The sequence below is a fragment of the Bos indicus genome, chromosome 2 (genome assembly GCF_029378745.1).
Source record: "Bos indicus isolate NIAB-ARS_2022 breed Sahiwal x Tharparkar chromosome 2, NIAB-ARS_B.indTharparkar_mat_pri_1.0, whole genome shotgun sequence".
Taxonomy (NCBI): domain Eukaryota; kingdom Metazoa; phylum Chordata; class Mammalia; order Artiodactyla; family Bovidae; genus Bos; species Bos indicus.
The window spans coordinates 130846220-131063891 of record NC_091761.1 but is presented as its reverse complement, the minus strand read 5'-3'; the positions used below and the strand labels follow the sequence as shown (position 1 = coordinate 131063891).

The window sequence follows — 217672 nt, the reverse complement described above, 5'->3', positions numbered from 1 at the left end:
CAGAGTCTCTGTGCTTCTGTCTCCTTGTCTCTAAAATGAAAGGATTTTTAAAAAAGTAAAACAAAGAACATGAAGGGGTTGGATCTGTGATTCTCAACCCTGGCAACCTGTTTGAATTGTCTGGGGAGCTTTTAAAATATACTGGTCCCTGGGCCCCACCTGAGGGCAATTAAACCAATCTCTAAGGGTGGATCCCAAAGTTCACCAAACTCCCAGGTTTGATCTGATTGCATAGTCAGGGCTGAGAACACTGAACTAGACCCTCAGTGAGGGCCATCGCAAGAAGCCAGCCCATATGGTGTGGTGGAGAAACCAGGGCTTCATAGCTGAGTGGATGTGGGTTCTAATCCCAGATCTACACTTTCCCATACCCCAACATCCTCATTCAGCAAAGGAGGAGAGCAAGGCTCAGTGAAGTCCAAGGTCACATAGCTCAGCAGTGCCATTGTGGAGATCTGAATCCAGGTCTGCCCTCAAGAGCATTATATCCTGGGGAACTTCCTGGTGGCTCAGTGGCTAAGACTCTGCGTTCCCAATGTAGGGGACCTGGGTTCGATCCCTGAACAATACCACATGCGGCAGCTGAAAATCTTGCACGTGGCAACTAAGGATTCCTCATGCCCCAATTAAGATGGAAGATCCTGCCTGCCGCAGATAAGACTGGCTGCAGCCAAATAAACCAATTAAATAAAAAAATTTTTTAAGTATGACTGAAGTACCAAGAAAGAGAAAATGCAATTATATAAAATGTTCAATTTAAAAAAAAGACAGGAAAAGGGTGGAAGGTAAAAATTAGAATTAAAAGAAAAAGAGAGTTATGTCCTACAGGTGAGAGGAGGTGTGGGCAGGTGGGTCTTCTTGTAGCCTGCAGCCCACCTGGGTGCTGGACCGCCTGAGCCTGGCTGAGTCTGTGAGGCGGGATCCCGCAGTCATCCCCGCCCATGACTCACAGTATGGGCAGCAGGTGTCGGGGCAGCGTGAGCTCACACACACCTCAGCCGTCTCCTCACCTAGCACATGCTCAGGCACCTCCATGCCCCACCATGCTCCAAGCCCTGGGCAGCAGTGGACCAGTGTGGACAGGCTGGGCAGCTGGTGTATGACTGGGGCAATCGCATCAGCTGCAAGAACAGACTGGCAGGAAGATTGATGCCAACCGAAGGCACAAGAAGTTGTTTTAAACCCCTGCCCCACCGCTCATGGGCCATGTGGTTAGCAGGTCGAGGCAACTCTTTTAAACTCTACCACGAGTGTGCAACAGTAAGGCTCCTAGACTTCCCACGCCGACTCTAACCGTGCCATCCCCTCACCTGGAGTGCCCTTCCCAGTCTCTGTCCAAAGGACACCTCTTGAGATAGGCCTTCCCTGGCCACCCTCTCCAAGGAAGTTTCTCTTTCTATTTTCTGTTACTGCACCCTCGGTCTTTCTTTCCTTCTCTTTAGCAGATTTTATAATTCTATACTTAGGGGTTTAATGACTGATCCACTGACTCTCTGCCTAATTAAATGATAAAACCCACAAATGCAAGGCCTGTGTCTTTCGTGTTTTGTTATAGCTCTTTACAAGGTGTAACTAACATGCCACAAAACTCACCATTTTAAGTGTATAATTCAGTGAATTTTAGTAAATTCATAGAGTTGCACAACCATCACCACAGTCCAGATGTAGAACTTTAATCATTTTCAAAAGATCCCTCAGACCTCTTTGCAAGTTCAGTCACTTTTTGCTGTTCAGTCACTTTGTCGTGTCTGACTCTTTGCAACCCCGTGGACTGCAACACACCAGGCTTCCTTCACTACCTCCTGAAGTTTGCTCAAACTCAAGTCCATTGAGTCAGGGATGCCATCCAACCATCTCATCCTCTGTCGTCCCCTTCTCCTCCTGCCCTCAATCTTCCCCAGCATCGGGGTCTTTTCCAATGAGTTGGCTCTTCACATCAGGTGGCCAAAGTGTTGGAGCTTCAGCTTCAGCACCAGACCTTCCAATGAATATTCAGGGCTGATCTCCTTTAGGATTGACTGGTTGGATCTCCTTGCAGTCCAAGGGACTCTCAAGAGTCTTCTCCAACACCACAGTTCAAAAGCATCAGTTCTTCAGTGCTCAGCCTTCTTGATGGTTCAGTTCTCACATCTGTACATGATTACTGGAAAAACCATAGCTTTGACTGTAAGGGCTCCTGCTTTTACCCTCATCCCAGGCAGTCACCAATCTGCCTTGTGTCCCCCCAGTTTTGCCTCTTCTGGGAAAGTTGCGTACATGGAACCATGTAATGTGAAGCCTTCTTGCACTAAGCATGAAGTCTGAGCCTCTTCTGTGCTGCAAGTCTTGGTCATTTGTTTCTTTTTATTGCTAAACAGTAACCCCTAACACGGCTGTGCTACATTTTCTTTATCCATTCACCTTGTCAATTTTGGATTGCCTCCAGGTTTTTTTCTGTAGAATAACACTGCTATGGACATTTGCCTAAAAGACTGTGTGGACACACATTTTCGTTTCCCTGGAGTGAATACCTGGGTGTCTATGAGCGGAATTCCTGGGTTGTGTGGTCAGCAGTATATATTCAGCTTTTTCAGAGACTGTCAAGCTCATTTCCAAAGTGGCCGTACCATCTCACATCCCCACCAGCAGTGTATGAGGCGGCGCCATGTCTACCATCTACCAAATGACCCTTATGAATGATTTTTTTTTTTGAATTATTGACCATGCTGTGTGGCATGGTCAGATCTTAGTTCCCTGGCCAGGGATGGAACCACACCCCTCTGCAGGGGAAGCATGGAGTCTTCACCACTGGGGCCATCAGCTGCTGCTAAGTCACTTCAGTTGTGTCCGACTCTGTGTGACCCCATAGATGGCAGCCCACCAGGCTCCCCTGTCCCTGGGATTCTCCAGGCAAGAAGACTGGAGCGGGTTGCCATTTCCTTCTCCAATGCATGAAAGTGAAAAGTGAAAGTGAAGTCACTCAGTCGTATCCGACTCTTAGCGACCCCATGGACTGCAGCCCACCAGGCTCCCCCATCCATGGGATTTTCCAGGCAAGAGTACTGGAGTGGGGTGCCATCGCCATCAGGGAAGTCCCTAAAAGATGTATGTCCTTACCTCTCTGAAATATGATGGAGGAATTGAATCCACATGGAAAAGAGCATCTCTGCATTGTCTTTAAGAGGCTGCTAAACAGATTGTCCAAAACATAGGTCCACATGTGACGAACCCTTCTTGTACTTTAGCGCCAGGGTAAAGGGTCTTTCCCAGCTGAAATAGCCTTTGTTCTTTAATTTGGGGTTGGAGATAATACATCCTGTTTCCCTTTTTGCCCTGCATGAGAGGATGCTTAGGGCAACATTGAGTTGACTGGGAATGCCTGGTAGGCAGGGGCCAGGGCCTCTTTGCCTCTGGTTCCACAGGACCTAGCACAGCTCCTGTCCCAGAGAGATTTATCAACAAATGTCAGTTTGGTGGAATGGAATGGAAATGCAGTGATTTCATTGAATTAGAACATCTTAATCAAGTATTTTCTAGCCTTCCAGGTATTTTTTTTAACAGTCTGTATGTGGAGTTTATTGTAGATGTTGTGTATGTTCCTTGGAGGTGTATAAATTATGAAAGAATAACACTGAAGAAAATTGAGTTCCTGACATTAAAATATTTACATCTGGATGGGAAGATAAATCACACACCAAAATAGCTGCGGAGGAAATGAGAAAGTGATGAATGTTGTACAAGAGTGATTAAGGGCTATGAAAGTCCACAGGCCAGAGTTTGGCTGAAGGGGAGAAGGAATGGGTGAGGTGAAAGTAAAGGACAAGATTTCCAGAGGCAAATGCTTTACCTAAAGGGGTCAGTGGGTCAGACTTGGGGAAACAGGCTCTCCTCCCCTTGAAGGAGGTGGGAGCTGGTGGAAGGAGCAGCTGGTCCAAGAATTCTCAGTGAAGCTGGTCTTGAAAATGCATATGCTGGGGACTCCCCTGGTGGTCCAGTGGCTAAGAGTCCATGCTCCCAGGGCAGGAGGCCTGGGTTCAATCCCTGGTCAGGGAACCAGATGCCGCATCCTGTAACTAAAGATCCCGCATGACCCAGTGCAGCCAAATAAACATTTAAAAAAAGAAAGAAAGTTCATATCCCTTTGGACCCAGAAGTTCTACTTTCACACATTTCTCCTGCAGAAATAATTAAAGATATGCACAGCTATATTGCTGCAAAGATACTCCCTCACCAAGTAGACTTTAATAGAAACTAATAGCACCCATTGTAATTATGCTGAGGAATTTGTGGCAGAATTTCTGTAGCCATGGAAAACTACTGATGTGGGATAAGTATTGAAATGGAAAAATGTTCATGACTTGTGATTGAATGAAACAAATGGAAGGTTATAATACTGTGAGTGTCCTACAACTCAGCAATTCTGTCCTTGGTATTGATCCCAAAGAAATTTATGTTCCCAACACAAGAGTGGTGGCATGTAGCATGGTTTGCACAATCAATCATCAGGGGAACTGGTAAAGAAACTGTAGTTCATTCAGTCCACAGAATCATGATTGGCAGTGTAAACGGAATGAACTGGGTGATGCGGGATCCACGTGAACACATCTGTGAGACATTATGACAGACCAAAGGCGTGTGTGCATGACTCGATTCATCTGAAGTTTAACAATATCCAGAGCATTGATTTGGAAGATAAACCCCAGATTTGTGAGAGAGTTTGACTCTGGTAGGGGAACACTGTGGAGGGACTTCCAAGGAGTTACCGGGTGTGTGTATGTAGGTGGCGAGTGCTTCAGCTATATCTGCTAAGTTTTATTTATTTATTTATTTTTTTAAACCTCAACAGACTTCCCTGGTGGCCCAGTGGCTCAGACTCCTGCTCAAAATGCAGGGGGCCCAGGTTCGATCCCACGTGGCACAGCTAAAATCTCCTGCGTGCTGCAACGAGGATTCATGATCCCATGTGCCGCAGCTAAGACCCAGTGCAGCCAAATAAGTAAATTAAAACAAACCCTAATCAGTTAGGATTTTTATTTCAATAAATAAATAAAAGAGCTGAAGCAAACATACTAAAAGTGTTGTTTTGTCAAACCTTGATTATTACAAGTGTATGTTACAGTATTCTCTAGTTTTTTTACTTATATTACTTCATTTGAAAAATTGCACTCATTGCATTTTGTTAATATGTGGAAAACTGAAATTTAAAGAGTATATGTAGCAATAGCAGAGGAACCAGAGACCAAATTGCCAACATCTGTTGGATCACCAAAAAAGCAAGAGAGCTCCAAAAAAACATCTACTTCTGCTTTATTGATTATACCAAAGCCTTTGACTGTGGAGATCACAACAAACTATGGAAAATTCTTAAAGAGATGGGGATGGGAATACCAGACCACCTTACCTGCCTCCTGAGAAATCTGTACACAAGTCAAGAAGCGATAGTTAGAACCAGACATGGAACAACAGACTGGTTCCAAGTAGGGAAAGGAGTACATCAAGGTTGTATGTTGTCACCCTGCTTATCTAACTTATATGCAGAGTACATCATGAAAAACACTGGGCTGGATGAAGCACAAGCTGGAATCAAGATTGCCAGGAGAAGTATCAATAACCTCAGATATGCAGATAACACCACCCTTATGGCAGAAAGTGAAGAACTAAAGAGCCTCTTGATGAAAGTGAAAGAACAGATCAGATCAGTCGCTCAGTCGTGTCCGACTCTTTGCGACCCCATGAATCGCAGCATGCCAGGCCTCCCTGTCCATCACCAACTCCCGGAGTTCACTCAGACTCACGTCCATCGAGTCAGTGATGCCATCCAGCCATCTCATCCTCTGTCGTCCCTTTCTCCTCCTGCCCCCAATCCCTCCCAGCATCAGAGTCTTTTCCAATGAGTCAACTCTTCGCATGAGGTGGCCAAAGTACTGGGGTTTCAGCTTTAGCATCATTCCTTCCAAAGAAATCCCAGGGCTGAAAAGTTGGCTTAAGGCTCAACATCATGGCATCTGGTCCCACCACTTCATGGCAAATAGATGGGGAAACATTGGAAACAGTGTCAGACTTTATTTTTCTGGGCTCCAAAATCACAGCAGATGGTGACTGCAGCCATGAAATTAAAAGATGCTTACTCCTTGGAAGGAAAGTTATGACCAACCTAGATAGCATATTAAAAAGCAGAGACATTACTTTGCCAACAAAGGTCTGTCTAGTCAAAGACCACTGGTTTTTCCAGTGGTCATGCATGGATATGAGAGTTGGACTGTAAAGAAAACTGAGCACTGAAGAATTGATGCTTTTGAACTGTGGTGTTGGAAAAGACTCTTGAGAGTCCCTTGGAGTGTAAGGAGATCCAACCAGTCCATGCTAAAGGAGATCAGTCCTGAATAGTCATTGGAAGGACTGACACTGAAGCTGAAACTGCAATTCTTTGGCCACCTGATTCGAAGAACTGACTCATTTGAAAAGACTGGGAAATGCTGGGAAAGATTGAAGGCGGGAGGAGAATGGGATGACAGAGGATGAGATGGCTGGATGGCATAACCAACGAGATGGACATGAGTTTGAGCAAGCCTCGGGAGTTGGTGATGGACAGGGAGGCCTGGCGTGCTGCAGTCCATGGGATCGCAGAGTCAGACATGACTGAGCAACTGAACTGAAATGATGGAGCAATAATCAGTCTCGTGTATGTGCGTGCTAAGTCACTTTAGCCGTGTCTACTCTTTGTGACCCCGTGGACTGTAGCCCGCCAGGCTCCTCTGTCCATGGGATTCTCCAGGCAAGTATATTGGAGTGTGTTGCCATGCCCTCCTCCAGGGAATCTTCCCACCCCAGGAATCAAACCACTCGTGCCACCTGGGAAACCCAGTAATCAGTTAATCATGACTATTTCTCTATGATGAGATCACTGTTTTTTTTTTTTTACATTCCTATTTTTATTTTGATATACCTATATTTTCTGATTTTCCTATAGTTAGCATGTGTAACCTGCACAGTGTTTTAAAACTTAAAAAAATAAAAGAGTCTAGGGGTGGTTCAGTGATTAAAAGCCTGCCACGGATTTGATCCCTGGTGGGGAAGCTAAGATCCCACGTGTTGTGGAGCAACTAGGCCTGTGCGCCACAGCTAGAGAGTCCATGCACCACAGGGAGATCCTCCAGGACCCCGTGAAGACCCCACGTGCTGCAACTGAGACCTAATGCAGCCAAGTGAGTAAATAATTATTTTAGGAATAAACACATAAAAGAGTCTAAAAACTGTGAGGAGGCCGTTCTGAGCAGAGACAGCAGTAGGATCACAGGCTGGCTGAGGGATGGGGAGAAAAACCTCTGGAAAGGAGAGCTAGTTGCACATCGCGGAGGACTTGGTCCCAGGTCAAGGTGCTGTGACCTGACCCTGAAGCCCAGGGGGCCTCAAACTGGGGTCTCTGACCTCTGAGAAGCCTCAGGCATGTTCCCAGTAATCTGGCTTCACCAGAGTTTTCATAATGTGGGGCTTTCATTTCAGTGATAATCTAAAAACAGTGAGTATAAGCGTATTCTGACTCCACTGAGTGACCCAGGCGTCAAAACCCAGAGCAGCCAACCCTAATTTTGAGCCCACGTGGGTCTGTGCTTGGGGTCAGCTTGGCGCCAACTGGCCCCCTTTAATTGTCTTGGGCTGATGAGGAAAGAAAGAAGCAGGTCTCAGCTTGGCTGGTTTATTTTCCAGGACCATGAACTCAGCCCTTGGGCCTGGGAGATTTCCAAGGGCCCAGACAACATTCCAGATCTAAAAAAGAATGTTAACAGCTCTGAAGGGACAAACAAAACAACTAAAATAACAGGCACACCCACAAACACTGTTCATGGAAATACTTTCAACTGCAGAATTATATCCCCTCTTACAGCAAGAAGCAAAGATGTAACTGATGTGCAGTGTGGGTATGTTTTTAATGTGTCTAACAAGAGCTAAGTGGAGCCTCCACAGTTAAGAATTCTGGAGGCCTGTTTGTTGTTCAGTCACTCAGTCCTGTCTGACTCTTTGAAACCCTGTGGACTGTAGCACGCCAGGCTTCTCTATCCTTCACTATCTCCTGGAATTTGCTCAAACTCATGTCCACTGAGTTAGTGATGCCATCCTACCATCTCATCCTCTGTCACCCCCTTCTCCTTCTGCCCTCAATCTTTCCCAGCATCAGAGTCCTTTCCAATGAGTCAGCTCTTCGCATCAGGTGGCCAAAGTATTGGAGCTTCAGCTTCAGCATCAGTCTTTCCAATGAATACTCAGGATTGATTTCCTTTAGGATTGACTGGTTTGATCTCTTTGATGTACAAGTGACTTTTGAGAGTCTTCTCCAGCACCACAATTTGAAAGACTCATTTCTTTGGTGCTCAGCCTTCTTTATGGTCCAATTCTCACATCTGTACATGACTACTGGAAAACCATAGCTTTGACTAAATGGATCTTAATTGGCAAAATGATATCTCTGCTTTTTAATATGCTGTCTAGGTTTGTCATAGCTTTTCTTCCAAGGAGCAAGTATCTTTTAATTTTGTGGCTGCAGTCAACATCCGCAGTGATTTTGGAACCCAAGAAAATAAAATCTGTCACTGTTTTCACGTTTTCCTCTTCTATTTGCCATGAAGTAATGGGACCAGACGCCATGATCTTCGTTTTTTTTCATGTTGAGTTTTAAACCAGCTTTTTCACTCTCCTCTTTCACTCTCATCAAGAGGCTCTTTAGTTCCTCTTAGCTTTCTGCCATTAGAGTGGTATCATATGCATATCTGAAGTTGTTGATATTTCTCCCAGCAATCTTGATTCCAGCTTGTGATTCATCCAGCCCAGCGTTTCTCATGATGTACTCTGCATATAAGTTAAATAAGCAGGGTGACAATATATAGCCTTGACATACTCCTTTCCCAGTTTTGAACCAGTTCATTGTTCCATGTCTGGTTCTAACTGTTGCTTCTTGACCTGCATACAGGTTTCTCAGGAGGCAGGTCAGGTGGTCTGGTGTTCCCATCTCTAAGAATTTTCCACAGGTTGCTGTGATCCACACAGTCAAAGGCTTTAGTGTAGTCAACGAAGCAGAAGTAGATGTTTTTCTGGAATTCCCTTGCTTTCTCTATGATCCAACAAATGTTGAGAATTTGATCTCTAGTTCCTCTGCCTTTTCTAAATCTAGCTTTTACATCTGGAAGTTCTCAGTTCACATACTGCTGAAGCCTAGCTTGGAGGATTTTGAGCATTATCTTGCTAGCTTGTGAAATGAGCGCAATTGTACAGTAGTATGAACATTCTTTGGCATTGCCCTTCTCCGGGATTGGAATGAAAACTGAGCTTTTCCAGTCCTGGGGCCATTGCTGAGTGGAGTTTTTACCTAGCTTTATGTCTTAAGGAGCAATATAATAAAAACATTTCAAATCAACAATGTCTGACTGGGACGGTCTTCTTCTGGATTGACATCACACTCCAAGATGTCTGGCTCTTGGTAAGTGACCACATCATCATGGTTATCTGAGTCATTAAGACATTTTCTTATCTGAGGGCCTATGACGGTTCTTATAACAGTCCTGGGCTTAAAACACAGAGGAATTGCCATGCCCACAGCCAGGGGCCCAAATGATGATCCCATGCACTCACCTGTGAGAGGGTTCCTGTCACCCACATGGAAAAGAGAAGTGAGTGAATCTATTCAGCCCGCACAACCCCGGTGGGAGCTTCAAACTAGAAACAAAAGGAAACACGCAAACAAGCAAGATGAACACACTGGCACAGCCCGCAGAGTGCTCAGTATTGCAAGGGCTGATCTTGATCCTGCAAAACAACATCTGGCACATTAAATGACTACCGTTCATCGGAATGAGATCAGATTTGTAGCTGTGCTTGTGTTTAATTTGTAACTTGGTTTTATGAGAGCCCATGGAGTTTGTACCTAGTTTTATGTCTTATAAAACAGTATGATAAAAACATTTCAAATCGATAATGTCTGGCTGGGAGGATCTTCTTCCTTTCAGTGAGCGTGTCTATATATTATTCAAGCTGGGAAACATGGGGAGGGGCACAGCAACCTACGGAAGGGCTCCAGGTCGGGGGTGAGCTTGTGGGAGCCCCATGCCAGGGAGATGAATTGGGCAGCATGTTCCCGATGACCAGAAGCCATTAGACAAGGGCTGGCATGAGGCTTGAACTCCTAAGGGCAAGAATGAAGGTCTTCCTTTGAGCCCTCATAGTGCCAAGGGTCGGACTCAGAATGCCACAGGAGCCTCGTGAAGACTCCCCACCACCCTGCAGTCTCCTGGTGGGAGAGTCCTGGGTCTCCAGGCTGAAGGCAGAAGATGTACCCCTCCTGGTCCCAGGGGGTCCACTGGGTCAAACTGGCCCACCAAAACCTCACGGCATGTTGGCTGAATACAAGGGGCCAGGAAGACTATGCCTCTCCTTTCTTCATTCCTCACGTGCAGTCCTCCAGTAAATCACTTAGTTCTACCTCCAAAGCACATCCAGACCCAGCCCCTCCAGTTGGGCTTCCCCGACAACTCAACAGGTAAAGAATCTGCCTGCAACGCAGGAGACACCGGAGACACCAGTTCGAGCCCTGGGTTGGGAAGATTCTCTGAAAAAGGAAATGGCAACCCACTCCAGTCTTCCCACCTGGAGAATCCCATGGACAGAGGAGCCTGGCAGGCTACAGTCCATGGAGTCGCAGAGTCGGATGCGGACTCAGCACACATACACCTCCAAAGCATATCCAGCCCCAGCCCCTCCACATCCAGCCTCTGCCATCCCTCCCCTGGACGGTGTGAACGGTGCCCTTCCCAGGCTCCCTGCTCAGCTCCTGTCTCCTGAGAGACCCTTTTTTTCACACACGGAAAGAAGGAGACTCTTGGGACTTCCCTGATGGTTCCGTGGTTAAGACTCTGAGCTCCCAGTACAGGGGGCCCAGGTTCAATCCCTGGTCAGGGAACTAGATCCCACATGCCACAACAGGGCATTCACGTAGTGCAATTCAAGGTCCCGGGCGCCGCAGCGAAGACCCGGAGCTGTCAGATAAATAAAATATATGTATTTTTTATTTTTTAGTTGAAAGGTAATTGCTTTACAGAATTTTGTTGTTTTCTGTCAAACCTCAACAGGAATCAGCCATAGGTATACATATATCCCCTCCCTTTTGAACCTCCCTCCCATCTCCTGCCCCATCTTTTTTTAATTTAAAAAAGATGGGGATTCTCAGAATGTAAAAACGCTCCTCTCCCCAAGCTCAGAGTTAAATTCAGACTCTCCACGTGGACCTTCCTCTGCCCACCTGGCCACCCCCTTCCCTCCCGTCGGCCCACTCAGTGCCCACCACACGTGCTCCTTGCTGTCACCAGGAGATACCACGGTCACCAGGGGTCCGGGGCTTGGGCCCTGCTGTTCCCTGGACTTGGGATGGTGTCCTTCAGGGCTGAGCAGGGTGGCTCCCTCCTACCTGTTAAGTCTCAACACAAGCCTCACTTTCCCAGAGGGGACCTTACACCTGATCCTCCAGGTGAAGCAGCTCAGGCACCATCACCCCTGCCCGGGCGCTCAGACCCTGTTTCAAGCCATCACAGCACTCCCTGTACTTGTCCGGTCCGTGGGTTCGTTACTCCCCAAATGCCTGGATCTATAGTTGCTGCTGATCCCCCATGAGGGCAGCGCCATCTGTGTCCTATTCACTGTTCATCTCCAGCACCTTGAATGGCCTTGGCACATCGTAAGTTGCTCAGTAAAAGCAGATTGAGTAAACATTTCACACCCGGGAGAACGGCTAGAATCAAAAGGGTGAGGATGAGGAGAAATGAGAATGTTTATACAGTTGCTAGTGGGAACGGAACATGGTGCAGCCCGTTTTGAGTCAGTCAGTTCTCAAAAACATTACAGACAAAGTTGCCATATGATCCTGCAATTTCACTCCTAGGTATGTACACAAGAGAATGAAAACACATGTCTATACAAAAACTTGTTTGTGAGTGTTCACAGCAGCACCATTCATAACTGCCCCAAACTGGAAACAACCCAAATGTCTACCAGCAAGAAATATACAAATAAAATGTGCTATATCATTACAATGCAGTATTATTTAGCAACAGAAAGAATGAAGTAATGATACATGTTGCAACATGGAAAAACCTCAAACACATACACCAAGTAAAACAGCCAGGCACAAAAAGCCACATATTATATGATTTCATTTACATTAAACGTCCAGAGCAGACAAATATATAGAGACAGAAAGTAGATTTCTGGTTTCCAGGGGCTAGAGGGAGGGGGAAATAGGGAGTGACTGCTCATAAGCATGGGGTCTTTACAGGATGATGAAATACTCTGGAATTAGATAGTGGTAACGGTTGCACAACTTTGTGAATATATTAAGAACTGTTGAATTCTATTCTTTAAAAGGATGAAGTCTATGGTATATGACTTATATCTCTGTTTAAAACAGTGGAATGCTAATGTTCATAACAATGTTATTCATGATAGCCAAAAAGTAGAAAAAAATCCGGAAGTCCATTAACTGATTAATGGATAGACAAAGTGTGGTCTATCCATATGACAGAATATTATTCAACAATGAAAAGGAAGTAAGTAATGATACAGGTTACAACGTGGTTGAACCTCGATGACATTACGAGCAAAAGAAGCCAGTCAGAAAAGACTGGCTATGCTATCATATGATTCTATTCATAGGAGATGTCCAGAAGAGAGAAATCCTAGGGCTTCCCTGGTGGCTCAGATGGTAAAGAATCCGCCTGCCAGGCAGGAGACCCAGGATCCATCCCTGGGTCGAGAAGATCCCCTGGAGAAGGGAATGCTTCCCCACTCCAGTATTTTTGTCTGGAGAATCCCATGGACAGAGAAGCCTGGCGGGCCACAGTCCATGCGGCCACAAAGAATTGGGCAAGACTGAGTGACTAACTTATAGAGACAGAAAATAGATTAGTGGTTTGCCTAGGGCAGGGTGGGGAGAGGAAAACGCAGTGAAGGGCTGAGAAGTGATTGCTGATGGGTACAAGGCTTCTTGGGGGATTAAAATGTTCTGAAATTGGATTATATGAACAGTTGAATGACTCTGAATATACTAGAAAGCATTGTCTTGTCCACATTAAGTGGGTGCACTTTTATGGGATACAAATTATAGCTCAATAAAGCTATTTTAAAAGTTTATTAAATGAGTGAATGGGGAGACATTAAAGCAGGAGGGAGACAAGGGAGGAACAACAACTGAGAAACTTTTCTCCAGGTCTGACGTAGCTGATTCCCCAAGACACCCGAGCTGGTGAGTCTGAGAGCTTTTTTTTTTTGTTCCCCTTAGTCTTTTGTTCCCATCTGCGTCTCTCCCCTTCTCTCCGGATCCAAGCTGGGCCCGCGGAGGCCCATCTGAGACAGGGCACGACTGCCCCCTGGTGGTGATCAGAAGTGACCACTTGGGAATATGGTCAGCAGGACAGACAGGGTAAGTGCCCAGCTTCTTCTTTTTTTTTTAACGTAAGAGTCGGCTATATAATGTTATAATTCAGCGTTGTGTACACTACAAAGTGCTCACCAGCACAAGGCTAGTCACCATCTATCACCAGACAGCTGACACCCTTCACTCTATTTCATCCTCCCTCCAACCTCCTTCTCTTCTGCCAACCACTGACTGGATCTCTGCATCTATGAGTTTTTGTTTATTTGTTTGTTCGTTGGGGTTGTTTGGATTCCATACATGAGTGAGATCATACTGCATTTGTCCTTCCCCATCTGACATTTCATTTGGCCTAATAACTTCAGGTTCCATTCATGTCACTGTGGACGGCAGGATTTCACTGCTTTTTATGGCCTCGTGCGAAGAGTTGACTCATTGGAAAAGACTGATGCTGGGAGGGATTGGGGGCAGGAGGAGAAGGGGATGACAGAGGATTAGATGGGTGGATGGCATCACCGACTCGATGGATGTGAGTCTGAGTGAACTCCGGGAGTTGGTGATGGACAGGGAGGCCTGGCATGCTGCGATTCATGGGGTCGCAAAGAGTCAGACACGACTGAGCAACTGAACTGAACTGAGTATCTCATTTTATATATACCACATCTCTTTTAGCCATTCATCCATCCATCCAACTTAAGTTGCTTCCTATCTCGGCTACTGTAAATAATGTTGCAATGAGCATACGGGTGCATGTGTGTTTTGAATTCGTGTTCTCCTGTTCTTTGGATGAACACCTGGAAGTGGAAACGCTGGGCCGTGCCCTTGGTCTAGTCTTTCTTTGAGGAATCTCCATGCCCTTTCCCAGAGTGGCTACATCATTTTACAGTCCTGCCAACCGTGTGCGAGGATGTCTAGCCTCTCCAACATTTGTGATTTCTTGTCATTTCGATAATAGCTATTCTGTGAGGTTTGAGGTGATATCTCACTGTGGTTTTGCTTCGCTTTTCCCTACTTGTTAGTGGTTCTGAACAACTTTCCACGTGCCTATTGGTCATCTCTATATCTTTTTTGGAAAAAAAAAATCTGTTTCAGTCCTCATTTCTCTTGGGCTGTTTCTTCTTCTATTGTTGAGTTGTATGACTTCTTTATGTATTTTGGATGCCACTCCCTTACTGGATACACAACTGGCAGGTATCTTTTCCCACGCAGTAGGTCACCTTTTTGATTTGATGGTCTTTTCCTTTGTTGTGCAGAAGTTTTTAGTTTGATGTAGCCCCATTTTTTCTCCATTGTTTCCCTTGTCCACAGAGTCAGAGCCACAAAAACATCAAGATAAGACCAAGGTCAGTGAGGTTACTGCCTATGTTTTTTTCTAGGAACTTTATGCTCTCAGGTCCTACATTCAAGTCTTTAATCCATTTTGATCTAATTCTCATGTATGGTATAAAATAATGGTCCCATTTCATCCTTTCGCATGTGGCAGTCCAGTTTTCCCAATAGCATTTATTGAAGAGACTATCCTTTATTGTATATTCTTTGCTCTTTTGTTGTCAATTAGTCGTCCATATATGTGTGAGTTTATTTCTGGGCTCTCATTTCAGTTCCCTTCATCTGTGTGTCTATGTCTGTGCTAGTACCATACTGTTTTGATGATTGCAGCTTTGTAGTATAGTTTGAAAACAGGGATTATGATACTTCCAGCTTTGCTCATATTTCCCAAGATTGTTTTGGCTATTCAGGGTCCTCACAACTTTTAAAATTATTAGTTCTAGTTCAGTGAACTGTGCCATTGGAATTTTGATATGGATTACATTGTATCTGTACATTGCTTTGGGTTGTTGTTGTTCAGTCACTCGGTAAAGTTCAACTCTTTGTGACCCATGGACTGCAGCATGGCAGGCTTCCTTATTCTTCACTGCCGGGAGCCAGTGAGGCATTCCACTCGTGACAAAGGTCATGAGGAAGGAGGCTTGGCATACGCAAAGGTGGGATCGAGCCTCAGGAGTCCCCCCAGATATTCTCGAACATCTACCCCCCAAAAAACCAGAGTCTGCCTACTTTATTGCTTTGTGCTCTCACCTCTGACTTTACTGGGGGCTGTCCCCCGCCACCATCTCGCTCTCTCTGTCAAAGAGTTAACTTACAGCTCCAATTAATAAAGTTCCTGGGCAATTAGGAGTGTTTAAATCCAAACCCCTCAGATGGCTCTCTAACTCGCCTGACAAGTTTACCCAGACTCCTACAGCTATGCACACGATTGTTTACAGTCTCCCAGCCTTAAGAGGCACGGGAAGCTTAAGATATTCAAATAGCTTAGAGCCTCTCAGAGAGTTAGAAACTGTCGGAATAAACTAGTAAAAGATTTCATTGATGAGCCAATGCTTGCTGCCAAGTTTTCACATCCCCTGAATTGTATCCTTGAATATGTATTAATTAATAGTTGGTATGTAGAAAAAATAAGTAGTGGCCTTGGTGTTAGTAACTTTAGACCCTTAAGGTAATAAATTCTTTCCTTTTTTGTAAACCCATTACACATCCACCCTATAGGAATGCAATTTTATCTTTGGAATATGGCACCAAACCTTAAAATAATTACTCTTAGAGAAAATAAGTCTTTGTTGATAAGTCCTTGTCAAGAGTCATAAAATGTTATTAGGCCTTCTGGCCAGAAGATGAGGTAAATCACCTAAACCATTTGTATACGATAAATTTGCAGGAAAGAAACTCTGGTTTTTGATAAGGATCAAAAACTGCTGACTTTGCATCCCCTATTATCCTCTATGTGTAACTTAGGGTATAAAAGCCCCTGTTGAAAATAAAGCTACGGGCCTTGCTCACCAACGCTTGGTCTCCCCATGTCATTCTTCCCTTTAACTTCTGGCTGAAGTCTCCATCTGGAGCGCGGAGGTCCTCTGCGACCATTTATTTGCCTGGGCTTCTAAGACCCACTCGAGAAGGTGTCTAAGGTGGGGTACCTTCCGCTATTCGAGAGGGCGCCTGCGGCCTCCGTGGTCAGAGCTAACCTGGTGTCATGGGTTATATTGATTTTCCGCGTAAACCAAGCTACTCAGCCTCTTTTCTCCACTGAATTTTCCTACTGAGCTATCCTCATTCTATTACTCTTTATATCTCTAATTAGCATATAAATAGTCACCTAGGCCGTCTCTCCTTCGAATACCCTGGATCAGCCAGGACTGGACCACGGCATTTCACCATCTCCTGGAGCCTGCTCAAACTCATGTCCATTGAGTCGGTGATGCCATACAACCATCTCATCCTCTGTCGTCCCCTTTTCCTCCTGCCTTCAATCTTTCCCAGCATCAGGGTCTTTTCAAATGAGTCAGCTCTTCACATCAGGTGGTCAAAGTATTGGAGCTTCAGCTTCAGCATCAGTCCTTCCAATGAATGTTCAGGACTGATTTCATTTAGGATGGACTGGTTTGCTCTCTTTGCAGTCCAAGAAACTCTCAGGAGTCTTCTCCAACACCACAGTTCAAAAGCATCAATTCTTTGGTGCCCAGCCTTCTTTATGGTCCAACTCTCACATCCATACATGACCACTGGAAAAACCATAGCCTGGACTAGATGGACCTTTGTTGGCAAAATAATGTCTCTGCTTTTTAATTCGTTGTCTAGGTTTGTTGTAGTTTTTCTTCCAAGAAGCAAGCGTCTTTTAATTTCATGGCTGTAGTCACCATCTGCAGTGATTTTGGAGCCCAAGAAAATAAAGTCTGTCATTGTTTCCATTGTTTCCCCATCTATTTGTCATGAAGTGATGGGACCAGATGCCATGATCTTAGCTTTTTGAATATTGACTTTTAAGCCAGCTTTTTCACTCTCCTCTTTCACCTTCATCCAGAGGCTCTTTGGTTCCTCTTTGCTTTCTGCCATGAGAGCGATGTCATCTGAATATCTGAGGTTATTGATACTTCTCCTGGCAATCTTGATTCCAGCTTGTGCTTCATCCAGTCCAAAATTTCACATGAGGTACTCTGCATATAAGTTAAATAAGCAAGGTGACAATATACAGCCTTGACCTATTCCTTTCCCAATTTGGAACCAGTTCATTGTTTCATGTCTGGTTCTAACTGTTACTTCTTAACCTGCATACAGATTTCTCAGGAAGCAGTTAAGGTGGTCTGGTATTCCCATCTCTTGAAGAATTTGCTTTGGGTAGGGTGGACATTTTTAACATTAATTTGTATCTTCTTTGATTTATTTCACCATCATCATGCAGTTTTCAGTGTATAGGTCTTTCATCTTCTCAGTTAAATTTATTCCAAGTTATTTTATTCTTTCTGATGAAACTGTAAATGAGATTGTTTTCTTAATTTTTCTTTCTTATATTTAGTTATTAGTACATAGAAATGTCACAGACAATTATATATTGATTTTGTATTCTTCAACTTTAGTTAATTCATTTATTCTAATCATTCTCAACGGTCATTAGGGTTTTCCACACACAGAATCCTGTCATCTGCAAATCATGACAATTTTACTTCTTTCTTTCCTAATTGGGTGCATTTCATTTCTTTTTATTGCTTAACTGTTGTGTTTAGGACTTCTAGTACTATGTTGTATACAAGTGGGGAGTGTGGATATCCTTGTCTTATTTTTGATTTTAGAGGAAAATTCTCAGCTTTTCACCACTGAGTGTGATGTTAATCATTGGTTTGTTGTATGTGCCTTTTATTATATTTCTCTATTCTCACTTTGTTGAGAATTTTATCATAAATGGATGTTGAATTTTGTCAAATGCTTCTTCTGCATCTAGATGATCATATGATGTTTATCCTTAATTTTGTGAATATTTTGTGAATAATTTAATCACTTTGTGACTATGATGTATCAGATTGATTAATTTGTGGATGTCAAACCATCTTTTCATCCCTGGAAAAAAAATCCCACTTGATCATGGTGTGTGAGCCTTTTAATGGATTGTTGAATTAAGTTTGCTAATATTTTGTTGGGGATTTCTGCATGTATGTTCAACAAGGATATTGGCTTGTAATTTCCTTTTTTTGTAGTATCTTTGTTTGGTTTGGGTATCAGAATAATGTTGACCTCATAAAATGTGTTTGGAAGAGGTCCTCTCTTTTATTTTTTGGGAGGAGTTTGCAAAGGACTGGTGTTAATTTTTCACTGAATGTTTGGTAGAAATCACCAGTAAAGCCATATGGTCCTTGGCTTTTGTTTGTTGGGGGATTTTTGATTACTGTTTCAATCTCCTTACTAGTAATCGGTCTATTCAGATTTTTCTATTTCTTCATGATTCAGTCTTGAAAGATTTTGTTTCTAGGAAAATACCCATTTCTTCTATTTGTCCAACTTGTGTATAATTGTGCATAGGAGTCTCTTATGAGTCTTTGTATGTATTTCCAAGTTATCAGTTGTAACTTTTCTTCTTTCATTTCTTATTTGAGTCCTCTCTTCTTTTGGTAAATCTAGCTAAAGGTTTGTTGACTTTGTTTATCTTTTCAAAGAACCAGCTCGGTTCATTGAACTTTTCTGATTTCTTGTAGTTGCTACTCATTTGTCTCCACTCTGGTTTTTATTGTTTCTGGTAAAGCACCAGCTTTAGCAAGCAAGGGAGGCCCTGGGGAAGGGGTGGGACGGCAGAACTTCCAGATGCCTAGAGATGGCAGGGAAGCCTAAAACACGTTGCTAGGTTTCTAAACCTGATATCACAATGGATAATTATTGCTGGACTTTTCTCTGCCTTGGTTTCCTGTCTCCTCCCACAGTGATGTGAACACCAGGAGAACAGGGACGGGTCTTCTGGTTCACTCCACTTCTCCAGCTCCCAGCACGGTCCCTGGCACCTAGTAGGCACCCAGCAAAAATGTGTGGGCTGCAGTTTGTTGTGACAGAAAGAGGAGAGAGAGAGAAGCCTCTTTGGGTGAGCCACAGGCTCTCAGTGGGCCGGAATCCACACGCCTGCCTGTGACAGGAGGAGAATACCGCTTTCCTCTCAGGCTCTGATGAGTTTAAAGGACGGGCGGCCCAGGATGCTGGGGGAGCACTCCATCTGGGATCTGCAGGGTGAGGTCCCTGAGCGCCGCTGACTTGCTGGGTGACATCAGGTAGGTCGTTTTATGTTTCAGGGCTTTGTTGTCTCCTCTTTAAAACAGGAAGACTAAGACCTTTGCCCTTTCTCCTCAAACACTTTGATGAATATGTACCGAGAACCTCACACGTTTCAGGCTCTGGGCTAGTGCTGAGTTCACAGTGAACAAACAGCTACATCTCCCCTCTCCAGGAGCTTCCATTCAGTGAGTGAAGCCAACAACAGCCGATTATATTGGTGTAACACCTGAACTGGACCATACAGAAAACTGAGCTCCGAAGAATTGATGCTTTTGAACTGTGGTGTTGGAAAAGACTCTTGAGAGTCCCTTGGACTGCAAGGAGATCCAACCAGTCCATCCTAAAGGAGATCAGTCCTGGGTGTTCATTGGAAGGACTGATTCTGAGGCTGAAGCTCCAATACTTTGGCCACCTGATGCAAAGAACTGACTCATTGGAAAAGACCCTGATGCTGGAAAAGATTGAAGGCAGGAGGAGAATGGGATGACAGAGGATGAGATGGTTGGATGGCATCACCAACTGAATGGACATGAGTTTGGACAAACTCCAGAAGGTAGTGAAGGACAGGGAAGCCTGGTGTGCTGCAGGCCATGAGGTCACAAAGAGTTGGACACAACTTAGCGGCTGAATAACAACAACACTTAAACATATTCTTGTAACCAAGACTGAGGGTTATGAAGAAGCATAGGCAGCCAGAGAGAGAGAGTTGAGGGGAACCTACCCTAGATGAGGTAGAGAAACCCCTGCAGAAGCATTCAAGTTAAGAGCTGAGGGAAGGTGAGGCTTGATGAGAAGAACATTCCAGAGATGAGTGAAGGCATTCAAGTAAGGAGCTCCACGTGTTGTCATGAGGAGTCACCTGAAGGCCAGAGCTGTCACAGCCCAAAAAGAGGTTAGACAAGTGGTGGGCAGGGGCCAGACCCCATGGGGCTGGAGGGCCACCTTAAAGATGCGATTGCATCCTAAGTAAAACAGGAAATTATCAGAGAATCTCCAATAGGATTGTCTTGGTGTCATTTAGGTTTTGAAAGACCACTCTGATTGCTGCAGGTAAAGTGGCTTGTCTGGATGGGAGATGCAGAAGTCCAGTGAGTGATGGGGACAGCTTAGACCAGGAAGATGGCGATGGGGATGGAGAGAACTGGACCAGTGCGAGATGGGATCTGTAGGCAGGATCCACAGGACTTGAATGGATGGATATGGGGGTGAGCGAGAGGGTGCTGAGGGTTCCCCGTTTCTGTCTGAAGCAGCTGGGTGAGCGGAAGTGCTATTTACTCTGGCAAAGCAGGTTTGAGAGGGGAAAATGAGTTTGCTTCTGTTAATTTTCACATATGTGTCAACTCTAAGATGTCTGTTCAACAGCTGAGGGTCAATATCAAGGAAGTAGCTGGAGATCAGGATCCGAGCTCAGCAGAAGAGATCCATCTGGGCTGGAAGCTCATTTGACATTTCAGAATATCCTATTAGCTTCTCTTTTAATTGGGAAAAAGAATATGTGCCAGTCATCATAAAATCAAACTATTCAGAGGGGTATAAAGTAAAAGAGTGAAAATCATGCTCTTCCTAGCCCTGGTTCACCCTTCCCAGACCAAGTCCGTCTTGTCTTAACTTGGGAGAAGAGGCAGAGGGGTTTGAAAACTCAAAGCAGTTTGGCAGCATGGCCCTACCACTGCGCAAGGCCACCCTGGGAATCAACCTTCTGAAAGGACTGAGGTTATTTGCCAGTGGGAGCGTAAGGATCATCACTGGTGGCACACAACGAAGAATTACAACTTGCTGGGCCCTCCCTTTGTGGCCAAAACAGAGCATTCATTCCCTCAGCAGTTCCCAAACTTGCCTGGCCCATTAGAGTCTCCAGGGTAAAATTTTAAAGTAGCAATACCTGGGAACCACCCAAGTCTTCCCAAATCTGGGCATGGAACTTGAAATTTGTATTTTGAAAAGCTTCCTGGTAAAAAAAAAAAAAAAGAAAAGAAAAGTTCCTGGTATTCTCATGCAGCAGGTCCCTTGAGAAAGAATCTATACTCTGTACATACAATGGGATATTATGCAGAAAAAACAATAATAAAAAAATGTGACACCTGACAAGCATCTAAGCCTATTGTCAGGTTTTATTTTTTGCCCAGCTTAAAAAGCAGTTTGCGAAACATCGTGTACAGTAGGGTTATATTTTCTTCGTCCTATTTATTTGTGTTTCTGATTTTATGACGACAAGCCCGGACTGCTTTTGTGATAAGGAAAAGAATGAATGCAATGCCTTTCAGGGGGAAAGAAAAGGTGATGACTCAGAAGCTTTTTCTTGGTGTGATTCACAATGTGACCCTGAGGAAAGGTCAGATTTCACTCCCTCTGTTCTTCAGAGGTTGTGTTGATCCCCTCCCTCTATGTGCCCGGCCTGTGCTCGCAGCTGGTGAGCAAGCGGAGATGTGGTCCCGCCTGGTGGGCACAGAGTCAAGCCAGGGAGAAAGACACTAATCAAGTCATTGCAAGGATAAATAGGGGAATTGCATGGTGAACTAAGCTTCCCGAGGAAAGAAACATGGCCTCTGAGAGAGTCTATCATAAAACTTAACCCAGACCTTGAGGTCATGTGTGGTTGCCCTGAAGTGGTGACCTCTGAAGTTACTTCCAGTGGATGAGCAGGAGTCAACTAGGTTGACCAGTCCAGGCAGGGGCACAGCACCTGTAAAGGCCCTGGGGCGGAAGGGAGCTTGGTGGATTTGGGGAACTGAAAATCTGGGCAGGGGTGGCTACAGTGCAGAGAGAGGGGTGAGCAGGGGCTCTAAGAGAGGCTGGGGAATTGCCAAGAGCTAGAACGTATGGGCCTCGCAAGCTGTGTTAAGGCTTTAGGTCTTGATCCAAAGAGCAGTGGGAAGCCATTCGTGTTTCAAACAAGACGTCATAATCAGATCTGCATTTTGATGCGGACCACTCTGACTGCTGTGTGGTGAAAACACTGGAGGCGGCCCCTGAGACAGTACCAGGAGGCCAGACAGGATGCTCTTATAAAAGCCTAGGCAGGAGACGCAGGTGCTGGAGTGGGGTGTTGAGAGATGCTCAGGAGATAACACAGGCAGTGCCTGGTGACAGGCCGGATACTCAGGTGAGGGAGGGGACATCTCCAGGATGACTCCCAGCTTTGTAGCTGACGCAACAGAGGCACAGGTGAGGTGGGGAAGAGCGTGGGAGAATCTGGGGTAGATCTTGAGTTCAAAGTGGGCAGGTTGAGTCTGAGGTGTATTTGAGACCAGGTGGAGCTGTGGTGTGAGTGGTTGGGTGTACCAGCCTGGGGCTCCAAAGAAGAGCTAGGCTAGAATGGGGTCCTCAGCCTGGGCATGGCTGACCTTGCAGGCTGGGTACTTCTCTCTCCTGGGCATTGTAGGCTTTTCAGCAGCTCCCAGAGCCTCTGCCCACTAAATGTCAGGAGCGTCCTTCCCTAGATCTGACAACCACAAATGTCTCCAGACGATGCCGAATGTCCCTTGGAGGGCCAAGCTGCCCCCTTGTTGGGACCCTGGGCTAGATATATACTCTTGGGAGCCATCAGCTTCTGCATGTGTGGATGAGATGACACGAGCTGAGAGGATGGGATGAAGGGAAGAGAGGGTACAGGATGGAGTGGTGGGCAGTGCCAGCATCCAACAGCCAGCTAAATGACAACAGCCCGTCAAAGCAGGCTGGGGAGGAGACACTTGAGAGGTTGGAGGGGAACCAGAAGCCAGAAGGTAGGAGAGTCTTGCCAGAAGGAGGGTGTGGCCGACCGCGTCAGTGCAGCTGAGAGAGAAACCAAGACCCTGAGCCTGAACTGCGTCCCCTGAGCTGCCGGGGTCCAGCGCCAGGGATCCAGGGAATTCGAAGAAGGGACAGCGTCCGAGAGGATCAGGAAACAATTGCTTAATTAAACGTTAATTAAGGATATCAAGAGTGGTTAAATAAGGATAGCTCAGTGAGAAAATTCAGTGGAGAAAAGAGGCTGAATAACTTGGTTTACGTGGAAAGCTAATAAAATTCCAGAATAAGGAATTTGCGTCACCTACGTAGTCCGCAGGCGTCCTCCCGTTCTCCCAAAGGAGAGGAGACACTAAGGCCTCCCCGGTCAGATCTTAGAAGCCCAGGCAAAATTAGTAGGCTTGACGAGCCTCCCTGCCCCAGATGGGAATTCAGCCAGAAGGTGAGAGAAAGAACGACATGGGGAGACCAAGTTTCGGTGAACAAGGCCCGCACTTTATTTTCCAAAGTAGTTTTTATACCTTAAGTTGTGCATAGAGGATAATGGGGGAAGGGGTAGAGTCATGCAGCAAGCCAGGCTTTCTTCCTGCAAACTTATCATATGCAAAAGTTTAGGTGATTTACATCATCTTCTGGCCCGGAGGCTTGTTAACATTTTAAGACCCTTTCTTCAGAAAACTTATTTTTCTCTAAAGGTGATTAGTCAGGCGCCACCCTCCAAAAGCATTAGATAAAGTTTCATTCCTATAGGGCAAAGGTGTGGTGGGCTATAACAAGAAAAAGAATTAACTCAAGGGTCCAAGGTTACAAACATTAAAGCTACTACTTACACCAATTATATTAATAAATACACTGCCAGGGACACAGCAGGTAAGGGATATGGAAACTTAGCAGCAAACATTGGCCCAACAAGTGAAAAACCCTTCACCAATACAATTTCTAATCAATCTTCTAACTGCTCAAAGGAATCTGTATTTAGACAGTTTAGAACATCTCATGCCTCTCACAGTTGGGAGGCTCTGAACAATCACATGTGGCCGGAAGAACCTATTCAGGAAAGAGAGGTGGTGGGGGACAGCCCCCCATAAAGTCAGAGATGTAGGTGAGAGCACAAAGCAGTAAAGGAGGCAGACTCTGGTTTTGGGGGTAGATGCTCAAGAATTTCCAGGGGGACTCCTGAGGCTTGATCCGCCTTTGCATATGCCGAGTGTCCTTCCTCATGACCTTTGCCATGGGCGGAGTTCCTCACGCTGGCTCCCGGCACTGAGTGGTGACCTTAGAAGGCTTGGCTGGAGCCCCCAGGGCCAAGAGCCACAATGGCCTGGGCTGAAGAATGAGGAGGAGGTGGGTAAATGAGGGCCGTGAGTGTGGACAGCCAGCCCTTCCAGAAGTTTCTCTGAGAGGAGAAACAGGATGGTAGCTAGAATTGAAGGGCAGGAACGGAGGGGTTGTTTGGTTATGTTTTTGAGACGAGAGAGGCTTTAGCATTTTGTGTCTCTGGAAACCTTCTGGTTGAGACGGTGGGGTGGTGGAAGGTGCTGGAGAAAGAGAGAGAATTAGTTGGCGACGAGAAGGAAGAGGACCCAGAGGACTGGGCAGACTGGCCTGGGAGTTGGGGTTGGGGGACGCTGAGGAGGAGGGTGTGGGAGTTGGGCACATGTCGTGGGCAGTTTGAGGGTCCCCAGTTGAGAGTTGAAGGCAATGGCACCCCCACTCCAGTACTCTTGCCTGGAAAATCCCGTGGACGGAGGAGCCTGGTGGGCTGCAGTCCGTGGGGTCGCTAAGAGTCGGACACAACTGAGCGACTTCACTTTCACTTTTCACTTCCATGCACTGGAAAAGGAAATGGCAACCCACTCCAGTGTTCTTGCCTGGAGAATCCCAGGGACAGCTGAGCCTGTGGGCTGCCATCTATGGGGTCGCACAGAGTCGGACACAACTGAAGCAACTTAGCAGCAGTTGAGAGTTGGGGAGGCTGGGCAGGCTGTGTGTGGACAGGGTGTTGGAGGCATGGGGCCCGCAGAGCACCTTTGATACCAGGCTGTGGAAAGTGGGAGAGAAGGCTTAAGGAGACTAGGCTTTTGAAAGGCCTGAAGTTCTGAAGGGCTACCTAGGTGGCTTGGTGATAAAGAATCCGCCTGCCAAGCTGGAGACACAGATTCGACCCTCGGGCTGGAAAGATCCCCTGTCGGGGGGGGAAATGGTGACCCACTCCAGTATCCTTGCCTGGAGAAATCCCATGGACAGAGGAGCCTGGCGGGCTACAGTCAATGGGATCGCAAAAGAGATGGGCGTGACTTTGTGACTAAACCGCAATGCAGTTCTGAGGGCCTTCCCTGGTGGCCCAGTGGTTAAGACTCTGCCTTGCAATGCAAAGGATACGGATTCGATCCCTGGTCAGGGAAGATCCCACATGCCTCGGAGTAACTAAGCCCTGGGCACCAAAACTAGTGAACCCATGCTCTGGAGCCCTTGAGCTGCAACTCCTGAGCCCATGCGCCACAGCAACCAAAGCCCACATGCCCTAGAGCCTACGCTCGGCAACGAGAGAAGCTGTGGCAATGAGAAGCCCGCATACCACAGCTAGAGAAAGCCCAAGTGCAGCAATGAAGACCCTGCACAGCCAATAAATACATAAATTAAAAAAAAAAAAAAAACACACACGAAGTTCTGGATCCCAAGGAAGAGCTGGGTTGATGAGCTGCTCTCATCCTTATTCTTAATTTACTGGATTCAGAACTGGCTCCATTCATCCCCACCTGTAAAATAAGAGTAGCAATAGAACCTTCTTCATGAAGCTGTTGTGAAGAGTCAATTAGATAAAGTGTGTTAATTGCTTACAAATTGTGGTTTAAGAGCACGACAGGGCAGCTCGGTAAGCATCCAGGTCAGTTCAGTTCAGTTGCTCAGTCGTGTCTGACTCTTTGCGACCCCACGGACTGCAGCATGCCAGGCCTCCCAGTCCATCACCAACTCCCAGAGTTTACTCAAACTCATGCCCATTGTGTCAATGATGCCAACCAACCATCTCATCCTCTGTCGTCCCCTTCTCCTCCTGCCTTCAATCTTTCCTAGCATCGGGGTCTTTTCAAATGAGTCAGCTCCTCGAATCAGGTGGCCAAAGTATTGGAGTTTCAGCTTCAGCATCAGTTCTTCCAATGAATAGTCAGGCCTGATCTCCTTTAGGATGGACTGGTTGGATCTCCTTGCAGTCCAAGGGACTTTCAAGAGTCTTCTCCAACACTGCAGTTCAAAAGTATTAATTCTTCAGTGCTCAGCCTTCTTTATGGTCCAACTCTCACATCCATACATGACTACTGGAAAAACCATAGCTTTAACTAGACGGACCTTTGTTGGCAAAGTAATGTCTGCTTTTTAGTATATTCTCTAGGTTGGTCACAGCTTTTAACATGTAACAGTAAGCATCCAAGGGCCAGGAAAACGTTCATGCTTTATAACCAATCGACCAGCAGGGGGCAGCATGTCTATGCAGGGAAGGACTTGGTGCAAACCTTCACGTGGTGGTAACCAAGGGACCAATGATGCAGGCTGGGGGTGCCCCAGGACACAGTGGAGCCCCCGTTGGCAGGGAATAAGGTTGGGAGTGGGGCTGGGGAGCGGTTCCAGCTCAGCTAGGGTGTGAGAAAGCTGGGAAAGGCTCCTGGAGTGTCCCTGGGAATAGCCAGGACAGCTTCACAGGCAGAGGGGAGCAGAAGCCTGGGTGAGTCAGGAGAGAAATAGATCAATACTAGCTGTTTCCCTGGGCCTGAAGTAGAACTGTGTGGGTGATCAGCGACCTGCTGGGGAGGACGAGATGTCAAATTCGGTCCAGGATGAGAATGAGCCTTGCTTAGGTAAGTCTGGGGAGGGAGGGCAAATTTAGGCAGAGCTGGCAGCCAGGATCTGGGACAAAGATTCAGGTGGCGGGGTGCATTGCCTTTCACCTAATGAACGTGAAGATGGAAATACTAAATAAAATATTGGCTAACTGAATCCTATGTTGCTGTTGTTTTAAAGTCACAGTCAGATGGGCTTTATCATATGGAAGAAAGGAGAATTAGCCATCAGGAAATTAATCTTCAAAAATTTTCCATGTTAATTAATAGACTGAAGGAGAAAAACCACACAATTATTTCATTAGAGGCACGTATACACAGAAAAGGCTTTTGATAAATTCAGCAATGATTTATGATTAAAAAATTCTTTATGTACTAGAAATAGAAAAAAAACGTGCAAATTTTGATAAAAATTATATGTAAAAAAATTAGAACTGGGACGTCCCTGGGGATTCGGTGATAAACTTCTACACTCCCAGTGCAGGGGGCTGGGGTTCAATCCCTGATCAGAGAACTAGATCCCACAGCTGCCACCAAATGCTCACACGCCATGGCTGAAGATCCTGCGCACTGCGGTGAGGGTCACAGATCTCACGTGCCGCAGCTGAGACCTGGGGCAGACAAAGTCTTGGAACAAATATATTATTTTTTTAAATAACGTTTTATTTTGTATTGAGATATAGTTGATTAACAAACAATAATGTGGTAGCTTCAGGTGGACAGTGAAGGGACTCGGCCATACATACACATGTATCCTTTCTCCCCCAAACTCCCCTCCCATCCAGGCTGCCAGGTAACATGAAGTAGAGTTCCCTGTGCCATTGTCCATTTGAAATATAGCAGTGTGAACATGTCCACCCCAAACCTCCTAACCATCCCTGGCCCCCATCCTTCCCCCCAGAAACCTTAGTTTGTTCTCTAACTCTGTGAGTCTCTTTCTGTTTTGTAAGTCAATTCATTTGTATCATTTCTTTTTCGATTCCGCGTATAAGGGATGTCATACAATACTGTCCTCTTCGGTCTGACTCACTTCACTCAGTATGACTACCTCTAGGTCCATCTGTGTCGCTGCAAACGGCATCATTTCGTTCTTTCTTATGGCTGAGTAACATTCCGTTGTGTATACGCACCACATCGCTATGCATCCCTCTGTCAGCGGACACTTAGGTCGATTCCGTGGCATGGCTATTGTAAACAGTGCTGCAATGGACACTGTGATGCATGTCTCCTTTCAGATCATGTTTTTCTCTGGATGCATGCCCAAGCGTGGGATTGCAGGGTCATGTGGTAGCTCTATTTTCAGTTTCTTAAAGAACCTCCATATTTAGAACAAATATTTTCTTAATGGATAAACATTAGATGCCTCTAAGATCAGGAACAACTCAGAGATGCCTGATACCACAGATACTATACAATTAGCCTCAAGGTTCTAGCCCACATTATAAACAAAACAAAAGAAACGTAAGGATTAGAAGCTAACAAAGTACATCTGTCATTGCTTGCAGACCCTACACTAGTCACCTACACAGAAAAAACAATGCATAATAACCAGATAAAAGATCTATTTATAAAAATTAAGAGCATTTTTTGGATATCAGCCATAGGCAACTGAAAAATATAAAGGAAAATAAAATACTAAAATAACAAGTAGATTAGCTTCCTCTTCCTTTTTATTCTTTCTCCTGCCCATCCCCCCAAATTCAGTCCCAGGTAGGGCCCAACAAGGTGCCATCTGTGCAGAGGGGCAGCCTGTGTGGGGTGTTGGGGCCCCCGTGCGGTGAGGAAGGTACTCAGCATGGAGGAAGCCTGGCATGAGATGCTGGGTCCCCAGACTGGTGGACAGCATTCTCTAGCTTTGAGAATGGGGCCAGTGACATTCCAACAGCAATAAGCGCTCTTATATTCAGCTCTTGGCTTCTAAATACTCCAGGGGATCTTCCTCACCCAGGGATTGAACCCAGGTCTCCTGCATTGCAGGCAGATTCTTTACCATCTGAGCCACCTGGGAAGCCCTCCTAAATACTCTTTGCCACTAAAAGGAACCAGCTCTTGGGACTTCCTTGGTGGCCCAGTGGCTAAAACGCCATGCTCCCAAAGGAAGGGACCTGGGTTCGATCCTGGGTCAGGGAACTAGATCCCACATTCCACAACTCAAATGCCACATGCCGCAGTGAAGATCCGAGATCCTGTGTGCTGCACCAAGAGCCACATACATACATAAATAATTTTTTTTTAAAAAGGAACCAGGTCTCGTTGAATGAATGGTTGATTCCAGGGCAGAGAAAGTAGAAAATGAGCTGAGGTCATGTTGTTACTGGAGAAAGCAAGGAAGTTCTCAAAGAATGAAGAGGACATACCAAAAGGACGTGTCCAATTTGGAAGGGCTTCCACTGGACCAAAACAGGACAATTTGAAAGCAAAATAAATAACAATAGTAACGAATGAAAGAGAAAACCATGAGTTTGTGTTGCTATTAATAAATGGGTGAATAAATTGAAAGCTCCATGAAAATAGATGACTTATATAATGTAAAAGAACCACTCCACAAAATATTTTTAATTACAAACAGAGAAAGGATGGCTTTACAATGGCAAACCTGTCATCCAGCGATCAAAGTCACCAGTACGAGCAAGGGGACAGACTGAAACCGCGCACCAGCAAGGGAGGAGCACAGCACCACTTGTTTGGCGTTCCTCCCAAAGACGCAGAACCTGGATCTAATTGTGAGGAAATACCAGACAAATCTAAACTGAGGGACGTTCTGTAAAATAACTTGCCTTGATCTTCCAACGTATTAAGGTCATGTGAGTCAAAGAAAGACGGAGGAACTATTCCAAATCAAAGGAGATTAAAGAGACACCAAAAAACAAATAAATGCAAGGTGTGGTCGGAATGTGTGATTCCTTTTGCCATTAAGAACGTTGCTGAGGATGTTCCTGGTGGTCCAGCAGTTAAGAATCCACCGCCAATGCAGGGGACACGGGTTCCATCCCTGGTCAGGGGACATGCCTTGGAGGAACTAAGCCCATGTGCCAAAACAACTGAGCCCACGAGCCCTAGGGCCAGGAGTCTGCACAAGAGAAACCCCCGAGACGAGAAGCCTGCACGCTGCAACTCAAGAGTAGCCACTGCTCACCTTCAGAGAAAGCCTGGGCACAGCAAACAAAACCCAGCATAGCCAAAAATAAAAATACATAGATATTTATTTAAAAACCACGTTATTGGCACAATTGTTGAAACTTGAATGAGGTTTGGGGATGAGATGATAGTAATGTATCAGGGTTAATTTCCCAACTCTTATGGTTACTTTGTGGCTATGGATGAGAATGTCCTTATTTGTATGGAAAACCCAAAGGAGTATGTGAGGGTGGTGGGGCTTCATGTTGGCAGCAAAAACTCCAATGGTTCAGGAAAAAAAAATCTCTGTATTATTCTTGCAACTCCCTGGTATGTTTAAGATTGTTTCAAATTTAAAAAGAAACCTTTAAATTTACATTAAAATCTCTAAAAATTAGCTTAAGGAATGCAAAAGATGCCTAAGGTGAACTTTTAAAAATTCTGTTGAGGAATACAAAAGAAGACATAAATGAGTACCTACTCAACCCTCATGGTTAGGGTAACTTTACACCACAAAACTGCGGCTCAAATTGGGTCTACAAAGTCACTACAGTCCCAAACTTCTGGAGATGGATTTCATTTTAGAGAAATTCAACAAGCTTGTTCTAAATTACATACTGAAGAATAAGGTCCGCAAAGAGCTAAGGAAACTTTATGAAAGAAAAACCAAATGGGAAACGTTATCCTATCACATATACAGATAGATAGCCATAGATACAGATATAGATACAGATGATGACGATGATGGGATGATAGATTAAAAACAAATGATAAATCTGATATATAACAAACATGGCACCATAAATCAAAGACTTTTTAATATCGGACACGACCGAGCGACTTCACTTTCATTTTTCACTTTCACGCATTGGAGAAGGAAATGGCAACCCACTCCAGTATTCTTGCCTGGAGAATCCCAGGGACGGCGGGGCCTGGTGGGCTGCCGTCTATGGGGTCGCACAGAGTCGGACACGACTGAAGCGCATTAGCAGCAGCAGCAGCAGCAGGAAAGATGGCACACAGAGCCACTCGGACAGCACCGTGTAAACACCTACAGCCAACTGTGCATACAGCCAGAAATCCACCTGCACTTTTCAATTATGCACACAAATAGTCTCTCATTTGCTTACGTCAGTTGACTTGGGCTTCTGTCACCTGCATTTCTGGCTGTTGTTTAGATGCCAGGTTGTGTCCGACTCTGCGACCCCATGGACTGCAGCACGCCAGACTCCTGTGTCCTCCACTATCTCCTGGAGTTTGCTCAAATTCATGTCCACTGAGTCAGTGATGCTATCTAACCACCTTATCTTCTGCCACCCTGCTCTCCTTTTGCATCCTGTCTTTCCCAGCATCAGGATCTTTTCCGGATGAGTTGGCTTTTTGCACCAGGTGGCCGAAGTATCAGAGCTGCAGCTTCAGCATCAGTGCTTCCAATGAATCTTCAGAACTGATCTCCTTTAGGATGGACTGGTTTGATCTCCTAGCTGTCCAAGGGACTCTCAAGAGTCTTCTCCAGCATCACAGTTCGAAAGCATCAGTTCTTCGTTGCTCAATCTTCTTTACGGTCCCACTCTCACATTCACACACGACTACTGGAAAGCCCACAGCTCTGACATATGGACCTTCGTCGGCAAAGTGATGTCTCTGCTTTTTAATATACTGTCTAGATTTGTCATAACTTTCCTTCCAAAGAGCAAGCATCTTTTAATTTCATGGCTGCAGTCCATGTAATTAGACCCCACCTACTACGGAGTCCAGTCTAAATCATCTCCCTCATAGTATTTTAACTCCAGACCACTTGACCTGCCTCTTGAGAAATTTGTATGCAGGTCAGGAAGCAACAGTTAGAACTGGACATGGAACAACAGAAAATAGGAAAAGGAGTACGTCAAGGCTGTGTATTGTCACCCTGCTTATTTAACCTCTATGCAGAGTACATCATGAGAAACGCTGGGCAGGAGGAAGCACAAGCTGGAATCAAGATTGCCTGGAGAAATATCAATAACCTCAGATATGCAGATGATACCACCCTCATGGCAGAAAGTGAACAACTCAAAAGCCTCTTGATGAAAGTGAAAGAGGAGAGTGAAAAAGTTGGCTTAAAACTCAACATTCAGAAAACTAAAATCATGGCATCTGGTCCCATCACTTCATGGCAAATAGATGGGGAAACAGTGGAAAGAGTGGCTGACATTAATTTTGGGGGCTCCAAAATCACTGCAGATGATGACTGCAGTCATGAAATTAAAAGATGCTTACCTCTTGGAAGGAAAGTTATGACCAACCTAGATAGCATATTAAAAAGCAGAGACATTACTTTGCCAACAAAGATCCATCTAGTCAAGGCTATGGTTTTTCCAGTAGTCGTGTATGGATGCGAGAGTTGGACTATAAAGAAAGCTGAGCGCTAAAGAATTGATGGTTTTGAACTGTGGTGTTGGAGAAGACTCTTGAGAGTCCCTTGGACTGTAAGGAGATCCAACCAGTCCATCCTAAAGGAAATCAGGCCTGAATAATCATTGGAAGGACAGATGCTGAAGCTGAAACTCCAATACTTTGGCCACCTGACGCAAAGAACTGACTCATTTGAAAAGACCCTGATGCTGGCAAAGATTGAAGGCAGGAGGAGAAGGGGACGACAGAGGATGAGATGGTTAGATGGCATCACCGTCTCCGTGGACGTAAGTTTGAGTAAACTCTGGGAGTTGGTGATGGACAGTGAGGCCTGGCGTGCTGCGGTCCATGGGGTCGAAAAGAGTCAGATACGACTGAGCGACTGAAGTGAACTGAATTTACTCATCATCCCTTAAGCATCGTGCCCTTGCTCCAATTCAATTTAACTAATATCTTGATGAAATATACCTTATAGAAGGTGGAGGGTTCCAAGAATAGGCACTTTCCGGCACATATTCCGTCATTACCTCAATGCTTACCTGGGTCACATATGATTTACTTAATTTTGTTAATCCTTTCAAAGGACCAGCTTTTAGGATTGTTCATTTATGCTCTTATCTTTGTTGTTTTCCTCTTTCTTTTCCCCTTTGCTATTCTTTTTCAACTTCTTGAGATGGACACTCGAATCATTAATTTCCAAATCTTTCTCCTTTCCTAACATACCCATTTTGAGGCTGCAAATTTTCTCTAAGAACTGCATTAGCTGCATCCTACAAGCTTTAATATGAGATACCTTTATTATCATTCAATTCAGAAAGTTTTCTGATTTCCATTTTGATTTCTTCTTTGACCAGTTTAATATCCAGGCAGTTGGGTATTTTATATTTTTATTTTTTTTGTTATGGATTTATAGCTCCTTGTGGTTAGAAGATACAGTCTGAATAATCTCAATCTTTTGAAATGTGTTGAGTCTTTTTTTATGGGCCAGTATATGGTTTATTTTGATAATATTGCATGTTCACTTGAAAACATGTAAATTTTGAGTTCTCAAGTCAAATTTGTTAAAAAAAAAATATATCACTGACTGATCACAGCTCTTCTTATGTTGGGTTTCCCAGGGGGCACTAGTAGTAAAGGATCCGCCTGCCAATGCAGGAGATGTAAGAGACATGAGTTTGATCCCTGGGTCGGGAAGATCCCCTGGAGGAGAGCATGGCAACCCACTCCAGTATTCTTGTCTGGAGAATCCCATGGACAGGGGAACCTGGCAGGCTACAGTCCACAGGGTCGCAAAGAGTCAGCCACTACTGAAGTGACTTAGCTCGTAAGCTCAGGGTCCTCTATCCAAACTCTAGGGGCCAGAGGTGATTCAGAATTCAGAAGTTTTTCAGATTTTAGAAAGATGATTTTGTGCGTATTCTGGAACCACACCTGTTAATCAACTACATTAACATATGATCAATGGGTTATTTCATTAAGACTATGAATAGCTTGGTCAGATCGGACTCTGCGGTCAAACGAGCTTTGGTGGCAAAGTTGCAAAAACACTTGAGAGGGATTACAGATCGTAGTGAACGCTAATGGCCCACATAGGCCAGCATTTCCTGAGCGCTTACTAGGTGCCAGGAACTGTGCTGAGTGTTACCCTCACCTCCATGCGATGTGGCGGGTATGATTTTTATGCACATTTTACAACTGAAGAAACTGAGCCTTAAAATTGAGCATAAAAGCAGGAAGTATCTGACGCTGGGAAGAGACATTTAATGGGTGAGAGAACGGAGGCTCAGAGAGGTGAAGTGACTTCCCTGGATCACAGAGCGCGAGACTGGCAGGATTTGGCTCTGACCCGAGGGGTCCAGCTCAGCCCGCTCGCTGCGGACTCGCCCTGCAGAGCCTCACCTTACCCTTGCCCTTCTCTGTCCCAAATCTGGGTCACAGGGAGCAGGCAGCCTCAGGAAGGAAATGCCAGCCTCACAGAAGCAATTGCTTAAGCAAAAGAGAATGCAAAATGCCTTCCTAGGAACTTGTTCCCATAGGCCAACGTCTACTACCTCGATGACTGGTAATAAACATGCAGATACCTGGGTGAATCCGAAGGTTGGTTCTGTTTACTGTGTCCTCAAGTGTCCTTTGACTCAGTGGTTCCTAGACTTGCGGTTTCACAAAACTTGTTGTTGCTGTTCAGTTGCTAAGTCATGTCCGACTCTTTGCGACCCCATGGACTGCAGCCCACCAGGCTTCCCTGTCCTTCACTATCTCCCAGAGTTTGCTCAAACTCATGTCCACTGAGTCGGAGATGCCATCCAACCATCTCATCCTCTATCATCCCCTTCTCCTCCTGCCCTCAATTTTTCCCATATACAGGCTGCTGCTGCTAAGTCGCTTCAGTCGTGTCCAACTCTGTGCGACCCCATAGATGGCAGCCCACCAGGCTCCACCGTCCCTGGGATTCTCAAGGCAAGAACACTGGAGTGGGTTGCCATTTCCTTCTCCAATGCATGAAAGTGAAAAGTGAAAGTGAAGTCGCTCAGTCGTGTCCAACTCTTAGCAACCCCATGGACTACAGCCTACCAGGCTCCTCCATCCATGGGATTTTCCAGGCAAGAGTACTGGAGTGGAGTGCCGTTGCCTTCTCTGATATACAGGCTGCTGCTGCTGCTGCTAAGTTGCTTCAGTTGTGTCCGACTCTGTGTGACCCCCATAGACGGAAGCCCACTAGGCTCCCCCGTCCCTGGGATTCTCCAGGCAAGAACACTGGAGTGGGTTGCCATTTCCTTCTCCAATGCATGAAAATGAAAAGTGAAAGGGAAGTCGCTCAGTCGTGTCCAACTCTTAGCAACCCCATGGACTACAGCCTACCAGGCTCCTCCATCCATGGGATTTTCCAGGCAAGAGTACTGGAGTGGGGTGCCATTGCCTTCTCTGTTATCAGATCAGATGAGATCAGTCACTCAGTTGTGTCCGACTCTTTTCGACCCCATGAATCGCAGCATGCCAGGCCTCCCTGTCCATCACCAACTCCCAACACCAGTTCACTCAGACTCACGTCCATCGAGTCAGTGATGCCATCCAGCCATCTCATCCTCTGTCGTCCCCTTCTCCTCCTGCCCCCAATCCCTCCCAGCATCAGAGTCTTTTCCAATGAGTCAACTCTTCGCATGAGGTGGCCAAAGTACTGGAGTTTCAGCTTCAGCATCATTCCTTCCAAAGAAATTCCAGGGCTGATCTCCTTCAAATGGACTGGTTGGATCTCCTTGCAGTCCAAGGGACTCTCAAGAGTCTTCTCCAACACCACAGTTCAAAAGCATCAATTCTTCGGCACTCAGCCTTCTTCACAGTCCAACTCTCACATCCATACATGACCACAGGAAAAACCATAGCCTTGACTAGACGAACCTTTGTTGGCAAAGTAATGTCTCTGCTTTTGAATATGCTATCTAGGTTGGTCATAACCTTCCTTCCAAGGAGTAAGCGTCTTTTAATTTCATGGCTGCAGTCACCATCTGCAGTGATTTTGGAGCCCAGAAAAATAAAGTCTGACACTGTTTCCACTGGTTCCCCATCTATTTCCCATGAAGTGGTGGGACCGGATGCCATATCTTCATTTTCTGAATGTTGAGCTTTAAGCCAACTTTTTCACTCTCCACTTTTACTTTCATCAAGAGGCTTTTGAGTTCCTCTTGACTTTCTGCCATAAGGATGGTGTCATCTGCATATCTGAGGTTATTGATATTTCTCCCAGCAATCTTGATTCCAGCTTGTGTTTCTTCCAGTCCAGCGTTTCTCATGATGTACTCTGCATATAAGTTAAATAAACAGGGTGAACTGTTGCTTAATTTCTATTAATAATGTTGTGTAGCTTTTAGTATACATATATTATTCCTCTCTTGTTAAATTTATTCCTAAATATTTTATTTTTTGATGATAATATAAATGAAAGTTTTTATTCATTTTTGTTTTTATTGCTTAAGACATAGAAATACAATTTAGTTTCACGTCTTGATTTTGTATCCTGCAACCGTGCTGAACTTGTTTATTGGTTCTAGACAAGTTTTTTTTAGTGGATTCCTTAAGCTTTTCTCTATATATGATCATGTCATTTGAGAACAGAGATAATTTTACTTCTTTCTTTCCAGTCTGTATGCTCTTTTCCTTTTTCTTGCCTAATTGCCTTGGCTAGAACCCCCAGCACCATGTTGAGAAGTGGTGAGAGCTGACATCTTTGATTTTTTTCTTGATCTTACAGGGAAAGTATCACCAGTATGATGTTGGGTGTGGGCTTTTCACAGATGCCCTTGATTAGGTTGAGGAAAATTTCTTTTCCTTCCTAGTTGGTGGAATGTTTTTATCATGAAAGGATGTTGGAGCTTTTCAAATGCAATTTTTTTGCAACAATTGGGATGATCATGTGGTTTCTTCCTTTATTGCATTAATATGGTATATATGATTGATTTTTGTGTATTAAACCTATCTTGCATTCCTAGGGAAAAAAAAAACCCACTTTGTCATGGTATATTTGGTTTGTATTTGGTTTACTAACATTTTGTTAAGAATTTCTTTAAAAAAATCATTTTCCTTATTTATTTTTGGCTGTGCTGGCTATGCATTGCTGTGGGGGTTTTCTCTACTTACAGACAGTGGGGGCTTCTCATTGCAGAGCTCGGGCTCTAGAGCACAGGCTCAGTGGTTGCTCTGGTGGGTTTAGTTGCTCCACGGCAAGTGGGATCTTCCTGGACCAGGGATGGAAACTCATTGGCAGGCAGATTCTTTACCACTGAGCCACCAGGAAAGTCCCTTGTTGAGATTTTTTGCATATATGTCATAAGGGATAAAGGTCTGTAGTTATCTTTTCTCGTAATGTCTTCTTTTAAAAGAAAAAATTTTAATATTTTATTTCTTTCCTTATTTGGCTGCTCTGGTCCAGTTGCATCACACGGGGTCTTGACTTTTGCTGCAGCGTACAGGATCTTTAGTTGAGGCATGAGTATTCTTAGTTGGGGCATGTGGGGTTGGGAGCTCGGAATCTTAGCCCCCGGACCACCAGGGAAGTCCCTCTTGTAATGTCTTTGTCTGACTTCGATATCAGAGTAATATTGACCTTGTAGAATGAGCTGGAAACTGTTTCCTCCTCCTCTATTTTTCTGGAAGAATTTTAGAAGGAGAGTGTTAATTCTTCCTTAAAAAGTTGATAGAATTCAATATACCATCTAGTCCTAAACTTTTCTTTGCTAGAAATTTTTTGTCTACTGACTCAATCTCTTTACTTAAATGTCTATTCAGAGTTTACTTTGGGCTTCCCTTGTGGCTCAGCTGGTAAAGAATCCGCCCACAATGTGGGAGACCTGGGTTCGATCCCTGGGTTGGGAAGACGCCCTGGAGAAGGGAAAGGCTACCCATTCCAGTATTCTGGCCTGGAGAATTCCATTGACTGTACAGTCCATGGGATCGCAAAGAGTCAGACTGAGTGGCTTTCACTTTTTTACTGTCTACAATACTATATTAGTTTCAGGCATACAACATATAATTCAATATTTTTATAGGTTGTACTCCATTTAAAGGTATTATAAAGTAATGGTTATATTTCCCTGTGTTGTACAACATATTCTTGTAACTTACTTTATATACAGTAATTTGCACCTGTTAATCTACCTTTCCTGTAATTGTCCCTCCCTCTTCCTTCTCCCCACTGGTAACCACAAGCTTTTCTCTATATCTATGAATCTATTTCTGTTTTGTTATCTTCGTTTGTTTATTTATTTTGTAGACTCTACATATCAGTGATAATGTAGACTTTGTCTTTTTCTGACTTATTTCACTAAGTGTAATACTCTCAAGGTCCATCCATGTTGCGAATAGCAGAATTTCATTCTCTTTTATGGGTAATATTCCATCGTATGTATCACCACATCTTCTTTATCCAGTCATCTGCTGATGGATACTTAGGTTTATTTCATATCTTGGCTATTGTAAGTTTCTGTTGCTATGAACATTGGGGTGCATCTATCTTTCTGAGTGGTTTCATTTTCTTTGGATATATACCCAGCAGTGGAATTGCTGGATAATATGGCAGTTCTATTTTTAGTTTAGGGTTTTTTGGGTTTTTTTGGCAGTTTGTGTCTCTTCAGGATTTGTCCATTTCATTTACATTACCTAATTTGTTGTTCTACAACTGTTGATAGGATTCTCCTATAATTCTTTTTATTTCTATAAGTTTGGTAGTAATGTTCCCACTCTCATTTCTGATTTTTAGAAATTTGAGTCTGCTCTCTTTTTTTCTCTTCAGCAGTCTAATTAAAGTTTTGCCAACATCTTGACAAAAAAGTTGATTTAAAAAAAAAATCTATTTATCTGTCTGCTCCAGGTCTTAGTCGCGGCATGGGCATCTTCGTTCTGTCATGTGGAGTCTTTTGTTGTGGCCTCTGGAATCTCTAGTTGTGGTACTGGAACTCTTAGCTGGGACATTTGGGATCCAGTTCCCTGACCAGGATTTGAACCTGGGCCCCCTGCTGTGGGAGCATGAAGTCTTAGCCACCAGACCGCCAGGGACGTCCCCAAGAGGTTGATCTTTTCAAAGAAGCAATTTTTGGTTCCACTGATCCTCTCTATTGTTATTCTGTTTTAATTTCATTTGTCTCCACTGTAATCTTTCTTATCCCTTCTTTACGCTTGCTTTGGAGTTAGTTTGCTCCTTTGCTTCTAGTTTTTGGTAGAAGGTTAGGTCGTTGATCTGAGATCTTTCTTCTTTGATAGTGCCGGGGGTTACAGGTACAAATTCCCCTCGGAGCACTGTTTTCATTGCATCTCTTTGTTTCTTTGTATTGTTAAATAATATTCCACTAGACAGATATACCACACCTTATTTGATTTTTATTTTTTTAGGTTGAGATTTTGTCTTTGGAAATTACTGGTTCATGTCTTTTGTACTTAAAAAAACATATTTAAAAGAAAAAGAAAAAAACATTTCATTCATCTGTTCATCAGTTGATGGATATTTGTGTTCTCCACCTTGGGGCTATTCTGGATATGTTGCTATTAACATTTACATACAAAGTCTTTTCTGTATATACATGTTTTCAATTCTTTCAGGTACCAGGAGTGAATTCCTGTGTTACATGATAACTCTGTGGTTAAATTTTGGCAGCATTTAGCGTGGATACAATAATATTAGCTAATGAAGACATGCTCAAATTTCCTCAATAGTACCAAGAATTCATAGCTCTGGCATGGAGGTAAAATTTATACCTGATGAATTGTACAAGTCTTAGGTGCAAATTTCAATGAGCATATACATATACATATATATGTGAAAGTGAAAGTCGCTCAGTCGTGTGTCCAACTTTGTAACCCCATGGACTATACAATCCATGGAATTCTCCAGGCCAGAATCCTGGAGTGGGTAGCCTTTCCCTTCTCCAGGGGATCTTCCCAACCCAGGGATCGAACCCAGGTCTCCTGCATTGCAGGCGGATTCCTTACCAGCTGAGCCACCAGGGAAGCCCATACGTATATATATGTGTATCTTGCTAGCACCACCCCGAGCGAAATACAGATCCTTCCCGTTGCCCCTGAAACTTCTTATTTCCAGTAGCTCCCCCCGACACACATCTGTTATTATTACGGTAATAGTAGTTCTGGGGGTGCTCATAAAAGACTAATATATTTTTTAAGGATGTTTATTTATTTATTTATTTTAATTTACTTTTTTAATTGAAGGATAATTGCTCTACAGAGTTTTGTTGTTTTCTTTTTGTCAAACCTCAACATGAATCAGCCATAGGTACACATACATCCCCTCCCTTTTGACGCTCCCTCCCATCTCCCTCACCACCCCACCCCTCTAGGTTGATACAGAGCCCCTGTTTGAGTTTCCTGAGCCACACAGCAAATTCCCGTTGGCTGTCTATTTTATATACGGTAATGTAAGTTTCCCTGTTACTCTTTCCATACAGCCCACCCTCTCCTCCCCTCTCCCCATGTCCATAAATCTATTCTCTATGTCTGTTTGTCCACTGCTGTCCTGCAAATAAAGACTGATATTTATCTCAAGAATTTGCAAGACACATTCCTTCCTCTTTTGAACTCGGAGGCAGACTGGGGAACGGGGCAGGTCATGAGCGCTGGAGTTAAACAGACCACACTCTTACTCTTAACTCTGCCATTTACTGGCTGTATACTATGGGCAGGTTACCTGATATCTCCGAGTCTCAGTTTTCTCCAATGTAAAAATGAGTGATGTGTGAAAATTAGTCAAAACCATGTATCTGAAACACTGGCTACCCTGTGGACACCTTCCAAACATCAGTTTCCTCTCCGTTTCTCATTCCCTCTTCCTTATTTGATTCTCACAACAACTTCACTCAGTCATTTATTCACTCAACTATGCTGCGTGTCAGGCGCTCATCTCTGGGGCAACAATGTGAATTAAAACAGCCACTGCTGGGACTTCTCTGGGGGTCCAGTAGCTAAGAACCTGCCTCCCAATGCAGAGGATGCAGGCTTGATCCCTGGTCGGGGAACTAAGATCCCACATGCTGCAGGGCCGCTGGGCCCACGTGCTGCAACTGGAGAGTCTGTGCGCTGCGCAGAAAGACCTAGCGTGCCGCAGCTAAGACCCGACACAGCCAAATACAGAAATATTAAAAAATAGCCACTGGCCCTGTGTTCATGAGGGTTATAGTCAAGAAGGTGGTTAATGGAATAACCACCTTAGAGCAAGGAAGAAGTACCCAGTGCTCTGAGAGGGTATGATGAGGGCCTGGACTCTCTCAGTGCTGCTGCTCAGAGAAGGCATCTAGGAAGAGGTGAACCTTCAGCTAAGAACTGAGCAAATAGGACAGAATGAGGCAAGGCTTTGGGGGAAGTAGAGGACGCCTTTCCAGGAAGACGAAACAGGGTGTGCAAATGCGCTGTGGCAGGCAAGAGGAACCACAGAAAGGCCCAGGCAGCTGCAGAGGCCAGATGCGGCTGGAGGCAGTGAGGACCAGGCCTCCCCTGGAAGCCATAGTTAGAAATCAGGTCTTCAGCACAGGAGCAAGGACAGGCATGGGTTACTTTTCAGCAGAGGAGAGGCAGGTGCTTGATATGGTCAGATCTGCCCCAAGAAGAGAGAGCAGAGTCACCAGGGCAGGGCCTGCACGCATCTTGGTGAGGAACCGGGCCAGGGTGGCGGTGGTGGATGTGGAGGGGTGTGGTCAGAACTGAGAGATATTTAGGCATTTATCCGGTTCATCGGATATTCATTGGAAGGACTGCTGCTGAAGCTGAAACTCCAATACTTTGGCCACCTTAAGAACTGACTCATTTGAAAAGACAAGACCCTGATGCTGGGAAAGATTGCAGGCAGGAGGAGAAGGGGACGACAGAGGATAAGATGGTTGGATGGCATCACCGACTCAATGGACATGAGTTTGAGTAAACTCCGGGAGTTGGTGATGGACAGGGGGGCCTGGCGTGCTGCAGTCCATGGGATCACAAAGACACGACAGTGACTGAACTGAACTATCCGGTAAACCCCACAGGACTTGGAGATGGCCTGGACATAAGGAGGGAGAGACAAGGAGAGCGTGTTGCGAGCCATGCGTAAAAGGGCGGTGCCAGTGAGATGGGAGCTCCCAGAGGGGACCAGGGCTGAGGGGTTGATCGGGGGACCATGCTGAGCTGAAGAAGCCAGGGTTCTGTGAGGGAAAGGGACTGGCTGTGGCCAGATGGTGGGGTGCAATGGGGATGAGAGGTAACACTCTCATGAACACCTGCTAATCCTGAGGAAGCTTCCAGCTGGTGTGTGGGATGGGGAGGTGGTGGTTAGCAGTGCTCCAATGCTTAAGATCTGGAAGCATTCCTGTCTGAGTATTCTGGAAGCAACTTTGCACCTCTTCTGGAAGACGGAGCCAGTGAGAACAAGGCCAAGAAACTGTTTCCTGAGCGTGCAAATGTATCCTGGTGGCAGCTGGCGTTCCGGCTGACAGCGCACAGTCCTCGGTACACGGCCGGTGCTCCGTAACCGGTGACCCTCTGCTGTGGGGGGCCCAGCACCTCCAGGATGGGGGCCTCAAAGGTAAGACTCTACTCAAGGCAGGAACTAGGTGTCAGAACAAAGAGGTTACGTTTGGTTCTGAAGCCTCCCCGGGCTCAGGAATTTGAAGATGATGAAATTGATGCTGATAGAATTGTGAAGTTGAATTTTAATTTCCAAAACTCTTTCCCCTCCCCTCCTGGGTGGCGGGAAAAGAGATAAAATTCCCAAGCTGGAAATACAATTGCATCCCATTCAGGCACTTGGCAATTTGCCCCCAGTTAGCACTGAATGCTGAAAATAGGGAGGAAGCAAACACTGGCTGGGGGCCACGGGAGAAGTGGCAACAAATTATTGTTCTTTCAAGAACTGTGAGTATTAACAGACCAGTTTATGGAATGTGCTGGGGTGTTGTTCTCCTAGAAAACAGGGTGGCCTCACTGGGCTCTCCAGAACCTTCTGGGTCAGACCAGAGTGAGGCACTTGGGGCACCTTCCCCCAGCCCCACCCTGCTTGTAAGACCCCAGGACTCAGTAGCAGTTCAAGACAGGGAGGCTCCAACTCCTCCCACCACTTTATTCACAGGCTGTCCCATCCCTAATCACGTTAGAAGTCTGAGGGAGGAGCTGACCACTGGTTGGCACAGCCCCGGCAGGCTGCCTTGTACCCAGGGCACCCAGCACATACAAGTGTTTAGTGCTCACTCGGTATGCGTAAGACATTCTGCTATGCGCTCTGCTGGTAGCAAAGGACACTGACCCATCTCTTTCTACCAGGGAGCTCATTGCCTCATAGAAACGACCCAAGCAGGAAACGATTTACCCAGATGTGATCTTACATAACCTCACATATTGCGAAGGCTTTCCTTTTTCAATTTTATTTCACTCTCTCTGGGCTAAATATATCATCAACACCTCCCTGACACTTGTTAAAAGCCCTTGGCAGGCAACGGATTCAAGCTAGAACTCTCTGAATCTATGGTTGTGTTACCTTCTATTCATGGCAAAAGAAACTGGCTTCCCATTTTCAATAGTGAATTAATTCTAAAATGAATCTGTTGGAATAAAAAAAGGGAAGAGTCAATCCACTTGAAGAAGTGTATCAGCCAGTCACTGGCCAAGTGATGACCCACAGACATGCCAACAGCCACCTGGACCCACAGACAGGCCAACAGCCACCTGGAAACAAGAGGAAGCAAAGGGTCCCACCCAGCGCCTTGGACTCACAACTGTCCTACGGAACCCATGTCCCACCTACTTCCAAAATACCCCAGAGGACAGAGCATTTTCCTTTTGGCCTGGGATCAACTCAACCTGCTGCGGATAAAAAACGATTAACAACCTTAGTACTGTTTTCTGCGGCTGTTTTCCTCCCTCCAACCCCTCCTCTTGGGATAAAACGTTAATACAAACAAAACCATTTGGACTCAGTTAAGTGTTGTTTGGGTGAGTTGAGCCTTGTTTTGCAACTAAGATCTTAAGATATTTTAAGGGATAAGGAGTATGTCAGGGCTATATATTGTCACCCTGCTTATTTAACTTCTATGCAGAGTACATCATGTGAGATGCCAGGCTGGATGAAGCACACCTGGAATTAAGATTGCCGGGAGAAATATCAATAACCTCAGATATGCAGATGACACCACCCTAATGGCAGAAGGTGAAGAGGAACTAAAGAGCCTCTGGATGAAAGTGAAAGAGGAGAGTGGAAAAGTGGGCTTAAAGCTCAACATTCAAAAAACTAAGATCATGGCATCCAGTCCCATTACTTCATGGCAAAGCAATGGGGAAACAATGGAAACAGTGAAACATTTTATTTTCTTGGGCTCCAAAATCACTGTGGATGGTGACTGCAGCCATGAAATTAAAAGATGCTTGCTCCTTGGAAGAAAACCTATGAAAAACCTAGTGAGTGTATTAAAAAAGCAGAGACATCACTTTGCCACAGAGGTTCATCTAGTCAAAGCTATGGTTTTTCCAGTAGTGATGTATGGATGTGATAGTTGGATCATAAAGAAGGCTGAGTACTGAAGAACTGATGCTTTCAAATTGTGCTGGAGAAGACTCTTGAGTCCCTTGAACAGCAAGGAGATCAAAGAAGTCAATCCCAAAGGAAATCAACCCCGAATATTCACTGGAAGGACTGATGCTAAAGCTGAAGCTCTGATACTTTGGCCACCTGATGTGAAGAGCTGACTCATTGGAAGCCCCTGATGCGGGAAAGATTGAGGGCAGGAGGAGAAGGGAAGGATGAGATAGTTGGATGGCGTCACTGACTCTATGGGCATGAGTTTGAGCAAACTCTCGGAGATAGTGAAGGACAGGGGAGCCAGGGTGCTGCAATCCATGGGGTTGCAAAGAGTTAGACACGACTGAGCGACTGAACACCAACAACTAGGGATAAGAAAAAAGAGCCGGCTACCCACGGAGAGAGAAAGTGTTGCCCCAGGGCCACCAGTTCCAGGGTTGCAGTCCCAACCCCCAGCACCAGGGCCCATTTCAGACCTCAGCTGCCTGAGCACTGTGGTAGCCCTTACTATTCTCTTCCCATGGAATTAGAAATATTTGTCGCTGTTGTTCCGTCACTAAGATTTGTCTGACTCCTTGCAAACCCATAGACAGCAGCACGCCAGCCTCTTCTGTCCTCCACTATCTCCCAGAGTTTGCTCCAATTCATGTCCATTGAGTCAGTGATGCTGTCTAACCATCTCATCCTCTTTCGCCCCCTTCTCCTCTTGCCCTCAATCTTTCCCAGCATCAAGGTCTTTTCCAATGAGTCAGCTCTTTACATCAGGTGGCCAAAGTACCGGAACTTCAGCTTCAACAACAGTTCCTGCAATGAATATTCAGGGTTGATTTCCTTTGAGATTGACTGGTTTGATCTCCTTGCTGTCCAAAGGACTCTCAAGAGTTTTCTCCAGCAGCACAATTTGAAATATAAATAACATTAAACCGCAAACACCTAACACGTATGCCAAAGTTAAAACTAGTTTATGCTTCCATATTTGAAATTTACTGATTGTAGAATTTTGAATGAGATCGTCCAAATAAACTTTTAAAAATCATTTATCTATTTAGGCCAGACCAAGCAGCATAGGGGATCTTAGTTCCCTGATCAGGGAATCAAACCAGTGCCCCCTGCCTTGGAAATGCAGAATCTTAACCACTGGACCACGTGGGAAGTCCCTGAAATGAACTTTTGCTCTTGAGTTTTGTTTGGATTGGGGGGGATTTCTACTCTTCTGGCACCCTGGGCACATCTTTTTAGCCTAATCACTAGCTGCTAAGGGAGGGTGGGGTGGAGGGGGGTGGCGGGAGCACGGCCCGGCCGGCCCAGGGGCTGCCGCTGCCCCTCGGCCCTCAGTGTGGACGCGCCGCCTGTCAGGCTCACTCCATGTTGTCGGGCTGACACCCGCCTTTCCGCCAACCGGACAGGGACCTGTCTTATCTCCCTGGCATTAACCGGGTTCTCAGTAAGCAATTATCACTTTACTCCACAAAGACCCTCTTGCGCTGGGGACATGGAGAGATCAGGACACAGATGTAGAAAATGGCCCAAGAATAAGGAAGAAACTCATGCACCATCCATTATCATGATACACGGTATCCATGAGACATTCCATTTCTAGACTATCAGAGCAAGGCGGGGCCAGAGACCATGTCTTGCCCAAACTTGTCATTTCACAAATAAGGAAATAAGATGTTGGTGTTAACAGTGGATCCTGCCAAGAAGGGATTAGTGTGTGTGTACTTTAATTATAGGCGGGTCATAGCACACAGTGGGTTCAAAACAAGTGTTCACTGAGAGCTTCCCCAGGGGCTCAGTGGTAAAGAATCCTCCCACCAGCGCAGGAGTCAGGTTGGATCCCCGCTCTGGGAAGATCCCGCGTGCCACGGGGGCACTAAACCCGCATGGCACAACAATTGGCTGTGCTCTAGAGCCTGGGAACAGCAACTGATGAAGCCTGTGAGCCCGAGGGCCCGTGCTCTGCAACGTGAGAAACTACGCAGGGCAACTAGAACCTGCCCGCTGCAACTAGAGCGGCCCCTGCTTGCATAACTAGAGGAGAGCCTGCGCAGCAACAAAGACCCAGGACAGCTGGAAATAAATAACAAAATAAATTTTACCAACAAAGAAAGACGCTTTCCTGAATTTGAATAAATCTTCAGATTTGCTGGAGGAGAAAGCAAGCTGGAATCAGCTCTCGGTTGAGCAGGGCTTCCCAGGTGGCACAGTGGTAAAGAATCTGCCTGTCGACCAAGAGCTGCAGGTTCAGTCTCCAGGTCTGGAAGAGCCTCTGGAGGAGGAAATGACAACTCACCCCCAGTGTTCTTGCCTGGAAAATTCTATGGACAGATGAGCCTTGTGCGTTACAGTCCATGAGGCCGCAAACAGTCAGACAAAACTGAGCGACTGAGCACACACTGGGGTGAGCTACTTCACAAGGTAAGGACGTGGTGGGAAGAGAGGGAGCTCTGTGACCGACTCTGACCCCCTTCCTCCCAGTGAATGGTTGCCTGGTCTATGAACAGCTTCTGAAGCTAGTTAAGTGCAGGAGCACCAACACCGGTGCTTTGCAGGAATCATTTTTCTCAAAGTCCTACTCTGGCTCGTCTTGACATGCCATGACCAGCCCAGCTGTGGGGACTGGAGAAGGGCCATGCACTCTGGGGACCTTCACATACTGTCCCCAGGGATGCCATGCCCACCCTCTGGGGCTGCGGTTGTAATGATGGTTCCTACAGGCCTTTTTAGGAAAGCTGCTTTCTGCCACCTCCCTCCTGGGGGAGGTCAGGTGGCATTGGGACAAGCAGAGCACTGTGGTGCCAGCCATTGTTCTAAATGTTCTTAAATGGATGTTTCTGGTACACTCTCTGGGCGCAGAGGTCCATGACGCTTTAAGCAGGAGGAACAAGGGGGTGGGCTGGTTGCATCTTCTCTCCTTGGAGAAATAAGGAAGTTGGATAATTTGTGGTTCATTTTAGGGAGAAATAAGGAAGTTAATCTTTCTGAGTAAGGCATTTTTGGTGACCTGAAACAAAAATTTGGATGGAGGGAATTGTGAGGCTGTAATTGGAATTTTCAGGGATCTCCATGGGCCCAGGAAACAAGGCAACCTTACCACAGCCAGGCCCCTCTGGTGAGAGACATGGGAACTGGGAAGTTGGAGACTGAAGTTACCTGCCCAGTGCCTTAGGGTCCACGTCTCTCTTATCTCAGTTTCTCTCTGATCTCTCATCAACTGCTCCTTTCTCCCCTCGTTCAGTGGGCACACTCACCTCCTCAGATCCCATGGAAGTCCCAGGAGAACCCGAGCTTTCCTCTCTCATGGTCAACAGTTGCCCTCCCATTAGCGGTTCTGATTGATCATGGAGTCACGGGACAAGTCTAGGTATTGGCCAAATCTGAGCTGATCAGCTGTGTCCAGAGGGATATGTGAGTGTGAGTGTGTGCGTGTGTGTGTGTGTGAAAGCATGTGTTGGGATAGTGTATGTGGGTGTCCGTGTGTGTGTGTGAAGGGATGTGTTGGGCTAGTGTGTGTGTGTGTGTGTGTGTGAAGGGATGTGATTGTGTTAGTGTGTGTGTGAAGGGATGTTTTGTGATAGTGCGTGTGTATGTGTGTGAAGGGATATGGGTGTGTGTGTGTGTGTGAAGGGCTGTGTTGTGATTGTGTGTGTGTGTGTGAAGGGGTATGTTGAGATAGTGCATGTGTGTGTGTGAAGGGATGTGTTGTGTTAGTGTGTATGTGAAGGAGTGTATTGGGGTAGTGCGTGTGTGTGTGAAGGGCTGTGTTGTGATTATGTGTGTGAAGGAATGTGTGGGATTGTTTGTAAAGGGCTGTATTGTGATAGTGTGTGTTTATGTGTGTGTGAAGGGATGTGTGTGATTGTGTGTGTGTGTGAAGGGCTGTGTTGTGATTGTGTGTGTGAAGGAATGTGTGTGATTGTTTGTGAAGGGCTGTGTTGTGATTGTGTGTGTGTGTGATTGTGAAGGGCTGTGTTGTGATTGTGTGTGTGTGTGTGAAGGGATATGTGTGATTGTGTGTGTGTGTGAAGGGCTGTGTTGTGATTGTGTGTGTGTGTGTGTGAAGGGCTGTGTTGTGATTGTGTGTGTGTGTGTGTGTGTGAAGGGCTGTGTTGTGATTGTGTGTGTGTGTAAAGGGATGTGTGTGATTGTGTGTGTGTGAAGGGCTGTGTTGTGATAGTGTGTGATTCTGTGTGTGAGTGAAGGGCTGTGTTATGATAGTGTGTGTGTGTGTGTGTGTGTGTGTGTGTGTGTGAAGGGTTGTGTGTGATTGTTTGTGAAGGGCTGTGTTGTGACTGTGTGTGTGTATGTATGAAGGGATGTGTGTGATTGTGAAGGGCTGTGTTGTGATTGTGTGTGTGTGTGATTGTGAAGGGCTGTGTTGTGATTGCGTGTGTGTGTGTGAAGGGATGTGTGTGATTGTGTGTGAAGGGCTGTGTTGTGATTGTGTGTGTGTGTGTGAAGGTATGTGTGTGATTCTGTGTGTGAGTGAAGGGCTGTGTTGTGTGTGTGTGTGTGTGAAGGGATGTGTGTGATTCTGTGTGAAGGGCTGTGTTGTGATTCTGTGTGTGTGTGTATGAAGGGATGTGTGTGATTGTGTGTGAAGGGCTGTGTTGTGATTGTGTGTGTGTGTGTGTGAAGGTATGTGTGTGATTCTGTGTGTGAGTGAAGGGCTGTGTTGTGTGTGTGTGTGTGTGAAGGGCTGTGTTGTGATTGTGTGTGTGTGAGTGAACGGATGTGTGTGATTGTGTGTGTGTGTGTGTGTGAAGGGATGTGTGTCATTGTGTGTGTGTGTGTGTGTGTGTGTGAAGGGCTGTGTGTGATTGTTTGTGAAGGGCTGTGTTGTGACTGTGTGTGTGTATGTATGAAGGGATGTGTGTGATTGTGAAAGGCTGTGTTGTGATTGTGTGTGTGTGTGTGTGTGAAGGGCTGTGCTGTGAGTGTGTGTGTGTGTATGAAGGGCTGTGTGTGATTGTTTGTGAAGGGCTGTGTTGTGACTGTGTGTGTGTGTGTGAAGGGATGTGTTGTGATTGTGTGTGTGTGTGTGTGAAGGGCTGTGTTGTGATTGTGTGTGTGTGCATGAAGGGCTGTGTTGTGATTGTGTGTGTGTGTGTGCGTGAAGGGCTGTGTGTGATTGTGAAGGGATGTGTGTGGTTGTGCGTGTGTGTGTGTGTGAAGGGATATGTGTGATTGTGCATGTGTGTGTGTGTGAAGGGCTGTGTTGTGATTATGTGTGTGTGTGTGAGTGAAGGGATGTGTGTGATTGTGTGTGTGTGAAGGGCTGTGTTATGATAGTGTGTGTGTGTGTGTGTGTGTGAAAGGATATGTGTGATTGTGCATGTGTGTGTGTGTGAAGGGGTGTGTGTGATTGTGTGTGTGTGTGTGTGTGTGAAGGGCTGTGTGTGATTGTGTGTGTGTGTGTGTGTGAAGGGCTGTGTGTGATTGTGTGTGTGTGTGTGTGTGTGAAGGGATGTGATTGTGTGTGAAGGGCCGTGCCGTCACAGCTCCCTGGGGTGACAGGTGCCAGGGCGGGGCTTCGCCTGGGATGGCGGCGCTGCAGGCAGGCCTTCTCAGTAAGCGCGTCTTCTCTCCGGGAGAGCAGTGATGAGAGGCTGTCCTCTCAGTCTGAGAACCAAGGGGTGAAGGTGGTTTGCAACAGAAGAAAGTGGAATGGCAGCCTTTCATCGGCTGCGTGTCCAGACGCCCTCACAAGCCAGTCCTCAGTTCCTTATGCGCTGCCGTGCTGGCCCTGCGTGACCAAGCATCCACAGCTGATCGGACCAGGAGTGGACATGTGCCCAGGGGACCGATCCCGTTCTCTCCTGGGCACTGGCACTGCCACACCCCAATGGGGTTGCTAGAAGCCCTAGGGGATGGGGTCAGGTCCTGCTGCAAAGACTGGCAAGAATAGAGAGTGGGCTTACAAGAAGAGGAGAGTGAAGTGAGTACAGGGAGAAGAAACGAAGTCTAAAAATGGTCTGAAAGCCTAAAACCGGTGACTGATCAAATCCCTGCTTTCAGCCAGCCACTTTGGAAAACAGTATGGAGGTGTCTCAAAAAACTCAAAATAGAACGATTAGGTTGGTGAAAAAGTAATTGCGGTTTCGGACTGTGAATGTTAAATCATTGTAACTAGGCTCGAACACATCTTCGTTAATCAAAGTAGGAACCTTTACAATTAACACATTTTTGTCAATGAGAAATAAGTTTGCTTATTCCGATAGCATAAAAATCTGTGGTTCGGGACTTGAGGGGCTCTTGCACACCCTTTTCTGCCTCCTGCTGGTGGTGGAAGCATTTTCCCTGCAAAAAGTTGTCAAGATGCGTGAAGCAGTGGTAGTTGGGTGGCAAGAAGTCGGGTGAATATGGTGGATGAAGCATAACTTCGTAGCCCAATTTGTTCAACTGTGGAAGCTCTGGTTGTGCTATGTACAGTCAGGCGCTGTCATGGAGAAGAATTGGGCCCGTTCTGTTGGCCAGCGCTGGCTGCAAGAGTTGCCATTTTCGGGGCATCTCATTCATTTGCTGGACATACTTCTCAAATGTAATGGTTGTGCCAGGATTCAGAAAGCTGTAGTGGATCAGACGGGCAGCAGCCCATCAAACAGTGACCATGACCTTTCTTTGACTTTGGGAAGTGCTTTGGAGCTTCTTCTCAGTCCAACCACTGAGCTGGTCATTGCCGGTTGTCATATAAAATGCACTGTTCATTGCGTGTCACAATCCGATCCAGAAATGGTTTGTTTTTGCTGCATAGAATAAAAGAAGACAACACTTCAAAATGATGATTTTTTTGACTTGCAGTCAGCTCATGAGATACCCACTTATCAAGCTATTTCACTTTTCCAGTTTGCTTCAAATGCTGACTGACTGTAGAATGGTTGATGTTGAGTTCTTTGGCAACTTCTCGTGTAGTTGTAAGAGCATCAGCTTTGATGATCTTCTCAACTGGTCGTTGTCAACTTCTGATGGCTGGTCATTTCGCTTCTCATCTTCAAGGCTCTCATCTCCTTCGGACAACTTCTTGAGCCACCACTGCACCGTACGTTCCTTAGCAGTTCCTGGGCCATATGTGTTGTTGATGTTACAGTTTATCTCTGCTGCTTTACAGCCCATTTTGAATTCGAATAAGAAAATTGCTCAAATTTGCTTTTTGTCTAACATCATTTCCCTAGCCTAAAATAAACATAAAATGCACAGCAAGTATTAAGTCCTTAGCAAAAGACATAACGTAAGAAACACACACTAAAATGATGTAGAACATAACCACATTTATTTCAGAACATATTCCTATATAAAATAGCAAATTTCAACAATGCAAAACCACAATTATTTTTGCACCAACCTAATGCTTTATGGCTCAGAAGTAGAAGTAATGGCAGATTTTATTTTCTTGGGCTCCAAAATCACTACAGATGGTGACTACACCCATGAGATAAAAGACGCTTGCTCCTTGGAAGGAAAGCTGTGACAAACCTAGACAGCATATTAAAAAGGAGAGACATCACTTTGCAGGCAAAGGTCCATATAGTCAAAGCTCTGGTTTTTCCAGTAGTCATGTACGGGTGTGGGAGGTGGACCATCAAAAGACTGAGCACCAAAGAATTGATGCTTGCAAATTGTGGTGCTGGAGATTCTTGAGAATCCTTTGGACTCCAAGGAAATCAAACCAGCCAATCCTAAAGGAAATCAACCCTAAATAATCATTGGAAGGACTGATGCTGAAGCTGAAGCTCCAGTACTTTGGCCACCTGATGGGAAGAGCCAACTTATTAGGAAAGACCAGGATGCCAGGAAAGATTAAAGGCCACAGCAGAAGGGAGTGGCAGAGGATGGATGGTTAGATAGCATCACTGACTCAATGGACACGAACCTGAGCAAGCTCTGGGAGATAGTGGAGGACAGAGGATCCTGGTGTTCTATAGTCTATGAGGTCGTTAAGAGTCAAACACAACTTAGCGACCAAACAGCAACTACAACATGACTCAGAAATTCCACTCCTCGATGTATATCCGGAAAAAATAAAAAGAAAGAAAGAAAAGAAAACACTAATTCAAAAAGATAGTGTTCCAGTGGCTCAGAAGTAAAGAATCTGCTCGCAGTGCAGGAGACACAAGAGATGAAGGTTTGATCCCCTTGTCAGGAAGGTCCCTTGAAGAAGGGAGTGGAAACCCACCCCAGTATTCTTGCATGGTGAATTGCACAGATAGAAGAGCCTGGTGGGCTATACTCCATGGGGTCACAAAGAGTAGGATACGACTGAAGCAACTTAGCACGCATGTACACAGAAGAAGGGAAATTAAAATGGAGATAGTCCAGTTCAGACTTCAGAAACAGGAGAGTAGACCTTTGACCTTGCTTCTGAACTGTCTGGACACTGCCCAGACTCCATCCCTGCCTGCAAACACAGCTAGTCATGCAGCACTTTAGATAAGAAAGGGAGTGGGTCTCCGAATTCTTGAGCCCCTGGAGGCCTGGCCAATCACCCCAGGGTTTAAGGAAATCCTATGACTCACAGATGATACCACTTTAATGGCAGAAATTGAAGAAGAACTAAACAGCCTCTTGATGAAGGTGAAAGAGGAGAGTGAAAAAGCTGGCTTAACAAGGTGAAAAGGCAGCCTTCAGAATGGGGGGAAACAATAGCAAACAAAGCAACTGACAAAGAACTAATCTCTAAAACATACAAGCAACTCACGCAGCTCAATACCAGAAAAACGAACAACCCAATCAAAAAGTGGGCCAAAGAACTAAACAGACATTTCTCTAAAGGAGACATATAGATGGCTAACAAACACATGAAAAGATGCTCAACATCACTCATTATTAGAGAAATGTAAATCAAAACCACAATACGGTATCATCTCACACCAGTCAGAATGGCTACCATCAAAAAGTCTACAAACAAAAAATGCTGGAGAGGGTGTGGAAAAAAGGGAACCCTCTTATGCTGTCGGTGGGAATGCAAACTGGTACAGCCACTATGGAGAACAGTGTGGAGATTCCTTAAAAAACTAGAAATAGAACTGCCATACGACTCAGCAATCACTGCTGGGCATACACACCAAGGAAACCAGAGCTGAAAGAGACACGTGTACCCCAGTGTTGACTGCAGCACTGTTTACAACAGCCAGGACGTGGAAGCAAACCAGATGTGCATCGATGGATAAGGAAGTGGTGGTACATATAACAATGGAACAGCACTCAGCTAAAAAAGAGCGCATTTGAGTCAGTTCAAATGAGGTGATGAAACTGGAGCCTCTTGTGAAGGAAGCCTCCAGAGTGAAGCAAGTCAGAAAGAGAAACGCCAATACAGTATGTTAATGCATGTATATAGAATCTAGAAAGACGGTAACAACAATCCTATATGCAAGACAGCAAAAGAGACAGAGCCGAAGAACAGACTTGTGGACTATGTGGGAGAAGGTGAGGGTGGGATGATACGAGAGAAGAGCATTGAGACATGTATTTTTTCAGTGTACATGACATGTACAAGTTGCCGTATGTAAAATAGATGATCAGTGCAAGTTTGACGCGTGAAGCAGGGCACTCAAAGTCGGTGCTCTGGGACAACCCAGAGGGATGGGATGGGGAGAGAGGTGGGAGGGGGTTCAGGATGGGGGACACATGTGCACCTGTGGCTGATTTGCATCTATGTGGTGGCAAAAACCACCACAATATTGTGAAGTAATTATCTTCCAATTAAAATAAATTAATTAATTTTAAATAAGGGAAAGCTGGCTTAAAAATCAACATTCAAAAAACAAAGATCATGACATCCAGTCCCACCACTTCGTGGCAAATAAATGGGAAAAAAGCAGAAACAGGGTTGGATTTCATTTTCTTGGGCTCCAAAATCACTGCAAACGGTGACTGCAGCCATAAAATTAAAAGTTGCTTGCTCCTTGAAAGAAAAGCTATGACAAACCTAGACAGTGTATTAAAAAGCAGAGACATTATTTTGCTGATAAAGGTCCATATAGTCAAAGTTATGATTTTTCCAGTAGTCATGTATGGATGTGAGAGTTGGACCATAAAGAAAGCTGAGCGCCAAAGAATTGATGCTTTCGAACTGCGCCACTGGAGAAGACTCTTGAGAGTCCCTTGGACTGCATGGAGATCCGACCAGTCCATCCTAAAGGAAATCAGTCCTGAATATTCACTGGAATGACTGGTGCTGAAGCTCCAATACTTTGGCCACCTGAAGGGAAGAGTTGACTAATTGAAAAAGACCCTGATGCTGGGAAAGATTGAGGGCAGGAGGAGAAGGGGGCGACTGAAGATGACGTGGTTGGATGGCATCACTGACTCAGTGGACATGGAGATAGTGAAGGCCAGGGAAGCCTGGTGTGCTGCAGTTCAAAGAGCCTCAAAGAATCCGACACAACTTAGCGACTGAACAACAACAACAAATCTCACAAGATGAAACAAACAGCCTTGTAAAAGTGTTGAAGAAAAACCAGAGCTGCATTTTTGCACAAACTGATGATGATATCAGTTTGCAGTCTGGGGTCTTAAGTGGGAACCCCCAAAACTGCAATTTGAAGTCTCACCTGTGGAATGAATGGACTGCCTGGGACCTTCCCAACGGGGACTCCACATGGCTGCGACTCGGGACTTCCCATCATTCTGTTTAGTTCTGGATGTTGGTCGACCCAATTTGGTGATGTATGTGCTGTTCCTCTTCTCTATTGTTTCTATTTCCATTTTCTTTTAATGACTGCATATTGAAATTAAGTTAAACAATCCTTTATTAAATATTAAAGTTGTCTATCTGTGTCTAACAAGTGGTTTCTTTTGTATACAAATCCTTCTAACCGAAATGAAAGTGAAACTTTCAGCAAAACAGATACAAACACCTAATGTTTATAGCAGCATTGTTTACAACAGAGCAACCTAAGTGTCCATCAGCAGATGACTGGATAAAGATGTGGTGTGTATATACAATGGAATACCACTCGACTATAAAAAAATAATGATATTTTACCATTGCAACAACATGGACGGACTTGGAGGGTCTTGAGCTTAGTGAAACAAGTCAGACAGAGAAAGAAAAATACTGTTTAATATCCCTTATATGTAGAATCTAAAAAATAAAACAAATTAGTGAATATAACAAAAGAGAAACTGACTCACCGATATAGAGAAGAAACTAGTGGTTCCCAGAGGGGAGAGGGAAGCAGGAAGGAGCAAGAAAGGGGGAGTGAATTAAAAGGTGCGAACAACTATATATAAAGCACAAAGATATACTGTGCAGCACAAGGACTACAACCAATATTTGACACTAACTATAAATGCAGTAAAACCCTTAACAATTGTGACTCGCTTTATTATACATCTGAGACTTATATTGTGCAGCAGCTCTATTTCAGTAGGAATACAAAGGCTTTTGAACATCTTCCCTGAGGGGGGGAAAAAAAAAATCCTCTGCTTCCAGTCGCTTCTGGAACACCTTCCTGCCCTTGGCTGTCATGGACAATCTTCCCTTTAATAAATGCCTCTTTTCTGTTCATCCAGCAGGAGTGGTTTTCTATTACTGGCAAGTAGAACACTCATTAATACATGTACAATAAAATAATAATTATACTTATTGAATGTTTATTGTGTGCCACTCTCCCCAGGGGTTTATATGGATTTTAAACCCCTCAACAGCTCTGTGGGGGGTGTGCATTATTATTCCCATTTCACAGTCAAAGAAACTGAGGCACAGATAGGTTCACTTGCTCAAGGTTGAACACAGCTAGTGGAGCAAGATTTTTTTTTTAATCAGTTGATATTTATTTTTACATTATTTTGAGAATCTATACCTGGGAACACTTAAAAAATTTTTTATTGGCATACAGTTGATTTACAATGCTGTGTTAGTTTCAGTACAGCAAGGTGAGTCAGGTGTACACATATCCACTCTTTTTCCTTTAGATTATTTCCCCACATAGGCCATTATAATGTATTAAGTAGAGCTCCCTATTCTACACAGTAGGTAATTATTAGCTATCTATTTTATATATTGGGTTAGCCAGAAGGTTCGTTTGGATTTCTCCATAACATCTAATGGAAAACCCAAATGCACGTTTTGGCCAAGCCGATATAAAGTACTGTGTATATGTCAATCCCAATCTCCCAATTTATCCCTTCCTCCACCTTACCTCCTGGTAATCATAAGTCTGTTTTATTTTTTTTTAATTAACTAATTTATTTTAATTGGAGGTTAATTACTTTAATATTGTAGTGGGTTTTGCCATACATTGACATGAATCGGCCTGGAGCAAGATTTCGTTTTGGCGGCTGTTGGTCTCCATCGCTTCGTGGGTTTTCTCTAGCTGCAGTGAGTGTGGGTTGCTCTCTTGCGGTGTGCAGGCCTCTCACCACGGTGGCTCCTCTGGGTGTGCAGCAGGGGCTCTGGGACACGGGCTTCAGTAGTTGTGGCTCCCAGGCTTTAGAGCACAGGCTCAACAGTTGTGAGGCAGGGTTTTCGTTGCTCCCAGATCAAGGATCAAGCCCGTGTCTCCTGCCTTGGCAGATGGTCTTTACCACGGAGCCACCAGGGAAGCCCGTGGAGCAGGCTTCAGAGTCTGGGCTGCTGTCCATTATGACAGTTTTCAGTTGAGACCGCTGGGAGCTGGGGGCTTATCTGGGGGCCTTCTGAGCACACCCCTCCCAATCGTATGCTCACTCCAGCCCTGCATCCACACAGAAAACTCAAGCAGGAGGAGCTGGCATCTGAGGTGGAGGGATTGCACTCTGACCCCTTGCCCTGTCCACCCCCACCCCCAGAAGTAGAGGGAAAGTCCAGACTCCCCGGGTTTCCATGACACTGCACTTCGGGGCGGGTAAACATTAAACCCACTGGTCTTCCTTCCTCCGAGTGCTCAGAGACCTCTGCAACCTTGGAAGAGGTTGGAAAGGGGACGAGACTGTTGGGAAGGTGCAGCATGTGGTCACTCCCCTTCCAGAATCACTTTTGGGACACTTCCTTCATGACCAGCCACGCATCCTGTCTCCACTCGGAGACTGTGAGCCACCACGGCTAGGGGCCTGGGCTGGGAACTGCACACTGGCCACCTGCTCCTGACTTGACCGCCAAGCCGCTGATTTTCTGTCTGTAAAATGGGGCTCATAATAACCCCACCCAGAGGAGAAAATAGGATAATACATTCAGAGGGCTGCAAACCCTGGATGGGATTGTAAAAATGTGTATGTATTAAGCCAGAGAAACAGAGTCTTTGGGTTTTTCTCCATAAGGGAGAGAAGCCACGTCCTGAATACATCACTGAAATTGAAGTCGCTCAGTCGTGTCCAACCCTGTGCGACCCCATGGACTGTAGCCCACCAGGCTCCTCCGTCCATGGGATTCTCCAGGCAAGAATACTGGAGTGGTTGCCATTTCCTTCCCCAGGGGATCTTCCTGACCCAGGGATCGAACCCAGGTCTCCCGCATTGGAGGCGGATGCTTTGAGACACTGGGGAAAATCTTACCTGAAGGTAGGCTGTTTCATACATCTCCTGTGATCCCCTTCTTTGAGTTTTTGTTTTATTTTGTCTTGCTTTAAAAAAAAATGGTTTATTGATTCTATTTATTTTTGGCTGCACGGGGTCTTTGTTGCTGCCCACGGGCTTTCTCCAGCGTAGAGAGTGGAGGCTGCTCTTCCTGTGGCTCACAGCTTTCTCACTGCAGCGGCTTCTCTTATTGTGGAGTACGGGTTTGGCTGCTCTGCGGCAGGTGGGATCTTCCCAGACCAGGGATCAAACCATGACTCCTGCCTTGGCAGGTGGATTCTTAACCACTGGACCACCAAGGAAGTCCTGTTTTGCTTTTAAGTTGGGGAAAATAGTTTCCTGGTGGCCGAGTGGTTAGGATTCTGGGCTTTCACTGCCAGGGCCCAGTATATTTCTTATTTGGTACAAATTTGGCCCAGGTTCGACCCCTGGTCAGGGAGCTGAGACCCCCACATGCCTCAACTAAAGATCCTGTATGCCAACACTAACATCTGGAGAAGTCAACCAAAACAAATAATTTTTTAAAAAATAAGTAAATTGTGAAAGAGAAATACCAAAGTGTTAAATGGATTCGCTCTGTGTGATAAAACTACAGGGTATTTTAATTTACTTTTTCTTTTTTGGATTCAGAGTTTCTACTGTGAACCGAGATGATTTATATCTTTAAAAACATACCTTACTGTATCCATATAAAATATTTTTATTATTATTTATTCCAAAGTGCCAAGTATAGAGCCCATAAATGCAAGTGTGTGAGTACTCGCCTAAGTCCTAGAGCCACATGGGGGAGACATTTGTGACTTACCTCCCCGTCACCCACCCCCTCCTGGCCTTTCCGAGCAGGGTGGGTAGGCTGGGACCTTATCCTGTCTCTACGGGTGGGCCTGGATTAGCTTAAAACTGTGGAAAATTCTGAAAGAGATGGGAATACCAGACCACCTGATCTGCCTCTTGAGAAATTTGTATGCAGGTCAGGAAGCAACAGTTAGAACTGGACATGGAACAACAGACTGGTTCCAAATAGGAAAAGGAGTTCGTCAAGGCTGTATATTGTCACCCTGCTTATTTAACTTCTATGCAGAGTACATCATGAGAAACGCTGGGCTGGAAGAAACACAAGCTGGAATCAAGATTGCCGGGAGAAATATCAATCATCTTAGATATGCAGATGACACCATCCTTATGGCAGAAAGTGAAGAGGAACTAAAAAGCCTCTTGATGAAAGTGAAAGAGGAGAGTGAAAAAGTTGGCTTAAAGCTCAACATTCAGAAAACTAAAATCATGGTATCCGGTCCCACCACTTCATGGGAAATAGATGGGGAACCAGTGGAAACAGTGTCAGACTTTATTTTCCTGGGCTCCAAAATCACTACAGATGGTGACTACAGCCATGAAATTAAAAGACGCTTACTCCTTGGAAGAAAAGTTATGACCAACCTAGATAGCATATTCAAAAGCAGAGACATTACTTTGCCAACAAAGGTTCGTCTAGTCAAGGCTATGGTTTTTCCAGTGATCATGTATGGATGTGAGAGTTGGACTGTGAAGAAAGCTGAGTGCTGAAGAATTGATGGTTTTGAACTGTGGTGTTGGAGAAGACTCTTGAGAGTCCCTTGGACTGCAAGGAGATCCAACCAGTCCATTCTGAAGGAGATCAGCCCTGGGATTTCTTTGGAAGGACTGATGCTAAAGCTGAAACTCCAGTACTTTGGCCACCTCATGCGAAGAGTTGACTCATTGGAAAAGACTCTGATGCTGGGAAGGACTGGGGGCAAGAGGAGAAGGGGACGACAGAGGATGAGATGGCTGGATGGCATCACTGACCCGATGGACGTGAGTCTGAGTGAATTCCGGGAGTTGGTGATGGACAGGGAGGCCTGGCATGCTGCGATTCACGGGGTCGCAAAGAGTCGGACATGACTGAGTGACTGATCTGATCTGATCTGGGGTGGTTGGTTTAGGGAGCTCATGAAGGAGGCTTGCCTTTTCATACTATACAAGGGGCTCTCCGTGCAAAAATACTGCAGTGTGTTGCCATTTCCTTCTCCAGTAGACCTCATCTTGTCAGAACTCTTCCCCGTGACCTGTCCATCTTGGGTGGCCCAGCACCGTGTGGCTCATCACTGCACTGAGTTACGAAAGTCCCTTTGCCACGACAAGGAGAAGCGGGTGGCAGAGGATGAGATGGTTAGATTCATCACCAGCTCAAGGGACATGAAATCGGGCAAACCCTGGGAGATAGTGGAGGACAGAGGAGCCTGGTGAGCTCTGTCCATGGGGTTGCAAAAGAGTCAGACACGATTTAGGGACTGAACAACAGTGGAGGTTTGGTCCATGAGACAATTCCAAGACTTGTGTGTGTTTGGGGAAACAGATTTCCATGTTTTTGATGATATATTGCAGGTGATCATCTGGGAACCTTCCCCTGGATGCAAACGGCGCCAAAAGGAGCTGGGAAATGAAAAGAGAGAGAAATCAGGTCCTAGGACATCACCGAGCCACCAAGGATAAAAGCCTCTCCCACGTGTAGACTTGCCTGTTTCATGAGCCAATAAATTTCCTTTAGTTTCAAAACTGGTTTGAGGACTTCCCTGGCAGTCCAGTGGTTAAGAATCCGCCTGCCAGTGCAGAGGACAGGGGTTTGATCCCTGGTCCAGAAAGATTCCACGTGCCGCGGGGCAACTAAGCCAGTGTGCCACAACTACTGAAGCCCACATGCCCTCGAGTCTGTGCTCTTCAACAAAAGGAGCCACTACAAGGAGAAGTTGTATCTCAACTAGATACATCGCAACTATAAAGTATTGCAACCATGCATCGCAACTCGAGAGTAGCCCCTGCTAGACACAACTAGAAGAGAAGCCTGGGAGCAGTCAAAAATAAGTAATAAATAAATTTAAAAAATTTTTTTAAAGTTCGACAAATTAGATTTTGTTATTTGTGTGTGTGTGTGTGCTAAGTTGCTACAGTCGTGTCTGACTCTGTGCAACCCTATGAACTGTAGCCCGCCAGGCTTCTCTGTCCATGGGATTCTCCAGGCAAGAATACTAGAGTGGGTTGCCCTGCCCTCCTCCAGGGGAACCTTCCTGACCCAGGGATTGAACCCATGTCTCTTATGTCTCCTGCACTGACAGGCAGGTTCTTTACCACTAGCACCACTTGGGAAGCCCAGATATTTTTATTTACAACTTAACTGATGAGCAAACGGGGACCTGAGGTAGGATGCTGCAAATCACAGATACTCCAGTGCAGAACTTGCGGGGCAGAGGAGGGCAATACAGCACAGGTGGAACAGGGATTTTTGGCTGGGAAGTTGGTTATTCTAAAATAGCTGGTGGTGAAGGAGTCAGTGTGGTCGGAGTCTGCTGAATCTTGGAATTCAAACCAGGGGCCTCCACGGCTGCTCTTTTATGAAACTCGTGGGAAAATCTCAGGATTTTGGAGGCTGCTCATTTCTTGCAGTCATTAATAAATTCCTACAAGAAAGAGACGTGCGTGACTCCTTTGAAATTGGACAGGTTGAAAGGAGAGAAAGAAAAACTAGGCAATTTAGACCTGAGGCCTGTGGTCCAAGTTGACAGTAAGCCCAGGATTCCAGCCAAAAAGTGGAATTCTCCACGCTCAGCTATATTTAGTGTAAGCACAGGCCAGCAGGCGGGGGACTTAGCAGGAGATAAAACTGAAGACTCCTCAGGTCCCTCCTAAGCACATTCCATGAAGCAATCTTTGTCTGAGATGATTTTGGGGGGGACTATGCCACATGACTTGCAGAGTCTTAGTTCCCCGACCTGACATTGAACCCAGGCCCTGGTTGAAAGCACCAAGTCCTAACCACTGGCCCACCAGGGAATGTATGGATGTGAGAGTTGGACTATAATGAAAGCTGAGTGCCAAAGAATTAATGCTTTTGAATTGTGGTGTTAGATAAGACTCTTGCGAGTCCTTTGGACTGCAAGGAGATCCAACCAGTCCATCCTAAAGGAAATCAGTCCTGAATATTCATTGGAAGGACTGATGCTGAAGCTGAAGCTCCAACACTTTGGCTACCTGATGCGAGGAGCCAACTCATTAGAAAAGACCCTGATGCGGGGAAAGATTGAAGGCAGGAGGAGACGGGGACGACAGAGGATGAGATGGTTGGATGGCATCACCGACTCAATGGACATGAGTTTGAGCAAGCTCCGGGAGATGGTGAAGGACAGGAAAGCCTGGTGTGCTGCAGTCCATGGAGTGCCAAAGAGTCAGACATGACTGAGCAGCTGAACAACAACAAATGCATGGAGACTTTGCCACATTTTTGCGTTTACAAGTGTCCTGTGGCTGTTCGTCTCCTGACAACTGGCCTTGGGCTCAGTGCAGCCTCCTATCCTCCCTTTAATGGATGGCTTCTTCCTTTTCATGTCATAGCCAGTTTAGAGAGATATTTCTAGTTTGCCTCATGTCCACAGTTTGCAGGGGCTTCCCTGATAGCACAGTTGGTAAAGAATCTGCCTGCAATGCAGGAAACCTGGGTTCGATTCTTGGGTTGGGAAGATCCCCTGGAGAAGGAAATGGCAACCCACTCCAGTATTCTTACCTGGAGAATTCCATAGATGGAGAAGCCTGGCAGACTACAGTCCACAGAGTTGCAAGAGTCGAACACGACTGAGTGACTAAACCACCACCTCCACCTGACTACTGGAAAAAATCATAGCTAGATGGACCTTTGTTGGAAAAGTATTGTCTTTGCTTTTTTAATACACTGTCTAGGTTTGTCATGGGCTTCCCCCATAACTCAGTTGAATATGCCTGCAATCCAGGAGACCCAGGTTCGATTCCCAGGTCGGGACAATCCCCTGGAGAAGGAAATGTCAACCCACTCCAATATTCTTGCCTGGAGAATCCCATGGACAGAGGAGCTTGGCAGGCTACAGTCCATGGGGTTGCAAAGAGTCGGACACGACTTAGCGACTAAAGACAGAGAGAGAGGTTTGTCATAGTTTTTGTTCCAAGGAGCAAGTGTCTTTTAATTTCATGGCTGCAGTCACCATCTGCAGTGAGTTTGGACCCCCCAAAAATCAAGTCTCTCGCTGTTTCCATTGTTACCCATCTATTTGCCATGAAGTGATGGGACCAGATGCCATGCTCTTCATTTTTTGAATGTTGAGTTTTAAGTCAGCTTTTTCACTCTTCTCTTTCATCAAGAGGCTCTTTAGTTCCTCTTCACTTTCTGCCATAAGGTGGTGTCATCTGCATATCTGAGGTGATTGATATTTCTCCCGGCAATCTTGATTCCAGCTGAGCTTCATTCAGCTTGGCATTTCACATGATGTACTCTGCATATAAGTTAAACAAGCAGAGTGACAATATACAGCCTTGAGTACTCCTTTCCTAGTTTGGAACCAGTCCATTGTTCCATGTCCAGTTCTAACTGTTGCTTCTTGACCAGCATACAGGTATCAGAGGAGGCGGGTGAGACGATCTTGTATTCCTAAGTCTTGAAGAATTTTCCACAGTTTGTTGTGGTCTACATAGTCAAAGGCTTTAGCATAGTCAATGAAGCAGAAGTAGATGTTTTTCTGGAATTCTCTAGCTTTTTCTATGGTTCAACGGATGTTGGCAATTTGGTCTCCGGTTCCTCTGCCTTTTCTAAATCCATCTTGTACATCTGGAAGTTCTCGGTTCACATACTGCTGAAGCCTAGCTTGAAGGATTTTGAGCATGACTTTGCTAGCATATGAGATGAGTGCGATTGTGTGGTAGTCTGAACATTCTTTGGCATTGCCCTTCTTTAGGATTGGAATGAAAACTGATCTTTTCCAGTCCTGTGGCCACTGCTGAGTTTTCCAAATATCCTGGCATATTGAGTGTAGTACTTTAACAGCATCATCTTTTAGGATTTGAAATAGCTCAGCTGGAATTCCATCATCTCCACTAATTTTGTTTATAGTGATGTTTCCTAAGGCCCACTTGACTTTGCACTCCAGGATGTCTGGCTCTAGGTGAGTGATCACACCATCGTGGTTATCTGGGTCATTAAGATTTTTTTGGATAGTTCTGTGTATTCTAGCCACCTCTTCTTAATATCTTCTGCTTCTGTTAGGTCCATACCATTTCTGTACTTTATTGTGCCCATCTTTATGTGAAATGTTCCCTTGGTATTTTCAATTTTCTTGAAGAGATCCCTAGTCTTTTCCATTCTATTGTTTTACTCTATTTGTTTGCATTGTTCACTTAGGAAGGCTTTGTTACCTCTCCTTGCTATTCTTTGGAACGCTGCATTCAGATGGGTATATCTTTCCTTTTCTCCTTTGCCTTTAGCTTCTCTTCTTTTTTCAGCTATTTGTAAGGCCTCCTCAGACAGTCATTTTGCCTTTTTGCATTTCTTTTTCTTGGGGATGATTTTGTAGGCTTAGTAGGTGTCTGATCTATTTGCTATAAGAGCCATAAGCCTTTCAGAACATTGCTAAAGAAATCCCCAAGCTGCCAAATATCAGCTTGCCATCGTCCAAGCCCTAAAGTATTCTTGGGCCCTCAAGTTTGCATCTAACAGGAAGTGGGAGGCAAAAATGATACAGCCCCCGGGGGAGCATCTCCAAGGCCCATCTCAGATGTGTCCATTGAAGACAGGGAGAGGGATGGACAGCCAGGAGCATGGATGAATCTTCAGGAAGACTTTATCAGAGGGGATCCAAGTCCTGGTGGGGGGAGCGGGGGAGGAGATCTCTCCGCCACCCTGGGTACAAGCTCTCTTCCTACTTATTTGGGATGCCTTCCTTCCTGTCTCCATTCTGGAAATGCCATGGGACTGCTATGGCTGGGCCTGCCTGAATCCGCTCTGATCTCTGGAATCCAGCCCCCAGCAGACAGCCTTGACCCTTCCTTTTGGCCTGCAGCCTTTTCCAGGGCTGAGAATAGGAAGCCACACTCTCTGTCTTGGAACTTGGAGCCTGCTCACAAGTCCCTTTAGAAATATAGGAGAAAATAGAGACATTGTTCCTCAGACAATGGGGTTTTCTCACAGGGCGGGCGCCCCAGGGTTTTGTGAGGAAGGCTTCCTTTAAGTACAGCGGGGGCTGGGGGACACTCTCTGGTCATTTCTTAGGGTACTGGGCACAGGGCTGACTGCCGGGGGGTGCGGGAGGGGGCTGGGACTGCAGATGAGCTGGAAGCTTGGATTAGCACTGCCTGGGAGACCCGGCCTGAGACGGAGAAGAGGAGGGCTGAGCCAGGATGAGGCTCAAGGTGGCATGGAGCAGGCGGCGGGCGGAACTGGGGAGGGGGGAAGTCTGGGACTAGGGCTGAAGCTAGAGCTGGTCCTGGGAAGGACTGTCGAGCACTGCTCAAAAGCTCAGGTAGGGGCTTCCTTGGTGGCTCAGTGGTAAAGAATCTGCCTGCCTGCCAATACTGGAGATTCGGGATCGATCCTGAATGGGCAAGATCCCACACGCTGCAGAGCAACTAAGCCCACGAGCCACAGCTATCAAGCCGGGGCTCTGGAACTCAGGAACTGCAACGGGAGAAGCCAGCGCAGAGAAAAGACCGCACAATGCAACTAAGACAAGGCCCCACTTGCCGCAACTAGAGAAAAGTTTGCTCAGCAACAAGAGCCCCAGCAAGCCAAGAATAAACACTTACATAAAATTATTGTTTTAAAAAATCAGCAATTGCAGCAGCAAATGATTAAAAAAAAAAAAAAAACCCAAAACAAAAAAGCTCAGGCCTTGCCTATATCTGAAATTGTAAAGAATCTGCCTGCCATGCAGGAGACCCGGGTTCGATCCCTGGGTAGGGAAGGTCCTCTGGAGAAGGGCGTGGCAATCCATTCCAGTGTTCTTGCCTGGAGAATTCTACGGACAGAGGAGCCTGGCGGGCTACCATCCACGGGGTCGCAAAGAGTCAGGCATGACTGAGCGACTAACACTGCTACTCCCCACAGGTAGCCTGATCCCCCTGGTGGGCTGGGTGGCCTCAGGAATGCTTTCTCTTGGCTTCCATCTTCTCTATCAAGTGGCCTTGGGCTCAGAGCATGCCCCTGCCCTCGGTTTAAGGGTTGGCTTCTTCCTTGATGTGTCTCAGCAGGGACAGAGTGTGTGTGCGTGCTAAGTCGCTTCAGTTGTCTCTGAGTCTTTGTGACCGTGTGGACTGTAGCCTGCCAGGCTCCTCTGTGCATGGGGATTCTCTGGGCAAGAATAGTGCAGTGGGTCGCCATGCTCTTCTTCAGGGGATCTTCCCGACCCAGGAATGGAACCTTCGTCTCTTATGTCTCCTGCATCAGCAGGCGGGGTTTTTTTTTTTTTTTTTTTTTAACCACTAGCACCACCTGGGAAGCCCAGCAGACAGAGAGAGATATTGCTAGTTGGCCTCTTGTCCACAGTCCGCTTCCCAGCAGACGCATCCCAGAGAGGAGTCAGGTCTCCTTGTTAAAGAATGCTTGGGAATTCCCTCGTCTTCTCTCCCCTGAACACTCTTATGCCACAATCTGTCCCCTTCCCAGCACGCCTCCTCTCCCTAATATCTGCTCTAGTTCTTTATTCATTCCCTTATCATCTTCTAATTTACATATAACTTACTTAACTATAATGTTGATTATTATCTGTCTTCCTTAATTGGAATGTCAGTTCCATGAGGCCAGAAGTCTCTGTCTTGCTCACTTGTGTCGCCAGATCCTAGCATAGTGCCTGCACTGAGCAGGCGCCCAGTGAATATTCTTTAAAGAATAAGTTGTTAAGCCTCTCTAAGCCAAGAGCTTCCTCATTTGAAAAGCGAGGGTGACATTAATGACCCTGCCTCAGTCTTACAGAGAGAAGTCAACAAAATTTCACCTGTAAAGAGCTTTACACCAGGCTGCTGGACACTTCTGCAAATGACAGCTTGTATGTGCCTGTTTTCTCATCTGTAAGGTGGGAAAAAAGTCCCTACTCGGTAGGACTGTTGTGAGTATTAGCTGGGTTAGTATGTACAAAGACTCATATTGGACCAGAGCCTCACACGAAGTCAGCACTCGGTGATGCTGGGCGGTACCAGCCTTGGTTTAATGATACTGCCTCAGTTTTCTATTTGTTTTTGACTGTGCTGGGTCTTCGTTGCTGTGAGTGGGCTTTCTCTAGTTGCGATGAGCGGGGGTTCCTCTCTATTGCGATGCAAGGACTTCTCATCTCCGTGACTCCTCTTGTCGTGGGGCACAGGCTCCAGGGTGTGCAGGCTTTGGTAGCTGCAGCCCGCGGGCTCTCGAGCACAGGCTCAGGAGTTGGTGCACAGGTTTAGCTGCTCTGAGGCACGTGGGATCTTCCTGGCTCAGGGACTGAACCTGTGTCCCCTGCACTGGCAGGTGGATTCTTAACCACTGAACCACCAGGCAAGCTCCTGCTTCAGTTTTCTTAGTTCCTTTCCTCTCAGCACGCCAGGCTCCTCTGTCCTCTCCTGTCTCCCAGAGTTTGCTCAAATTCATGTCCATTGAGTCAGTGATGCTATCTAACCATCTCATTCTCTACCATCCCCTTCTCCTTTTGCCTTCAATCTTTCCAGCATCGGGGTCTTTTCCAATGAGTCAACTATTTCCATTAGGTGGCCAAAGTATTGGAGCTTCAGTTTCAGCGTTAGCCCTTCCAATGAATATTCAGGGTTGATTTCCTTTAGGATGGACTGGTTTGATCTCACTGTCCTAGGGACTCTCCAGAGTCTTCTCCAGCATGACAATTCAAAAGCATCAATTCTTAGCCATTCAGCCAGTGGTACCTGGGGAAAAATCACTCAGACACAGGGGGCCCAATGCTGGCCATGTGGTGCAACTAGAAGTGTCCATCCCCCAACAGTTTTGGGGAGGTCAGAAGTCAAGGGCAGGCGTGGGAGCCCATAATCGGTGAAACAGGGTCCATCCAAGTTGCTGTTGCCTCAGCCCCCCAGCCTCTGTTCAGGCTAGGACGGGTGGGAATATGCCCCTGGCTCACTGACACTGACATCATCTCAAGTGTCTTTGTATCTCTAACCCCTTCCTTGGAGTTTGTGAGCAATTACAGAACCCCTCCAAGGTTGGAGACTCCGTTCTGGATGCCTTCACTCACCATTTCTCGTGCAAAAGTGTTGTTTCCCAAACTTGATTCATTGACCATCTCCATGATTTTTGCCATAATAATCTAACTCATTGAATACATAAATAATATTTAATCAATGTTTTGATTCACTTTCTAAAAACAAACTTATGTCAGGAAGGACGCTTCATATCACTCCTATAAATAAAGAAGCAATATCAGTTGCTAAAAATACAAGAAAAAAGAAAAATACAAAGACACTCTTGGTCTTTGGTGCTAGTCCCCAGTTCTGGTTCCAGTATACTGACAAGCTGTCTTCATGCTCTGTCTGGGCCTCTGTTTTCTCCTCTCTAAAATGGGGTTGTTGGGAGAAAATGCATGCAAGATGACTGGCCCAAGGTCGGCATGTCCTAGGTAAGATAGAGAATTCTGGGCCAGGACTTTCCTGGTGCCTCAGATGGTAAAGAATCCGCCTGCCAACGGGTTTGATCCCTGGGTCAAGAAGATCTGCTGGAGAAGAAATGGCAATTCACTCCAATATTCCTGCCTGGACAATCCCATGGACAGAGGAGCCTGGTGTGCTGCAGACCATGGGGTCTCAGTGACTCCGACCCAACTTAGTGACTCAACAACTGGTTCTGCCAGTACTGACAGCTTCTCTGCTCAGGCCTCAGTCTCCTCCAGTCCTGCCCTGCCTCCCTTTATCTTTGAGGGCTTTTAGTTTCCTGTGCACTTTTCAACCACTGTCTCATATTAGTCTGTCTCTCAGAATATGACAGTGGAGATAGCGGAGGACAGAGGAGCCTGGTGTCCTGCAGTCCATGGAATCCCAAAGAGTCGGACACAACTTAGCACCTTAGCACCCGAACAGCAACAACAACAGCAAGTGATTCGGGCAGCTGGGGGAGCTGACCTCTGCGGGTTAAGGGGCCGGCCAGGCCACAGGGCTCAAGTGATTTGCCCAAGGTCACCAGGGTGGAGTTTTGAACCTGGGCTGTCTGATTCCACCTGGTGGAAAGTGTGGGCTTCCTCCTCTAGTCACCGGGGAGGCAGGTCCTCACCTCTGGAGGGGATGCAGTAGCAGGAACCCTGGCTGGCTCTAAGGACAAAGAGGGAATAGTCGTCGTCTAGGAGAGGGGGCTCCCCGCCCCGAGCCACCCCCTCCGAGGTATCCCTCCGCTTCCTCTGCTGAACAGAGGAGAGAGTCCAAGGCCAGCGGAGAAAGGGCCAGGCCAGTGGTCTGGTTGGAGTGGGAAGGCGGGATGGGACAGGGAGGAGAGTCACACACACGGGTGGACAGCGGCCGAAAGACACGTGCACAGAGATGGGGAGAGACAGAGGTCCCAAACAGAGCCAGGTGGGTTGTCAGACAGAGAGGCAGACAAGTCCGAGGGCGCGAAAGACACAGCCACGAAGAGACACAGCAGGAAGTTGGAGCCAAGGATAAGGACAAATCCAAAGAGACGGAATCAGAGCCGGAGCTCGCGGAGAGAAAGGACAGAGCGTGGCCTCGCTGGGAAGCGCCCGCCCCAACCCGGCGCAAGGGCGGGAGCCGAGCCGGGGCTCAGGAAGACGGAGGGCGCCCCGCTGCCCGGCAGGCGGCGCGCTGGCCGCGCGGCGCGACCGGCCGGCAGGGCCCGGGCCGGGGGCGGGCCGGGGGCGGGGGCGGAGGCGGGGGCGGGGGCCGGGGAGGGCTGCCCCGGCCGCGCGCGAGCCCCGCGATCGCCTTTATAAGCCCGCGGGGGACTTGGCCGGGGCAGCGTCGCGCTCCCGCCCCTCCGCGTCCGCGCTCCCAGAGCACCGACCCCGCGTCCCTTGCGCCGGGACAGACCTTCGCCCACGAACTCTGCGCAGGTAAAGACTCGACGCTGGTTCCTGGCTCTCCAGGACCCCCGGGATGTGGAGCGTCCCAGGCCCCCTTTCCTCATCCTCCCCTCGCCGGGAGAGGGCGGCGAGGCTGGACATCAGGGGCCGGGCCGGGACCTCCGCGCGCCCCTCAACACCGCCCAAGGCAGCCCATTCGGAACCTCCAGCCACCTGTCCCGCTCCCGCGCTCGCGCGCATCCGCGGCGGGCGCACTGGGCGGGCCCAGAAAGTGGACGTGGCCCCAGCGGAGCCGGCGAGGCGGGCTGACTGCGCTCGAGTCGGCCGCTGCAGCCCTGCGGTCTCCCTGCCGCTGCCTGAGACCCCCATCTTCGGTCTCGGCACCGCCTCCCGGTGCCCAGTGGCTGAGCGGCTTCTGCGGCGCCCCCTTGGTCCGCGATCAAGAGACTCGGGTTGCCCACCGCAGAAGTGCCAGCCATCTAGCCGTCTCGAGATCTTGGCACAGCCGCCAGGGGAGGGGGCTGGTCTGCCTGGGTGGGCTCCAAAAGTAGTTTGGGCCGGAGCTGGGAACAGTACAGAGAGGAAGGCACTTGGGTCCGGGAGTCGCAGGGGGGCGGGGAGGGGGCGGGGAGGGGGGCGGGGGGACGGGCATCCGGCGTGTTGGAGTCTGTTTGGAAGTTGTAGCCGTGGGGCGGGGGGCGCAGCGGCCTTGGGGCCGAGCTCTGGAAGCCCCCGAAGCTGAGGGAGTTTGCTGCGATCCATCTCTGGGCGTAGGCAGGTGAGCGGCTGGCCCGGGGTGGGTTCCTGCAATTCTTGATTAAGAAAAGGTTAAAAGCCTGGTCACAATGGTGGGGCGGGTAGCTGAGCGGAGCTCCAGCCTTCCCCCGCATTGTCTCTTCAGACCCTTTTTCAATGCAAAATGGGGCTGGGGGAGGGGTCTTTACAGCAGCTTGTGGGTGGAGGAGGAGATCTCAAGACCGGGCCGTTCTCAGGCCAGAAAGGACCTCTGGGCTGTCGGAAAGGAAAAGACTTCCAGGTGGGCGCGGCTTCCCTGGTAGGCAGGGGGTGGGCTCCCACACCTGCAAAGTTGACAGCAACCGTTTGTTGAACACCTACTGCGTGCCAGGCTCCAACACTTGACATGCATCATCTCCTTTACAAACAGGGAAACTGAGGCCTGAAGAAGTTAAGCAAGTCTGAGGCCAGGATTTGAAGCCAGACTCTAAACCTACAACCTTATCCCTCTGCTACTTCTACACAAACCCAAGAGATGAGGGGCTGATCTTGGTTCCTCCTTCTGACTCTTCTGATGTTCAGTCTTGCCTCCCCCCACGCCCTAGACCTGTCTTCCAATCTTTAGACCTCCCCAGGGTGTCTTCCCCACCCTACTCTCTACTCCCTGCCCACTCTTGTCTCCCCTCACCTCCCACTCTTGTCTGTCCTCTCCTCTCCACTCTTGTCTCTGTGTCTCCTTTTCTCTTCCTGAACTTCATACATCTGAACTCCATAAGCAGAAAAGGTTCTTGGACGAGGCTTCCCAACTTCCCAGCCCCTGGAGTGAGATAGAGGCTTCAGTGATGGCCCCTGTCTGTATCTGTGACCCCACCTGTAAGATAAGGGAGTGTACCTCTCTCATAAGACTTTTGTGAGCAATAAAAATGAACTGAGGGCAGAAACAGAACGCCGTCTCCATTCAACAAACATTTATTAATGCCCCAAACCCTGTTCTAGGTGCTGGGAATGCAGCGATAAATTACACAGACATCTGCACACTTGTATAACAGAACTTTTTCAGGCTCTGCAACTGACACTTTAGAAAAGGAATCAAGCAATTCACAAGCAAGGAGATTAACAGGCAGTAACATGGGTAAAAGGGATCAGCCAACCTTTCGTTTTCACTAATAGAAAAAGGCAACCTAGCTGTGTGACCTGGGACAAATTCTGTTGCCTGTCCTGCCCCAGTTTCCTCCTTTTAGCTGGGATTAGTAAATAGTATGATTAACGTATGCAAAGTGTTGAGCTGATGCCTGTGTGTTTAAGAAAATTTTGGCTCTCATCAGCTCTAATCTCAATGGAAAATGCAAACTTGAGGTGGGGTGTAGGGTTTTGTCTTGCCCCGAACCCTGGAAACCTGTCACCCACCACCTAGCCCCTGCCCATTCCCCGATGGGTTGTGTTGTCGAGTGGCACGGTGTCTGCCTTGCTCACAGTCAGATGCCACCTCCTGTCATCCTAGTCTCAGCCTTGGCCAGGAGCCTGGAGCTCCGTGCTTGGAACAGGCCTGGGACTGTTAACCGCCACAGTCCCTTCGGCCTGGATGTGTCCCAGCTTTGAAATGAGGTGAAACCATACTCAAGCCCTACCTGTTGTTACATACCCAACCAACCCTGCAAACTGGATGCAGTCCTACAGATGAAGAAACCCGTCCTGCAGAAGGGAGGTGACTTGTTCAAGAACAAGAGATGCTACCTGGGGAGCTGGGGCTGGAGCCCTGGGGACCAGCTCCAGTGATCTTGGTATTGTATACGTCTTTGGGGATGAGGCCTCCTAATCCAGGGGTAGGATCCAGTGGCACAGCTCAGAGTGCTCACTTTGAATAGGTCCAGCTGGAGTTATTAATACAAAACTCAGAGCTTGAAGAGAACATTACGGGGAGAGTGAGCAAGCTGGGCTGAGGACCAGCTCTCAAAATCTCCGTGTGGCCACAGGAATGCAAACTCAGCTTTCCAGTGCTACGTCGTGGTCCTCGTCCTCCGCAGGCTGGAGCTAGGCTGAACAGTGTGTATTTTTGGTTTTTTTTTTTTAGAGATGTCCTTAGTTTTTTGAGGGCTTCCCAGGTGGCGCTAGTGGTAAAGAACCCGCCTTCCAATGCAGGAGACATCAGAGACGTGGGCTCCATCCCTGGGCCAGGAAGATCCCCTGGAGGAGGGTATGGCAACCCACTCCAGTATTCTTGCCTGGAGAATCCCATGGATAGAGAAGCCTGGCAGGCTACAGTCCACAGGATTGCTTTTAGAGGGCAGCTGTGGGCAGTAGATTGGAGGTTCATTCCCAGCACTGCTGTATGACTCCAGACAAGTTTCTTTCCCTCTTTGAGCCTTAGGTGAGGAAATCATCTGTCATATGGGTTAATAATATATAGTTTGCAAAGTTGTGAAGGGTTGGCAAGATTATAATGGTTTTTCACCATTGAATGGCTCAGTTGGAAATGACCACTGTTCGGGGTTGTTGTTGAGGAGTTAATATTCTCTGTGAGACATTTCTGGCCGCTACCAGGTGATTCATGAGGGCCAGAGGGAAGGCCCTGTGTAGGTTACAAAGGCCTCGACAGGAGGCACAGAATGGCTTTAGGATCAGCACCTTGGGTTCCAATCCTAGCTGTGTGACCTGAGGCAACTCACTTGACCTCTCTAAGTGCTGGGTTCCTAGTGGGCATCCAGCAACTCTTCTCTGATGCTTGGTGTCCAAAGAACATTCAAGAATAGTCTTCCTATTTTTCCACCCCCTCATGCCATCCCCCAACATTTCCTAATTGCTCCCAGAAAAACATCATGCTTAAAGTTTTCCATGCTGGAATTCTCAGCCTCGCTGTGGCATGAAATCAATTGTTTGCATTTAATTTGACTTCTCAAATTAAGGGGTAAAATCGAGACGAGGGTGGGGGTGCAGGAGCTGGGGAGGAGTTGAGGAAAATGAAGTCAAACCAGATGTGTTTTTGTTTAACTGTTGGATGGTGGTTAAACTGCCTGGGTATTTACATCGTTCTTTCTGAATTCCAGTAACTAAGAGTCAAGTTTCACTAAAAATTGTAGTGTTCCTTCCCGGCTACCGTGGACTTGTCCTCCCCATTATTATTATTATTACTATTTTATGTTCATCTGAGGCCACAAAGTACTGGCTGCAGAAGAGACCTCATAGATGCCTAGAATTTCAGAGTTGGAAGGCATTTAAAGGCTGCTTCTGTCAACTGGCTACTTTGCAGACCAGGGAGACTGACGTCCAGAGAGAATAAGGGCTTGCCCAGGGTCTCCCATGACCTTTCTGAAAAGTATCCACTGTCTTGATTTTGGTGTGTATCATTTCCATGGCATATCTTCAATATATATCTATTTTTTAAAAGAAAGAATTGCTGGTAAAATGAGGGGCAGGGAGACAGTTTAGAGGAAGCAACGAACATGTTTGATGGGTAGATAGTAGGTGATACAGAAAAGATACTAAAAAATATTACCACTAAAAATGTCTCTGGTCTGAGGGACAAAAATAAGGAGATCTTAGAGTCTTCAAATATATAAAATTTTAAACAAATTTTGTTAATATAGTTTTACATTTTAATAATGGATTAAATATGAGGAATTTCAACATAAAGACTCTTCAAAAAATAATGACATATTTGGAATATAAAATTATTGAAATGTTAAAAAAAAAAAAAAAGAATTGTTAAGGATACAGATGGTGTGAGTTGGTGGGAAAAATCTGCAACTCAGGACAGAGGTTAAGCCGTTGAACTGGTGCTACCCTGCTTGTGTGACCTTGGGCAAGTCACTTGCCCTCTCTGAGCCTCAGGGTCCGTGTCTGTATCCCAGGATGCCCGAAGGGCATGAGCTGGGGATTTGGGACATCCCTAAGACTTGGCGTGGGTCTGATTTAATTTGAGTTGGTCCTCAAACATCTGTGGCTGAAGTTATGGTAGGTCAGTCGCAAACTGCCCTCCTGGGGCAGCAGGGGGTGGGGGTAGGGGAATTGTTGACTCCTGCAGTGATTTAAAACTTGGATTTAGTTGTTGGTGTTGTGAAAACAAGTGATTTCGTTTTACATAAAACTAAGGGTTCTGGTTTCTCTGGGAAGATCAAAAGATGTGGCCACGCTGGGCTGCATCCCGCCCGGCCGCGGTGGCTGGAGCCGATCAACAGCCGGTCTGTCCTCTTGACCACAGTCCCCTCTGCACCCTGCTCTCACACCCAGCCCCTTCGTCTCGTTGCCATTCCCGGCCTGCCTTCTGAGTCTGCAGTTTCTGAGCTAGGTGCGTGTGGCTCGAGCTGGCCGTAATGTGGGGCATAACAGACCCCAGCCCCTCTTCTGGGGCCTGGCAGCATCTCTGGAACATGTCAGCCAGGACGAGGGTGCTCTCTTCCTGCTTTGCTGGCCCGGGAAGGGGCTAAGGGCTCGAGAGTTCGGGGGCTGACCAAGCATCAGCCTGTCGGTCTTTAGGGAGCTAGGGAGCTGGGCCTGGGGTCCACCCTCTTGGGGATAGGCAGCCCTGGGTGCTTCAGACTAGAGATTCCGCAGCCCCCTTAGGGAAGGGACTCCCTTGACATCTAGTGCTCCCAACAGCCCTGTGCACTGGTGATGCTTCACAGACAGGAAGCACCATCCTGCACTCTGAAGCCACAGTGGTCTGCTTTTTCCCCTTTTCTGGGGGCCTAAAGTGAAGTGAAGTTGCTCAGTTGTGTCTGACTCCTTGCGATCCCATGGACAGTGGAGCCTGGTAGGCTACAGTCTCCTCCCCATGGACTGTAGCCTACCAGGCTCCTCTGTCCATAGGATTTTCTAGGCAAGAATACTGCAGTGGGTTGCCATTCCCTTCTCCAGGGGCTGAGGCCCATGAGTAACAGGCAGCATAACAGCTGCAGCACAGATCTCCAGATCGCCATGTCTGAGCTCGACTGTGAGGAAAGCCGTGAAGTCTCATGGTTAAAGCTCCTGGTAAACCCTCTGGAGGGCTTCCCTGGTGGCTCAGTGATAAAGAACCCGCCTGCCAATGCAGGAGATGTGGGTTCGATCCCTGGGTCAGGAAGATCCCCTGGAGAAGGAAATGGCAATCCATGCCAGTATTCTTGCCCGGGAAAATCCCATGGACAGAGGAGCCTGGGGTTGCAAGGAGTTGGACACAACTTAGCGACTCAGCATGAAAGACTCTGGAGGCAGCTGAGATTCTAGAAGGTCTCCACAAGCAAACTGCTCTGGGGGTTACGAGGTGAACGGGGAGAGCCCTGATTCCTGATAGCAGCCACAGGGCCCCTGGTCCTTGCACCCGCAGAGGAGTTCAGGAATGACCTTGAGTGGGAAGTAGCATTTTTGTGAGTACCCGCTGGGTACCATGCAATTTCCCCATCATCCTTGAACCTCCCCTGGCCCTCACACCCTGCTGTTTTGCAGTTGAGGCTCCAAAAGGATATCTTAGGTCCAAATCCCTCCCCTTGGTGGCTCGGTCACCCTGCCCTGACCTGGCAAGGGAGAGAGGGGAGGGGCAACAAAGGCTGTTTCCTTAGCGACCCTGTGATGAGGTGCTGACCCCCAGGCTCATTCGAGAGAAGCATTCTCATCCTCCCAGATCTCAGTCTGTGATTCAAGTGGATGAATTTCACCCAGCCGGGTCTGCAAGCTGCCAGGCAAAGCCCAGGAAACATTTGATGTTCTTTAAAAAAAAGTGTTTAGGTGGCTTTTATCTGAAAACAAGTAAGTCCCACCTTTAGAAGGGTCTGCCACGTGACTTTCTGTTAAGTCAAGTTCTTGCCTGCTCTGAGGGACCTTTCACTTTGTCCACAGAACAGCAGCGTGGACACCGGCGGCTCTCAGGTTGAGGCGGTCAGGTCACTGTTGGGTTGGTCCTCTAGGCTGACTGTCACTCAGCTGCATCAGGCGCGGCCTCTCCGAGCATCATTCATCTCTTTCTTCCTCCACCGGCCTCTTAAATACAGGAGTTAATAACTTTCTCACCTGCCACCGTTTTGGTTAGAAAGTGTGTCAGCTGACTCTGAGACCCCCCTCCCTTCACTCCTTCTTAGCACCTCGATAGCTGCCCTGTCTTTCCTGCCTAATTCAGCTCGCTCCCCTCTGCCACCCACAAACACACCCGCTAACACTGCCATGCCCGGTGGCACTCAGCGCGTCTCCTGGAACCGCTCATTTATCTAAACAGCAGCCCTGGGTGGCAGGTGCAATTATTCCCACTTTACAGATGAGGAAGCTGAGGCACGGAATCACCCCGCTGGGAAGTGGGAAATACACACATTCATCTCCTACCATTGCCAATCCACCCACTCAAGGCTGCTTCCTTCTTTGTGGTATGAATGACACAATCTATCTTCCTAGAAGAGTTTGGTTCCTTGTTTTGAAATCATCAAATCTGGTAATTCATATTTCAGCTTTAGCTAGCCTAGCAAGATAATCAGAGATCAATAGATTCCTCTGAACAGCTTATCTGAGCTCTCACCTTCATCACTTGAGTTCACTTTTGTGAAAATGCTGTGTGTTTTAATTTTTCCCCTTGACCTCATCCTTCCAACTAACATTTAAGGCAGTGGTTCCAACATTTTTGGCACCAGGGACTGGTTTCGTGGAAGACAATTTTTCCGCGGATGGCAGGATGGGAGGGGTGGTGGTGATGGTTTCCAGATGACTCATGTGCGTTACATGTATTGTGCACTTTATTTGTATTATTGTTATATCAGCTGCCTCTCAGATCATCAGGCATTAGATCCTGGAGGTTGAGGACCCCCAGTTTAAGGTCTTAACTCTGTCAGGAACTGAGCAAATCACTTTTAATGAACTTATTTAACTTGTTATCCTCTCTGTTTTATAGAGGCGAAAATTTGAGCTCAGAGAAGCTGAGTAACTTTCTCAAGGTCATATAGCTAGAAAGTGGCGATGAGACTCAAATTTAGGTCTCATGCCTTCTGTCAGATTAGCGTCTGGATTCAGATTTTTGTCTGGATACAAGCCCTTGCTGTATATATCTGTTTTCAGTAGAACCATCTGTCTCTGGGGTTTGCAGAGTCATTTGGGGTGGGCCGTGTCAGAGGGAGGGGACCCAGCATAGGCACAATCCTGGTTGGGCAGTGGCTTCTGTTCTCCCAAACAATGGGCTTTGGCCTGGACATCCCCTCTTGTAGTCAAGAGGAAGGACACGATGACCCTAGCAGGCAGCATCCTCAAAAAACCAGAGGGGCCTGTGTTCAAATCCCAGCCCTGCCATTGCAAGCTATGTGACCTTGGGCAAGTCCCTTCCCCTCCTTGGCTTTTGGTTACCCTGCCTGACAACTGTGGCTTGTTCCAGGGAGTCAGTGTTAGGACTTTTCTAGTTCTGCTGCTGCTAAGTCACTTTAGTCGTGTCTGACTCCATGCGACCCCATGGACTGCAGCCTACCAGGCTTCCCCATCCATGGGATTCTCCAGGCAAGAACACTGGAGTGGGTTGCCATTTCCTTCTCCAATGCAGGCAAGTGAAAAGTGAGAGTGAAGTCGCTCAGTCGAGTCTGACTTTTAGCGACCCCATGGACTGCAGCCAACCAGGCTCCTCCATCCATGGGATTTTCCAGGCAAGAGTACTGGAGTGGGTTGCCATTGCCTTCTCCAATGCATGAAAGTGGAAAGTGAAAGTGAAGTCGCTTGGTCATGTCTGACTCTTAGCGACCCCATGGACTGCAGCCTACCAGGCTCCTCCATCCATGGGACTTTCCGGGCAACAGTACTGGAGTGGGGTGCCATTGCCTTCTCCCTTTTCTAGTTCATGTGTGGCCAAATAGTTGGCATGCATACCGCACCTTCTCCTGTGTTATACATGTCAGACGTTACTAATCAACCACTGTTCTCTTTCCTTCTAAACCTCAGGTCCCTTCTAAATGCAGTCATCCAGGCAGCCATTATTCACTCAATAGAGTTGGCACACACCAAATGGAAAGACATCCTGAACCAAATTCGACTTAGGCATTGTGTGAACAGCGACGAGAAGGGACAGGCCCAGGGTGGTGCCTTGGTCGCTATGCTCTTGAATCTTTCTTTCCTGGTCTGGGAAAGCTGGAGGAACCCTGAGCTAGACCGCCCCAGAACTCGCCTCGGGTGTGGGGTGGAGACCTGCCGAGGAGCACCCGGCTGTGTCCCTGTCCATTCCTCAGAGAAGGTGGGGGGTGGCGGTGGGCTTCTGAGGCTGGTCACAACCCAGGCTTGTTAAGACTGAGAAGAAAGAGGCTGGTTTCAGATCCCTCTTGGAAAGAGTTCCACTCACCGCTTCCCCCACCCTCCATAATAATATCTGTAGTAGTAGAATAGTAATGATGAGTTATTAACATTTACTGAGTATCTGTTAGGCACCAAGCCACTCAGCTAAATGCTTCTATACATTCGTGCTTTTAATCCTTCTAACAGCCCACTTTTCAAGGGAGGGAAATGACTCAAAAGTGAAACACCATGCCTGCGTTTCCTCGGCTGGTGAACCAGTGGAGTTGCTGAGATTGGGGTTTGCCCGTCCATGCAACCCTTAGCTGTCTCCCCTCCCTGCTTAGTCTCCGTACTGACTCCTCCTTACTCACCATCGCCATCTGTCCTTCATGCCTATGACGTTCCTTCACCTGTGGAAAGTGCTCTACTACCTGCAGAGCCATCGTCTACATACGGGAGGAGCGCGGCAAGTGGCATCTCCATGTTTGGTTAGAAAATTGGGTCTGGGGTCACCCCTGGGTCCCGGGACGGCCCAGGGGAGCCTGGGGTGAGGGGTGGGAACATGGGTGTGTTGCAGCTGAGGTCGGGCTGAGTTACCCACTCTGTATCCTGCATGAACCAAAATGAGTTCCTGTTTTAATCAGCCTTTGGACCATGGATGAGTCACTTTGATTCTCCCCCACCTCAGTATCCAGGCTCTCAGATGTTTTCCTCTTTTAAAGCTCTTTCTTATTCATGAACCCAGTGAATCCTGGAAACAGCTGGATAAAGTATTATCTTCATCTGCAGAAGGGAAGCAGGCTCAGGTGGAACAGACGGCAGAACCAGCCCTCGCCTCAGGCCGGGATCCCAGGCTCATGCTCTTTCCCCAGGTGTGGCCCGCCCTGTCACATCTTTGCCTTTGCACCTGTGTGCCCGCCTCTGCCGTGTCCTCCCTGCCTGTGTCACCGGTTGGCACCATCACAGCTTTTCTAGATCTTGCTTGGAAATCTTCAGCCCTTTGTAAACTGATCATCCTCGTAGTGTCTGGTCCTGTGTGAGTTTCTGGAGGGCAGGAACCCCATCTGAGTCATTCGTGAATCCCAGTGTCTAACAGTGTACCTGCCTCCAGCAAGTGTCCAGTGACGTTCATGTATTGAAAGGCTGCCCCACCTGGCAGGGACTTCCACAACCCAGGCAGGCTTGGTTCGCATGGGGAAAGCTGGAAATGCTGTCCTGCTGGGTTTGACACCTGAGCTACTCCAGGCTAAGCCTGGCTGCCCTTCCCATGTCTGCATCTTCTTTTTTTATGACTGACATCAGCTCATAGTCATCAGTGATTTGTCAATGATTGGCAGCAGGACGAGCCAGTTTCCCTATTGGTGGCTCAGACCTTAGTCAGGTGTGAGTTTCCCCAGCGTCACACCTCTGACCAGTCCTCTTGTCCAACTTGTTCACAGATGTACCCTCAGTGCCAAATAACCTCAGCCAGGAACAGCCATCATTTGCTGAATCTATTATATGTACCGTATGTACTATAATGTCTGTACCAAGCATCCTGTGTGCACTTAATACATATATGGTGAATGAGTGAGTGAATTCTTGCAGAGAATAACATCCCTTAGGAACAAAGACCTTATAATGCCTCTGTGCCTCAGTTTCCCCACATGTCTATGAGAGGTACTCGGAGGAGTGATTGACACATACATCAATAGGTGTTTGCTTTAAATAAGTCATGAATCAGGCTCTGTATTAAGTGCATTACTTATATATATTCACTTATCCTCACAGCTGAGCTCCAAAAAATGTAAGTAATGTCTCCTAGGTCACATAGTCAGTACCAAGTGTAAATATTTTCATACCTTCCAGGACACATGTATTCCAGTCTATGGAACATGGTGACCACTTTCCCCAAAGCTCTTTCCATAGCACAGAATGCCCCGCCCTGAAGCCTATGGTCATAAGTAGTAGGAGAGTCCAGGGGTCGTTCTGCCCCCTGATTGAGAAACATCTCCATGAATATAAAATGCTTAACACAGGACTTCCCTGGTGGTGCAGTGGATAAGAATCCACCTGCCAATGCTGGGACGCAGGTTCGATCCCTGGTCTGGGAAGATTCCCCTTGTGGCGGAACAGCGAAGCCTAGACACCACAGCTGCTGAAGCCCGTGTTCCTAGAGGCCTGTGTTCTACAACAAGAGAAGCCTTGGTGATGAGAAACCCACGTGCTGCAATGAACAGTAGCCCTCGCTCACCGCAGTTGAGAAAGCCTGTGCACAGCAACGGAGACCCAGTGCAGTCGAAATAAAAAAATTAAAAAAAAAATGCTTAACAGGGTGCCGAGCACATGGTAGGTCTTGTGATCATCATCCGTGTAACAGGCGTGGATCCTGCCCTGTGCTGAAGCCCGCAGGAGGAATCTGAGCCTGCTGGGAAAGCTGAGAAAGCCTTCGTGGAAGAAGGGAAAGCGGTCATGAATGACTGTAACAGCGTCAGCTCATGCCTCTTGGGGGGCAGACTCTGCTCCAAGTGCATTAGATGTAGGAACTCCTTTAATCCTCCTAGCGGGTGAGTATTGTGATGACCCCCACCCCACGGAAGAGGAAACAGAAATGAGCTTGTTTGTCTGGGTGATGGCAGCCTGGTGTGTGCATCCTGGCCTTCCAGCTACGGCGTCTGGCTGCCTCCTTTTGTAAGGAAAGGCTCATCGAAGTTTCCTGCTGGTCAGTTCACTTTCGCCTGTGTTCAGGCCTGGCTGTTGGCTGGCAGGCCTTCGTCAGGGTCCGCACTGCTATTACATGGTCCCCGGAGTGGACTATTTCCTGGGGAGGCTTCCCCACATCACATCCAAAGGCTGAGCCCGGATGGAAGTTCCAGAAAAGGAAGCCAGGCTATCACCTCACCCCTGCCTGGGGCAGTCCCGGCACGTGTCAGCTCCGTAATTCCCCGGGCACTGCTCACAGTGGACAGCAGCAGGGCTTAGCATCCTTCCTGATGGGGAAGATTCGTGACGGTTCTGAGGGAGGTGCTGCTCTGGTTTGTAGTACATAGAGGCAGAAACCAGGTTCATTGTGGTTAAGTAACCTGCCCAGGGTTGCAGAGCTGATGAGTGGTGGGGCTGGCGTTTTAAGCCGGAGCCTGGGGCCTTTCTGCTCTGCCTCTCAGTCTGCTCTGAGTTGACTGGTTTTGGCTCTGGTGACGGAAAAAAGGTCTGTCTTGAGGATGTCTGCTGCAGAGATTCAGGCCAGCCTCCGAACAATCTTAATTTGTTTAGTAATACTAAGAGCTGTCATTTGCCGAATCCCTCACGTATAGCCAGCTAAGTAAGTATTTTACATACCCTTTTTCATTTGGTCCTCTTTAAAAAAAAACAAACTATTTATTTCTTTGGCTGTGGCTCATGGGATCTTTGTTATGTGACATGTGAACTCTTAGTTGTGGCATGTGGGATCTAGTTCCCTGACCATGGATCGAACATGGACCCCCTGCATTGGGAGCGTGGAGTCCTAGCCTCTGGACTGCCAGAGAAGTCTCTCGCTTGATCCTCCTAAACTTCCCACAGAGTAGGTACTCCGATCCCAGTTTTTACAGGTGAAAAAAAGCGTGGAAAAGGAAAGGGACTTACCCACGGTCATGCAGCTCAGACGTGGTTAAGCCGGAATTCGAACCTGGGCAGCTTGGCTCTGGAGTGTGGGCGCCTAATCACTTAATAAATATTAGATAAAACTCTGCAGGCCAGATGCATAAACTCTTCTTGAACCTGATGGTTCTTCCGGAGTCCAACTCAGGGAAGCGGGTGCAAGGCAAGAAATGAGCAAAAAGCAGGAAAAGACCGCAGGATACTCCCCGGCCACCTGAGCTGAGCATGTGGAGTTTATCTACCCCTGTGTGATTCCTGGGTGAAGGCAGGAACAACGGGTGGGGGGACACGGTGGGGCGGTCCTGCTGTCTCCAGAACCAGGGTCAGGAGGAGGGCAGGCAATCGGCCTGGCTGAAGCTACTGCTAACTGCGAATCCTCAGTGGGGGACTGGCCCCAGCCTCTGTCCAGGGCTCAGGCCTGACCCTCCTGAGTTTCCATCTCAGGTTTCAGGAGTCTGCCTGGGGTGGGAAATCTCAGCGCGCTGGTTTGTGCAAGAACTTTGCAGTTTCCTCCTTTGGCACCCAAGTCCCTGGGCTGGTCTGCCTGCCCCACTTTGTGCTTTTGGAGGAAGCAGATCGTTTCCTCTTGAGTGGCTACATGATTTGAATAATCAAGTATTTCCCCACTGGCCCACGGCCAGACAGAGCTCAGTGTGCAAGGCCTCCCGTTCGGGCTCCGGAGCAGGCCTGCCAGCCTCCTGGACCCACAGCTTGCTCTCCTTTGCGCGGCTGAGATGGACAGGAGACCCCCATCCTGCTGGCTTTGCTGGGCAGGCCCCAGACGGTTCCTGTGACAGAGGCAAGGCTGGTCTCGCACTTTGTCACCTCGCTGTCTAGAGTGGCTCCTTTTGGAGGAAGGGGGGACTGTCCTCCTTCAGGAAATTCATGCTGGAGTGGCCTTTCTTGTCAGCTGGGTGTGACCTCTTGGCGCCTGTTGGTCTGTAGAAAGGAGGAAGCAGAGTCAGGAAGCGGGAAGATGGGTGCAGAACATTCGTTCATTCATTCAGTGAACATTTCCTCAGCCCAGCTGCCTGCTCGGCCCAAGACTGGGTGCTGGAATTCACAGATGAGCCTGGTCTAGTATTTCCTTCAAAGATCATCCAGTGTGTGAGGAGATGGTCATGTAAACAGAGTCCCAGTGGCACAGGATGAAGGAAAGTTTAAGAGCTGTGGGACCAGGGGAGTCCACCTAACCATTCCGCAGGAGACAGCATCATTCTCTCTTTTTTTTTTTAAGCATCTTCTGTAGGCATGCAGAGTTCTAGGTGGAGATACAGGAGTGAACCACACTCTCCTCCCTCCTGGGGCTCCTCTAATGCAAAGGACAGACCACAGAGTGAAACTAGGTTTTATATACAGCAGTGTGTATACATCAATCCCAGCCTTCCAACTTACCCCTCACCCCGCTTACCCTCCGGTAATCATAAATTTGTTCTACATCTGTGACTTCATTTCTGTTTTCTAAAGAAGTTCATCTGCGCCCTTTTTTTAGACTTCACATATAAATGAATGATATATGAAATTTATCTTTCTTTGACTTCACTCAGTATGACACTCTCTAGGTCCATCCATGTACACACTGCTATATATAAAATAGATGACTAATAAAAACCTACTATATAGTACAGGAAACTATTCAATATTCTGTAATGACCTATGTGGGAAAAGAATCTAAAAAAGAATAGATAACATGTGTCTGTATAACTGATATGTGTATATGCATATGTGGGAAGAGAATCTAAAAAAGAGTAGATGTGTCTGTATAACTGGCATGTGTTTGTGTAACTAATCAGAGTTGGACGTGACTTAGTGATCGAGCACACACGCATGGTTGATTTACAGGGGTGTGTTGCTGTACACCTCACACTAACACAGCATTGTAAATCAACCATGCGTGCGTGCTCAATCGCTAAGTCACGTCCAACTCTGTGACTGTGCGCCACAGACTGTAGCCCGCCTGGGTCCTCTGTCCAGGGGATTTTCTAGGTAAGAATACTGGAATGGATTGCCATTTCCTCCTCCAGGGGATCTTCCCGAGCCAGGGATTAAACCCACGTCTCCTGCATTGGTAGGCAGATTCTTTAGCACTTAGCCACCTGGGACTCTGTACTCCAATAAAAAAGTAAATGAAATAAAAATTCAAAAATAAATAATAAATAAAAATTAGGTTAATTTCAGCCAACGACAAGCACTGTGAAGAGAAGAAACGGGATTGTGAAATAGTGAGAGACTGGGTTCAGAGGTGGTGAGCTTTGACCTGAAGGAGGCGTGAGCCAGGCGAAGACCTGGATAGCGGGGGATGAGTGTTCCAGACAGGGGGAACAGAAGGTGCAAAATCCCTGGGGGAAGACAGCAGAGCACAGAAGGTCGGAGTGGTCAGGGGAGGGGGCCAGGAGATGACCTCAGAAGCTGGGCTTAGACAGAGCTTGCAGACCTCTGACCCTACTCTGGGAGAACCAGCAGCACCTGCCAGGGCGCATAGGTGGTGGGTGACCTGTTTGTGGGATGGCCCTTTGAAAACTTTTAAAGCAGGAACCTTCAGTGTTCACCGTACCAGTCCTCTCCAGGCACAGAGAGGGCAGCTGAGGCCCAGAGGGAGAGGGAAGGGGACCCTTCCAGATCTCAGAGGGAGGTGATGGACTCTAATCTGGGTCCCCTAGCCTCCCACCGTTTCTCTCCAACATGCCCATGCCGCCCCTCTAAATTAAACACTTCCTCTTTGCCAAGGAAGTTATCTATCTTGCCTCCTTTGTCAGGAGGAAGGTGAGGCTCAGGGAGGTGACCAGGGTTCCATGGGATTGACCCTGGGCAAGTGACTGAACCTCAGTTTACTCTAAAATGAGGACAATAATGATCTCTCACTCACAAAACTGTTGAGCAGTCAGTGAGATGCAACAGGCGTTGAGCTCTTACTGTTCAATTCAGCCGCTCAGTTGTGTCTGACTCTGCGACCCCATGAACCACAGCACGCCAGGCCTCCCTGTCCATCACCAGCTCCTGGAGTTCACCCAAACCCCTGTCCATTGAGTCAGTGATGCCATCCAACCATCTCATCCTCTGTCATCCCCTTCTCCTCCTGCCCTCAATCTTTCCCAGCATCAGGGTCTTTTCAAATGAGTCAGTTCTTTGCATCAGGTGGCCAAAGTATTAGAGCTTCAGCTTCAACATCAGTCCTTCCAATGAACACCCAGGACTGATCTCCTTTAGGATGGATTGGTTGGTTCTCCTTGCAGTCCAAGGGATTCTCAAGAGTCTTCTCCAACACCACAGTTCAAAAGCATCAATTCTTCAGCACTCAGCTTTCTTCACAGTCCAACTCTCACATCCATACATGACCACTGGAAAAACCATAGCCTTGATTAGATGGACTTTTGGCAAAGTAATGTCTTTGCTTTTTAATATGCTATCTAGGTTAGTCATAACTTTCCTTCCAAGGAGTAAGCGTCTTTTAATTTCATGGCTGCAATCACCATCTGCAGTGATTTTGGAGTCCAGAAAAATTAAGTCAGTCACTGTGTCCACTGTTTCCCCATCTATTTGCCATGAAGTGATGGGACCGGATGCCATGATCTTTGTTTTCTGAATGTTGAGCTTTAAGCCAATGTTTTCACTCTCCTCTTTCACTTTCATCAAGAGGCTCTTAGTTCTTTCTGTAGTGCTTGTCAAAATGTGAATATTTACCTAGCATTTTTATTTTAATTTATTTTACAGACTCTGGGATCTTTCAGTGGAGTCCTCATGACTCTTGTTCAAGCATATGTCACTGGTTCATAATGGCTCTCTTGTCTGTTTTTTAAAATTAATTTATTTTTGGCCACACTGGGTCTTTGTTGCTGCTCATGGTCTTTATTTGGTTGCAGCAATCGGGGGCTGCTCTTTGTTGAAGTACGCGGGCTTCTCATTTCGGTGGCTTCTCTTGTTGCAAAGCATGGGCTGTAGGGTGTGCGGGCTCAATAATTGGGTGAACCAGTGTCCTTTGCGCTTCAGTGCAGATTCCCTTTTTTTTTTTTTGTAAATCAAACTAATGCATATTTACTTATTTTTCCAACACTTTATCCTAAAAATTTTCAAACATACACAGCAGTTGAGAGAACTCCATAATGAAAGTTCTGGCCCCTGAGGGCCTTCACTCTGCTGAGCTGGGTTCTGTTCTCCACAGAGCTGTATGTCTCTCATACAGATGCTTTGTCAAAAAGATCGGGAGTCACTGGGCAAACAGGAAAGGGTGTGTAAGAGCTTGTAGCTGCTATAGTTACTCACGTCTCTCTTTGAAGCCTTGGCTTTTATCTTCCTGCCCCGTTATGTGGTGATGTGTGTCACTTTGCAGCAAGGCATGTTCTTAACCACTGGACCACCAGGGAAGCCCTGCTGTTTCCATTTTTAAATGTAGTCTTCTTATTTCTTCCTGAGTCAGTTTTGGTATGTTATGAATATATGGACTTCTTTGGTGGCTTAGACGGTAAAGAATCTGCCACCAAAGAATGTGGGAGACGTGGGTTGATCCCTGGCTTGGGAAGATCCCCTGGAGGAGGGCATGGGAACCTACTCCAGTATTCTTGCCTGGAGAATCCCATGGACAGAGGAGGCTGGCAGGCTGCAGTCCATGGGATTGCATGTATTTATATCTTTTTAGAAATGTATGCATTTAATCTACATTTTTATACTTATTGGCAAAGGTTGCTTATAGCATTTTCTTATTGTATTTCTCTTTTCCGTAATAACTGTATATTATCTCTTTCTGCCTCTATTTTTTAAAATTAATCTTGCCTCATTTATCATCTTTTTTAAAGGACCAATTTGTGGCTTTGATCTTTTCAACTTAATCTTTTTTTCCCCTGTTTCGTTGATTTTGCTCTTTATAATCTTTCATTTTGTTTGAGTTTCTGTTCTAATTTCCTTAATTGGAAACTTAGTTTATTAATTTTTAGCCTTTCTTTGCTGCATTGCACAATTTTTGGTTTATCGTGTTTTATCATCAATTGGTGCTAAGTAGTGTTGAATTTCCAGAGAAGGCAATGGCACCCCACTCCAGTGCTCTTGCCTGGGAAATCCCATGGAAGGAGGAGCCTGGTAGGCTGAAGTCCATGGGGTCGCTAAGACTCAGACACGACTGAGCGACTTCACTTTCAATTTTTACTTTCCTGCATTGGAGAAGGAAATGGCAACCCACTCCAGTGTTCTTGCCTGGAGAATCCCAGGGACAGGGGAGCCTGGTGGGCTGCCGTCTATGGGGTCGCACAGAGTCGGACACGACTGAATCGACTTAGCAGCAGCAGCAGCAGCAGTGTTTAATTTCTACTGCGGCATTTCTCTGATGTATGAGTTACTTAGGAATTTTTTTTTTTTAATATCCAAGTATATGGGGGAATTGTTTGTTCTTTTAAAAAATGACTTCTAAGTTAATGGTCACAGAATGTGTGAAGACCTGCTATTTAAAATGTGAGACTTGTTTTGTGGCCAGGTATGTGATGAGTGTTCCTGAAAAGAATGTGTGGGTAAACTTTGTTTCTCCTACCCCACTTTTTCATTACAACTTATCTTGTTTTTCCTTTAATAGTTTATTACTTTAAAAAATTATCAGCTGTAGCTTTGCCTACAAAGACAAGATGAGCATTTTCTCATATCCCTTGGTCTCTCTCCTCCCTTTCAGCCCTTAAGCTCTTCAACAACTGGTCTTTGAGCCCCCATGATAGCACTTTAAAGTTGTCTAGAGTTTTCAGTTCTGAGGGGGGTGTGTGTGTGTGTGTGTGCACGTGCTAAGTCACTTCAGTCATGTCTGACTCTGTGATCCTACGGACTGTAGCTATATATATATATATATTTACCTTACTCTTTTCTTTGATCTGGGAATTTTTTTTTAAAACACCAAACTTTACTAAGTTATTTGCTCAGCTTTCATATATCTTTAGTATCATCTGAGGAATTTGTTTCTATTACTGAAGTGTTAATAATTACTTCAAAGAATTTGGGGGTGGGGGTTGTACAGACCTTTAACATTTGAATGGCACTTTAGCTGGATATAAAATGCTCAGTTCAGATTCTTCTCCTTGGGTGCTTTGGTCCATTCGATTTGACACTTGCACCTTTGTAAGTGATCTGTTTTTCCCTGGACTTTGAGAATGTTTTTTTATTCTGATGTTCACTCTAATATTTCTCAGTGTGCATTTTTCATTATTTATCCTGTTTGGTGTATTCGGGGCTCTTTCAAAATGAGATCTATCATCTTTCTTCAGTTCCAAGGATATCTGCATTATTTCTTCCAATATCTCCTCCTTTGATTTATTTTCCTCTCCTGGAACGCTTAATATCTGCAGCTACTGCTGCTAAGTCACTTCAGTCGTGTCCGACTCTGTGCGACCCCATAGACGGCAGCCCACCAGGCTCCGCCGTCCCTGGGATTCTTCAGGCAAGAACACTGGAGTGGGTTGCCATTTCCTTCTCCAACGCATGAAAGTGAAAAGTGAAAGTGAAGTCGCTCAGTCGTGTCTGACTCTTAGCGACCCCATGGACTGCAGCCTACCAGGCTCCTCCTTCCATGGGATTTCCCAGGCAAGAGCACTGGAGTGGGGTGCCATTGCCTTCTCCAGCTTAATATCTAGATGTTAGCAATTATATTTCATCTCTCTTTTTTTGTAGTTGATATATAATTTCATTCAATAAAATGTACAGATCTCAAGTGTTCAGTGTAGTGGGTTTTTTTTTAACTTTATTTTTGTATTGCAGTACAGCATAATAACTATAAAACTCACAGAATCGGACACGACTGAGTGACTGAACTGAATTTATAGCCAAGTAACAATGTTGTGATCATTTCAGGTGAGCAGTAAAAGGACTCAGCCATATGTATGCATGTATCCGCTGTTGTGAGTCGCTCAGTATGTCCAATTCTTTGCAACCCCATGGACAGCACCATGCCAACATTTCCTGTCCTTCACCATCTCCCAGAGTTTGCTCAAACTCATGTCCACTGAGTCAGTGATGCCATTCAACCATCTCATCCTCTGTTGTCCCCTTCTCCTCCTGTCTTCAATCTTTCCCAGCATCAGGGTCTTTTCCAATGAGTTGGCTCTTCTCCTCTGGTGGCCAAAGTATTGGAGCTTCAGCTTCAGCATCAGTCCTTCTAATTTTAGTATATGTGCTGCCAAAGTGAGCACGTACATCAATCCTTCTAATGAATATTCAGGGTTGATTTCCTTTAGGATGGACTGATCTGATCTTACAAACCAAGGGACTCTCAAGAGTCTTCTCCAGCACCACAGTTTGAAAGATCAATTCTTTGGTGCTCGGCTTTCTTTATGGTCCAACTCTCACATCCATACGTGACTACTGGAAAAACCGTAGCTTTGACTATACGGACCTTTATTGGGAAAGTAATGTCTCTGCTTTTTAATATGCAGCTATGTTTGTCATTGCTTTTCTTCCAAGGAGCAAGCATCTTTTAATTTCATGGCTGCAGTCACCATCTGCAGTGATTTTTGGAGCCCAAGAAAATAAAGTCTGTCACTGTTTCCATTGTTTCCCCATCTATTTGCCATGAAGTGATGGCACAGGATGCCATGATCTTCATTTTCTGAATGTTGAGTTTTAAGCCAGGTTTTTCACTCTCTTTCACCTTCATCAAGAGGCTCTTTAGTTCCTCTTGGCTTTCTGCTATAAGGGTGGTGTCATCTGCATATCTGAGGTTACTGATAATTCTCCCCAAAATTTTGATTCCAGTTTGTGCTTTATCCAGCCTGGCATTTTGCATGGTGTACTCTGCATATAAGTTAAATAAGCAGGGTGACAATATGTAGACTTGACGAACTCCTTTCCCAATTTAGAACCAGTCCATTGTTCCATGTCCAGTTCTAACTGTTGCTTCTTGACCTGCATGCAGATTTCACAGAAGGCCGGTAAGGTGGTCTGGTATTCCCATCTCTTTAAGAATTTTCCACAGTTTGTTGTGGTCTACACAGTCAAAGGCTGTAGTGTAGTCAATGAAGCAGTAGATGTTTTTCCAGAATTCTCTAGCTTTTTCTATGATCAATGGATGTTGGCGATTTGATCTCTGGTTCCTCTGCCTTTTTCTAAATCCAGCTTGTACATCTGGAAGTTCTTGGTTCAAACACTGTCGAAGCCTAGCTTGAAGGATTTTGAGCGTTACTTTGCTAGCATGTGAAATAAGTGCAATAGTGTGGCCGTTTGAACATGCTTTGGCGTTGCCCTTCTTTGGGATTGGAATGAAAACCGACCTTCCCCCTCCAACCGCAGTCAATGTAGCAGTTTGACCAATCACATTACCTTATAAACAGAACCCCAAAATAAGATTTTAAAAAATTTTCTCTCTATCGAGTTCCCTCATACCCCTTTCCAGTCTATTTTTCCTCCCAAATAGCATTCATTATTCCCATTCCTTTTACCATAGATTAGATTGGTCCTCTTCTAGAGTCTCACAGAAATGAAATCATACAGCAGGTACTCTTCTTTGTCTAGCTTCTTTCACTTAGCACAATGCTTTTGATATTTATCTGTGCTTGTTGCCTCGGTAGCTCTCTTTTTTTCCCGCCAAGGGGTTTTCCATTGTATTGATATACCAAACCACCACTGTTTATTCATTCTTCAGTTACTGAATATTTGAACTATTTCCAGTTTGGGGATATTATGAATAAAGTTCCTTTGAATACTTTGTAATCTTTGAGTGTAAATACTTAAGAGTGAAATTGCTGGATCGTGTCATAAGTATATGTTTGCTTGACAAACTCTCTTTCAAAAGATTATTACACAATCACGAGTTTTTCTACATTTTTGTCATGGTGACTTGGTTTTAGTCATTCTGGTGGATGTGAAAGGTGTTTTAATTTTCATTTACCTGATAATGATGTGGCGTACCTAGAGCTATTGGTCATTTGTATGTTTTCTTTTTTTTTTTTTGAAATGGTTAAGTCTCTTTCTGTTTGTGTGGGGTGGGGAAGAAGAGTTAATCATTTTATTGTGAACTTCGTGTGCGCATGCTCATTCATGTCTGACTCTTTGCCACTCCATGGACTGTAGCCCACTAGGTTCCTCTGTCCATGGGATTCTCCAGGCAAGAATACTGGAGTGGGCTGCCATTTCCTCCTCCAGAGCATCTTCCCAACTCAGGGATTGAACCTGCGTCTCCTGCATTGGGAAGTGGATTCTTTACCACTGAGCCGCCTGGGAAGCATTGTCAACTTCAGGAGTTCTTTATTTCCTGGATACAGTCTTTTGTAAGCCATGTGTATTGTGCATATTCTTTTCCAGAATATGTCTTATCTATTCAGTTTCTTAATGCTGTCTTTTTTTTTTTTTAAGATTTATTTATTTATTGGCCATGGTGGGTCTTGTTGCTGCACCCTGGGGCATTCTTTCTTATGGAGCGCAGGCTCTAGGCATGGAGGCTTCAATAGTTACCGCTTGTGGGCTTAGTGCTCTGTGGCATGTGGGATCTTCCTGAACCAGGGATGAAACTGGTGTCCCTTGCATTGCAAAGTGGATTCTTAACCACTGGACCACCAGGGAAGCCCAGTGCTATCTCTTGATGAGCAGAAATTTTAAATGTTGGATGAAGTCCAACTTATCAATTTTTTAAATGAAGTCAAGACTCCTTGTCTTACCCAGAGTCACAAAGATATCTGCTTATGTTATCTTCTAGAAGCTTTACGGTTCTGGCTTTTTATTTATTTTCAATTGAAGGATAATGCTTTATAGTTCTGACTTTTATAATTAGGTTTATGATCCATTTCAAATTGACAGAGTAAGATTGGGGTTGGTGTTCAACTTTTAGCCAATCTTTTACCGTTTCTTTCATATTTTCTATTTCTTCATCCCTCCTGGCTTCTTCCTAGAGATATTCCTCCATCTGATATCCCAGTTCCCTATTTCATTGCTCAGATGCTGTATCTGTTCTATAATTCATTCTACCTATTATACTTGTTGTTTCAACTGGTTTTTCATATAGAATATTTCCACCTGGGTCCTTTAACAATTTCTTATTCTCTTTTATTTCACTAATATCATATTTCTTTCATGTGTTTCTAATGCTTGTTTTAGAATTCTTGTTTTAAAATCCATCTGTTGAACCTGGCCAGTTCCAGTGGTATCTCTAATCAGTTATCTCTAATCAGTTTGTTTTTCTTTGGAAGCCCGTCTGCTCCCCAGATTCCCTGTTCTTTAACCTGTGATCTCATTCCTCAGGGGAAGGGAACGTTCAGCTAGCCTGTCTGGTGCTGCACATTGGGGTAAAAATCCAAGCCTGACCCTGGTCTCTGTCAGCATCGTTGAGCCCAAGGAGAGGCCAGCCCCAGAGTGGAGACCCTCAGGTGCCAGAGTTGGATAGCTCCTCCCCAGGTTTAGCGTCACAACACCCCCCACCCCCACCAAGTACCTAACTCTACAGGACTGAGCCTCACTTTCTTTTCTTTAACTGTTGAATTCGGGCTGTGCTGAGACTTCATTGCTGTGCACAGGTGTCTTCTAGTTGTGGCAGGCGGGGGCCAGTTGCGGCACGTGGGGGCTCAGCAGTTGGGGCACGTGGGTTTAGTTGCCCTGTGGCATGTGGAATCTTCCCACACCAGGGACCGAACCCACGTCCCTTGCATTGGCAGGCGGATTTTTACCCACTGGATTCCCAGGGAAGTCCTGAGCCTCACTTTCTGAGTGCTAGGAAGAAGCAGCCAGGGGAGGGGGCTCTCTGCCTAGGTCAGAATCCTCCAACCTCCAGGTCTGGAAGAGAAGGGCTGGTGCAGTGGCTGTGTCAGCCTGTTAGTTCGCTCCTGATTTCTGCAGTTCCTCAGTGCCTGCTCCGTGGCCCTGGTTTTACTCCCGCGGGCACTTGGGCCGTCTGCCTGGTCCCTGCCTGTTCCAGTGAGAATGCTGGCCTTCATTTCTGAAGGGCAAGTGGGCATATTTGGGGGGCGGGGGCCGGGAGGGGGGATGGAGGGGTTGTGCTGGGGAAGTCTTGATGCAAAAAGGCAAGAGCAGAGCTCACACTCTGTTATCTGTTCCATGGTGTTCTCCACGCCCGCTCCAGGCCCTACCCCTTCTCCCGGCTGCTAGGTCCCCACCCCCTACCCCTGCGCACACCGATTTAACCACCCCCTTCCATCTCCCCAGGAGATTCCGCTTCCCTCCACAAGTTCCTAGGCTTAGTGACGTTTTGCTCTATTGTTACTCTGGTGTTGATTTTCGGGAAAGGGGCCCAGAGCCACATGTCTTCCCTCCTGTTTGAAGGGAAAGTACATGCAGCGCCCCCACCGCATCGCCAGCCAGAGCACAAAACTTCAAAAGGAAAACAGCAAACTGACTCAGGATAGCACTGGAGTCAGCGACGTTGGGACAGAAAGACCCAGAACTTGTAATTAGCATTAAAACATAGCTTTATCATCTGTTCCTGCCCCAACCTTTGCATGCAATGGGAGAAGGCAATGACACCCCACTCCAGTACTCTTGCCTGAAAAATCCCACGGGCGGAGGAGCCTGGTGGGCTGCAGTCCATGGGGTCGCTAAAAGTCGGACTCGACTGAACGACTTCACTTTTGCTTTTCACTTTCATGCATTGGAGAAGGAAATGGCAACCTACTCCAGTGTTCTTGCCTGGAGGATCCCAGGGACGGGGGAGCCTGGTGGGCTGCCATCTATGGGGTCACACAGACTCGGACATGACTGAAGTGACTTAGCAGTAGCAGCTGCTCACTGTTCTCTAAAAAAAGGACTTTCTCCTCCAGACCTTCACCTGTGCTGCTGTTCACTTTAATTAGTCTGTTTTCCATGCACTTCTGCTGGAAAAATTCTGGTACATCCTCAAGATTCTTTCCCTGAAGGCCTCTCATGGGCAATGTGATACTCATTGATAGCATGGGGTTCTAGAGTTAGGAAACCAGGTGCCTGTCCTGTTCTTCAACTAACTGACTGTGTGACTTTGGGAAAGTCTCACTATCTCTCTGGACCTTTAGGCCCCTGCTGGGAAAAAAATGAGAGTATTGAGTTTGATTATTTTAGAACCCCTTTTAGCTCTGACAGGCTGGTACAGTTGTTTCACAAAGTGGGGGGCCCCATTCAGGGTCTGGAAGTGGGCTCTTGTCTAACACTCAGAATGAATTGTCTGGGGAGGCACACATACTGACGAGGCAAGAGACTGTTTTGGGAATCCAGGAGTGCTGCTCCGCTACGTGGCTTGCAGTCTCGGGGTTTATGGTGATGGGATGCGTTTCCAGGTTGTCTCTGGCCAACCATTCTGACTCAGAGTCCTTCCTGATGGTACTCGAGTTGCTCAAGCCACGATGGATTCCATCAAGGAGGACTCTGGAGGGTTCGTAGGACACATGGCGTCTCCTTTTGACCTTTCCCAAATTCTTCCGGTTGGTAGTGGCTTGTTAGTTCCTTACCAGGACCTCCTGTCATAGAGTAACTTATGCAAATGGTTACTGTGGTGCCTGGCCAGGGCAGTTTCCCCTAACAACTCCCTGCTGAGAGACTTCAGTTCCTACTCAAGATACTTCTTGGGAACTGGGGCAGCGATCTCTTTCTTCTGTAACTGCTTCCAGCTGAGATGACTGTAGTCCTGCCTCCACAAGATCTGCATATAGGTATTCTGTGCCCCAAACCGATACTCACCCTCGTGGTAACAATTTAGCCTGAAACTATTTGACCCTGTCGGAGATGAAACAGAGACCAAAACAGGAGACCTAGCAGGATGGTCATCAGCAGGCCCCAGAAAAGGAAGGCGAAACTGGGTTGGGGGCTTCAGGGTGTGATTCTCCTCTGATTCGTTGATGGTGAGGTAATAGGTCCAGTGCTGTCTTGCCTGGAGAATCCCAGGGATGGGGGAGCCTGGTGGGCTGCCGTCTATGGGGTCGCACAGAGTCGAACATGACTGAAGCGATTTAGCAGCAGCAGCAGCCAGGTGTCTAACATTCAGCCTGAAGTTACCATCCTCCACCTGGGTGGGGGACCCAGTTCTCAAAGGTATTGTTACGCATGTTTGGTGAGTGGGCGCCAGGATCCTGCCCCAAGACTCGAGCGCCACTTGACTGCTCTTCCCCTGTTTCTGTACTGCCTCCCTTCCCTTATCAGCAGTGGTTTGAATCTGAGTTCCAGAAAACTCAGAAAAGGTCAAGGAGGCCGAATGACGCCTATACCCTACAAGGATATAGAGAAGGATCTGAATTCCAAAGGCCCACAGAGTCCTGCTCAGTTTTAATTCAGGGAACTGGGCCACTAGGGCTCTGGCAACTTCCTGTCAAATGTGGCATGATGCTGCCTCAATTTGAAGAATAAACTCGGAACTGTAAGTTTTTCTGAGTTGCAAGTCCTAGATCTGAGTCTTCTTTGATTAAAACCTCAGTCCCTTGGTCTGCCATGTTGGTGTAACCGACCCAATTAAAGGTAGTTGGGGGAGTGACAACTGGAATTTTAATAGAGTAAATCTCATTTCTTTTCAGGAGAGTAAGCCTGAAACCCAGTCTGGACCAGGTATTTTGGGGAAACTCATCTAAGTAGGTTTTAACTTTAAATGTAATATTAACATATAGACACAAGGTGCTATTGGTCATCATATATGTCTCCTCTTTTTGTTAGTGTATGATCTAAAACAATTTCCTTGTCTAAAAATGTAACAGTTACAAGAGGAGACCTTTAAAAATTAAGGTTGCAGTTACTGGCTGCCGGCAGACATTGTTTTGAGAACATCTGGTGGCATCCAAGTCTGACACAGCTCAGAAAACAATTTCTTGGCAATACAAGGACTAGCCTTAAATTACCATAGTGTCATCTAGTTATTTCTTTGGGTGTCTGAATCATAGTTACTCCATTTTTACTTTTAATTGTAATATTCTCCTTAATAGCCAAAGCAGATGTCACCATTAATGATGTTAGTATTTCTCTACGTATGAGAAGATGCTAGAATTGAGACTCATAAAATCTTCTCCTGGAAATACCTGTTTGAAGACCTCTTCTTCCAGCTTTTCCCTGAGCACAAGTGCCCCCTTCCCGGTCTCCACCCTGAGCTGCCTTCAGGAGGGTGTTGAAGGTCAGCAGCTGCAGTAATTTGATCCTTGTAGAGGTAGATGAAAGTGCCAGTTTCCAGTCAGCAGATTCTTTACTAGCTTCTTAAGATACAGGAAAAGATTCCCTCTTGTTGCTTCTTCCCATATCTCAAATTAGACACTGTTGTAATTATTGATCTCATATGGATCTACATGGCATCATTTTATCAGAGGCTCATTCAAACATTTGGTTATGTAGGAAATAGCAATTTTATAAAATAGATAAAATACAAATAACATAGATAGCAGTATTAGTAAAGTCATAAGAATTAAGCCAAAACTTCCCTTAGGTGTAGCCCAGTATATCCCAGGTCATCTAATGTAGTCTATTCTGTACCAGTCCTTATCTTTCAAGGAAATTATGTATTGGCATTGTCCATAAAGAAGATCCCCTGGAGGAGGGCATAGCAACCCACTCTAGTGTTCTTGCCTGGAGAAGCCCCATGGACAGAGGAGCCTGGTGGGCTACAGCCCATAGGGATGCAAAGAATTGGACACGCCTGAAGCAACTGAGCACGCATTGTCCACAAGGCACAAAGTCCTAGTGTTACTAGACTGATCATCCTTGCTGCTGCTGCTAAGTCACTTCAGTCGTGTCCGACTCTGTGTGACCCCACAGACGGCAGCCCACCAGGCTCCCCCGTCCCTGGAATTCTCCAGGCAAGAACACTGGAGTAGGTTGCCATTTCCTTCTCCAATACATGAAAGTGAAAAGTGAAAGTGAAGTCGCACAGTCCTGTCTGACTCTTTGCAACCCCATGGACTGCAGCCTACCAGGCTCCTTCGCCCATGGGATTTTCCAGGCAAGAGTACTGGAGTGGGGTGCCATTGCCTTCTCCGATTATCCTTAGTATGATTTAATTGTTCCCAACATAGAGGAAACTTTAAATTTAAATTACCATAGCCTGGTGTTTTCTACATAAATCCATCCCATAATTGTGGGAGATTTTATTGCTTGGCTGAAACTTTGCTTGTTGGTCTGACTGAGCTTGATTCACAGAAGAAAACTCATATTTATGGCCAGAGTCAGAGTAGACATTAAGAACTGACCAGGTGAGGGGATTCTACCTGGGAAAACCTGAACAGGACTGGTGGGGCACACGTTGCTCAGCCAAAATGGGTTCCAACGAGGAGGATTCTGAGAGGTTGGTAGGACACGTGGCGTCTCCCTCTGCCCTTTCCCGAATTCTTCTGGTTGGTGGTGACTTGTTAGTTCCGTGTTCCTTACCAGGATGTGTCGTAAAATAAAAAGTGGTTACTGCGGTGCCTGGCCGGGGTGAGTGGTTTCAGTCAGTGGTTAAGAGCCTTCCTTCTTAAGAATGAAGGTTCTGGACTTACTTAATCTCTGTGTTTCAATGAGTAGCTAGTTCAGTTCGTGAAAGCTCATTTACTGACCTAGCATAGTGGTTAAGAGCTTACCCTTTGGGCTTGGACAATTTGGGTTCATAATCCCAACTCTGCCACTTGTCTGCTGTGTGACCATAGGCAAGTTGCTTAGTCTCTATGCTTTTCCCCCCAGCTTCTGTCTAATAAGGTTGATCCGAAGGGTCCCTACCTCAGGGTATAGGAGCCGAATGAATGCAGCTGGCGCTGTGCTGATGGTGGTGGTTCACCATCACACAGACCTTTTCTTCATTCCAGTCCATAGAATCTTGATGTTTGCCTGCCAGGTTCTATCTAAATTTTTAAAAATTCTACCCAATATTATTGTCTAACCGATACTCTCTATTGCATTGCATCTTTAAAACAGCCTTGCAAAATCAGGATGTTTTAAAACAACCTTGCAACCTGTAACCCTGTCTTACATTGCATCTTTAAAACAGCCTTGCAAAATCAGGATGTTTTAAAACAACCTTGCAACCTGTAACCCTGTCTTACAGATAAGGAAATTGCAGCCTCAAACATAAAATCACTTTCAAAGCCGTACCGCCAGGACCTAACCTTGTATCCAGCTTCTCCAAGGCCAAGGCCTTTCCACTCTGCCTCATAATCAGAAAGATCAGTCTGGGGTTTGGGAGCTTATTGAACAAATCCAGATGGGAAAGCTTGGTGAGAACGCCCCCTCCCCCTTCCATACTTACGCCCGCTGTCTGCCTGCCCTAGGCCTTCCCCAAGATGTCTTTTGTATGTTTCATGCAAATACAGGTTTTGTAATGGGCCAGAAGTTAATTGAGGAGACAGAACGACGGTGGGTTGGACAATCAGCGGCTCAAGGAACCTGAGATAGGGAGTCAGAGGGGCTCTGGGAAGGAGAGCAGTAATCTTGGAGGACACGGAGTTGGCAAAGAAGAGAACTGAGATTCAACCAGCCCGGAGCTGACGCTGGAGAGCGAGGCCTGCGGAAACAGTTGTAGGTCTTGCTAAGAGGCAGTTCCAGACTGTGGCACCAGGGCTGACCCCAGCCCTGTCGTTTATTCTTGCAGGTTTGAACATGTGGCTTTACCTCTCAGAGGCTGCAAAAGGGCTGCTAGTAACCTTTGGTAAGGGAGAAGTATCAGTGCACCAGAATCTCAGCTCCACGGCTCGTTAGGTTGGTGTGCATGGACTTTATTTAGTCCTGAAGTCTTGGTTTCCTTATTTGCAGTTCTCAGCTGTGTGGGACTATTGGAAGGCTCCGGTGAGATGATTTCCTGGTGAGACCTTCTCTGATCTCTCTATTTAAAACTGCAAAAAAAAAAAAACCCACCCCAAAACAACAACAAAAACTCCCCTGCAAATACCACCTCTCCTCCCTGCCTTCTATTTCTCCATCTCACTTACCTACTGATTTTACTTATTTTCCTGCATTATCCTACTGATTTTACTTGTTTTCTTGTTGTCTGCTCACCCCACCAGCAGGGATTTTCCCCTGGTATATAGTAGGTGCTCAGTAAGCAGTGGTCAAATGACGGTTGGTTGATAATGTATAGGGAAGGCCCTAGGGTATATCGGGGATGTTGAGGCAATGTCAGTTGGATCTTAAAGATGCTGGACAGAGGTAGCAGGACAGCTCGCTTGGGATACCATGGGCTGCCCGTGAAAGCATTTGGAGCCTGGATTTTAGGGTGGTGGCTGGACCCTCTCCGGCCACAGCCTGCAGGAAGTGAGCCCTGTAGGAGAGCCCTGTAAAGCCGGATGGGCCTGAGTACTGGGGCCTCTCATGGAGCCAAGACCCTCAGGGCAAACAGGAAGCCCATGATACTAGGCTTCCCTGCTTTCTTTGGCTTTTTAAACCGCTCTGATTGCCGTGTGCAGGCGTGCTCAGTAGCTCAGTCGTGGCCTCCTCTTTGTGGCCCCATGGACCACAGCATGCCAGTCACTCTGTCCATAGAATTTTCTAGGCAACAATACTGGAGTGGGTTGCCATTACCTCCTCCAGGGGATCCTCCCAACTCAGGGATCAAGCCTGCATCTCCTGCATCTTTACCACTGGGCCATCTGCAAAGCCCTCTGATTGCCCCTAAGTGGAGCAAACTACCTCAAAGAAAGGCCAGTCCTAGCACCGTCCTTACCGTCCAGAAGGCCAGGAGAAAAGGCACTGGGTTTGGAGTCAGATAGATCCAGGGGCATTGCCCCTCTTTAGCAGTTGGGAGAGTCACTACACCCCTCTGAGTCTATTTCCTTCTCTGTGAAATGGGTGCATCAATTTCCCCCTTGTAGGCCAGCCTCCTAGGGCTTTGTGTAAAATATAGTGAAAGTGTGTTTGGTGACCTAGCATCGTTAGACCAAAGGGCCTAGAAGGCTGATTGTACCTGTGGCCCCCAGCACAGGACCAGGCACATAGTAGACACTTGGAACCAGGTGGTCAAAGAGTTGTTAAACTCAACTGACGACAACCTGTTGGAAGCGGAGGGTCTGAGTCTTGCATGTAGAAGAGCTTTTAGGCAAATCCTCTCCATGGACTTTCTGCAGTTCTACTAGTTAATAGATTCCACGAAGACCTAACTTGTATTGGTTGGCCTCATTTTATCATCCACTTGAAGCTTACTGATCCGTCTTTAACTCGTTTGCAAGATTTTTTCCTTTGATAGAGACAACTAGCTGAGTGACAGGATGTGGTTGTTTACAATGTAAGTAGCTGAGAAAAATGGGCTAAATTGGAGTTCTGAGCTCAGGCTCTATGTTCCACATAACATAAAAATCCAAGGTAAGCAATACGGGGAGGTAATTAGCTCATATAACTTGGATATTCAGAGGTAGGCTTCAGGCATGGCTGTATCCAGGGGCTCAAGCAATGTCATCAAAGATTCAGATTCTCTGCATCTCTCTATTCCACCTTCTGAGAGCTTGCTTTATCTTCAGGCTCTGCACAGTGCACCTCCCCATCGCCCCACACTCTCACATCACACCATCCAGGTGGGAGAGTCTTCCAACTGAAGCCATCAGGACCCACCTGCAGCTGCTGGAGGTAGGATTGACTCAGACCACTTGGCTGAAAAAGGGAGAGTTGCTTCCCAAAGGAACTCTGCAATATTGTTAGGAAAGGAGAATGGATTATGCCTGGGTGGCCAAATATGACAGCAGATGTCCACCACAGTCCTCAAGGGGAAGCAGCAGAAAGCAATAGAAACATCTGATAGCACTTGACAGTTTGCAAAGTTCCTTCCCTCTCAAGAAGCTATTTCTGGAAGTGGAGTGGCGTTTCTTGTCCCTGCTTTACAGATGAGAGAACAGCCCTTGCTGACCAGCCACGACTCTGACTTGTAACTCTGAGCTGTCACCACGCACCTCAGCCCCTTTTATAAATTTATAAACCCAAAGGGACTGACCCGGGAGGGAGGGGCCAGTGTGACTGAAACCCCTCCTTAAGTGCCTGTTCCAGATAGGAGAGGTCCCGAGGAGACTGCAGTCACGTGGAGGCCCAGGAGGAGCCGGTCTGGGGACAGAGGCAACACCCTGATGTGAGGACCGGTCACGGGGCTGGACGCACGCACAATGGGAGCCCTGCTTTGCTCACTGCCAGGACTCTGCAGCATGCGCACGTGCACACACACACACACACACACACACGTCACGTGGCACACTGACGCAGGGCTCCCTGTACTGGGGGTGGCTGAGCCATCGGGATCTGCTGTCCGTGATGGTGACTCTGATGGAGGTTGTCCGGCATGTGACTGGGCTGGGGGAGCCAGTGCCCTGGATACGGAGCCAGACATGCCTGGCCTGCATCCCAGCTCTCCCACATGGTTGCGGTGTGACCCTGCATCCCCCCGCCCCCTCTCCGAGCCTCAGCTTTCTCTTCTGACCCGAGCTGGTAATTCCCACCTGGCCAGGTTCTTGGAAGGTTGAACAAAAAGCTCCCGGTGCGTAGTAGGTGCTTCATTCATTAAGCTTTTCCCTTTCCCTCTTCACAGTGGTCCTCCTGTTGACAGTTGTGTGACCCCAGCCAAGTTACTTAACTTCTTTGTGCAGGGGGAGCAACGACCTCCTGTACTGTGTGTTGTGAGGATTAGACGAGGGAAGGCCTGGAAAGCGCTTAGTGCCTGGCAACCTTGTTATCACTTCTCCCACTAGCTAACATTTATTTGGGTGTTTAATATGGGCCAAGCCCTGGGTCTTTGTCTTACTGTTTGTTGTGAAATTCGGTCTGGTGATCGCCCAGTGATACAGGTACAGCCCGCGAGAAAACTGAGGCCCGGAAACGGCAAGTGACGTGCCCGAGGTCACAAAGCCAGCAAGCGATGGGGGCTCTGCTCAGCCGCGCACCCCTGGGCTGGGACCCTCACCTCTGCAGGCCCGTATTTCCTGCCTGAGGTGCAGGGTGCATGCCCTCCCAGAGTCAGCAGGGATATCAAATGCAGGAGTGCCAGGAGCCTCCATCCACCGGAAGGTTCCCTGGGAATGTGAGGAGCGCTGTTATTGTGGGCCCAGGGCAGTGAGACCCGTCTCTGGGAACATCCGTGCCCTTCCTGTTCCGACGGGAGCCGGGCATTCGAGAAACCAGACACACGCCACCCAGGGATACTGCTTGAGTTGGCTGCCGCCCAGAAGGTTACTAGTTCATGGCCCATTTCTCTGAAGTCCAGAGCCGCCTCAGCCCCCCACTTGCAGGGCCTGTGTGGGCCGTCTGTGGAATGGAGGTTTCTTCTCCTCGGGGAAGGCTGCCAGGGCACGTGGCGCAGTGGGGGCAGGCGGGGAGAGCAGCCACGGTGGTCCAGGGTCCTGCAGGAGGGCCAGCCGAAGTGGGGGATGGTGGGGGAGGAGGGGTGTGTCCAGGGGTTGAGACAGGCCTCCAGCCGAGGTCCGCCCCTCCCCCCACCCCGCACACCTTGGGTGGTCCCCTCTGCCGGATAGGCCTCCTGTGATCAAAGACTTGGACTCAGCCACTCTCTGTGTGACCTGGGGCAAGTCATCTCTCCTGTCTTTGGTGATGTCGGGGTAAGAAGGCCTCCCGCAGGGGCTGAGGTGCACATTCAGAAAGAGCGAATCGTGAGTGTGAGTCAAATGGTAGCTGTGTCTATTCCATTAGTCCACACACTTATCACATACACATTGCAGGTAGAAAAGATGTGGTTTGTTTCTAACCTGACTGATTGCTTCAGGAGTTTACCCTTGGCCCCGGGAGACAGGAACATCCATAAGCGATGTTGAATTCTTGACTCGGTCGCTTTCTGGCTGTGTGACCTTGGATAAGGTGCTTAACCTCTCTGTGCTTATGTTTCGTTACCTGGAAGTTGGGTGGATGGCATCACCGACTCAATGCACATGAAGTTGAGCAAGCTCCGGGAGTTGGTGACGGACAGGGAGGCCTGGCGTGCTGCAGTCCACGGGGTCGCAAAGAGGCAGACACGACTGAGCGACTGAACTGAACCAAAGTTGGGTGTAATCATTGTGGAGACTGAATGAATTAATATAGGTGAAGTGCTTAGAACAATGTCTGGCACCCAGTAAGAGCTATGAAAAGATATGCTATTTTTGTCACAAATGTAATGACCAAGTATGTAAAATAAGGATTTTTCTAGAATAGGATCAGTTTGAAATGTTCTTTTCAGTTGACAGGAACCACTAATGTTTGGAATTCCAAGACACTGGCATCCATGCTGTGCCTCACAGACGGCCCTGTGCTTCCCATAATAGTGCGGGAAATCTTAGCTAGTTGGTGGGGTTGACTGCTGCGTGACCCTGGGGAGGTTGCACACCCTCTCTGTGCCTTTCGTTTCTTGTCCGCTGTGAGAGTAAGCATTGGACAGCTTGTCTCCTGGCACCAGAGGGGCTTCCGCTGCAAGAGTGCTGAGTGCGGGGCCCAAGAGCAAGAGACAGCAAACACCCCGGACGCAAAGCACATTCCCCACCCCCACGCCACTCAGCTCCCAGGCTTGGCCGTGAGCAAGGTGGCCTGGGAACATGTCCTCCCCGTGGGAGGAGGGGAGCCCGTGTGGGAGCATCCCAGACCCCCCTCTGCCTGGGCACGGCGTCTCTGGGCCCTGCCCTCTCCCTCCCCCACCTCCCTGCTGCCAGCTCGCCTCTCTCCAGTTGAACCTTGACTGGCTTCAGTCCTTTGCCCGGGGAGCCAGTGTGTGGCACCCAGACTGGGCCAGGCGCCCCAGAGAGCCTCAGAAAAACCTCCAGCTCTAGAACTCAGACCCTTGAGGCTTTCGGTTCCAGCTCTGCTGTGTGGCCTCAGGCGAGCGGCAGACCATCTGAGCTTCAGAGTCCTCATCTGTGAATGGGTCAACAAGAGGCGTGTGAGTCAGGTGGGGCCTGCGAGCGCCTGCCCTTGGTCCTGCTGACCTCAGGGAGCAAAGCCCTCTGTGGTCTGTCCTGGCTGACTTTGTCGTCTATCACCAACAGACCCCTGCCTTTTGCCCCCTGACCTCTATATGCCACATTGCTACCTCCTTGCCTTTGCATTTTCGGGTTCCCCTCTACGGAGTGCTCCCTCTCTCTATTCATTTTAACCCCACCATCCAGCCAGCCCGGCTCTCCTCCCCACTCCACGGAAGCTTCCCCTGTTTCTTCCTTCTTCAAGAGAAAAAGGAAGTGGCAGGCCACCAGCTGGGTGGTTTGTCTGTGAGAGAGAGACAGACAGATGGATCTGGTCCTCAGGACACGCGGCACCCCTTGACTCTAGGAACTGGAACTTCCATCTCTTAACTAACTCCTCCCCCGGCTGGAGGTGCCCAGTAGCCAGGCAGGCTTTTTGGTTTCTGGAGTCTTGGAGCGAGAAAGCCCTCCCGGACCTCCCGGGTGGGCAGGTCTGTGGTGCACCCAGGGAGAATGACCGCTGGCTGAGTGGGCAGGGAAGGGTCTGTCCGTTCTCAGCGCTAGCTTCTTGCCGGCCCAGTCGTCTCCGAGTCTGTCCCCACACTGCCCAGTGGCCGTGGCTGCCGGGTGATACTCACTGCCTGCTTGCCACGTCTCGGGCTCTGTTTTAAGCCTTCCTGTGTATTAACTCATACAATCCTTACAACGACCCATGGCTTCTGTTGTCTTCCACTTTGCCAATGAGATACCTGAGGCTCCAGGGGTGGGCTCACTGGCCCTGAGCACCCCCTGCCCTGGCTTGAGAGGAGGGATCTGAACCTGGAGCCCTGGAACTGGCTCGCTTCCTGCTGCCAAGCCGCCTCCTCCGTCACTCAGCGTTGACCTGCCACCCTTCCACCCACCTACCCACATTCCTGCCCGGCCGGCCAGCTGTGCGCTGGGCTCTGCCAGCCACAGGGCGGCCTCCATCCACAGAGCAAGATCCCTGCTCGCTAGGAGCTCACACCATGGTGAGGAGCGACCACCCATGGGCCTTCAGGGTGCTCCAGGTCTTGAGCACCCGGCTTCTAGGGGAGGAGCTGTAACTCCCGCCAGGTCCTGGGCGGGGGTGCTGGGCAGCCCAGCAGAGCTGAGGTCGAGGGGGAAAGGGTGATGGGAGGACTTCATCGGGTGGACAGCAGGGAACATTTGAGACCTGTTCCAGACCAGGGAACGCAATGTGCAGAGGGGCTGAAGCTGGAGGTGCCTGGGTTGAGGGAGCGGAGGTGGTGGTGGAGAGAAAGCTGGCATCTTATTACAGCTCTGAAGGTGCCACGGCTTGGCAGCAGGCAGGGCTGACACCAAGCCTCCCCAGGCACTCCCGCGCCTGTTTTCTGCCAAGATGGGGTGCTGTCAGCAGTGACTAGAGGTCTCACTCCATCCCAGCACCTGACCTGCCACCCTCCCAAGGAAGTCTGTCCTTGGGTCTGACCTGAAGCCCACTCTGACCACCACATATTCCTTCCAGAGCCCTTCACCCCGAGGCTGCTTTATGGCAGAAACCATAAATAACTTCCGTCCTGAATGAATAAACTCCCAGCCAGCAAGGCTTGCCAGGGACGTTGGGCTTGGCTGCGAGAGCGATTCCGTGTCCCCTCTCTCTGACCCTGCAGCTGAAATGTTCCTGGGCTCATCTTCAGTGGCTCCCTCTCCCCAGGCAGCTGCTGCAGCCCTGGCTGGTGGTGCCGGACCCCCTCCATCTCCCATCCCATTCCCCACACCGCCCCCCCGGAAGCACTGGGAACATTTAGCCCTTCTCTTCAGTCACAGTTCCTTGAAAAAGCCAAGAAGGCCCAGCTGACAGCCCAGAGGCACTGGCTCCGGGCTGGTTCTGACTGATCTCGGTGCATGTCTATGGGGAGTAGGAACTGGGAGACCCGGGGTAAGTCTTTTATCTTCTTTAGGCCTTAGTGTTCCCATCTGGGCAATGGGATCATCTCTAAGGCAATGTTTCTCAAACTAATCTGCTCGTGGGATGACTTCCCAGGCCCTGCCCTGGGAGATTCTGAGTAGGTTTGAGGTGGGGGTGGAGGCTAAGAATTAATTAGGTGGGGAGGTTGTCATGTCTCTTTAATTTTTTTTTTTTAATTTGAGTGCAGCCACCCCCAGGACACCTCTTCTTTCCCAATGTTTCCTTAACTCAAATATCGACAGACCTTCCTCACCTAACAATTCGGGCAAGGTGGGGGTTACTGGCCCCTGGATGAATTTTTATGTGTTTATACACTTTACCTCCCAGATCACTGTAAAGAATGCTTCCATCATGCCATAAAGTTCCCTCATGTACTTGCCAGGCTATGCACCTCCCTGGGTACCATTTGGAAACAGGACTTTTCCTGCAATCACCCAGAGTGATTTTTGTGGTCTGGGACATTTGGGAAGATCTGGTCAAAGAACGCTTCCCAGCCCAGACATTGTTGAACTGTGACCTCTAGACTGGGGGCTCCCGAGGACAAATAACTAATACCCCCCACCAAGCACTGCTAGGGAGCACACGGTGACACTCCTGTGGTCTCATATCGATTTATTAGGCTGGTGCGTAGGGGAGCTACAAAAGGTATCTCGGGCTTGGGAGCTCAGTGGGGGTGGGGAGGGCTCCTGGGTGAGTTGCGGTGGGAAGTCTGGAACAGGGGTGACCCCTGGGTGGGGCCCACGTGGAGCCCTGTGAAGGCCTGGCTCTGTCCCCCCCATCGGTGTACCCCTGGATCATCTTCACCACCCCCCCTGGGCCTTTCTTCCCTCAGCTGGAAAGGGGGACAATTGTATCCAGCTCTCAGTTAATAAGGATTAAAGTAAGATCAGGTAGGGGCTCCCCAGGTGGTGCAGGGGTAAAGAATCCTCCTGCCAGTGCAGGAGGCGCAAGAGATGTGAGTTCGTTCCCTGGGCTGGGAGGCTAACCTGGACTAGGAAATGACAACCTACTCCAGTATTGTTGGCTTCCCTGGCGGCTCAGATGGTGAAGAATCGGCCTGCCATGTGAGAGGCCCAGGTTCGATTCCTGGGCTGGGAAGATCCCCTGGAGAAGGGAATGGCAACCCACTCCAGTATTCTTGCCTGGAGAATCCCATGGACAGGGGAGCCTGGCAGGCCATAGTTCATGGGGTCACAAAGAGCCGGGCACGACTGAGTGCACACAGGCAAGATGAGGTACTTCACATTTCAGTGCCCAGCCTGCCTCTGGGGCCTCCTAAATGGGAGAGAGATGTTAGGAGGAGAAGGCAGCGGGTTCTCTGATGCAGGAACTGACCAGCATCACACAGCTGGGGAGTGATGGATCTGGGACTTGAACCAGACTTGCTGGCCGTGTGACAGCTCAGAACGGCTTTCCTGATAAGCCCCATTTTCCCCCATCTACCCTGCCTATATCATTAGGGTGTGGTGAGGGTCTGATGCAAAGTGAGAAAGAAAAAGATGTAAGGGAGTAGCGCGATGGGTTTCCTGTTTTCATAGTGAGCTCGGTGGGCTTTCTGTCGCCAGGAGAAGGGCCCCTCCCTTGGCACCAAGAGGATAAAAGCATCTCCTCCCACCAACTTTGGGTGCTTTGTTCCACGGGATCTGAGGTGTCCCAGGAGGCTGGATGTATAATTGGAAAAGGCCTGGTCTCTTAGGCACCCAGGCCCCGTGGGTGTCCAGTGGCTTCACCTCTCTGAACCTCAGCTTCTGAATCTATAAGCCGGGAACTATAATCACCATCCTGACTTGAGAGGTTGTCGGAAGCCAAAGAAAAATGAAGGGCTTCCCTTGTAGCTCAGTTGGTAAAGAATCTGCCTACAATGCAGGAGACCCGGGTTTGATTCCTGGGTTGAGAAGATCCCCTGGAGAAGGAAATGGCAACCCACTCCTATTCTTGCCTGGAGAATCCTATAAACTGTAGCCTGCCAGCCTTCTCTGTCCGTGGGATCGCAAGGGTCGGACCCGACTTAGCAACCAAACCACCACCACCAAAGAAAAATGAAAAGGGGGTTGGGGACACTTGGGAAGCAGGAAAGGCCCCTCTAGGCAGGTGGCGGTTCAGCGCCCTCCAGCCTGTGTGTGCTGCCTCTCTGGTGATGGCTGGGTTTGCACACCTGGCTGAGGCTTGACCAAAGCCTCCTTGCCACCTTGCAGGGCTGGTACAATCCCGGACCTGAAGCAGTGCTGGGGTTGGGGTTACAGCTGTGATGGCCGGGTTCAAATTCCAAGTCCATCATCGCACCTCTGAGCATCTGTTTTTCCTTCATCTGGAAGTGCTCAGTAAGGACAGTTGCTCTTATTCTGGACATGGGTTCACCTCTCTGGCTGATTCAGTGCAGACTCAGGTTCCTGGGCGTGGAAATGGGTTGCAGCAGCAGCTAGTGCTGGGAAAAAACGATTGTGCAATTTGTCCCTCCCCCATGGCCTTTTCCCCTTTGGCATCAGTGGGTTTGCTTTCTGGGTCTATGAGTCTGTTTCTGTTTTGTGGGCGGGTTCGTTTGTACTGTTGTTTTGAATTCCCCACGTAGGCAGTGTTGAATGGTGTTTGTCTTTATCTGACTTGCTTTACTTGGTATGATGGTCTCTGGGACAATCTGTGTTGCTGTGAATGGCATGGTTTCATTTTTTTTATGGCTGAGTAATATTCCTGTGTGTGTGCCACGTTTTCTTTATCCATTCTTCTGTTGACAGACATTTGGGTTGCCACCATGTCTTGGCTATACAATTTTTTTACGTTTTTAGGAATTCTCTTTTGGCAAAGCAGAATCATCCAATACATTAGTGTTTAAAAAAAAAGAAAAAAGATCATGACCCCAGGTAGGGACTCCTTTCCTTCTGTGCTTTTATTCCACAAGGTGCCCAGCACAATGACCGACACATAGTAGGTGCTTTTCCTATCCTGGCTGGTCAAGAATCTCCAGGAAAACAGGCAGTGTCTGTCCTGTTCCCCACTGAGTCCTTAGCACCTTGAATAGAGCCCGGTACCCAGCAGGTGCTCAATAATGTTTGGGCATGAAGGAGGAATGGGCAGGCCTCAAGTGGGGGTGGACTAGCCGGGGGGACGAGAGCCTCGGGGATTGTCCCTCCTCCCGTTTCGCCCCTCCTGGGCTAATCCCCAAAGATTAAGCCCAAGGAGCAAAGCCAGGTCAGGGCCACTGACCCAGGGCTTTGGAGCAGGTGTCCAGGGCTCATGTGACTGAGTGTTCCGGGTTGTGGTGGCTGCTCCTTGGGGCCCTCTTGGCTCAAGATGGCCCTGCTGTCCCCCACCCTGGACCTGGTCCTCACAGCAGTCCTCAGCCTCCTCTTCCTGGTGCTGACCTTGGCCTTGGTCTGCTTCTTGACCCGTCTGGCCCGGCCCCTCAGGTAGGGCTCGCCCCAGCCTGACTCCCGCCCTGCCAGAGATCCTGCCCTGGATTCGTGTGGCTACTGTTTGCTCTTGTGGGAGGGGGAAGGGTGGGCACTGGTCGCTCTCCCTCTCCGTGGTGGGGAAACCAAGGCCCCAGGAGGTTGAGCCAGCTGGAGATTGAATCGCGCTTGGCCACGGACTAGCTGAGAGCCTTTGCTCAGGTTCCTGAACTGTAAACGGGATCTAACGGCACTTGTTAAGTGGGATCACAGATATACACTGTTGTTAGCGCAGGGCTGGATCCGAGTGCCCAAGAAGTGGCAGTGATTTGTATCAGTCCTGTTACTCTGCCATGTGTCCTGGACCTTCTGAGGCCCAATCCAGGCCTGGCTTTCTGCCCAGCTTCAAAGGGCTCCAGGGCCCTCTGTCCCAGGATGCTGAGTCAGTCCTCAGGGCCAAAGCCCAGCCTCCGCTTCCTCCCCTAACCTACCAAGTAGCTGCTCCTCCCTCAGCCAGGGCTTCTGCACCCTTGCTGTGCATAATCAGGGCACGTAGCTGGGAGCCTGGCAGAGACGGTCAGGCTGGGAGGTGGGGGGCGGGGGTGGCGGTGAGGAGGGCAGACACACACCCCGAGGCTCCATTCTGAACTGGTAGAGCGCTGGCAGAGGGTGGTGGGCAGCCGGGGTCCCTGAAGCCCCAGACGGAGCCCCACGCAGCCCATCGCCCAGGGCCACCCACCCGGAAGCGGACTTGGAGCCTCTGAGTCCGGGTGGGGGCCGAGAGGAGGAGCCAACGGGGGCGACTGGCCCTGGAGTTTCCTAGGAGACCCTGGTTTCCTAGATTCTTGCCTCCTCTCCTTCCCAGGCTGAGGCAATGGGGAAAAGGCACCGGTTTGTCTTCAGAACAGACCTTTCTCAAAGCCACAGCCCTGGGGTCAAAATTCAGAGCATTCCATCCTGAATCGGGGAACTTTTCATTGTTAGCGTTTACAGAGCCGATTCTGTGTGCACGGGGTTGGGAGTCAGCGATGGGGAAGAGGTGGGTCTTCACTCTCTCGGAGCATCAGGCTAGCAGAGGAAAATGACAAGAATCCCAGGCAGGGCCGGCTGAGCCTTGGAGAGCTCCTGGGGCCACCTTCACTTTCTCTTTTCCTTACTGATGTGTCTGCTTTGGATCTGTGGTGCAGACAGCTGAGTAAGTCCTATTCCTCAACGTATGGGCTTCTATCGTGAGCTCAGTTTTTGTTTTATTTGTTCATTTTCCCCTTCATCCCTGCTCCCCAGTCCCAGTCCCAGCCGTTCTCCAAATGTCTTCATGCCAGCATGCTTTAAACTTTAGAGCTGGACGTGACTTATCGACTAAACAGCAACAACCATCATTAGAGTCACGATCTATGCTCCTAGGTCGGCTCCCAGGTCGGCTCCCCTCGCTCAGCCTCACCTTCATGGGAGGCATCCCTGTTGATGTGTATTCTTCTCAATTATCCTCATTGTTGTCTAAATTTCCTTCTCGTGAACCCATACAATGCATTTATCCATCTCACCAAGGATGGACAGAGGGTTGAATCAAGAATCAACATCCCTTTTCCAGGAGTAGAGTGGTTTCTTTTTTTTTTTTTAATTTTAATTCAAATTTATTTACCCTTTGATTTAAATGTTAATTTCATCCCTCCATACACACAAAAACCCTCACAGAAACATCCAGAATAACGTTTGAACAAATATCTAGTTTTGATCCCATGACACAGCCAAGTTAACACATAGAATGAACTATGACATATGTCTTAAGTAATTTCCATGGGACTGATATTTAAAAACAAAAGCAAAAAATATGGAACGCTTCATGAATTTGCGTGTCATTCTTGCACAAGGGGCCGTGCTAATCTTCTCTGTATCATTCCTATTTTAGTATATGTGCTGCCAAAGCAAGCACTAGAGTGGTTTCTTATCTCACACGCCACTGTCGTGGTAGAATGTTGTACCATTTCCCATAACAAATGAAATAATCATTTTTATCTTGGTTTTGGTGAAAATAGTAACATTAATTTCCAGTGAAACTCTTGCCATTCAAAATTCCTCATCTTCCAGTAACATTTATACACAACAGGGTTAGTACATTTCTCAACAGAGTTAGCACACTGCTCAGAAATAGTCATTCACAATCCTACTACCCATAGAAAACCACAGTGAACATTCCCGTGTGTCTCCTTTCAGTCTTTTTAAAAAATAACATTTGAAAAAAATTATAAAGGTAACATCTCAACACAGAAGGAAAATTTGGGAAAACAACAATGAAAAAAAACAATCAGTCATCTAACATGTCACGACCCGGAAATGATCACGCTTGTAAGACAATCTTGTCCTGTATGTCACTTGTATAGTTTTTATATCTCTTGCCATAAATGACAAGCTGCAGAAGAGATCGTAGCAAATATCGTTGTCCTGTAAGAGCAAATGTAGGTGTCCCTATGAGAAAAGGTGGACTCTTTGTTTTGTCTCTGATGTACTGGGACACGGATAATTCAAGGCTGAAGACAGATGTTCCAGAACAGAGCTTCTCACAGTAGGGTCTGTGAGCCAGCAGCCGCACCAGCATCTGGGAGCTTGTTAGAAATGCAGTCGGGGTCTCTGGGCCAGGGCTGGGGGAACTGGATCTGTTTCCACAAGCCCTCTGGAAAATTCTGATGCATCCTGCAGTTTGAGAAGCACTTCACAGAAAAGCTAAACTCTGATGGGTTCTGGGCTTCAGCTGGGTTCAAAGTGGGCCTTCACTTGAGGAACGAGAAGGAACCCGCTGGCAGCACAGAACTCACTTATGCCTCTACAGCTCTTTGTGTGGTTAAGCTTCCTGATGGAGGGACCACTTCGATTTGGCATCCTAATGCCTAGCCTCCTGTAATAAGTGGGAAATGAATGAATCAACAAACAAATAAGTGAATGAACAAATGACCTCTGGAGCTGTGACTTTCATGTCTTTTTTTTTTTTTTAATTTATAGGATTGGAACGTCAATTAACTTCTGACCACTGGCAGCCCACCTTTCCCACGCACATCCATCGCACCTCTGGGCTCCAGAGAGAAAGCAGGTCTTGGAGGGCGCCATGATTTCACCATTCTTACTGCTGGCTATCGGTACCTGTCTTGCCAGCTCCTTAGTGCCAGGTAGGATTGGGGGCAAGGGTGGAGGGAGGGGGAGAGCTGGTACAGCTGGGATAGGATGAGGGCAGTGTCCGTGGTCGGTCGTAGAGTCACCCACAGTATTTAAGAGCTGGAAACAAATGTTCAGAGCAGGACATCCCAGCTACTACATGTGCTTGTGCTGGAAAAGCCAGTCTTTTTCCTTCTATATTATTCTTTAATTGCAGTTTCTAGTCTCGCTTAGCTCTAGGAATCTGAAATAGAACTTACCCTATAAACTCTTCTATAAACTCCTGATAGAACATTTCTTTATATTTTGTAATTCTTGCTTTAAAACTCACCTTCAAGGAGTTGTATTTATTTTTTTGTTTTTGTAGTTTATGTTTCCTATTGGAAACTCACATGAAAGTGTTTCTATAGTGTGGTATTCTGTTTGATTCTTCGATCAATTCTGTCAGAGTGTTTATGTTAATTTCTCAGTTTGGGGCTCTTGCACTTTAAATTCAGGCTCAGATATGGACTGTTTTATAATTTGATTTATTTTTGACTGCTGGGTCTTCGTTGCTTTGCATGGGAATTCTCTAGTTATAGAGTGTGGGCTCGGAGTCGTGACACACGGGCTTAGTTGCCTCACAGCATGTGGAGTCTTCCTGGACCAGGGATCGAACCCGTGTCCTCTGCACTGGCAGACGGATTCTTATCCACTGTGGCACCAGGAGAGTCCTTCAGATTTGGAATTGAGTTCACATTTCATCGCTGGCTTTCTCTCTCCAACCCTTCCATATCTCCCAGGCAAAACACGTACCTGAAAGCAGTCTCAGCTGTTTTATATCTGCTCGGGGCCTCCAAGGGCCCCTCAATATCAGCTCCTGTGTACCTGCATGGTTTTGAATTCCATCTTAATTTCTGCCTCCTGGGAATTACCCTTCTGCCTCCTTTTTCTGCCTTCTGCCTTTTCTGCTTTTTCCCCCTTCTGCCTTCCTTGTTCAAGCTGTACACTGTTCTCAATTGTTTTTTCCTGCAGCATTTCAGTGTCTGTGGTAGAAGGGGAGTCTTCCTTAGCTCACTCCATCATGTGACTGGGAGTCCCCCAACTTGCCTTCCCTGAGCCTTGATTTCTCCATCTGCTCGGTGGAGATACTGATCTCTCCTCCTTAGGGCTGCTGTGGGAATTATAGGGGCAGTCACAGTGTCAGGCAGGGAGCAGGGGCTCATGGGCAGAATATATTTCAACGGATGAGGAAGTTGGGGTGCAGAGAAGGGACTGGGCCTCCCAGTCACACAGCACGTCCGCAGCGGGCCTGGGGACGGAACCTGAGCTGCCAGGCTCCCAGGCCATTGCTCCTGCTGTGATCGCATGATGCCTTTCAGTGTGACTCCTGGGGGCCCAAGGTCACTCTGGGACTGAGTTCTTGCTTTCTCAGCACTCACAGCCCTCTTGAAAGATGAGTGATGAAAGATGAGCAGGTGGATGAAACGTGAGAAAATGAAAAAGTGACAAAATGAAAAATCTTCAAATATTCAGCTCTTTAATTTTTCTTCTCTGCTTCATTTTAGCCATTCTGATGGGTGTGTAGTAGTGTTACATCGTGGCCTTTTCCTTTTTTAAAAAAATTAGGGGACTTCCCTGGCGGGCCAGTGGTTAAAACTTTACCTTCCAAGGCAAGGAGCGTGAGTTTGACTCCTGGTCAGGGAGCAAGCTAAGCTTAGTTTAGCTAAGCTTGACCAGCTTAGATGGCCAAAAAGGCCAAGGCTGTAAAACAAGTGATACATTGTAACAAATTCAATAAGGACTTTAACAATGGTCCACATCAAAAAAAATCTTTAAAAAAGTAATTAGGTGTAACTTACAGCAAAGTGCACACATCTTAAATATACAGCTTGATGAGTTTTGACATATTTTGGTACCCATGTAGCCATCACCCAGATCAAGAAAGGACATTTCCAGTCATGGGACGCCAAGGGCTTTCCTGTGCCACCCCCCGCCCCACCCCAAGCAGGGAAGAGGAAGTGACTAGGCTTCCTCTTGCTACCTTAGATGAGTTTTACCTGTTTGGGGGCTTCGTATAAATGGACTCCTACAGTACGTACTGATAAGTACTCTTCATGTAGCATTCGTTACAGCACGGGGATTTCCGAGTGTCCTTTAATGGTCTCCGAAAACAATAGCCTTCTGATGCTCAGTTGTCCAAAGCCACCGCTTAAACCAGTCCTCAGACCGTGGAGTCAGTTTGACATCCACCAAACCCTTCTTGGACCCTGGCATAGTGCTGGTAAGAAAGACAAGGGCTGTGCCTTCACCAGACTCCCAGTGCCCCGGGGAGCAGGCAGAGCAGGGAACTGGCAAACAGGTACAGGGCTCACCTGGAGAAGAAGCAACGGCAACAGGGAGGCTGAGGGCAGCCTGGCTCCAGGGTGTGCACCTGGTGCCAGGCGGAGGGCAGGAGGGGCAGAGGCTCATCACCACCCAGATGGCACCCAAATGGCCAATGAAGCTCCTTGACCAAAGCCTCAGCACTGTGGTCATATGTGGGAGGAAGGCAGGAGGGAGATTGAAACCCGCCCACGGCTAGTAGATCCCTGATCAAAACCATTAGCCCGCGGAGTTGGGAGTTAGTAGATGCAGACTCTTACATGTAAAATGGATAAACAGCAAGGTCCTACTGTATGGCACAAGGAACTATATTCAATATCCTGGAATAAACCGTGATGGAGAAGAATATGGAAAAAAAAAAGATATGTCAATAACTGAGGTTCGTTCCAGTAGTCATGTATGGATGTAAGAGTTGGAGTATAAAGAAAGCTGAACACCGAAGAACTGATACTTTTGAACTGTGGTGTTGAAGAAGACTCTTGAGAGTCCCTTGGACTGCAAGGACATCCAACCAGTCCATCCTAAAGGAAATCAGTCCTGAATATTCATTGGAAGGACTGATGCTGAAGCTGAAGCTCCAATAGTCTGGGCACCTGATGTGAAGAGCTGACTCATTTGAAAAGACCCTGATGCTGGGAAAGATTGAAGGCTGGAGGAGAAGGGGACGACAGAGGATGAGATGGCTGGATGGCATCACCGACTCGATGGACATGAGTTTGAGTAAACTCAGGAAGCTGGTGATGGACAGGGGGGCCTGGCGTGCTGCGGTCCATGGCATCGCAAAGAGTCAGACACGACTGAGCGCCTGAACTGAATGAAATTGAGAAAAAACAACAACTTCTATTTGAAAATCCAAGTTTAAGAAAAACAAAACCACTGGCCAAGGGGACTTGTCCAGGCTTTACGTCTTTCGGTCCTAGAACTGCCTGTGAGTAGCTCCGTCCTCTTGTTTTCCTAGAACAGAAATTCAAGTGGCAGGAACTTGCATAAAGGCACTCAGCTGGATGGAAGGACCACGGTCTCTGGGCTCCAGCAGGAGCCTCCAGCCAGGAGGTCTGAACTTAGGGAGCTTCGGAAGAGAGGGGTGGTGCTGGGGGCTGCCGGTGTGAAGGTGGTGGGCTAAGGGATCAGGGTGAGGATGGGACCGCTGCGTGGGAGTGGGGCATGGACGGCTCCCAGGCTTGAGGTGAGAACGGCTTCCTTCCTGCCCTCATTGCCTGCCCCATGCAAAAGCACCGCCACGCAGTGTGGGTTTCCGGCTCCTCTGTGGCTCAAATCTCAGGATGTTCAGTTTCCCCATTCCGTAATGTGGAGGAAGTAATGGTAGCCATTCCATCAGGCTGCTGGGGAGGGGGAGGCACTTGGCACAAGCCTGGGCGCCGTGCATAAGAAGGGAGCGCTGTGAGGGGGTCCCTGGTGGTGCAGTGGTTGAGAACCCTGCCAGCGCGGGGGGGGTCATGGGTTCAGTCCTGGGGGTCGTGGGTTCAGGCCCGTGCAGGAGGATTGCACATGCGGGTGTCTTCCAACGAGAAGCGCTCTGCAACTAGAGAAAGCCCACGTGCAGCAACAAAGACCCAGCACAGCCATAAAAAAAGGAAAGCTGTGCTCTTCACCCGCACTACGAGCCTGGGCCTGAGCTGGGCCAAGAGCTGAGGCCTGTGTCTTCAGCTGTGAATGTGTAACATGACCTTGGACACGACCCTCCCACCTCTCATGGCCTCCGCCTTCCTTCCGGGCAATGGAGGCCACTGAAAGAGAGAATCCCCGAGGAGCGCCCTTCTCGAGGCTTCTGTGCCTGGATAGGCAGGCTTGGTGAGGCCCGAGCACAGAGGAGAAACCAACAGGAGGTGGGAGGGCCCTGATGCCCTGGGGGGGTCTCTGGGGCCTCTGCTTGGAAGGAAAGGGGAGTTCGGGTCTGGTGTGGAATTGTTGGGAGTGAGGTGTTGATCTTCTCCTGTAGGTCCGTGTGTTGCCTTATCTAATCCTGTCCTCATGAGACCCTGAGGGTGCAAACACCCGCATCTGACAGGGAGGAGACTGAGGACCAGGGAGCTCGGCTTCTCCGCACAGCAACTGTTCTGCGAGGGCTCTCAGGCACTAGAGTGCTCTTTCTGCTGGAAAATTGATGACTCAACCCATGGACATGGTCGGGGGGTTGGGTGGGGAGAGACAGAGAGCGAAAAGAAGGCATTCCTGGTTTTCCAAGGAATTAGGGACACAGAGCATCTTCTTGGCCAATTTACACTAACAAGAGTGAGGCTGTACCTGGCTCCTTTAAGTTTGTTACGGTAAACAGAAAGGCAAGCCTTGCTTTCCAGCCCTGCTAAATAGCTGTTGCTGAGTCAGGTTCCTGCCAAGCCTACTTTAATGAATAAGCCAAGTAGAGTTTATAATTGATAGCTGGGATACATCTGGGAGTTCCTGCCATTGGAAGTAGCTTGTTCTCTTGAATAGGTTAAACATTACCCTCCTGATTGTGCTCGCACTGTTCATTTGCTGCCTGAGCACAATGCCTCTCCACTGGGTGGAAGGAAAGAGCGTGGGCTTTGGAGTGAAGCCCAGGTCTGCCAGTGTCTGTCAGAGCTGTGTGGCCTTGGGCGAGTCACTTGGCATCTCTGAGCCTTGGTTCCTTCGCTCTCGGGTGTGGGGAGAAGACCCAGAGTCCTCAGGCTTGTTTGGCCTGGCAGAGGCTGGCAGACCTCAGGATGGCTGTCTGGGATGGGGCAATGACTGCTTGCTCTGCTGACTGCAGGCAGGCACACCATCGCCATGAGAAGTTGGGGTCTGTAATGGCTGGGGGAGCTGCCCCGCTCCTGCTGAATAACTCTGCCTCTCTGTCTCTGCAGAGAAAGAGAAAGATCCCAAGTACTGGCGAGACCAAGCTCAGCAGACCCTGAAAAATGCCCTGAGGCTTCAGACTCTCAACACCAACGTGGCTAAGAACGTCATCATGTTCCTGGGAGACGGTGAGGCCTGGGGTGGGGGACCCGGGGTGGCAGGCAGAGGTGAGGGGGCCGTGTTGTAGAGGCTCGGGCTCTGGGGGCATGTTGCAGAGGATGGGGGTGGGGGTGGGGGCGCAGGCTGTGGGCCCTGAAGGTCTAAGGAAGGAAGGAGGAAGGTCAGGTTCTGGTGCCCCTGCCTGACCTGCCTCTGCCCCAGGCTGGGGGGCTGTGGGGCCCTGAGAGGCCTGATTGAAGAGGCAGGAGCCCAAAAACCTGAGCTCCCCACCCCCCAACCTCTACCACAGGTATGGGCGTGTCCACCGTGACAGCTGCCCGCATCCTCAAGGGGCAGCTCCACCACAGCCCTGGGGAGGAGACCAAGCTGGAGATGGACAAGTTTCCCTACGTGGCCCTCTCCAAGGTGAGCTCCAGCCCTGAGCCTCCCACCTTCCAGGAGGAAGTGAAGGGAAGTCGCTCAGTCATGTCCGACTCTTTGCGACCCCGTGGACTGTAGCCCACCAGGCTCCTCCATCCATGGGATGCTCCAGGCAGGAGTAGTGGAGTGGGTTGCCATTTCCTTCTCCAGGGGGATCTTCCCGACCCAGGGATTGAACCGAGGTCTCCCGCATTGCAGGCAGACGCTTTATCCTCTGAGCCACCAGGGAGGAAAGGGCAGGGGCGTGGCTCCCGCTAGACCCCTCAAGCCCACTGACAAGGCAATCAGCCCTCCTGGGGACTCCGTGGCCCCGGCGTGAAGAAAGGACAGCTGCTTCCTAAGACTTTGAGGATTTCAGCTCCCTGGTTTTAAGATCTGTTGACACACAACAAGCGTAGAGAGAAGGGCACACGTGTGCGGGGTGAATTTTCCGCCAACTTTCCACGTGTCCGTGTGACTAGCGTTGGGGCTGAGAAGCTGAATGTGGTGGCAGCTGGGGCTCCTGCCCCGCAGCCCCCTGCGGTTCTGCTCCCTGACTTTTGGTGCCATGGATTAGCTGTTCCTGCTTTTGCGCTTGATGAGAATGGAATCGCGCAGCGTGTACTCTTTGCACGGGGCTCTGTGACGCTCATTTCTCCCAAGGCGGCTCAGATGGAAGCTGGCAGCTCTGTCACGGGGGTTGTCATTGCTAGTGCTGGGGGTCCTCTAGATGCTGTGGGCAGATAGTTTCAGGGTCCCCACCGGTGGTCTGAATAAAAGGAAAGTGACGTCGCTCAGTCATGTCCAGCTCTTTGCAGCCCCATGGACTGTAGCCTACCAGGTTCCTCTGTCCATGGGCTTTTCCAGGCAAGAGTACTGGAGTGGGTTGCCATTTCCTTCTCCAGGAGATCTTCCTAACCGTGGGATTGAACCTGGGTCTCCCGCATTGTAGGCAGACGCTTTACCATCTGAGCCACCAGGGAAGTCTGAATAAGGGGGTCCGCATTTCCTCCTCCCAGATCCTGCCTCCCCCTCACTTTCCCTCCCCTTCCCCAGCCTCCCTCCCTCCCTCAAGAACCCTCTCCCTTCTCCACACTCACCTGCCTTTTCCACCCCTTGCTGGCTCCCGGAGCCCCAGACCCAGGGAGAGCTGACCCAGGTCTCACCCTCTGCCCAATGAGTCTCCATGTGCTAGAACACTGCGTTCCTGCCCCTTCCTGTTACCCTGGCTTCCAGGGCATGGGGGTGGGCAGGAGGCAGGCAGCTAGGGGATCTGGTGGCTCTAGGTGTGGGAGGACCTCGGTGGGCAGCAGGGCTCAGCTATGACCGCAGGAGGCCTCTGTCTCCCTTGTGTCCAGGCCCCATGCTGTGAGTGGGGTTGGGGGCAGCAGGGTGGACCGAGGCCAGGCCATCTCCTGACCATCCTTTTCCACCTGCAGACGTACAACACCAACGCCCAGGTCCCTGATAGCGCAGGCACCGCCACCGCCTACTTGTGTGGGGTGAAGGCCAATGAGGGCACGGTGGGGGTGAGCGCAGCAACCCAGCGCTCCCAGTGCAACACCACTCAGGGCAACGAGGTCACCTCCATCCTGCGCTGGGCCAAGGACGCAGGTGAGTGGGGCGAGCCGTGCGGAACGGGGCCCGGCTCTGTGACCTGTCTGGGCCTCAGTCTTCCCAACTGTACAATGGGGAGAGAGCAGAAAAAGAGGCTCGCCAGGGCCCTTCCAGCTCCCATGTTCTGGGACTCCGCAAAGTCTTCCGGGACTCTCTTGCATGACAGCAAAGTCTCGCGGTTTAGGGGATTGCTCAGTGTGGGTTTGCTCCCAACTCATTTCCCTGAGTCTATTTGTTTGTGCTTGAAAACGTAGCCCCTCGTAGGTTCAGCTTGAGGAAGGTGAGGGATCTAGCCCAGCTCTGGTCTCATGGGAGTCCAGTAGCTGTCTTTCCCCGTTCCTTTCCTCCTTGGAACTGGGAGGCACCATGATGTCCCCCTGGCACCTCTGGAGTCACGGTGTGAGTCTGGCTGATGTAGGTGACAGAGCCACACTCCATCTGAGAGCTCTTCGGAGGGCCCCCTGAGTTCTTGCAGGGCAGCCGTGGGGCTTCCTGCAGGGGTGGGACTCGGGGGGTCCTCGGTGGAGAGGAGGGCTCCCGCCTAGGTGCTCACGCTTCAAGGGCCCTCGGGAGCAGGGAGGGTCAGAGAGGCAGAGGGTCTGAGCTGTCTGGCTATTTGGAAGCCACCCACCCTGCCGTCCCAGGTAGCTCAGCGCAGAACATGCAGGAGACCTGGGTTCAATTCCTGGGTCGGGAAGATCCCCTGGAGGAGGACATTGCAACCTGCTCCAGCATTCTTCCCTGGAAATTCCCATGGACAGAGGGGCCTGGTGGGCTACAGTCCATGCGGCCAAAGAATCGAGTGACTGAGCACACACGTAAGCCTGCCTTAGTACCGATGCAGAGCCTGGGGCCAGGCCGGCAGCGGAACTGGCCCATCTTTAGCTAAGAGAGAGAAAGAGAAGAGCTGGTTTGGACAGCCCTATGTCCAGATGAACCCGACCCCTCCTCCCCCACTCCTCAGGGAAATCCGTGGGCATCGTGACCACCACGCGCGTGAACCACGCCACCCCCAGCGCCTCCTACGCCCACTCTGCTGACCGGGACTGGTACTCGGACAACGAGATGCCCCCGGAGGCCCTGAGCCAGGGCTGCAAGGACATCGCCTACCAGCTCATGCACAACATTAAGGACATCGAGGCAAGTGCGGGGCAGGTATAGCTGGGGCAGGGCGGGTGAGGCGGGGCCCCTGGTGGGCCTGAGACCTCAGGCCCAGACTGGCCCAGGATAAGTGGCTTGGCCTGGGTCTGCCCTCACCTGGGAGGGCTCCTGGCCCATTAGGGGATTTGCGGTTGGGGCAGGGAGGCACTGTGGGATTTCACCGCAGTGGGACTGAGGGATGAACCCTGAGGTGGCCGCCACCGCGCCCCGAGAGTCAGGCGCCCAGGGATTATTCTATCCATTGGGAATTGGTGCTGCCCTGGAGCATGGGGGTGACACGGTGCCATCTGAGGGGAGTACCCGCCCCATATGTTCCCACATGCATGGACAGGCGCGAGTCCCGTGCACTCAGGCAGCATGCCCAGAGAAAAGGTGATGTGCAAGCTGTGGTTGGTGCAGGCTCTTACTTTAAAACTTGGGGTCATGTCCTTGGCCTGCTGTTTGCTAGCTATGTGACCTTGGGTCAGTTACTTAACCTCTCTGAGCCTTCCCTTCTAAAGCCCTTTTGTGAAATGTACCTACCTTATAAGCCCATTGCAAGATCTAGATAAAATAATCCCTGTAAGAGTTTAGCGCCAGGCCTGATGCCTTGTGAGTGTTCAGAAGGTGATAGCATTTACTCAGGAGCCGCCATGTGTCCCTGCCCTGAAACACGAGCTGTGACGCACGGAGCAGGCTTAGCACATGCCCCAGTATCATCCACCTGAAGCTCAGATGGGCCCCAGCCTCTGTTTCTTAAATGAGACCCTCTAGTTGGTTCCCTTTTCAAGGTCTTGTTACTTACCTTGCCGGGAGTTTGGGGGTTGGGGGGCGGGCTGGTGAGGGGGAGAGAGGACCTCAGCCCCTGAGCTTAGAATGGGGGTTCAGGGAGGCTCAGAGAGAGAGCCCCCAGGCCCCTCCCACTCCATCTGCTTCTACCCCCACCAGACTAACTCCCTGGCTCCCAGACCCCCCATGCCATCCCCCCAGTTTCTAAGTGCCACCTGCCCCTCTTCCAACCTCTCGTTTCTCTTCCGAGCTGTGGATTGAGCTGCCCTTCTCCGGACGTGCAGTCCTGGTGACCAGCTCCTAGCGAGCGAGTATCTCAGGCAAAGCGCCCTTCTGACTTTGCAGGTACCCAACGGGTCGCTTCCCTCCCCCGAGCCTCAGGGTCCCCACGTGTGTAGTAAGAGCAGAGCGCCCCCCTCCCCCCGTCCCCTCCCCTCCTCCCGGGGCTGCTGGAGGCCGAGGTGAGGTCATGGATGTGAGAACATTTGTTGTACAAGTGCAGGCTGCAATTACGGGACTGCTCTTGAGAGAGATTTGGCGGCAGCCGCCTGAGAAGGGGACAGGAGCTTAAAGGAAGGCTTTGCTGGCGGAGGAGGCGGGCGCGGGGGTTGCGCCCCGGCCTGAGTGAGGGGTGCGGCCGCTGGGAAGCCCACCCCGCCCCCACCTCCTCCCTCAGCCCCCTGTCCTTCTCTGCCCCTCCATTGCCACCCCACCACAGAGCCCCCCAGGCTGCACATGAAACAGAAATGCTGGTGTCCGCCCTGAAAATAAATATCTTTTACTAAAAAAAAAAAAGAAAGAAAGAAAAAGAAAAATGAAAGACACAAACCCAAAGCCCAAAGCCAAACAGCAAGTCTGTTATTTGGGAGTTTAATGAGTGTGTGAAGTCCCTGCTGGGGCTGGAGATGACGAGGCTCCCGGCAAGAAGATTGGGGGCTTCATTTTCCATTCTGAAAATGCCAAGGGGTCAGGTTCTGTGGGAACAGTCTGGGGGGGCAGGGAGCCAGTGACCCGGGGTCCCCTTCTCCTTTCTCTCAGAAGCCTGCCCCGCCCTGCAGAGCACCCAGCTGGAGCTGGCCGTGAGAAGCTTGCCTTCACGGAGCCACCCTGAGCTCCACTACTTCTGGCCATGAGAATGCCTTGCGGGGGAAGCCAGCCCCCCGGGGTGGGGGCGGCCAGGACTGGACTGCCCGTCACTGCGTTTCCTCCTGGGACAGTCCTGTGCGTGGGCTGTCCATTCCGTTTAATAGATGGACACATGGAGCCAGACAGCTTAAGCACCCAGACCTTGGTCAAGATACAGCAGAGCCAGGATTCTAACTCCAGGCTGACTTCAAAGGCCTTTCTGGTTCCCGGGATCCAGGATGGCCCTGTATCCACCACCTGTACCACCAGCCTGGACTCCTGGCTCCCTGTCCACCCGGCAGAACCTGGGTTCTGAGGAGGGCGCCTGTGAGATGCCAGCCCCAGGGACGGCAGGTCTAAGGCTGGGCGTCACTGGACTCTGCGCTCCCGAGGTGTCAGCCAGGGGCAGCGGCCTGGGCTGACGCCCGCGGTAACAGGAGGACACCGGTGTGGTGGTCACCGCGGGCGGCGGCTGTTATGCCCTTGGCCCCCGTTTTAAAAATAGTCAGGACTTCAAACATGGACTCCCAAGGAAAACAAACAGCCCCGCGTCCGTCTGCCCGCATGGGTCAGCGCAGTGGGTAAAATTAGCCTGGCGGTGACTACACAGACGTGGGCGCTGGCCCGCTGTTTGCCAGGCTCCCAGCTGGGCTGCCCCAAGGCCTCCCTGGCAGAGGCCTCTCGCCTCCCGGGTGGGGGCAAGGAGGCAGCTCTCGGTCGGAGTCCCCATCCTCCGCTCCATGGACACAGCAGGAGCTGGAGGGGCCTTGGGTTCACATCCTGGCTCTGTCCCCTTGCTGGCTGTGTGGCCTTAGGGGAAAGAAATCATATTTCTGCACCCATTTATTTGGGAGAGGTCACGTGGGCAGCCTTGCAGCCTCGTATGACGCTGAACAAGATCAGGTATCTCGGGCCTTTAGGGCTTCTCAGGTGGCTCGGGGTAAAGAATCCGCCTGCCGATGCAGCAGACTCGGGTTCCATCCCCAGGTCAGGAAGATCCCCTGGAGAAGGAAATGGGCAACCCACTCCAGTATTCTTGCCTGGAGAATCCTGTGGACAGAGGAGCCTGGCGGGCTACAGTCCATGGGGTCACACGTGTGGGACACGACTGAGCGACTGAGCAACAGCCGCAGTCTCAAGTCCTTAGTGCCCGACACGTACGCTGTAAGATGCTATCGCTCTCACGCCAGCCGAAGCTGGTACTGGGCTTCTGGAAAGCCAGGTAAGGGAGGTTAGCACCAGTATTGCGCTCCGAAGCCCAAACCACAATCCCGGTAGACTAGTGATTTCATTTCCGGCCCAGCCGGAGGAGCAGAGGCTCAGGGAGAGTGGCGCACACGGAGCCAGGATTCACCACGCCGGAGAAACGTCCACTCCGCCCATTCCCCGGGGAGCCCAGCTCTCCAGGCGGACCTCTGGGAACCTCCAGACGGCATGGCACCCCCAGGGTACTGATGGCTGTGTCCCCTTTAGGTGATCATGGGCGGCGGCCGGAAGTACATGTTCCCCAAGAACAGAACCGATGTGGAGTATGAGCTGGATGAGAAGGCCAGAGGCACGAGGCTGGACGGCCTGAACCTCATTGACATCTGGAAGAGCTTCAAACCGAAACACAAGGTAGCCTGTCCAGGGGCCTGGGTGGGGAGGTGCTGGGGGCGTCCTTCTCTGCATCTGTTCATTTCTGTAGAATGGGTTTGTAATTCTTAGCTCAGGCCCAAAGGACCTTATGGGTGTCTGAATGGCACATAGTGGGTGCCCCTTGATTCCTTCCTTCAGGCAGTGAGGAAGAGGGTGGGTCAAGGAATGACCTGCACGGACATGCAGCCCACCGGCACCCCTACTGAGTGGGGGCCCCTGGCTAGGCCTGAGGTCCAAAGGATGAATCAGATGGTCAAGCAAACGTGGAACACTGTACTTGGATGGCGAGATGCCCAGGACCTACGGGAACTCAGAGGGGACAGACCACAAGGGAGGGGCTGAGAAGCCCCGAAACGGGGGAGGGGAGGAGGCCACGGTGCAGGGAATCTCCCAGGCCACCGTGGCAGACAGGGGCCAGAGTCAGGGCACGTGCTGGCCAGGGAAGGGGGGCCGAAGCGTGGGAAGACCTGGGCACTGGCTCCCGGGAGCAGCTCCGGCCCGTGAAATCCATCTGCCGGCCGCGGGGCCTGGGGCAGCTGGGGTCTGGAAATGACTGTGGTCGGAGCTGAAGACAGTGGGGAGCAGCCTGGCGGCCTCTTTGATGTCACTCTGGGGTTGGGTTTCCGAGGCTTCCAGGCCTGGCCCCTGGGGAGGCCTTGTGGGATGGGGCTGGGCCAAGACTGAGGTGGGGGTAGGGACAGGGGAATGGCCCCCTGGGGTGGGTGGGGGGCAGGACCCAGCTGCTTTGAAGTCTCTCCGTGCCTTCTGAGTCAGCGCTGGCTAAACCAGAGCCCCTTCCCAGCCCAAGCTTGAGAGACACCACCACTCCAAGCCTCGGTTTCTCTACCTGGCCCCCCGGGCACGAAGTGAGGGACAGCAGGGGAGCCCCACTTTCTTAGCCTTCCCACCTTCCTTCCCAGAGCAGCCCCGGAGGTTTGAAAAACCCCTGATCCCAATGCCATCACCCAGAGAAGGCGAGGAGCTTGCCTAAGGACACACAGCTGATTCCTGGTAGTTGAGGGCCCCACCCCCCCGTCCAGGCCTGAATGGCACCCTCTCCAGGCAAGCTGGCCAGTCCCTTCCCATGGCCTCTGCAGAAGCTGTACTTCCTTTACTCCCCTCTTGGCTGGGGTCTCCAGGCAGAGCTAGGGCCTTGCTCCCTTCCCGGCTCTGAGAACACCCACAGCCCACACCTCAGTGAGTGCTCAAGGCCGCTGGTGACCTGTGCCTTCCTCCTCTTTGTTCCACAGTCCTTCCCCTGCTTGGAAGTCTATTCCCTGACTCCAGCCTGTTCAGTTCTTACTTGTCCTCCAGGTCCCCATTAGGACCTCACCTCCACCAGGGAGCCCTCCCTGATCTCGTCTCTAGGTTCACAGTGCCCCTGGTCTCAGAATTCTCATCACCTTGCGTTAAAATTACCTGTTTATTTGCCATTTCTTGAAGGCAGGGATGGTAGGTCCTCAGAGAGGGGCTGTTAAATGACTGAAGGACGCACATGCGTGCCCCAGACTCTGAGGCCAGCTGGCTCCCCCAGTCCCAGCATGACTGACGCTGGCCCTTCCTTCCAGCACTCTCACTATGTCTGGAACCGCACTGATCTCCTGGCCCTTGACCCCCACAGCGTGGACTACCTCTTGGGTAAGTGGAGAGGGTGGAGTGGACATCCAGCTGGGCGCCCTGGGGCCAGGGCTGTGTGAGCCAGCACTGGGGGATGAGGCCCCAGCCACCTCCCTCCACAACTTAGGGACCTTTGTCCCAGGCTCCAGGACCTGGGAGGGGTGAGGGAGGGGTTCTGGTTCATAGAATTAGACCTGAAATTTGCTGGCTGTGCAGGGCGAACAGCTCCATTGAGCACAAAGGGAAACAAAGGTCAGAGAAGGAGATGACCTCTGGCCCGCATGGCCCAGGTGAGTCTGAACCCTAGCTGGTTCTGGGACTTAAACAAATCCTTGGCTGTGGAGCCAGGGGACCCAGAGCCAGCCCTGCGGAGCTGCCAGGGCAGAAGCCAGCTAGATTGTCTCTGCCGGTCTTGACTGGGGGGTGGGGGGGTTGCCCCCACCTCCCCAGGGACTGGGTAACAGCTGTGGGACCCGGGGCAGCTCCAGGTGAGGTGGGACGAGACCCTGAGTACCACCATGCAGACATCTGGGTCCCCATTCCCTCCTGGCTGTTGGGCCAGGCAGGTGGTGGCAAAGCCCCCTGCAAGGCTTTCTCAAGGAACACGGCCCCTGGGTCCTGGGCGTGTCCGCGGAGATTCTGGGCTTAGAGCAGGGCACCCGGAGGGTCGCTCCGACACACGCAGCTCTCTGCTCACCCGGGCCCCACAGCCCACGCTGCCTGTAGAGAATTACGCCTGTACCTGCAGAGCATGAAAATTCCGTGTATGGGTTCAAATCCAGCTCCTACCACTCATGAGCTGTGCAATCCTCTGTGCCTCCGTCTTCTATAAAATGAGGATTATGAATCCTCTGTACAGTGGGTACAGTGATCGGGTCTGCCTCAGCGCTGTCATGAGGATTAAATGAGCTAATGTATAAGTTATCTCTGTGGCTGCATAGCAGATTATCCCAAAGCTTTACAGTTTAAAACGAGAGCAAACACTTGCTCCTTCACGGTTTCTTTGGGTCAGGAATTTGGGAGTGGTTCAGCTAGGTCTCTCAGGAGGCTGCAGTCCTCTGAGGCTTGACTGGGGCTGGGGCTTCCAGGGGGCCTCACTCATGGCTAGTAAGTCAGTGTGGGCTGTTGGCAGGAGGCCCCAGTTTCTCACCGCGTGAATCTCTCCACTGAGCTGCTTGAGTGTCCTCACGTCATGGCGACTGGCTTTCCCCAGAAAGTAGGAGTTTGCAAGGCAGAAGCCACAGTGTCTTACGCTTGGGTCTGGAAGTCACACGCCGTCGTCTGGACAGCATTCTGTTGGATACACAGGCCAGCCCGAGTCAGTGAGGGAGGGCACGTGAGCGTGAATTCCAGGAGGAAGTGTTATTGGGCGACCTCTCGGAGGCTGGGGCCCAGGTGCTTCCAAAGCACGCAGGACGACATGTCCCAGAGTAAACGCTCTGTTCACTGGAGCCCCCTCTACGCGCCCACGCATGCAGGGCAAGGTGTTCTGGAAGCACACCCAGGACTGGAAAACAGCAACCAGTACATGTGGAATCTTGTGATATGAGCAAGGAATGGATGTCTCTCCTTGTTTCACGAGGGGAAAAAACCACACTCAGGGAACAGCAGAGACAGTGACCCCAAACCTTCTGTTTCACTGTATAAGCACTGAGCCCTTCAAACCTGGCCTGGAAACACACACCCAGGCTGTCTCATTGAGGCCGGGACACAGTCCTCTGCCATGTCCAGGGCCCTCCAAGGCTCGGATGGGCTGACGGAGTAGAATCCCAGGTCTCCCATTAGCAGCTGAACATAGCGAGTTACGGAACACCTGAGCCTCAGTCTCCTCCTCTGTGAAATGGACACAGTGCCCCCCTCACCATGGCGAGGCTGAGAAGACGAACGGAGGCAGCCCTCCCAAAGCCACCCAGAGCTACTTCCAGCCCCCACCTCCCTTTACCCCCCAGTCAGGTGTGAGAAGCCTCTGCTCCCCGAGACACCCACACCCTCCTGGCTCCTCCTCAGGTCTCTTTGAGCCGGGGGACATGCAGTACGAACTCAACAGGAACAATGCGACTGACCCTTCACTCTCTGAGATGGTAGAGATGGCCATCAGGATCCTGAACAAGAACCCCAAAGGCTTCTTCCTGCTGGTGGAAGGTAGGGGGCCCAGGCCTGGCTGCAGGGCTGCTTCCCTGGGAGCATCTAGGCGGGTTCAGGGTCGGGTGGTCAGCTCTCAGAGAGCACTGTCCCATTTGGGGATGAGCAGGGAGATTCCGTTGGGGAGGATGGGTCATGAACGAGAGAGGTGGAGAGAAGGGGCTGTGCTGAAGCTTCCAGCCCAACAAGCTCTTCTTCTTTGGGCATGGAGATGGCACATCCAGCTTACCAGTCCAGGAAGGCTTCCTGAGAGAGGAGGCAGGTTTCTTCCTTTTGGAAATTCCTCCCCAAAGCCTGTCTCCGGAGGGGTGTGCAGCCCCCTCAGCTTCACTCCTTCCCAAAGACAAGTCTGCAAGCCCCTGTAGTCAGAGGTGCCCTGAGCAGCTGCCCGGCTGGGCCCAAGGACACCAGCCCAGGGTCGACCAGATGCCCATTGGTCTGTGGCTGCCCTCACAGCTGGACAGCGGACCTCTGCTGTGACTAGGCCCATGTGGGGCCAAGGTTAGAGAGGAGACGGCCCAGGGCAGCCCCTGGGTGTATCCTGGGGGCCCCAGGGCTGGGAGAGCCAGGCCCTCAGGAGGCAGCAGTGCTGTCTGCCAGTACTCCTGGGGTTTCCCGGCGCTGTCTTAAGGCCCTGGACTCGTTGTCTGAGTGCTGCCACCCACTGGCTTCTGTGACTGTTACCTGTGCATTGCTGTAAAAATGAGGCCCAAAATAGTCCCCTTCTCCAAGAAGGACTATTAGCATCCATTGCGTCCAGAGACATAATGTACTTGGAAGGGGGCCCAGCAGAGAATAAACCCTCAATGCTTCTATTATTATCATTATTATGATTGCCCAATAGCTAAGGCGATCACAATAGAAAGTAAGAGGAAATGATAAAGTCTCTGGAATCTTCCAAAGTTCTAACAACTATTCACGTTCTGCCTGGACACACACACACACGGACACACTTGCACACATCCTCCCACCGTACATACACACACGCTCGGGCCCTTCCCCTCTCCAGAGGCCCGCGGCCGCCAACCCAGCTTGGCTGCCTTCCTGCCAAACGCTGGGGTTCCCACTCAAGCACGGCGGTCTCGGCCTGGCCCTGAACGGGCCTCTGATGCTGAGGAAGCAGCCAGGAACCAGTGGTGACGAGCACGAGCTCCCTCGGGAGCGGTCCTCTTTGTGAGCAGGGCCAGGACCGGGCCGGCAAGGCCAGCTGCTCCCAGAGCCACAACAAAGGAGGGACCCACCCTGCCAGCCGGCCAGGCCTGTGTGGTGAGGCCCAGGCCAGCAGGAAGGCAGGGCGGCCAGGCGCCCAGGCTCCGGACCCTCAGAGTTGGGAGTGTCCTCTTAGAGATGGGAGGTGCTCCCTGCAGTCGCAGTCTCAGCTGTAATCTTCCAGCCAGGCTTCCTCTGCTCACCTGGGGGAGGCAGCATGGGGTGCAGGCTTCTCCAGGCCTGTATGGAAGCCTGCTGTGGGCGCTGCCCAGGCACCGAGGGCTTTTCCCCTCTAAGAGTGTGCTTCGCACGTAGTAATTTGGAGTGATTCCCTGAGAGCTCAGTTGGTAGAGAATATGCCTGCAATGCAGGAGACCCCAGTTCGACTCCTGGGTCAGGAAGATCCCCTGGAGAAGGAATAGGCTACTCACTCCAGTATTCTTGGGCTTCCCTTGTGGCCCAGCTTGTAAAGCATTTGCTGGGTTCAGAAGATCCCCTGGAGAAAGGAAAGGCTACCCATGCCAGTATTCTGGCCTGGAGAATTCCATGGACTGTATACTCCATGGGGTCGCAAAGAGTTGGATAGGACTGAGCGACTTTCACTTTCACTTTACACTCAGAGTGGATGTATTCAAAGATGGAAAAACAGGGCTTTAGAGTGGGTCATCTGAATTCAAAGCCCAGCAGATCTCACCTTGGACACGTCACTTCCTCACTCTCAGCCTCAGCTGTTCCATCTGTAAACTGGGCTGATTGTGCCCATCTCTACCCCAGTTGTCAGGAATGGGGAACAAGACGTCAGCTTGTTCTGTCTGGCACCTAGTAGGTATTCAGGCATGTTGGGTCCTTTCCCTAACTCTCTGAGATCTTCAGGGACTCTGAGCAGCTAAGGAAACAGCTCAGGAAGCAGTGTCGGATGGTGGATCTGCTTTAAGCCTGACTTTGCAGTGTCCACACGTGGGCCTGTGGTCCAGCGACTCACCGTCTGAGCTGCTGGGAAGGTTGAACAGCTGTATTAAATGCCCAGCATGGTGCCTGGCCCAGGGGAGCTCCCATCAAAGAGGTTAACCTGGCGGTTAACCCAGGGGGATGGGAATCGGGGATAACACCTCCTTCCCCGCCCCCTGACCAGAGGCCTTTGCCTTGGCATCCCAAGGGGGCAGGATTGACCACGGGCACCACGAGGGCAAAGCCAAGCAGGCACTGCACGAGGCGGTGGAGATGGACCAGGCCATCGGGCAGGCAGGTGCTATGACCTCCGTAGAAGACACACTGACCGTTGTCACCGCTGACCACTCCCACGTCTTTACCTTTGGCGGGTACACCCCCCGTGGCAACTCGATCTTTGGTAGGTAGGCCTCCATTGGGGTAGGTACTGGGCATTCCCAGGGTCTGCCATCCGGGAGTGGGGGTAGAGGAGGAGAGCTGGCAAGCCCAGGGCCTGGCACATGTGGGACATGGAACTGGGGAGGGAAGAGACGTCACTGGCAGGTGGGGGAATAGAGGGTGGGGGGCATGGAGGGAAGTGATGCCTGGGTGCATGGGTGGCCACCGGGATGATGGATAGGTAGAAGAATGAGAGGCAGGATGGATTAATGGACAGGGGAGAGGAGAGGATGGAGGGATGGATGGACGGATGAGGGGTGGATGGACCAATAGATGGGAGGACATGGGCACAATAAAAACTGAGGGATGTTTGGTTGGAAATAAATTGGGCTTGGAAGGTGGCTTCCTTGGGAGGGGACCCAGGGGTCCTAGCCAGGGGTTAGGGCCTGTACCCCTGGTGCTCCAACAGGACCCCTGGACCAATGCCTTCTCGTGCAGGTCTGGCCCCCATGGTGAGTGACACAGACAAGAAGCCGTTCACCGCCATCCTGTACGGCAACGGGCCTGGCTACAAGGTGGTGGGTGGTGAGCGAGAGAATGTCTCCATGGTGGACTACGGTGAGAACCAAGGCCCAGGGCTGGGAGGGGACAGGGAACCCCCTCAGGGATGAGCTCAGAAACAGTACAGTCCTCTGGTTAAGGCTGGGAGCGAGGTGTCCCAGGATAGACAGGAGTTGAGTCATTGAGTCAGAACAATGTCAACTTGAATCCCCTCCGAAAATCCAGCAACTCTGTGACCTTGGGCACTTAACTTCACATTCCTCATTTTCATTTTCCCTCTGAAGAATGGTCTGCCTTCCCGGGGTTGTCTGAAGGGCTAGCTGGACCTGATGAGCTCAGTGTGGGGCCTGGCACGTGCTGTGCTGCACCGTCGTTTTTACTGGCTGTATAGTGTTCCAGTGTGTGCGCGCCTTCCCAGTTTGCTTATCTGATTGCATATTGTTGAATATTTGTTCATGATGTCCCCAGCACCCCGCTGGGGGTCTAAGGGCACAGCCCAGGATCAGAAGCTTTTCCTGGGTTGGCTCTTCCCTTCTAATCCAGACAGCCCAGATGAGATCTGTGGGTTGAGAGGGCAGACTTCTGTGTCAACAGACTCAGGCTTGAGTCCTGTGGCCTGGTGTAGGAAATGACTTCCCTGCACTGAACCTCAGCTTCCTCGTCTATAAAATGGGGGCATTTGGGACTTGCCGAGTGGCCCAGTGGTTGAAGACTCCACGCTCCCGATGCAGGCGGCGTGGGTTTGATCAATCCCTGGTTGGGGAACTGGGATCCCATGTGCTGCACAGAGTGGTCCCCCCTCGGAAAAAAATATGGGGGAGGAGGGCATTTGAGCCAGCCCAGAAGTGGGCACGGAAAGCTGCTGCATCGTGCCAGGCCCCCTGGCAGGCGCTCAGCAAGCGTTTCTCTGGCCCACAGCTCACAATAACTACCAGGCGCAGTCCGCGGTGCCCCTGCGCCACGAGACCCACGGCGGCGAGGACGTGGCCGTCTTTGCCAAGGGCCCCATGGCGCACCTGCTGCACGGCGTCCACGAGCAGAACTACATCCCCCACGTGATGGCCTACGCAGCCTGCATTGGTGCCAACCGCGACCACTGTGCCTCAGCCAGCTCGTCCGGCAGCCCCTCCCCCGGCCCCCTGCTGCTCCTCCTGGCCCTGCTGCCCCTGGGCAGCCTGTTCTGAGGGCCCGGGGCCCGGGCACCCACCAGCCCATGACCGATGGCCGGTGCTGCCCACAGCCTGGCAGCCCACACCTCAAAGAGGCAGGAGGCAGAGACCCCCACCGCCTCTGCCGCTGCCGGCAAGGGGACCCAGGAAACCAAAGTCTGCCTGCCGCCCACCTGGCTCCCCTCTGGAATCCTCCATTGCGGCCAGATCAGTTGCTGGCCTCCAGCCTCCCCCGCCACCCGCTGCCCCCTTCTGGCCGACAGGGTAGGTTTCTCTTGGGCAGGCAGAGAGCATAGACTGCAAAACTTCTCAAAGCCTCTTATTTTTCTAGCAACTCTATTTCTCCAGACCCAGAGGCCCTGGAGCTTCTATGGAACATTCCGGATCTGACCCTCCCCCACCCCCTTCCCCGTCCCTCTGGAACCCACCAGGCTCATGGCCCGTTCCCCAAGTCTGTCCATAACTGCAGGGGAGACCAGGTCCTCCTCGGGAGGGAGGTTTGCTCACTCCCTCATTCCAAGGTCGCCCCGGGGCTCCCAGGAAGTCGGTTCCGAGGACTGGCCATCCAGCCCCGGGTGACCCAGGCTGGGAAGAGGAGCCTGGCAAAGTGGACGCTTCCCGGCTCTAAACATACATGCCAGCCTCTCTGAAGGGACGCTCCTGTTCGAAACAGCCAAAAAATTTTCTCTTTTTGGTGTTGGTTAAAAGGGAACACAAAACATTTAAATAAAACTTTCCAAATATTTCTGAGGACAGGACTGAGTCTTTGTGGTCAGTGAGGAAGAGACTGAAATAAGCTCATTTCTCTGGGGAGAGCAGGACTCGGGGCCCAGAAGCGCACGCAGGTGGGGTTGGATGGGGAGGAGAAGGGGTCTCCCGCTGACCTGAGGGCTTCGCCACGCATTACCCGGGTGACTGTGGACAGAGTCCTTTGCGTCTCTGCCTCTCTGTTTTCTTATCTGTAACGTGGGAGGCAGCCCACTGCAGGACTACCATGAGGATTAAAGAACGGTGCCTCTGAGCCCACAGCCCACAGCAGGAAGGCTTTCAAGTGCCCCGGGACGCCCTTGCTGCGTGGTGCCCTCAAACAGCTGCCCGCCGTGGCCCATCGTACCCGCTCCCTCATCCGTTCATTCAGCGAGTATTGAGCATGCGCCAGGCACCATACCAGCCTGAGAGGTTAGGGGTTGACCTCACAGAGCCTCAGCCTAGACAGGGATGGTGATCTGTCCACTCCTGATTGTCAAGGCTGGGTACACACTCAGGGTTACACCTGATATTGGGGGAGAGGACCCCAAGTTTGCTCCTCTTGCCTTCCTGGAACGAAAGACTCAGTCATGATGATAATGATGATTATTTACTGTCTGCCGGTCTCTGAGCGTGATGCTTATGTGGATTCATTTCATCTTAAGAAGCAGGCCCCCTTGGTCCATCCACATTTATAGACGATGAAACCAGGGTGCAGCAAGTGACATGAGGGCCCAAGGTCCCCCAAGCCGTGGAGCTGGGGTTTGAGTCCAAGGTTCCCACACTTAATGACATCCTGTATTTATAATGCATTTCCAGCCTCCTGCCAACTAGGCTCTGAAGCAGCCGGTACTAATGACTCATAACACACACTAGTTAAAAATGAACTCGGCAAGAAATTGTATGTTAGAAGCAAGGCATCCTTCAAGAATGAAAATACGAAAAAAAAAAGAAAAAATGCAGCTGAGAAGATTTAAGTTTCCCAGCAGTCCTGGCAAAAAGGGCACAGCCAAGCTGATGCTGGGCTAGTAAACTACGTGCCCACATTCTTGCCAGGCAGACGCCTTGCCTGTAACTGTACAGTGCCGCATTTTCATTTGTTGTTCTCATACCATCTTCACAATTTTTGCCATGTCTCTATTGTCACGTCCTAAACACTTCTTTAAATTCACATTTAAGCAGTCTGTCTTTAAAAGTTCACCGGTACCATGCAAAGTCAGTGTACAAACCCCACGGGTGTGCAAACCACACTTGTGTCTTAGGTTGGGTTCTTCTGAGGCGGAGCCTGTGACAAGGATTTGAATAGTTTGTAAAGGGGCTTCCCAAGTGGCTCAGTGGTAAAGAAACCTCCTGCCATTGCAGGGGATGCGGTTCCAATCCCTGGGTTAGGAAAAGGAACCCGGGAAGCACCAGGCAGAGTGGGGAAGTGAGCCGGGAAAGGAAAGGGTGTGTGTGAAGCAGGTCACCATGATGGGCAACCCGGGCTGTCCCACTGTGGGCCTCCAGGATACAAGGGAGATGCATCTCAGGGTTATCTCACTGCGGAGTGAGGGAGCTGGGGTATTTATTCTTCAGCTCTCCTTTCTCACTGGCTTAGAGCTGTTCTGAAGAAATGAACACCCTGGCCCTTCCAACCCCCCCCTGGAAGGGCTGAGAGCAAGCCCCAAAGCCTGAGCCAGGACAGTAAATGCTCAAAGGATACAAGGAAAGCACCAACATCATTTATTAAACTTTGGGATGGGGTTCAAAAGCCCGGGCTGCCGCCGGTCAGAGACGTAGGGGTTCCCATCACTTTCTCGCTTCCATGAACTCAGGAGAGTTCTTTAACTTCGCTGATGTTCCATTCCTAACATCTGAATGTACTATCCCGACACTGAGCTGCACACACTGAGCTCTCAGGATCCCACGAGGGAGTTCCTAGCTCCTCCTAGCACGAGTCCAGGCTGTGGCTCATGTGTGTATGCTTCAAGAAGAATCAAGGGTGCTCTGACTGCTCCAGGGCCTCCCTTACCCAGGCTGGGCCCCGCACGCACCGTCAGCTCACTCATCACCCCTTTATTCTAACTGTTGGTGGCTCTGAGTCCTAATCCAGGCCAGGGGTCCAGGCCGAAGTCCCAGCTCCACCCATCCCCCCATAACTAGAGGCTAAGTGTAACAGTAAGACATTTTCTCAGTGAGGAAGAACAAATCTCAAGCTGACAAATCCTCTTCTAGTCATCCAGATAACCCTGTCTTCTGTTAAACAGAAATCTGGAATTTAACACAACGAGTTCATTTCTATCTCAAACATCTCGGGGTGCCTCTGGTCAGGTGCCTGGGACCCAGGCTTGTTCCACCATGTGGCTCTGCCCTCCTCTAAATTCCAGAGGTTCCATCTTAACCAGAATGCCTATCTAAATTCCATCTGGCCAGCACACTGATGAGGGAAGGGGTGGAAGGGGAGGGGGGCTCACGCTCACGTTTTAATCACTTCTTCCTGGAAGCGACACTCATGACTCCTACTCACAGTCCATTGGTGAGAACTAGTCACATGATTCTACCTGGATGCAAAGGAGGCTGGGAAATGTAGTCTTTGGTTGAGCAGACACTTCCCACCACCAACTCTTCAGTTCAGTTCAGTCCCTCAGTCATGTCCGACTCTTTGCAACCCCATGGACTGCAGCATACCAGGCCTCTGTGTCCATCATGAACTCCTGGAATTTACTCAAACTCACATCCATCGAGTCAGTGATGGTGCCATCCAACCATCTCATCCTCTGTCGTCCCCTTCTCCCGCCTTCAATCTTTTCCAGTATCAGGGTCTTTTCAAATGAGTCAGTTCTTCCCATCAGGTGGCCTAAGTATTGGAGCTTCAGCTTCAGCATCAGTCCTTCCAAAGAATATTCAGGACTGATCTCCTTTAGGATGGACTGGTTGGATCTCCTTGCAGTCCAAGGGACTCTCAAGAATCTTCTCCAACACCACAGTTCAAAAGCATCAATTCTTAGGTGCTCAGCTTTCTTTATAGTCCAACTCTCATATCCATACATGACCACTGGAAAAACCATAGCTTTGACTAGACAGACCTTTGTTGGCAAAGTAATGTCTCTGCTTTTTAATCTGCTATCTAGATTGGTCATAACTTTTCTTCCAAGGAGCAAGCATCTTTTAATTTCATGGCTGCAGTCACCATCTGCAGTGATTTTGGAGCCCCCCAAAATAAAAATCTGTCACTGTTTGCATTGTTTCCCCATCTATTTGCCATGAAGTGATGGGCGAGATGCCACGGTCTTAGTTTTCTGGTTCTCAACCTGGGCACTCTTGGCACTTGGGGCCGGATGTCTCTCTGTCGTAGGAGGGTTAGCAGCACCCCCAGCCCCTCCTCCAGAGATGTCTATCGCTGCCCCTCCCCCCAACGCTGAGCCCTTTCCTCCACAGTAAGGAAGGGGTGTGGGAGGTCTGGGTTGTTTTGTCTCAGCTTCACGTGTGCTCAGGGCACCTCCCATTCGTGCTCCCCAGATGTCACTGATTATCCTCATAGTGTTTTAAAACACTGGGAACTTGCACAAAAGATGTGGAGTTCTGGCTTGGTTGAAAAATTGGAAGGTCTGCTCGCCTTGCCCCACATTTATGCAGGGCAGTGGTCAGTCAGAGCTGAGAGACAGCCGCCCGTCATGGGTGTAGCTCTCCTGCCTGCCACACTCCCCAGCATTCCCGTCTGTCCTCCTACAGGAAGCCCCTGTGGACTGGTGTTCCTTGTCTGGCCATGGTGGAAACTGGGCGTGTGGCCTCTGCCTTATTCTGGGCCACACCTGGGAGACGACAGTGAACGGGCTTCCTGTCCTCAGGAAGCTCGTGTCTCATGGAAGAGAATGCCAGAGGGAATCCCAGCGCGATGGGGACGCAAGGAACCATGGGGGCAGAGTTGTTGTTGTTCAGTCGCTCAGTCGTGTCCGAGTCTTTGCGACCCCATGGACTGCAGCAAGCCAGGCCTCCCAGTCCATCACCAACGCCCGGAGTGCACCCACACTCATGTGCATCGAGTTGGTGATGCCATCCAGCCATCCCACCCTCTACAGCACTCTTCTCCTTTGCCTTCAGTCTTTCCCAACATCAGGGTCTTTTCCAATGAGTCTTTAACATTGTCTTCTGTTAAAGAGAAATCCAGAATTTAACACAATGAGTTCATTTCTATCTCAAACATCTGGTGGTGTTTGAGATAGAAACAGCCCCACCAGCCCCAAAGCTGCTGTTTGCATCAGGTGGCCAAAGTATTGGCGCTTCAATTCAGTCCTTCCAGTGAGTATCCAGGGTTGATTTCCTTTAGGACTGACTGGTTGGATCTCCTTGCTGTCCAAGGGACCCTTGAGAGTCTTCTCCAAGACTTCTCCATTGAGGGCATAGAGAGGGCACCTCACCAGCTGGGGCACGGGTGGGATGGGCACAGAGACAGGGCAATGAATGAGCTGGGGCTTGACTAGGAGAGGACTGAGGCGGGGCTTGAGGCCACAGAGCAGAGTTAGAGGGGACCCTGCAGGGAGACATGAGTGGGGGAGCCTACGATACCATCCCAAGAAGCTGGGAGGCGACCTTGGAGACCCTGGGGAGCCACGGAAGGTTCTGGAACCAGACGTGCGCATCGCTTTCAAAAGACCATCTTGGCTGCCAGCTTTGAGGGCAGCTTTGAGAAGAGCTAGAGGCTGAGAGGCCAGCAAGAAGTCTGCTACAGGAGGCCAGGCAGGGGACGCTGGGGCCATGGAGACAAGCAGGAAGAAACAGGCCCCAGATCTGCGCCTGTGGGTCTCAGTCCTGCTTATGAAGAGGGAAACCGGACCTGCGTGTGAGTGGGTGGGTGGTCAGCAGACTGACTGCGCTGAGAGGGAAGGCAGGAGGGAGCAGGAGGCCCACAATGCACCACACACCCTACTAAGCGCCCGAGACGTGCAGTGAGGTTGCTGCCCTTGGGGAGGTGGTGGGGGGCGTATACTGGACACATCCACATAGCCCACCGCCATCCCGTGACCCGGGCACTGTCATCCCCATTTTACAGATGAGAAAGTTGAGGCTTGGCAGGGCACAGTGACCTGTTCCGTGTTTCTTAAGTGACAGCTGCAAGTTGAACCCTTGACCCCTGAGTCCACCTCCCCCCACCCCCTCCGAGGCCCTCATCTCTCCAAGGAAAACAACCCAGACCCCATTGCCGCAGAAGCCCTTCAATGGGGTGGTGAGAGCCCCAAACCAGCAGCGTTTATAATTAGCCCTGGTGGCTTACCCCCAAGACCTCCCACCAAGATCTAGCTCCAGCTGATCCGGGGGTGGGGTGAAGGGATTAAGTTCTCAGAAGAGGATTTGGGCTCCTGTGTGGCTTCCCAGGGCCTCCTTGTGATGCTGCCTTGATCATGGTGCCAGGCTCCTTTCTGACTCCTCGGTCATCTGCCCCCAACCTCAGGATGGGAGGCACACATGTGACCCACCAGCCCGGCAAGGGCAGGCCGGGCCAACCAGCCAGTACCACGTCTCCCTCCCTGCCCATGAGAACCCAGGCTTAGAGTCGCTGAGGCGGTGGATACACCATTGCCAGCGAAGCCCAGACCTTTCCATGGGGCTCCCTGCATGCCCGGGACCCTTCCGAGTGCCTCACAGGGAGCCTAACCCATTCACCCTCCCAACCACTCTCAGAGGGCAGGGACCGCTGCTGTCTCTGGTTTACGGATGAGGAGACGGATGCACAGAGAAATCTGATAACCTATGTGAAGTCCCACAACTGTTTTTAACAGGATATGGAGGAGGATATAAAGGCAAAATTGGGCTTCCCTGCTGGCTCAGACGGTAAAGCGTCTGCCTGCAATGCAGGAGACCTGGGTTCTCCAGGGGGTTGAGAAGATCCCCTGGAGGAGGAAACGGCCACCCACTCCAGTATTCTTGCCTGTAAAATCCCATGGATGGAGGAGCCTGGTGGGTTACAGTCCATGGGGTCGCAAAGAGTCAGACACAACTGAGCGACTACACTTTCACTTTTCACTTTCATGCATTGGAGAAGGAAATGGCAACCCACTCCAGTGTTCTTGCCTGGAGAATCCCAGGGATGGTGGAGCATGGTGGGCTGCCATCTATGGGGTCACACAGAGTTGGACACAACTGAAGCGACTTAGCAGCAGCAGCAACTGGCTCAGACGGTAAAGCGTCTGCCTGCAATGCAGGAGACCTGAGTTCGATCCCTGGGTTGAGAAGATCCCCGGGAGAAGAAAACGGCCACCCACTCCAGTACTCTTGCCTGGAAAACCCCATGGGCAGAGGAGCCTGGTAGGCTACAGTCCATGGGGTCGCAAAGAGCTGGACACGACCGAGTGACTTCACTATAAAGGCAGACAGTGCGGCTGCGGGGTGTGAGATTTAACCACGCACCGGGCAGGGTGAGGGGCAAAAACGAGGATCAGGATTGTAACCCCGTAAAGATTCAAGGGAGTGGGCTGCCGGCGTCAGTCAGGACATCCTGACCCCCTGAGCCTGTGCCCTTGTCCTAGTGGGAAGCGCCCGGTAGCCTTGGGCAGAACCCCGGCCTCCCCCGGCCCGTGCCAGGGCAGGTGGCCCCAAGCTCTCCGAGGTCCTCAGACCTCCTGCCACTCAGGTGACCTGGTTGGGGAACAGTGGCAGCTAAGAGGCCGTGTCCTGATGACACAGGACTGGGCTGGGATGAGAAAGAGGGCTCTGGGGCAGGGTGTGGACAGGTTTTTGGTTTCGTTTTTTCCTGTTTATTTATTTGGCTGCCCTGGGCCTTAGCTGCAGCATGCGGAATCTTCAGCTGCGGCACGTGGAATCCAGCTCCCCAGCCAGGAATTGAGCGCAGGCCCCTCGCACTTCGTAGCGTGGAGTCTTAGCCGCTGGACCACCAGAGAAGTCCCTGGAAAGGTTGGAAGTATGATCGTTCCCTCTTCTCCCAGGGTCCTTGCAGGGTCAAGGCCTGAGTAGCTGCTGCCTGTTCTCAAGGCGTGAGGGTACTGTGCCCACACTCGGGGCAAGAGTCAGCGCTGGAGGGGTCTTTGGCCCTGAGCCCTCCACTCCTGAGGGACCATCCCCAGACAAACTCAGGGCTGGAGTCGGCTTTTGCACCAGAGGGGAGGTAAGCAAGAGAGGGTCAGGCACCAGGTTGAAGTCACAGAGTGAAATGGGCAGAGGACCCCAGCCAAGGGGCAAACCCCCGGCAAAGGGTCCTCACCGTCCCCTGACCCCTGGGCACTGCGGATGCCAGGGAGAGAGGAGGACTCACAGGGGCCCAGTGCCTGCCTCAGCCTGGCATTTCAGTACCCCTCCTCCCTGACCATCTCTTCCCACTCTCTTAGGTAGGGCACTGGCATTTACTCTCCTTTTCAGTTCAGTTCAGCTCAGTTGCTCAGTCATGTCTGACTCCTTGCGACTCCATGGACGGCAGCACGCCAGGCCTCCCTGTCCATCACCAAATCCAGGAGCTTACTCAGACTCACGTCCATTGAGTCGGTGATGCCATCCAACCATCTCATCCTCTGTCGTTTCCTTCTCCTCCTGCCCTCAATCTTTCCCCACATCAGGGTCTTTTCTGATGAGTCAGGTCTTAAACGAAGGTCCAGAGAGTGACTGGGGCCCTGCTATGGCTGGTGGTCAGTGAAGACCAGAGGAGGCTTGGCTGTGACCGAGTTGGTAAGGTGATAACTTTGCAAGGAGCTGGAGGAACGATTATTCCAAGTCAGGCAAAGCAAGTGCAAAGACCCAGGGACAGGAATAAGCTTAATATGCTTGAGTGACAGACATAACCAAAGTGGCTGGAGCCCAGAGAAGGGGGAGACAGTAGGTGGGTTAAGGTGGGAGGGGCGGATGGAACTGTGTCCCATGGGGAACAACAGGAAGTGCCTGCATCTTCTGTCTCAGGGGAAGGTCAGACGAAGCGAGTGACCCGATCCAGCTTATGCTTTGGAAAGATCGCTCCGGCTGCCAGGCGGCGACCGGGAATGCCAGGAGCTGACGCCGGAGGGCAGTCCGGAGGCCTTTCTGTTGCTGCGGGTGGAGGTGGTGGTGGCTTGGACCAGCTGAGGACGGTGGTGGCGGGAAGGAGCTGGATCCCAGACACGTTTGGGAACTGAAGCCAGCTGGGCTTGCTTATGGACCGAACCCTGGGAGGGGGGCAGGGGAAACAGCGGAATCAGGGATGCGCCTGGAGTTTGGCGTCTGAGCACCTAGGTAAAATGTCATCTGTGGATATGGTGGAGCAGATTTGGGGAGGAAATAGTTTGTTTGGATCATGTTAGCTTGGAGATCGGAGAAGGCAATGGCACCCCGCTCCAGTACTCTTGCTTGGAAAATCCCATGGATGGAGGAGCCTGGTAGGCTATAGTCCATGGGGTCGCACAGAGTCGGACACGACTGACTTCCCTTTCACTTTTCACTTTCATGCATTGGAGAAGGAAATGGCAACCCACTCCAGTGTTCTTGCCTGGAGAATCCCAGGGACAGGGGTGCCTGGTGGGCTTCCATCTATGGGGTCGCACAGAGTCGGACACGACTAAAGCGACTTAGCAGCAGCAGCAGCAGCTTGGAGATGCCCATTGGACTTTAGACACGCTGGTAGGAAGTCGGAAAAATTCTGGAGTTCAGGCAAGGAGCCCAGGAGCTGGAGACAGGACAAGGACCACTATGGCGCTTGAAGCGATGTGGCAGGAAGACGGGGGAACATGCCCAGGGTCACGGGGAGCCGGTGGCTGGGATTGGAGCTGCACTCTGTCAGACTCCACAACCCGTGGGAGCTCTTTCCACTCCATCAGGCAGTCACCACTGGGAACAGAGGCCTAGGGGTATAGGAGGGTGGGCTACAAGATTCAGTGGGGGCAAGAAGAAGCCCCTGGAAATGAATTTGAGAACAACTGAGATCCTTCCAGCCTGGGCTGCCCACCCCACCACCACAGCCTGGTGGAGCTCTTGCTGAGCATGGAGTCCTGACCTCTGCCCATTGTACAGATGGAGAAACTGAGGTCCAGAGGAAAACAGGACTGAATGTTAGGTCTTCTGCTTGCCAACCCTGGCGTCTCCACCCACCGTTAAGGAGGGTTCCTGTCTGAATCAACTCAATGGTTGAGTTGGAACCACCCAAAAATGACAATCCTGAATTGGGTGGATGTTTCTCTTGAGCCCTCAAGGGGACCCGGTGCCTAGGGCCTTCCGTCCTGGGCTCCCCCCAAGGCTGTATCTCTACCCTGCCCTACCCAGGTCTGCGTCTACGTAGTCCAGCCACCTCCGGCCTTCAGGATCCCTCCAGTCCCTGGCAGGGCAGCCTCAAGTCTCGTGGGGCATGGCTCCTGCCCCATGGCCAGGATCAAGGGCCCCCCTGGCCCCCGCCCAGACCACCCAGCGCCAGGGCCTGGCGGAGCCCAGCAGGGCCGGTGGGCAGTCTTCCCAGGCCGGCCCGTCGCGGTCTGGCTCCGCCCGAGAGGGGCTGCGGCCTGGGAACCACTAGCTGTCTCCTTGGGGAAGCAGCTGGGATTTCCAGAACAAACAGGGAAACCGCAGGCCCGCGCCCCGCCCGAGGAGGGGAGCTGCCTCTGGCCTCATCTGCAAACGCCAGTGGGAAGGAGCATGTGGACAGGGAAGGCTGGGGGGTGGGGCTCGAAGCCCCTGGGAGTGGGGCGGGTTGTGGGGGGTTGCTTGGCTGAGCTGGGGTGAGGTGTCTCCTGGACCTCAGGCAGGGAACCAAGCCTTGGAATCAGACCGACCCAGGTTCCTATCTGGACTCGGCCGGTGAATTTGCTGCTCTGTGCCTCAGTTTCCCCTTCTGCAACAACGGCCGCGGTCGCCCTGGCCTCCCAGAGCCGTGGTGACATGACCTGGAGTTGACTCCATGCAAAGCGCCCAGGCTCAGCGCCTCAGGCACGGTAGGCCTGGAAGGACTTCAGTCCCTGAACCATCTGGTTCACCGGGAGCCAGAACAATTCTGGGGGATTCCTGGGCCTGGCAGGGCAGGCCGGGACAACCTCACTGATTCAGAGCTGCGGGGAGCGGGGGGAGCAGGGGGACCGGGGGAGCAGCTGACTCCACTGAAAGCCGCAATTAGAGCTCAATTTACAGGGACGCTGTTAGTTCTTCCCAGGCCCGAAGTGATTACAGGCTCCGAGCTAACCCGTTACTGACGGGGTGACACGCACAGGGGCCAGTCCGGGCCAAGGTGGGGTGTCCAGCCCCTCCCCCTCGCTGTATGACTGGGGAAACCGAGGCCCGAGCAGGTGGGACCAGCTCCAGGTCACACTGCAGGCCGGGGTGTGGGGGGCCAGGCCTCCCTGTTGGCCAATGGCTGCTTCAAGCTCCATCCCCAACTCTCACTTCTCTCCGAAGGATGGATGTCTTGCCGATCTAGAAGCCATAGGCACCTTGTGGGAGCAGACCTTCCTTGAAAAGGAGGGATGGGGGCCAAGAAGGCTGAAGCCCCAAGAGGAGGGGCCTGTCGTGATGGCTCAGTGAGGCTCGAGTCCTGGGCCCTGGACTTTGGGGCCACCCGCTCCCAGCCCAGCCCACAGGGGCCTCAAAATGCTACTGATAATCACAACAGTAATCACGGCAGCTCCCTGCTCTAAAGCTCTCACCGAGGGCTGGCCTCATCTCACACCTTCACCGTGGCCTAGCAGGGAGCTGCTAGCCTTATCCATTGTAGAGATGGGGAAACTGAGGTCCCAGCTGGTCAGTGACTGGCCCAAGCTCACACGGGGAGCCAGCGGCAGGGCCGCTGGGACAAGTATGCTCCGCCAGGCTGGGAGAGATGCCACAGTCCTTTCTCCCCGGGCACAGAGCCATGCCGTCCTAGTGAATGGTAACAGTGAGGGGGCAATTAGCAAGTGAGAAAATCAATGAATGAATGAGCCAAAAGGCTGTTGAAGGGACTCTGCCGTGGGGGAGGTGTAGGAGAGCCACAGGCCTCTTCTTAGTTGCCCCCTCCAGGAAGACCCCTGCGCTTAGTGGGCTAAAGGAAAAGGCCCGAATCTTACCTCCCCAGAAACAAGTGTCCTCAAGTTTCTTGGTCCCAGGAATCCCCAGACTTGTTCAAATGCCCCTCTAAGGAGCCCTGAGCAGCCAGCCACCTCTTTGGCCTGCCCTCTGCCTTGGTCCCAACCAGTCCCCGGGGCCAGAGGTCACCCTCCCCCAGTTCCCACGCCTGACCTGTACCCTTGCTCAGGCTGGACTCTGAGTTGGGGGTGGGGTCTGCGGTGAGAGCGGGCTAGGCAAAAAGCTGGCATCACCTCTCCATGCCTTCTCCCCACTTCCTCCTCCTCCTCTGCAGCTCACTTTGGGGGTCCCCTGGTGGGGGGCAGTACACCCTCCCGTGGGATCCAAGCAGCTTGGGAGGTCAGTGTTGGAGCCTCTGCTGGCCAGGCACCCTCCCACTCCCGTGGGCATGGGCTGGGAGAATTCTTCTCTCATTTGACAAATATTGATGAAGCCCCTACTATGTGCCAGGCCCTGGGTGAGGCTCAGGGGCTCAGGAGAGACCCTCCTTCTGATGTCCGTCCTGAAGAGGTAGCTGGCGTCTGTGCGGCCGGTGAGGTCCACCCACCAAGCTCCCAAGGACTGCCCCCGCCCCTTCACCAGAAGACTGAAAGCTGCCTGCGGCCAGGAGTCGTGCCTCCCGCATCAGACCGGGATTTCCCCAGGGTATAGCTACCTCATCCTCGCCAGGCGGGGGCTCCCTCAGTCTCTAAAACCTGCCGTTGCTAAAAAAATTTCCCTCTCACTCTTAAAGCCTCCCAGGAGAGGGCTGCCAGATAAAATATAGGATGCCCAGTCAAACTCGAATTTCAGATAAACAAGGGAGGATTTTTAGTCTGTGTCCCAAACATTTCATGAGGTATACTTAAACTAAAAAATCCTCCCTTGTTTATCTGAAATGCAACTTTACCTGGGCTCCGTGGGTTTCTACTTGCTAAATCTGGCAACCTTACCCCCAGAGTTCATTCCTTCTGCTCGTGCCCGGCCGGGCCGGGCCGGATGGCCCAGGTCATGCCTGGACACAGCCCCTGCCTGCCCGGTGACAGCTCCTGTTGGCTCCCGGGACAGCTGTCCTTCCCTAGGCAGGCCCCACCTGCAGCCCCAGCTCCCGAGGGGACACCTGCCCCCTACCTGGCACGCACAGTCCAGCCGACAGGCTGTCAGGAAGGCGCCAGCGCCTCTTGCATGAGGGACCCAGGCAGAGGGGAACAGAGTCATTGCTGCAGACTCCAGCATCAGAGACAGAGAGGCAGAGACCCAGAGAGGCAGGGGCAGGGTGAGGGAGCGGAAGGAGACCGTGAAGACGGCTAAGACAGAGACCGACAGCGAGCTTCCGGTCCAGGCAGCCCAGTGCAGAGGGTGGAGGTCTGGAGAGCCCACCTGGGTTCCCTCAGAGTGGCTCAGGGCAGAGGCTGGGCCCCCGAGCCCCATTTTGGGGCCAGGGCTCTGGGCCCTGGATGGGCCGGCTTTGAGACGCAGCCTGGGGTCTCCGGCGCCGGCTGTCAGGGGTGGGGGTCCTCCGGGCCCCTCTCCTCTCTCCCCTCGCCCTGCCTCCCAGGGGCCAAACACAGGGACATTCACGGCTTCCCAGAAGGGCCTATTGGGCAGCCAGAGTGGCGTTTAAAATTAGCCTCGCTAACCAGATCTGGTTATTTCAGGAGGCTCCGTCCCTGGCTGTCCCCTCGGCAGGGCGGGACCTCCACATTCCAGGGTCCCTGGTTAAGTACCCCCTGTGGCCTGAACAGCAGAGAAAGGCCAGGTCGCAGTCCCCTGGCGCTGGGCGGGCCTGGGCCTGTGGCCGGCTCTTTGGCAAAGCTGCCCCAGGGCAAGCCATGGGCGTCCAAGGACACCCCAGCGGCTGGGAGATGGGGGGAGGACCCCTCCTATTGGGCACGGGGTCCAGGCCAGGTCCCTTAGAGGCTGCGAGAGCCTCTTGACAGCGACAGGTAGGGCTCTGCCCCCATTTTACAGGTGGGGAGACTGATGCCTGGGGAGACAGGTCCCCATTCTGAGGCAGGGGAGATGAGGCTGCCGGTTCAGCCGGGCACCCAAGTCCCTCTGCAGGGGCCTCTCACCTCCTGTGTCTGGAGCAACCTCTGCCAGGCGTTTGCAGCACCAGAGTCATTTCTAAGCCGAGTCCAGGGCTTCCCGGGGCCTGACACCCCCCACCCAGGCCCTAATTCCAGTCTCGGGTCCGTGTCCCGGCTCGCCCTGCCCACCTCTGAACCCAGGGCGAGCACAGAGCTGGCGCGAGCACAAGAGAAACAGGACTGGATGCTTTGATCACAGAGGCTGGTTTGGTCCTTGGCCTCCCCCAGCCCCACCCTGGAGTCTGGAAGGGTGGGGTGGGGTGGGGGCCCCAGCTGAAACCCAGCCCAGAAGCCGGTCCCTTCCACTGACGGGGGCGCGGGCACAACCGGGCAGGCCGAGGGGGCCAAAGTGGGTGCTGCTCGCCCAGCTGGGCCCCAGCTTCTGGGCTAGGTCGGCAGCGGGCCAGAGCGGGGGTGGGCACCCAGTAAAGGGACCCAACGGACACACCCAGTTCTTTTCTGAAAGGATCATCAAGCCCAGGGAAGCCCTGGAGGCTGGGGCTCAGGGATGCAATTGATCATCGTACATTGCTGACACCGGTCCTGAGCCAGCCACCTCATCGCCCATGCAGAGAGCTGGCCCCATGGCCTGCGACGTGGGTTGTGGAGATGTCCTCATTCGTGGCTAAGTGCAACCCCCACACAACGCACACGCTATTTTTTTGAGCCCACCTCCTGCTAGGGCTGCACCAAGAACTTTGTGAGGCATCACCTCATTGAATCCTCCCACCCGGGTACTAAAGGCGGGGCTATTAGCACTCCCAGTGAACAGATGAGGACCCTGAGGTCCATGTGCCCAAACTTACCGAGCTTATAGGAGGTAAATAAACTCAGAGCTATGCTCTTGATATTGGGGCTGGACTGTGGCTACTGGCCCTTGTTGGAATGGAAGGAGGCAGGGCCTGGGGGCCAGGGTGGGGGGCGCAGGTTAGAGAAAAGGGGTTAGGCAGAGGAGGGGAGTTGGGGGTGGTTAGCCGGGACCCGTTGAGTCTAGGGCAGCCAGGGCCAAACCCGGGTGGACGGGGCTGGGGAGTGAGTCACCAGCCCTGGGGGGACCCCAGACATCCGAGGGTCACAGCAGGGCCCCGTCAGGAAGGCCCTAGGGTGCCTCCAGCATCGTCCCGGGGAGGACATGGGGGCTGGTGGTGGGGAGGGCGTGAGGCCAAGGCATCGTGAGGCCCCCAGGGACCCACCTCCAAGCCCCAAATCCCCCAGCCTGCCCTTCTTCCGACGCGCCTATCTCAGAGAACCCCCCCATACCCCCTTCACCAACACTCGGGCCGGACCCCTGAGCACCTCCCAGCTCCTCCCTCAGCCCCTTCCAGACGCTCAAGTCTCCCAGCACCTTCCAGACCTGCCCACTGTCCTGGGCACACTCCGTGTCCTCGGCACCTTGGCAAAGGGCTCCTGGACCGACGCTGCCCGCTGGCCCTCGCCAGCCAGGCCCTGCTCCCGGTGTCCCATCCTGCATGGCTTCCCCACTGACCCCGGCATAAGGCCTTAGTCCCTGGGTCCGGCATCCAAGGCCATGCGGCCTCTGGCCTGATCCCTGCTCTCTCCCTGCCCCTCCACCATCACCATCCCCTCCCCTTCTCAGCTGCAAGCAGCTCTCTCTGGCCTCCTCCCGTTGCACCTGTGGCTTCCTCCCCAAGGACACTATGCTAAGCCTTTCCGGGGGTGCTCAGGAACCACGGTGTCTTCCCCATTCCCCCTTCAGCCAGGCTGCACCCCGGGGCTCCTCCCACATCTCCCGCACCCCCACCCTCCCCCCAGGCCCTCATCCCCGCTTATCACCGGGTGAGCTCCTTCCCGCAGCCGGACAGGTTCAGCGCCGGCTGCCCGCCCCCATCAGTGCAGGTAAGCGATCCCTTGGCGCCCCCTGGTGGCCACACAGGGAACGCATGAGAACTTCACCCACAGGCTGCCCAACGCTGTCCTGGGTGTTCAACGTGCACCCATCAAGGCATCCTCAGGACGGACCCCTGGGAGAAGGACTACCATTCCCATGTTACAGAAGTGGAAACAGTCTCAGAGAACCTTCGAAGTTTCTCAGCACCACCAGCTAGAGGCAGGACTCCAATTGGCGGGCATGAGTTTGAGCAAGCTCCGGGAGCTGGTGATGGACTGGGAGGCCTGGCGTGCTGCCGTCCACGGGGTCGCAAAGAGGCGGACATGACTGAGCGACTGAGCTGAACTGAACTGACTTCAAAGCCATGTTCTCCCTGCTGGGGAGAGGGAACAAGGTGGGAAAAGGGCAGAGCGGTGGGAGGAAAGCTGGTGGTCAAAGAGCTCATCACTTGGCCTTGGAGGTGTCTGCAGGCCCAGGAGCTCTGATTGGGTGGGGATGGCGGGGTGGGGAGGTTGGGGTGGGGTGGGGGTGTGAACAGGCTCTTGGTCTTGACCACAGCACCACTAAGATCTGTCTGGGCTTGATCTGAGGCGGGGGGAGAGGGTCACATGAAGCCAGGTCCAGCTCGGGGTACAATAGCGATAAATAGAATTTATTTTGTACAACTGTTACCGACACACACACGCGGCCACGGGGGCTTCCGAAATGGGTGTTGGGGCCGGAAGGCTGCCCCTTGGCGTGGTGCCTAAAAAGTGTGGACACACACGAGAATGTGGACTCACAGCAGCTGTGCCTGCCTGCCCGCTCCGTGCGGGGTGGGGGTGGTGCAAAGGTGAGCCAGCTGAGACCCCTCGGCCTGGAGTGCCAGGAGCAGGAGACGCTGGGGGTCGAGCCGGGGGATGGCGGAAGAGACAGGTAGGTCCCCCGACGCCCACAAGGGGGTCACTCATCTGTCACATAGGGGCGGTGGGCAGGGCCTTGGCAGGTCTAGGAGGTGCCGTGGCCCACAGCCAGCCCCCTGCCCCTCAGCCGACCTGGGGCCCCAGGAACCCCAAGAAGCGGGAGAGGGTGACGGGAGGCCCCCAGGATCCTCCACTCTGGGGCAGGTGCACAGAATCCCACTCTTCAGCGACCTCTGAAATGACCTCATCCATTTAGGGCAGAGGCACTCAGAGAGGGAGCATGATGGGCCTAGAGTCGCAGAGCAGATCCCGAACCACAAGCTAGGACTCAGGACCCCAGCCCAGGGCTCCTCCTACCCAGTGCCTCCATGGCAGGCTCTGTGTGCACTGAGATGCCTCAGTTCTCCTTTCCAGCTCATTCTCTCGAATGCAGAGGGGCACCCAGGGGTGATGGATGAGCCAGGCCTGGAGTCCCGTTCCAACTGACCTCTCCCTGCCCCAGCCAGCCCCCCAGCCCAGGGGGTGGGGACGGTGCCAGCAGCTTCCCCGCTCCCAGGGCTGGCTGGCTCTGCCCTGCAGAGACAGCCCAGACGTGGGCCAGGAGGAGGGCTGGGCAGGCGAGGGGCGGCCCCCAGGCTGGTGCTGGCCTCTGGGCAGAAGGCCCGTCCGCCCGGATCTGCCGGAGCAGCCTCGCCTCGTGCTTCCGCACCCTCGTCTGCAGGGTAAAGGAGACAGATGCGCCATGAGACGGGGAGCCGGATGTGGACGGGTCACGCCCTTGGGACGGCAGGCTCTGGGTCTTTCTACCCCACGGGGAACCCCCAAGACCCCTCCCTCCCAACAATTCCCAAATCCCTTTCAGGCTCTCATCAAATTCTCCCAGTAACTCATGGGCAGAGGTGAGGCAGAATTTATTGGCCCCACTGTACAGATAACAAAACTGAGGCCCAGGGTCACCTAGCAAACTGAGTGGCAGAAGATTCAAACCTAGACACGTAACTCTCACCCCGCAGAGGTGACGGAGAAGGAGAGAAGCCGGCCCAGCCCTGCCTTCCCCTGCCCTTTCCCTCCTCCCGACCAAACAGGAGCTAAGGGCTGGGACTGACCTGCTCGGGGTCACCTTCAGAGTGACAGCGTGGCTAACAGCCCTGCGGTCAGAACAGCGGCAATACAGGCGCCAGGACAGGGGGTGGGAGACACGGGCGAGCAGAAGTCAGCGGGTGCGCCCAGACTGGACAAGCCCAACCCCTCCAGGCTTGGGGGGGGGGGGCCCATGTCTTGGTCCAGCACCATCCCTGGGGACCCCTGGCTGCCTGAGGCCTCTCCCCAACAGCCAATCCCCCTTTCCGGGGCAACGGTGCCCCCCACAGGGCCAGCGTCCAGGCCATCCGTCCCAGCCCTACCCAGGCCCCTGGCAGCTGTGCATACCAGCTGGGGCGTGTGCTGTTCAGATGCTTCCAGCTGGATCTTGATCTCGGGACATGCAGGGTCCCCCAACTTGCCGGCGTCGGGATGGGGTGACCGAGAGGGGCCTGGGGAGGGAGGCAGGAGGGAGCCACCTCACTGGCCGCGGGGAGGCACCAGGGAGACGGGGGCATGGATGGGCGGTCGGCACCCATGTCCCCCAACCCCAGCAAGCCCCTCCCTCGAGGACTCCCACCCTCAACTCCCATCTTTACCCCCTTTAAAGCCCCATCAACTTTCAAGGCCCTTCTAGAAGTCATCAGTCCTCCAAGCCACCAACTACCATAATAGGCGGGATAAGGACCAGCCCACAGAGCCCACGTCAGTGGCAGGCCCATTACACACCCACCACCTGGGGCCTGAAAACGGGTCTTGGCCCTCCGTGCCCAGCCCTGGCCGCCGCCCATCACAGGGGTGGGCGTGCCCGTGGTGGGGCTGGCCCTGCTGGTACCTGGGGAGCTGCCTCCGCTCGTGGTACTGATGCTGTCTTCCAGCCACGTGCTGTAGATGAAGGAGTCCCGCTTGTGGGGCGTGCCCGAGGAGGAAACACTCTCCTGAGGACGGGAGAGAGAGAAGGAGGGAGGTTAAGTCCTCGCCCATGGCACTGGCTGGCTCCCCCCTCCCCTCCTCACCCCCTCCTCTGATCCACAACCCCCCGCCCGACCGTGGCCCCTCTGCAAAGAGGATGAGGGCCCAGCCATGTCTGCCCCAGGGGACCCCAGGAGGGCAGAGTGGGAACAGAAGCGGACACAGACACACACACACACTTCCACTCATCCGTGCATTCAAACACTGAGATTCTCGTAAGCCACGCCACCGAGAGAATTTGAGTAGGGTCCTGGCCCTCCAAGAGCTCCAAGTTAAGAGGAGAGACAGGCTGGGAAGAGACCAGCACAGTTCCAGATCCCAGGCTCCACGGGGTGGGGGCTTGGCGGTCTGCACGCTCAGTATCTGACACGGAGCCTGGCAGGGAACTCAAGGTTTGTCGAACGAAGCGTGATGGAGCATGCCAAGGACAGAGCCCAGGGTCCGTGAGAGTGTGCTGCTGCTGCTGCTAAGTCGCTTCAGTCGTGTCTGACTCTGTGCGACCCCGTAGACAGCAGCCCACCAGCTTCCCCGTCTCTGGGATTCTCCAGGCAAGAAACACTGGAGTGGGTTGCCATTTCCTTCTCCAGTGCATGAGAGTGAAAGGGAAGTCGCTCAGTCGTGTCCGACTCTTAGCGACCCCATGGACTGCAGCCCACCAGGCTCCTCTGTCCATGGGATTTTCCAGGCAAGAGTACTGGAGTGGGGTGCCATTGCCTTCTCCAGTGAGAGTGTACAAGGGCCTCCTAACCTACCCTGGGACTGGAAAGTCAGGCTTTCTGGAGGAGGTGCTGTGAGGCTGAGCTGAGGAGGAGGAACAGAGCCAGTCAAAGGGGGAAGGAGGGAGCAGGCAGTGTTCCAGACAGCGGAGACGGCACGTGCAAAGGCCTGGGGTAGAGCAGTAAGCCTGACTGGTTGGGGGACTGGAAGGAGGGAGCAGGCAGTGTTCCAGACAGCGGAGACGGCACGTGCAAAGGCCCGGGGTAGAGCAGTAAGCCTGACTGGTTGGGGGACTGGAAGGAGGGAGCAGGCAGTGTTCCAGACAGCGGAGACGGCACGTGCAAAGGCCCGGGGTAGAGCAGTAAGCCTGACTGGTTGGGGGACTGGCTGAAGGAGGAGGGCAGACTGGCCAAACGGTAAGAGAAGGGGCTTGGGAGGGAGGGGCTAGACTTCACAGACTGGGCTGTGTGGGGAACTGGGGAGCCGTGGGAGGCTTCAGAGTAAGGGAAGGTCAGTCTGCACTACTCCTCTGGGCTGGGTCTCCTGATTACAACTCAGCCACAGCCGGGCTCACGCTTTACCCTGGAGCATCATCTCCAGGGGTCAAAGAGCACCCCTTTCACACTGCCGTGGGGCACCTCTCCTTCCTGGGCCTCTCACCAGGCCTGTGTCGTCCGCATCCACGCCCTCTGCTTCCTCCACGACGCTGGCGAAGCTGCTGGCGCTGGACGAGGAGCGGGAGAAGTCCTTCAGCACTTCTGCTCTCTGGGCCACTGTCTCCGCTCTGCCATGGACACGTCCCGTCAGCCAGCATCCGCGCTGGGCACCTCCTGAGCTGAGACCCCCGGTCCCTGCCCTCCCCGCCCAGGCAGGCCCAGCCTGCAGCCAGCCAAGCTCCTCCGTGGCACCTTATAGCTCCCGGGGCCCCTGAGCCTCCCCGAAACCACCGTCCTTCCTAACACAGAGATCCTGTCGGGCCCCAGTCCTGCTCCTCCCTACTGCCCCCGATGAAGCCCAACTCTCTTGGCTGTATGATCAATCGGAACTATTTATCTATACACCATTGGTTAATAGTTACACCATCGGCACCGTCAGCGAGTGCAGACTGACTCTGTGCCAGGCACTGATCTAAGTGTGTTGACCCCAGTTATCTCATCGCTATCATTGTCAGACCCATGTCACAAATGAGCAGACACCCAGACACAGAGAGGGTGGGCACCCAGCCTGAGGTGGGAGAGCAGGTGGGACCCAGGCCTTCCACCTCCACAGTCTCCTCCTTAACTCTCTCCCAGTTTCATTCCACGTCCAAGGGCTTTTCTCACCACAATCACTACCATATCACATTGATTATTCCAATGTCACCAATGTAGGCGGAGGAGCTCATGTAACACTGCACAGGATTTCCTGCCTTCTAGCCTCTGCTCAGAAAGAAATATCTACCCACTTGTTCCTTCCTCCCCTCTTTCTGGAGGAAAATCCACTGCGGGCCAATCTGTGTCTGCTGCCTGCAGTCTCACGCCTTCCCTCAAGTCCTAAAAAGTAAATTCACTTTTCAAACACCAGTCGGGGGGAGACACCTCCTCAAGGAGGCCCTCCCTGATTCCTCCTTGTGGGGGTGGGCGGGGAACGACCCTATCTGCTCGGCTCAGTCTCTTCCTGCCCCTGTCGCCTTTTCCTGGTTCCCTGTTCACCTGCCTGACTCTTCAGCCCAGGACGGGTCCTCCCCCCGGCCCTCTCACCTCCGGGGCTCAGCTGACAAGCAGCGAAGGGAGGGCGGCCTCCGGGCTGGCCTCTCTGCTCCCACCCTGGACCTACTCTCACAAGGTGACCAGGGTCAGCTTGTGAAAGCATCACTCCTCTTAAATAAAATCCTCCAAAGCCTCCTTGCTACACTTAGGATAAAATCCAAAGTTCTCAGGCTTCCCTGGGGGCTCCGTGGGAAAGAATCTGCCTGCTGATGCAGAGAAGATACAGGTTTGATCCCTGATCCGGGAAGATCCCACGTGCTGTCGGGAAACTAAGCCCGAGCACCACGAGCCGCAACCACTGAGCCCGAGCACCCTAAACACTGAGCCTGCGTGCCGGAAGTACTGAAGCCCCGATGGAACACTGAGCCTGCGCGCCGTAAGTACGGAAGCCCGGATGGCCCAGGCTCCACGACAACGAGAAGCCTGCGCCTCACAGCTGGAGAGTAGCCCCCGCTCTCCACAACTAGAGAAAAGCCCGCGCAGCACTGAAGACCCAGCACGGCCAAAAATAAATAAAAATTTAAAAAATATTCAAAGTTCTCACATAGCCTTCAAAGCCATGACCCAGCCCCGGCCCAACTCTTCAGCTTCCTCCCACCGTCAACGACCAGGCAGGCCCAGCCTCACTCACTCAGCTCCAACGACACCACCCTTCTGCCAAGCCTTCAAGCACGCCTCAGGGCCTTTGCACGTGCTGTGCTTCCTACCTGGAACCCTCCTCCCTCTACCCTGCCATCATCAGTCCATCCTAACAGGGCCAACTCCTCACTCAGCTCTCAATTCCAACCTCACCCCTCGGGAGACGTCTTCCCTGAGCCCCCAGCTAACCCCAGCCATTCTTCATTGCAACCTCTGCTTTATTTTCCTTCTGTCGTAGCTACCTGGAAGTAGCTTACTATATTGTGTTACTCTGGACTGTCAGCTCTGCGAGGCAGGGGCCGTATGTCCAGCTGACTGCAGTCTTGCAGAGTGTGGCATGCACAAGGCACTCAGCGGGTGTGTGTCAGAGGAGGACCCAGGAGAGTGCCCGGGCCCCCCTGCTGCCCTGGGGGTGGCCATGTCCACGTTCCCGGGCAGCCCTGGGCCCAGACGAGGGGGAGAAAGAATGGGCCCGCCACACCCAAGCCCCCCCCCCCGCCCCCGCTCAGCATGCCCCGAGCCCCAACCTGTTTTTGGTCGTGGGCATCTCTGGGGAGCTCTGAGTGGATGAGTTCTCCGACTTGGGCTCCTGGGAGACGTGCCCGCTGTCTGGGGTCTTCTGGCCGGCCGGGGGGCTCTCCCTGCGGGGCACACGGGGGCGGCGAGGGGATTCAGCACCAGGCCTGGCCTGAAGGGTAGGAGCCCCAGGTGGGGAGAGGAGGTCCCGGGCGCTCCTGCCTCGTACCCACACCCTGTATCCTCAGGGGCCAGCCCCAGAACGGTCCCTGCAGCCCCTGGGCTGACCAGGGGGGAACAGGAACTGTGGGAGCACCTACGTAGAACGTCCTTGGGAATTCCCCGGCGGGCCAGAGTTTAGGCCTTGGCACTTTCAGTGCCACGGACTCAGGTTCAATCCCTGACCTCAGAACTAAGATCCCACAAGCCGCACACAGAGGCCAAAAAGAAAAGAAAGAAAGAGATAGGACATCCCCCACGGATGGGGGCGTTAAGTGTCCCCCATAACGGGTAAGGAGACTGGAGTCCAGAGATGAGAAGAGACCTGCCCAGGGACGCGCAGCCAGGACGTGGCAAAGCCAAGACGCGAACCCTGGATTCATGGGATTCTGGGCTCTCCTGCCTGTGAAGGGAGGGCCAGCTCACTCCTGAGACCTCAGCGCACCTGGCGCCCGGCTTCGCACGCACGGCGCGCACCCCACAGCCAGCCCCGTGCCGCTGTTTGTGTCCTTATCCCTGTTTTTTTTTTTTTTTTTCTTTTTCAGATTAGGACAATGAGGCTCAGAGAGGTTCAGTGACTTTCCCGAGATCACACAGCCGCAGCGTGATGAAGACCGGATTCACAACCCTCTGCTTCCCCGAGGGCTCCGTGCTTCTCATGCGGCGGGCGCGGCCCACACCCCGCCTACACTGATGTACTTACAGAGCTCGGCAGACCCCAGCTCTGCCCCTCCCCAGCTGCGCGACCCGGGCCAGGCCCTCCCCTGATCTATGGCTCCCGGGACCAGCAGAGCTGGGACTGGGTGGCGGCGGCTTGCGTGAGATGACGAGCTGGCGCACAGCAGATCCTCGAGGGCGCGGACAGGAGGGGAGAAGGCTGGGGCTCCCTGTTGTCTGCTTTCCTTGGCCGCTGAATGGGGGTCGGCGCAGGGGTGCGGGGTGGGAGGAGGAGCCAGAGGGGACGCAGGAGCCATCCCGCCCCGCTGCCCCGCCCACCTCTTCTCCTGCACCTCCTGGATGTTCTCGATGCCGATAGCGCTGCTGCGGCGAGAGCCAAACGGACCCGACTTCTTCCTCGTGGGGCTCTTGCCAGGGACAATCAGCGACTGTGGGGAGAGGCCCCAACTCAGTGCTCACCTGCTCCTGGAGCTCCAGGGACCCCCCCACCCCACCCCACAGGCCACCCTGGGGCCCTGCTGCCCAGGCCCCGAAGCAGAGGACTGTCCATTGCCCAAGAGAGCCAACCTAGTTTACAGATAAAGGAAAACAGGCCCAGAGACGGCAAAGGGGCCCCCTGAGGTCACACAGCAGGTCTGGACCCGGGATCTTAGGAAAAGGGGACAGAGGCCTTTTCCTGTCCAGCAGGGGGCTGGACAGCCGCTCTGGGCTGTGGTGGGGAGGGAGGCCAGGTCCTCAGAGCAGCAGCCCCCCGGGCATTACAGGACCTACAATGGAGGGCAGCGGGGAGAAAGCAGGCGCAGCCACCCAGGCACTGCCCCACTCCAGCCCTGCCGGGGGAGGCTCTAGCTCAGCAGGTGAAAGATCCCCACTTAAGTTTCCACACACACTACTGTGGGTCATCCCAGGCACCAGAAGCAGGCCCCCCATCCCCGCCAGCTTCTCTGGGGCAGGCAGGCAGGATGGGGGTCCCCAGGGAGGGACGGAGGGGCAGGAGCCCCCAGGCCAGTTCACAGTCGGGACCGGGAAGGGGGGCAGAGGAGGGCAAGGTGCTCCATGCAGGCCTGGCGATATTGGGGGACGTGCAGCTGGGTGTGGGGTCTTCAGGTACCAGATCCCGGCGGGGTCTGGGCCTGAGTCCCGGGGGCCAGGGCAGGGCCAGAGCCCCTGGTGGGGGTGGAGGGGGCCTGGCTCTGGCAGAGGTACCAGGCCCCAAAGCTGGTTGCTGAGTGCCGTCAGAGCTGCTGGCACTCCATCCCGCCTGGCCCTCGGGCCTGTCCCCGGGGTTGGGGGGTTGGGGGTCGGGGGGCAACGTCCCCAATATGGCCTCCGTCCTGAGAGCGAGCAGAGAACAGCGCGTGCAGACAGCCTCCAGAGCCGGTGGCCCCGCGGACGACAACCTCTTCCACGGTTCCTATGCCTATGGCACTGCCTCGGCGTCCGAATCTACTGGCACTTTTCCCGGGAATAAGCAATGACTGGCAAGCGGCAGAGGGCGGGGGCAGAGAGAGACAGAGAGTCAGAGAGACAGGGATGGCAGGACAGGGAGACAGAGAAGTGAGACAGGGAGAGGAGGGACAGACAGACGAGGACAGAGGAGAATTGGGCAGGGGGTTAAGACAGACAAGGCCGGGGAAAGAAGCAGAGAAGAGGTGGAAGGAGACACAGAGAAGAGAGGCGAGAGATTGACAGTCACACAAGAAGGGGCACAGGGTGAAACAGACAGACAGACAGAGACGGCCCCGGCGGTGAGACGGACAAGAAGAGACCGAGAGGGGAGGCACAAAGGGAAAAGCGAGGGAGGAGACGGTGCGAAGCAGAGGAGAGGGTGTAAAGAAGGTGCAAGAGGAGAGAATGCACAAGTACAAGCAAGTTGGGGGTGGCGGGAGAAGGGAGAGGAGAGAAAGGGAAGGAAAAGGAGGCCACGAGAAGAGAGGGGGAAGTGTGCAAAAACAAAACAGAAATGGGTCTGGTTACTGCCGTGGCGGGCGCTGCTGGCCTGGCCCTGTCCCCGGGGCCCCCTCTGCAGCCACCCGCAGGAGGCAGGGCCCCACTGGGGGGAGGAAGAGAGTAGCTGGGGCATCGGGCTTGGAGGAGGGCGGGCTGCGGCTCCTGTGCCGGTGGGCTTGGTGACGGCTGGGAAACAGACGACTCGCCTTGCTCCCCTGGCCAGGCCAGACCCCAGGGCCGGGGTGGGGGCGGGGTGGTCCCTCCTGTCACAGGACACAGTCTCACAGCACTGAGCACAGGGCTTGCTTGGCATGCAGCTGACAGTCAATAAGTAATGGATGGGAGGATGGATGGATGGATGGATGGATGGATGGATGGATGGGTGATAGAAGGAAAGACGGATGGGGAAGGGACAGCAAAGCAGCAGGTGCAGAGCCCGGGGTTGGCCGCTGGGCAGTGGAAAGCGGACAGGCCCGCCGCCGAAGGCCTTTTCATCCTGTGCCCAGCACACTCTCTGTGTGTTAGTGGCAGAGTCCCACAGAGCCCGGCAGACAGGAGGTGATCACTCAGGAGAGGTTCACACAGAAGCCCAGTTCCTGACACACAGTAGGCAGCCACAACCACAAGGGCTCTGTGAGCACACAGTGGGCGCTCACACAGCTCGCTTCCCCAGTGCGTAATGGGCATTCACCGATATCCAGGGCTTATCACAGCAGGCCATTTCCCGATACACAGTAGGTTCTCATACAGCAGCTCAGGGCCTGGGCACACGGCAGACATTCACAGAGGCAGGTCCACACAGGAGCCCAGGGTCTGACACACAACAGGGGCTCGCGGACACGCAGGGCCGGGCCCCCAGGAGACGCCCACAAGGTGCACGTCCACACAGCAACCGGGCCCCCATCCACAGCGCACGGCAGCCCAGGTCCGGACACACAGTGGTGCCCAGCAGCATCTCAGAGCCAGACACACAGCAGATGCTCACGGAGAGACCTGGGTCCTGACACAGTGTGCGCCCACAGCCCGACACACAGTAGGTGTTCCCAGAAACTCAAGGCTTGGTCAGAGGTGTCCACACAGCAGCCCCACTCCCAGCGTACGACAAGACAGGAGGTGTTCCCTAAGGAGCGTGATAGAGGGCTGACACGCTGCAGGAAGTCCGGGCTGAATAAAGGGCCCGGAGGAGGGCGGGGAGCGTCAAGGGGCTGGAGAGGGGGCTGCAGGGTCTCAGGGTCACAGCCCGGGAGCCTGACCCCCTGGACAGCAGTGGCGAGACCTAGCCTAGAGTCTGGGGTGGGCCCTGGGACAGCAGGGTTGGGGGGCGGGGGCGGGCGGGGGCGGGCACTCACTATTCCAGCTGCCTTGGCCAGGTCGGGGTTGTTGGGCGTGAAGCTCCCGCTGTGGCTGGTGGACACGGTGTGGGGCTTCTTGTTGCTCAGCCCCATGGCATCCATGGACTGGCTGCGGCTCCGGATGACCCGCTGCGAAGGTGGGGCAGGGAGTTCTTAAGGCCCCCTCCCTCGGGGAAACCCGGGAGCCACCCACCGATGCCACCCTAGGTGACCCCGGTGAGTCCCTTCCCGCAAGTCCACACGGGAGTCAGCTCCACCCGTGCAGAGGGCTGTGTAGGTCCCGGCTCTGCCACTAGCTGGGTGACCTCAGGCAAACCACTCCACCGCTGAGCCTTGGAGCCTCACGACCTGTCGTGCGGTTGTAAGGACCACAGGAGATGCAAAGTTTTGACCTAAAGCATGTGCAGAGAACGCCCCAGAAACGCCAGTTTCCTCCTTTTAAGGGTCTCCTGGAGCCTGCTTCCTGCTTGCTTTTCTTTCCGCCCTCCCTCCCCTCCTTGCCTTTTTCAGACAACCTGCCCAGAAAGCTCAAGTCGGGCCGGGGTTCTCTACCTATCCTCTCACTCAATCCGCCCCTGGAGGCAGGCACTGCTACCAGGCCCATTCTCCACGTGATGAAACCAAAGCAGAGGTGGGTCTGGGACCCAGATGCCAAACCCAAAGCCTAGGCCGTGGGCTCTGCTGTCTAAGAAAGGCTGTGACTTAATCCAGTGCCCACCAGATGCTGGGCGCCTGGATCCCTCCCTCAGAGAAGACAGCCCAGGCCCACGTCCACCCCACCCACTTGCTGTCTGCTCCTCGCAAAGGTAGGGTTCTCCTCAAGCCTCTTTCTCAAAGGCGGTCTGTTCGCCTCAGCCCAGGGCAGAACTTGGGCGGCTTGGGCTAATCCTCTTATGCAAACCCACATCTCCAGCTCTGTAGCCTGCCCTGGGGTAAAGGTGAGGCCCTGCCAGCCTGGCTGGGCACCTGGAGGATAGGCAGTCCTCCTCCTGTGGGTGGAGGCAGAGGGGTCATTGCCTGGGGACCTGGGGGGGGGGGGGGGGGTTGGGTGCGGTGGTCCAGGCCCCGCAGTGGGGCGGTGGGGGAAGGGAACTTGCTCTCTCCTCTGCCTCTCAACTTTGGACGGTAGTCGCCGAGGTAAATGGGCACAGCTTTGCATTTTGTTTCTTAACTTACATTACACTGATCAAATTGCTTTACAAATAATTCTCAACAGCTGTACGAGGTAAGAAGCCTAAACAACAGATTTGAAAAAACAAAACAAAACAAAACTGAGGCTCAGAGAATGCTCAAGCGGGTAAGTGGAAGGGCTGGAACCTGAACCCAGGGTGTCTATGCTTTTACCACTAAGCTGAATATTCACTGGAAGGACTGATGCTGAAGCTGAAACTCCAATACTTTGATCACCTGATACGAAGAACTGACTCATTGGTAAAGACCCTGATGCTGGGGAAGATTGAAGGCGCGAGGAGAAGGGGACGACGGCATCACCGACTCGATGGACATGAGTTTGAGTAAACTCTGGGTTTTGGTGATGGACAGGGAGGCCTGGCATACTGCAGTCCATGGGGTCGCAAAGAGCTGGACACGAATTGAACTGAACTGAACCAGAGACAGCCAAAGCGGGTCACACGGGCCTAACGCCATGCAGATCAGCTCCTTGTTCACGTTCCTTCCTGGACCTCTGGTTTCTTTCCCTCGGTCAGGACACGGGGGTCCTCTCTTCTCTGCCCTGACCTGGCAGCCACCACCATTGGCAACACAGCGCTCCTTCCTTCTACCGTCCAGGCAGACTCCGCCCCCAAGCTTAAGCCCCGCCTCCAACCATCAGCTCCTCCTCCAGCCAGAGCGCACCTTACAGCTCCCAACCGTGGCTCTGCCCCGGCAGAGCGCGCGCGCACGGCCACGAGTCTTTAGGCCCACGCTAAAACCTGGGTCACCCTGAGGCTCACCGTCCTCCGGACTCTACCCCAGGTGTGCGCCCACCTGGCCCGAGCTCGCGCCTATTAGCTCCACCCCGAGCCACGCCCCCACGCAACCCCACCTCCCGGGCGAGTCCGCCTGTAGCCACACCCCCTACCTGGTCCTGCCCCGCACCCCTGCACCTCATCCCCACCGCGTCCCCGCCCCATCCCCGCCGCGTCCCTCCGCGCGCAGGTGGACCCCCGCCCTTCACCTTGAAGGACTCAAAGAAGCCGCCACCCCCGCCGCCGTTTTCCATCTTGTCCTCGTCGCCGCCCAGGCCCATCATGGACTGACTGTGGATGTGCAGCTCCTCATAGAGCGTCTCCAGAAGGGCGGCCCGTGTCCGCTCCTGTGGGCCCAACCATCAGGAGAGACCCCAGGGATCAGTCCTTCTTCCCGCACTTGGAATCCCCGCCGCCTTCTCTGAGTGGGAAGTGGGCCTGGGCCCCGGACGCCTCTACCGGTTTCCCTCGGGCCCCTGCGCAGCTCCAGCAGCGCCCGGGGGTCTCACCACAGCTCCTCTGAGATCTTGCTTCCCCACGCCCCACCTCCACTGTGTCATCTGTGCCGTCAGCCTACCTCCGAGCCCCTCCTGGGCATTCCATAGGAACCCCTGCTTCCTCTCCCTGGATTCTGGCCCTGCTCACTGGATTCTGGCCCTGTCGGATCCATCCTTCCCCTAGGCGGCCCTCCCTAAGGCCAAGGTCTGAACATGGCTTTTCCCTTCCCAGGAGGCTCGGCTGAAATTCTAGGGGGTGGTGGGTCCCAGTTCCAAGAGCCCATGCTCACCTCCAGCTTGGCAAACTTCTCTGCCTTGTAGCAAGCATATTCGGCATTGATCAGCTTTGTCAGCAAAAATTCCTGGAACTCAGGCCCCTGAGAGCCCCCAACGTGGAGAAGAGAAAGGGGGGAGGTCAGGGCAACACAAGAAACCGGGGGCTGAGACGCAATGAGTCAGGGGCTGGGGCTCTGCTGGGTTCTGTCCTCTTCACTCCTGGAAGGGCACCTCCCTGAGCTCAGTGCCCCAGCCCAGGCGCCTGTGAGAGGCCCCCATGCCCTTCATGGCTGCCCACCCCTCAGGAGAGCTGGGTCGGGGGTCTCCCACCGCCTCGGTCTGGGAGATCTGTTGGGGGACTGGAGCTAAGGCTCCTTCTGAGAGATGAGAGACGTGTGCCCCCACCCCCAAACATTGTAGAAGACTGAAATTGTCAAAAAGACGACAGAGGGGAGGGAAGGTCACAGAGTCTGCTATGCAGAATGTAAAGCAATGATACAGTCTACTCTGTGACTTTGTGAAACAGTCACAGTTCTTATCAAGATGGACAGAAAAGCTGGGCCCCAGCCAATCCGTTAGGGGAGCCTGGCTGCCCTGGCACCCAGGGGGGCTCCACGACCTAGTACAGTGCACTGTGCACCCCAAGGCCCCCACCCATTTAGTCCTGCTCTGCCCACGGCGGGGCTGGGAGCTGCCCCTCACCTTCCGAAACACAGCAGGGTCCGGGAGGGGTGGCCCGAAGAAGGGGACGTCATCTCTCGCAGTGACGGACACCTGGAAGGGAGGGTGGGTGTCCCTGGGGGGTCCCCACACCAGCCAGAGACCCCTGATTCGCCTCTCTAGCCCGATGCTTGGCACAGGGCCGCCCCTTGGCTGGGGACATTCGGTGACTACAGATGGGGTAAGCAGACCCCAAGTTTTCAGCGGCTCCATCCTTGGTCTTGAATTTGAGTGGTGAGGAGGGGTGGAGGGTCTCTGGGCTCATGAGGGCCAAGAGGAGGAGGAGAATAAAGAGCGGAAAAGGGTAAGCAGCCTTTTTTAGGGGAGGGACTTCAGGCAGCAGAGAGGATGGGATGGGAATCCTCCGCCATCATCCGGGCAACAGCGGGGCTCAGAGCCCTCCGGACAGCACGCCTATTCAAACCTGGGAAAACCGAGGTTCGGAGAGGCCTTGCAGCGAGTGAGGACGGGGCTAGGAGGGTGCCCTCGGGAGGCTCCGAGATCACCCACCTTGTAGAGGGGGCCGTCGGGGCCCCCACCCTCGGCCTGCACCACTACGTAGGCGTGCAGGAAGTTGGACGCAATCATGTCCGGCACAAACGGCGTGTTCTCGTCCTGGAAGACCACAGCCACGATGTCGTTGCCAATGTGTCGCTTCCGCTGCAACTGAACACAGGGCCACAGCCTTTCAGCGCCTGGCAGGGGGTGCGGGGAGGGTGCCCACCGGGGTGGAGGGGGGCTGGGGGGTAGGCAGAGGGGCATATCTAGGGAGTGGCTTCCCCCCCAGAAAAAGGTGGCGAGAAACTGGTCTTAAAATTGTTTTTGTTTTCTTGGAATTCTGTGGCAGAGGAGAACACTGAGGCTGAGAGAGCAGGGGCCTGTAAGGTCTTCCAGTGACCTCGGGGACTTGGATCCAGGCCCCTGGTCCCCAGGCCCTACCTCTCTGCCCTCCTCCTGTCTAAACACCCCACACATGGCCCCTCCTGCACAAGTTAAGTTCCGCTCGGTATATATGAGTTGCTAAATTGAACAGAGAACCTTATTCAAAGAAAATGAAAAGACATTAAGGGTAAGGAAGAAACGTTTCCATTTTTCTCCCATGACGCCTTCGTCCGCCTGGGGTGGAGGCGTGGGGGTCTCAGGGAGAAGGCAGGCAGCCCCCAGGAAGCTTAGGGCACAGTGGCAGATCTCCGGGTTCAGCTCGGGGAGTGTGCCTTGTGCTTGCTCATCACCAGGCCTCTGCAGAAGGCGGGAGCCATTCTCCCCAGGAACACTCCGCCTCCCTCTCCCACCTCCTCTGCAGCCAGAAGTCACTTGATCTTGAGCGCTTTGCCTGACTCCCACCTCTGCCAAGTCTAAGTGCCCCCGAGTGACCTGACAAAGCCCTTCACTCCCGCTAAAAATCCTCACTTACTGAGCTCCTGCTCCATCGCCACCAGATCCTGTTCTAGCCACTCTGTGTGCATCCTCTCACTTGGGCTCACCTGTGAGGTAGGTGCCATTATTGTCCCCATTTCACAGATGTGGAAACTGAGGCTCCCACAGCATCACAGCCACTTTTCACCCTGCCCCAACCAGAGAAGGCCACAAGTCGGGGGACTGGATCATTTCCCTCTCTCTATCCCAGGGCCCACTGAGTCTGGTGTGGTGGACGCTGAAGGAGCAGGTAGATGGACGAACAGGAGGACAGGCAGAGGGCTACCTGCTGGGCGTCTCCTTCTGTGTAGGGCAGCTTGGTGGACACGTGAAACATGATCTCCTTGTTGCGGAAGTTGCAGTACACAGACTCGGTCCCCGTCTGCCCGTGGGTCACGTCCAGGCCTCCTCGGAACCTGCCCCAGGCCCCCCCAGGCCACAGCTCAGTCTCCAGCCCCAGCCAGGCCTCGGTGGGACCAGGACGGGGGCTCCGTCCCTGCCCAAAGGCATAGGTCGGATTCTCATATGCCTATCCCAACCCAGGGCTCACCCCTTAAAGTCCTGCAATTTGACCTTCTGGCCCAGAAACTCGAGGAACTCCACGAAGGCAGGGCTCTCCTCGTTGGTGCTGAAGAGTTCTTCCTCGGAGGTCTGGCAGGGGGGCAGGCACACAGAGGGCAGAAGTCATCAAGCTGGGGTGCCATCCCCCACTCACACCCAGGAAGGCTGGAAGGGGGACCTCTGGCAGGCCCGGGGTTCCTGAGCTCGAGTCCCCAGGTAAGGGCTCTCCGTGGCAAAGCTCTGAGGCCCCAGGTACGTGGGCTGATGGGAGAAGGGGACCGCACACCTGCCCGAGCTTCTGATAAATGACTCCGAACTTGAAGTTATTGCTGATAACGTGCTCGTCGAAGGTGACAATGAGGCGAGAGGCCTGCAGGGAGAGGGTGACGGGTGAAACACACTGCCTTTATTTTCCTTTTTTAATTTGTATTTTATATGGGTGTATAGCCAATTAATAATGTTGTGATGGTTTCAGGCACACAGCAAAGCACCTCAGCCAAACATACCCATGTATCCATGCTCCCCCAAACTCCCCTCCCATCCAGGCTGCCACATAACTGAGCAGAGCTCCCTATGCCATACAGTAGGTCCTTGTCAGTTATCCATTTTAGATATCGCAGTGTGTGCATGTCCTTCCCAGACTCCCTAACTATCCCTTCCCTCCATCCTTCCCCACTGGGAACCATAAGTTCACTCTCTTAAAGTCTGACACACCGCTTTTTCAAGTTCCTGTTTATGGCTCTACGTGCCAAGCACTGTGCCAGGCACTCCACATGCATCATCTCATCTTCTTCTTGGAAAGGGTCCGTGAGGGACTCTCACTGCCCTCATTTCACAGATGAAGATGCCCAGGTTCTGAGAGCTGAAGGAACTGACTTGCTAAGGTCAACAACTGCCAAATGGCAGAGCTGGGGCTTGAACTCAGGTCTGTTGGATTCCAAAGCCTAAGCTCACTGCTCCTGAGTTTTGCCCACGAGCTCCCACCCCAACTCTGCTCTAACACCGGCCTGATGTCCAGCTCTTCTATGAAGTCATCTCATCATTCTAGGACAGGCCAAGTCCCGCCACTGTGCTGTGGAGCCTTGAGCAAGTTCCCCTCCTCATCTTGTCCTCTTCTGTACCTGGGAGGTGGGACCTGATCACTGAGACCCTCCTTCAGGGGACCTTTCCTGGACCACTCACTTCTCAGGGACCTCACCTTGCTGGGGAATTCAGTCAGAGCCACAGGCTACACCTGTCTTTCAGGGTCCAGCTCTTTTGAGAAGCCCTCTGGCTCACTGTGGAGAAGGCAATGGCACCCCACTCCAGTACTCCTGCCTGGAAAATCCCATGGACAGAAGAGCCTAGTAGGCTGCAGTCCATGGGGTCGCTAAGAGTCGGACACGACTGAGCAATTTCACTTTCACTTTTCACTTTCCTGCATTGGAGAAGGAAATGGCACCCCACTCCAGTGTTCTTGCCTGGAGAATCCCAGGGACGGGGGAGCCTGGTGGGCTGCTGTCTATGGGGTTGCACAGAGTCAAACATGACTGAAGCGATTTAGCAGCAGCAGCAGCAGCAGCTGGCTTACTGAAGACTAAAGCCCCTCTCCTTCATCCCACACTATCACAGTGACTTCAGCACCCAGCACCAGAGCTGCAAGTGCAGCTGCCATCTGCTGGGTGGTACCTAAGGAGGCGCCTGTGTTACTCTCTCCCCAGGTCCCCTCCGGAGTCAGAAAGCAAGGCCAGTGGAGCCTTGGCTCGGGAGCACAGATGACCCTTAGATGGGTGCCCAAATGGCACTTGAGAATTTCCAGAGGCAAGAAAGACTTGCCTCCAAGGCAGACAGCACTGGGTTCAAATGTGGACTTCCTTATCTGCTGGGCATCCCTAAGGCAAACCTTTCTGGGCCTCTAGTTCCTCTTCTACAAACTGCGGACTTTGCAGGATTATTGTGAGGATTAAATGAGAGAACTTAGAGAAAGTACCCTGCACAGCGCAGGTGCCCAATACATGCTTGATCTCCTAGTTACCCACCCTCCCCAGGTCCAGCCATACCTTGGGGTACAGCACAGGATAGAATCGATCCACATTCACGTCTTCACACACCAACTGCAGCAAGAGATAAGTGAAGGCCTGAGGGTGGGCCCTCTGGGCCTCCCGGGCCAAAGTCGGGTGGCAGGGACAGCAAGACAGCAGAGATGTGCAGTCAGGGCTGAAGCAGCCTGGGCGTGCTGTCACTCAGAATAAGGCAGGCAGAACTGGGGCCCCTGTCTCCAAACGGTGCCCAAAGAGTGCCCCAAACACACAGCCCACGTGTCAGGGGAACGCGGAAGGGGCAGGACCCCAGAGACAGGCCGCAGCACCCAGACCAGGATCTGGGGCTAAAGCCGAGGGTCTGCAGGGGCCAGGCCGCAGCCCAGCTCTGGGCCCATGGGGGCTGCCTGCAGGGCTCCGCCCGATGGAGCAGACACCTCACCTTTGCCATCTGGACCACGTTGGGGAACTCAGTGAGGCAGGAGATGGGGATGACGTCGTGGTATGTCCGGCACTTGGTCCTGGGAGAAGAAAACCCACGCTGAGAGGTGAGGAAGGGGGAAAGGGAGACGGGAGCCCCGCCCCAGCCAGTAAGACCAGGAGGGGCAGACCTCCGGGAGGTCCAGAGGGGAGGAGGGGCCAGGGCTGGCTTAGGCGCTGACCTGCTGTGCAGCCTCAGGAAAACCGCCTGCCCTCTCTGGGCCTCCATTAGAAGAGCGGGTAAACTGGGATGGGCTTGCAGACCCTGAGTCCGCGGCCCTCCCTGCTCGCAGGCCCCCTCACCCCGCCCTCACCTGAGCAGCAGCCGCAGGTGTTCCTGGTCCCCGATGACGTCATACTTGAGTGAGAAGACAAGGTGGCCCAGGGCGGTGTCCAGCGAGTAGTAGTTAAAGTGCTCCTGGGGGAGGGGCGCCAAGGGAGCGAGCCAGGCTGAGCCTGAGGCTTCCAGAAACCCACCCAGAAGGCCAGCTCCCCGCGGGGCGGGGGTCCCTCCCCAAGCAGCGGATGTCCGGGCTGACAGCACACTCTGCCTCAGAGAGTGCGTGTGTGTTTGTGTTAGTCGCTCAGTCGTGTCCGACTCTTTGCAAATCCCGTGGACTGTAGCCTGCCAGGCTCCTCTGTCCATGGGATTCCCAGGCAAGAGTACTGGAGCGGGTTGTCATTCCCTTCTCCAGGGGATCTTCCCAACCCAGGGATCAAACCTGGGTCTCCTGCATTGCAGGCAGATTCTTTACTGTCTGCGCCACCAGGGAAGCTCTCAGAGACATGCATTTAAATCCCAGCTTTGTTGCTGGCCAGCTGGGCAACCTGAGAAGGCCACCTTATCTTTCTGTGCCTCTGTTTCCTAGTCTATAAAGTGGGAGTGAGGCCAACTACCTTGTGGGAAGGCAGCGGGGACTGGGAGAGGCAGTGCCTGAAGCAGAGAAGGGGTTCCTGAATGTCTATAGTAACCTCGGCTCTCTGAGTCCTCAGCAAGGTCAGGACCACATCTGTATGTACATGGCATCTCCCAGCCCCTACCCTTCTCCGAGCTGGCCACACAGTATCTGTGTGTGTGTGCGTGTGTGTGTGTGTGTGTGTGCGCGCACGCATGCATTCAGTCATGTCCGACTCTTTTGCGACCCCCTGGACTGTAGGCCACCAGTCTCCTCTGTCCATGGGATTTTCCAGGGAAGAACACTAGAGTGGGTTGCCATTTCTTACCCCATGGGATCTTCCCGACCCAGGGATCGAACCTTTTGTCTCCTGCACTGGCAGGCGGGTTCTGCACCATCTGGGAAGCCCACACAGTAGGTGCTCAATAAAAATATGTCGACTGACTGACTGTTCAACTCGTAGCTCTGTGGTCCCCGAAGCCAGCACCCGTGAGAATCAGGAAATCAGGAAACGAAACATCATGAACACACTGGGCGGTTGGCCTGGCTGGCTCCCATCGTCCCGCCGTACCTGGGAAGCCGCGGGGTTGGGAAGAAATACTCCCCAGGGCCCAGGGGAGACTGCGGCAGGGCTGGCACCCCTGAGAGCAGGGCAGGGCTGGCACCTCCAGGTGGGGAGGCCCCAAGGCCAAGGACGGGAGTGCCAGATTTTACCCCACGTGACCCTGGGCTCTCCTGCCAGCTTGGCTCCCCAGCCACGCCCACGCCAGGAGTCATCATCAAGGAAGGAAGTCCTATTTAGCAAGAACACTAGAGTGGGTTGCCATTTCCTTCTCCAATGTATGAAAGTGAAAAGTGAAAGGGAATTCACTCAGTCATGCCCGACTCTTTGCCACCCCATGGGCTGCAGCCCACCAGGCTCCTCCGCCCATGGGATTTAAATATAAACAGCTGCACTCAAAGGGCAGGAGGAAAAAAATGCAGGGGCCAGGGGATGGGCCCTGCACATCCACAGCTCAGGGGCGTCTGCAGGGACCTGGGGCAGAGGCCTCCCAGCCCTGCTTGGGCACAGGGTAGTGGAAACCCCCAGTGCTTGGCACCATGTGCAGAAGAGGAGAGGCAGGCACTTGGCAAGGAGGGCTGCACCAAGGCCAAAGTCACCCTAACCTCTGCCAGACCAGGGCCCACCGCTTCCCCAGTCACCCTGCCTGGAGGGGCGAACGGCCCTGCCCCTCTCCGCGGGCCCCCGGCCCCTCCTCTCTGTGCTGCTAACCGGACCCTGGTCATTATACTTCCCCCAGGAACTCCTGACCTGTGCCCCTTCCGATCCTCTGGTGCTCATGGCTCCGCCTTCGTCCTGTCACTCACCGCTGTCACTCATCACTCTGTTAGCAAACCCCTCTGAGTGCCAACTGTATGTGCGGTCACACAGTCCCCCGGGTCTCACCAACTAAGAGCCTCCGGACTGTGGGCTCCTGGGATGCAGGTCCCCCTCCACTCACGGGTGCAACCCCCTGCCCGGCTCTGGGTCTGTCCCCAGGCGTAGCTCCTGAGGCTGAGCCTGCTGGTTTGGTTCCCGTCACGCTTTAAGCACCCACACCCACCAGGACCAGGCCAACGCCGTGGACCCAGACTCAGCACACGCAGCTCCTCAACACCTCAGAGAGTCGTGCGTCCTTCCCGCATGTGTGCAAACACACACGCCGCACACAAACGCGCACACATATAGGCCTGGGAGCGAATGCCAGGAACGTGACCACGTGTGTGCGAAGTCGCTTCAATCGTGTCTGATTCTTTGTGATGCTATAGACTGTAGCCTGCCAGGCTCCTCTGTCCCTGGGATTCTCCAGGCAAGAACACTGGAGTGGGTTGCCACGCCCTCCTCAGGGGACCTTCCCAACCCAGAGACTGAACCTGCGTCTCTCATTCTCCTGCATCGGCAGGCGGGTTCTTCACCTGGGAAGCCGGCAGGTCTCAATGGAAGGTCAGCCAGAGCCAGGTCCAGCTCCGAGCTCGGTAACTGTGTGACCTGAACCGATCCACTGTGCCTCTGAGCCTCTTGTTTCCTCTTCTGGAAAAATCAGGACAGTCCTGCTGTCCCAGAGTTAATTATGAAGGGGTAATAACAGCTAACATTTCACTGAGCACCTACTGGGGGCCAAGCGTGGTTCTCAGTGCTTCACATGTACTTCTATCATCCTCATTTTTATAGATGAGAAAACAGGCTCAGGAAGGTTAGACACCTGCCCAAGGTCACGCCACGAAGCAACAGAGGAGTCAAGAAGCGCCCTCAGGGCACGAGACCCCAGAGCCGGCACAACATTCCGCCACTGCACTCGTAACTGATGGCACCTGGAGTGTGGTCCCGGCGTGTGACCTCCTCCCCAGCTCCCGCTGCCTCGTCCAGCAGCTTCTGCCCAGGAGCTGGGCGATGCCAGCACACGCTGTATGGGGCAGGGGCCTGGATCTGGGGCAGGTGGTGGCGTAGGGGCTGCCCCCGTCCGGGTCGCCCCATCGCCCACCTCAAGCTGCCTGAGCACACGGCCTGGGTCTGTTTTGTTCGCTGCTGTATCACTGGCGCCCAGAACCGGACCAGGCACCCAGCTGGCGCTCATCACTCGCTCACCCTGATTGAGCACTTGCCTGGTGCCAGAGGCCTTTCTATACGCCTCACAAATAGCATCGCGTTGAAGGCATGAGGTGGGAATCACCACCCTCTCCGTTTGTACAGGTAAAGAAACCAAGGCACAGAGTGGGAAAGCCACTTGCCCGGGGTCCCACGCAGTCAGAGGCAGACTCTGCTAACCACTACGCCATCATGCCGCCTTGGTGCCATCCGTGTTTGCTGATTGAATGAGCGGATCCACGACACATGCTCCCTGGACTCCCGGGATGGCTGGCCAGCCCAGCCTCCACCCCCAGGGCTGCGCGGTGACCCCCTCCGCACCCAGCCCGGCACTCCCAGCCCAGAGGGCCACCCCACCTTGCCGAGAAAGTGCTTCCGGTAGAGGCGGGCAGTGTGGTTGCACTCCAGCTTCACCTTGGTCGTGGGCGACTGCAGCGGCTCTGTCTCTGGGATGCTGGTGATTTCGTGATTGGTGCCTTCAATCCAGTAGCCCCCAAACTGGGGCAGCAGGATCAGGGGGAAGGGCCCTTCTCGGCCCAGGACCTGAAGGAGCACTCAGCTGAGGGTCACTCACCCTGCACCTCGGTGGGGGCCTTGGGACACCCCCCCCAACTTGGACCCGGAGCCACTTCTGTCATGGCTGAGGGGTACCAGGGCATAGCCTGGAGCCTCCGAGGGTCCCCTGGCTCACACCCAGGGCCCCCTCCCACCTATTTGGTTGGCCAGAAAGTTTGTTCGGGTTTTTACAGACGATGGGATGGAAAAAACCCAAAGGAACTTTTTTGCCAAACCAATACTAGCTCGAACCCTTCTCCTCCCCCTGCAGGCCCAGACCCAGACACACACAGCCTCGGAGGATGGGGGTGTGGGGACAGGTAGAACTGGGGGGGGGGGGGGCGTGACGCTGGCCGAGAGGCTGGCATGTGGGCTCAGACGCCTAAGGGTTTGAGTGGGCTCTGAAGTCCTGGGCCTGGAAACGGAGGCTCCAGCACCCACAGCAAGGCCTGCGGTCAGGCTGTGACAGGAAGGAGGACCTGGGTGTCTGGACTCCCTGCTGGAGCGCCTCCCAGGCTCAGGGTGGAGACCAGCCCCGTGGGGTCTCCGGCTGCTTACCTCGTGGACACTCGGGTACGGAATGTAGTCCTCCTCCGTCTGCAAAACAGGGCAGGGCAGAGGTCACCCCTTTCCTCCAGCCTCCCCAGGACGCCTGTGGTTCTGCCAGCATCACCCACCCCCGCCCCCAGGCTGGAGGAGTGGATGGGGCCGTATCCTCACCTCCCCATCCCACGGTGGGGGGCTGGGGGGTGACCCCACGAGGCAGGGGCTGGGGCAGGCTGAGCTCGCTAGGTGCTGGCAGCCTCTTCCGAGCCTCCCTCTGCCCGGTGAAAAGGAGGCACATAGCCTCCCCAGGAGACACACCTCTGGACGGGTGGCCCTCAGTGCATGGGAATGGCTTGGGGGGCTGGTTACATGGACTGCTGTGCCCCACCCCCAGAGCTTCCCAGGCTGTGGGTCTGGGTGGAGCCCAAGAAGTTACATGCCAACCTGCCCTCCAGGTGACGCTGATGCGTCTGGTCTGAGGACCACACTTTGAGCAGCCTGGCTCTGGACAAAGCATGAGCCTTGTAGCCATGAAAGCCCTCATCCCTACAGCCCTGGGCCCACTCCTACAGGACCAACCGGTCTTCTTGGAGGGTAGGGGTCCCCAGTCACCCACCACAGAGCTCGATACCTATCAGGAGGGGCCCTACAGCCCCCACGCCAAGAAAATTCTGAGTCTCAAGAAACTCCACACGTGTCTTTCAGTCCTGAGTTTCCTGGCAGTCTCCTCTGGAGGCTGGGGGGGCCACCGGGCCACCCCCTCCCCATCTCCTGCCCCCACCCCCCTCAGTCTTCCCAGGCAGGGGCTACAAGGTGCGAGGAGCACACGCCTCCGGGTCCTGGGTATAGCTGGCTTCAAGGAAAACCTCTTACAGCAGGCTGTGAGGGATGCGGCTTCAGTTCTGGGAAGGGGGAAGCCTGGAGAGGCACGGAGAGTTTACAGCGGAGTGGAGCTGGTGAGGAGGAGTGGAATAAGGGCCCCAGGCCTATAGCAAGCGAGGGGTTCTCCGCATCTAGGCCTCCCAGAGCGCAGGGACTAGGTGTGCCCGGCTTCCCCCTTGGCCTTAGCACCTGGCCGGCAGTGAGACCGCTCCAGGAAAGGATGCTGGGTCCTCCTGGGCTGGCTGCTCCACTCGGCCATCACATCTCCCACCTCTAGAAAGGGGGCCTGCCTCCCCCGTCCCCATCCCCTTCCATCCCCAAGCCCTTGGGAGTGCACTGCTCGGGAAGCCGACTGCCCCCAGAAGGGTGGAGTGGGACCAGCGTCCAGACCTACTTTGAGGGGTGGTGGGAAGGAGCATCGCTGTTCATCCATCCTGCTTCCCTGCAAAGAGAAGGCAGCACAGCCCATCATGGCCCTGCCATGCCCAGTGCAGGGCCGCTCCCCGCTGCAGGCAGCACCCCCTCCAGGTAGATGGTGATGTTTGGGGGCGGGGTGGGAGTGGGGGCTCCCAGGGCAGGGTGCTGGGTACCCAGGCCTCCGGCCTCGGAAGGGCGGGCCCTCCTAGAAGGCCCTGGGGCTGAGGGAGGCGGGCAGCAGCTGGGGGCGCTGGCCGCTGCTGGGAGTGGGGGCAGGGCTGATGCAGGAGCTGGGGAGGGAGGGAGGCGTCTACACAGATGCGCCGCTGAGAGGGAGAAAAAGAGGAAGGAGCGGGAGAGGGAGGGAGAGAAGGAGGGGGAGAGGTGGGAACGGAAAGACAGAAAACTCAGAGAGGCAGAGAAACAGAAAGATGGCGGGGGACAGGGTCTGAAGGGTGAACCAAAGCTCAGGCAAGCTCCCGAGCTTTGTTCAAGTGCCATGCCCACACCTCCCAACACCTACCCGAGCCAAACAGCAGGCAAGGGGCCTGGAAGACCAGAGTGGAGGAGCGGAGGGGTCAGGCAGGGGGATGGGGGCTGCCCTCCCTGCTGCAGCCCAGCCTCTGGTTGCCCCGTGCCCTCTTCCCACTCCACATGGGGGTCCTACAGAGCCTGCGACGCTCTTGGGAGACGGGGGATGGTCTGTGTAGGCGGGGGTGGGTTGAGGTGCTGAACCCGGCTGCCTCCACAGGAATGGGAGCTGGGGAGACCCAGGTGGGCCCTAGGCCCCAGGGGTCAGCCAGGGAGCTGGGCATTATCAGTGCCTGTCCTCTCTTCTGACCCCGACGGGGAGCTCTGGACGCCGCACCGTCACCATCTCCTCCTGGCACGGTCTGCAAGAGCTCCCGGGCCGGTCCTCAGAGAGATGTCGGGCTGAAGATACAGCAAGGGCCGCCCCCCAAGCCCCAGCCCCGCTCCCTCGGTGGCTCCCTAGAACAGGCTTCAGAGCCCACCTCACCTGCATCTTTTCAATCATCTCAAACAGATCTGTGTTCTGCAACAGAGATGGGGAGAGCAGGTCAGCGCTGGGGTGGCCCCGCAGACACCGCAAGTCCCCAGGGTATCTCCACCCACCCCAGCCCTCCCGGTTCTCCAGCCCTCGACCAATCCCTGTGGATCTGTCCGAGCAGCAGAGGGACCACAAGGGACGCCGTTTAGGCTGGGGCTCTGTGCCACGGACTGGAAGAGTCTGATGAGCTGCCTCGGGCTGTCCACCCAGAGTCCAGGACCCTTTCCAGGCAGCCCACCCCAACTGATGCTCTGCCCCAAAGGAGGGCCTCAGATGAGAAGGCCATGACCTTCAGGGAGAGACACACCTCCCTGTCACCGCAGGAGTGGCAGTGCCACGATCGGCCCACGAGCCCCTCAGAGGAGCCCCAGGTCGCAGCTCCAGAGATGAACCCAGCTGGGATCCTGGGGAGGGTCGGTGGTGCCACCCACCTCTGGAAGGAGGACCCCACCCTCCCCACCAAGCAGTGTGGGCTTTGGGGCTGTTGGGGGGCCGAGAGAGGATGCTGAGATGTCCCACTGGCCTGATACCTGAGTGTGAGTGCACACACCCTCACCTACCTGTGTGTGAGTGCACACACACCCTCCCCTACCAGCGTGTGAGTGCACACACACCCTCCCCTACCAGCGTGTGAGTGCACACACACCCTCCCCTACCTGCATTTGCGTGCACACACAGCCCCTCCTCCCCCTCACATGGCCACCGGGCTCTCTCGAGGCCAGCCTGGGCACACACGGGGTTAATCCAGCCATCTGCCAGCTGTGCTTGGCAGCTTCGGCCTCTCCAGCGCCAACTCCCTACGAGCCTTCCTGGAAGGCGGCATCCTTGCTGGCTGGCAGGGCTGGGGGCTGGGCCTGGGAAGCCCCTGGAGTCTCTAGGAGCACGCCCCTCCCCCAGCACCTTCAAGGCCTCAATTCAGTCGGCTCCTGCTGTCCAGCGGGGGCACCTCTGGAGCTCACACACACGTGCCGTGGGGTTGTACACCAGGAAGCACATATGCCTTCTCTCTCTCTCTCTCTCTCTCTCTCTCTCTCTCTCTCTCTCTGGATCAAACACACACAGGCCTGCACGCCAATATTTAAACACGGTCTCACTGTACCAAAGAAAGCAAACACACAGAAACCCACCGCACAAACCCACCAGGTCTGTGTGCACCACTTCTTAGACTCAGAGCTACACACGAACACACACAAACACATATCAGTGTTCTATGTCACACAACAGCACACTCCCTCACACACACACAGGTCCAAGTCCCCCAGGAGCCACACACACAGAGGCAAACCCATCCCTGTGTTTTGCTCTGCTTGCTTTTAGTCGCTCAGTCCTGTCCAACTCTTTGCAGACCCCACGGACTATAGCCTACCAGGCTCCTCTGTCCATGGGATTTCTCAGGCAAGAATACTGGAGCAGGTTGGGTTGCCATTTCCTTCTCCAGGGGATCTTCCCAACCCAGGGATCGAACTCCAGTGCCTCCTGCAGTGGCAGGTGGGTTCTTCACCACTGGGCCCCCTGGGAAGCCCCACCCATATGAAAATCTGTGCAACTGCACCAGTAATTGCACACAAAGCTACACAGACACCACACGACTGCTCTCAAGACCGTGTTTTGAGCGATACAATAACACGCGCTTGCAGACACAGGCAGGTATGTTCATGGAAGCGGAGCCACAGAGCCCCACCCCCACCCACAAGCTCACCGTCCCCGTCAGAGTCACACACCCTGTGTAACAGACACGCCAGACTTGATCCCACAGCACTCGGAGAAAAAGAAAAAAAGCATGCAATAGCTAGGGGAGTGCTTAATTGCCAAGGATGAGGGGCTTGGGTCTGAACCCTCCCCCCAACCACGCAGACAGAGCTCTGTGAGAGATCACCAGACACGGACACCCCTCGTGCACCCCGCTGTGAGGCCTGCCCACAGAAACGCCCACCCTGGAAAACGCACGACAGGTGTCCCAGGAGATGGGTGACCTGCGGCCCTCGTGGCCACACCCGACACTTGAGAGCTTGGAAGAGACAATTCCACAGCAGTGCCGGCGGAGACCACAGACTCACAGTCCAGGCAGGCAAACACGCCTGTCAACTAACACGCTGTACAGCGAGCAGCGTCTGTTGTACCTTGTTCAGCAACAGCGGTCGTGTGCCCGAATGAGCCACACAGCCTCGACCCAGCACAGGCCCAGCGCCGGCCATCCCGGGGCACCCGTGTCCTCCAGGACACCCCACTTGGGGTGACCTCACACGGCCAGGAGCAGGCACCAGGAGTCGCAGCCACCTAACACTGACACAGGGCTCACTGTCACCCAGGGCACGCACAGCAACAAGTGACACCGCAGATCCAGCCTCACTCGTGCACCAGACGCCCTGACACAGGAAAGGCTGGGAGCCAAGTGGCCCAGGGCTCCAAGCAGAGTTACATGGTGACATCCAGACCCCTCGTTAAGGGGGGGAGGGGATGATGAAGTGGTCCCAAGGCTATCGCGTGCGCGCGTGCACACACAAACACACACACGGAGTGCCCCTCTAGCCCAGAGCCACAGCACCACCATGGGCACTCTGTTGCTCAGGCAGCTGCAGAAAGAGCCCAGGGCCTGGGACCCCAGGACAGGGGTGTGCCCTGTGGCCGCGGTGGCCGGGTGTCAGACCAGAAGCGAACACACCCTCCATGACGGAGCCTCGCACACCCGCCCTGCCCGGGACAGAGCCCGCCGGGCTCCGAAGAAGTTGGGCCGAACCGTCTCTGGCGGGCACCCCTCGGCCTTCGCCCCGGTCCTCACCTGCCAGCCGGCCCCTGCAGGCAACGATCCTCTCCGGGGACGGCCGGGGGGCGCCAGGGGCCGCGGCTGCGCCATCCCGAGCCCGGCCCGGCCCCGGCCCCCCGACCCCGGCGTCGCTCCCACTGGCCCGGCCGGCTCCGGCCCGCGCGAGACGCGCCTGGGTCCCCGCAGCGCCGAGCTCCGCGCTCGCGGCTCCGGGCTCCGGCGGCGCGCTGCCTGCGCTGGGCTCGCCGGGCGGCCGGGCCCTGAGGGGGCGGGGCGCCAGGTACGGGCGGCGCGGGGACGGGGCGGGGCTTCGGGCATCCGGGGCGGGGAGACGGGAGGCCCCGCCCCGCACGGGCCCGGGACACTGCGCCTGCGCGCTCTTGCCGGCGCCCGAGCGGACACCAGAGCACCCGGTCTGTCCGGTGCGTCCCTACCTGGCTTCCTATAACGTCCTTCTTCTAACCTCTCTTAACCCGGTCCATCCTAAAGGAAATCAGTCCTGAATATTCACTGGAAGGACTGATGCTGGAGCTGAAACTCCAATACTTTGGCCACCTGATGCAAAGAACTGACTCAGTGGAAAAGACCCTGATGTTGGGAAAGATTGAAGGCGCGAGGAGAAGGGGACGACAGAGGATGAGATGGTTGGATGGCATCACCGACTCCATGGACACGAGTTTGAGTAAACTCTGGGAGTTGATGATGGACAGGGAGGCCTGGCATGCTGCAGTCCATGGGGTCTCAAAGAGTCAGACACAACTGAGTTACTGAACTGAACTGAACTGAACCTCCTCTTGGGTACTGTGCCTTAGGGCCTCAGAGATGGGCTTCTTGGGCTGGGCTTTGAAGTCGGGAAGGAAGCGGCGGGGATGGGAGGCTTAGGTTGGAGACAGGGGTTTTCTTGAGCATCTGCTTAATGTTGGACCCTTTGCAAGTCTGATCCTCTCCCCACAACTCAAGAGGTAGGAATGTTATCCCCATTTTACAGAAGAGAAAACTGATTCCAAGAGATAATGTATGCTCAAGATCACACGGCTAAGAAAAGATAGAACTAGCAATCCACCTCCATCCCCACCAATGCCTGACAGGCAAACTGGTACCCTGGTTTCCCCAGGCCCCAGGCCCATACCTGTCCCTTACTGCCCCTGACCCTGGGGAGAGGGCAGGAACAGGGGCGGCCAAGGCCCCATGCGTGGAGAGGACTTCAGGATATGTGGGTTCTAGCTCTGACCTTGCTAAACTTGCTGAGTAGACTTGAGTAAGCCCTTGCCACCTCTGTAGGCCTCAGCTTCCCCATCTGCAAAATACAATGCCTCCGCAGGCCCTCCAGCTGACCCTGCACTGTGTCTGCCACTGTGAGTGGGGGCAGGGCCGCAGCACCCCCTCCCCAGACAGATGCTGGGAAAGCAGTAATTGCTTCCTGAGTTCTGGCCAAGTCAACACCAGCTGCTTCGGACCCTACAGGGCAGGGCTGCCCACCAGCTCAGTACCCAACCTCTCTTCAGCTCCCTGAAGGAGTTGTTGGCAGCTACACACCACCACTCTCCATCTCAGGGCCAAGGGCTCCTGGAAGGAAGGCACTGCACCTTCCTTTCCCCTAGACCTGGCCATGGGTCAGGCTGGAGCCCAGGAAGCCAGCGGGAACCCTGGAGATGTGTGTTCCAGACACAGCGTAGCTTTGTTTTTAATAATTAACAGCAGCAAATATTGATTTATGCAGGCACTTTCAGGCCTGAGCGCTTCCGGGCACCCATCAAAATGCAGCCAGAGAAACATTCATTCCCACACGGGGAGGAGGCAAGAGCTGCTTGCATCAGTGGAGACGTGTGTGTGCCAGGAGTGGAGAGTGCGCACACGTGTGCCTGCAACTGTGTGTGTGTGACTCTGAGAGCAGATGTGACTGTGTGTCTGTACACATGTATCTGTATATACATGCGTGTGTACACGTGCAAATCTGATTACATCTGCAGACATGTGGATGTGCCCGTGTGTGTAGGTGTGGGTAGGCTGTATATGTAAACAGGTGCAGATTTCTAAATCCTCGAGTAGAAAAACCCCTACAAGGGAACAGGGTAGGAGGGCCTTGGGTAGCTCTGTGTCTCTACAATGTGGCTTCCCAGAGAGAGAGATGTCCCTTCTGGGTGTTCTCTCCTGCCCTGGGAACATAATGAGGCCAATCATCCCTCAACTTCCTGATTGTAACTTTCCAAGATTACTTTCACAGTCATCACCCTTTTGCAAATGGGCCTAGTGGGTAGAGAAGAAACTGTCCCCTCTATTTTACAGACAAGGACCTGAGGCCCAGGGAGGGGCAGGGCTTTGCCCACTGATGCACGGAGGTCACCTGCTCCTCAGACTGGCTCCGCCATCAACATTAATGTGAGCAGAGCCGGGAGAGGGGGACGGAGAACATGTCACAGACCTGGGACCCCTCACCCCTCCCTGGTTTGCTGGGGACCCAGATGGATCACTCAGTCTCTCTGGGTCTCGGTTTCCTTTCCTGTCAAAGGAGAACAATCCATCGACTGTGTCTTGATCCTGGGATGGGTGTGGGCTGTGGGACGGGGCAGTCTGGAGCCCGCAGCCGTCTGAGCCTATGTTGGCACAAATGGAGGCTTCCGGCCGAGCTGGGCAAGAGGCCAGGAAGCCTGGGGGAGACAGCCCAGCGCTAACCTGAGCAGGCAGGACTCAGGGAGATGGGCTCTGCTAACCCTCATGTTTCTGATGGGAACACTGAGGTGCAGGGAGGGGAAGTGAACCCAGGCCTCCTGCCGGATGCTTAGGGGGACAAGGACTGGGAACCTCACTTCTGAACCCAGCTGCCATGGAGTCGCTCCCTTCCAGGTCCCAGGATCCACATGGCCCAGTCTTGGGCTGTTGCCCAGGCACAGACAGCAGGAGAGGATCTCAAGGACCCCCTGATATAGTCCCTAGGACCCACACTTGGACCCCCTTGGAGGTGGTGATCCCCCGAAAAGTACAGTATTCCTTGGCCATGTACCATTCCTGACCTAGGAGGGGTACATAACTCTTGTTCCAGGTCAGAATTCTGGGCGAGAAGCTTGGCATATCCTGTGTCTGCTATTTATTGGCTGTGTGACCTTGGGAAAACCACTTTACCTCTCTGGGCATCTGGATCCTTATCTCGAGAATGCCTACCACCCAAGGTTTGATAAAAGGACTGAGAAGCACGATACCTGTGCACACGCTTTAGGATCCGAAGAGTGTACTACACGAGTGAGAGCTTACTGCCCTCGGCATTAGAAATTCCACCAGACTAGGCACCCTGCTCAGACTACATGAGTTCCGGTCCTGGACCCATCACATCCTACCTGTGTGTCTTTGCGCAAGTAACTTAACCTCTCTTAGCTTCGATTTTCTCATCTGCAAAATGGGACTAAGAGGAGTATTAATATAAGTCCACAGTAGTTATAGTTTGGGGACGAAATGAGATCCTGCATGCAAAACATTAAGAACCCACCCATTAACTATTAAGCCCATGCTGCTGCTGCTGCTAAGTTGCGTCAGTCATGTCTGACTCTGTGCGACCCCAGAGACAGCAGCCCACCAGGCTCCCCTGTCCCTGGGATTCTCCAGGCAAGAACACTGGAGTGGGTTGCCATTTCCTTCTCTAATGCATGAAAGCGAAAAGTGAAAGTGAAGTCGCTCAGTCGTGTCCAACTCTTAGCAACCCCATGGACTGCAGCCTACCAGGCTTCTCCATCCATGGGATTCTCCAGGCAAGAACACTGGAGTGGGTTGCCATTTCCTTCTCCAATGCAGGAAAGTGAAAAGTGAGAGTGAAGTCGCTCAGTCGAGTCTGACTTTTAGCGACCCCATGGACTGCAGCCAACCAGGCTCCTCCATCCATGGGATTTTCCAGGCAAGAGTACTGGAGTGGGGTGCCATTGCCTTCTCTGATTAAGCCTGTAGTAAATCTCAATAAATGCTTGTGGTTATTACTACTGATCCCCTGAAGAGGTTGTTTAGTTATCTATCTCCTAACCAGACCATGGCTCCTTGAGAGCAGGGTCCGTGTCACATCGATTTCTGGCACCTCAGCACCCAGCAGAAAGTTGACACAGGTCATGGGCCAGGCAAACATTTGATTTCGAGGATAACAAGAACAGCCTCATTTACAGGGCTTTTACTCTGTGCCAGATATTATGCACAGTGTTTTATCATCACTTTTTCACACTTTACCCCACCTCACAGGGCTCCTCTGAGAAGCAGCCCTGTGAAGTGGGATATTCTCATTACACCCGATTTACAGCTGAGGAAATGGATGGTATTGTCGATAATGAAGATAAGGAAGAAAAGCTGTTCGGCCAGTTTATTCCCAGCTGTTTCTCCCCCCAACCTTACTACAGACCCTGGTTCAACCTCTGAGACTGTGTCAGGTCCATCACGGGCAAGGAGCGGTATCCCCTTGGGGGGCTAAACCTCAAGCCCCATCTACCCAAACATTTGGCCTCTGCCCAGCAGTCACTCTTAGATATCTCCTGGCCCTGGGGTGGGGGTGGGGGGTCCGCCAGACCGGGGGCCACGGGCAGGCGAGCACTTACCTTAGGTTGGAATGAAGTGGTCTGAGAGGGAACTAAATCCACTCTTGGCAGGTCTAGTGCCTGAGGGAAGCGCTGGTTCTGCCCATCACTCCTCCTGGAAGAGAAAAAGAGTCTGAGGTCAGGGAGGGCCCCAAGTCGGGAGATCTGTGAACTTTGGGAGGAAGAGTCATTCTCAGAATTGGGGGATGTTAGGGGAACAGATTTCAGAAAGGAGGGGAACCTGGATTCCCCAGGAAGCAGGAGGCGAGCAGGGCTTCCAACCTTTCCCAGAGGTCACAGTTATGGACAAAGTGTCCCTGTAAACTCTCCATGAGGCCTCCCGAACCCACACTCCCAAATCACTGCAGATGGTGACTGCAACCATGAAATCAAAAGACGCTTACTCCTTGGAAGGAAAGTTATGACCAACCTAGACAGCATATTAAAAAAACAGAGACATTACTTTGCCAAAAAAGGTCCGTCTAGCCAAGGCTATGGTTTTTCCTGTGGTCATGTATGGATATGAGAGTTGGACTGTGAAGAAAGCTGAGCACCAAAGAATTGATGCTTTTGAACTGTGGTGTTGGAAAAGACTCTTGACAGTCCCTTGGACTGCAAGGAGATCCTACCAGTCCATCCTAAAGGAGATCAGTCCTGGGTGTTCATTGGAAGGACTGATGCTAAAGCTGAAACTCCAATACTTTGGCCACTTCATGCGAAGAGTTGACTCATTGGAAAAGACCCTGGTGCTGGGAGGGATTGGGGGCAGGGGAAGGGGACGACAGAGGATGAGATGGCTGGATGGCATCACCGACTCGATGGACATGAGTTTGGGTAGACTCTGGGAGTTGGTGATGGACAGGGAGACCTGGCGTGCTGCGATTCATGGGGTCGCAAAGAGTCGGACACGACTGAGTGACTGACCTGAACTGAAACCATACTCCAGCCAAGAGGATGTCCACAGCCCATTCTAAAGATGGGCAGACTGAGGCAGGGGTTGGGGGTTGCTGTATAGGGCTGAGCCCTGACCTCTGGACTAAGCAAGGCACACCCGTCCCTGAGCCTTTAGGGAGACAGCAGCCTTCAGGCTGAAAAGCCACCTGGGCCATTGCTACTATTAATGACAATAACAACAGCAGACACTCACTGGGCCAACGACATGCCAGGCCCCTGCCAAGCCCCTCTTTCAGGCCCGAGGGCACAAGAAGTCATCACACTGGTATTCCCAGTGTACAGGTGAGGCCCCAGAGGTATGCAGAGGTCCCATAGCTGGTCAGTGGCCGAACCAGCATCTGTGTGATGCTTGACTGACTCCAAGCCCAGACTCTGGGCCCACACCCACACCCTCCCGAGGACAGGAAGCAGGTCTGGCGAGGGTGAAGTCAGCTCCTGTTATCCTAGAAAGACTGCCGAGGAGGCCGCTTCTGGGGTCAAGGGGAGGAAGTGCCCAGTGGCTCCCGGGACCCAGGTGGCCCAGGACGGGCAAGCAGGCCCAGCTTCCACCCACTGCCGAGGGCCACCCTGACGTGGCTGCTGCCCCACCCCAGTCCCTCAACCAAGGCTGGTTCCTGGGAGGGTGAGTCATTCAGCCCACGGCCCGCTTGAGTCAGGGCTGAGACCGCCACACCCCAAGAGGGGAAGGGACTGTGGAAACCTGGCCCAGGAAGGAGACCCTGAGAGAGCTCTGTGTCCCCTCCCGCTCACCTGGGCCCAGCTACTCAGGGAGCAAGGCTCAGAGGGACTGTCCATGGCCCTGGTGGGCTAGCGTCTTCCCAGGGGACCCTGCACTGGGCGGTCTCGATGCACAGGACAGACATGGTGGCAATGACGTTTGAGGCCTGTGACATCGTTGTAGGAGAGGTACGCCCAGGCACTTACTGGCTGCGTGACCTTAAAACAATGACGTACTCCTCTCAGCCTAGGTTTCCAGAAAAAAATTAAAAAATTGCATCCTAGAGCCTGGGCAGCTAGAAGGTGTTCACTCAATGAATTCTTTCTTTGATTCATTTGCTCGTGGTAAACTCTGCCTTCCCACATCAGGGTCTCATTAAGTATTTGTTAAACGGATGAGTGGGTGAATGAGTGAATGTTGGCAGTAGGCAGGCATTAAAGGTTTGTGAGAAAGAATGGCCTCCACACGGGTTTCTGCAGATCACAAGGCCCGGTGACGTGGGGAGAGACTGGGAAGTGAGGGTGGGTGGAGAGAGGCCCACAGAAATGGTCCAGACACATTCCACTGAGGCTGCCACGGGGACCCTGCAGACAGACCGAGTGCCTGGAACTGTGTCAGGCGTGTTACATCCTCACTACTCTGCAGGGAGGTCGGCATTATTTATCCCTCCCTTTTATATATATATATATATATATATTTTTTTTTTTTTGGCTGCGTTGGGTCTGAGTGGCAGCACACAGGATCTTCGATCTTCCTCACAGCATGCGGGATCTTCGGTGTGTCAGGCCAACTCTTAGTTGCGGTGTGTGGGATCTAGCTCCCTGACCAGGGATGGAACCCCCCTCTGCATTGGGAGCGTGAAGCCTTAGCCACTAAACCACCAGGGGTTTGTAAACCAAAAGGGGTTTGTAAAAAAAAAGAAAACAACCTTTTTTACAGATGGAAAAACTAAAGCTTAGAGAGATGAAGCCACATCGCCGAGCAAGCGGATGACAGAGCCAGAATTTAAAATCCGTGCCCTAGACCGATCAGGGCCAGTGCCAGCAGGATGGACAGCAGAACCTGGAAGTCTGAGAGCTGAAGCCAGGGGATGCCGGCTCCCCTTGACCGTGAGGACCACTGTGCTGGGAGGTGTGTGCCCATGACCGAGCTATTCCGATGCTCTGCTTCTGTCCGATGCTTCCCACACCCCAAGGCTCCGGCTGTGGCCACTGCAGGTCAGCCTGGCAGCAGCTCCCCCACACGCTCCTCTTCCAGCGCTGGCCTCAGTTTCCCCGTGTCCTGCTGCCTCTCTCACTCAGGACTGCTCACGCGGGTGCAGTCCTTGGTAGGTCTCTCAAGGCAGGTGGGCTCTGGCTTCTGCCACAGCCCCTCAGCTCTCCACTTCCTGGCGGGCCTGAGTCTCCCCCTCACGGGCAACTCCTCCACCTACAAGGTCACTGCCGGGGTCCTAAGATGCCGGGCCCAGGAAGGCCTCCGGGATGAGGATGGACCAGGAGGTCTGAGGCTCTCGGCCCTGCCTGCCCCCACCCATCCCAGCCCTGCAGGGATTCAAAAACCACAAAAACAAAAGCCACAGCCTCCCTGTGCCTTCCGTGATTTTTATTAATCCTCACAGCTCCCCAAAGAGGCAGGTGCTCAAAAACCACCTGCTTTATAATCTTTTAATATTTATTTTAAATAAATATTTAAATAATAAATATTTAAAATAACTCCAGGTCTCAGTTGTAGCACACGGGACCTTTAGTTTCGGCCCGTGGGATCTAGTCCCCTGACCCAGAGATGGAACCCTGGCCCCCTGCACTGGGAGTGTGGAGTCATAACCACTGGATCATCAGGAAAGTCCCCCAAACCACCTGGTCTTTGCACCACAAGGAAACTGAGGTTCAGAAAGGGATACAAATTCGCCCAAGGTCACACAGTTAATGATGTAGAACAGGCATCTGAACCCAGGCTTGTCACTCCAGAGCCAAGGATCTGGACTTCGGAGCATGGGCGGCCAGCCCTGTGGACCCAGCAGGTCAGATCGGTGAAGGGAATAGTAACAGTAACAACGCCAACGGCAGCCAGTGCTGATACAGGACCAACCGTGTGCAGACCCTGCTGGACCGGCTTCACTCGTATCCCCTCATTTAATCCTCATCTTTCAGAGGAGGCAACTAAGACACAGAGGTTAAGCAGCAGGTCCAAGGTCAGGCTGATGGTAAGCGAAACACAGGGGATCCAAACCCCTGAACTTGGATCGAGACGCTGCCCTCATGCTCCACTATACTATCTACTCCAGTGCTCTTGCCTGGAGAATTCCAGGGACAGAGGAGCCCGGTGGGCTGCAGTCCATGGGGTTGCAAAGAGTCAGACACGACTGAGCGACTAGCACACTGGCTCACAGTAAACAGCCGTTGCTGAGTAAATACCTTTGGAGAAATGAGTAAACCCAGCCGCTTGCCTCCCCTCTGCCGGCTTCCTCCTCCTCCTCCTCCTCCTCCTCCTCTTGTCCTTCCTCACCTCTCACACACTCCCACCTTCCCAGCCCACCCTTCCTTCTCCTCTGCCTGTGATCTCTGCATTCCTCCTCCTATTTGGTCATTCTCTTCCCTCTCATGAACCCGAATCTCTCTGTCCCTCCCCTTTCCTGCCTATCTCACCCTTGTCTCCTCCTGGTCTCCTTCATTTTGTTCACATGCAGCCCCCAGTCTCTGCCCCTCCCTACTTCTCTGGAAACCTTCCTGACCCTATGGCCTGGCTCAGTTTATTTTTTATTTATTCTTTAATTTTTTGACCATGCCACCTGGCATGTGGGATCTTAGTTCCCCAGCCAGGGACTGAACCTGTGCCCCCCTGCAGTGGGAGCACAGCATCTTGACCACTGAATCACCAGGGAAGTCCCCCTGGCTCAGCTTAAAAATGCTTTACCTTCTTCCCACACACACAGCAGCTGGGAGGTGCCCGGGGCTGACGGGGGACATGGGGAACTCTCGCCACTTCTTTCCCGTGGCCAGGACCGCAGTCATATCTGCACAGTGCACTACAGTTTGCACAGGCACCATCTCAATCACCATGGCAGCTGTGTGAGGTTGGGTTATCATCAGCCTTCTTCCAGATAAGAAAACTGAGGCTCGGAGAGGTTAAGGGACAAGCCCAAGGTCATTCCAGGCAAAGGGTGGTGCCAAGGTTTCCCTCTAGTTCAGGGCTCTACTACCACACCCACCACCGCTGCTCTCAAGGCAGGCTGACCCCACTGTCGCCCAGCCCCCAGCGGCCTCCCCATAGCAGCCCCTGGTTCTGGCCGCCACCAAGCATCTTCCCGAGGTCCCGCTCCAGTCCTGCCCTGTCTGGCCTGGACATTCCTGGACACAGTAATAGGCAGCAGCCAGAAGGGAGGTGACTTCCCCAAGGTCACACAGAGAGCTGGAGCCAGCCTGGAGTCCGGGCCAGGTACACTCCAGGGTCACCTTCAGGCCCTACAGGTGTGTGGCCTGCAGCCAGCTGGCTGTGGCTCCCCTCCCCGCTGGAGTGTCCGTCTCCCCCTGCGAAAGGGTGGGGCAGGCTCCCAGGCGGGATGGGCCAGGCCGGAAGCCTGCCGACAGCTCCCGGGTTTCTTGGCAACTGTCACTGCACCGCCTCCCCCTCCCTTATCTCCACGTCGAGGTAACAATAATAATTGCTGTGTCGTGAGTGCAGCTCTCTGTACTTTTCAAAAGCCCTCTTTATCTGCTCACGCCTGGGAGTCTCAGCGGAACTGGAGCGGAAGATAAGGCAGTCACTAGGATCCTCCACTCCCAGAAGGGTAAACTGAGGCTCCGAGAGGTTAAACAACCGTCTGGAAGTCACCCAGTGAGGCGGGAGCAGCTGGGGAGCTAGAACCAGGCCGCGCCCCAGTCCAGGGCCCCAGATGCTGCACTAGGGGGTGGGGGTGGGGGTGCGTTTTAGGGGTGAATCCACACACTGCAAAAACTCAGGTCAGATCCAGAGTGCCCTGAGTCACCCAGAGTGACCGGGGAGACGGGGAAGGCAGAGGACAGGGGACTAGACGCTGCCCTGGTCGCTTCCCACCTGTTAAGCAGCTGGAGAGCTGGGGGGTGGGGGCAGGGGGTCCTGTCTTTTTTTCTTTGACCTATAAAATGAGAGAGGACGTAGCCACTTCCTAAGCCACGGATTAGAGTAAGCCCAGCAGAAGTGGTGGTATTATTATTATTATTATTAGACACTGTCCCAGACAGCCCGGCCCTTCAGGGCATCAGAGAAGGGGCTGGGGCATCCGGTGAAGAGGACTTGGCCCTTCGGCCATCCAGCAAGAACTGCCCCAAATGGAGCTCCCTGCACCCCCCACGGTGGGCCTGGCTGCTGAGGACTCGCCCAGCCTCATCCCCACACACCCCCACTTCCTGCCCTCACCTGGCTGGGCTGCAGGCAGCTTTTAAAGACCAGCCACGCTGCTTCCCACCGCGGAGCCTCTGCACAGGCTTCGCCCTTTGCCGGGAGCTCCTTTTTCCTTCTTTTCCTCCCAATAAACTATCCATGCTTTAAAATTCAGTTGATGATACAGGTGAACCTGTTTGTAGGTTCAGGGCAAGAGTAGAAACACAGATGCAGAGAATGGACACGGGTGGACACACGTGTCCCACGTGTGGGGGACATGTACATACCACCACGTGTAACACGCATGGCTAGTGGAAAGCTGTGGAAGGAAACAGGGAGCTCAACCGATGCTGCGATGACCTGGGGTGGGGGGCGGGTGTGGTTTGTGAAGGGTGGGAGGGAGGTTCAAGAGGGATAAATATGCCTGATTGAGGCTGTTGTACAGCAGAAACTAACACAACATCAGCAATTATACTCCAATACAAAATAATAATAATAAATGGAAAAAAAATAATTCAAGGGGAAATTTGGTGATCAGAACAGGTGACACATGACCACCCAGACAGGAGGCCTGTGACGAGGAGCCAAGCAGGGGCTGGACAGCATGCACAGAAGCTGGGAAACTGGACTTGGGAGGGCTTGGCGGGGGCGGAAGAGGGGCTCAGCCAGCCAAGATGGATTTGTTGGGGGGGCTAAGGCCTAGGGCCTAAGGAGCCCAGGACAGCCCATTGCTGGTGACCAGAGGTCAGGGTTCCCTGGGTCCCCCTGGTGCCCATGAGACCAGCTGGTTCTACCAGCCTGGTGACACATGTGGGGAAAGGTGCAGACCTCACCGTGAGGAGAGGTGCAGAGGGCTCCTCCTGAAGACCCTCAGACCTCTGAGACAGGGCCCTTGGGAGGGGGCCTGCCCCTCAGCAGGTGGCCTGTCCCCCAGTCACAGAATCAGGTCTGAGGGACTCTAATCTCCCGAAACCAGAGATTAGAGGCCACCCTGGAACTGCTCCCGCCCCCGGGGGCCACAGAGGCCCATTGTCTGCAGAGCTCAACCATCCGGCACTGCTTGCCCCTGGCCCTGCCAAAGGTGCCAGGGAAGGTAGCCAGGGGCAGCCGTGGGCGAGTTTCTGAGAGGCTGGCCCACTCCTCTGGAAGCCCCTGGGGGGACGGAGAGGGGACACAGATGTGGCTGCTCCTAGGTCACCTTTCCCCAGGCACCTCTGACCTCAGCCGGGACTCAGGAGGGCGCGTCGAGGGCAAGGGGATGGTGCGGGGTGGGGAGCCAAGCGCTTTGATGCCCAGTAATCCTGACAACAAACCCGGATCGAGGCTGGTATCGTCACACCGTGTCAGAGACAAGGAAGTACAGGCTCGGGAGGTTGACAGATGGGCTGGGGTCTCACAGCCACCCAAGGGCAGGAGGAGAGGACCTGAGGTTCCAGGCAGGGCCCTGGGGGAGCAGGAAGGTGGCACAGGGGGCCCCCACCCCAGCTCCAAGCTGGCTGACCGCCAAGACACCCGGATCCCGGAGCTGCGCCAGGCGGCGGCCTCCCGAGCAAACAACAGGTTGGCAGCCCCGAGAGGAGGTCACAGGATGGGCCCCCATGCGGGGGCACAGCACCCGGGAGCCAGGCCTCCCATCCGCCAGCTGCCCGCCAGCGCCTCCCCAGCCCAGGTGGCCCGAGGCCCGCAGTGGCCCAAAGCCTGACCCTCTGCTTGCCCAGGACTGGCTCCTCCCTTGAACCACGGGGCCTCCTCCTGGTCCAGAATAACAACATCTGCTCGACCTGCCCAGCACTTTACAGTTTACAGACTTCCTTTGCTCCCGACCCTCTTGACAGCCTCACAAGGACCCGGAGGCAGGGAACGCTACCTCAATTCTACACGGAAGTGGAGCAGAGGTGATGACTTGCCTGAGGTGTCACCCCTGAAGCCCCAATCCAGCTGCTCGCCTCCTTGCCCACGTTGGCATGGGACAGCTGAGCAGTGGGCCCCCCTTAGCTCCCAGGGGAAGGGCGTGCAGGGCCCTTCCCAGTGCCCGTGCCCGCCTCCCCCCCATGCCCTTGCCCAGCCTCTGCTGCCCAGGTTGCCCACATCTCCAGGCGTCCCTTCGCCCGCTCGCTCCATCACCCCCCAACCCCTCGTGTGCTCTGCATTTCAGTGCTTAGTCACTCCCTTGGGACTCCCGTCCTGACACCCTCTCCGGGGCCAGAGAATAGTGCCAGGCGTGGGTATCAGAGCAAGGGTGGGCCGGGCCTCCCCTACCTCAAAGCAAAGCCCGGTGACACCGCCCAGAGCTCTTCTCTGCCCTGTGGCCTCCCTGCTCAGACACTGCACCCTGCAGAGGGGAGGCCCTGTTAAATCCGACCCTCTCCCTCCTAGCCAATGGGTTTTGCCGCCTCATGGGCTCCAGCCCGCTGGTGGGTGGAAGCTGAGTATACAGTAGGTGTCAATACATTATAAATAAGGTCCTGGCAGAGAGAGAGCATCACTTCAGAGGTGTGGGCTCTGGAGTCAGACTGCCTGGGTTTGTATCCTAGCTCTGGCACTTAACAGCTTGTGTAGGGGGGCTTCCCTGGTGGTCCAGGAGCCAGGACTCCATGCTCCCAAGGCAGGGGGGCCCAGGTTTGATCCCCGGTCGGGGAACTGGATCCCACGTGCCGCAACGAAGACCCGGTGCAGCCAAACACATAAATAAAACACCAGCAGCTATGGGACTTGGGCAAGTTATTGAACCTCTCTGAGCCTCAGTTTCCTCGTCTATAATATGGGGATAACAGTGGTGTCTGCCTCCAAACGTTGACATGAGGGCCATGTTGAGTTCATACATGTAAAGTGCATAAACATTCGCCACAAGCACCTCCTGACCTTCCCTTCTCTCTTTCTTTTTTCCCTCCCTCTGTGGGCTGCTGCGGACTGAGACAGGGCTCCCGGGTGAAAGTCGGGAGATGGGAGACTAGGCTCCAGCACGAGAAGCAGTGCAGCGAACAGAGCCACGTAAGGTAGGGAGCACCTGTCGAGCAAAGGCAGGCACGGGTGAAGGGGGAGATTCCAAAGTACGGGAACCAGAGGAGTAAGGGGGGCACAGGGCTTCACTAGAGGACCTGCCAGGCGCCTGCCCCATGTGGAATCGAGTCCTCTTGACTCTCCGGCCTGTGGTCAAGGGCAGAGGCGGTGGATACGTTCTTTCAAGGGAATGGACTTCCCTGGGTCTCCTGGGGCACATGGATGGCCTGCCTCTCCCATTAAAGATGAAAACGTGCACACTCTGCCCCAGTCACTCCACTTCTAGGCATTTATCCTCCAGAAATGCTTACCAAAAAAAGACACAAAATGACACGGACAGAGACCATTCACTGCCGCAGGGTTTGCCGTGGCTGAAATCTGGAAGCTGGTTACATACACACGGCACGTGCAAGCCACGGAAGGCCATGCGGTGATGACAAAGGAGGTCTCGAGTCCTGACGGAAAAGGGGATTTGAGGCCTGTTGTCAAGTGAAAAAAGCAAGTAGCACAACAGAAATCTCCCTTGTTAAAAATGTTCAGTTACAGGTAAAAGCTCACATGAGTTAGCTCTAGGAAACAGGATGACCAGGGCTTTCTGTCTTCTACAGGATACATTTCTCTGCACTGTTTGAATTTTTATAGTGAGCACGTATTATTTTTGCCATCAGAAAAAAATAAAAGATTAAAAACACTGAGCCTCACGTGTCAGCTCACTGAGACTCTGACTCTTTTTCTGCAGTCACCCTGAGAAGGAGATATTCCTCACTCCAAGGAGAGGCTAGCCCAGGGGACATTGAATACCACGATGGCCAAGGTCACCCCTGGCAGGAGTGACAGAGCTCGGCTGTAGCCCTCGTTCTGGCTGACTCTGAAGCTCACGCTCTTCCCCCCACACCAGGCAGGGAGGAGGGAAGACAGGAGAGAAGCTGCCCAGGATGTTCCCTGGGACTGAGCTGTCAGGTCAGGGGAGCGTGGCCAGCCGGGGCCAGCCTGTGTGGGGACCAGGCTGTCTGCCTCATTTGCAAATGCAAATAAATGCAGGCTCTGCTGCAGGAGTCAGGTCCCTGCCCTGAGCTGCCCCAAGCTAGCAGGCTGGCAGGCGCCCCACCCCACCCCTGGAACCACTCCCCAAGGCCTCAGCATCACCAGGCCAGTGGGCACACACTGGGGCTCTTGCAAGTGCCTGTGAAAGTACTCCATAAACTAGAAGCCGCCTTTCACGTGCCAGGATGATGGGTTACGACCCTGCGTGTGGCGGGGGAGGGGGCCATGTGCACGTCTGTGAACATGCGGAGCGCGCAAAGGGCCCCGCACCACACCATCAGCGAGCAGGGGGGCCGCACGGCTGCCACCTTTGCTGGGAGCTGGCACAGGCCTCCCTGCAGCGCTGCCTGGTGGCAGGGCGTGTGCGGTGAGGACGGGGGTGGGAGGCCTGGCAGGAACGTGAAACGTGGGCAGGAGAGAAAGCGCTCGTGTCTGGGGCGTGTGTGGGCTGCAGGCACGCACTTGTACCGATCATGCCATCCACCTGCCGAAAGGCCCCTCGTGGGTTCCCGCCACGTGCAGGGTGGAGATTCGATTGCCTCACGTGGCCCACGAGGCCCTGAGCGTCTGTCCCCTGTCCCGGCCTCCGCACACACTCTGCGTGCGTGCTAAGTAGTTTCAGTCGTGTCCAACTCTTTGCAACCCCATGAACTGTAGCCCACCAGCCTCCCCTGTCCATGGGATTCTCCAGGCAAGAATACTGGAGTGGGTTGCCGTGCCCTCCTGCAGGGGATCTTCTGACCCAGCGATGGAGCCCACGTCTCTTACATCTCCTGCACTGGCAGGCGGGCTCTTTACCACTAGGGCCACCTGGGAAGCCCCCTTGCACACACCATATACCCTCCACCTGTTCCACCCTGCCTGGCTCCTCCCCACCCCACACCTACATGCTACAGTCTTATCCAGTCTTTCTGGAGCCCCCTTCCCAGGCTGGGTCGGCCTGCCCCTCCTACCCTGACCAGCTTTCTCAGAAGCCTGTCCCCGGCTGTCCAGATCTGTCAGTCTGGTTTGCACTTGTCACAGTGTGATTATCAGATATTCCCAGCCTCTCCCACCAGAAACCGAGCTGGGACCGGATCTGTCTGGGGGCCGGGTGCGCCGTCGATGCCGGACGCCGGTCTGCCACGTGAACGAATGTGTACATAACTGTGGGCTCGCAGTAAGCTGCCGGGACTGAAGTCGAGTCTAGGCATGTGCACAGGGAATATGCCTGTGTGTGTGTGTGTGGGGGGGTGGCATCTCAAAGAACCTCTGGCCCACAGGAGGCCAGATCTGGGACTTCTGGCCGGGGCACTCCGACTGGTGCTCAGGCCCACGCGGGCTGCAGTGAGAGAGAAAGCCTGCCCACGTTCCTCTGCAAACCCCTCCTGAAACAGTCCGGCCCAGGGTCTCTGGACCCGACCCTCAACACTTCTGGGTGGTGGTCAGGCTGGCCCCCTGCCTGTGCCCTTCTGCCCACACCCCTCACCTCCCCCGAGGCCCGATCCCAGCCTCGCCTTGCATGGCTGCCCACAGTGCCCACGGTGCCCCCCTCCCCGCCTGCCTCGTGAGCAGCAGTTCTTGATCTGAGAGGAGATGGGCCTCCCACCCCCGCTGCCGGCTCAGCCACCTAACCCCCAGCTGCCAGGAAGTGATCTGGAATATTCCAGATTTGGGGAGAGGAAGGAATCTTGTTCCTGCCTCAGGGCCTGGACACATACTCTGCCCTCTGCCTGGACCGCCCTTCCCACAGTCAGCTCCTTCCCATTCAGGCCTTGCGAGGCCCTCCCTGATATCCTGAGCAGAGGTGGGCGCCTCCCTGCCCTGCCCCTCACTACCCACTGCCCATCTGAAATCATTTGCTATTAGCGCGTCTCCCGCCCTGGAAGGCGACCTGCGTGAGGCCAGACACTGGGTCTATCAGGTTCGCTGCTGTAGCCCCGATTCTGAGATGTTACGTGACACGTGCTTGGGACTTGATAAGTATCTGTTCAATGAACAAGTGGCTAGTGGACACCTGAAAGGTGAGGCGAATACTGTTCCTGTTTACAGGTGTGGAAATTGAGGTTCAGAGAGGTTAAGCCTCTAGCCCAAGGTCACACAGCAGACTGGGTCCAGATTAGGAACTATCTGATTCCACTAGAACCCCAGCACATCAGAGGGTTTTGTAGCTAAACTTCCCATTGCACAGACAGGAAAGTGAGCCTCAGAGAGCGAGAGAACTGATTCTCCAGGTCACCAGGGCTTCCCGTGGTCTGACGGAGCTGCACTCTTAGGCTGGGCTGGGCTTTAAAGCACCCCCTCTTTCCTCTCCCTCACCCAAAGACGGGGACACAAACAACCCCTCTGCACACAGGAAGAAACCGCGGCTCAGCCAGGGAGGCACTGCCCAAGGTCACCCCAGCCAGGACTTGGTGCAGACCTGGCTGGCTGCAAAGCCAGCGTTCTCAGGGTCAGTGTCAAGGTCAGAGCCCAGGGCTGAGAGGGTGCTCACGTGTGGGCAGGTCTCGCTTCCCGGCAGGCAGTGAACTTCCAAAGAGCAGAGTCCACACTCTGAGTGATTCTGACCCCACTGCCAGGGCCAGCTAGATTGTGGGGACAACACGGCAGTGACCGTGATTGCTGGCATCACTCTGGTTTTTGACCTTGGCACGCTGTATCTCACTCAACCCCCAAGATGATCCTCAGGGCAGGTGCTTTTATTGTCGTTATTTTACGAGACCTGGAGAAGTTCTCCTCTGCTGTCCACAGCCAGGAACGCACAGCAGAGAGCACAGAGGTTTCTGCCATGGGGAGGGCAGTAGGTGATGGGCGGCCCCACGCTGGCTTGGGGCTTCAGACCCTCTGGGGCACCCAGAGGAAGTCCCAACAGGGCTGGCAGGGGCACGACCCCGTGGCGGCCTCTCCCACCTTCTGCCCCCAGCTCCAGTTCAGTCCTGTACCCAGCACATGCCACCAAACGCTTTTCTCCTTCATGTTGTTGACCTGCCTCTTATTGGAACATCCTCTTGGCAGTGGCCCTCCTCCCCTCCCACGCACACAACACACTGCCACGCAACCCACTTCTGGGTCACCTCCTCCAGGAAGCCTTCCCTGATTCCTAGGTGTGGGGGAGGAGCGCGTCCCTGAGCTATCGAAAGTCCCCACATCTGCCCTCTCAACACGTATCACTTCTCCCCACCTTCAGAACTGTCCCTTTCCTTATTCTCTGGCCTGCCCTTGAATTCCACGAGGCCCGTGGCCTTGTCTGCCACTTCCATCACCTCAAGGCCCAGCACAGGGCTGGGTTGGCCCTTAGAGGGTATCCCCACATTAAATATTTGTTGAATTAATTTGCTAAATGAATGAGTGACTGTCTTGGGAGAGACCCTGAGCAGAGGAAAGCCTTTGTGAGATTTGGGAATATCAAAAAGGTCTCCTCCTTAATCACTTCTCAAACGAGCCACCTCCACAGTGCAGAAAATTCGAGCACTAAAAATTTTAAAGAGTCTCTCTTTGGTTTAATGAGTCTTTTCTCTCAAAATGCAAATGCTCACAGAAAGGAAAAACATCCACTGAGTCCACACAATGAACTGATTTCATTCTAAGTCCTCCTTTGGGGTAAGCAGCCTGGTTCTTACTATCATGGACAATCCGAGGTTCAGAGAAGCAAAGTAGTTTGGGCAAGCCCACACAGCGAGGAAGAAAAGATGAAGTTGGTATTTCAACTCAGATCTGCCTGAAAACAGAAGCCCTATCTTTCCATGCACCTCCCGAACAAAAGGTCTGAGCCTGAGCATCGCTGGGATATAGCGCAAGCAGGGCCAGCCAGACTGGGAACCTTGGTTGGGGGAATCCCTGCCCAGAGCCGTGGTGGCAGCTGTGGGCACAGGAAGCAGCGACTAGCCCCCATTCTGTGCTCTGCGAGCTGCCCACCAGGGGCCAGCCCACCAGGTACATAATAGATGAGGAGGCCCAGCAGGCTGGGCCCACCTGGCATTTCAGAGCCACTAATGAGGCCAGCCTTGTGCTTCCTGCAGCAGCACACAGGCCCCCGGGAGCCTCTGGCTCAGAGATTATAGAAAGGAGCCCCCTGAGGATGGGGGCTGCCCATTCAAGCCGCCCACTCCACAGCCGCCAGGACAGCTGGGGCTAAATGTATGGGTTCAGACTGACTGGGCTGCCAGTCTGGGTTCACCACTCACTGACTGTGCCCCGGGGCCAGCCAGGTCCCCTCTTGGAGCCTCAGTTTCCTCATCTGTAAAATGGGACATGGACAGTAACAGTCTCTACAGTGTAAAGCCAGTGTGAGGACAGAATGAAATAATTCAAACGAAGTCCTCAGCCCAGGGCCTGGGACCCAGAAAATGCTTCATATATGGGAGCAGATGGTACCGTGACTGCCATGGGATCTCAGGAACCAGATGGGCCTTCCTGGGGGGGACACACGAGGCCAGGCAGTGACCCCTGTTTTGGAAGTCCTCAGGATCATCTCACTCTCCATCTCCCCTCCTCACCCCATAACCAGGATTTCTCTCATTTCTGTGGCTTCCATGTTTCTGGCCAATGTGCTTCCTTGGCAGGAGGAAAAGCTGGACTCAATCCAGCCTTTGCCAGCTGTGTGACTTTGGGCCAGTCTTCAACATCCTGTCTTGGCTTTGACCTTCAAAATGGGGACACTAAAGCCAACTTTCAGGACTGTCATCATGACTTAATGACCCCAGAGCAAAAGGCCCAGCAGACACAGGCACTTAGTCCTCGCCGGGTCCTGCCTCCCCCTCCCAGGGTCCAGCTTGAAGCTTAAAGCTGACTCCCCTCTTCCCAGGGTATTTCCAGAACCAACCTTCCCTGTTCAGCCCTGCTTAGCCATATCCCTTCCCCCACCACCTGAAAGTGCAAAGTGAAAAAGTGCAGGTCGCTCAGTCGTGTCTGACTCTTTGCAACCCCATGGACTATACAGTCCATGGAATTCTCCAGGCCAGTATACTGGAGTAGGTAGCCTTTCCCTTCTCCAGGGGAATCTTTCCAAGCCAGGGATAGAACCCAGGTCTCCTGCATTGCAGGTGGATTCTTTACCAGCTGAGCCACCAGGGAAGCCAAGAATACTGCAGTGGGAAGCCTGTCCCTTCTCCAGTGGATCTTCCCAACCCAGGAATCAAACCAGAGTCTCCTGCATTGCAGGGATATTCTTTACCAACTGAGCTATCAGAGAAGCCTCCATATTTAATGTCCCTTACAGCTGCAGAGCCAAATTAATCCACTACTCCGGCTGGATGTCAGAGCCACTACACTGGCTCCTAATCCTCCCACTGGGCCTCATTCCTCCAACATTTGCACACTTGTGTGTTCCTCCACTGCAGATTGCTAATGAGGGGCAGAGGGTAGGGGAATCCAGCCATGATCACACCTGGCCTCTACCAGGCTTCACTGCTCACTTGATTCAAGCTCCTAATCTTAACTTTTTTTTTTTTTAAAAAAAAGGTGGTGAAAACCTTGCCTCCTCCAGGAAGCCCTCCTAGCCTACTTGACAAGTTTTCACCTGTTCCACTCTCTGGACACATTCAGTTCAATCCCACAAACATTCATTAAGTGTTTACTGCGTTTAGGTAGCTGGGCAGGACTGTGGAGGACAGAGAGATGAAAATAATACAGTCCAGCTTCTATGGGATTCATGCTGAAAACTGGGCCTAAGTCAAAAGTAACTCAAGCAACATCTGTTTTCAAGGACCTCGGAGCCTGCCTTGTGGCACAGTGTTACATGCATACTTTCAATACAATTGAGGTCACCTCACTGAAAGATCCAAGTCAGCGAATACTGTTGAGCAGCAAGTGGGGCTCAGAGAGGGGAAGCGAGCTGCTCAAGGCCTCACCACTAGTGTGTGGCGGAGGCAGATTCAAACCCGTGTCTGTCAGACTCCGAAGGCTGTGCATTCCCCACTGCCCCAGGAGGGAGCACTAGCATCGGCTCTACAAGCACGATAAGCAGCAGAAAGGTGTTCAAGGAGAGAGAAAAGGTGTGTGCAGATCAGGAAGGAAACACTCAACAAACAGTGATAAAGGCGAGCTGGGGGACTTCTCTGGTGATCCAGTGGCTAAAACTCTGCACCCCAATGCAGGGGCTGAGGGTTCGATCACTGGATCCCACATGCCACAACTAGGAGTTCGCACGCTGCAACTAAAAGTGAGGTCGCTCAGTCGCGTCCGATTCTTTGCGACCCCATAGGCTGTAGCCCACCAGGCTCCTCCGTCCATGGAATTTTCCAGGCAAGAGTACTGGAGGGGGTGGCCGTTTCCTCCTCCAGGGGATTTTCCCGACCCAGGGATCGAACTCGGGTCTCCTGCATTGCAGGCAGATGCTTTACCATCTGAGCCACCAGGGAGGCAGCCAAATAAATATTTTTTTTTAAAGGAGGCCTTGTGGAAATGCAAGAGGAAGGTAGGTCAAGAAGAGGGTACAAAGTGGCCAAAAGCCTGGAGGTGGTGCTCATGGGGCCATATTCTCATCAGTAAGAAACACAAGGCATAAGAGAAATGAACCCCAGGCTGGAAGGTGAAGTGGAGACAGGCCTTGAATACCAGGAAATCACAATTAATAGTCAAAATGATTGCCCGTTTACAGAGCACAAACTCTATGCCCAGGCACAGGCTGGAGGTGAGGCAACTGGTTTGGTGATGGGGGAAGGGAGGGCCCAGGGGCTAGCACCATGGACAGTGGCCCCAGCAAGGCGGGGGTGGGGCAAGGCCTCGTGGATGCTGGGTAAGTCCTGGTCCTCCCAGAATCCTACTTTGTAAATGTGTCAACTGAGGCCCAGAGCGGGGAAGGCACTTGCCCAGGGTCACACAGTGGTTAGCTGCTCTCACTCCTAGACCTCTATCTCTGACTCTTCATTCAGGCCTCCCTGGAATGAGCCTTCTGAGTCACTCCTCCGTCTCCAACTCTTCCCTCAAGTGCATCTATCAGATCTGCCCTTTGGCCTGGAGGTCCTAGGGGCAGAGCAAGTGAAACTCTGGGTTCTGCACAGAGCCTGGAAGATGGAGATTCAAATCCCAGTTCTGCCACCAACTAGCTGCGTGAACTCAGGGAAGTTCCTTGTCCCCTCTGTGCAGCATTGCTCTCATCTGTAGTTAAGGCCAATAGTCCCTGACTCGGAGATACGGTGAAGATCATGTGAGAGGATGCAGGTCCAGCACCGAACAGTACCTGGTGTACAGCAGGTGCTTGACAAACGGCAGGTGTTGGGACACTATTACTGAACTCCTTGAAGGAACAGGCATTTTCCTCATCTCCACCCGTCTCTCTCCCCACCCGGTCCCTGCTCTGGGCTTGGCATACGGCCTTGCACATGGTGAAGGCCCCAACTGACTTTGCACATAGGAGATGCCCAGCAGCAGGAGAGAAAACCCAGAGAGGGAAAGCAACTGACTCCAGGTGGCACAGAGAATGTCAAAAGAAAACGAAAGGGCAGGCCCTGAAGCTCAGCCTGGGTGCCCCCTGTGCCTCCCACTCAGCTGTGGCTCCCTAGGGGGGCTCTGGCAGCAGGTAAGGCGATGGTGCCTGATGGGAGAGATCCAGCAGCTGGGGGGCACTGCAGGGCTGGGGGACGCCTGGAAGCCCTCAGCAGGGGCGGAAAACAGGAGCCAGAGCAGCTGGGGGCTCTCCTGCTGGAGCTGAAGCGGCGTCCTGGGGAGCCAGGAGGCACCCACCTGCGGGGGCGCTGGGCGGGGGGCTGTGAATCCTGAGGTGCAGCTGCATCCCCACCTGCTGTTCACAGTGTAGGGGAAGCTGCAGACGTGCCCTCCTCCAGAGAGAGGCAGCCTCAGACACAGGAAATGGGTTGGAGGAGGGGGTCCCGAAGGCTCTGTATGGAGTGGGAGAGGTGAGAGGGTTTGAGGGTCAGTGGGAAGGTTAAAGGCACCCCCAGCCCAGCCAGGAGCCACCATGAGATGGGAGGCATAGAGAAAAGGAAGGAAACCCTTTCACTGAGGGCCTACACTATACCAGGCCCTGCTTTGACCTTTTTTTTTTTTTTGGTACAACTTTACACTCTATTAAATAGGCATGTTAATCCCTATTTCACAGATGAGAACACTGAGGTTCAGAGAGATGAGTGACTTGTTGACAGCTGCACAGGCAGCGGCAGGCTGAGATTTAACCTGATTTGTCTTACTTCAAGGCTGAGCTCTAGAAAGAACTGTGGGGGAAAATACATGGGGCAGAGCTGGTGAGAGGGTCTGCCCATCCAGGGCCGGCAGAGGATGAGGGGAAGGTTGGTGGGGACTAGTCTGGTATCAGAGGGGGTGGTGATGACTTGGGAGGGCTTCCCAGGTATCTCAGGGGTAAATCCAGGTTAAGTGGCTCAAGAAAATCCAGTTGCCAATGCAGGAGATGGAGGTTCAATCCCTGGGTCGGGAAGACCCCTTGGAGAAGGAAATGGCAACCCGCTCCAGTATCATTGCCTGGGAAATCCATGGACAGAGAAGCCTGGTGGGCTCCAGTCCCTGGGGTCGCAAAGAGTCAGACACGAATGAGTGACTGAACAACAACAAATGGCCTGGAGTGTCCCTAAAGCTCAGCCAAGCAGCCCAGTGCTGAGGGCCCTCGGTACTCACCACGCACTCCGGCGAGGGGCGAAGGACTTGTCCACCCTGAAACACAACAAGAGCGGCGGCAGGTAAGGGGGCCTTGCCATCTTACCAGGCCTTGCCCAGCATATCAGGCCAACCCCTACCCATGTGGTCCCAGGACCTCACAGGGTGAGGTGCCTGGCGGAGGCACTGATGCTCTGAGACTGCCCGCCGTAGGTTGCAGGGGCCCTAATGTCACATTAGGGACGTGGGGTGTGGGGTGAGGAGGAAGGGAGGCAGAGCCAGGGGGAGACAAGCCCCCAGGGTTCAGGGGCCACCCTCAGCCTTTGTCTCCCCTCAGTTCCTCCAGACCCCACATCAGGGAGAGTACAGAGGCAGCGCCCCTCCCTGGGGCCGTCCACCACCCTCCAAGGGCACCCTGGAGTAGAGGACGGTTCAACCTTCCCGCCCCGCTGGGGCCGAGGGGCTCAGCAGCTGCTGGGACAACAAACAAGCCCTGCTTCCTGGCCAGAGGCGAACGGAGAAGGGGAAAGGGGCCCCAGGTAGGACCTGCCATCTCAGGAGACACGAACTGGGGATGCAGGGCTGGGGTCTCCCGGGGACCACCTCGTGTGGGTGGGGCCCGGGAGGCCAGGGAAGCCAGGACTTGCCCAATGTCACACAACAGAGCGCAGCCCCGCGCCCCGCTGCCTCCAGGCGTCAGCGGAGAGCCTCCTGGACTAGGAGGCTTCAGGCCAATCACGGGGGGCTGGCCTGATGGCCCACAGAGCCCCCCAGCCCGGAAGGCAGCTCTCGGGTCTCCCACCACACCCGGCCCCTCTGCGGGGTCCCCGGGGGGGGATGGGCGCCTAGAGAGGGGACACCATCCCTACAGCTCAAAGAGCCCACGGTCTGCAGCGTGACATGTGTGAGCAGCCCCGAGGGCTCGGCACCCGGAAGGTGGGTCCCCCGTGTCCCTCTGACCACAGGGAGGGAGGCCCTGCTGAAGGTTATGCAACTTCGTGGCCAGCCAGGAGAGGGGCCAGTCTGTCTCCCCAGTCTCCCTTCCAAGGTCCCAAAGCTCCGCCTAAGACACAGATCCTCCTGGCCCACCTGCGCACTCCTCTGGGGTGGGCATCTGGGGCCGGGAGGGACCGTGACCCCAAGATGGACCAGGCACCACTCCAACTCTCCAGCCCCCCACCCCTCACCCACAGGTCTCCAGCCAGCAGTCCCAGAGGAGGAGGTTCATGAAAGCCAGGCAGGCTGAGATGGGGCAGCCAGCCAGGGTGCCCCGGGGCGGGGGGTGGCTAATGGCTTCTAGGTTCCCTCCCAAAGCCTCACTCCCAAAGCCTCACTGCGGGGGCTGAGCAGCCTCAGGAGCCAAGTGGGGGCCCTGCAGGGCCTCCCCTGGACCCGCCTTTTCCCACCCCCCACTTCCTATATGCGCACGCCTGGCGTGCACACACACAGGCCCAGCCTGCCGGTCCACACACACAGTCAGACACCTACCATTGCCACGCGTTAGACACAAACACAGAAATGCCCACAGCCACTTGCGTCCGCGCACGTGCATAGGGGTATCCAATTGGAGCACACACACACACACACACACTCTCTCTCTCTCAGACTTACCAACCCCGCAATTACGGCCCTGACATCAGACCGCTCACCTCACACATCCACACGGGTTCACAGCTCCAGGCGCCCCCAGACCCGAGGCGGACGCCGGCGGGCGCGCGCACTCCCCCAGCTCCCCGGCCCCGCACACCTACCCTCCGTAGGCCCCGAAGGTGAAGCTGCGCTTCCGGCCGCTCATGGTGCCGCCCGCGCCGAGCCGAGCCGCTGCCCGCGCCCGGGTCACCTTGGCAACCCCCGGCGCCCCACCCCCGGCCACAAGCCCCGGGATTGTCCGCGCCCCCGCGGGCTGCGGGCCAGCTGTCCGGGGCAGCCGCGCGCAGAAAGGGCCGCTTGTTCGGGCCGCCCTCGGGCCGGGTTGGGGGACGGCGCGGGGGATTCGCTGGACTTTCCGAGCGGGGACCTCGGGGCGGGGAGGCGGGAGGGCCGGGCGGGGCCTCGGCGCTGGCGGAGGGGCGGGGAGCGGGGAGGACAAGGCCCGTCCCCGCCCCCATCCCCAGACCCGGGGCGACCCGGGTTGAACACCCTCTTCTGCAGGCAACACCCTCGTCCACCACCCCCTCCCACCAGGAGCGGAGCTGTCCCATAAGGAGCGAAGCTGAACCCTCTCCGGTCATCACGAGGTGGGTGGGGCGGTGGGTGGGGCGGGGTGGAGCCCAGAGCGAGCTGGGTCCAGAATTTGGAATCCAGAGTCAAAATGGTTCGCACTCTACCTCAAATTTCTCACCTGTTTAAAATAAGACTCATTGGAAAAGTCCCTGATGCTGGGAAAGATTGACGGTGGGAGTAGAAGGGGGTGACAGAGGATGAGATGGTTGGATGGCATCACTTACTCAATGGACATGAGTTTGAGCAAGCTCCAGGAGTTGGTGATGGACAGGGAGGCCTGGCATGCTGCAGTCCATGGGGTGGAAAAGAGTCGGATACGACTGAGCGACTGAACTGAACTGAGAGGATGAGATGGCTGGATGTCATCACCAATGCAACGAACACGAACTTGGGCAAACTCCGGGAGATGGTAAGGGACAGGGAGGCCTGGTGTGCTGCAGTCCATGGAGTCGCAAAGAGTCGAACACGACGGGGTGACTGAACCACAGTAACAACAAAACAGGACTAATCCCCTAGGGCCCTTGTGATGACGGACCGAGTCCACGGATGTGGAGCGGTAGGGCCAGGCCTGCAACAGTAAACGCTCAGTAAATGCCAGCTGGGAGAGTCCTGCCTGGTGGGCCAGTCTGCTCTCAAATAAGTGGAGGGGGGAACAGAGCCCCAGGGGCCCTGCTATTACACACTCTCATCCCCCGCTCCCGGGATTGCCCCTGTGCCCAGGTGAAGAGGAGCAGAGGAGGAAGGGCGAGGACCCACCCTCTTCTTGAAAATGCGTCCAGCCTGGGTTCCCTCCCTTAGCAGCCTTCGGAGACAAACTGGGCCCCGAGACCTCGATCTGGCCGTGCATTCAGTCAACAGACACGCCATGCAGCTCCCCCAGAGCCCACGATCCCGGCTGCACCCCACAGGAAGCTGTCTCTCCCGCCCTAAGAAAAGATGCATCAGGAGGCAGGGGGCCTGCCCCTGCCCCAGGACTCGCCCACCCCCCCCCAGAACACCCAGTCTGCCTCCCACCCCCCACCCCGCACCCAGGGAGGCCCCCAGAACCTTGACTTTCCATGGGGCTTTCTGTTCAAAGGGCCTGCAGCGGGGGGAGACGAGAGAAAGGACACCCAAGGGCACAACCATAGGGTGGCGGGATTCTTTAGAGGCCTTTCACGAACCGTTCCTCCTGGACCCTGAGCCCCAGCTTGGTGAGCTCCATTTTCCACTGGGAAACAGTGGCTCTGGGGAGAAGACTCCATGGCTTGCCTCGCCCCGGCAGGGCTGGGAGTGTAGCCATCTCCTTTCAGACACGAAGAAACAGAGACCTTGGCTCAGAGCAAATGCCCCTCTCTTGGAGAACTCCCCCTGCCCTAGCCCTCCTCTATGCGCCCCCTGGACCCCCTCTCCTCTCCACACCAGTGGGCGGGAGAACCCTCCAAGAGCCCCCCTGAGAGTTCAGAGACTGGGCAGGGCCCGTGTGATTTTCCCGATTCGGGAACCACCCCCTTGGTTGGGTTCTCAGAGGAGGGTCCCCTTGGCGGGGCGCTCTGGAGCCCAGGCCAGGCCCCTCCTGCTCTGGGCAGGGCTGCAGGTTCCTGGGCAAAGCGAAAGCCCACTCCTCATGGGGCAGCCTGGTCGGGCTCCAGAGGGGCAACCCTAGGCGCACTGAGATTGCCCTGAAGAGGGAGGAAGTCTCTCCTTCCTCAGTGGTGGGAGCGGCGGGGCACCCCCAGAGCTGCGGGGGGCGGAGGAGGAAGCACTGGGCGCTGGGCCTGGGTCACAGGAGCACACACAACCTCAGGGCTGGGACCCGGGACCCCAGCCCCATCCCGGGTGCGGCGCCCGCCTGGACGCAGCCCTCATGCTCGCCAGTCTCTTTTCAGTGGGAAGGCGTCCTCAGCGGGCCCTGCACGTCCGCTTGGCAGGGTAGCCAGGAGGCCTGGATGTGCCAAGCTTCCCAGCCGGGCCAAGCCCCCGGGAGGCCCTGCTGGTGCTGGGACAGTGGGCCCTTGAGAGGGGCCGTGGGGGCTGCAGGGTTTCCACTGAAGACAAAGAGCCCAGTGTAGGCTGACCAGCTGCAGCTGGCTCACTGGCAAGAGCTGGGGTGGGGTGGGGTAGGTGTCACGGTCCCTCGGCCGACAATGCACAGGCCACCGCCAGGCCAGCCCCGGTCCCCCTGGCCACAGCAAGACCTAACACCTCTTCTGAACCTGCAGAAGCACCTCCTAGAATTGACCCACTACCTCAGCACAGGTGACTCTCAAGACGGACGGCCAAGAACAAGGGACAGGAAAGCAAGGGCTCATATCCTCATTCTTATGAACCTCCTCAGGGTTCAAATCCCAGCTGTCCCCCTTGTCAGCTGTGTGATCTTCAGCAAGTCACTTGATCTTTCTGTGCCTCAATTTCTTCATCTGCAAAATACGGCTGATGATGAACATAAGAGTACCTACTTCAAAGGGTTTTGCCAAGGATTAACTAAGTTAATACTTTAAAAGCATTGAGAATAGTATTTGAGTCAAATGCATTTGTTAAATAAAACTCTCCAGCATCATTTGTATTAGGCTGGACTACATGAAATCACTTTTTTCTGAGTTAGCAAAGATGCATATTAAAAAGCAGAGACATTACTTTGCCAACAAAGGTCCATCTAGTCAAAATATGGTTTTTCCAGTACTCGTGTATGGATGTGAGAGTTGGACTATAAAGAAAGCTGAGTGCCGAAGACTTGTTGCTTTTGAACTGTGATGTTGGAGAAGACTCTCGAGAATCCCTTAGACTACAAGGAGATCCAACCAGTCCATCCTAAAGGAAATCAGTCCTGAATATTCATTGGAAGGATGGATGCTGAAGCTGAAACTCCAAAACTTGGCACCTGATGCAAAGAACTGACTCAGTGGAAAAGACCCTGATGCTGGGAAAGATTGAAGGCAGGGGAAGGGGACGACAGAGGATGAGATGGTTGGATGGCATCACCGACTTGATGGACATGAGTTTGAGTAAACTCTGGGAGTTGGTGATGGACAGCGAGGCCTGTCGTGCTGCAGTCCATGGGATTGCAAAGAGTCAGACACGACTGAGTGACTGAACTGAACTGAAAGATGTATTAGTAAGAGTTCCAAAACAAACTAATGGCCATCCAGAGAGAACCAGATAAGTAAATTAAGGTCCACTGGCACCATGCAGTATACGCAGCTGTTGGAAAGAAGGTGGGTGGGCGGATCTATGTGTGGACATGTGGAACAACATCTAAGACAGACACACAGGCACAGGGCAGTAAGGGCAGGGGGTGTCCGGCCAGGCTCTGGCACTGCCTCCCTGTATCGTGTCTAACACTCGCCTGTGACAGGGCGCTCAGCTCTCTGGAGGCAGCACAGAGCCGGGGCTCGCAGACTGGCTCGGGGAAGCCACTGTCATCTTTGCGGGGGGGGGGGGGGGGGGGACAGAGCGCCTTCCTCGTTTTCCTCCTGCCTCTCTCCTAGAAACCAGAGCCAGGCTGCCCTCCAGGGACCAGGCCTCCTTCTCAGAAGAAGCCTCCTCTTCTGGGCCACCCTGATTTTGCACCCGAGTTGTTCAAACAGGTGCCAGACAGTGTGAAGGAGGAGGAAAGCAGACAGGGGTGGCCGGACACAGAGCTCCCTCTCCAAGTTCAGCCCGGGCTGAACCCTGAAAGTCCCACCCCCTGCCTCCATCGCTGCCTTCCCAACACTCCACGGGGACACATGAGGGCCCTGGGAGGGGCAGCCTCCTGGGAAGAGAAGGGCCTGGGCTCCAGATCGGGCTGGTGGGGCCGATTCTCGCCAGCTAGGCTTAGCGTTAGTTGCACATCTGATCCTATGAGACCCTGTGGGCCATAGTCCGCCGGGCTCCTCTGTCCCTGGGATTCTCCAGGCAAGAATACTGGAGTGGGCTACCATGCCCTCCTCCAGGGCATCTTCCTATCCCAGGGATCGAACTGGAGTCTCCTGCATTGCAGGAAGATTCCTTACCAGCTAAGCCCCTGGGGAAACCCAGTGGATCCCCAGTGACCTTCCATGCTTTCCCTGCCCCCTGTCATTCCCATTCAGGTTATCTGCCGGGGGCGGGGTGGGGGGGTATCCTGAGCAGGGGGCAGGGCAGTGCTGGGCTTCCTGCCTGGCCAGGCAGCCTCCCATGTTAACCAGTTTTCCTCTCTGTGTCTCCGTTGACTCATCACTCTCACTTCGCTGGACTAGAGACATAATCACGGAAAAATACATTTGCCTTGAGAGAATTTCATAGGTTCGAAGCATCCTTCGCTCATGGCCCTTCTAGCCAAGCCGCACCCACCCAATCCTAAGATGCTGCAAACCCTGAGCTCCTGGAAAGGGAGTCTCCTGGAGGGTCTCTAGGCCCTGGGAACAGATGGACAGTCGGAGGAGTGGGTGTGCCTTGGCTCACACCCTGTCCCCAGGTGGCTGTCTGGTGAGGTTACTGAACCAACCGTCCTGACTCTGAGCCTCCCGTCCCATTGAGTGAGTTCCTGAGACTTCTGGCTACTCAAATACACACTGTGCATCTGATGCTGTTCAGGAACTAGGGGCAGAGGATGAACAAGACATAGTCTGCATGGACTGCTGTGTACACCTGCACAGAAACCTCACCAGGTCACACGTGCCACCTGTCCTTGTACCGGGCACAGAGGCGTCTCACTTGTGCCTGTAGAGATCATATCAAGGCCCAAGGCATGCAGAACATCAGCCCCCACAGTCCAAACCCACACGCACACACATGTGCAAAGGTCAAGTCAAGTTCACACCCAGAGGTCCCAAATCAGTGAGTGCTCACCTGCTGACTAGGGCTGGGTTTGTACTCACACATGCTGCTGCTGCTGCTGCTAAGTCGCTTCAGTCGTGTCCGACTCTGTGCTACCCCAGAGACAGCAGTCCACCAGGCTCTGCCGTCCCTGGGATTCTCCAGGCAAGAACACTGGAGTGGGTTGCCATTTCCTTCTCCAATGCATGAAAGTGAAAAGTGAAAGTGAAGTCGTTCGGTTGTGTCCGACTCCCAGCGACCCCATGGACTGCAGCCTACCAGGCTCCACCGCCCATGGAATTTTCCAGGCAAGAGTACTGGAGTGGGGTGTCATTGCCTTCACACACGCATGAGTACACACCAATGACAACAGATTCATGCACAGAAATCACTAAGGCCCACACACTCAGATCACACAAAACACACACACACACACACACACACACACCCAGTGCTCAGCCAACTACTGGGAAGAACTAAAGGTAGAGATCGCGTGATGTGAACTACTGCCTCCCTAAGAGAGGGGAAGCCGAGACCCCCTCTCACACATTACAGGCTGGGATCCAGCCAGCCTGTCTGTCCCGCCCCCTGCTAAGAGCATGGCCCTCCCCGCCCATGTTCAGAAGCAGGTAAATTGAACTGGAAGGGAGACAGCTTATGTTCAGAGCTCCCCCCAGGGCAGCTGGGCGGACTGAGCCCTGTACCAAGGGGCAGGAGGCCTGGGTTGGGGCCCGACTCTGCTGGTCACTCGTGTTTTCTAGCACAGTCTCTTCCCACATTGGGCCTGCACTGGTCCATCTGTATGATGGGGGATGGGACGCCCTGAAATTCCTTAAGGTTCCATGCTCCCACTCTGCTAGTCAGGGACTCTGTGAACCCCTCTTCATCCTGCCAAGGCCCCCACCTTGGCAGTGGTTCTCAGTGGGGGTAGCTCTGCTCCAGAGAGCATTAGGGAAATACGTGAGGGTGGTTTTTGTTGTCGTCGTTTAACTGCTAAGTTGTGTCCAACTCCTCTGTGACCCCATGGGCTGTAGCCTGCCAGGCTCCTCTGTCCATGGGATTTCCCAGGTAAAATTATTGGATTGGGTTGCCATTTCCTTCCCCAGGGGATGTTCCCACCCCAGGTACTGAACCCACTCAATTGGGTTCTCCTGTATTGGCAAGTAGATTTTTTATCCCTGAACCACCATGGCCCTCAGCAATTACTAGGATCATCTCTGTCACTCAGTATGTGAGGGCCAGCAATGTCAGGGAGAGTCCCACCCAAAGAGACCTGCCGTGCATCAAAGATTCCCCCAGACATTCACTTGGGGGAAAGACCCATTTATCCCATCCTACAACTTTGGTTTACATATGAATAGTTTAGTGTGGCTTTAATACATACTGAGTCTCCCAGAGATGTAACAACTGGAGCCATTCTGAACTAAAAGTCAGGCACCACGATAAGATTTTCTACCCTTAAATCTAAAGGGTTTTTGTTTTTGTTTTTTGTTTTCTTGGTTAATTCATTAGGTCCCCTGGTGTGATCACGCCAGAGTCTTTATCTATGAAAGTGAGGGCTTTTACTTCTCTGAGGGCAGTTTGTTCTTTGGTTTTTTAAAACTGTGTGTGTGGGTAGGCTTATTACCTGGGAATACCATTCCAGGAAAATAAAGCACGCGTCCGCCGCGGTCCCGGGCGCCCTCCACTGGCCAGTACGGAAACGGGCAGGCTCCAGTACCAGGGACAGCGCCCCGGGCATCTCTTCCGGGGAGGGCGGGGACCCGAGGGGGCCTGGAGGATGCGCCCTTCACCCCGCTCCGCGCGCCGCTTACCCGCGCCCTCCTCTGCTCCCCGTGAGCGGAGGCGGCCCCCGAACCCGCTTTCCCCGCTAATCTCCGGCTCGACTGCCAGAGCCTTTTCCCGGCCCACAATAACACACCTGCGAGCCACAATGGTAACACCTGTGCCGCCGCCCACCGTGTTCCCGCCGCCCCCTCGCCCCCCGGAGCCGACCCCTGCGTGTGCAGATCATGGAGACGCAGCTACGCTCCCCGGGACCTCTGTGATCACAAGAGCCTCCCCGAGGCTGGTTATGCAAGAGTTTTATGTCAGCCATGGCTGATGGGGAAACTGAGGCCGGCCCAAAGAGCAGATCCAGCTCTCTCCTGCCACCCTCTGGAGACTTCACCCCCATCACACAGAGCATCCCAGCTCAGCCGCCATCACACAGAGCCCCCATCACACACAGCATCCCAGCTCAGCTCAGCCGCTCAGCCGCTGCTAGTCCCTGAGGCTGTGTGCTGGGCACTCTGATTAGTTCAGTCCACATGACCACCCTGTAAATTATCCCCAGTTCACAGACCAGGAAACAGACCTTTTGAGAGGCTAAGAGGCTTGCCTGCCCAAGGGCCAGGGAAGTAAAAGTAGCTGTGAAGATCCCCTACGGCTGGGACTTCGCTGGTGGTCCAGAGGCTAAGACTGCAAGCTCCCAGTGCAGGGGGCCCAGGTTTGATCTCTGGTCAGGGAGCTAGATCCCACACCCACATGCCTTTCTTTGGGACCCCAAGGACTGTAGCCCACCAGGCTCCTCTGTCCATGGGATTCTCCAGGCAAGAGTACTGGAGTGGGTTGCTATTTCCTTCTCCAGGAGATTGTCCCGACCCAGGGATCGAACCCGGGTCTTCTGCATTGCAGGCAGACACTTTACCAGCTGAGCTACCAGGGAAGCCCCAATTAAGACCCAAGTCAGATAGAAAACAAAAGACCTCCCCCCCACTGACTCCCCCCATTCCCAAGGTGACTCAGCTCTGAGTCAGTCTCAGGGACATTTCAACCAAGAAGAAAGCCCTTCAGACAGCACATGCTGCCAGGCCCTGACACCCTGGACGCCTGAAAGCCTCTTCTGCCTCAGGGGGGCAGGTGGGGGCGGTTGCATGGGGTCCCACATCCCTCAAAGGAAAAAAAACCCAGTCTCTCCATCCTCACAAGCATTAGCCCCACAAAGCACTTCCCAAGGCACACTCAACAGGTATTTGGCTGAAGCTTGCCTTCTAGGAACCAGGCTTCTAAACGCACAACCACACAGCCTGGGCACAGAGCCTGGACCCAGAGCAGGGCAACGTGAGCCAGGGATAAGGGCACAGGCCTGAGAGCCGCCAGAGCAGGGCAATGTGAGCCAGGGATAAGGACACAGAGAGCCAGGCAGAGTGGGGCCCAGACCAGGCCTGAGTAAGTCTCAGTTCCCACACCTGGACAGTGGGTGAGTACCAGCTCCTGGCTCACAGGTGATGGTGGGCATCAAACAAGGTGGTACCTACAGAGGCAGAGGAGTTGCCATGATGCCTCGTGCCCACAAAGAGTTAGCCCGGTGGTGGCTGCCCTTGCTGTTGCCCAGAGTCTTCCTGGAGGAGTACGAAATACAGAAGCCCCTGCTGAGTCACACTCCAGGCTACAGCATACACCACGGGCAAAATGATGGGCAGAGAAAGCGGTTACCAACATGTGGTCTGTGGCTGGCATGGGGACAGATGGAGAGGGAGGGTGGCCATCCTTGGTTTAGAAGGGTCTGGAGACCCTCCTACTTGACTGCCTAACCTCTGACCCTCAACCCCCAGCCTCTGAGCCCAGATCAGCTCTCTGGTCTCCTCGGCACAGAAGGCGCTCCATCAATGTTCAGGGAATGAATGGGGTCCTAGGTTGGTGATGAACAAAAGGAAGGACAAAATTAATTTTATTCCTATCGGAATACATACAGGGATTGACATCAGTGTGGGCTGGGAGTCAGGTGGACTTGACTTTGAATTCTTTCCTCTGACACTTCCTAGTTTGTGACTTTGGGCCATTTTCATAACCTCTCAAGCCTCTGCTTCTTCATCTATAAAAGGGGACGGTGATGAGAAGAATGGGGGATTTGCAAAGAGTCAGACACGACTCAGTGACCGATCAACAACGATGAGAATGATAGTGTCATTCATGTCAATTTACAGCAAAAACCACTATAATATTGTAAAGTAATTAGCCTCCAATTAAAATAAATTAATTAATTAAAAATTTTTTTAAAATATGAAAAGTACAGTCTATTGAATGAACGCTTGGGAGACCATACTCTTTAAATTAAAAAAAAAAAAAAAGGATAATAGTGTCAATACTTACCCCAGAGGGTTGTTCTGAGAGTTCAGCGTAAAGCGCTCGACCTGGCACGCAGTAGGCTGCCCTGTTCTTGGGACTCGCGTCAGCACAGCCACACGGGGGACCATCAGGAGGACCCGGGTCCAGCTCTGCCACTGCCCCAGTGGGACCGTGGCAGTTCCCCACCCCTCCAGCCCCCAGCTCCCTTCTCCGTGAAAGGAGGGCTCTCCAAGCTGCCTGCTCCGTCTGATTAAGGGGGGGCAGCCTGGAGAGGCCCCTAGAAAACAGCTCTGCCCTCAACGTATACTCTCTGCCCGGACAGAGGGTGCGTGTTCCCCTGAACAGGGAGGAGGGCGGGCAGCTCTGAGAGTCCCCAAGCCACACCTGATACCTGCCTCGTGCCCATGCTGACCTCCCAGAAGCAGACCCCCCCCCAGCAAATCCACCCCCTACACACTGTCCCCAGTGCAGGATGCAGTTATGGAACCACACCACGGGGGCTGTGGGTCTCAGGGGACATGCGACAGTGCAGTGGGCTCAGGGGAAGCTAGATCTGGGGGTGGAGTCCATCTCTTCCTCTCCCTGAACCCCAGTTTCTTTGGCCACACGGTGAAAAGCTAACAAAGGGCACACGCGCCCCGCCAGCCCCGAGGGCTCCGGCGCACCCACATGGGAGGCAGCCCAGATGTGGAAGCCCTTTGTGAATTGCCACCGTCGGCTGCAATCATCATAATTATTATCTGTAGAATGAGGGGGTTGGACCAGCAGATCTCCACGGGCTCCTCTCCAGCTCTGATGCTGAGGATTTCTCAGTTTCTGAGCTGGGAATTGATGCAGACTAGTGCAGGGTGGGGGGTGCGGGGAGGCACGGTGTGCAGGAGAATCCAGGGCCTGTGGGATTGGAGGTCCCTGGGAACCTCTGCAAACAAATCTCCCCAGTCGTCCTCTTCTCCCAACCTAGCCTGGGATGCTGAGCCCCACATACAGAAGGGAAAGGGCAGGGCGTGGGAGGGAGCCAGGAGGTTCCGGGCTAGGTCCCGAAGGTGGGGCAGCCCCAGGGTTTGAGCCCTACCCCACCCCCTGCCTGGAACTAGGCCTCAAGCCCCCTCCCCATTGAATTCTGCATGCAGTACACCAAAGTGGCTAAAAACGGAATCCAACAGCCGTTAATTCAAGTCTCAGCTCCAGCCACACGCCAGCTGGGTGACCTTGGACAGGCTGTTTAACCTCTCTGAGCTTCAGTGGGCCTAATGAGGATGGCTCTGAGGAATGAATGAGACAGATCCATGGAAAGTGCTCGGCACAGGGCCCAGCAGACCGTAAGCACCCAGTGAAGGGCCCCCCCAACTGTCCGTCATCACTCACCCCCCATTCTGCTCCTCCCCTGCCAGAAATGCTCCCGGAATCCCTCAGCCAGCCAGCTCCCCCCGTGGCTAACACAGGGCAGACCCCAACGGTGCAGCTGGGGACAGGGGTCGGGGACAAGGGTGCCAGGTTTCTCTGCCCCTCGAGAACCACGGAGGGCCACACGTCTCCAGCCAGGGAGGTCTGGGGCCCTGGACGCAACTGAGACAGGGGAGTGCTTTGTCCCCCGGGACTCTGCAGTCCTGTTTCGGGGGTGTTTGAAGCCCTGGGAAAGGGGCCGTAAGGGCACCCCCATGCGCCTGGAAAAGCTCCCACGTCTTAGGTGGAGGCAGGTGGTAAACTGGGCCCGGCTGGAGCCACTGACCCAGAGCTTCGGCGCCCCCGTATCTGTAGCCCGCTGCCTGGGCTATCACGAGGCTGCTGGGGTGGGTGGCCTCTCTCTGGACCCCAAGGTGGGGACGAGACAGCAGCATGGGAGGCAGGCCTGCCATTAGCCTGGGCCCCGACCTGCAGCCCTTCCCAAAAGGAGGAGCTGCGGCTGCCCCAACAGTTCTGGTGCAAGCAGAGAGAAGTCCCCAAGGTCACCCTCCACCCACTCCCCAAAGTCCCAGCTCAGAGGAGTGGGGTCTTGGGAAGGGCTCGCCTCTGAGCGGGGATGGGGCATCTCTCCCTTGCAGACCACCTGCCTCACCTGCCCACTCCCCCAACAGCCTGGCTGCGGCAGACATGTGGCCACAGGAAGGTCACGGCCTCCCTGGCCATGCAGGAATGTGTTCTCACCACTGTCCCCCGCAGATCTCAGCACCCCCAGATTCTCAGGGGAGCCCAGTGGCAAGAAAGAGTGCAATTCCCCTAGTGACGCGGCACACCTGAGGTTCATACAGCACGGTCACCAACTCCACCAACTGCTGCTGCTGCTAAGTCGCTTCGGTCGTGTCTGACTCTGTGTGACCCCATGGACAGCAGCCCACCAGGCTCCTCTCTCCACGGGATTCTCCAAGCAAGAATACTGGGTTGCTATTTCCTTCTCCGCCTCACTCGAGCCACGGTTCAAAGGCAGAAACTTCACCCACCCATTGCAGCGATGGAAAGGAAGGCTCACAGAGGCCGGCACTGCCCGGGGTCACACCGCTAGTGGGATGAGGTCAGAGGGGGACACGGGCCTGATTTCTGGCACAGATGACGGCCCCTCGTTGACTGACTGGTGGGTGCCTTGGTCCTGTCGTGTTGCTGGGATGGGAGAGGCTGGAGCTCTCTCCTTTGCATATAGGAGGGAAAGGGGACCCAGAGAAATAGGCAATGGAGCCATACTCACCCAGCAGGGGCAGGGCAGAGAACCAGGCTGGACTAGCTCCTACCCAAGGCCTGCCCACAGAAGGCTCAGTCAGTCCCCCAGTGGTTTTCCCACTGGCTTGCAGAGAAAATTCCTCAGCTTGGTATCAAGGCCCTTGAGAACCTGACTCCCACTCACCCCCACACACACCTCGCAGTGAAGCCAAACCGGTGTCCTGACTGGCGGTTAGTAACTCCACTCACAGCCACCGTGACCATTTATCGACCACCTACTAGGTGCCAGGCACTGACTCCCCAAGGGGGAGACCCACTCATCTCACATGACAAGGCTAAGGCCAACTGCCTCGGAAATGTGAGATTACGGAAACAATTCCCACTGCCCACTCCCCTCTCCCCTAAATGTTAAATAAAAGGCTTATTTTTTCTTGCTGCAATAAAATATCTGAAGTTTCTTCTTTGAAATCTTTTTCTCCGTATGTTTCTAGGGTTTGCTTTTCCTTCTGTGCATTCATATCTCTTGAGTGCAGCTCTGCGCTTTTCAGAGCAGCTCCCAGCCATCATATCTGATCTGCATAAACAACACCCCCAGGTAGGCAGGCAGACCAGGCCTTATCACTCCTGTCCTGTGAAGACGGAAATGAGGCACCAAGAGAGTCAGTGACTGGTGCAGAGTCACACAGCAGAGACTGGACTTGAACTCCTGGCAACTCCCAGCGCATTTCCTCTGAGTCCCCAACAAATGCCCACCACGAGCTGGGCACTGCCCTGGGTGTCGGCCTATGTTAATCTTAACCCTCAAAACAACCCCATCAGATACATGAAATGGGTGACCCCCACTCTATAAAGAAACAGTCTCATGTACACACTGCTGTATGGATGATATTTAAGTGGATAATCAGCAGGGACCTCCTGTATAGCCCACGGTATATAGAATGTATGGGAGGGAGTTTGGGGGAGAATGTTTACATGCGTATGTATGCTTGCGTGCTAAGTCGCTTCTGTTGTGTCCGACTCTCTGCAGCCCTGTGGACCGTAGCCCACCAGGCTCCCCTGTCCATGGGATTCTTCAGGCAAGGATATTGGAGTGGGTTGTCATTGCCTTCTGCAGTGTATGTATGACTGAGTCCCTTCGCTGTTTACCTGAAACCATCACAACATTGTTAACTGGCTATACTCTAATATAACATCAAAAGTTAGATTAATAAAAAAGAAGAGGGCTTCCCTGGTGGCTCAGTGGTAAAGAACTACCTGCCTGCGAATGTAGGAGACACGGGTTCAACCCCTGGTCCGGGAAGACTCCACGTGCTGCGGAGCCACTAAGCCGTGAGCCACAGCTACTGAGCCTGCACTCTAGAGCCTGCGAACCACATAACCGAAGCCCACGCGTCTAGAGCCTGTGATCCGTGTCAAGAGAAGCCCCCGCAGTGAGGAGCCCACCCACCGCAACTAGAGAGAGTAGCCCCTGCTCGCTGCAACTCGAGAAAAGCTGGAGCAGCAATGGAGACCCAGCCCAGCCAAAAATAAATAAATATTAAAAAAAAAAAAAAAGGAAACAGGCTCAAAGAGATGGAGTAAAGGGCCCCCAGTTGGGTGGTTAACTGGTGGCAAAGTCAGATTTTTAACTCAGGTCTTCTTCCCAAGGGGACCCCAGGGCGGGTGGCCCCAGGCTGGCAGGGTATTTACTAGAGGAGCGGGTGGGTCATTTCACCTCCTCGAGCCTCACCTCCTCGTCTGAGCTGTGGCCGCAGAAGCTCCACCCTGAGCTGTGTCAGGGACCGAAGGATGCCACACCCAGCTCACATCTGTTACCGACCCCAGGGCACACTACACACTCGGCACACTCAATACACGCTTCGCAAGTGTGCAAAGGAGGGCCCAGCCCTTGTGCCAGCCAGCATACAGTGAGGGCATCACAGGTTGGACTCCTCTCTGCCCGTGGGGAAGGCTGGTGCCCCGGCAGACCCCTTCTGTCTTGGGGTGTCTCACCGACACCCCTCCGCCTCCTCTCCCTTCCTCTCTGAGTCACTGCCTGTACGAGCCTGCAGCCCTAAAAATAGAGCACACAGAAAAACATGCACAGTGGAGACCACAGCAGCCCCCTGCCCTCAGGTCCCCCTTGCTGACCCCAGGGTGGCCACCCCGGAAACTCCTTGGACTGCCACCCCCTGCCTGACGCAGAGGGACCCAGAGTTTTCCACCTGCCGGAGGTCCTTAGCCAGGGGTCCCCGCCTGCCACCCACTCTACCCAATAGAGTCAAACTTTCTTTCCTGATTGGCACAGGGCTGCCATCCCGCCTGATGTAGAGTGGTCCCAGAGTTTCCATCTGCCGGAAGTCCTTAGCCGGGGTCCCCGTCTGCCCCCTACTCTACCCAGCAAAGTCAAACTTTCTTTCCTCCCTGGCACAGGGCTGCCATCTCACACCTCACACTCCCTCGCCAGGCAGAGCTGCCTCTTGGAGCTGGAGATGGGCCCAGAGAGGGGAAGTGACTTCTCAGAGCCATACGGCCAGCCAGAGGCAGGACCAGGCCTGGACTCAGAGCCAGCTCCTGGCTCGCCCCAGGGTGAGTACCCGAGTGAGCAGAGCAAAGCCCAGAGTTCCCTGCTGCCCTCTGCCTATATCAGCCTGCCCTACAGACATCTGAGCCCTAGAAGCACCTCTCAGCAGCTGCCATCCAGGGATGCCAGGCTCCCAGAGGCCCAGCCAGGGTGCCAGGACCCAGGCAAGCAGAGATGAGTAGAGGGCAAGCTGGAGGACTCCCCTCCCTTCACCCCAGCTGGCCCCCAGCCTTGCGGGGAGGGCAAAGCAGAAAGCAGGACTTGGCCAGGTCTCCTGGAAAACTGGCAAAGGAAAGGGGATCCCAGGGCTGCCTAGAGCCTGGGCTGCGGGGTGTCCTGCCTTGGGAGAGGCCCTGGGGAATAGCACATCCAGGGGAAGCCCAGGGAGAGGCTCCTCTGGCCCCACAGGACGTGGGTTTGAGGGGAAGGGGGGCAGGAGAGGAAGGCCCACTGAGGGGGCACGCCAGCTGTTTTCTTGATTCTCAGGGTCAGCTGACCCGGCTTCATGTGACCCAGAAAAGAGGGAAGAAGACGGGCTGAGGCCAGACTGAGCCCGCTGGGGTGGTACCCAGTTCAAGTCCCCCGCACCGAAAGCTGATGATGTGCACGCGTGTGAACCCCCACGGGGGCCGGGGTGTGGGTGTGTTCCTGTGCCTATCTGCCAGGTTCCCTCCTAAGGGTGTGCTCGTTCCTGCGTGTGCACCGTGCGTGTGCCCTGGAGGAGATAACGGGGTCGTTATCTGCCCGACGACGAGGCCTCTGGAGGAGGCTCTCCTGGCCGACAACACCCTCCTCTGCACATCTGGACGGCCTGGCTCTCTGTCTGCTGTGTGGGTCGGACTGAGAGGCGGGGGTCTCGGCCCGCGTGTGCGGGGCCCGCCCGCCTGCCTGCGTCTGGCTCTCGGGTATTCGTGGGTCAGAGCGTGTTGGCACCCGTGTCTGGCTGTGTGTGAAGCCGAGTGGCTGCCCAGCGGTGTCTGACGGCCAGGACAAAGGCCTCCGCAGACAGACAGGTGGTGTGGGATGCAGACCTGCCCCAGGGGATCCGCACAGGGCCTCCAGATCTGCAACAGGACAGGGGGCAGGGATGGGGCTGGGGGAGAGTGAGGTGGAGCAGGATCTCAGGGTTCCCGTACCCCAGGCTTGTACTGACCTTGCTGGGGGGCGGTGGTGAGATCCGAACAGCAGAGACAGCCCAGCCAAAACCAGAGGCCAAAGAAAGGATTGTGTCTCACAGCGGGTAGAGGGTGGATAGAGGGAGGTCTCTAGAGACCCCTGCCAGGCAGGCACCCAGCACAGGAGAAGGCTGGGAGCTGGGAAGGTCCCAGAAAGGGGACT

General features: G+C 52.5%; 2 protein-coding genes and 1 non-coding gene across 11 annotated transcripts; 1 reads left to right on the top strand and 2 right to left on the bottom strand.

Annotated features, from left to right (window-relative positions):
* The first annotated feature begins 46992 nt into the window (after nt 1–46992).
* ALPL (alkaline phosphatase, biomineralization associated) lies at nt 46993–133481 on the top strand. 8 transcript variants are annotated; one of them, XM_070777315.1, is made up of 12 exons: nt 46993–47011; nt 112533–112696; nt 117893–118012; nt 118294–118409; nt 119843–120017; nt 120985–121160; nt 124548–124691; nt 126281–126350; nt 128337–128471; nt 130837–131028; nt 131505–131624; nt 132486–133481. In XM_070777315.1, exons 2-12 carry the CDS (start codon nt 112636–112638, stop codon nt 132749–132751), a joined length of 1575 nt encoding a protein of 524 aa, XP_070633416.1. In that variant the 5' UTR covers nt 46993–47011; nt 112533–112635; the 3' UTR covers nt 132752–133481. The 8 variants fall into 8 exon arrangements, with proteins under 8 accessions (XP_070633416.1, XP_019837576.2, XP_070633412.1 ...); XM_019982017.2 differs by lacking the exon at nt 46993–47011 and adding an exon at nt 69792–69948; XM_070777311.1 differs by lacking the exon at nt 46993–47011 and adding an exon at nt 70676–70696.
* Nucleotides 111361–111468, bottom strand: LOC139179368 (U6 spliceosomal RNA). The gene has a single exon (XR_011563740.1). It is a non-coding gene; the product is annotated as a U6 spliceosomal RNA (small nuclear RNA).
* A 16355-nt stretch (nt 133482–149836) lies between the features above and the next one.
* Nucleotides 149837–201898, bottom strand: RAP1GAP (RAP1 GTPase activating protein). 2 transcript variants are annotated; one of them, XM_019981995.2, is made up of 26 exons: nt 201780–201898; nt 200050–200085; nt 181428–181521; nt 174048–174083; nt 173007–173054; nt 171743–171781; nt 170987–171172; nt 167422–167525; nt 167070–167148; nt 166649–166702; nt 164896–164979; nt 164599–164699; nt 164335–164464; nt 163143–163298; nt 162615–162686; nt 161927–162013; nt 161349–161486; nt 159170–159301; nt 157271–157348; nt 156189–156298; nt 154985–155098; nt 152731–152854; nt 151217–151319; nt 150730–150833; nt 150408–150449; nt 149837–150016 (listed from the first exon to the last, which is right to left on the bottom strand). In XM_019981995.2, exons 1-25 carry the CDS (start codon nt 201821–201823, stop codon nt 150441–150443), a joined length of 2262 nt encoding a protein of 753 aa, XP_019837554.2. In that variant the 5' UTR covers nt 201824–201898; the 3' UTR covers nt 149837–150016; nt 150408–150440. The 2 variants fall into 2 exon arrangements, with proteins under 2 accessions (XP_019837554.2, XP_019837565.2); XM_019982006.2 differs by lacking the exon at nt 157271–157348 and having other exon boundaries at nt 201780–201896.
* Nucleotides 201899–217672: the final 15774 nt, after the last annotated feature.

Excerpts from the sequence above, each read along its gene's own strand:
- ALPL (XM_070777315.1), top strand. The coding sequence starts at position 112,636 with ATGATTTCACCATTCTTACTGCTGGCTATCGGTACCTGTCTTGCCAGC. Across the intron at positions 124,692-126,280 it reads GCTTCAAACCGAAACACAAG|CACTCTCACTATGTCTGGAA; the intron begins GTAGCCTGTCCA and ends CCTTCCTTCCAG. Across the intron at positions 131,625-132,485 it reads TGTCTCCATGGTGGACTACG|CTCACAATAACTACCAGGCG; the intron begins GTGAGAACCAAG and ends TCTGGCCCACAG.
- RAP1GAP (XM_019981995.2), bottom strand. The coding sequence starts at position 201,823 with ATGAGCGGCCGGAAGCGCAGCTTCACCTTCGGGGCCTACGGAGG. Across the intron at positions 181,522-200,049 it reads GCCCCTCGCCGGAGTGCGTG|GAGGAGTGATGGGCAGAACC; the intron begins GTGAGTACCGAG and ends TTTCTCTTCCAG. Across the intron at positions 171,782-173,006 it reads CCTTCCCACCACCCCTCAAA|ACGGAGGAGGACTACATTCC; the intron begins GTAGGTCTGGAC and ends CCTGTTTTGCAG.